The sequence below is a fragment of the Micromys minutus genome, assembly GCF_963924665.1.
Source record: "Micromys minutus genome assembly, chromosome: 1".
Lineage (NCBI taxonomy): Eukaryota > Metazoa > Chordata > Mammalia > Rodentia > Muridae > Micromys > Micromys minutus.
Genome location: NC_137969.1, coordinates 63,277,851 through 63,566,208, shown reverse-complemented (window position 1 = coordinate 63,566,208; position 288,358 = coordinate 63,277,851). Strand labels below are relative to the sequence as shown.

The 288,358-nt window shown below is 40.5% G+C and overlaps 3 protein-coding genes and 1 pseudogene across 13 annotated transcripts; 1 reads left to right on the top strand and 3 right to left on the bottom strand.

Annotated features, from left to right (window-relative positions):
* The first annotated feature begins 45,322 nt into the window (after positions 1-45,322).
* On the top strand, positions 45,323-252,438 carry CDC42BPA (CDC42 binding protein kinase alpha). 9 transcript variants are annotated; one of them, XM_080927474.1, is made up of 39 exons: positions 45,323-45,823; positions 91,026-91,117; positions 123,850-123,933; positions 127,905-128,000; positions 132,764-132,912; positions 144,020-144,113; positions 147,334-147,534; positions 149,446-149,694; positions 157,488-157,567; positions 160,114-160,280; positions 162,405-162,527; positions 166,372-166,502; positions 173,289-173,531; positions 173,752-173,862; positions 191,090-191,337; positions 194,675-194,780; positions 197,909-198,033; positions 200,184-200,289; positions 200,666-200,814; positions 203,090-203,181; positions 206,395-206,471; positions 211,628-211,666; positions 218,746-218,850; positions 222,260-222,343; positions 224,340-224,445; positions 225,480-225,616; positions 226,137-226,276; positions 227,384-227,465; positions 229,189-229,405; positions 230,102-230,164; positions 231,731-232,324; positions 234,260-234,357; positions 237,683-237,767; positions 238,649-238,772; positions 239,681-239,798; positions 244,062-244,247; positions 247,791-247,908; positions 249,758-249,915; positions 250,251-252,438. In XM_080927474.1, the coding sequence occupies exons 1-39, from the start codon at positions 45,646-45,648 to the stop codon at positions 250,380-250,382; spliced, it is 5,487 nt and encodes a 1,828-aa protein (XP_080783600.1). In that variant the 5' UTR covers positions 45,323-45,645; the 3' UTR covers positions 250,383-252,438. The 9 variants fall into 9 exon arrangements, with proteins under 9 accessions (XP_080783600.1, XP_080783599.1, XP_080783603.1 ...); XM_080927473.1 differs by having other exon boundaries at positions 166,369-166,502; XM_080927477.1 differs by lacking the exon at positions 173,289-173,531 and having other exon boundaries at positions 166,369-166,502.
* LOC308435129 (small ribosomal subunit protein eS25-like) lies at positions 99,187-99,615 on the bottom strand (the record flags this gene model as incomplete). Its single annotated transcript, XM_080935745.1, has 1 exon — positions 99,187-99,615. One exon carries the CDS (start codon positions 99,613-99,615, stop codon positions 99,217-99,219), a length of 399 nt encoding a protein of 132 aa, XP_080791871.1. The 3' UTR covers positions 99,187-99,216.
* On the bottom strand, positions 100,594-101,089 carry LOC308435122 (high mobility group protein B1-like; annotated as a pseudogene). The gene has a single exon. The product of its transcript is annotated as a high mobility group protein B1-like (transcript).
* A 2,398-nt stretch (positions 252,439-254,836) lies between the features above and the next one.
* COQ8A (coenzyme Q8A) lies at positions 254,837-283,978 on the bottom strand. Of its 2 annotated transcripts, none has more exons than XM_080934647.1 (15): positions 283,875-283,978; positions 270,131-270,316; positions 267,301-267,714; positions 267,013-267,079; positions 262,770-262,844; positions 260,041-260,163; positions 258,487-258,572; positions 258,207-258,347; positions 257,787-257,868; positions 257,570-257,663; positions 257,231-257,372; positions 256,919-257,026; positions 256,714-256,779; positions 256,444-256,530; positions 254,837-255,669 (listed from the first exon to the last, which is right to left on the bottom strand). In XM_080934647.1, the coding sequence occupies exons 2-15, from the start codon at positions 270,305-270,307 to the stop codon at positions 255,382-255,384; spliced, it is 1,950 nt and encodes a 649-aa protein (XP_080790773.1). In that variant the 5' UTR covers positions 270,308-270,316; positions 283,875-283,978; the 3' UTR covers positions 254,837-255,381. The 2 variants fall into 2 exon arrangements, with proteins under 2 accessions (XP_080790773.1, XP_080790774.1); XM_080934648.1 differs by lacking the exon at positions 283,875-283,978 and adding an exon at positions 281,394-281,535.
* Positions 283,979-288,358: the final 4,380 nt, after the last annotated feature.

Sequence of the window (288,358 nt, the reverse complement as noted above, 5' to 3'; positions counted from 1 at the left end):
CCAAGTTCAATTCCCAGCACCCACAAGGCAGCTTATAACTGTCTGTGGCTTCAAGGGGCTCTGACACCTGCACACAGACATGCATGCAGGCAAAACACCAATGCCCATGAGATAAAAGTAAATAAATCATTAAAAAGAAAAAGTAAGAAACCCAAATCCAAATTAGCAGAGAACTATTAAGATTTCTCCCTAAAATCAATTGAACCACCAGGTTTCACCCAGAATGAGTTAAGAGTCTAGGTTTGCTTATTCCATGGGAATTTCCTTAATTGTCTTATTGTAAATTAATTAGGTTTTTTTTTTTTTTTTTTTTTTTTGTGGGTCAGATGGGGTTGATCTCATTTAGACGGGAAGCTGTTTTTTTCTTTCTTTCTCTCTCTCTCCCTCTCCCTCCCTCCCTCCCTCCCTCCCTCCCTCCCTCCCTCCCTCCCTCTCTCTCTCTCTCTCTCTAAAATCTATTTGTGAAAAGCAGCAGACCTAAGTGGATCAGTGACTTGCTTGCACATAGACATAAGTAGCTAATGCTTCTCTGTAAGGATCGTTCAGACACAAAGGATTCTGGGTGCTATTCTACCAGTTGGGTCACATGCAAACACCATCCCTAAGTGTGTGTTCCATCTTTCTGACTTGAGAGGGCATCTCTTAGCAACAGCTGAGTGCCTTGTACACTGGATCCTCTGAAGATCTGCTATGAAAATTTTTAATGAGCCAGGATGGAGAAAATAGACCTAGAGCCCTCAAACTTTCCCCTGCCCCTGGGACTTGGAGGCCATAAACCAGCTTTTCATGCCATGAGATGGTACTTATAGCATGAAGACTTGCTGGCTACATGAATTTGGTTAAGAACGTGATATCCCCATTTTCTATATGGGGGCTGAGCCTTTATGGAACTATAAGGATTTTTTTTTTTGTTGTTCTGTTTTTTTTTTTTTTTTTTTTTTTTTTTTGACAGGCTCTTACTCTGAAGCTCCCCTGGAACTCATGAAAGTCCTCCCAACACAATCTCCTGGGTGCTGGGATTACAGGTGTGAGCCGCCACACTGAGTTTACAAATTGATTTTTTTCTGAGCTGTAATTTGTTTTTTTGTTTTTTTTTTTTTTCCTTGCTATCTAAATTCCAGATTTATCTTGTATTAAGTAACAGTTTGGGGCTTACTCCAGACTCGTCCAGAAGTTTCTCCTGATTTTTTTTTTTTTTTAAGGCTGGCTAAGACCTCTCTGTTTTGAGGTTCTAAAATACCCTTTGTGACAGTGAACATGCCTCAATCCTAGCTTCAGGAGGCAAGCAGGATACTGAGCTCAAGAGCATCTTTGTTTGCATAGCAACCAGGCTTACATGAACTGTGTGCAGCCCTGTCTCAAAAAATAAATACCATAGCAATCTGCGACCACTGCTTTCCCTGATATCTAAGTATAGCTATTATATATTTTTCTATAATTCTTGGCTTCTCAGAAAAGCAATGGTTTAATTTCGTCTATGGTTAGAATGTAGGTGTTAGAATTTTCTTTTTGTTGCTATTGAAAAACAAAACAAAGTGGGGTAGGGGAACAGACCAAAAGCAGCCTGGGGAAGAAATGGTTTATTTGGCTTAAGCTTCCATTAGTGAAGTCGGGGGAAGAATTCAAGCAGGAATCTGGAGGTAAGGAACTGAAGCAATGACCATTGAGAAGAGCTGCTTCCTAGCTTGTTTCCCCATGATGAGACACAGTTGTCATATCCAGCCCACGCTCACTTACCTAAGGATGGTGCTGCCCACAGTGGGCTGGGCCCTCCTATATTAGTTAGCAATTATGAAAATGCCTCCAAAAACATGCCCACAGTTTACTCTGATGGAGGCAATTCCTCAGTTGAAACTCATTCTTTCTAGGTGACTTTAAATTGTGTCAAGTTGACCAAAAAAACAAACACCACAGTAGATGTTTAACCAAATGCATTTGAAACAAGTTAGTCAGTGCACAGATAAAGCAATATGTAGGAATAGATGAGTGCGAGTTTCACCAAGGATAAGTGCACTACCAGACATAGCTGGATCTGGTGGTAGTCCTTTGTGGTACCAAATCTGTCCTAACCAACAATGATCTGGAGATGATGGAACTGATTCCAATGCCATGTTGAATGTGAGTCTCAATGTGAAAGTAGATGTTTGCCAGCTAATCTTCCTGTCAAGTAAACCTGTGTAATCAGAGCTGTCGGGAGATATATTCTAGAGATGTCAGAGAGAAAGAAGGAGTTTCAGGACACAGGGGAAGCAGAGGGGTGTCAGGGGAGCTTGGGGACATCTCTGATTCATTGGAGATAAAGTTTGGAGAATTTAGACTAGAAGACATTTGATTTTGAAGGAGCTTTCTGCATTATAGACCTTGATTCCCAGGTAACTGTTAAGGGACAAAGGCCAGGATCTCTGGGAATAGTTTAGAAGCACTTGTAACAGTGCCAGGAGTCAGGGACCCAGCAGCCAGGCTGTTTGTCATAGCTGGGACCAGGTTGGGAGGGAGGAGGACTGCTGCTCAGTCATAAGAAAGAGCACAAAGCCTTCTGCCACTTGCCATCTTTAACACAGCAATTTTCAGTCTGACAAAATTTAGTTAAAAAAAAAAAAAAAGATTCTAAACCCTGAAATTGAGCCTCCAGGCAACAATTAGTCTTTCCCCCTGCCTCAGCCTTCCTACTCACAGCCTCACCCAGCCTTGTCTTCTTATTTATTTTCTAGTGTTGACGTTTGCCAGAAAAATTTCCTTTTGCCACAGCAGGAGGAATACTCGAATGAAGAAGAAGAAGAACACCCCCACCCCGCCCGTGCCATGTCTGATTGCTTCCAAAGAGACAAAGGAACTCAACATGCAAACAGAAGATATTTGACCTTGAACAAACAATGGATATGTCATGGTCAAGTCAGAACAGAGAAGGGAGACAGAAGCTTACTTCTTGAATAGACAGAGTTCCAAAGATTAAAATACTTCCCTGGGGGGCCTATGAAAGTGGTAGGGGTTTAACCCCCGAAATAAATTATCAAGACAAGTTAAAGTCCAGTAGATTGAGCAAGACGGGCTTCCTGTGCGCGCTGGAGCTATCGTTTGAGCATGCAGAGTTACGGGGGTGGGGGCTGGGGGCTTTCCTGTTGCAGAAGAAGGTAGCTGCTTCGTGAGATTTAAAGGGGTGGAGGACAAGCTTCCCTCCCTGAATGCTGGAGAAAACTGCTGAGTGGGACTGTGGGAAAAGGTCAGATTTTGTCTGTTGTGGCCGCCTATCCATCTAATCCGCTGTTTTGGGTCCCTTGTGACCTCAGATCTCAAATCACCCGTGCCAGTTTTACTAACAAATATCTTCGCCTGTGCGTGTTTCTAGGCACCGGCTGACCCAGCCTGTCCTCTGTTCCACTTACTGAAAGCTGCTCAGAAACCACACTGGGCTCTCTGCAGAGTGCCTTGGCCGCGGGCAGAGAAACCAGCCCTATTTCCTTACATTTTGAATGCCAAGGCGTGGCTTGGTAAAAAGAGGATTATGCCAGACCAATGCTATTTCCTTTTGCTAAAGGGGCAGGATCTATGGTAGTGGGAGGTGGTGGCAGAGAGAGGAGTGAAGTAACCTACATAAAGGTAAGTGGGGGCAGGGGTGTGTGTGATTGTACACCACAGGAGACTTTATGCCTCGAGATGACCCATTGGTAATGGTTGGTCTTTTGGAGACCTCTAAGCAATGTTGTTCACTACTTTTTAGTTAACCTAAGGACATCCTGGGCAAATGTATTTGATCACTAACTTTGACAGAGATCTCAAAATTACCATATTTGGAAAGACCACCCATTTGCAGGGATAGAATGCTATCAATTTGGATGTGGAACCCAGTGTGACTTTGGAATAACAGTAAATATTCATTAACAACAGAACCTGCTTTTAGCTTCAGCAGAGACTAGTGTACGGGGAAGCTGTAGCAATCAGAAATACAGACTTCAGATGGCAGGAAGCTGGGGAGAAAGTGTTTCTGGGTCAGAGTGAGGACAGGCAAAATGAGTTACAATGCGGCATTATCATGAAAACAATTTACCAGGACTCAAGGATAAAGGAAAGAGTATGCCTTCAGAGACAAAAAATTATCTTTCCATGTGGTTAGATGTGTACACACTTGGAGCTTGCTTTCTTATAATCCTACTTTAAAAAAAAAAAAAAAAGAGCAAATACAACTCCGTGAGGACAGGAGGGACAAAGAGAAGGAAGAGGCAGCCACCTGTCCATTTGTTTACTTGGAGCACTGCCCAGCTTTGGGTGCCTATCATCTGAGACCGTATCGCTGGATTGAAAGTATTATTTGGGGGGTGCTCTTCTGGCAGGATCATATTTTACAGCCCAATAATGGGAAAAAAATAGGTAAACTGCTGGGCTAAAATTAGCTGCTAATTATTTGCGGCGCCTCCACTGGCAGGTTCTCCTGAGTTTGGCCCAGTTTTTTCTGTCCCGAGGTATAGAGACCATTTGTCTTTTCAAACAAATGCAGACTCACACTAGCACTTTCTAGCCTGAAACTTGGGCTTCTTCTGAATGGATTCCAATTGGTTGTGCTCTTGGTTAAGATGCTAAACCATAAATAAGGAAGGTTGCTGAGGTTCTCACATCTCTGAATGGCCAAGCTCTAGAGCAAACCAGGTGGGCTGGGCTGGCGGGCTGCTGGTCTAGTCTGAGGAGGGGAACCTCTTCTGGCCAGTGTGACTTTCCTCCCTCCTGACATTCGCCACACTGTTCTCATGTTGAACCTCTCTGTTTACAAGTTTATGTTGTATATTTGGGCTTCTCAGAGTTTACTGTGCACTCAGATCACCTAGAGTGGATGTTTAATCCAGTCCACGCATGGCATAGTGCATCAGAACATTACATGAGTTCTCTGCACTCTGGTCCAGGTCATACCAGTGGTATGGTAAAATGCACCAAAGAGCTTACTTAGAAGTGTTGGTAAATAGGGGACCTGCTGTAGTGTCTGGAAAACCGTGACAAAAATGGAAATCGGCCAGCGCTGTTTTCAATACACTGGCTCATTCAGGGGCAAACCCAAGATGAAGGAGAGGGTGGTGGGATTCTGGTACAGTGATTCCTTCGTGGAAAAAGTGCTGATGAGCCAGGACCTGACTCACCACTTCTGCTGTCTTCACTGGGTCAGCCGCCAAAACCAAACAAGAACCAACCCAACCCAAACCAAACCTGAAGGAATCGAAAGACCAGTGGAAATGCTACCATTTGTGACTTCCCTAGCTTATAATAAACAGGTCAACTTCTGCTAAAGTATTATAGGTCTCCCTCACAACTACTTACAGTTTTTAACACGTGTATATACCAGTTTAATTTAAATTTGAAAAATCAAAATAAACTAAGTTGGGGATCTTGTTTAAAAAATGCAGATTCTGATTCAGTCACTATGGGGCGGGGCCTGAGAATCTGTATTTCTGGGGTGCACTTGTAAGAGCTCAGTTCTGTGAAACTAGGAGCAGTTTGATAGAGTAGTATGGTTAGCCCCATGGCCAAAGGCTGGGGATGTAGCTCAATTGTAGAGCAGTTGTCTAGCATGTGCAAGTCCCTAGGCTCTGTCCCCAATGCCACAAATGAAAGAAAAAAATCCATGAGAGTTGGACAAAAATCTCTGTCTCTTTCATTTTTTTCTGACCTTATTATAGAATTGTAGCACATGTATGCAAATATATGCAAATCACCACATTGTAGCACATGTATGCAAATGTATGCAAATCATCACAGCTCAATGCATTTCTAAGCAGCTAAGACCCGGGTACAGCCAGCCCCTGAATCAAAGCTAGAATACAGCCAGCATCTCTGGAACTCTGGAACCTCTCATTTCCTACCAAGGTAAATGGAAAATGACCTCCTTCACTTCTGTTGTTGGCTGCAAAACTTCAATGATACTTCCAGTTGATGGCTGACTGAGCCCTGCACATGCATTTCCCCAGGGCGTTTACCCAAACTCATTCTGATTGTAATGGCAAGATGATGCTCCCCAAGCGCCAGTGCCTGCATCTATAGCAAATATAGCGTGACTTGGCCTTCAGATGGCTTTTGTCATTGGGATCAAAGACTGATGAATGATTTATAGAAGAAAGCCACTTATGTTTTCTTGAAGAGATAAACAAAATACCCATGATCAGTGTTCCTCTGATGCCTAAAACGTGTTTAGTTCTAAATTTAGAAGATAAGGTGGGTGTCTTAGTTAGGGTTTCTATTCCTGCACAACATCATGACCAAGAAGCAAGTTGGGGAGGAAAGGGTTTATTCAGCTTCCACATTGCTGTTCATCACCAAAGGAAGTCGGGACTGGAACTCAAGCAGGTCAGGAAGCAGGAGCTGATGCAGAAGTCATGGAGAGATGACTGTCTTGCTTCCCCTGGCTTGCTCAGCCTGCTTTCTTATAGAACCCAGGTCTACCAGCCCAGGCATGGCTCCACTCACAATGGGCTGGGCCCTCCCCCCTTGATCACTAGTTGAGAAAATGCCTTACAGCTGGATTTCATAGAGGCATTTCCCCAACTGAGGCTCCTTTCTCTGTGATAATTCCAGCTTGTGTCAAGTTGACACAAAACCAGCCAGCACAGCCATTGATTAAAAATTATATTTATGTACATGTATATGGGTGTGATCACATTCATACATGCCTGCATCAGGGCAGCATGCGTGTGGAGGTCAGAGGCAATTTGCAGGAGTTGGTTCTCTCCTTCTATCATGTGGGTCTGTGGCTTCAACTCAAGTTATTAGGCTTGGTGGCAAGTGCCTTCACTCACACATCCATTTTCAATCTTCCCAATGCTGCAACCCCTTAAAACAGTTCCTCATGTTGTGGTGACCCATGGCAACATAAAATTATTCCATTGCTACTTCGTAACTGTAATTTTGCTGTTGTTATGAATCATTATGTAAATATATGGTGTGCAGGCTATCTGACATGTGACCTCTGTGAAAGGATTGTTTGACCTACCAAAGGGGTCTAGAATCTTCTATGAGACAAGCCTCTGGACTACGAGACATTTTCTAGGCTGGAGTGATGTGGGAAGAATCACCCTGAACGTGGGTGTCACTGTTGCATGGGCTAAGGACTTGGACTGAACAATAAAGAAGAAAGCAAGCTGAGAAGCGGAATTCATCTCTGCTTCTTGACTGTGGATCCAGTGTCCCCTGGAACTGGCCATCTCAGGCTCTTGCTGCTGCGAGTTCCCTGTTTGTGCTGAACCCTGCTTTCAAGTGAGCCTAAAGGAACCCTTCCTTAAGATGCTCTCCTTGGGGATTGTATGGCATCAATGAGCAGAGTAACCAGCACTGTGACCATGTTCATAAAATGTGTTAGGAATGATCTATGTCTATGTGACATAACATCCCTATGGACTACTTAGGGATCACAGTTTGGCAAGGACTGGGCTTGGAAAGCTAGGATGGAGTCTTGATCATTTTGATAACAAAAGTCTTCTGGCTCTTATTCAATCCAGTAGCTGAGCAGTTAGTTGTTAGGATAGGATATTTGTGGTGCTGGAAATTGACCCAAGGCCACATGCATGTTAGGCAAGCACTCCACTACCAGGGCACAGCCATCCTGGGATGGCTCTCTGATGCTGATCTGTGGAATCTACAAAGTGTCCCACAGAAGTAGGATCACAGGGCTGAAGGAGAGGAGTTGTCTGATTAAACAAAAACTTAGTGTTTTCAAGAAGCCAGAAGGGGTCTGATGTGCATGCCTGAGATCCAAGCACTCAAGCAACTGAGGCAAGAGGATTGCTAAGAGGATGCTCCAGAGACACCCATACCTTAATTTTTAGAACATGTAGGTAGCAAGGGAGACTTCACAGAGAGTATTGAGTGGGAAGTATTATCTATGTGGGGGCAATGTAACCTATAAAAGTGTTAGAGCCAGAGGAGAGGGTGAACAGAAGCTGTCTTAGTTTGGGTTTCATTGCTGTGAAGAGAAACCATGACCAAGGCAACTAACTGCTATAATGGAAAACATTTCACTGAGGCTGGCTTACAGTTTCAGAGGTTTGGTTTGTTACCATGGTGAGAAGCACGGCCCTGTGCAGGCAGACGTGGAGCCGGAGGAGCTGAGAGGTCTGCATCTTGATCTGAAGGCAGCAGAAGGAGGCTGTGTGTCATACTGGGTATAGCTTGAACATAGGAGACTTCAAAGCTCGCTCCCACATAGACACACTTCCTCCAACAAGGCCACACCCACTCCAGCAAGACACACCTTTTAATAATGCCACTTTCTATTGGCCAGTATTCAAACACATAGTCTATGGGGCCATACCTATCCAAACCACCACAGAAGCAAAAGGTGGGATGATACCATTGTGGAGAAGTTCTGATAGTGCAGTAGAGCAACAGGAGGAAAGAGACACAGAGGCTCTCTGTCACCCTCTCCAACATGCAACTGTGTCTGGATGTGCACAGAAGCCCTCAGTTCTCAGGCTTCTGCATACCGTGTTTTCCTTTCTTTTTGTGGTTACCACAGTTTCAGTTAGTTGCCAATAATCCCAAGGTCCTGGGTCCTTCTTTTTTCTTTTTTTTTAAGATTTATTTATTGTTATATAAAAGTACGCTGTAGGTGTCTTCAGACACACCAGAAGAGGGCATCAGATCTCATTACAGCTGGTTGTGAGCCACCATGTGGTTGTTGGGATTTAAACTCGGGACCTCTGGAGGAGCAGTCAGTGCCCTTAACCGCTGAGCCATCTCTCCAGCCCTCTGGGGTCCTTCTGACTACCATCCTTCACTTCTGCTTTCTTACCCAAGTCTCTTCTGCTCTCCTACCAAATCCAGCAGTTTCGCACCCCCACTAGACCCCACAGCCCATGAATCCCAGCACCTGTCCTTTGTCCCCCCCATCCCCATGTCCTCATTTATCTCCACCCCATTTAGAGTTCTCGGGCAGTCACTGTAAACAGTCCCCAGCCCACACATTAGACATCCTGGCTTCTTTCTCACTTTGACCCACTTCCTTGCCAGAATTCCTGCCCTTGCTTCTATCCAGTTTCCAGCCTACTCATTGCCTGCATTTGGACAGCTGAAAGCGACTGAAGTAAAACAATACATCCAGGCTGCGTTGGTTGGGATTTAGAGCCCAAGCAGCTGGAGGGCTGTCTGGCTCTCCCTTGATTCCACAGGACGCTCTGTACTCCCCTCCCTGCCAACCTTATACCTGCCCCTCTCCAGCATTCCAACAGGTCCTTCCTTTCTTCTTTACTTCCAACTTGCCATCCAAGGAAAACAGGGCCATGCTTTGTGATGGCTCCTCCCACAGCTCCGCCCACTTCCTACATCACTGTCCTGCAAGTTCTTGGCTCTGTATGTGGCACTTTCTGTGCTCCTGACCTGGGCTGCAGTCTCCACTTTTGAGCCAGTTCCTTTTGTGTCCCCTTGCTCCTGGGCTTTGTCCCTGAACTTCTTACTCTTGCTTTAAATACCATTGTTTTCTCCTGAATTTTATGGGGTCATTCTTGATTTTATAACCAAAGTCCTTGAAGGCATTGTTACTCCATCTTCTGGGTCTGTGTTAATCTCTCTGTCTCTGTCTTTCTCCCTTGTTCAGTAGAGAACGAATCGGGTTGGACACTGAATTGTGGCCCATGCCTGTATTACTAGTTACCCAGCTGGTGAGGGAGGACATGGTCCAGGAATTAGAAACCAGCCTAAGTGACACGGGGAGACACTGGAGGGGTGTGGGCTGGGACAGTAATATATTTCTTCATGGTACACCCTAGTCATCCAAGATCTCCCACTAGGCACCATTTCTTAAGCTTTCTACCACCTTCTAATAGCAGGCTCGGGACTGAAGCGTTGTGGAACATTTCAGGTCTAAATTATAGCACACCCCACATGTAATCATCAGCCAGTCCTTCTGGCTGTACTTCTACAGGTCAGGGTCCAGCCACTTGCCAGCCCTGTCTTTTCAGCCGTGGTGCCAGCCGTCAGCTGTCCCTGTTTCCTCTTTGCACTACCGTGTCGATCTCTTGATTGGTCCTCTTGTTTCTACCTGGCCTGCCTGTCATCAAAGGCGGAGTCAGTTTTCAGCCCAGAAGTTACCAATGTAACAAATTTTGTTAGCTGAGTACTGAGTTTACTAAAATATGAAATGCAACCTCATGTCGGCCCTGTCTCTTCAGAACCAGTACAGAAGCCTCTATAGTGGCCGCCTCTGAGTTTGTTCCTCGATACTTGTGCCGGGTACCATTCTCCAGCTATACTGGCTTCCTCGATGTACCGAAACATGCCAACTCTGCCTCCATCTCAGGGAATTTGCTTTGAAGTCCACCCTGGAACACGCACTCCCCTAATCTTCCAGGCGCTTCTAAATTTCACTGTCCCGGTGAGATCCCTTTTAAATAGCAATGCCTTCTCACAGCAACTCCCTCTTCCGCTGTCCGCCCTCACTCTAGTCTTCGATAAGGCATCTGTTTATGTTTTAATGGCCCGGTTATTTATGGTCTGACGCCCTCCACTAGAATGTAAACTCAGAGAGAGCAGGAATTCCGAGTTATTTTATTCACTGCTCTCATTCCGGTGTTCAGTAGTTACTACCATGGGGTAGATGCTCCACAAATATTTGAAGAATGAATGAAGTTGCTAAATAAGAGATATGGGAATAAATATTCCCAGGGGACATTTGGGTATACTTGTACTAAAAATTATTTATTGTTCATCCGAAACTCAAATGTCATTGGGTGTCCTGTATTTTTATTTACTAAGTCGAGCAATGTGGCGAATGAATAGCCTCTCAGAGTCTTGAAGAATGAGTAGAATTCCGGAGGAAGACAAGGGGTGAGAGAGGACATTCTGACTGAATTTGCAAAGGCGCACAGTGTGAAAGCAGAGCTACCCATCCAGAGAAAAGCCAACCAGAGCTAGAGGTCCGTGTGCAGAAAGTCTATCCGAGATTAGCACCAATGAAAATGGGAAGGAATGGGGTGGGATAAGAGGAGGTGCTATCATGGGGCAGGTGCAACAAAACCCAGGCGGCAGCCAAAGAGGACCCAGGACAGCCTGTCTTGTTCTGCATCCATTGGCCATCGATGGAAAACTGCCCCAGAGAGGGGTGAGAACGTTGTCTCAAAGAGTGACTCTGCTGAGAACTGCCCGGTGCTCCCCGCAGCAGGGAAAAAGTATCTCAACCCCAAAGAGGGCTCCGAACCGCTTTCCAGAACTCCCAAAGCCCCGCCCTTTCTACTTTGTAGCCTCAGTTTCCATGAATTATGTCCTATACACTGTTCCTCTAGGACTCTGATTTTTTTGTTGTTATTCTTGAAAATTTAAAAAGATCCTCTCACTTTTAATCCTGAGAATTAAAAGTGTGAATCCTGAGACACCCCCCAACACACCAAGTTTTTTACTTTCCTACTGTCCATCCAGGTTTCCCACGCCCTTGCACTGCTTCTCTGCTCCTATGAGTGACTTCCCTGATGGGGTGGCCTAGACCTCCATCGCTGAGGGTTTGACATCTTGCCGGTCCTGTCCCCTCGGTCTGAAACGTGTAGCGCTTGTGTTTACCATCAGAGCAGTAAGGGAAGTAAAACGAGGCTCCCTTGAGACAAGCTGAGTGCCTTACCTGTTTCCTGGTGCCAGCATGGGTCATGTCCCACCTCCTGATAACTACAGTCATCATGCTGCGTCCTCAAGATGACACCCCTAGAATGATGACTCCCTTTTCTTCTTTTGTCTATCACAACATGAGGCCACTGAGCAGCACCTGTAGTGTTAAAGCTCGACGGGCTGAGCGCTGTGTTCCTAACGGGAGTGGTTTCCCGTCAGCACCTAAGAACCCCAGAGTTCAGAATTGCAAGTGCAGCAGGCACGAGTGGCTGAGAGTGATAGCAAATACAGCCACCTCTACCTTGTCCTGTTTCCCAGGCCTAAGTACTCTTTCCGGGGGGGGGGGGCATTATACAGTGTTATACAGTGGCATCTTGTTCTGAAACCTGGATGACGGTGCCTTATTAAGTCATCATCTCCCAGTCTGAGCATCTGTGGTCTTCTCAAAGGCCATTCGATCCCATTAACAGCCTGTCAGGGTCTGAGTGATATAATGCCCGTAGAATCATGGTTCCATGGTCTTGTATTCACATTTACTATAGTCTTTCTGTAAGTAGTGTCCCTTGAATGGGCACAGTATCACAGTGTTCTGTCTCTAGATTAAGCTCTTGGAAACCATTCAGAAAAGTCTGGCCGACACCAGAAGGCTTGGAAGGCGAATCTATATCCAGATGTATAAATTCTTATCAGAATTAATTGCTGAGCTTTACATGTGACAATAAGCTTCCAACCCCAATTAGCCCATGCAAAAACACACAACTCAGTTATTATATTTATAAGCAGCACACCTAGATTGGGCACATCTACCACTGTACTACTCTATTCCCCAGCTATGAGATCCCTTGCTACTTGCAGCTTCTCCAGGCCATGTGATTCTGCTCCATTTTCCTTCTACCTCTTCTTCCTCAGTCCTTCTCCTCTATCGTCCCCTACCCTTCCTCCCTCTCTAAAACCTCCAACCCCACCTTTCCCTTCCACTGCCCAATCACAGGCTCCAGCCTCTATTTGACCAGTTAGAATGGGGAAAAGTTTCACATGAAACCACCTGAGTATGTCATCCACTCCTCATTGGGGCAGCCCCTCTTGAGAAAGCGGAATTAACATCAGAATGCAAACAGAATCCGGTACCAAGAGAATCCAAACTTGCCGACAAAATGGTGTCTGGTGACAGAGGGTCCACATTGGATATACAGGGTGATCCGTGCAGGAGCCAAGTCAGACACTGGGAGTGGGAGGGAGTCCATGCCCTTAGCCAGTGTAAAACCTAAATCCTCTATCACCATGCCCACTCTGTTCCTGTGCCCATTGTGGCGACACCGGGGATGGGGGATGGGGCTGGGGGAGCTGACAAATGACTAGGTCTGTGTAAAAACCAAGAAGTTTATGCCATCCTAACCACTGGTTCTCTGGTGGGTGTTAGCCACATGCTTTGACTTACAACAAAACCCTGAAATAATCTAAGAGGGGAAGATTCTGTTTTAGCTGATGTGTCCAGAAGAGTCAGTTCAAGGTCAGCTTCGAACAGAAGCAGAAGCACGTGGCCAGGACTGTTTAGCGTATAACAGTCAGGAAGTAGAGGTCAAGAACAAAAGGCAAGGAACTAGATACACCTCTCCAATTCCCACCCCTGGGGATCTCCTCCTCCCCCCAGTGATGCCTCCACATTTTGCATCTACCAAGGGTTTAATCCTTTCACTAGGTCAGAATCCTATCACCTGGTAACCAAACCCTTAACAATGAGTGGGGGGGGGGCCGGCACATCACTGCATCACGTGACCTTTGATGGTCTATCTCAGTTGATCACCAGGGAGAATTTCACCAGTTGAACAGCCACAGCTTAAGCACAATCCCTGCTTCATCAGCCGCTTCATCAGCCGCTAGGGACTGTGGCGGTAGCGTTCTCATTGTCCGTCACCTATGGGTAATTTAGCTCTAAGACTCACTTGAGAGTTGGCTCCCTCATACCATTCCCAGAGCCAACTGCCTTACATAGTACAAGAAGAGCAGGCCTTGAGATGACAAGGGTGAGGGAAGTCGCCAAAGTTACTTGAGTAGAAAAAAAAGGGCTGACCCAAGGGAGGAGATGAATTGCATTCAAACCACATGAAGACTTCAGCTGATTCCACAGAGGGTTCTGTGGGTCTCTTCAGACAGACTGTATGACTGGAGCAAAGTAGCTTTCTTTAGCTAACGGCAAATCATAGGAAATAATTCAGCTGAGTGTAGCCAGTTGGTCACCACCACTCCCAACAGCTGAGTGAATCAGGGTCTCAGTCTATAACAGGCCTGTGGGTACCACACATCCACCACATAAAGCAAATTCTTCCCCGGATGAAAGGACTAATAAACACACAAGTTCTTCCACTGTAAGGAAGGAGACTTAGCGGAGATGAATTAGGCCTAAAAATATCAGTAGTATTATTAGTATGGTCATTGTGAATGACTTCATAGATCGAAAGAGGGAAAAGTGTATCCTCTCTGACCCGAAGGGTGTTCTTTTTATGTTTTGTGTATGCTTTTCTCTAACAAGGACACGATGAAGGAAGCACCCAGTCTACTGAACTTCTGAACTTGTGCTACCAACATCACCCAGGGTTAGTTTTTTATTGCTCATCTGATACAACCTAGAGTCAGCTCAGAAGGAGTAGCAGCAGAAGAATTTCCTTGATCAAACTAACCTGTGTTCACATCTGTGGGCCAGTGGGCAGTGTCAGTCCTGAGCTGTGTCAGCCAATGAGCAGGGTTGGTCAGTGAGCGCCTCAGCCAATGAGCATCATTCCTCTATGGATCTGCTGGAGTTCCTGCCCTGGTTTCCCTCCCTGTTGGACTGTGACTCGGCAGTATAAACTGGAGTAAACCTTTCCCGCCTCTGTGATGACGTTGGTCATGGTGTTTTTCACAGCTACAGAGAGCAAATGAGAACGCCCATCTACAGCAAGACCTGAAATTAGTGTAACTTTTGAACTCACTAGCCTCTCCTCCCTTCACTACTGAGATTCGGAAATGTGTCACCATGCCTGGCTCCATCGTTAAATGGATACCAGCATTTCTGTATCTTCAGTGCTTCTGGCAGAGTTGAGAGCTGGTGCTGTGCCTTGGGACATCTGATCTTAGACACCTTCAACTCCAATTTATTAAAATTTATCAATGGAGAGAGTTGAATCACATGAAAAACACCTGGGCATTCACAAAGGAATGTAAGGAGAAGCTGGGTAAATGGTGCTGTTAGTGAGAGTGAGGGCAAGTCAACTTTAACCAGTAGATAGAACCTTGTGTTGATATGGTGTCCGGAGAGAATCAGAGTTTTGGGTAATGAAGTAGATAGAAGGTTTGGACAAAGGGCAATATTAGGCAATACTCTGTAAGAGATGACAAAGACTTTTTGTATATTATTTTTTGTGTGTCTCTGTCTCTCTGTCTCTGTCTCTGTCTCTCTCTCTCTCTCTGTGTGTGTGTGTGTGTGTGTGTCCTCTCTGTGTCCTCTACCCTGCCCCCTTCTTTCAAAGGTTTGGAAATGAAACCTAGGGCCAAACACTGAGCTATATCCAAGACTTTTGGTATGTTGACTCATAGCTTAATTCTGCCATTATGTGGTTGGTGTTTGTGGGGTTCCATGGAATGGCAACAGTGGCTTTCTCATTAGAGTGAATATCTACCCTTTGATACTAGAGTGCAGTTCCACCATACACAACAACAAAATGTGTTAGCAACAGGACTGACAGATCCTAACAAGTACACATGGAACATTTGGGAAACCTTGGGAGAATTCTGGTAGTGATCCACATTGCCACACGAATGTTCTAACCAGCAGCAAATCCATCAGTACCTTACCCCTGCAGCTCACATTCCTCTCGACTTCTCTCACTTTCTGCCTGGAAACACTCTGTAGAAACTGGTCAGGCATTCTGACACAATGGCTATGCACACCCATCAGGGGTTCATTTCCCAAAGTAACCCTTGACCAATGCAAAATGACCATAATTTTACAAATGAATGGGAGAATCTTGGCACGATACCCAACTGGTGGCTCCCATTGCCCACCTTGATGACGGCGATAGTTAATTTTTGTTGTTTACTTGGTAGGATTTAGAGTCACCATGAAAACACACCTCTAGGTATACCTGAGGGTGTTTCTAGAACAGGGAAGACTCACTTGGAGTGTAGGCTGTGATCTCGGACTGAATAATGAAAAGACAAAATGAATGGGGTGCCAATGTCACTGCTCTGTTCCTTGACTGTTGATGTAACAGGAGCAGTGCCAGATGCTCCTGTTGCTAGGCCTTCCCCACCATGATGTATTGTTCTCACACTTCGAGCTAAACAAAAGCCATACTGTATCTCAAGAAGGGCTTCGGCCATGGGGCTGCAAGGGTAGCAACTCCTATGACCTCACCATTTAAATCACCCGTATAAACCCCATCAAAGGCATATGGCTCAAGCTGGGTCATAGATGTAAAGACTGAGCATCAAAGAGTGTGCCAGTGCTGACAGGGGCTGAGAAATGGGGGCAGAGGCGGGATCATTCCTGAAGCTTGCTGGCCAGATGTTTCACCAAATCAGTAAGCTTCAGGTTCACTGAGGGACTGTGATCCAAAAAACAAAGTGGAGAGGCATTAAGGAAAACACCAGCTTCTGACTTCTACAAGCTCTGGAATGGCACATGCATAGAGAGACAGAGAGACACAGACACAGACAGATACAGTCACAGAGACAACTGTCACAGAGACAAGCACACACACACAGAGACATAGACAGATACAGTTACACACACACAAATACGGTCACAGAGATACACAGACACACAGACAAATACAGTCACAGAGACACACACAGACACACATATACAGACACATATAGACACACACAGACACATACACTCACAAATACACACACGGACACACACAAACACTTACACACAGACATACACACAGACACATACACACACAGACACACACAGACAAATACAGTCACAGAGACACACACACAGACACATACATACAGACACATATAGACACACACAGACACACACAGACACATACACTCACGGATACACACACGGACACACACAAACACATACACACACAGACATACACACAGACACACACAGACATATACACACACAGACACACACACACACTCATATATACAGACACACACAGACACATACACTCCCGCACAGACACATACACACACACAGACACATACATTCATGCACACACAGACACACACAGACATATACACAGACACATACACACAGACACACACACACTCATACACAGACACATACACTCACACACACAGACACAAACACACACAGATACACACAGACACACACACACACACACTTTCCTTTACCATGCCTTCAGAGATTCAGTCACATGGTCACTATCTTTGCACAGAGCTAGGTCTTTTCTGTTAACCACACCCACAGGGACCTTTGTCTTCTCAATCTCCTGTGGAATTGGAACATCTACACGAACTGCATAAATTAGTGGCCTTGGGATCTTTTGGATTCAGCAAGCAGGAACTGATGAGAGCGTTGATGGCCTCATTAAAAACACGTGTGTCAAATGTTTATATAAATAAATGCTGTGAGGATTTATGGATGGGGATAGGTGAGTCACAGACAAGCCCAGAGTGTTTATAGCAAACTTCACAGCCAATTGCAGTGGTGCACACAGAGAGGCTATGCTGAAGAGGCTGAGGCAGGAGGATCAAAAGTTCCAGGCTAGCCTATAGCAACTTTAAGCCCTGTTGTGCATGTGAGAGTAGGCATAGATATTAGTGTAATCTATCCACAAAGACAACAATCAGAAAGGACAAAGGTTCCAGAAGGGCAGCCCACAGTTTTGTGTGTATGTGTGTGTCCATGTGTGTTTCTGTGAGTGTATGTGTCTGTGTGTGTCTATGTGTGTCCATATGTGTGTGTCTGTGTTTGTCTGTGTGTCTCTGTGACCATATTTGTGTGTGTGTGTGTGTGTGTGTGACTGTATCTGTCTGTGTCTCTGTATGTGGACTCTGGAGCTGTAGGCTGGGAGAGAAAGTGAAGGCCTGCAGGACAGTGAAACAGCTGGGTTGAGTGAAACATTGGCAAGCCAAGGGATTCTGGGTAATGGCGAGGGAAGTCTCTGATGTGGCACTTGCCTAGCAGGTTCAGGGCCCCGGGTTCCCTCACTGTCACTGCAAAAGGAAAATAAAAGGGACAGCAGAGATGCACTGTGGAGAGGGAGATGCAGAGTCAGGCAAGGTTGAAGGCGTGGGTGACGCTCAGTGTTGAGTAGCGTTCTTAGGGAGCACAGCCGGGCCTTGTGACACTGACCTTCAAAGGGCCGATTTATCTTTAAAAGCTTCCAAGCACCTTTCCCAGAGGCAAGATGAATTTCAGAAAAAGAAAATGACAAATTATCCTACATTTTAAAAGTAGTTTTCAAGAAGAGACATGGCAGTGCAAAACTTCAATCCCAGTGCTCTGGAGATAGAGCAGGCAGATCTCTGAGTTCCAGGCTAGCCTGATCTACATAGGTAGTTCTGAAACAGTCAGGATTGCATAGTGAGACCCTGACTCAAAACAAAGGAAAGAAATTTTCATAAATTCTTGTCAGAAATATCAGGGTTGTTCATTTTAGGCTTTTTATAAACTACAAAATTAGCTTAAAAAAGAGAAAGCCCACAACTCTCATTCAGGTATAAATAGATGCCATTACTATTTTCATATTTGCTGTTCAAAGGCTTATTTGAATACAAATAGCATCACACTGTGTAAGATGATTTCTCTAAAAATGTATTATTTTCATCTGTGAGGAGAACCACAGCATTTCATTCACATCACGTTCAATTTGTGAGTGGAATTTGGTGGCAACATCTTTTGTTCTTTTTATTTGAATCTTCAATATTGTCAGATTTATTTTTTTAGAAATTATTTTTAATTGTGTGTATGTGAGTATATTTCTATGTACATGTTGGCGCAGGAGTGCATGGGGACCTGAGGCCTTAAGTTCTTCTTGGGGATGGAGTTGCAGGTGGTTGTGGGCTACCCAGGGTGGGTGCTAGGAACTGAACTCAGGTCCCCTCAAGAACAATATATGCCCTTAACCACTGAGCCATCGCTCCTGCTTTCAATAGTCTTTACTCTATTGTTCCTGAGCAGTGTTGAATCATTCTGCTGTGACTCTGAGATCAAGCCAGGTTCAGCCTGGATTTCCTTTTCCTCCATAGAACGCCAAAGCCTCACCCACGTGACATCATCAGCTACGGCTGACGCACGTATCACATTTGCCTTTATGGACCTTGCCCTAGTTAGCACTCTGTTGCTGTGAGAAATACTATTACCAAAAGCATCTTGGGGGGTGGGTGGAGGAAAGAGGGTTTATTTGGTTTCCAGCTTAGTGAGCACCATCAAGAGAAGACAGGACAGGAGCAACCTGGAAGCAGGAACTGTGGCAGAGACCGGAGAGGGATGCCGATTCTGAAAGTGGACATGGTAGCATGCATGGAATCCCAGCACTATGGAGGTAGAGACTGGTGAATCCCTGGGGTTCACTGGTCATCCAGCCTAGCCTTCTGGGAGAATTCCAGGCCAGTTAGAGACCCTGTCTCAAAAATCAAGATGGACAGAATCTAAATACAGCCAACGTCGTCCTCCGGCCTCTAGATGCACACACGCACTTGCACACACATGGGTGTGGATGGACACACTTTGTATCTGACACAAGGAAGAGAGTGAAGCTTCCTTGGTCTTATTTTTTCTTAATTACCTGCTAAAATGGAATTGTAAGTAAAGGATAGCCAAGTCTAATCCTTCTCTTCTACATTCTCAAACTTAACATTTATCGCAAAAGGTCATGGAAAAATAGAGTGCTCATGTTTTACCACAATGTGACCTTTACATAACGCCCAGTAATGCTTCTTTGCTTTTACAATAGTCTTCTGCCCTGTTCTATTCTTTTGACAGAAATTTGAAGAGGCAACAGTAATTTTAAGAACAAAACAAAACAAAAAAGCCCTTCACCTAGACTCTTCTTTGGACGTTGGCAAGAGCTTGGATTCCGGAACCTGTGCTGTGCTGAAGCCAGCCTTTGTTGTAGGCGGTTGTAGACAGTCACCAGCACCCAGCAGGTAGGAAGCAATGTGAAGTCTAGAAGATGGAACCAGACTCAGACTGATGCTCATTATGGTACCTCACACCAGCATCGGCAGTTTACACATAAAAATACCAGGAAGTTCCAGGGTTATGGGTTGTCCCAATTCTTATGTTGATCTCGTCCATAGGGCACTTAGTATAGTATATACTGTACCCTGGGAATATGAATCATAATGTTCTGATACTGTTCAAAGGAATACCAGACCATGTCTGCAGAGAACAAATGAGTGTTATTATGCAAATCTTGGGAATTCCTTATGTTTTGATCATATGAACCCCTAACCTGTATGTTTCATTGATATATGCCCCACTCTCCCAGGGGTTAGGTAGAAGTCACATTAACAAAAATAACCATTTGTTATGTAGAATCCTTTCTTGAAAACATTTCAATCAGGAAGCCTTAAGTCATAGTTTTTACAAAAACCCTCAGAATGTTCTACTTTGTTTTTGTTCTTGCCACTTAAATCTTCACAACTTTACATTGGCTTGATTCCCCCCTTCCTCTGATGGGAGCACGTTCCTGCCAAGTTTGAAATTTGTCACAATCATTTTTGAATGACACAAATGCCAAAAACATCTCAACTGTCTGTCTCGACAGGAAAAAAATCAGATTTCTTTAACTCTTGTTTTATGGAAGACATGTCCAACTATTTTTATAAAATATATATACTTTTTTTTTTTGCCAAAGGAGAAAGTTTAACACAATATGTTGACTTAAGATCCAAACTAAACTTTTCTAGGAAGGCCTTTATCAAATGTGGAAGATGATATTGTTTTAAACGTTATCTTTAATTTGGGGGATTCAATTTTTACTGACATAAATAATTTGGACAAGGCAACTGGTCTCCCTGAGTTTCTTTTTCACATAGTGACAGCGACAACTGTTAATGTAATAGGCCACGGTAGCTGATATTATTAGCTTTCCCGGAAAGCTTTCCTGACACCTTTCTTTAGTTGCTACCTCCTGTCTCAGGAGTCCCTCTTGGTTTAGAGATTAGATGAGAAAAGCTTTTTTCTTTCCAGAAGAGCAATTCAGATTCTAGGGGGTGTCTTAGTTAGGGTTTCATTGCTGTGAAGAGACACATGACCAAGGCCACTCTTATAAAAGATAGCGTTTAATTGGGGCTGGCTTACAGGCTCGGAGGTTCTTCAGTCCATTATCATCATGGTGGGAAACATGGTGGCATCCAGGTAGACATGGTGCTGGAGAAGGAGCTGAAAAAAATTTACATCTTGATCCAAAGGCTGCCAGGAAGAGACTCTTTTTCTTCAGACAGAAGGAGGGTTTCTTCTGCACTGGGCAGAGCTTGAGCATAGGATCTCAAAGCCTGACCGCACAGTGATGCACTTCCTCCAACAAGACCACACCTCCTCCAACAAAGCTGCCCCTCCTAATAATACCACTCCCTGGGCCAAGCATATTCAAACCACCACAAGGGGCATGTGAGGCCCATGTACAGGTAGAGGATTTGAAAGGGTGACCATCTTTCTATCACCAGGAGAAGTCTGTCTGTAATGGGAGAGGATACAAACTGGCAGGAAAATGATCAGTAGGAAGGCTCAGGGTTGATAGCAGACAGAGCTAGTGTGTGCATTTATGAGTGAGCACCAGAACCTACCAACTCAGGCCTTGTGCATCCTGATTTTTGATCTTACCTCATATACCAAGATACTGTACTTCATGTGAACAGTTGCTGTTTCTGTCCTGATTTGACCTGAACTGGGTTCCAATCTATACTGCAAAAACAAAACAAAACAAAAACAAACAAACAAACAAACAAACCCCTCCCCCCAAAACAAAAAACAGTGCTTTATGCTAGAAATTAACACCCTTAGAAGTGGTTGTACTCTACAAAAACAGAACAATAGCTTGGAAAGCTCTCACATTTTCATTATTGGGCTTATCCATAACAATTTGTCCTATTTCAAAAATTTGTAGACTGAAGAATTCAAATCCAGATTGTTTATTTAAACACAGTTATCTCTGACACCTGTAACCCAAGTGACTTTCAATACTGTCCTTATGAAATTGGTTCTGTAGAGTCTCTAGTTTTAGCATGCATGAGATTCACCTCGAGACATTGTTGAGCATCAACGTAGACTCTGATTTGGTGACTATGGCATGGGAGGTGGGGGTCAATAATGTTTCTAAGAAAGTTCTAGGTCATGCTGTTGCTGCTAGTTCAGGGGTCACACTTTCTGAGACCCTCATATGAAGAGTTAACACAGATTCTTGCAGCACCTGTTGCTCTGAGTAAGGGAATGCATTGTCTCATTAAGCAGCACCCTCCCCAACATGGAAGAACTGCAAGAAGCAAGTAGATGACTTATCAGGGATTTATCATTTATCTTTATTTGTTCTTTCAAATAACAGAGAAACGCTGAAACATCTTGTGGTGGTTTGAATAGGAATGGTTCCCATAGACTCATGTATTAGAATTCTTGGCCCATAGGGAGTGGCACTATTAGGAAGTATAGCCTTGTTGGAGAAAGTGTGTTACTGTGGGTACGGGCTTTGAGATCTCCTATGATCAAGCCAGGCTTAGTGTGGCTGTCTCCTTCTTCTGCCTAAGGATCAAGATGGAGAACTCTCAGGTTCTTCTCCAGCATCATGTCTGACTGCATGCTGCCATGCTTCCTGCCATGATGATAAACTTCTGAAACTGTGAGCCAAACCCAATTAAATGTTTTTCTTTGTAAGAGTTGCTGTGATCATGGTGTTTCTTCACAGAAATCCAAATTCCAACTAAGACACACGTCCTGCTACAAAGTCAGACTTGTCAGTTAAGGAAGTCCTGCCATGCCAGGTGGTGGGGGCACACACCTTTAATCCCAGCACTCAGGAGGCAGTGGCAGGCAAATCTCTGAGTTTGAAGCCAGCATGAACTACAGAGTGAGTTACAAAACAGGGTTACAGGGTTACACAGAGAAATCCTGTCTCAAAAAACAAAACAAAACAAAACAAAACAAAACAAAACAAAACCAAAAAACAAAAAACAAACCAAACCAACTAAACAAGCCAAAACCAAACCAAACCAAACCAAACCAACCAACCAATCCCCCCCAAAAAAGGGGAGAGGGAGAGGGACAGCGAGGGGGAGAGGAGAGGAGGAGGAGAGGGAGAGAGTCCCATCATGCTTTTATATATTGACCTGTCCAAAATTTTGTATAAAACCTGTAGACAGGGGCTGGAGAGATGATGGCTCAGTGCCAGCAATCATATGGTGGCTCACAAACACCTGTAATGGGATCTGATGCCCTCCTCTGGTGTGTCTGAAGACAGCTACATTGTACTCACATACATAACATAAGTCAATAAATCTTTAAGAAAAACCCTATAGAAAAAAATCCTATAGACATTGCCACCCTTTATTGCATATCACTAATAAAGAAAGGATCTTGCCTTCATCCTCCAACCTCAATCCAACAACTCTTATTGATCATGCATAGTCATAGCCAGGCTTCACCTTACAGTGTGTCAAAAGTTCTAACTTGAGAAGGTAGTCAGTTTTGTCAGCTTCCAGAGATCTATTTCATTACCAATCACTACAGTGGCTTGTTGAGTAGAAATATTCAGGAGACCTAGAGTCCTATGAGGATTCTGAAGAACTGTTTGGAAATGTGGAAAGCCAGTGTCCGAAGCTTCCTTTTCTATCAACATGAAAAGTAGCTTCAAAGGAGGTGACTACGTGGGAGCAGTTCATCATTACTATTTATAAAAGAGGCCATTGGAAGGGCGACGCCAACTCACTCTCAACTGCGGTTGAAAACTAAGCAACCAGCTCACAAACACAAATGCGATGCGGAGCGGTTAAATAGAAATCCGAACAGTTTGTGTGAGCGTGCTCAAAAATGACAGATTGACTGGGGGGGGGGGGCAGTCAGAGAAAGGCAATGAAGAGTTTGCAAAAGGGAGCCTGTGTGTTTCAAGCCTGAGCTCTCTGGTTTAGAAGAGATTAACCAAACTCAACAGAAGGAGAGCCAAAGGAAATACGCAGTTCGTCTATGGAAAAAGTCGAAAAGACTTAAATTTCTCTAGATGGTGGAGGGGAGCTAGCGGACAATTTGATCCTTGGGAGGGCCAGTTCTCGCAGACTCAGTCGATAATATAAAACAGTCTTTGCTGCTCGGGTGAGCTTGTTGGCATAATCCACAGCAGACAAAAGACACACACCCTCTGGCAACTTTGGGCTTACCATCTAGAGAATCTGCTGTCTGATATATTTAATAAAAGAGAAAAGCTTGATATTACATCTCTGCTGAGCAGAAACATTCCAAGAATGCACCCAGAGAAAATAAATACAGATACGACTGCAGCAGAGACACGGAGGCAAATGCAGAGCTAGAGAGACAGCGAGAAAGAGCAAGCCTGGGCTGTGGTGCAGCTTGGTCATAGGATGCGCATGCGCATCTAGCATGTGTGAGGCCCCCAAGTCCAGCCCTTAGGCACCACAAAAGCAAAAACAAGATTTGGATGAGTTTCATAAACTAAACATTTCCAGTGCCTGAAAATTTATTATATGTTGACATCAAATTGGAAGCTCATGCATCCATTACCCTGTACGATAACCAAGAGTTATATTTTAACCTTAAAATTTGGCACAAAGCTGGGTGGGGTGGCCCATGCCTGTAATTCCAAGATTTGAAGGGTGGAGGTAGGAGGATCAGAAGTTCAAGGCCATCCTGGTCAACGCGTGATCCTGTCTTTGAAAAACTACTGGGCTGGATTGTTGGCTCAGTGGTTAAGAGCACTGACTGCTCTTCCAGAGGACCTGAGTTCAAATCCCAGCAACCACAAGGTGGCTCACAACCATCTGTAATGTGATCCGATGCCCTCTTCTGGTGTGTCTGAAAACAGCTACAGTGTACTCACATACATAAAACAAGCGAATCTTTAAATTATCATTTTGACCCAAATAGACCTACCATTCTATCATGTTTAAAAATTGGTTCACATACTGATCATGGCCTTAGAAACGACTTCAATGTACCCTGACATTTGTGCACTATGAAGAAGGCTAGAGGAAAGGATGAGGATACAGAGCAAGGACATGCGATGGAGGGAGGTGCCTACAGCACACTGGATGGTCAGTATAGTCGCAAGACAATGGTAGAGGCTCCATAGATAATTCTACACTTTATAATGTATCTAGCATCACCATATGACCGACTGTATGCACATTCAGTCATAGTTTCATATTCTCCATAGTTTTGTTTTGGAGCAGGGTCATGCTATGTCACCCAGGTTAGTTTCAGACTTTCAATCTTACCTCCCGCTTCACTGCACACACCACACTCAGCCCTATTGGATTAAAAAAATTGATTTAAAAAAAAATCTACGTGCTGGCACTTAGGGAGCGGGTCTTGGCATTTAGGGGCCAGGTCTTGTGGACCTAAGCATCCTCTTTCCCAGGATAACTAAATCCTACAGATATCAAACGCATCTGTCAGCATACCTTTTGATGAGCCAACCAACCAATCCAGCCAGTTTTCCTTATTCCATTTTCAACAGACACCTATACTTGGGGACACTATCTAGTGCCAGCTAACAGCAGGTGTGAGCCCAAAGTTCATAGTTCAGATCCCACCGGGTTGTTCACACTCTCTAAACATAAGCATATAGAGCTCCCTTACCTGCCCTCCTCCATTCATTGCTGCCTAAACCATGACAGTGCCTTCTACCCCACAGCCTTTCTCTCTGCTTGCTTCCATTGCTTCACGGTTTCCCACAGTGACCTTGTGTGTTATACCATGCCTCTTGCGTCTGGAAACTCTGAGGAAACTAATCCCCTCCTTTGTGACAGTTATTCTTATGGGTCTCTGTTTCACTGTGCCTGCTCAATACAAGCTCTGGGCAGCGTTTCAGAATAATACAGCATTCTAAGTACTCAGCATGTCTCAGTGATCCACACACCCTGTTCTGACTGAACGTGCTTCCAGAGGTTGCCCATCAGCCTAACACCACACGGTGGTCTCTGGGCCCCTTATCCTTGCCATAATGTTTTCACTAACACTTTCAAGATGCTGTGGCTAAGACATCATAGTGGTTGGTTTCAACCAACACATTGACAAATGAGAGGTTTCCTCTACCCTCGAATTCCTTTCTTTAGTGTCAAGCCCTTGTCTGCCCCTCCCTGCCTCCAATGTGCATAGACTACAGCTGGCTGATCGGTTTCCATGAAATTTGGTTCTTATATGAGAGAAGGGCTGGAAATTATAGGGTTGATTTATTCTGCCATTGGTACCTGGAAGAAAAGACTTTTCTGCCACTACTATGCTGACTTTATGTTGTCTCATAGAGTAGTAAAGTTAGTCTGTTGCTTGCAAGCCCAGAACCTCAACAGATAACTTACGACCATTACATTTCAAGCTGGAGACATGGGTCAGTGGTTAAGAGCACTGACTTTTCTTCTAGATGGTCCTGAGTTCAATTTCCAGCAACCACATGGTGGCTCACAGCCACCTGTAATAGGATCTGACGCCCTCTTCCAGTGTGTCTGAACAGTATACTCTTATAAATAAATAAAATCTTTTTTATACAAGTGAATTCCACGGGGTTTCCTGAGGGTTGCAGGTGGTGTTAAAAGTGCTTGAGAATAAAGATATTTTAAATGAAGTTCTAAAATAAGTGGTGCATACTCCCAACTCTCCAGTCTTTTCTGTGTGTCTCTTTAACCCAACCCATTCTTCTTTAATAAACAATGCAGACATACATGCTGAAGAACAATCTGTGGGCTGAATAGCACAGAGACACAACCAGTCAATCATGGTATTAAGCTGAAGTACTTGGTGTGTAAGAATGGCTCAGCTCTGGATGCAAGAGGCTCTGGGATGGATGGATGGATGGATGGATGGATAGATGGATGGATGGATAAATGGATGGATGGATGGATGGATGGATGAATGATGGATGGATGGATGGATAGACGGACAGACAGACAGATAGATTCAGAGACAGACAGACAGACAGACAGACAGAAAGACAGACAGACAGACACACACACACACACACACACACACAGAGAGAGAGAGAGAGAGAGAGAGAGAGAGAGAGCTCAGAAGCCCAGAGAAATGAGACAGGCTTCAGCTTTTTTTTTTTTTTTTTTTTTTTTTTAATCATAGTACAGACCCACCGGAGCCACCTTCACTCAAAGGGCCATGCAGCTAGCAGCTAGCTCTCCCAGCATGCTCACTCTCCATCTGCACTACCTCCTCTTCATTTTGTGATTAGTCTGAGAAGTGCTTGCACCGTGGTCTGAGAAGCCCGAGGAGCATAGTTTCTTTTGCGTCTGTCCTTTTGATTCTCTTGTCTCAGTCATGGCAGAAAGAAACACTGGAATGAGAAGATGCAAGACTCCAGGCCAGGCTTCCTTTTTCAACCACTTTGGTTTCAGAATCTCAGGCTGAACTTGAGTTCTTTGCTCCAAATTGGTGCCAAAGCACCAGATAATTATAGAGTACCTTGCTACATCTCTTGGGCGCCTCATGGATAAGGATAGACTTTGGGTAGTGCTGGCCTTTTGGGCAATTCCATCTTTAACAGCACTTCATGTTAGTCAGTAGCTACTCATTTAGCTACATCTATTAGTTACAGTTATCATACATTGTGACTGGGTTGTAGTCACATCCTACTGGTTGTCCTTTGGGGTAGCATATCATCAAAGAGGCTCAATATTATCCTTAACATAAGCTGAATGCAGTTTGCGCTGTATGTGACGGGTTCAACAATATTTGCAGTTTTCAGGTCTTTTTATATCCAATCCCTTTATACTGCATGGGTTTTTGCTTCGGTCAGTGTAACTCGGTAAACGTGAGGGCATATCAAATCCAACTGTGGACTTTTAGAGCTCTTGCACAACCCCTACCTGCTCTTCTGGGATCCTCAAATTTGCAATGCGATCGAGTTCAAGCTGTCCTGCTAGAAAATGAGACCAGGTGAATGAGACCTGAGTCATCTTATTTGTTCTGGCGAGGCTCCAGATGCGCTAAGCCAGTTTGTGGCTGACCACTGATGCATGGAGGAGCCCAGCAGAAGAACTGCTATCAGAAGAGAGTCTAAGTTGCTGCCTTGGTGACTCTGAGCTGTCATCATGTGCACATTGATGACGTCATAGGCATTGTGGTTTGTGTACGTGCACTCTACAATGATGAGCTCACCCGCTGACACACCAGTGAATGTAGCCATCTCATTTAAGCAATGACTGGACTCAAGTGGCTTGTCATGCAATAGCTAACTGGTGTTGTCGGTGATTATTCAGGAGAATTAGACTGCTTGAATGATTAAGACAATCCAGTAATGTGTTCTAACCTTTACCAAATGGGATTTCCAAGTCAAAACTTTATGGTTCCCATACTGGGCCTGTGAGTGACTTTTCGCTTCTATGTAATTCTCAAAATCCTCAGTATATTTGGTTTTGTTCTGTCATTCCAAATATAGAAAAACATGTTATTCCCTTAGGCACAGGGAGAAATTTTTGCAAAATAAATATCAAAATAATTCTAAGTTAATAAAGAATTCACCGAGTTTCTTGGACTCACAAAGCCAACTAGTATCCAGGTGTGGTAGTGAATGCCTGCTATCCCAGCGTTCAGGAGCTAAGTGGAAAGATTACCTGGTCTCAGGAGTTTGAGGCCAGCCAGGGCAACACAGTAAGACTATATCTAAAACCAAAAACCACACACACACACACACACACACACACACACACACACACACACACAAACACACACACACACACACATGCACACACGCACACGCACACACACACACACATATGCATGTATATATTAAATAATCTGTTAAGTCAGCTTACATGTAAATAGTAGCAACACCTGAATGCCCTGAGCAGCTGAGACTCTAATACCAGTCCTAGAGGCTGGGAGCCTCAGCAGTTGGGATAAGCCCACAATGGCCATCCGAGACTGAGGGCCACTGAGAATATGGTAGTTACTTTGTCCACAAGGCTGGGTACCTCAGCAGTCATGGTCTAGTGCCCAAAATCTGGATGGTTCCTAGAGAGCTGGAGGTCATTAGTTCAGGATGGAAGCCTAGACATGCTGTTTCTGACACCATTGAAGAAATCGTCTCCATCTCCACCCCCAGGCAGCAACAAAGCAAATCAACTCCAAGGTGAGCAGGAAAGCCAAGCAAGCAAGAGGCCAGTAACCTTCCTTCTGCCATGCGCTTGTTTTCACTGGGACAGCCACCAGAAGGTGCCATCCACCATCAGGCAGGTGTTCCCACATCCATTAAGGCAACCGGGAGGTCTTTTTAGGTGAGGATCCCTACTTGGATGATTCTAATTTGTGACAAGTTGACTTTAAAACCAACCCTAAGCGGTGGGCTAATGAGTTTTTCAGTTCAGAAACTTCTGGCACTAGCTGTTTTGCATCCTGCTTATGCATTCAATAATCTTCTACTGAACTGTCTGTGCCGGGGACCTCATGCACAGAGTTGATTGGGAGTGGCATGCTGTGACCGGGAGGGAGGCCTCAGGACCTCTAGGGGTGGTCCCTTTTTATGACTTGACTCTGTTCTGACCAACCAACAGAGATGTTAAGTTCAAGTCAGTTCTTGCTGCTTGGCTACAGTGGGCTTTGGTATCAGACACAATGGGCCCTAGTTCCAGCTCAGTCTCTTTCTTTCTCCTGATTCCAACTGCAAGTCATAATCCTGCCCCCATCCTAGGTGTGTTGTGGGAATCAGAAAAAAAAAAAAAAAAAAAAAAAAAAAAAAAAAAAAAAAAAAAGCACGTATGAGAAACTACTCAGGACAGACTCCCTACTGAACAGGCATCAGTGACCCATTTTTCCACTGCCCTTGTGGAAAGTCCCTAGTGTAAACCCTTCCTTTATCCATCTGCCCTCAGCAGTTGCCAGCAAATGCATTCCTGGCATTCTCTTCCTTTGGTGCCCGTCTCCTGTAGGTAGCTAGCTCATCCAATCGAATGAGTGCCCTGGGAAGTATTAACCCAGTGCTGTTGGTCCCCAGCTTAATGTCTCCAACAGGAATATGTCCTAAGGGTATATATTTCTTCTAAGTAATTGAGACTGATCACACAGTAACTGTCTCCGCTTCATTCCCATTCCATGTTAAGATGAAAGAGAGGAATGGTAAAATAAGGGGAGGGAGAGAGAGGGGGCAGGAGGGAGCAAAGTGGCTATGCCTCTAATTCCAGTACTCAGGAGGCTAAGGCTGGAACATTGTTTGAGCCCGGCGTAGGCTATAAAACAGAGAAAGGGGGAGGGAGGAGGGAGGGAGAAAGTAAGAGAAGAGAAAGGACCAAAAGAAAAAGGAGAGGAGAAGGTGGAGGAAGAGAGATTAGAAAAAAAAAGTACAGAGTGTGGAAGTAAAAGAAAGATATTGGCTGAAGCAAGCCAGGGAGAGGTAGAGAAGCTGGAGAGGCCGTAAAAAATGGGGATGATTTGACGCTCAGACTCCCAAGAGACTGGAAACACTTAGCACACTACCTAGCACATACATAATCAGTGCTCAGTATGTGTTTGCTAAATGTCACAGTCATGGCACCCAGTTGCCATCTTACTGGTCCTTGAAGAGGACGTTATGCCTTCCCTTGCTCTTCTACTGACTTTCCCTTCCAAGGGTAATTTGCTCGTGAACCATGGTTCTTGGCTCTACAATAGTTCTTTATTATTTAACCTTCTGGGGTTTCAGTGCGGATAGGCTCAGCAATACCAGCTGGGAGAAAAAGCACGTTTGCTCCAGTGGCCAAAGTCCAGTCTACTAGCCCGCAGGGCAACCCAAGGTTTCTATTGAACAGGTTGAGTACAGCCTTTGCTCCAGGACTCAACGTTACCCAGAGTAATGGCCGGACTGAAATGTTTGGGGCTGAGGGAGCCAGTTTTTAGACCGATGCTATTCATCAATAGTTGTTCTGGTTTCAACCAGATACCAGCAGTGGTGACCTTCAGGCATTATTCCATAGAGGACTTATGCTAGGGTTCGATTAATCATATGCTTCACAGTAGGAGCGCTGATAATATGTCTTTATTTGTGTGTGTGTTTACATGTTTATATGTGTGCATATATTAATTCAGGTATGCACGCAAGTGTGTGTGTGTGTGTGTGTGTGTGTGTGTGTGTGTGTGTGTATGTAGAGGTCAAACATTAGGTGTCTTCTTTAATCTCTCTCCAACTTATTTTGGGAGAGAGGGCAGGGTCTGCCACCAAACCTGGAGCGCTACAGTTTGTCATGACTGGCTGGCCAGCAAGCACCAAGCATCATTCTGTCTGCTTCCCCAGAGATGGAATTACAAATGTGAACTTCTGTGCCTGGCTTTTCTGTAGATTCTGGGGATCCAAACGAGGTCCTTATCCTAGTGTAGAAAGTGCTTCACTAACTTGTTTTGCTTTGGGTTTTTTGAGATGGGTTCTTTCAGAGTAGGCCAGGTTGGCTTCAAGCCAATGGTTTCCTTGCTCCATGCTTCCAGGTGCACTATCAGTCTGTACGAAGCTGTAAGTTGCCCTTGCTTGCACAGCCTGTAGAGCCCTGTCGCACCCCCAGGCACCTCAGAGAGTTGCTGCCTGACCCCTGACCCTTTCACCTGGTTTGTTTGCTACTGTTGCATCTTGGTGTCTGTCCCAGTGCCCAGCTGATACTGAATCTGGTAGGCCAAACCCTGAAACCTCTCCTGGGTTCTTGCTTTTTGATCTCTTCTACATCTTTTAGTAATCAATACGGCTGTCATCGGGAAGAATCACTATCGTGTCCATCCTACAACCCACTAGACAACCCGAGCTGCTTCCTCTCAGCCCTGTCCTCAGAATTGGGCCTTCAGGCGTTAAATTACCCACAGGAGACCTGGGCTAGACAGGCTTGCTTCGGTCATCTGTGTCATTCTGAGGTCTCTTCTTCCTCCTCTGCTTTCTGTCTACTGCATGCATGTCGCTTTATTCTTTGCTTTGTTCAGAAAATTCACTCTGTCATCTTCTTTGTCCCTTGGGTACTTTTAAGGTTACCAAAAGATATACTATCACTCATTTCTCAAGGAAAATTCTTTGCTCCATCTTTTTCTGCCACCATTTCCCCCTTCTAAACTAAAAGGACATTGATAAGATTGGCGGATCTTGGTTTATAGTTAGTAGGGAAAGTATATCTTTGGGATTTTATCTAATGAAGTTTGGAAATTATCTACATATACCTTGTTCTCTGTACCTGATATAAATTGGAGGTTTGGTAAGTACTTGTGAATAACTGAATGGATTAATCTATTTGATAATATTTATGTTTTTTTTTTACAGTGCTGATGATGGGACTAAGGAACACGCATGGTGGATGAACACTCTACCTATTAAGCTATATCCTTAGCCTTTAGTAATACCTTAAAAATAATAACCTGGGGGCTGGGGTGATGGCTCAGAGGTTAAGAGCTCTTTGTGTTCTTGCAGAGCACCCAAGTTCTGCTCCCAGCACCCAAGTCTAGCAGCTGACAAACACCTGTAACTCCAGCTCCAAGAAGTGAAGTGCTCCATGCCGGCCTCTCCAGGTACCCGCAGTCATATGTATGCAAGCATGTGCACACACATAGACACACATACATAGAGAGTTATGCACACACAGACCCATATGCACAGAGAGAAACAGACACACATACCCACTCATACACATATGCATGGAGAAAGATACACACATACACACACATGTGCATGCATACACTCACATACACATACAGACACACACATATCTACTCACACACATACAAAGAGAGAGAAAGAGAAACACATACATAGAGATATACACACTCATAGAAAGATATACAGACACACACAGAGAGACACTCACACACACATCCACACAGAGAAACACACACACACACACACACACACACACACACACACACATACATACTCTCAGAAACTCATACGCACAAATATAATTAAAAATAAAATAAATCCTATTAAGAAGACTTGGTATTTACTAGTGACTAGTTAATACTTTTGTGGGATGATTAATTACTGTCTTAAGCATGAGCCACTTAACGAGAGAAAACTGTTTACATGGGCTAGCACAGTGTCATTAGGAGAAACTGTTCTAAAGAACGGGAAAGCTTATTGGTCAGAGTTTGGATCTTAACGGTTCCTTCAAAGGTTCCTGTAGTAGAGGCTTGTGTATCCCAGGAAGGATATGAGGTACAGAGCCTTTACTAGATGGGTCCTAGCAGGAGGTTGCCGTAGTTTGAATCTACAATGTCTCCCACAAGCTGAACATTTGAATTCTGGGACCCTAGTGTGTGGTCTTATTTTGAAGGCTGGGAACTCTGTAGAAAGTGGAGCTTGGCTTGTGGAAGTGGGTCTCTAGAAATGGGTCTTTGAGGGTTGTATCTGCCCAGGTTCTGCCTAGGGTTGACTTCTTCTGCTTTCTAGGTTAGGCTATGCCAACAGCTATAGCTCAGTCAACAGCCATTATGACATACTTCTGCCACATCAATGGGGCTCTCCCAACACCATGTCTCTCTGCCATGATGAACAGAAATCTCTCTGAAACCATGAGCCAAAATAAACCATCCACTCCTCCCATTGCTTCCCCCAGGCCTTTTGTCATGGCCACAGGCAAAGTGACCAGCATGACATCCTTAACCCCTTGAGGCAAACCCTGGAAGGCGACTCTAGTGCCTGCACCTTCCTCTCTTTTTCTTTCTAGCCATAAGGTGAGTAGCGTTGCTTTGCCACACACTCTTGCCATGATGTGGTAGCATAGCCCTGAATAATGGGGGTATAGCCTACAGGCTGCTGAAACCTTTGACATTTGGTGAGTTAAACCTTTTCCCTTCCCAGGCTGATTATCTCAGGCATTTGTTATAGTGATGGGAAGCTATCACACTGTTACAGTAAAGGAAAATACTTATTTTTCAGCGGCCACCCCTTGTATGGTCTTCTGGGTTAAGAGAAAGTACCCTCTGCCTGAAGTTTTCCTTATATTCTACAATGTTGTGTGTGTGGATGGTGTGTGTTGTATTTTAGGGAGGCCCTGCTCCAGCTCTCAGATCAAATTCAATTTTTTTTTCTCTCATTCTCAAGAATGACAGTCCTTGGTGACATCTTCTCGCGTCCGGGTTTTGCCTTGGTGCGTGTTATGATTTTATTGTTCTTTGTTTCATATCTCATTGTTAAAGCACGTTGCTGATGGCACAGTATTTCTTCCACTTATAAATGCTGATGCTGCTATCCTCTGGGTCAGCGCGAGGTCATGGTCTATTCTAAAGTACAATTGCCAGCTCCAGCGTATGACTGTGAGCTTAATTAGTCCCCCATACTGGTGTGGAGACACTGAACCTTGCAGCTGAGTGGAACCTGCAGAGAGCATCTGTTCTCGGCCCTCTCCCTTCTGGCAGGTGCCTTCTGAGCCATCTGAAGGATGCCTGTTAGAACTGAACTGAAGTGCACACTTCCAAGAGCCTCTGGGGCAACATCCCACACTCTCATCTGCTTTGGGAATTCACTATACTGATTCTCGAGAGTTCTACCTTTGGTATTTGTCAAATAAAATCTCTGAATAGATGGTTCTCTTCGATTTGCTTCTTTTTAAGAAGAAAATCAGTTGACAAAAACGTGCACAGGAAAATGCTTTCTGTGCTTCAAGGTTACAGTAAACTTATTTGCATTTTCTCTTTTTTTTTCTTCAATTCAATAATAAGGCATATTCTAATGACCAATTACTAGCTTTTCCTTTACTTTATTATGTGGTAGGACAGTATTTCACTCAAAATACACAAACTTTACATGAAGATTTTTATTCTTATTTTTAAGTTGTGTGTATATGTGTGTGTGTGTGTGTGTGTGTGTGTGTGTGTGTGGTTTGTGCATGTAAGTACAGAGCCCCAGGAAGACAGAAAAGGATGTCAGATCCCTTGGAGCTGGGGTAACATGGGGTTGTGACCTGCTCAGCCTAAGTCCTGGAACTCCAGCTCAGATACTCTGCAAGAGCAACACACACTTTTAACCATGGTGCCATCTCTCTAGCCCCACAAACTTTACTCTTATTAGTTTAATTTAATTCAATGTTGTCTTATTTTGGTTATGGTCTTGAATTTATTACCTTTTCGTTTCAGACCCCTGAGTTCTGAGATTACAGCTTTGTGTCATCAAGCTTGGTATGAATTGTTTTTAAGAGACATTAAAAAACATAAAAATTATACATGTTAACGGAGTACCATGTATCACTTTGATACATGTGTACAGTGTGCAATGTTTCGGTCAGTTCAAGCATTTTTTATCTCTTTACACTTTTATCAGTTATTTATTGTAAAAACATTCACAATTCTTTCTCAGGTTTTAAAAACGCATGGTGCACAGGTTATAATATACCTATAGTACATGTTTATAGTCACTCCGTTGTGAGGTAGTACCCAGAATTCCTTGCTTCTATATATCTTTCCCTTAGCACACACTGATCAAGCTCTCTGCCCTGCGACTTTCCCCAGGTTGTGGTATAACCGCCAGTGTATGCTCAATTTGTATGCGCGCATGCGCTTGCCTGCGGAGGGGGATGCCAGAGAGTGGTGGGTGAGACGTCAATGCTGAAGGCCTTTCTTAATTTCCCTCCCTCCTCTTTTCCCTCCTCTTTATTTTTCGAAACAATCTGGCTAGACTGACTGGCCAGCAAACCCTCCTTTCTCCTGAGTGCTGAAACTATAGGCACTTTGTCTCTGTGCCGGCCTTTACCTGAAGGTTTGGGATCTGAGTTCAGGTCCCTCTTCGTGCAGGAAGCTTTTTTCCCATGGAACCATCTTGGCCCTGGACCGCTTTTGAGGCAGGATCTTGCTGTTTAGCTCTAGGCTAGCCTTAAAATCACGATTGTCGTAGGGTTCTGTGATTACAGGGATGTGTCATTAAGCTCAGCCTCTCTGTTCTGTAAGATTTTAAAAGAGAACTCAGTGAATGCAAAGCGTCGGGTGCTTGCAGAGAGGTTGCTCAACGCATACTAGCTGTTAGTGCTTCTTGGCAGCCATTGAATAAGAAAAGACATCGCCAACACCCTTGTGTTTTCCTAAACTTAAACCTAGGGCTGGCGGTACAGTTGAAAGGTAGAATCCTCGCTTAGTACACACAGGCCCTGGGTTCCCATTGGGTCGTACAAAGTGGAAATCCTTAGAAGCCAGGCAGGCCAACGGGGAGCCTAGGAAGAGACTAACCTTGTCTGCTTCTGGTTTTCTGAGGGAGTTTCGAAGCTACACGAAGAACAAAACAAAGCAGAATGTGGGCAGAGGCTGCTGTGCTGGGAGTGGCGTTTCTACCTCCACAGAGCGGAGGCTTAGGGGAGGAATCCAGCGAGCACACGACATACAATGCCATAGATGCACGAAGTGCTGTGAGGATGTGTGAGGACATAGAACAGCAGGATGGGCGATGGAGACAGCTGAAGGGAAGTTTGAGCAAACACTTGGTCCTACGCTATGTATGAGTATCTATTTCTATTCCTGCACAAAACATCAGGCCCAAAAGCAAGTTGGGGAGGAAAGGGTTTATTCAGCTTACACTTCCACATTGCTGTTCATCACCAGAGGAAGTCAGGACTGGAACTCAAGCAGGTCAGGAAGCAGGAGCTGATGCAGAGGCCATGGAGGGATGTCACTTACTGGCTTGCATGGGGACAATGGGCAAAGAATCTCCAGGCAGAGAGAATAGCATACGGCAGCAGGAGGCAGGAGTATAGGTGGGGGAGATTGGTGATAACATAATAAACTTGGGAATGGTGGTAGAGTCAATCAGAGGGGCAGTTGGGGACCAGATCATGGAAGGTCTTGTGAGCAATATAGTGTGTTGGTTAGGGTTTTTTTTTTTTGTCAACTTAACCCAAAGTTAGAGATATCCAAGAACAGAGAACATCAACTAAGGAAATGCCCTATCAGATGGGCCTGTAGGAAAACCTACAGGGCATTTTCTTGATTGATGTGGAAGGGCCAAGCCCACTGTTGACAGTATTATCCCTGGGCAGATGGTCCTGGGTTGAACAGAAAATCAAGTTGCATGAGCCATCAAGAGCATGATAGTAAGCAGCAGTCCTTTATGGATTTCTTCTTCAGTTTCTGCTCTGAATCCCCTTCATGATGGGATACAACCAGAAGCTCAAATAAATACTTTTCTCCCCAAGTTGCTTTTGGCCCTGGTGTTTTATCACAGAAATGGAAACCCTAACTAAGACAGTATCACATATCTACTGATTGATATCATCTAGAGATGCCAAATGAATGTGATGTATACTTATTCCTAGCATGATGCTGTGGGCCAGTTGAACATCTTACAGCTGAATGTCTTAGATGTCGGGTGCAAGGTTCCAATGAGCAACTTGAGGCTACATGACCTACATGGTCCATCCTGGGCTGTTAAGTACTCATTTCTGCTACATTTTATTAGTTACAAGTGAGTCACTATAGGGGATATAGACCTAACCTCTCTGTAGAATATTAAACAATTTGTCATGTTTTTAAAATCATCACCAATAATATTTAAATCTTAAGTCTTTTGTTCTTAAGGTTTAAGAGGCTTGTAGCTTCAGGGGTCTCTGTGTATGGTCACCTGGCTTTCATGGCTGAGGAGGCTTAGTTAAGCAGAGATGTCTATTTCATGGTAGCAAAGAATGAAAGAAGGAAGGAAGAGGGAAAAGAGGGAGAAGGAAGGAAAGAGAGGGAAGAGAAATATGTTGGGAACCAAACACACTCTTTATAGGTAAACTCAAATAACCTAATTTATAACTGGACTCTAGCTTCTAGATTTACTACCACCTTCCAACAGTCCACTAGCTGTAAGCCATCAGTGAATGAATGTACTCATTGGTGAGGTTGGACCATGACACAATGGCATCTGAGCACTGGTGTACGGGGAAACCAGATCTTCAGAGGACAAGTCTTCAAGAGTCACCATATCCAAACTTTAATGAGATGAATTGAGATCACTCATTGTTAAGACGAAGTGCCCTGCGGTGCCCCAATGTTGGTAATGAGAAGTGAGGGAGACCCAGTAAGGGGACCAAGAAAGAGCAAGAAGGAGGAATCAACTGGGAAGCATGATTGGTGCAGCCAACTGCTGCTCAAAGGTCGGAAGCGAGGCGGGCTATGGATGGATTATTGCTGCAGTGCTGTAAGTCACTGTTGCTGTGCCCAGCGTTTCCAGAGCGTGGGAACTAGAGCCTTCAACTCTTCTGCTGTTGGCTCTGAGCACCCAGGCTCTAGTTGCATCACCTTCCCACTCCAGCCCAGAATCAAGACGGACACATTGCTTTGATTCTGTGACACAGTAGCCCAGAGTCTTACCAAATGTGTCCTGGGGATACAATTTATAAAAGACGTCTAGCTATTTTTCAAATTTTCAAACTTACCAGGTAGCTCAAACAGTGGATACTATCTGCAGTATGTTTGACCATAAATAGTTTCAAAAATTCTGTTTGTAGGAGAGCTTGTTTCTGTAATGCTTTAATGAGAGATGAAAAACATAGGGCTAAATGGGCAAGATCTGCTGACAAATGGGTGGGAAATATTAGTTTGTGAACCTGTTAACCAAATACACATACACACACACACAGACACACACACACACACACACACACAGAGAGAGAGAGAGAGAGAGAGAGAGAGAGAGAGAGAGAGAGAGAAGAAGAAGAAGAAATAAAAACAAACACTAGAAGAGGAACAGCTCCCATTAAAACCACGATAGTTAAAAGTCCACACAACGGCTGGTTAGAAATAGAAAATCGTTTAAAATCAATTTTTATTTTTGGTTTTTCATTGTCAGTGTTGAGGATTGAACCTTGTCAATCATATACTGTACCACTGAATGACACCCTAGTTCCTTTAAAAAAATATATTCCCTGATAAGATGATAAGGTGCACATGTGTGTGGGTGTATAATACGTGAGGGGGGGGGGAGAATATGTGTATGCCTTAGGTTGACATCTGTAGCTTTTTCAATTCTTCAACTCAGTTTTTGAGCCGGGGCCTCTCACTGCATCTGGAAGTAATCAGTTTGGCCTGACTATCGAGCCAGCAAGCCTCAGGAGCCTCCTGTCTTTTCTTCCCAAGTGTGGTCTCACTGGGCTTTATACGTGAATGTTAGGGATCCAACTTAATGTTCAAAACCTGGAACAAAGGTATTATCTGACATCCACATGTGTCCCCTGGCATGTGCCCATTCCTTCCACTAACAATAAATGAGAGAAAGTCTTAAAAGAAAGCAAGCATTGACCAGAGAGTCTTTTTCTTCCCCTTTACATGGTGGGACTTTGATATTACTAATATAATGAGCTTGAAATGCATGGACTAGCTTCGCTGCTGTTTCTGTCTTTGGAGGACCGACGGGCCTAGAGGGGAGATAGTGAAATAACTTCAATTTGTTTTTAGAGATGAGAAAAATGTTTTAAATTGGATTAGAATCACACCCCTTTCCCCTCCTCCCCTTCCTCCCTCTACCCCTCCCATGCCCTCATCCAACTCTCAGGTTGATAGCTTCTTCTTTGGATAAACACATACCCCACACCATATTATGTAACACATATACCATACGCCCCCTCACATACATATGCACATACACACTATACATATACACACACCACACCATCTCTCTCTCTCTCTCTCTCTCTCACACACACACACACACACACACACACACACACACAAAACACACCGCCATATTATGTAACATATATACCATACCCCCTCTCACACACACACCACACCTTATCACATAATACATATACCAGACTTCACCCCTCTCTCACATACATGACATCACATTATACATACACACATACACACCATTCCATATCATGCACATACACTATGCCTCTCTCTCACATACACACACCACACATCTCACACACATACCACATCTCTCTCTTTCACACACACACACACACACACACATCTTTCTTACACACTGTATCACATACAATCACACACACACACACACACACACACACACACACACACACCATATCACACATACATACATTCACAGCCCCCACCCACAGATACTGTTGGGATTCTGTAAGACCCACCCCTCAGTTACCTAGCAACAACCAGGTATACACCACCCCTCAATTACCCAGCAGTAGCCAGGTATGCTCTGCCCCAGTGACCTGACACTATAAAAGGAGCTGCTTGACCCTCCTCTGTCTCTTGCTCTTGTGCTCTTTCAGCCTTGCTCTCCCACCCTATCCCTCCTCTTCCCTTCCCTTCCCCCTTCTCCCTCCATGTGCTCATGGCCGGCCTCTACTCCTCTAATTGTCTATTTCTCTCTCTCTGCCTCTACCACCCTCTTAACTCTCCCATGACCTGAATAAACTATTCTGTACTATACCATTGTGTGGCTGGTCCCTCTGGGGGGGGGGGAGGGATTCCCAACATGTCCCCCCAACCCCAGGCATCTCCCTTGCCCCCAGGCCTTATCGCACCTCCATGGGCCATATGCCCCCCACTCTCTTCATCCTTTTCCTAACATTGGTGCCAAAACCCGGGACATCATCTTCTAACAACATTAGTGCCCCGTGACTTTTCCTTTCATTGGTGCCCCATCATCTTTTCCTTTCAGATACAACTTTTGAAGCCTGTTTTTTGTTGTGTGTGTATGATTTGAGGGCTAACTACTCTGCACTGTACAAACATTATAGGGGGGCGTGTCTCTGGCAAGGAGACACAAGCTCTCCTCCCAGCAGTCATTAGTTGCCTTTAGTTCTCTGTCTAGGGTTGGGACCCCACAATGACTTCTTCCTTCCATGTTAAGGAGATCATTGATACTGCCTGTGTTCCAGTCTTGTTTTATAACCATTTCTAGGAGAGACTGTTTCATAGGAGACTGACTGGCGTTTTGGCTTTTACAACCTTTTCTATCCCCCCCACAACCCCCTTCTGCCCCCCCCACTCCCCACCATGTTCCCTGAGTCATAGACAGGAGCTATGATGTATCTGTTGGCTGGGCTTGCCACAGTCAGGTGGTTGCCTGCACTGTGTCCAGTTGTGGGTTTTTGTTTTGTTTTGTGATGGTCTCTATTTGCTGTAAGGAGTTGTTTCTTAGGGGATGGGTGCTCGCCATACTTATGCAGAAAAGATGGCTCATGTAGAAGGTTCATGGGTACAGGTCTAGAACTAGGCTGTGGGTTTGAAGAGGGGCAGAGAGTTGGGTATAGTTATTTCTTTGTATTTGTTGGAGATGGCTTCTAAGACCTCTCCTCACTCCAGCTTCCAACCTCAGCACAATTTCAGGTTGTCAAGTTCCTCATATAGTATTTGTAAATAAGTTACACGTGTCCTCGTATGCTTTCCAATGCCTCTAGATTATTTTAAATAACTAATATAAATGTGGTGCAATTAATTATACTGAGTTGCTTATGGAATGTTGATAAAAGTACATATTTTGTTAGTGTATTTTCCCGTTGTGGTTGCTGATACTACAGACAAAACCCCTCAAATATGGAGGTCTGACTTTACAGTAAGCCCTACTATGCACAAACCTTGCTTTTGACTCTGTTTAATTAATTAATATATATTTCCATGTGTACAGGTGTACATTTGTGTGAGCTTGTAAATGCACTGATATGGGACTTGCCAAATAGGCCTATCCAGCAAACTAGTGAGCCTCAGGGATCTGTCTGACTTTGCCTCCCTTGTGCAGAGGTTCCAAAGTGCCCATGGTTGTGCTTAACTTATGTGGCTTCTGGAGGACCTGAACACAGGTCTGCCTGCTTGCATGCCAAGTCCTTTCTCTACAGACCTATCTCCCCAGGCCCTGTCCGCCATTATTGAAACTGTGCTTATTCTTGAGCAAGAGGTACCAAGTTAAGCATAGGGCTGGTTGTTATAAATATTAATTGGTACATGGCTTCTTCTATTCTTAGCCTTGAGTTGGAGAGTTAATTGAAAAGCTTACACTGGGGGTTGTTCAACCACATCTGTTCTTTCTTAATCTATCATTTTACTTTTTTTGTCTTCTTTTTTTTCTTTCTAAAAGATAGGGTTAATTGTTAATATTTTCATAAAACTCTTTGGTTATTTCAACCATCCTGGGTGTTTGCTGTGCTATACATTTAACCTGATTCTTAAGCCGAAGTGCACAAAGACCTCCCCCTAGGCTCTTTTCCTTAAGAGCACCCTGCCAGACAACCTGTGTTTTGAGGTAACACTTCAGGCTCTGTACCACCACTGGGCCTGCCCCTTTCTTTGGCTTAAACTCAGTTTCATTAACAAGCACGTTCACACTTCGACTAGAACATTTAAAATAACACCCGCACAATGTGTTTAGTGTTTAGTTAATTATTAAGTCTCTAAGCTTGAATTATTCAAGAAAAATTGATTGGGTTCAACCTTCTTCCTTTTCTTTGTACTTAAAAAAAAAACAAAATAAATTCTCTCTTTTCCTCTCTAAATAATTTGGAAAGGGTTATTTAATAAGTTTCAATACCCTGGCCTGTGGGTGGTATCCCAGGGCTAATTAGAATAGGTAGAGAGGACAGGCAGCTTGAATCTTTTGTTAAAAATTGTGTTTAAGGCTGGGGTGTGGCTCAGTGGGCACAGCCTGTTTGCCACCCTGTATTCCTTTCCAAGCCTTGGGAAAAAAATAGCATCTGCAATTAATTTGTATAGTTCTATTACCAGTTAGGCATTGAAAGAGAACTGACAGAGTTTACCTTCCTCTCTGTTTTCTAATTGCTTTAAAAAATTCCTTTTGAACACCAACCATCGAGCAGGCATTGAGAGGCCCATGGCTCCAGTTGCATATGCAGTGGAGAATAGCAGTGTCTGGCATCAATGTGAGAAGAGGTCGTTGGTCCAGGGAGGGCATGTTTTCCCAGTGTAGGGGAAGCCAAGGCACTGGGGTGGAAAGGGCAATGGGGAACTAGTGCACCTTTGTGAGGACAAGTTGGGGGGGAGGTGGGGATGGGAACAGGATGGGTGAAGGGGATAACACTTCATATGTAAATATAGAGAGTATCTAATAATTTTTTTTTAAAAAAAAGTTCCTTTTACTTGTTTTATGTGTGCATGCACATGTTTCTGCATAGTTGTGGAGCTCAGAAAGCAATCTGTGAGAATTGATTTCTCTACTTCTATTGTGTTGGTTCTAGGGATAGAACTCAGGCTGTCTGGCTCAGCAGCAGGTGCTTTTCTTGCCGAACCATCTGGTCTCTGTGTGTTGTTGTTGTTGTTGTTATTATTATTATTATTACTTAATCTCCTGAGTAAATAAACTTGTTAAAAATGTGTTGACTTCATCTTAAAAATTAAGTGTGGCTGAAGAACACTTATTGACCTAGATAGATAATTACAGATGATATAAAACAATTCTTTTCTATGCAATGTTTTCGTTAAAATGTATTCGGGAAAAGGTGCAGACATCAATAGCAATGAAATAGCAGTAATGAATATCAAATGATATTATCTAGTTTAGGATCACACTTTACAATTTCGTTCCTTGTACAATTAGGAACAGACACCCATAAAGATGTCACGGCTGGGAACGATTAACCTTTTGTCTGAACCTATTTAAATATCACTCACATGTCAGGAACACATTGATAATAATGCAGTCTTTATTTATGCCAGACAAGAATAGACTTGGAAAGTATACGTTTTAGAATAGACGCACCACATTCTGAGAATCTCGGCAACTTTAACCTGAGCCTTCATTTTCAGCTTCCCTATCTAGGCCTTCATTTCTAGTTCTCCCTCTGCTTTTGTATTACTGAGATGTAAGAATGTTTCCTTACTTGCATTGCCATGGAAAACGGGTGTGGGGAAGGAATATAAAATAATCACATTTTGGAGGAGGATCACACTTGGGGGCGGGGGCGATGACAGAAACGTAGTGACCCGGTTTTAGCTGTATCAAATTAGGATCTTTCATGAGCATTTTGGAGGGAACGCGCCCAAAATCCAAGATCACAAAACCCCTGAAAGGGCCCCAACCAGCAGCAGGTGCCTTAGCTCTTCAGTGACTTGCTTTTGCTGCATTGCTACCGGGGCCACAGAGTGGCTGTTCCAGTACCTGAAACAGAGGGAGCTGTAGGTTTGATGAAGTGGCGAACTGTGTTGATTGGGGGAGCTGAATCTCCTGGGGGAACTTGTAACCTTGGTTGAAGAATAAAAGACATGATCTAGGATATTTCTGGAGGAGAAAACGCCAGGCTTCACATTGGGAAACTTTGGGGGAACAGAAAAGGGAATCTTAATCTCTCTTTTGAGATCCCGCATGCACGACGTGGATGGTGGAGCAGACCAGTCTCTTATTATTTTTCAATCCTGGGGGAATGACACAAATGCTGTAGATTAGGAACACAGGAAATTAGGGACTCTGGGTCGTGGGAAAGCCGAATGGGGGCAGGGTGGGCAGGTAAACAGCGTCGGGAGAGGCTGTCTCTGCTTAGAGCGGTTGGAAGCCGAGGGTACCCGTGCGACACAGACGGCATCTCCGCAGATGGGGAGGAAAAAAGGCCAGCTGTGGGGTGGACACCACGGGGACCCCAGGGCGGCGGCGAGGCACCGTGGCGCAGTTCCCAGCCCGTGCCTCACCGGGCCATCCCGTTTCACACCCGAGTTGCCCGGGACCCCTCTTCCCTGGCTGCCGCAGCCGCAGCCGCAGCCGCAGCACCGCGGGCCGAGGCGATCCCTCTCTCCCGGAACCGGGGCTCGGCTGGGCCGCGGGCGCCGATTCCAGCGGGGTCGGGGGGGCGGGGCGCACCGCCATTTTGGATCCGGACGGTCCGCGAGCCTCCGCCTGCGCGCCCCGGCGCCGGGAGCGGCCTCGCGGAGCCCAGGGCGCGGGCGCGGGCGGCGCGGGCGCGAGCGGCGCGGGCGGGCGGGGGAGGCGGGCAGAGGAGGAAGGGAGTGGTTGGGAGCCGGGCTGCGGCAGCCTCTGGTCTCCTCAGCGGCGGCAGCGCCCCCTCCTCCCGCGCCTCAGCCTGCCTGCGTCCGTCAGGAAAGATGCCCTCAGCCCAGGGCTGTGAAGAAGGGACCCGAGTCGCTGCCCGAACCGCGGCTACCGCCCGCGTCCTCTGAATTCGTCAGCCCAGCCCCTCGCCTAGGGGCGGCGGCGGCCGCGGGGCGCGAGCGGGAGCCCGGGCGCTGCGCCCGGCGGCACGGCGCGGCCCGCCAGCGGCCTCCGGCATGGAGCGGGCTCGCGCGGCCAAGTAGCCGCCGCCCCCGGAGCCCGGCGCGAGAGCAGCCCGCAGTCCGCCTCGTCTCGGCCGCGCCGCCGGCCAGGCCCCGGGAGAAGCCAGGAGGAAGATGACGCGTCCTCGCCGCAGTCCGCTGGAAGCTGGACTCGCTGCAAAGCCCTAGGAAGAAAGAGCTCGGAGCGGAGGCTCGGCGTGCTCCGAGCCGAGCCGGGAGAGCGGCTCCGGGAGCTGCCCTCCCTTTGCCGCGGAGGACTCGCCCAGGAGCTTTCCGAGTGGAGGTTGGGAGCATTTGCAGCAGAATTTTTGGCTTTCCCTCCCCCTCCATACATTCCCCCCTCCTCCTTTTTCAATTTTTATTCTTCCCGGGAAGTGAATTGCTGATGCCAAGGGGACTTTATTCATTAATGATGCAACTGGATTCGTTTCAGGATTATGTTGCACGAATTGAATTTTGAATGAAGGAGTTTTTTTTTTTTTTTTTTTTTTTTTGAAAGAAGTGTTGACCCCTTAGTTCGTTGTACTTTTAATTATTTTATTTAAATATACAGTTTAATTGTATTATTCTCTTAAAAATATTAAATCTATATTTTATGGAAACTTACCCTCAAAATATATATGCTTATGGGTGAAATTGAAGAAGCTTCCGTTAAGTGAGGTGACTGGTGTATTGGATGTTTAATTCAGCACCGGCATTGCATGACAGTTGTTGAAATAACAAGTGGTTTATTTTTTAAAACCACATCTTTAAAATTTTAGGTTCAGATAGTAGTAGTAGACATCGTAAGGGCATTTAAGAGAAAACCAGCAGAAATCGAAGCAAACATGTCCGGAGAAGTGCGTTTGAGGCAGTTGGAGCAGTTTATTTTAGATGGGCCATCTCAGACCAATGGGCAGTGCTTCAGTGTGGAGACGTTACTGGACATACTCATCTGTCTTTACGATGAATGTAATAATTCTCCATTGAGAAGAGAGAAGAACATTCTTGAATATCTAGAATGGGGTAAGTTTTATTTTGAATATTCTTAATATGCAGCTGGGCATGAGCATTATTAACGATCGCGAAAATTATGTGTATATCCTTAACAAAAGAACAAACGCCAATTAGCGAAGACTCATCTCTTCTAGGTTTTCATAACTATTTGCCAAGAGTAAAGCTCTGCCACTTAATTGTTGCCTTGTTGTTTGGCCTTGCTGTTTGCGAACTCACTGCGTTTTGGGGCAGCAGTAGGAGCTTCAAAACTAATGCTGGGGTGGGCAAAATCGGAATCTTGAGCACAGCTGTCACAGCCGTTCGGTGGGAGGGTGTTTGCTGGTTTTGATATTCCTTCCCAGTCTTTGGGAATCACTGGAGACCAGAGGATATTTGAAGTGCCTGTGTTCATTTTAGGACAACAGGAATGTGGAGGTGGTGGTCAGCACGTTTAATTTAATTTCTGTATAGCACAGGCAAAACAAACTACTAAACATGGACTTTGCAAAAATTACCAGGTTCCTGAGAAGTAATTGTGTGTGTGTGTGTGTGTGTGTGTGTGTGTGTGTGTGTGTGTGTGTAAAGCAGATGTAGTTGGGGATTGTTTGGAGGCAGCTCCACCTGCCTTGGATTTTATTCTAAGTTGAACTTGTATCTACTCTCCTTAGTGTGACTCAGGGGAGACCTGTAACAGTGGACTAGGTCAGTGATGCAGGCAAACGCTGCTGCATGTGACCTTCAAGGTAGCAGGCTTGTCTGAACTCTCAGAGCCTCTGCTGTCACTCACTGAGGTGAGGGATGTCTGCCATCTAACAGTGGCCATCATGGCCCAGGCTGGTAGAGGGCAGTATCTTAGCTCCAGAAGGATCTGGGCCATCAAGAATTTTGTGCTGTTGAAATACTTTTAGCTAGCTAAATGATTTTTATATTGAAGATCTTTATTTCCAAGCAAACCTTAGTTTTCTGAAGTAAAAAATTAAGTGCCCCTTGTTTCCATCTTCAAATTCATTCAAAATTTGTTTCTCAAGTCAACTCCCACTCTAAGAATGCCTACCTGAGGCAATTTTAATTCTCCACTTTTCCAGAGTGAGTGGTAGCGGCATGACGTTACAAGGTTTAAAAAAATGTGCAAATGTGAATGGGATGATTGCACAAAGCAGTTTGCCATCATCACGCTGGGAATGTAAGAGATCTTACCCCCCCTTCTCTCTCTCTCTCTCCTACTGTTTATGTTGGCACTGACTTTGCATCTACCTACCTTTTTATGTGTAGGATACAATATTTTATAAAGCATATGGAATTTTACACCCAGTGTTTCATAAACTTAGGAATTCTGTGGTGTTTCTTTTTTTGAAGACTTACAAGGTTTCAATACTCAGAGTTGGAATTTGTGTCCTTTAGTTACAACTTCATAGTGATACTGTCCTCTGATTATGACTGTCATTTAATATCCCTTTCATTTGCAAAACAGTAGGAGACCTCTTTGTAATAGCAGTGGCAAATATAATTTAAAACAGTGTATGGTATAAGAGAGAATGCATTTTCATGGCTGCCTGATGTGTAGTAGTTTTATTCTATGGGGTATTTTGCCATCTTATTAAAATAACCTACGTACCTTCCATTAAGTATCTTTTCTTGGATTTTTGCCCTACGTTTATGAAGATACTTTGCAAACACACACACACACACACATATTTACTTATACTAAAAAGTAAAACAAAGATCAAATGTTTGGGTACATTCACTATTTTTTTTTTTTTTTTTTTTGGAGAGAGGGTCTTATGTAGCTCTTGAAGTTACTATGTAACTGAGACTGGCCTTGAACTCCCAATCCTTCCATCTCTCTCTACCTTTCCAGTGCTGGTGTTACTGTGCACTACCATGTGTAGATTATATAGTGCTGGATAGTGAACCAAGGGCTTTGTACATGCTAGGCAAGTACTCTACCAATTGAGTTCCATCCCAGTCCACATTCACCTTTATTCTTATTAATAACTTCATGTCTTACCTTTTTAGTTGTCTGATATATGGTATGATGAGACTCTACAGTCTCATAAACCATTACTGGTGCTTTAAAAAGGTTTATTTCTATTATTTTAAATTATATATGTGTGTGTGGGTGTGGTGTAGGTATGTGCTGTAAGTGCAAGCTCCTGAGGAGGTCCCAGACATCTGATCCCCATTGGAGCTGGTGGTTGAAAGGTGCCTGACATGGGTGCTGGGAATCAAACTCGGGTCCTCTGGAAGAACTATTTGCCCTCTAAGCTACTGAACCATCTCTTCAACTCCAAGAGAGAAGTTTAAACATTAAAAAAAAATATATATTATTTTTTAGATTATAATAGTTACATCATTTCCCCTTTCTTTTATTTCTTAAAATTCCTTCTATAACTCTCTTTCCAATTCATGGCATCTGTTTTCATTAATTGTTTTATACACACACACACACACACACACACACACACACACACTCCTAAATGCATAAATACAACATGTTTAGTATGCATAATGTTTCTTGTATTTATGTTTTCAGGGGTGAACATTTGGTTTTGGATAACCAGTTGGTGTGCTCTTCCTGAGGAAAGAGCATAGAACTTTAAAGGAATTATTTTGTGTACTTTAGGCTTTTAAACCTCTGGCATGCTCTTCCCTTCATAAGAATTACAAGTGGAGAGATGGTTCAATGGTTAAGAGCATTGACTGTTCTTCCAGAGGTCCTGAGTTCAACTCCCAGCAGCCACATGGTGGCTCACAACCATCTGTAATGGGATCTGATGCCCTCTTCTGGTGAGTCTGAAGACAGCTTCAGTGTACTTGTATACATTAAATAAATCTTTTAAAAGAAATGGAATTACAAGTGGAAGTGTTGCTGAGATGCATCATAAGTGGTTTCATTTACTGTTTTTGAGCCATTGGGGAGCTTAGATTAAGAGTGATAATATCTTTTCCTTTAAGTATTGCAATGAGTCATTACTTCGTTTATTAGTCTATCTATTACATCTTGGGAATAGTTCTGTATTGTTCTCGATGCAAAAAATGTATAAGAATATGTCGATTAGGTTTTCAGATTGTGAGTTGTCTTCACTTTAAATTATTAATGAATTATTAACTTTTTGGGATGGAAATATAGTAATACAGTTAAGGTTAACTTTGACAATTTTGATTTGCTTCAATATGTCATCTTTGATTAAATTTTAGTCATTTAAAAAGTATTGTCTTTAAGTCTTTAAAAGAGCTAATAATTTAAATAGAACAGTGTAGTTGAACATTCCATATCACATGCTAAACATTTGTGTTTGGTTTTTGCATTGTTGGAAGTACCACCTAGATTCTCCATATTTTTGTAAGGGATGACTGGTTACTTTTAAACATGTAGTCAAGATTTTGTGTGTATCGCTCCATTGATTTCATTTGATTCCAAGTTACGGTCCATTTCATTTCTGTAGTGGTACAGGTAATGTTTTGTTCTTAACAGCACCACAGTAAGAAAACTTGGCTATTCCAAGTCAAGCTGCTGCTTTTCTTTCATAGCATTTCTTGGTTTTGGTGCTGAAGAAGAAAAATAGAGTAGGAGACAGGAAGAAGGGATTAAGTCAGGGGTGCTAGCCCAAGGGGATAAAATCACCTTAAGACCATAGATCACTTCTGAGTTTAATAATGTGTATTATTTTCTAGTTACAGCCATCAAGACTCGAAAAGATTTCTTTTCTTTGTTTGTTAAACTGTTGAAAAAATTTCTACTTGTAGTCAGTAAAATTTGAAAGACTTTCTTTGATTTTTAAGTTGTTGGAAAGATTATGGTTTCTGTTTTTGTTTATATATAAAGAGTTTTGATGTCAGGAGTGGTTACAGTTAAGTTGTAATGGAGCTACAGAAATACAGTAGTTGTGATGTTGTAAACTAACATGTTAGTGATGACTAATACATTCACTATTCATTACATTGTTTTTTCTTCTACTTTGAAATGAGAAAAATGAAAGTTGAGGGATTACTAATTCATTTAAAAAGTGGATGTAGGATAATACCACTGAGAACAAGAGGGAGTGCCAGGATTCCCTGTATGTGTAGATTACTTTTCTAGACTTTCTGATCTTAATTTTATAACATGTCATGTAAGTTATCATCAACTGATTTTATAACTTACTCAGATTGTATGCTACAACCATGGAATAGTCTGATTATTAGTCTTATTGCTAAGTCATATCAACAGGTATTGTAAGATAAACACTTTCCTTTATTAGAAGTTAGCATGTTTATTTATTTAATATTTTATTATTGAGATAGGGTTTCTCTATGTATCCCTGGCTATCCTGGAACTTGCTCTGTAGAGACCAGGGCTACCTTAAACCTGGAGATCGGTCTGCCTCTGCCTCTTGAGTGCTGGGATTGAAGGAGTGTGCCACCACTGCCAGGCATAGAATAGCTTCGAGTCTATTCTCAGTTTTTTTCTTGTGTGAGTTGGGGTGATGATGGTTTGGAAGGAAGGAACTGAATTATTTCTAGATACTTTAATTTGTTTGTCATTTCTGTTGTTCCTCACTGTTAACTTTTCCTGAATAGAAATATTCATCATACAGAATTGTTAAGATATTTATTGAAATATTCTGTTTTAAGGATGGATGTGGTTTATCTGAACCAGGGTTGACATGTTCCAGCGATACTCTGTGATAGTTTTCTGTTGCACCATTTCTCTCCCTTCTTCCTGCCTACTTCTTTCTGATAGAATTGACAAATAATATTGGTTACTGTAACAACTTGCAGTATTGATTACTTAGTTGGTAAACTGTTTAAAATAGTAGTGCTCTATGAATGAGAACAGGTTGTCAAGGTTCACATTTTAAGAATTTCAAAAGTATTTCATATGGAAACAAGGCATACTTTACTATAGCAGTGGGGATAAATACTATAATATGTATAATACGAACTGTCCCATAAATCTTAGGATGTGATTACTATCACATAGTAAGTTCAGCCTGCTTTAGGGCAAAAGAACTGAAGTTGGCATGAGTTTTATTGTGCTACTCAAATCTTACTTACTGCCAGGAAACTGTGTAAAGCTTGTTCCTTTCATTCAGCTGGGTGTAATAGTTAAAAAAAAATCAATATATAAAGTCTAACCAACATTTAAAGGTTAGGCTAGAATAGAAAACAACCAAGTTCATCATACACAGAAAGATACTGGTATGCAAAGCATTTGTGCTTTGTTGCATTTCTTACTCTTTATCTTACGAGTTTGGAGTGTTGTGTAGATGCAGATGTCTATGTTACCTAATAATGAAAATATTAGAAGCATGGTTCCTGTTTTCAGAAGGAACATGTAAAAGATCCAGGACAACAAATAGGTAATGTCACGAAGGGGAATGTACATAGGGGCAAGGCTGGAGAGGGGAGGGGCAAAGAAGAGCTTGGATTAGGGAGAGGATGAGAATGAGTGGCCAGTGAGGGGGTGGGGTGGGCTCCATCGTGTTCCTAAGGTGGTTTGAGTCTAACAGAACGATTGGCTACCTTTAATCTAGGAGAATATACTGGATGATAAGAATTAACCTCATTCCTTTGTATTTTTTAAGTGGTTATTGCCTCTTATTTTCCTTTTGTGGCAGTGATTACCTTTGATTGTCAGAGACATATTAGCTTTTTGAACTTAGGGATAAATGATAGTAGTGTCCTGGCAATTTTGTTCTGTTCCAGGCCAACCCATGAGAATTTGCTAGTTTCTCGTTCTTGTCACTCATAGACCATCAGTGAAAGTGACTTCATGTATTGAAGACCATCAATTGCTCAGCTGTTTTTGCTGAATCTGCGTAAGTTAAGAAGTGCTTTTTAAAATGACTTCTTTTTGAGTGATCTGTGCTTTTAAGTATTAACTATCTCAGACACAAGAATGAGTGTCCTTTGTTGTCACTGCATAGAGAACTGCTCTCCAGCTGCAGACAATTTTCTTTTCCTCCCCATTGATGCTGCTCAGAGCATTAGGGTTGCTCTTTTCCCTAGCCTCTCACCTTCGCTGACAGTTTGCATCTCTTTTTTAGGCAGTAGGTGAGAATAGGTAGCCTTCAGTTGATCAGCCTCTCATCTGTTGGTCTTGGATCTGCTATTGGTATAGAGCTGCATTTGGCTTTCATCAGAACAGGAGCCACAGGATCTGGGCCCTCGTTCTCAATGTCGTAGTTTGTTTTTGAATTTTTTTCATACTCTAATTTTGAATCAGGGCTTCTTCATCTTGTTTTCTTCTTCTCTAGTTTCAAAGGGTGTTCCTTGAATCCATGCACTATTACTGATGTGTGTGTGTGTGTGTGTGTGTGTGTGTGTGTGTGTGTATAGATGTGCACAGAATCTTGTAAGTTTGGAATTTGGAAAATCAATTCAGATATAATTCAAGTAAAATATTTCAGGTTCTCCTAGAATTTACAAAGTTTATTGGGTTACAGAATCATCATTTTTGTATAATGTCGTAGAGTTGATTTAGAGTATTCTAAAGGAAGAGTTGTTCCTTTGTAACTTTTTATTGGGGTTAGAAAGAAACTTTGAGGAACTTGAATCTAGCTTTGAGTAAGTTATATTTTACTTCGTGCCTGTAGACTTACATTTGTGTGTGTGGAAGTCCCATGACCTGAGAGATAAATTTAACCCTGTGGAGTAGTAATGACACTGCTGGTGGAGTGATGTCTGAGAAACACACTGCTCACTGTAGGATTGGAGTGAATGGTACACTGAAGACCTGCGCTGTCAGCTCCTGGATGGCTGAGACCTTCCTGTGACATTCTTCTTGTTCTAATTGAACTAACTCCCCAATGGAAAGGCATTTACATGATCTTAAACACAGAAATTACCGTTTTATTTTTATAGCCCCAGTTACTATAATTTTAACGTGTTACAAAACTATTTTGTGTCTGAAAAAATTTGTTCATTATGATGTTTAGGAAGAAAATGCCTTGAACTCTTGCAATTTCATAATCTATTGTGTTTTGTTTTTTTCTCCTAGGATAACTTTTAGCTAAGCAGTTGGTTTCTATCTCTCAGTTAGTGGGAACGTTTATTACTATGTATAATGGTGTACGAGTTTCATGTGTCAGCATCTGTTTGTTTATATTATTATAAAGAAACTAGATGACCATTCCTCTTTAGAGAAAACCGTGCACAACTGGTGTTATTTTGGCAGCATGTGGACAGCTGGAACTTTGTGAATACCGTAAAGTTTTGATCTACATTTTAGCATGGTAGATAATAATACTGGAGGACAATCAACCTGATTGTTCAAAAACAAGTGAGGAGATTTGGTTTTAGGCTGGATCCTTTAATTATTGGCTAGGTGATCTAGGCAAGTTATTTAACTTCTTGAATTTGTGTTAGATCAGCTGTAAAGAAGTAGACATTACTACAATATTTTATCAAAAGTTGAAAGCTACTTTAGAATTTTCCCCATAACTTAAGAGTTTATTTTGTTGGTTTCAGTCTCATTCTGATTTTTTTGTTTTTGTTATTGTTTTTAATACTGGGTCTCATGGAGTCCTTGAACTTAATATGACCTTAAACTTTGATTCTTTTGCCTCTACCTCCCAAGTGTTAGGACTAGATTGTATGCTGTTATGTCTGGTTTCTCTCTGGTGATCAGATGCTAGAAAAGCAGTCTACCCACCAAATTATATCCCAGCTTTCATTTTGATTTTTAAATTTTTATATTATTTAGCCTGAAAATAAAGGAAGAACTAAAATGCCAAATTGGGGATTAAATTTAAGTTAAGTGTATACTAATATTAATGAAAGGATATAAGTAAATTTACTTTGTTATCAACAGGCATTTATATCTTCTTGACAATGTCTTATCAAATTGTTATTACTTTAAAATTTTTATTTAGTTGTATGTGTATGAATATTATGCATGTCTATGCGCCCTGAACATGTCTAGTGCCCATGGAGGCCAGAGGAGGGCATCAGATCCTTCAAAATTATATTTATTGAAGGTGTCTTTTTCAGCTATACAAACAGTCTTAGGTATTCTTTTTTTTTTTTTAAACGACTTTATATTACAAAACAAAGATAAATGTACAGATTTTAAATATTTTTTGCTTAAAATTATACATTTTTGTCAGTACTGTTTTTTCAGATATTAAAATAATTTTTACATAAAACTATGTGAATATATTTTTTAGTCAGTACTTGATTTTTTCAAGGGCTTGACAGTATGCATTGAAAACCTAATAGTTACCATGAGCGTAAAGTACATGCAAAACAAAACGCAACATGGAAATAGTCAAAGTCTTCTTGTTTTGTAAATATATATATTTTTTTTGTTTTCTTTATTTCTTGGACTTCATACAGTCTGTGAGTTGTTTCTGGGGGAGTGCAAGCCTCTGGGGTTAGCATCCCAATATCAGTGACTGCATATTATGTCTGTTCTTTTGTGACCGGGTTATCTCACTCAGGATGATATTCTCTAGATGCAGCCATTTTCTTAAGAATTTGGTTAAGTCATTGTTTCTGGTTGCTGAGTAGTATTCCATTGTGTAAATGTACCACAATTTTTGTATCCATTCATCTTCTGAAGGACATCTGGGTTCTTTCCAGCTTCTGGCTATTATAAATAGAGCCACTATGAACATTGTGGTGCATATATCTTTGTAGTGTATTAAAGTGTCTCTGGGGTATATGCCCAGAAGTGGAATAGCTGGGTCTTCAGGTAGTACTATATCCAATTTTCTGAGGTATCGCCAGACTGATTTTCAGAGTGGTTGTATTAGTTTGCAACCCCACCAACAGTGGAGAAGTGTTCCTTTTTTTCCGCAGCCTCTCCAGCATCTGCTGTCATCTGATTTTTGGATCTTGGCCAATCTGACTGGTGTGAGGTGGAATCTCAGGGTTGTTTTGATTTGCATTTCCCTGATGGCGAAGGATGTCGAGCACTTCCTCAGATGTTTCTCGGCCATTTGGTGTTCCTCAACTGAGAACGTTTTGTTTATCTCTGTACCCCATTTTTTAATAGGGTTATTTGATTCTCTGGTGTCTAGCTTTTTGAGTTCCTTGTATACCTTGGATATTAGGCCTCTATCTGATGTGGTGTTGGTAAAGATCTTTTCCCATTCTGTTGGTTGCCATTTTGTTTTCTTGACGATGTCCTTAGCCTTACAGAAACTTTGCAATCTCATTAAGTCCCATTTGTTAATCTTTGACCTTAGAGCTTGAGCCATTGGTGTTTTGTTCAGGAAATTTTCTCCTGTGCCTATGTGTTCTAAGGTTTTCCCTACTTTTCTCATCTAATAGTTTCAGTGTATCTGGTTTAATATGGAGATCTTTGATCCACTTACACTTGAGCTTTGTACAAGTAGATAAGAAAGGGTCTATTTGCATTCTTTTGCATGCTGAGTGCCAGTTGGACCAGCACCATTTGTTGAATAGGCTGTCCTTTTTCCATTGAATGTTTACTGCTCCTTTGTCAAAAATCAGGTGACCATATACATGAGGGCTCATTTCTGGATCTTCTATTCTATTCCATTGATCCACATGCCTATTTCTGTACCAGTACCATGCAGTTTTCAGCACAATTGCCTTGTAATATAGCTTGAGGTCAGGGATAGTGATTCCCGTAGATGTTTTTTTGTTGTTGAGGATGGATTTAGCTATTCTAGGTCTTTTGTTATTCCATATGAAATTGCTTATTGATTTTTCCAGTTCCATGAAGAACTGGGTTGGAATTTTGATGGGGATTGCATTGAATCTGTAGATTGCTTTTGGTAGGATGGCCATTTTTAAGATGTTGATCTTTCCAATCCATGAGCATGGGAGATCTTTCCATTTTCTGAGATCCTCCTCAATTTCTTTCTTTAGAGGTTTGAAGTTCTTGTCGTACAGGTCCTTCACTTGCTTAGTTAGAGTCACACCAAGGTATTTCATAGTTTTTGTGACGATTGTGAAGGGTACCTTTTCCCTAATTTCTTTCTCCACATGTTTGTCCTTTTGAGTATAGGAAGGCTACTGATTTGTTCGAGTTAATTTTGTATCCAGCCACTTTGCTGAACTTGTTTATCAGCTGTAGAAGTTCTCTGGTAGAGTTTTTGGGGTCACTCAAGTACACTATCATGTCATCGGCAAAGAGTGATGTTTTTATCTCTTCCTTTCTGATTTGTATCCCCTTGATCTCCTTTTGCTGTCTAATTGCTCCAGCCAGGACTTCCAGTACTATGTTGAATAGGTAGGGGGAGAGTGGGCAGCCTTGTCGAGTCCCTGATTTTAGTGGGATTGCTTCAAGTTTCTCGCCATTAAGTTTGATGTTGGCTGTTGGTTTGCTGTATATTGCTTTTATTATGTTTAGGTATGGACCTTGGATTCCTGTTCTTTCCAGGACTTTTAACATGAAGGGGTGTTGGATTTTGTCAAATGCTTTCTCAGCGTCTAGTGAGATGACCATGTGATTTTGATCTTTGAGTTTGTTTATATGGTGTATTACATTGATGGATTTCCTTTTATTAAACCATCCCTGCATCCCAGGGATGAAGCCTACTTGGTCATGATGAATGATCGTTTTAATGTGTTCTTGGATTCGGTTTGCAAGGATTTTGTTGAGTATTTTTGCATCAATGTTCATAAGTGAGATTGGTCTGAAGTTCTCTTTCCTTGTAGGGTCTTTGTGTGGTTTAGGTACGAGGGTTATTGTAGCCTCAAAAAATGAGTTAGGTAGTATTCCATCTGATTCTATCTTTTGGAATAGTTTGGAGAGTATTGTTGTTATATCCCCAATAAATATCTGATAAAATTCTGCACTGAATCCGTCTGGACCTGGGCTTTTTTTTTGGTTGGGAGACTTTTGATGACTTCTATTTCTTTAGGTGTTATAGGGTTATTTAGATGGTTTACTTGGTCCTGGTTTAACTTTGGGATCTTGTATCTGTCTAGGAATTTGTCCATTTCCTCCAGATTTTCCAATTTTGTGGAGTATAAGTTATTGTAGTAGGATCTGATGATTTCTTGAATTTCCTCAGTTTCAGTTGTTATGTCCCCACTTTCCTTTCTGATGTTGTTAATTTGTATACTCTCTCTTTGCCCTCTAGTTAGTCTTGCTAGGGGTTTATCAATCTTGTTGATTTTTCTCAAAGAACCAACTCTTGGTTTTGTTGATTTTTTTCAATGGTTCTTTTTGATTCTATTTGGTCTATTTCTGCCCTAGTTTTGATTATTTCTTTCCATCTACTCTTTTTGGGTATATCTGCTTCCTTCTCTTCTAGGGTTTTTAGCTGTGCTGTCAGGTTGCTGATGTAAGCTCTCTCCAGTTTCTTTTTGGAAGCACTTAGGGCTATGAGTTTTCCTCTCAGTACTGCTTTCATTGCATCCCATAGGTTTGGGTATGTTGTGTTTTCGTTTTCGTTGAATTCTAGAAAATCCTTAATTCCTTTTTTTATTTCTTCTTTGACCCTGCTATCATTTAACAGAGCATTGTTTAGTTGCCATGTGTATGTGGGCTTTTTGTTGTCTTTGTTGTTGTTAAAGACCAGCCGTAGACCATGGTGATCTGAGAGGATGCATGGGAGTATTTCAATCTTCTTATATCGATTGAGGCTCGCTCTGTGTCCAATTATGTGGTCAATTTTCGAGAAGGTGCCATGGGGTGCTGAGAAGAAGGTGTATTCTTTTACTTTAGAATAATATGTTCTGTATATAGCTATTAATTCTAGTTGGTTAAAAGTCTCTGCTAGTTTTGCAGTGTCCTTGTTCAGTTTCTGTTTCCATGATCTGTCCATTGGTGAGAGTGGGGTATTAAAGTCTCCCACTATTATTGTGTAAGGTGAAATATATTTTTTGAGCTTTAGTAGGATTTCTTTTATGAATGTGGGTGATTTTTTATTTGGAGCATATATGTTAAGGATTGAGAGTTTCTCCTGACTGGTTTCCCCGGTAATGAGTAAAAAGTGTCCTTCCTTATCTTTTTTGATAACTTTTGGTTGGAAATTTACTTTATTCGATATTAGAATAGCCACTCCAGCTTGCTTCTTGGAGCTGTTTGCTTGGAAGTTTTTTTCCCACCCTTTAACTCTGAGATAGTGTCTGTCTTTGTCTCTGAGATGAGTTTCCTGTATGCAGCAAAATGCTGGATTTTGTTTATGTATCCAGTCTGATAGTCTATGTCTCTTTATTGGGGAGTTGAGTCCATTTATGTTAATAGATATCAAGGAATAGTTGTTTCTGTTTCCTGCCATTATTGCTTTTGTGGGTTGAGTTGTGTCTGTGTCTTTTTCTTCTTTTAGTTTTCTTGTTTAGGAGTTTTCTTGTTTTTACTAAGCTGTATTTTCTCTCATTGTATTGGGTTTTCCACCTATAATTTATTGTAGTGCTGGGTTTGTGGTCAGATATTGTGTAAATTTTGATTTGTCTTGAAATATCTTCATCTCTCCATCGATGGTGATTGATAGTTTTGCTGGGTATAGCAGCTTGGGCTGGCACTTTTGTTCTCTTAGAGTGTGCATGATGTCTGTCCAGGCTCTTCTAGCTTTCATAGTCTCTGTTGAGAAATCGGGTGTGAGTCTGATTGGCCTGCCTTTATATGTTACCTGACCTTTTTCCCTTACTGCTTTTAGTATTCTTTCTTTGCTTTGGGCACTTGATGTTTTTACTATTATGTGTCGGGAGGTATTTCTTTTCTGGTCCAACCTATTTGGAGTTCTGAAGGCTTCTTTTATGCTCGTGGTCATCTCATTCTTGAGGGTAGGGAAGTTTTCTTCTATGAATTTGTTGAAGATATTTACTGTGCCTCTTAGTTGATACTCTTCTCCCTCTTCTATTCCTATTATCCTTAGGTTCGGTCTTCTCATTGTGTCCTGGATTTCCTGGACATTTTGGGTTAGGAGCTTTTTGTTTTTGCATCTTCTCTGACTGTTTTGTCTATGTTTACAGTGTTGTCTTCTGCCCCCGAGATTCTCTCTTCCATCTCTTGTAATCTATTAGAATTGCTTGCTTCTGTGATTCCTGATTTCTTTTTTAGGTGTTCTACCTCTAGGGTTATCTCTTTTTGTGTTTTCTTTATTGTGTCAATTTCCGTTTTAAATTTTCTCTTCCATTCCTTCATCTCTTTGATTCTGTTTTCCTCTAATTGTTTGAGTTCTTTGAGTGTTTTTCTTGTTTCCTCTTTAAAAGCTTCTGAATCTTTTTGCTTTTCCTCCCGTTCTTGTTTAAGTATCTCTATCAGCATCTTGAGGTATGATTTCAGGTCTGTGTCTTCCTTTTCTGGAGTGTTTGGAATTCAGATGTTTTCTGTTATGGGAGAGCTGGGTTCTGGTGTTGCCAGGTTGTCTTGGTTTCCTTGGGATATACTCTTTCGCTTTCCTCTTGCCATTTTGTTGTCAGTGATATGTTCTTGCCTTTCCCTTGTATCTGATCTGTGTCCCTGGATCTCTACTGGTCCAGGTGGCAGAGGGATCGAGCCCTGTTCTATGCCTCAGAGTCGTCGGGTGGGAACAGAAGTTCCAAAGTTATATTCCTGGTCGCTGGATCAGACAGGGCGGGGCAGGGAAAGGCAGGGGGTGCACTTTCTGTGTGCACTCCGCAGAGATCTCTCTGCTCCCTGGCAGCCCAGGTCTCCCACCCACCAGTTGCTCAGCCTCTATGAGCCGCTGTTCCGGGTGGCAGATGGGCCAGGCTCCGCTCTGAGTCCTGAAGTCGCCTCCTCCTGAAGTCGCCTCCGGGTGGAAACAGAAGTTCCTAAGTTCTGTTCCAGGTCACTGGATCGGGCAGGATAGGGCAGGTCAAGGCAGGGGGTGCACCTTCCGTGTGCACTTCGCAGAGATCCCTCCGCTCCCCAGCAGCCTAGGTCTCCCACTCACCAGTTGTTCAGCCTTTACGAGCTGCCGTTCCGGGTGGCAGATGGGCCAGGCTCCGCAGTCTTAGGTATTCTTTTAGGATGGTTTGCATTAAATGTTTCGCTCTTTTAGCTAAGCTACTGGGGAGGGGAGTAAATATTAAACTGAAATCTAGTCTTTTCCACCACCAGTAACAAATATTGCACAGTGACTATTTTTTGTATTTATGTGGCTTCAATCTGAAAATTAGTGGTAGAATTCTAAACCTCCTCTCAGAAGGTTAAATTTTTTTATTGATATGGTGTTCATATAGTACCTTTTATGGACTAAAGTTAGGCAGCACCCACAGATCCATGTGATCTTTTAGTAAGTATGAAGAAAATGAACACTTTCCACAAGTATTTCCTAAACTGCATTTCAAGAGACACTGAATATTCCACAAATTATGGGTTAATTGGATATGCAGGGATGGAAACTAGTGTTTTGGATACATGCCTTTGTACCTTATCATAGAAAAAGTTTCACAATCTCTGAACAGAAACCTTGTGCAATGTTGGCCCAGGTCACTTTAACTGTGGAACTATGAGAGGAATACTGGATTGAACTGGGGACATTGTGACCATGTTAGGAAACCGTAGGCAATGTTCAGAGTCTTTAAGCAGTTTATGTAAAAACACTTAAAAATATTGTCACAGTGTACTCAGAGCATAAACACAGGTAAGGGTTTGGCACATTTACATAATCTAGAAACCATTGTAGCCAAATTTAAGTTGGGATAGAATTCAGCATTGGACAGGAAGAGCTTACCTCTGTTGGAGAGTTCATACATGTAGCTTCTGGTTTGCAGAGGTGCTTCTAGCCTAGTGGTTTTTTTGTTTGTCTTTGTTTTGTCCCCTTCCCCCTTTTTTCAGTAAAGCACAGTCATTTTCTGTTCACTGGTACAGAGAAACTGTACTTTATAAATGAGAACTTTATATAAATGATATAATTGTCCAGTTCTAGCAAGAATCTTGTTCATAAGTGTCAGTGCTTACTAGGGGTGGCTAATACCCAGGTTACCTATATATGGTGAAAAGCAGTGAACACTACTTAGAAGTGTTCTGTGCTGAGATTGACATAACTAAAGCCCCATTTTGAATTGCATCACTAACTCCCTGTGGTTTTGTCTTCACCAAAAAATTACCATAAAGAAATAAAGTATACTAAAAGCTTAGGTGTCCAGTGAACCCGACATGTTAATATGGTACCAGAAAGCTTTTCTATACTGTGCACCCACACTTTCTTGGCACTTATGGTTAGAACCACACAATTTACAAGATTAGCGTAATTTCTATTTCTGACCTTTTAAACTGCATGCCTCTGTAATGTGTCATTCTTTGTGACTGATGCATGCTACACTAACAGTTTCTTCCAGAAAGTCCATTGCTGTGTTAGTTACTTGAGATTGTGATTGACGTTATCATCATGTTTCCTCTGCTCTCATGACTGTGAGGTAGTACCAGTTAAGTACCTCATGAGTTACTTGGTTTTCTCCTGTTTTTGTGTATCTGGCTTGATTTATTTGTATTAAATTGGTAAATATGGTTTTATACACTCCAGGGTCTTACTGTTTCACTTTGTTTTTCTTTCAAATGGCAAGAAGCCTTCAACACATTACAGGTCTCTAACTTGAAAATATGATGTTTCTTATGCATCCCAGAATTTAACAAACACATCTCTGTCTGTCTGTCTCTGTCTGTCTGTCTCTGTCTCTCTGTATAGCCTTGGCTGTCCTGGGACTCACTATGTAGACCAGACTAGCCTTGAATTCAGAGATCCACCTACCTCTCTCCTGAGTGCTGAGATTAAAGGTGTGTACCAACACTGCATGGCTTATACATGATTTTGTAATCATGTTAATATCATGCTTAATATCTTTCATTGACTCTAAACAGCTTTTCATGATAAATAAACTCATGAACAGTTTTATTTAAACTACTGAGTGTGATACATACTTTTCTTTCTTATTTTAAAGACATGGTGTGCCTGTGTAGTTCAGGTTGGCCTTGATTTGTGGGTCTTCTACTTTCTGAGTGCTAGAACAGGTATGTGTATCTGCCTGGTCACAACTTTTATACAGTGCTTGTCTACTACCTTATGTATTTAACTTTAAAAATATTTTAATTGAGATAACCATAATTGTACAAAAATTGCAAGTATAGTACACCTTTTCTTACTAAACTACAAGAATAATTTGTCTACTGATGTCCATTCCTTTGCAGTGTGTTTGTTTATGTATCTACACATTTTCATATGACCATAATCAACTGTTAAAATGAAGCAATTAACATTGATGGGATCCTGTCATTTAATAAACTTGGAGTTTATTAGTTGATGTAGTGGTCTTGTTAGAGCAAAAGGGTTCCATCTAGAAGCCTGGGTCACATGGGGATGATATGTCTTGCAGTGTTAGTTGAGCCAGTCTTTAGGTTTTCTTTGACTTTCATGACTTGGTCTCTTTTGAGGATTGCAGGCCATTTGCAGTAACCTCCCATTTGGATTTTTCTCACAGTTCAGTTTAGACAAAATCTTGTAAGTATCTCAGAAGTGAAGCAGCCAGTGTTCTGCTTGCATCCTGTCAGTGAGGCACAGATTTCATGCTGCTTGATTGTGTGCTGTGCTGGCGCCCACCAGTGTCTTCACTGGAGTTACTCTTTGGGTGGGGTGTGCTGGCACATGCCTGTCCTCTAACACCAGAGAGGCCAAGGCAGAGTCATGACTCAGGTTCTGCTGTGATATAAAAGTGAGTTTGAACCTGGCCAGAGCAACACAGTGAGACACACCAGCAGCAGACAATAAAATAAAATAAAATAAAATCATGACACAACAATTACTTCCTTCCCTTTATAATTATTGGAGAGGTATTTTATATTATGTCTATCTTTGCCCTATTATCTTTGCCTTATAAATTGTTTTTATATCTACAATAGCTTATGTTTGTTTGTCTTGTATGTGTGTGTTAAACTTAGTAGGCTAGAACCTTTCACTACAAAGTAGTAGAGGAATTACCCAAGTGTTTCAGGAAGGAACAAGTTGTACTTTATCTGCAGTTTTTCTGTTTGAAAATATTTCAAATAAAAAAAAAAAGTGAAAACATGATTAGGAAAGTATCAAAGGCCATATATGAATTGTATATGCCATCTTCAGTTATCATGGAATCTGTTAGTAGCTTGGCTTGACCCACATTTAGTCAATAGGAATTCCTTCAGATTGTCCCTTTGACATGTCCCTATGCCTTCTTGAGCACTTTCTTGCTTTTTGGTATAACAAGATGGCTGAGTCTTGTCCTGTACCTTCCTTGACCCTGCCTTGGAATCAGCAAGTTTTTAAGGACTCCTGGCACCTTTTAGTAGAAAGAGTTACTCTGTAGGAGTCAGGGTTAGTCTCGCTCCCCATGAGCTCACTGCTTCTCTTTTAGTGGGCAATGCTCCCCTTCGTTAGTCCATCCAGACCTGTTGCACTGTCTAGCCATCTCCCCAGTTCATGTATCTGTATTTCAAATCTGCATGTACTTTGGTAGATGCTTGTTTCTATCTTTATTTTATAGGAAAAATCATGAATTTGCACCAATATCCCTAATTTCAGTCTAATGCTACAGAGTTTGTTGTTTTGAGAGGGAGGAGGAGGGGAGAGGGTGGGAGGGAGGGAGGGAGCGACCGAGGGAGGGGGAGAGAGGGAGAGAGAGAGAGAGAGAGAGAGAGAGAGAGAGAAGAGAGAGAAAGAGAGAGAGAGAGAGAGAGAGAGAGAGAGAGAGAGAGAGAGAGAGAGAGAGAGGGAGGGAGGGAGAGGGAGGGAGAGAGGGAGAGGGAGGGAGAGAGAGAATGTATATAGGTGAATTCAGGTGAGTGTACTTTTTGGAGGCAGAAGCTTCGGATCCCCCAGGAGCTAGAGTCACAGGCAGCTGTGAGACACTTGATGTTGGTGCTGGAAATTGCTGTCAGGTCCTCTGCTAGTGCAGTAGGTGCTTCTAAGTGCTGAGCCATTTCTTCAGCTGCATTCATTTACTTAGGAGATCTCTCATCAGTCCTCTGCTCCCTCCCTCACCCAGAAAGTCTGTTCACCATGCTGGCTGTTGCTGTTCTCATCTCTAAAGCCATGCTCGTCACCGTATTCTGTCTGAACACCACACCAGCCTTCTCTCCATCGCAGGCCTTCCTCTCACCCAAGGATGCTCTCTGTGTTCCCCAGGCCCTGACACTCCCAGTGCCAGTATCCCTTTTGTAGCTTAGCTGTCAGCACCCATGTGACTTCGTTTTGCTTTACTTTGTTCTCCTGTGCCTATTGGCCTTAGGTGTGAATTGTTCAGGAAGAAGGGATGGCTATTTACCTAACACATGCCTCTCTTTAGAATAGGAACACGTTTTGAGAAAAGTTTGATTGAGTGATCTTGTGGTATGAACATCATGGAGTGTATTTACACAAACTTCAGATGCATAGGATATCACCAGATGATATGGTTGAATCCGATCACTATTGTAGATGTCTATCATTAAGCAAGGCTTAACTATATACATATATTTATATGTGTTGTTTTATTCATATACTTTTTTTGAGATGGAATCTTATTAAAAACACTAATCTGGTTTTGAGCTCAATTTCCTTTCTTTCTCTCACAGCTTTTGGACTTACAGGCATGTTCTACCATGCCAAGGTTCCCCTAGTCACTCAAAAGTCTAAAAGAATTCCTTTCAAAGTTTTATAGAGTGTAACAGTCTTTTTGAAACATATCCTGTGAACATTAGCCATGTTGGCCCTACAGTCCTGTTGTGTGTCCTTTTGTACCACACTCAGCTGTTACTAGCTAAAAGGAAAACAGTAGGCGATCAAGGGATGTCTGGTTAGCCTGAGTCTTTACATTCTGGTCAGTGTTTTTTAACTTCCCCACTCCTGTGCCATCATGCTTGTTAAAATCAAGGCCAGCAGCTGTCTGTTTGTCTAATCTTGGAACACAGCTTCAGAGTTATGTCAGGAACTTGTTTCCTCTTTTATTTACTCTGCTTTATTTCAAAAGTGGCTTTTTCTTTTAAAAAACCTAATTAATTTTAATGGACAAATAAAGATGATTTCTTAATTGATGGTTTATAATTTCCTTTAATAGCAGTAGACAGTCTATAAATAAGCACTTAGTAGACTGACGTAAAGAAAAAAGTAAGGAATAGGGTAAAATGCAGTAACCTAATTTGTTAGTTAGTGTGTTCTTTCATTAAGTCTATATTTAACCTTACTTACACTGTAGACAGAACAAACTTTGGAGGCCAGTATTGATGAATTAAACATATAAATAAAATTTTGTTTTCTCTGCAGTCCTACTAAAACTTTAACAAAGATCTTAACAGTCATAAATGACCCGAAATGAGAAGAGCAGGAAAGGGGACATGAAGCAGTTTTATTTGTGAAGTGAAAACATGAGCGATGCCAACCTCAGAGCTTGAGAACACGGGGGTTCTAAGCTCAGGTGAGGACTGAGGGTCTGCCCAGGTCAACTGCCCAGGTTAACTGGCAGAACTTAACACAAGTTGAGTAGCTGTAGAAGTTGATGTCTTCAGACTGCTCTGGAAGTTAACATTGGGCCCAGCTGAGACACAAAGACCAGCTAAAGCTGTTTGGAGATGGGAAGGCTTGAGCTCCTGCTCTGTAAGGCAAGCTCTGCTGGGCTGAGTGACACCAAGCATACAACAGTGCAGGCCTCAAATGCTGGGCGTCTGGGACAGAGTTTAAAGTGGTTTAAAAAACGAAGCATCTTGAAAAAGGGCTATTAGGAAAAAATTGTGTAGGAAAGAAAAGGAATTTACATGGTTATAGTAATGATGGCATTGAGTAATGGCCTGACTAAAACTGTGCTGTAATTACAGAGGCAGGGTAATGTAGGGAGGGGTTTGTTAGGGCCTGGCACTGTCTTAAATCTTAAAGATGGCAATGTAAGTATCTTTTATCTAATTTAGGAGAGTAGTTTATTCTGGGAAAATCTATGTAGGTTAAATCCTTTATATATGTTTTAAAACATTTACATAGCTACTTTTAAAGTTACACAAGGCACATATGTAATGCCTGTTTATGGAATTGAACATCAGCAACTGAACTCGAACAGAGCAGTACAGACAAAGGAATCACACAATGATGTAGTTTTGGGTTATAAGTAATGGAAAATCCAAATAGAAATTGGTTTCAAAAGTAAGAAACATTTTACTTTTTACTGACTTATCAAGAACCGTGTTTCTTGAGCCTTTTAGTTTAGTGACTCAGCAAATATCCAGGTTTGGTGAATCTAGGGCAATGTGGACTTGTTTATCACAGTCCTAAAGGTTATGTAGGATGGCACTGGAGCAGCATACTTCCAAGTTACTGGGGAAGCAGAGAGGAATTCTTTCCAGAGCAGAAAAAAACTGCTGTGGTCTCAAATAGTCAGAATTAGATCTCTATTTGTGAGGGAGGTATTCATTATGCTGGTGGTGATGGGATTGTTGAGGTGCCTGAGCTGTGTGAAGGAAAATTAAGGTTTTTTTTTTTTTGAAAAACAAATTTAGAATATAGAAAGATGGTGAGATGGTTTACTCATTAAAATGCTTGCTATGCAAATAAGAGGACTTGAGTTTGGATACCCAGCAGCCATGCAAAGGCCAGGCATGTGTGTGTTTGCACACTCTAGTACTCAGGCATAAGAGGGTGATGTGGGGTGGGTACAGGTTGTACTAGTTAGGGGTTTTTTTGTTTGTTTGTTTTTGTTTTGTTTTGTTTTTTCCTCAGTTTGCCACAGTTGGAGTTATTTGGGAAGAGGGAACCTCAATTGAAAAAAAAAATGCCTCCATTAGATTGTGCTGCAGGCAAGTCTGTGGGGCATTTCTTGATAAATGATTGGTATGGGCAGGCCCAGCCTACGTGGCAGTGCTGCCTCCCAGGTGGTCCTGGGAGATGTAAGAACACTAACCATTGTGAGTCTGGAAAGCTAGCCAGTAAGCAGCATCCCTCCATGGCCCCTGCTTCAGGTCTGTTTCAGCCTCCTTCAATAATGGACTGTGATCAGGACTATGAACTGTAATGTGAAGTAAATCTTTTCTTTCTTACATGGTTTTCTCATTGTTTCGTCATAGCAACAGAAAGCAACTAGAACACAGGAGGGCCTGTAGAGTATGCTGACTAGTTACGCTAGCCTAATTGATGAGTTCCAGTGTTAACGAGAGGCTCTGTATCAAAAACCTATGAGAGGGTTTGGAGGAAGGAAAGGGAAGGGAGAAATGATGTAATTATAATCTCAAAAATAAAAGAAAAAATGAGAAAAGAAACCCTAAGGTAGAGAATGTCTGAGGAAAACATCTAATGTAGATCTCTGGCCTTTCCCTCCACAGTCACATATATACATACATGCATTTGTGCAGCACATACACAAATTAGAATCTTAATTTGAAAGAGAATCTGGGATCTGGTTGGATCACAAGCAGTTTTCACTGCAGGTGACTTGTGGTTTACTGTTACTGAATCATTCTCATTAGAAATCACTGGTGCTCCAGTAAAATTTGGAATTACTTTTCCTGACCACTTACAAGAGATGCTTGCTATGATAATATACTTCTAACTTAGAGATTCTGGGCCAATGTTACTATGTGGAAGAGAGAGTGGGATGTATTAAAAAATACCTATGATTAAATTTTAATTTGAAAATTGCACACGGTCATTGAAATGTTACCTTTCACAACCTTACCAATTTTTTTTTTGTTGTTGTTGACTTATTCTTTCTCTGAATGCTTACACAACTTATTATAGTGCTTCTTTGGCCAGCACTATTGACCTTGGATTATTACTTGTCTTTTTAACATATGTCATACTAGGATCATTTCAGATCTGCAGCACAAATTCCAGCGTATTAGTTGTTAGTGATAACTATATGGTGTGGTTAGGAGGTCTGTTAAAAGTAAATTTAATAAATATTTCTTGTGCAAAATAAAGGTTATGTACATGTGCATGTGCGTGTGTGTGTGTGTGTATGTGTGAATTCGATATGATTAGTCATCTAGCAGAAGGGAAATGCTTTCATCAGATTTGCCTGTAGGCAAGTTTATGGAGTATTTCTTGATTAATGATTGATGTGGGAAGGTCCTACTCCACTGTGGGTGGTGCCACCTCTACGTAGGTGGTCCTGGGTTGTATAGAAAAGCAAGTGGATCCTGCCTTGAGTTTCTGTCCTTACTCAGAAGTCATTTGCCTGAGTATTATAGTTGCCAGGTCATCTCTTCCATCTTTCCCCTTATTTTAATTTTACACATATGGTTGTTTTGCCTGCGTGTATATCTGCGCACTACGTTAATTTTCTGTGGAGGCTAGAAGAGGGTGTTGGATCCTTTGGAACAGGAGTTACAGAGATAGGTGCTGGGAATGGAACTGCTTCAGCCCCTCATACCCTTTTAAAAAGAAGCATGCACTGCCCAGGTTTTTGTTTTTGTTTTTAAGAGTTCTTAAGGCTAGAAGATAAGTTAGGGAATGGAGTCTGGACATTGCTCACAATGTTCCCACTCGTCTGCTTTGCTCAGACTTTATCTTCATTGAGTCATCTCCACAGAAGTACTTGCAAACATTTTAGGCCTATATGGTGTATGTATATTCACTTAGACACGTGGAATCTTAATTGTTGCTAGGTGCTCAGACCTTCCAGGATTCACCTACTCTTGCTCTGGTCCTCATTATAGGCCAGGAACCTGCCACAGGTCTCAGTAGGGAGGTAGGCAAGCCTGGAGGCTTTGGCTGACATCAGGAACCCTCAGACACTACTTCTGAGAGTTGTCAGAACAAGAGGAGGGCCTTTTCTTGGAATCATAGAGGTTGGGTCAAGGTTACGGTTCTTTGACTGATAGCCTGTGTCTTACAGGCCACATGAAAATGCAGCCTGATGATGTACTTGAGTTGTGGTCTCAGGGATGTTGGTGTTTCTCTTCAGGCTGTGCACTAAAAGGAAGGCTGAAAGTTAGGGCATAGAATCTGCTCACCTCCATCTGATTCTGGGGTAAAACAGATCAATCAGTGGGAAAAGAGTTCTAACAATTAAAATTACTTTTTTTAAAAAAAGAAAATTGTAGCATTTAAAAGGTTTGAGAGATCATGAGGCTGACTTTACTTCCATAGTTTGGTTTGGCCTTCATTTTCATATACACTCAATGTTCTCCAGCCTCATCCAGCCATGGTATTGGTAGAGATGGAGGACTGGGGATTGAGAGAAGGTGAGGTGGAAAGAAGCAGCAAGTGTGGGTGAGTATCTAGGCTTTGTAAAGGCCTGGACTGCTAACAAGTCACAGGCACAGCCTTAGGTAGGTGGTACCAACCCAAGCTGTGCTTGGTCCCCTTTATGGGAAGCTTTTCCTTAGAGTGAGGAAAAGGGGGAACAGGCTAAGACAGTTGCTCTCTTCATGCAAAATAATATGCTTCATATACTGCAGATGTCCTTATTAGGAAGCAAAACCATTGAATGGAGTCTATTTTTAAGGTATTGCCATTCACTTGTATCTGAGTCAGTTAAAAATTGAATTAAAATATGAACTGACAACATCATCTTAAAAAGTCTACTAGTGGTCAGGAGATAACCTAGTATAGTATCTTCACAGTGAAGTATTTCTGCCCATGATGGTGAAGATTTCTCAGGGTATATGTGGGTACACAGATTTTTAAGGGTATCACTTTATAATCTTCTACTTTCTTGGTGCTTGTTTTAAAAACCCCTCTGCTTGAAAACACTCTGAAGTCAATTCACTTCTCTTTTTCCCTTTCCATTTGGCAAATGCCCATCTCTCACTTTGTAAAATAAAGCATACTTTTCACCCATCTAATATCTGGTGTATAAGTGTTATCTTGCTTTGGAGGAAAATCTCTGGCTCAATGAAAGTTAGGAACTTGCCACAGGTCTCAGCAGCAAGGTGGACAAGTCTGGAGATATCTTCTGAAGAGATATGGTTGGGAAACTTAAGGGACTGCTTGAAAATATTTACTCGCTAGGCAAGGTAAAACAAAAGGAGGTGCTATCAAGTGTTGGAACCCTATTTTATTTTCCTATTTTATAAGTGGCTAAGCCCTAGCATCTGTCTCCATGGAAACTGGTATCACTTGAGATCTTGGCTATATATGGTAATAAAACATTCATTTGAATAAAGAATTAAGTACATGTTTCAACAGAATTGTCTTACTTTTGTCATTGGTTTTGGAAAACCAAAGAAAGAAATAGGACACATTTATCTGAGTAATGTTGCTATTGTTTCTCAAAAGTACTGTGAAGTAGTGGTACACATATATAGTCCCAGAACATGGAAGCAGTAGCAGACTGATATTTGTGAGTTCGAGGCCAGCCTAGTTCCAACAGTGAGCGCCAGGATGCCAGGGCTACATAGTGAGATTCTGAAAAACACTGGAAAGTTTGAAAGAATTCAGTGCTAAAACTGTCCCATCCTTAAATTTTCTTTTTGGAATAACTGTAAATTAGATTCAGTTTCTTTATTTGATATAAGGTTATCTAGTTTTCTATTACTTCTTGGTTATTTGAGAAATTGGGTTTTACTAAGAAATTGCATGTTTATTACTTAAACATTATTTTCACTTGTTTGCACATATTTTTCCAACATAACACTTTTGTTGATTATTTGAGAATTTCACATCATGCACCCTGATGACAGTCACTTCCCAATCCTTCTATGTTTGTTCCCCTGTGACTTCGCCCAGCAAAAGCAAAAGAAGGAAAGAGAGGGAAGAGGAGGAATAAAGCCAAGACTAATTTGTGTTGTCTATATACTCACTGGAATGTGGTCAAACTCCTAGTGCCCTTAGGAAAACTGAGTCCTCCACCTGCACCCCATCTAGAGGCCATCAGTTGTTGAGAGCTACACCCCAGCACCCCTATCATAATTTTTTAATACTTCTCTTTGATGTCTACCTTTTAAGGCTGCCAGTTTTTTTTTTGGGGGGGTGGGTTGGGGTGACAGACATTTCCACAGAAACCTTCTGTGTACCTCTTTCTCAACTACATCAGCAGCCATTCACTACAAGAGTAGCTTCCTTGCTTTTCACAGTCAGTGGGAACATAGATTGTAGGCTTGTAAGTGGTTTCTAGTGACAGCACAGACCACAAACATCTGCATAGTCTTCAGCATCAGCTTGGCTCTTAACAGCTATCCATCTCTCTAGCTATGACCTGGGCTTTCTAAGTACCGTCTCATTTGCATATCACATGTTGGTTTTTTGTTTTTTGTTAACTTTTGTCCCATTTTAAGTGTTTTCTATTTCTATTTTCTCTTTTGGCTTATGAATGTTTTTATTTATACTGTTCAAATTATTAGTTTAAAATTTTCTACCTTATACCACACTACCATTTATGTAATATTTGTACATTCCTTATGGTTTTCAAAATATCATGCCTTCTAGATCCAGCTTATTGTTCAAGTTTCTCAAATTTTTGATTGCTTTACCTGTCAATTGCTGAATAACTTACATTAGAATTTTATCTTAATAGAAGATTTGCCAGTTTTCTGTGTAACTCTTGTAAATTTTTGTTCATCATACATTCTGAGGCAAGATTAATTAGATTCATGAAGAGTAGAATTATTATTTCTCCCAGTGAATTGTACCTTTTATTTGGTAATCATCATGTATAGTAGGGCTTTTGGTCTTAAACTTCCTCGTTTATCTTTATTTAAGTGTAAGTAATATATCTTTATTTGTTTATTAGTCACTTGGTTTATATTTTTTAAAAACCCTTTTATTTATATATTTTTTCCTGTATTAGAGAATACAAATGGCTTTCAGAAACAGCATATAACTAGATTTTTGTTCATCAGTATGAAATATTTATAATTTTGTAGAGGAATCTTAATCTAGCAACATGGCTGCTCTGGCCGAAATACAGACATGCTCTTAGTGCATACTTTATAATCCCTAACACTGAAGGTAAGGTTAGTTTGTAGAAAGAAGCAGCCATGTTTGAAAGGAATATCTAATTGAGGGGCAGACAAAGTTATGAGTCAGAGGACGATTTGACAGAATGAGTCAGAGATAGGATATGTCCAACTCTTACCAGAACAGCACAGGAAAGAAAAGCTCGTTAAGAGCAGTGCAGGAAGCTAAGAGGTAGTGTGGTGAAGCTTGTCTGTTAGTTGGGAGGTTATAAATTTAGTGCAGTGAAGTAGAGTTGAGTTTGTTCATGAGTTCAGTGCAGGTCAGCAGAGGCTTTTGAAGCCAGAGGATAAGAAGGAACCAGAAGATTAGAGCAAATTTACAGAGTAAGTTTGAGGCCAAGCAGAGCAATTCAGTGAGAAGCCTAGAGAAGCCAGATTGAGTCAGTCAGCTTGGAGAAGAGTTTGAGCCAGAACAGCTGAGTTCAACCAGCCACCTGGAGTTCAGAAAAACTGAGGGTATTCAGCAATATGTCTTAGGCTGAAAGCATTCCAGGCCTAGGTTGGAAAACGGAGGCTGGAAACTGAAGCCTTCAAGGTCCAGGCTTGCAGAAGATTAGATTGTACAGAGCCTAGAAGCTTCCAGGCCTCTACCAAGGCCTAGGGATAGTTAGGAAGAAATGTGCCGGGCTTAGCCCACACAGCTTGGGTATAGCTCTCATCTCAAAAGTTAGTTTTACATATCTTAACTGGTGCATGCAAGCTATTTACATTTATTGGAAGTACAAGTTTATGTGAGTATACATTTTATCATTTAAATACATTTTTGGTATTTATTTTTATACATATTGTCACTATCTTTTGAATTAATTCAACATATTTTCCAGATCTAGTTTTCTTTCCCCTTTGTTTGGTACTTTCTCCTTCTAGGTGTCAGTTTTGAAACCTGCATATGCATGTTGTGCCTGTAAGGTCAGCTGCTATTTCCTGTGCATCTCAGAGACTCCTACTTGTAACTTCTACTCTGTTTCTTTCAATTGGGAGAAACAGAATCTGATTGGGATAATATTGGCAGAGTGTCTACTCCTGGATCCCAGCTCTTGTCAAGAATAGAATGAAAGAATTACATAGCAATAAGGTCCCTTGCTCCTTAGCCCACTTGGTATCCATCAGTGGTTTTAGGAGGTATATACAACAGGATTGTGGTAAATCCATATCCAAATATATTTCCAGTAGTCTATAAGATTTTTATAAAGTGGATTCCATCCATCTCTTCCTATTTTCATGTCTCCCTCTCTTTCTCCCGTTTGCTCTATTTACTCTTTTCCTATCACACACCAGCATTTCTACCCCTTAAACTGCATCTTCATGGCTAAGCTCTTCTAAAAACTTGGGATTTATGTGTTTTCAGTAATAGAAATCAAATTCTCTTCTCACAGAGTTTCTATGAACTTTTTCCCTCACAGAAATGACCTCTGACTTTTTGTTCCGAGGGCATCCTCAGGTCCTGGTCACTGTCACTACCATTATTAAGTTGTCTTGTTTAAGAATTACTAGTGTCAAGTTATTGTCCTTTAGAAGGAGAGTTGGAGTTTTGCTTATGCTTTTGAATTTTAAAAAACTATGTAAGAGAGAAATGAATATAAAACATTGAGTTTGTTAAGTAAAGACTGAATTTGAAAATTATTAGTTCTACATAAGAAGAAATTAGAAAAATGTCCAGTCATGTATAGTTTCTGTTTAGAAAAATGGACACAAATTTTTGACTAATGATACAGTTCCCAGAGCTTCTACAACTTACAGGAGAGACAGAATTACACTTTGAGTTTGTTCAGTATTTGTAGCTGGATGTGGTTGGCTGTAAGTCCAAAGAGTCCATATGACAGAGGCTTCAAATACTGGACATTCCTTACTAAGCAAGAAGTCCTTAGGGCTGTCCCAGGTCAGTTTCTGGCTTAGCATTGCCAGTGTTGGATTTAGAAGGTCTCTGAAGTCTCTTGTTTGATCAGTTACTTGGCACATGACAGCTAGCTCATGAAAGAGCATATCATTATAGTAGCATCTAAAGTAGAAAGAAAGGGACTTTGGGAAAGGGATTTGTTTTCACTCTTCAGGGAAGAGGCCCCTTCCCAGGCGCTCTCAAGCACTTTTATGTCATTGGTTCAAATTATTTTGAAAATGAGTTTTATAGTTACTCCTGACTGAGCATTAGACAAGAGGAAAGTGATTGCCATGCCTGGCATATGACCTGCAGAGTATCAGGCTCTAAAGTAGCAAACAAACTAGTGGTTAACAGGATCCCATGAACTTTTAAGAATTAGTTTTTTTTTTTTTTAAAGTCTATTTTTAATGATGGTTCTTAAATGCTTTGACTTCCCTTCTAGCCCACCACCCATTAGCAGTAGTGGGAAAGAAAGGACAGGAGGTGGGAAAGTGGACTTGTTTAGAGTTCTTTGAAGCAAATCCTGTCTGTGTTGTTAGGAAATGAGCAGTTCAGTTCACAGGTCATCAGTGACAACTCTGTCCACTTGTGAACATTTCATGGATAGACCAGCAGTGCAGTTCGGTAGAGTCGATGCTGCCTGCCTTGGACTACTCACTGCCCAACCCTACCTGCTCTCGGGGGTTAGAGATGAGGTGGCGCAGAGTCAACGACACAGACTCTGGGAGCAGGTGAGAAATGCTGCAGCAATTTCATCTGAATACTGCTGTAGCTCCTTTAACACCCTATGTAACACCTTATTGGTCTCAAGAAAGCATCTCTTTTAAACAGCAGTTCTTGATTGACTGGCATTGTCTGCATCAGCAGTCCTTGGTCTCTAGGCAGTCCTCAATTAGGCCTTCCACAGGAGATGCTTTTGCAGCTGTGTGCACCCCACCTCCCCTGTGGTTTACATATAGGTGGCCCCACCCTCCCTGTTACAAGTTGGGATAGCAAACACAAATAAGCAGGAAGGACCAGGGCCAACAGGAACACCAGAAGTTCTTGTCTGTGCCTCTCTAAACAAAAAGATCGTTGAAGATGGGAGACCAACAATAGCCTCACAGCTAGCCAACGCAAGCCAAGCCCAGCCAAGTCCAGCCAAGCCCAGCCAAGCCCAGCCAAGCCCAGCCAAGCCAAGCCAAGCCAAGCCAAGCCAAGCCAAGCCAAGCAAGCTCTCCTCACTGTCTGTTGAGTTCTTTTTAAATTCCCTTCAAGCATAATGTATCCTCCACAGGTCTTACCTTAACATGTGCATCTGTCTCAGCTGATTTCACTTTGCCAATCAGGTCAAGTCCTTGGCAAGAAACCACAACACACCACAAGGTTTTTGGTGCATATCTCTTTATTGAGTCCCAACAAATGGAGCTCAGCTATTCAGTGTAAGGTGGACCAATGCATGTATTTCGTTAGCAAAGAATCCTTTATCACATGTCTTTAGCAGAACATCCTTTCCCCTGTGTCTGCTTCAGGAAAACGTTCCTTCATGAGTCTTAGCCTTTCACACCTGTGTCTACTTTAATGAAAGGTTCCTTCACATGTTTGCCCAGCAACACAACATCTAACACAACTGACTTTCGAAAGAGCCTGTAAGTTTCTTCCACTTCAGTTTTTCTTCCTTCCACTGCTTATTTTTGGTGGTGTTGAGAGTAGAACCCAGGGTCCTACACATCCTACGTGAATACTTTGTCAATGAGATCTAGCCTTGACTTAGGCATTTCCTTATCCCTAGAGTGCTTATAAGTCTTATAACTCTAAGGATTTTTATTTGATTATCAACTTTGATATAGGGTGTTGTTATAGATCCCAGGCTGGCCTTGAGCTCATGATTTTCCTACCTCAGTCTTCTGAAGGACACAATTACCAAGGTGTATTACCATGCCTATAGAACCACATTTGTTCATCATTTATGGCACCACTGGCCCTGTCCTAGGTGTTAAGGATCATAATTTATGTTATTCCATTATGTGAAGAAGGTGTTTGAGGTCTGTCTTTTCTGGGGCATACTGATTTCATTTCTCTCCATCTTAGGTCACCGCATTAACTCATTTCTTTGTGGATCTAGATTTAGGGGTTGTGCCAGGATGAATATGCTTTAAATTAGAAACAATTTTAAAAAGTTCATCTTAATGTGTAAAATGTTTTGCTTGCATGTATGTCTGTGTCTCACGTGTGTGCCTGGTGTCTTCAGAGGCCATAAGGTGTTGAATCTTCTGGAGCCAGAACTACAGACAGCTATGAGCTATCATATAGGTGCTAAGATCAAACCCTGGTCCCATGGAGAGACAACCAGTGCTCTTAACCACTGAGCCACCTCTCCAGCTCTTCTAATCTTTTAAAAATTATTTTTATTTTAAGTGTATACATGCTTTGCTTGCATATTTGTCTGTATCCCATATACCTGGTGCTAATGGAGGCCAGAAGAAGGACCTGAAGTTACAGATGGTTGTGACCTGCCATATTGGTGCTAGGACTCAAACCTGGGTCCTCTGGAAGAGCAGCCAGTGCTCTTAACTGCTGAGCCATCTGTGTGTCCTTTATGCTTCTGTAGCATCTACTGGTATTGGAGATCTTTTCCATTCTTTTAAAGTTTTGATTAGACATTTATTTCTGTTTCTTGGTTGTATTGGTCAGAGTTGTTAGAGAAACAGAGATGGCAGGTACTATTCGATTGGCTCACAAGGTAGGCAGGTGTGTGAGTGTGCGTGTGTTCGTGTGTGTGTGTGTGTGTGTGTGTGTGTGTGTGTGTGTGTGTGTGTGTGTGTCTATCACATTGTCTTATCTGTGTCAGTGTCTGGATTTGTTCAGTTGGCTCATGTAATCACATACTGTAGAGGCTGAAGAATTCTGTGATGGCTTCCTGTAGGCTGGATGGTTTAGGGAACAGTCATACTACTGTCTGACCTTCAAAGCTTCAGAATAAAGGATGCTGATGATACAGTCCAGAGTCAAAGCTAAAGGCCTGAGCCCTATGGGTCAGGGTGGGAGGTAAGGTTTGTCTAAATCCCAGATACAAGATCAAGGGACCTGAAATATGATGTCCTAGAATGATGGTGGTGACAGCAACAGAAAGAAGGTTTATTCTGAAAGTTAGAGCTAGAGAGAGAGAGAGAGAGAGAGAGGGAGGGAGGGAGGGAGGGAGGGAGGGAGGGAGGGAGGGAAGGAAGGAAGGAGGGAAGGAGGGAAGGAGGGAAGGAGGGAGGGAGGGCACAAAGGAACGAGAGAGCATAAGAGAACACAGGAGATTTCATAGGCAGTTATTGCCCCTCTTCCACTTTTTGTTTCCATGTGAGTGCCCAGCTACCTGCATGGTGCTTCCCGACATTCAGGGGTAGTCATCCCCACTCATTGTGCTGACTCACATGCTAGTCTTCCATGTTGGATTTGTATGTGTGCTGATCTTTGTTGTCTGCTTCTTTATTGACAAAACTATACATGCATAAGGACTGTTTGGAAGCTTTGTTCAGTAACTCAGATATTATCAATTTTTAAAGTATCTACTCTGAAAGAGGAACAGAATAGTTCTCATCATTGCCAAATATCTCAGAAACTTTATTCTTTGAACAAATGATTGTGAATCCCCATTTGGATGCTGGGAATCAAACCCCAGTCCTCTGGAAAAGGCAGCCAGTTGTAATAAAGTTGTGATACATTTCAGAATCATTTATCTCCCTCAGCATGGATTATTCTGTTTCTTTTTTTTTGCATTATCTTTAATTTTTAGCAATCTTATGACAACATCAGCAGCTGTAAGATAAAACATATACTAGAAAGGATTAAAAAAAAAGGCACTGGAGATGTGGCTTAATGGTTAAGTACTGGCTACTTTCCCTGAGGATCCATGTTTAATTCTCAGCACCTAGGCTCACAATTGTCTACAACTCTAGTTGGAGGGCTTTAGCCCTAATCTTCCTTTCTGCATTTGTTTTGCTTTGCATGACTGTTTTAGCATGTATAACGTTTGTTTCAACACTGTTAAACTTCTGTGTTGATTCTTGAAGACATCTGCATTAAGTTTTAAGTTACTTGCTCCTCAGCCTAGGGCAGTGTTTTCCACACTGGTTCATATAAGTTTGGCAAGTGAAGTAGGGCTTCACCTTAATGCCTGATGTATCTTTGAGAATTGAGGGGAGTTTTTTTTAGAGGGGAGGGAGCAATACAGAACCTTCAGAAAGCATGTGCATAAGTAAAGGTACTTACTTTACAGCACCAAAGAAGTCAAAGTATTGCCATCATTAGCTGAAATGTTATCACATACCACATTGAGTCAGGAAAACATGAACTTATCTAACAGTAAAACAAACCCAGTGAATCCCTGTGATGGTGTAGTGATTAGTAAGTCTTTTTTTGTTTTTGATTTTTAAAATGATCATTAAGGGTGTTATTGTAAGTTGTCACTAATATCCAGTCATTCTAATCACATAGAGTTCCTGAAGTGAGATTTTTAGTAAATATTATCATAGTTTTAAAAATAAACAAGTATTTGTATAAAACACATTTGTTAAATATTGCCAACAAACTTTTAGAAGTGAATTGAATCTAACCAGTTTTTTCAAATGTACTAGAGAGATAGGAAATATTCAGGTAATAGACATGTCCATCTTACTGCTCTACTACTGAGTTTTAAAATTCTCAACTGTAACATCACAGCGAGTCTGTTTAATTCCTCTAGACATTGTGATCGGATTTCCCAGTGGTTTTATAACTTGTGTTCTTGTTGATTTTCTTCATATTGTTAAGAGCAGCTTATTATGGCAAAATAACTGCATACCTGTCTATAGACACTTTTTAGTTGTTTTTGCTTTTTATGATCAGAAATTAGAATAGTCAATAGGTATATTTAATCTAAGTGTCTTTCAGTATTCTTTCTTTTAGCTTTCTAATTCAGTCTTGGGACAAAGTAAATTATACATTGGTGATACTGTTTTGTTGTCCCATAACATAGTTGAGATTAAGCTTATTTTATGTGCAGGAACTGGATACAGTAATTGTTATGAGTTTCGTTTTCAGTTCCAAGAAGTCTGCGTTTGTCAGTTTGCTTTATCAGACTTGTTTATAGTTTTATTTTAAACATTTGATCCTTTTTTCTTTGAAAAGTTTTATTGATTTTTTATTTATAGATGAATTAGTTAACCTATTTGAAATTTATAATTTAATGGTTTTGATATTTTAAGAATTTAAAAATTATAAAATGTATATAATGTGAAATTTGCCATTCCCCACCTCCCTTTTTTAATGGTTGTTGGTGTTTATAGAGAGAGAGAGTCTCATGTAGCACAAGCAGCCCTTGAACTTGCTGTGTAGCTGAGGATGATGTTGAGTTCCTGATCCTCCTCCTTCACTTCATAAATGTTGGGATTACAGGTGTGCCTCTGTGCCTGGGTTCTACTGTAACTGTTTTTAAATGTACATTTCAGAAGCATTATATTTATGACAGTGTAAAACCATTATTGGTATCTTATTTCCAAAACTGCATCATTACATGAAAAGAAATCCAGTAATGATTCAATGACTATACTTCTGCTCTTCACTCCTGATGGGGAACTCTGCTTTCAGTGTCAGTGAGGTTTCCCATGTTAAGTATTTCATAAAAATTAAATCACATGATATCTGATATCTGGCTTCTTTTACTTAAAATGTTTTCAAGATTCAGCTATATTGTAATATATATCATATTTTTCTTTCATTTTAAGGTTGGATGATAATTTTACTGTATGCGTTATTCTACATTTGATAGAGGGCTAGTATCCAATATATACAAGGAACTCAAGAAGCTATACCCTAGTGCATCAAAGACATCTTTATCTCATTTACAGATTGTTTTGGCTATTCAGTCTGCATTGAGATTTTATATGAATTTTAGGATAGGTTTTTTTTCTTTCATTTTTTTAAAAATTGGGTATTCTCTGTATTTATATTTCGGATGTTATCCCCTTCTCCCAATCCCATTCTCCCAATCACACCTCCCCTCCCCCTCCCATTGCATCCATGAAGGTGCTCGCTCTCTCAACCACCGTCTTCCACCTCAGCTCCTTGGTGCTCTCCTACACTGGGAAAATGAGCCTTTGCTAGACCAAAGGCTTCTTCTCCCATTGATGCCAGAAAATGCTGTCCTCTGCTGCATATGTACCTGGGGCCATGGGTCTCTCCATGCAAACTCATTGGTTGGTGCTTTAGTCACTGGGAGCTGTGGTGGGTTTGGTTAGTTGGTCATATTGTTCTTTCCACGGGGTTGCAGACCCTTTCAGCTTCTTCAGTCCTTTCTCTGGCTCCTTCATTGGGATCCTTGTGTTCAGTCCAATGGTTAGCTGTAAGCATCCTTCTCTGTATCAGTATGGCTCCGGCAGAGCCTCTGAGGAGGCATCCATATCAGGTTCCTTCCAGTAAGCACTACTTGGCATCAGCAATAGTGCATGGGTTTAGTGGCTGCATATGGGGTGGATCCCCAGGTGAGGCAGTCTCTGGATGATCTTTTCTCCAATCCCTGTTCCTCTATTTGTCCCTGTATTTCCTTCCATGAGTGTTTTGTTCTCCCTTCTAAGAAGGGCTGAGGCATCCACCTTCTGACCTTCCTTCTCTTTGACCTTTATACGTTCTGTGAATTGTTTCTTGGGTATTCTGAGGTTTTTGGGATAGTGTCCGCTTAACAGTGAGTACATACCATGAGTGTTCTTTTGTGACTGGGTGACCTCACTCAGGATAATAGCTTCAAGTTCCATCCATTTGCCTAGGAATTCCATGAAGTCATTGTTTTTAATAGCTGAGTATTATGTATCCATTGTGTATATGAACCACATTTTCTGTATCCATTCTTCTGTTGAAGGATTCTTTCCAGATTCTGGCTATTATAAATAAGGCTGCTATGAACATGGTGGAACATGTGTCCTTGTTATATGTTGGAGCATCTTTTGGGTATATGCACAGGAGTGGTATAGCTGGGTCCTCTGGTAGTACTATGTCCAATTTTCTGAGGAACCACCAGAATGATTTCCAGAGTGGTTGTATCAGCTTGCAATTCCACCAGCAGTGAAGGAGTGTCCCTCTTTCTCCTCATCCTCACCAGCATCTGCTGTCATCTGAGGTTTTCTGGTTTTTTGTTTGTTTGTTTGTCACCTGAGTTTTTGATCTTAGCCATTCTGACTGGTGTGAGGTGGACTCTTAGGGTTGGTTTGATTTGCATTTCCCTGATAACTAGGGATGTTGAGCTTTTCTTTAGGTGCTTCTCAGCCATTCATTATTCCTCAGTTGAGAATTTTTTGTTTAGCTCTGTACCCCATTTTTAATAGGATTATTTGATTCCCTAGAGTTTAACTTCTTGAGTTATTTGTATATATTGAACTAGCCCTGTGTCAGATGTAGGATTGGTAAAGATCTTTTCCCAGTCTATTGGTTTCGATTTTGTCCTTTTGATAGTGTCCTTTGCCTTACAGAAGCTTTGCAATTTCTTGAGGTCCTATTTGTTGATTCTTCATCTTAGAGCTTAAGCCTTTTGTGTTCTGTTCAGGAAAATTTCCCCTGTGCTTATGTGTTCTAAGCTCCTCTCTACTTTCTGTTCTATTAGTTTCAGTGTACCTGGTTTTATGTGGATGTCTTTGATCCATTTGGACTTGAGCTTTGTACAAGGAGATAAGAAAGAATCGATTTGCATTCTTCTGCATGCTGACTGCCAGTTGAACCAGCACCATTTGTTGAAGAGGCTGTTTTTTTTTTTTCCCCCCATTGAATGTGTTTAGCTCCTTTGTCAAGGATCAAGTGGCCATAGGTGTGTGGTTCTTCGATTCTGTTCCATTGATCTGCTTGCCTGTCTCTGTACCAATACCATGCAGTTTTTATCACAATTGATCTGTAATACAGCTTGAGGCCAGGGATGGTGAATCCCCCGGAAGTTTTTTATTGTTGAGAATAGTTTTTGCTGTCCTGGGTTTTTTATTATTCCAAATGAATTTGCAAGTTTCTCTTTCTAACTCTCTGAAGAATTGAGTTGAAATTTTGATAGGGATTGCTTTGAATCTGTAGATTGCCTTAGGCACGATGGCCATTTTTACAATGTTGATCCTTCGAATCCATGAGCATGAGAGATCTTTCCATCTTTTGAGGTCTTCTTCAATTTTCTTCTTGAAGTTCTTGTCATACAGATCTTTCACTTGCTTGATTAGGGTCATCCCAAGGTATTTTATATTCTTTGTGACTATTGTGAAGGGTGTTGATTCTCTAATTTCTTTCTCAGCTTGTTTATCTTTTGAGTAGAGGAAGTCTGCTGATTTGTTTGAGTTAATTTTATATCCAGCCATTTTGCTGAAGCTGTTTATCAGCTGTAAAAGTTCTCTGGTATAATTTTTGGGGTCACTTAAGTATACTATCATATCATCTGCAGATAGTGTTATTTTGACTTCTTCCTTTCCAGTTTGTATCCCTTTGACCTCTTTTTCTGTCTGATTGCTCTGGCTAGGACTTTGAGTACTATATTGAATACGTAGGGAGAGAGTGGGCATCCTTGTCTAGTCCCTGATTTTAGTGGGATTGCTTCAAGTTTTTCACTATTTAGTTTGATGTTGGCTACTGATTTGCTGTATATTGCTTTTACTATGTTTAAGTATGGGCCATAAATTCTTGATCTTTCCAAGACTTTTAACATGAAGGGGTGTTAAATTTTGTCAAATGCTTTTTCAGCATCTAAAGAGATGATCATGTGATTTTCTTGAGTTTGTTTATATAGTGGATGACATTGATGGATTTCCGTATATTGAACCATCCTTGCATTCTTGGGATGAAGCCTACTTGGTCATGGTGAATGATTGTTTTAATGTGTTCTTGGATTTGGTTTGCAAGAATTAAATTGAGTATTTTTGCATTAGTGTTCATGAGGGAAATTGGTCTAAAAGTCTTTTTATTTGTAGGGTCTTTGTGTGGTTTAGGAATAAGTGTAATTGTGGCTTTGAAGAATGGGTTGGGTAGTGTTTCCTCTGTTTCTATTTTGTGGAATAGTTTGGAGAGTATTGGTATTAGGTCTTTTATGACAGTCTGATAGAATTCTGCACTAAGCCATCTGGTTGTGGGCATTTTTGATTGGGAGGCTTTTGATGACTGCTTCTATTTCCATAGGGGTTATGGAGCTGTTTAGATGGTTTATCTGATCCCGATTTAACTTTGGTACCTGGTATCTGCTTAGAAAATTGTCCATTTCCTCTAGATTTTCCAGTTTTTTTTTTTTTTTTTTTTTTGAGTATAGGTTTTTATAGTATGATCTGATGATTTCTTGAATTTCCCCAGTTTCTGTTGTTATGTCTCCCCTTTCATTTCTGATTTTGTTAATTTGGATACTCTCTCTGTGCCCTCTAGTTAGTCTTGCTAAGGATTTATTGATCTTGTTGATTTTCTCAAAGAACCAGCTTCTGGTTTTGTTGATTCTTTGTATAATTCTTTTTGTTTCTATTTGGTTGATTTCAGCTCTGAGTTTGATTATTTCCTGCTGTCTACTCCTCTTGAGTGTATCTGCTTCTTTTTGCTCTAGAGTTTTCAGGTGTGCTGTCAAGCTGTTAGTGTATGCTCTCTCCAGTTTCTTTTTGGAGGTGCTGAGAGCTATGAGTTTTCCTCTTAGCACTGCTTTCATTGTATCCAAAAGTTTGGGTATGTTGTGCCTTCATTTTCATTAAATTCTAAAAAGTCTTTGATTTCTTTCTTTATTTCTTTTTTGACCATGCTATCCTTGAGTAGAGCATCGTTTAGCTACCATGTGTACATGGGCTTTTTGTTGTTTTTGAAGACCAGCCTTACTCCATGGTGATCTGATAGGATTCATGGGATTATTTCAGTGTTCTTGTATTTGTTGAGGCCTGTTTTGTGACCCAATATATGGTAAATTTTGGAAAAGGTGTAGTGAGGTGCTGAGAACAAGGCATATTCTTTTGTTTTAGGAGGAAATATTCTATAGGTGTCTTTTAAATCTATTTGGTTTATAACTTGTTAGTTTCACTGTGTCTCTGTTTAGTTTCTGCTTCCATGATCTGTCCATTGAAGAGAGTAGGGTGTTGAAGTCTTCCACTATTATTGAGTGTGATGCAATATATACTTTGAGCTTTAGTAGGGTTTTTTTTTTTTTTTTAATGAATATGGGTGCCCTCGTATTTGAAGGATAGATGTTCACGATTGAGAGTTCATTTTGATAGATTTTCCTTTGATGAGTAAAAAAAGTGTCCATCCTTGTCTTTTTTGATGACTTTTGGTTGAAAATCTATTTTATTTAATATTAGGATGGCTACTCCAGTTTGTTTCTTGGGACCATTTGCTTGGAAAGTTTTTTCCAAACCTTTTACTCTGAGGTAGTGCCCGTCTTTGTTGCTGAGATGAGTTTTCTGTGTGCAGGATAATGCTGGATCCTGTTTACGTATCCAGTCTGATAATCTATATCATTTTATTGAGGAATTGAGTCCATTGATGTTAAGCAATATTAAGGAATAGTGATTGTTGTTTCCTGCTACTTATATTTTCATTGTTAGAGGTAGAATTATGTTTGTGTGCTTTTCTTCTTTGGGATTTGTTGCAGGAAGATTAATCTCTTGCTTTTTCTAGAGTGAAGTTTCCCTCTTTGTGGTAGAGTTTTTCATCTATTATCCTTTGTAGGGCTGGATATGTGGATAGATATTGTGTCAATTTGCTTTTGTTCTGGAATATCTTGGTGTTTCTAGCTGATAATTGAGAGTTTTGCTGGATATAGTAACCTGGGCTGGCATTTGTATTCTCTTAGGTTCTGTATGACCTTGGTCCAGGATCTTCTAGCTTTCATAGTCTCTGTTGAAAAGTCTGGTGTAATTCTGTTCGGTCTGCCTTTATATGCTACCTGTCCTTTTTCCCTTACTGCTTTCAGTATTCTTTCTTTTTTTTTGAACATTTGTTGTTTTGACTATTATGTGTCGGGAAAAATTTCTTTTCTGGTCCAATCTATTTGGGGTTCTGTAGGCTTCTTGTATGTTTGTGGATATCTCTTTCTTTAGGTTAGGGAAGTTTTCTTCTACAATTTTGTTGAAGATATTTACTGAGCCTTTTAGTTGGGAGTCTTCGCTCTCTTCTGCATCTATTATCCTTAGGTTTGGTCTTCTCATTGTGTCCTGGATTTTCTGGATGTTTTGGGTTAGAAACTTTTGAGTTTTACATTTTTTTCTGACTGTTTTGCCAATGTTTTCTATGGTATTTTCTGCCCCTGAGATTCTTCTCTCTTCCCTCTCTTGTATTCTGTTAGTGATGCTTGCATCTATGACTCCAGATGTCTTTCCAACTTCAGAGTTGTCTTCTTTTTGTGATATCTTCATTGTTTCTATTTCTGTTTTCAATTCCTTCACCTGTTTGGTTGTGCTTTTCTGTACTCTTTAAGTGATTTTTGTATTTTTTTGTGTTTCCTCTTTAGGGGTTCATCTTATGTTTGTGTTTTCTCCTGGGTTTCCTGTACTCCTTTAAGTGTGTTATTTATGCCCTTCTCAAGGACCTCCATCATCATCATAAAGTATGATTTTTAAGTCTAAATCTTGTTTTTCTGGTGAGTTGGGATATCCACTATTTGTTGTGGTGGGAGAACTGGGTTCTGATGTTGCCAGGTTGTCTTGGTTTTTGTTTCTTAGATTCTTGAGCTTGCCTCTTGCCACCTTGTAATCGGTGATGCTAGGTGATCTTGTTATCTCTGACTCGAGCTTGTTTCCCCTGTGGGTCTGTTGGCCTGCAGTCTCTGGAGAGAGAATGCTCCTGTGTGTTCAGCTCTCTGGGTAGGCTGTGAGTTCTGATGACAGTACCCAGTCCTGCCAACTGGGCTGACTCTGGCCTTGAGACAGAAGTGTCTGTTCTCACCCTGAGAGTTCCATGTGGCTTCTCCCAGGATAGTCAGTGGAGAGGTAGTGTGGACTCAGCCCTGGGCTCAGGAGCGAGAATCCTCCTGCTCCTCCAGGCGCCCAGCATTCTGTGGGCGGGCCACCAGTCCTGATGAAGCTGGGCTAGCTCTGGCCTTGTGCCAGAAGTGTCTTTAGGATAGGTTTTCTACTTTTACTAAAAGCACCATTACGGATTGTGAGGATTGTCCTGCCTCAGACAGTTGCTTAGATATCATTGTCATCTTAGCAGTATTAAATCTTGCCAGTTTAGAATATGGAATGTCTTTCTGTTCATTTAGGCAGCACTTTTTTTTTTTTAGGTTTTACCTCCTTTGTTACATTTTTTCCTAATTGCTTTAGAATTTTTATTGTTTTAAGACAGGGCCTCACTATGTAAACCTGGTTTACTTGAAACTCTCTTATATAGTCAAGGCCAGCCTCAAATTCAGAGTAATACATCTATTCTTGTCTACCAAGTGCTGAAATTAAGGCATACACTGTCATACCTATTTGCTTTTTTTATTTCCTTGCAAATGTGATTAAAATATTTTATAAGTATTCACTGAAAAATAAAGGAAATTTTTATACTTTTTTTTTTTTTTGAGTTAAGGTTTCATTAAGTAGTCCTAGGTAGCTTGAACTCAGTGTATATCCCAGGCAGACCTTAGATTTGTAACCCTCAGCCTCTGTGTAGCTAGGATTGTAGGCCTGTCTCATTAGCCTGGCTTTACAAACTTATTTTTCAAAGTTTTTAATGAGATATTATTTACATATGACAGAAATACACTGACTTAAAGTATGCAATTTAACATGTTTAATTTTCTGTGGTTGTTTATTCCTCACAGTTGAGGCCATTTTTACCACACTCCAAGAAAATCCTCCATCCATTAGCTGTCATATAAACAACATTATTCCTATGCAACAACCAACCTAGCTTTTTTTTGTATTTAGGCTTAGTTATTTGTTAAAATGGGATCATGTAAAGTATGAAACACAGCCGACTCTGTGTATTGATTTTATATCCTATAGCTTTGTGAGTTCCTTTATTTACTTTGTGTTTTCCCAAGTATTCTTTAGTGTTTTCTGTGTATATCATGCTACCTGCAAACACACTCCCCTCTTCATTTAGATAGCTTTCATTATTATTTCTTTTTTTTGATCCACTTGCTCAGGCTTTAACTTCTAGTCTTATGCATAGTAGAAGTGGCCAGAGCCAGGTATCCTTACCAAATTCCTGATCCTGGGACATTTCTCTCTATTGACTATAATGTTCTGGAAGCAATGAGTCTGAATTTTGATATTATTTGATATTTGAAATTTTTATTTCTCATATAATTTTGACTTCTCAATGCTTTCTTTTTATGAATGTTTAATCTTGTTTTAAAATTGTATTTTGAAAATTACCATGTTATGTACTATTTTCTACTGAAGATTTGAGAGCAGAATGTTTTGTTGCAATCACAGACTTAGAAAGGTCGCTTTTTCTTCTCTATGATTTAAGAGTCTTTATGTCTTCATTTCTTTTGTATGTGTGAACAGTCTCCCTTTGGTGAATGTCCACATTGACTGCACACTCACCACTGCAGTATGTATGTGTCTGATGGGCACACGCAGAATAACTAGAGACTTTGGCAAGAAAAACTGAGTGGTCAGAACTTGCAGAAACAGCTTCACGGAATTCCATAGACGGTTTTAGAGTGATTTGCTTTTTTTTTTTTTTTTTTTTTTTGATATTTTGTTGTATTTGTGCTGTACTTTGTTCTTTCTGCACACAAACATGAATACATTATTTTGGCTGAACCTTCCAAGGATAATTTATTGATATCAAGACCAAAGGGTCTTTACATATTTCTTAGAAGAAAGATGTCATCTGGTGTTGCTTTGTAGTACAGCTGCCAACAAATAATTTTTTAAAAAATTAAAATTTCCTTTATTGTGTGTGTGTGTGTGTGTGTGTGTGTGTGTGTGTAGGACAATTTGCTAGAGTCTGTTCTCTCCTTCTACCATGTGGTTTCTGGGGATTGAACTCAGGCTTTCAGGGTTGGTAAAGAGGGTTCTTACTCACTGAGCCATTTTATCTGCTCTGGTATAATAATTTTATTTACTGTAAAATCCAATATCAAAATTTAACTACTGTCTCAGTAATATCCTTACAGCAACCTCCATTTAAAAACTTAAATTGAGAATCCAATCCCTGCTTATTCCCTGCATTTAGTTGTGTATCTCTTCAGTGTCCCGATGGGCTTCATCTTTCAGGTCACTGCTCTTTCTTGAAACTTGTAATTGCTACATGTCACTTGTTTTGTGGTCTTGTCTCCATGTAAGTGTGTCCAGTTGTTCTCTGGTGACCAATCAGATGACTTTTCTTGGGCAGATGCAGGTTCCATGTTACAGTGCATATACTGTTCCATGCTTGGAGTCACCACTCATCTAGTGACAGCTATTTCTCTGAGACCTTGGGTCTTCTGGAAGAATAATAAATAGAAACAAAGCTTCATTTGGATACTGTATTTTCTCTTTGCTTCTTGGTGATACCCATGTGCCAATGATTTCTTCAGTGCCTTCAGAGTATGTCATAACTTGTGCATTTTTTAAAAAACTAGAACTTGTAAAGCTGTTGTCTATTGGTGGTTTCTTTGTAGAAAACTAGCATACTGGTTCAATTTATTTATTGATGAATTTAGACTTTTACTTTTGAAAAACAATTAGCTACTCTGTAAGAATAATTTGTCACAGTAAATTTAGCAACATAGGTTACTTGTGGTAATTATTGCTAAATTTAATCTCAGTGGCATTGTAATTTTGTTCAATTCAGTTTTTTACTGTGATATTTTGTAAAGTTTATTTTTATAGTCTTTTTTAAGCCCTTTCAATTAAAAAAATATTTTGTGAATACCTGTCTGTGTGTCTGTTGTGTGGGTATGCACATGAGAGTGCTGGTACCCTCAGGCCAGAGAGCCATTAGATACCCCTGGAGCTGGAGTCATAGGCAGCTGTGAGCTTGGGACTGGGAACCAACTTTGAGTCCTGTGGAAGAGCAATGTGGGTTCTTAACCTCGGAACAACCTCTTCAGTGCCACATCTTTCCATTATGTGCTTATTTTAAATTAAGGAATTTCATTCATCTTGCTTTTTCTGTTTTGAAGTCTCTTGGTATGGGATGGGACATAGACAGGGTCTAACTGTGTTGTAAAGGCTTTTAGTGCTCCTTTTAAAATAGAAGATTTGAGACTCGGTCTTTATTTATTTAGCACTGGCTTACTCCATATTCCCAAAATTTTAACATTGTATTTTTTGTGTAGTTTCTAATTACTTATTTCTTCCCTTTAATTTCAAAGCTTACTGGTAGTTTTGCTTATCTTTATTGATTTACAGTTAATTGTATAATATACATATAATTTAGCTTTTATGCTTTTGATATTTTGAATTTTATTTGTGCTGGCTTTAGGCTTGATATTATTAAAATATGTAGAATTAAATGTTTCAAGGTAATAATGTCTAGTTGTTACAGTGCTGTATCTGTATTCTACTCAAATATATTGCTCTGGCAATATTTTTGAAGTATGTTTGAAGTATCAATAGATTCTAAGTAAAATGTCTCTTCAGGAAGAACATGATTATTCTAATTTTGCACATTTTAAGGTTATGTTCTCAGGCACACATGTTTTTAGAATCTTGTTATAGTTAGTTGTACTTTTGTTTTTGCTCTAATGCCTATCTCTAAATATGAAAATAACTTAATTTTTTTTGGAGGTAGGAATGTTAATGACAACTAGTTTCTTTCTTTACTGACATTTTGTGTAAATTAAATTTAGAATCCACAGAATAGATTGGCTGAAATTTAGAAACTCTCAAGTAAACATTCTGTAATTGGAAGAGTGTTAGTGAGTATACTGATTTTTAACAATGATAAGGAACAATAGTGAAAACAGACCATTAGAAACAAGTATTATCTATTCAGTAAGGATTATCCATTCTTACATGGTAGAGTTTGGAAAACAAAAGAATGCCTTTGGTAACCTGATTCCTAAAATACTGAATTTTCATACAATGCATAATCCAAAGAAATTACATACAAATTACATAGTTGTCATTGTAGAATTAGAAAATATAAGACAGTAATATAACAACATGCAGTGAATTAATTATCAAAAGTCCCCTGAAAAGACACATGTGCTACATGGTTTACTAGACCCCGAAGTCATGGCCAACCGTGTTGTGTGTTGAAGGTCTCATCAGTATATCCTTCACACTTAGATCTTTAAACAAGTGGAATGCTACTGCGGTGGATAGTCAAGGATGAAAACTCACAGGTTTAGTGAGCTGGCTTTCCACTAGTGCTGAGCTAGTTGCAGACAGTACAGAGGAAAGATAATTAGACACAATTTGTTTATGAACACAGAAGGGAAACTTTTGAATGAAATAAAATCAGAGAAATTTTAGCTGTGTATTAAAAAACATTAAAGTCAATTTTAGGATTATCTTTAAAAAAAGTTTTACATTTTGAAGGCTACCAAAATAGTAGTGTGTCCTATTAAGACCATGAAAAAGAAAACAAGAACTTCAGAGTCAGCCAACAGTGCTACCGTTACACATTGCTGTGTCTGTTAGTCATGTTCTTGCCAACACTTAGCAGTTTCTGTCATTTAAACAAATGGAAAAATTAATTTTCCATTTTGCACCCCTCTTTTTTGTGAACTGACAGTATTGAAATAAACTTTTTAAAACCAGAATAACTAAAATTTGATTCTGGTGAGCACATGGTTGTTAAAAAGATGTTTTAGGAAAGGCTAAAAGGATGGCAATCTTAGACGGAAATAAAAGATAGTATCTTTTTACATAGAAGCATATTCCCTAAAGGGAAAGACAAATGAATGCCATTGAATTACATATGAGAAATAGAAATCTGACAAATATACAGCTTTTGTACAAGCATATAATATTAATATAAATGGACTATGTACATCACCATTTTCTCAGGAAGTTCAGTTTATTACTCTTTTATTCAGTTTATTCATGACACCCAAAGTTGTCCTTTCACCTAAACACACACACACATACACACACAGAGAGAGAGAGAGAGAGAGAGAGAGAGAGAGAGAAGCAGAGACAGAGATAGACAGAGACAGAGACAGGCAGAAAGAGAAGAATATGGTGAGCATGTCTGTAATCCTAGCACTCTTAAAAAACTCCTTAAGGTAGAGGCAGGATGATTACAAATTCGTCTGGGTTATACAGTGAGTTGCATGCCAGTATGAGCTACATACCCCAGACCCCGTCTCAGACAAACAGAAATGTCAAAAATGTAATTTATGTAAATAAAACATTGCCTTTTGTAGGTATTAATTCATACTTCTATAGTTTGATTTGATTTTAAAAGTGCTTTGATTTAGTTCTTAATTATAATTTGAGTTTTTACTGTTTAAGAAATCCTCATCTGCTGGGCGATGATGGTGCATGCCTTTAATCCTAGCACTAATCCTAGGCAAAGGCAGGTAGACCTCTGAATTTGAAGCCAGCAGCAGCCTAGTCTGTAGAATGAGTTCCAGGACAGCCAGAGCTGTTACAGAGAAACCCTGTCTCAAAAAATCAAACCAACTAAACAAACAAAAACCAAGAAACAAACAAAAAAAATTAAAAAGCAATACTTATCTATTGCACATCTAATTTGCATTACATTTAATTAAGAAAGTAACTGACATTGCTCTTTTGTTTCAGCTAAACCCTTTACTTCTAAAGTGAAGCAAATGCGATTACATAGAGAAGACTTTGAAATATTAAAGGTGATTGGTCGAGGAGCTTTTGGGGAGGTAAGAGATATTTTGTATAATGTTTGTTAATTGTTTTCAAAGGCTTTTTTATAATGGTAAGAGATAATTTGCTTGCTGTTAAAATTGATATGGCTGACCAGAAAGTAGATTAAAGTTGTGAGTGAAACATTTTGCATGGAATTTTCTATGATGCTTCACCTTTTAATATGTACTAAATTTTGTTTCTGTCTGTTTTCCTTCTTGTGCCAAAGTCATACTATCTCATGCTACTTCATCCCCTAAGAATCTTGGTGTGTCTGGGAGTGTGTCTTCTGTTCCTACGCTTGCCTCTCCTAGTGTACATCAGAATCTCATTAACACACTTACACATATACATGCACAGGCACACACACACACACACACACACACACACACACACACACACAGAGAGAGAGAGAGAGAGAGAGAGAGAGAGAGATGTTTACGCTAGATGCATGGTATTTTTGAAGTTACTTTAATTAAAATGGCTTATGTTTCACTTTCTAATTGTTGAAAATACAAATCAGTAATAGTGTCAGGTCTTGGAGCTTCCCCTTGAGTTAGATCCTAATTTGGGCCTGTCACTGAACCTCCTTTCCTTTGGTCTCTTCTCCATTTTTTGTTCCTGCAGCTCTTTCAGGCAGGAACAGTTGTAGGTCAGAGTTCTGACTGTGGGATGACAACCCCCTCCCTCATTGGTGCCTGTCTTCCCACTGGAGATGGGCTTTACAGTTCCCTCTCCCTATTGTTAGGCATTTCACCTAAGGTCACATCCTTTGTGTGGTGTCTCTCACCTCCCAGGTCTCTGGTACATTCTAGAGGGTCTCCCCACTGCCCACCTCCCAAGGTTGCTTGTTTTCATTCTTTCTGCTGGCCCTCAGGGCTTCAGTCCTGTTTCCCTTTCCTCCCCCATACCTGATCATGTTCCCCTTTCCCTTCCCTTCTCCCACCCAAGGCCCTCCCTCCCTTTAGCCCCACCAGCACCCCCATTGCTTTCTTCTACCTTCCAAGTGGGATTGAGGTGTCCTCACTCATTTGCTTAGGCCCTTTAGCCTCTTAACCTTGAGTTCTATCAATTTATAAAAGGATTCATCTTGGTTGTGTATTATCCTATTTTATGCATCAGTGGACTTAAGTGTGCTTTAAAAAAATATGTGTTTTTCACTTTTTGTTTTACTTTTTAATTTTTGGATGTTTTGAGACAGGGTTGGTTTCTCTGTGTAACCCTGGCTGTCCTGGAACTCAGTCTGTAGAGGAGGCTGGCTTCAAACTTCAGAGATCTCCCTACCTCTACCTCCCGAGTGCTGGAATTAAAAGCATGTGCCATCACTGCCCAGCTTTTTTTTTTTTTTTTTAACCTATTTTTGATACAGAACTTGGCCTGTAATTTCCTTCTAGTACCTTCATCATATTTGGGCGGGGGGGGGGGAAGCTTGGCTGTGCTGGTCCAATGAGTGGAGTGTTCCCTAAATATTTTACTACTTTCTACAAGCTTCAGAAATGGTTACCATCTTTCCTTATATGCTTCTGTTGCCTCACAGATGAAGCCTGCTGAGCCTCACTCTATTACTGAGATAGTATATTTAATTTTTACAATGGATTTTTTAAAATTATGTGTCAGTTTGGTTGTGTTTATACACCTCATATAACTTTTAGGACTTAGTATTGTATTGATCACTTACTCCTTCACACAACTGTTGGTTAACCTTATTATTAAGTTTGTCTTGCTAGGGAGTTGTCAGTTTTCTTTGCTTTTTAATTAGTTAACTTCTAGTCTCTTTAGTTTTGCTGTTGTAGATTGATTCCTGCTGTTTAATATTTTATTTTCTGTGGTATTAACTTGTTATTTATTCTTCTAATTTACTGAGGTAGATCACTTAAATTTTTGATTTTTATGTCTTCTTTTAAAATGTTCGTTGGGGCTGCTTTCCTGCAAGCTGTGTCTGGAGCAGTGAGTGTGGAGATGTCATGTGTGCATCGTGTTTGCTCCACGCTCCAGTGTGATTTTACATTTTCAGCTTGTTTTGTATGTGTGAGTTTAAAAGTTCACCACCGTTTCTAAGTGCCTCGAGGATTCTCTGGTTATGTTTCTGCCACTGGATTGTAATGTGATCAGAGCTTAGATAGCATAGTTATATGACTGGAATATTCTAGTTAGCTCAGATTCGTTAATCTAGCCTTTTAAAATTTCCATTTTAATATTTTGTTTTCTTTTGAGCTGTTCTTTCTTGAGAAAGGGTTTGGCTTGTTTCTTTATTTCTTTCAGTATTTTCTTGGCACTTTTTTTCTTGATCTATTACTTCCTAGAAATTTTTATTTTTTTCAGTTTTTGCTGTGATAACAAATACAGTCATTTTGTCTTCCTAATGATGAACTCTTGTATCATTAAAGAATGGTCTTGTTATCTGTGTGACATTCTTTTGACAAAGATTAGTCTGAATTAATGAAAATATTTTAACTGTTAGCACTTGCATTAAATACCTAGCTGAATTCTTTTTAGTTTAGTTTTTTCCTTTTTTTGCAACCGTATAGAATATTTGCTACTAAGTGGAATACTAGTTCCTTGTTAGCCCGCTGCTATACTATATTTATGTGACCCGATTTTAATTCTGTACCAGTAGAATTATTTACTGTAACTGCACTCAAGTTCCCAAAATAACGACTCTGAGACTGAATTATTTGATGAATAAATGCCTAGGCCGTAAGCTAGGGTTTGTTCCCCAATTAGCTATTTTTCTAGTCTATGAATGCCACATGGCTGGGTTCTCCCCAGTTTCACTTGTGTATCTCCATCAGTCAGTCTCTTCCCAAGCCTGACTCTATCCCAGAATTCCTCTCTCCCGGCTGGAAGGCCACACCTAGGCCAACAGCTTCTCTGTTGACAGGTGATGCTTCCGTACAGTACAGGGATTCTCTCTACAGTCTACTATATATTATTGTTTCTAGCTTCTGTTCTCTACATTAGACTTATACGATACACCCTTGTTTTTCATTCCTCCTGTTCTTTAACCTTTATTATCTATTTATTTGTGTCTCTGATCTCTCTCTGTGCTTGTGCAAATATGTATGTGGATGTGCCATGGCAAGCATGTGAAGGCCAGAGGGCAACTTATGGGAGTCATCTCTCTCTTTCCACCATGGGGCTTCTGGAAATTGAACTGGGATCAGGCTTGGCAGCAAGTGTCCTTATCCACCGAGCTGTCACCCTGGCTCCATGTCCTAGTTTTCCAGTAGCTCATAGTATTTATTTCTTTATATGACTATACCATATGTTTTTTATTTATAATATCATTGTTGAGTGTTAAGTTTCTTATGGGTTTTCTGGCTGTTCAGAATATTGCTGTGAGAAACATTATTTATATCTTTGGTGAGGTATAAGCATTTTTTATGTTTAATATAGACGTAGGAGCAGATCCTGCATTCTGAGGTAGCTTTAGTAGACAGTGTCAAATACTTTTTCCCAAGTGCTGAGTCATACTCATACTCCCTGTAACAGTAGTCTGAGTTTCCTAACTTAAGCCCCTTTTGGCCAGTGTGTAGTGGTCATTGGGACTCCATTTTACATTTCCTGTTAAGTCATAAAGTTCAGCAACTTTTCATCTCGCTTTATATCATGTGAATATTCTTTGAACAAGTAAACATTTTGAGATTACTGAGGTAGGAGTTGAATGTTATTGGTATATTCTGGATGTAAATGATTTTGTGGACATGCAGTATATGTGCATAAGAAGTGCTTTAGCATTTCCTGTCCTGGTAGATCTCATATTGAAATAAAGATCAGTAATTAAACTAATGATTAGTGGAGCATGCGTGTGAGGTCACGTGTTGAACCTCACCTTCCTCCTTGTTTGAGACAAGATCTCTTTGTTCATCTCTGTGTACTCAGGCCAGCTGGCTTGTGAGTTTCTGGGGACTCTTGCCACCTACCATCGGGCTGTAGGAGCACTGTGATTACATATTGTTACCTAGCTCAGCTCTACCTGGGTCCTAGGGATTTGAACTCTGATCTTCATACTTGTATGGTTAGAACTTCACCCATTTAGCTCTGCACTCAGCCCTCTGTTTTTTTAAGGTCTGATTTTTAAAAAAAGTTTTATGTTATAGGTATTATGCATAATTTGTTAAGTTTATTCCCAAATATTGATATTTTTTGATTTAATGGCAAATGACTATAAAATTTTATATTAAGTATTATGTTTCTGATATGTAGGTATGATTGATTTTTATATCTGACTTGTATTTCTTGATGTCATATTTTGGTCTTTTGAGAAGGACAGTTTCTTTTTTCACTTTACAGACTGTACATTCCATTTCTTTTTCTTGACTTATGTCACCTGCTTAGGTGGCTAATACAGAGTTGAACATGAGTCATGAGGTGGACATGCTTACCCTCCATTGGAATTTAGGGGAAAGGCTCTTTTTCCCCCTTGGATTTAGGATTAAGGAATTTTAAGGATTTAAGGGTTCAGTGTTCACTGTTGAATAAGATGTTAATTGTAGGTGCTTTGGTAGATGTGGCCTGTTTGATTAAAGAATGTGTTCTTATACTAGTTTCTGAGGTTTTAAAATTTTAATCATTAATCAGTGAGAGTTGAATCCATTCTTGATTTTGTTTTGTTTTTAACATGTGAGTAATCAAAATTCTCAGCACTATTTGTTGAAGAGACTAAGTTTTGCTATCTCTGCAGAACATGAAGTGCCTATAGCTGTAAGCATTTGTCACTGGTTCCTCCATTTTAATCTCTCAGGTACTCTCCTGGGTGGTTTTCAGAAGACAAACTAGAGTCATCTGAAAGGAGGGAACCTCCACTGAGAAAATGCTTCCATTAGGCATTTTCCTAACGGAGGCATTTTCTTAATTAGTGATTGATTGGAGAGGGTTCAGCCCTCTGTGAGTGATGCTATCCCTGGGCTGTTGGTTTTGGGTTCTCTAAGAATTCAGGCTGTGTAAGTTTTATAGTTCTGAAGAGAAAGGTATCCTAGCATTTGGGAGCCAAGTAACACTGTACAACAAAACCCATATAAAAGATTCAATGGGAAATGTAACTCTAATTTTTCAAACCCTATTTTTAATGATGATTCTTAAACACTTTAACCTCCCTTGTAGCCCAACACCCATAAGAGGAAAAGAAAGGATACGGGGGAAGTGGACCTATTTAGAAAGGTCTTTTGGAGCAACTCCCAGTTTATGTTGTTTGGAAATCAGCAGTTCAGTTCACAGGTTTGCAGCGACAGCTTAATCCACTTAAAAACACTTCATGGACACACCAACAGTCCAGGTCAGTAGAGGATACCAAACACAAATCAGCAGTGGTGACATGACCTAGCAGAGACAGCCATGCCTCAGGCCTTGGCTCTAGTCAGCAGGAGGGACTCGAGGAACACCAGAAGTTCTAGGCTCTGTCTTAGGGAAGCAAAGATCAACAAAGACTTGAGACCCACAACCATTGCACAGCTAGCCGTAGCAGCAAGTGAAGCTCTTTCTCAGTCACTCCATGGAATCCTATTTATACCTTCCAAACATCACGTGTCCTCCACGTGCCTTGTCTCAGCATGTGCATCCAATCAGTCCGAGTCCTTGGAAGCAGCAAGAAATTGCAATACATTTCCAAATTTTTCTTTGATGTGTTTCTCTCTATATAGTTCTGACAAATGCAGCTCAACTATGAAATGTAAGGCAGACCAATACATGCGTGTTGTTAGCAAAGATTCCTTCACCACTGTCCTTTCATGTATTTCTTTAGCGGAACATACTCTCCCCTTTGTCTGCTTCAATGAAACATTCTTACATGAGTCGGCCTTAGCTTTTTACACCTGTGTCCACCTTAACAAAATGTTCCTTCATGTGTTTGCCCCAGCAAAACACCATCCAACCAACTTTCCAAAGAACCCTGAAGTTTCCACTTCAGGGAGAGGCACAGGAAAGTGGCTGCCTCTGCTCAGTGAGAAGCAGCAGGGAACTGAGCAGCAGGCAGGCTTTATACAGGCTTTCTTGATTTCTGGGGTGGGGATTGGTGGGATATCAAACCAAGCACAGAGATTGGTAATGTTTTAGGTTCAGGGATTGGTGGGTTTGGTAGACTCATACTTTTGCCAGTACAGACTGAGCAAGCCATGATAATCAGCACCCCTCCATGGCCTCTGCCACTGCTTTCTTCCCAGGTTTCTGCCCTGTGAGTTCCTGCCTTGGTTTCTTTCAGTGATAGACTACTGTGTGGAAGTGTGAGCCAGAGATACATTCTTTTCTCCCCAACTTGCTTTTTGGTTATGGTGTTTTATCACAGTAACAGAAATCCAACTAAAAGAGCACTGTAGCTTAATCTAAAGCAAGTTGCTGTGATGCAGCATTTTTTTTTTTTTTTTGGTTGAAGAGTATCTGACATGTGAATGTTAACATCCTTTGTATTACAAAACAGAACTTTTCAGTTTTAATGAAATTCTAATTACTGTTTCATGGGTTATGCTTTTGCTGTTGGTGTATACTCGACTTTTCAACTATTAAAGCAATTCCTGGTATGGAGTCTATTAGATTAGGATCATCTTTCAAGATGTTTTTCTCTTTAGTTAATCAGTATTTTGTTAGCTAGTTTCACATCTAGACTCATGGTGAGTGTTGACCGTGTTGATACTTTTTTCTTTTTAATAATTTTCAGGCATTGATTTTAGGGTTGTGGTGAGTTTAAGTGAGGAGTTGAGGAAGTGTTTTTGTTTCCCAGTGTTTGAAAATGCTTTTTTCCCTTAATTGTTGATGTAGTTTAATAATGCAACTATCTGAACTTGGGTTTTTAATACTCATAACTGATTAACACTTAATGGTTTTAGAGTTAGCTAGTCAGCTTTTTCTGTTTCAGTTGTCAGCTTCAGTATAAATTATTTTTCATGGATTATGTCTGCTAACATTTAAATTACCAGGTTTTTAAATATTTTTTGTCATGAGGTTATTTATAATATTCTTAATTAATTTTGCTTTTTGTAGAGTCTGAGGTGAGGTTCTTTTCTTACATGTTCATAATGCATGCTTAATTTTTCTTGAGTATTATTAGAGGTTTTAAAATGCAATTAAATATCAAAGCTACTTTTATCTGTGTGAGTTATCTCTTTGTGTATACACACACTCATATACATGTTGTGTGTGCATTGCATGTGAGTGTGCATTGAATATGAGTGTGCATATATGCAGAGGCCAGAGCAGGAATTGGGTTCCTTCTATTTTTTTTTTCATTGTTGCCTTAAGATGGTCTGTGGTCTCTCACAGAACTGGAAGCTCGTCTTTATGCTGTTTGCTGGCCGGCTAGCACGGATGTATCCACCTGGGTTTGCCCTCCATCACTGAGGTTTCATGCAGGTGCAGCTGCGTCTTGCTTTTTTTAAAAAACCTGAGTGCTGGGGATTCAAACTCAGCTCCCCATGCTTGCATAGCAAGTTTGATTACCCATGGAGCCATCTCTTCAGCTCCTATCTAAAGTTTAGTCAGTCGGTCAACCAGTCAGCCTGTCTGTCTCTCTCTCTCTCTTTCTAACACTTAACATCTGTTTTTACCTCTGTGATTCTTTTCTTCGGATTTAGTTTACTCATTTGTTTTTTACCTTTTCAAGGTAGAAACCTGTATCTTTGCTTCTTTGTCATCCCAGTGTAAACACAGAAGCATAGGTTTCACTTTAATGGTGATTAGGCTTTAATGGCGATTAGGTTCATCCCAGAGATTATTTTAATTGATTTAAAAATGCTATTTAAATGTCTGTTTCAGAAGTTGATATTATTATTTGCATTTAAAAGTTTGGCTGTTTGAACTGTTTTGATACAGTGAGATAATATACTTTTGATTTTTCTCCAATTTCAAGTTTTGTTTATGGTCAGAATGTGAACTGTTTCTAATGAACACTTCAAATGCCCTTAAAAATAATGTAGAATTACATTTCTTCCTGTGTTTTACTAATACCAGTGAAATTGAGATGGTCAGTATTATTATTAAGATTTTCCATAATTAGCTGACTATTGCTTAGTTCTGTCAGTGACGAAGGTGTGTTTACTTCTCCCCCAGCATTGTATATATTTCCTGATTTTTTTTTTTTGATTCAGTGAAGTTTTATTTTCCCAAATGTACAGCTGATTGAACCTGTTCATGCATCTTCACCAGCAGCTGGGGCATCTCCACTCTTTGTGTTCCTGGTGTAAATTACTTGGGCTCTGTGCTTTGAAGCCAGCTTGATAAGTCCTTTGCTAAGTAGCTCCTGAAGGGCTGCCCTGGCCAAGGAACCTCGAATCTTCAGTCTCTCAGAGACCACGGTTGGAGTAATAAGCTTATAGTTGGGAACTTCCTTACAAAGTTTGTCGTATGTAGCTTTGTCAAACAGGACGAGATTGTTCAGCTTGTCCCGAACTTTGCCTTTGGACCACTTCTTCTTTTTGGCTTTGCCACCAGATTTATTTACTGGGTCTTTGTCTTTTTTGGCCGACTTTCTGGCATCTTTCTTTTTCTTGTCGAAAAATATGGAACGCTTCACGAATTTGCATGTCATCCTTGCGCAGGGGCCATGCTAATCTTCTGTGTATCGTTCCAATTTTAGTATATGTGCTGCCGAAGCGAGCACTGTATTTCCTGATTTTGAAAACTGTTACAGTAGGAACGTAAGCATTTCAGCATTCAGCATCTCAGTAGCTGTGTCTTTCTGATGCTCCTCTTTATGGGCTGCTCTTTTCTGTAAGGTAATGCTTCCTCTCTTGTACATTGACTCCTCCGGTGAGCCCTTTTCTTCTACAGTTGTATTTAAGTGAATCTTTGTGGGTGTACCTAGTTAGGTTATATATATATATATATATATATATATATATATATATATATATTTTAATAAAAATTAGAAACATTCAGAATGTCAACAAAACAGCTGCATTTTTTTTTTTTTGCAATTACAGAGTGGTATTCAGTTAACAGAACAATCTTCTTATAAGCTGCATCAGAGACAACTGAAGATGAAAAAAAAAAAAACAAAAACAAAAATAAAACCAAAAGAAAAAAAAACGGAAAAAAACAAAAAAAACAAAAAAAAAAAAACAAACTACTGTCCCCATATATAACTAATTTGTGCTGTGCACCAACAAGAACCTGCTTTAAATTTCCATGCCAATTTACAACCCCCAGACTGTACCAGGCAAGGTTAGTGGCTATTGAAAATACCACCAGGACAGGGCTATCTAAAGACACATTCGGTAGTGTGTTAACTATACAAAAAAAGACACTGTACAGTTTAAAAACAAATCTTACACAGCCTTACATTTCAATTTTTTTCTTTAAAAGGAGTGAGTTGTGTACAGGGGGGTTAAATGCTTTATAGACAAGAAAAAAAACTGCACTAGAACCAACTTATCATCATCATCTTCTTCATCTTCATCTTCCTCTTCTTCCTCCTCTTCCTCATCCTCTTCCTCCTCCTCCTCATCTTCTTCTTCCTTCTTTTTCTTGCTCTTTTCAGCCTTGACCACCCCCTTTTTTTGCTGTATCAGGTTTTCCTGTAGGCAGGAGTATCCTTCTCGTACTTCTCCTTCAGCTTGGTGGCCTTCTTCTCATAGGGCTGCTTGTCATCTGCGGCAATGTTGTTCCACATCTCCCCTCGTTTCTTTGCGACATCACCAATGGATAAGCCAGGATGCTAACCTTTGATTTTTGGGCGGTACTCAGAACAGAACAAGAAGAAGGCTGAAGGAGGCCTCTTGGGTGCATTGGGGTCCTTGAACTTCTTTTTGGTCTCCCCTTTTGGGGGGATGTAGGTTTTCATTTCTCTTTCATAATGAGCCTTGTCAGCCTTTGCCATATCTTCAAATCCCCCTTTTCTTTAGCAGACATGGTCTCCACCTCTCTGAGCACGTCTTGGAGAACTCTGAGAAGTTGACAGAAGCATCCGGGTGCTTCTTCTTGTGCTCTTCCCGGCAGGTTTGCACAAAGAATCCATATGAGGACATTTTGCCTCTCGGCTTCTTAGGATCTCCTTTGCCCATGTTTAGTTGGTTTTCCTCCTCTAGGCACAGAGTCGCCCAGTGCCCATCCGTCCGGCTCTCGCTTGCCCCGGTGCTGTCTCTATGGAGCTCAATGTACTGCCAGGTTTTATATTTTTAATACATTCTAATAATATCTGTACTTTTATTGGACTGTTCAGATTATGAGTGTGAAAGTTAGGTAGAGTTAGAATTACTTAATGGCACAGTTTACAGATTTGGTATTTTTTAATACACTTCCCCCTATTATGCTGATCATTGAAATGAGGGTCTTGTATATGTTAGGTACCTCCAACTGAGCAGCAACATCATCCCAAATGTGATGTTTTCATATAAACCTAAGGTAGTGAAGCTTACTACAAATAAAAGAGATATTCACTAATAAGTACATATGTAGACATAATTAACATATATGCAACTACAGAAGACAGAAGAGATAAATACTTATAATAAAAGAATTAAGACTATTAGTTCATATATATGCTAATTATTTGATAGGGTAGTTGCAAAACCCTAGCATTTCTAGAAAACAAGCATTTCTAGAGCACATATTTGCAGTCTCAGCTATTCAGGAGGCTGAGTCTGGCAAATTGCTTCTGCCTAGGTATTTTTCCTGAGTCTGGACAATATAGTAGCAGCCTGCTCCCCTTCAAAAATGAACAAACACATAAGCCTACTCTAAGAAGAATCATAAAACAGTAAAGGCAATGATAGGCCTATTATATCTGAAGCTTCAAGAATTAGCTCATGAAGAAGTTCAGGACAGACTTGCATACACATATTTTATTCTTTACTAAAGACAGCTTCAGCCAATGTGGATGGAAAAAATTCAGTAGACGATTTAGAATACAGGATAGCTATTTGGAAAAGTCCTTTTGTGGAGCAAATTAAAATTCATACTATATGCTAGGGCAGAATACAAATAGATGAAAGCTAGTTTAATAAATAGGACAAAAATAACCCAGATATCTATCAATATGCAACTGCTTGAATAAATTGTGGTTAAGCACAGATCTTGTGTGGAACCCATAGCCAAACATTAGGTGGAGCTCAAGGAATTCTGTGGAAGAAGAGGAGGAAGAATTGTAGGAACCAGAGGGGTCAAGAAAACCACAAGAAATTAGACCACAGAATCAAATAACCAGGGCTCATAAGGGCTCAAAGAGACTGAACTGACAATCATGGAGCCTATATGGTTCTGACCTAGGCCTATATGTTATAGCTGTGTAGCTTGACCTTCCTTCCTGTGGCACTCACAACAGTGGAGGCAGGGTGATCTCTGACTCTTGGCTGCTTTTGGGACCATTTTCCTTCTTCTAGGTTGCTTCATCCAGCCCCAATATGAAGGGATATATCTAGTCTTACTATAACACGATATCCTGTTTGGTTGGTATCCCTGGGAGGCCTGCCCTTTCTTGAAGGGAAATGGAGGACTGGATCTAAGTGAGAGGGGTGGTGGTGGTGGGACTAGGAGGAGAGGAAGGAGGGGAAACTGTGATAGGCATGTAATATATGAGAGAAAAGTAAAATACAAAACCTTGCAGTACTTAAGTAGAGAGACTTCTGGGATGCATTATTAAGTGGATAATTTAAAACATAGGAAATGTTGTTACTTGTATTTCCATTAAGCGACATAGGGAGGGATTAGGAAGAGAGGGGTAGTGTAAGCAGGACTGGTAGTGACACACATGGAATGTAACCTTTGCTTTGAATTTTTCCTTTTTTTATTATTTATTTACATTCCAATCATTGCCCCTCATCGGTCCCCCCTCCCACAGTTTCTCACCCCATTTCTTCTCCCCCTGTTTTCATCAGATCTCTCCCTTCCTTGGGGCTTCAAGTCTCTCAAAGATTAAGTGCATCTTCTCCCACTGTGGCCAGACCAGGCAGACCTCTGTTATATATGTGCCAGGGCCTTGGACCAACCTGTGTATGCTCTTGATTGGTGGTGGCTCAGTCTCTAGGAGCTCCTGGGGTCCAAGTTAGTTGGGTCTGCTAGTCTTCCTTTGGGGTTGCTCTCTCTCTTTCAGCTTCTTTAGTCCTTTCCCTAATTCAACTTCAGTCCAGTTGTTGGCTATAAGTATCCGCCTCTGTCTCTGTCAGCTGCTGGTAGGGCCTCTCAGAGGACAGCCATGTCAGACTGTAAGCACATCATAGCAACAATAATAATGCCAGGCTTTGGCGTCCCTTCCCCCAACCTCCACCCTGAGATGGATCCTAACTTGGGCAGGCCATCAGTCTTTGTTTATGTCCCTGTAGTTCTTTTGGACAGGAACTATTCTGGGTCAGAAATTTTGACTGTGGGTTAATCACCCTGTCCCTCCCCTTGAGGTCCTGTCTATCAACTGGTGGTGGACTCTTTGGATTCCCTCTTCCCAGTGTTTGGCATTTTGGCTAAGGTCACTCCCAATGAGTACTGAGAGTCTATTACCTCTTAGGTCTCAGTATGTAATATTTTACTCATTATATAGTCATGAAAAAGAACCTTGCAGTTAGAGGTGAATTCATCTGCAAGTTCTCTGAATCCTTTTAACTTCGCTGGGTAATAGAGAAGGAGGGACCCAGTGTCTCCCTCACTTTATAAGGCCAAAGTAACCAACTTTGTTCTAAAACCTGATAATATGTGGGATGAAGGAAGCAACATAGGAAGGACTACATATCCCTAAAGTCAAGGATCGTAACTATCTCTTTTGGGAAGCTGAAGTTGTAGCACACACAGGAGCATTTCTGGGTTGTAGTGCACATGAGAGTGTTTTTGGGCTGTACACTTAGGAATGTTTCTGGGTTATACTACAACCTAGGAACATTTCTGGTTTGCTGCAAGGTTATATATCTTGATCTGTTTTTCACACATTGTGTACTTGTGTTTAATTCTTTCTGTCTCTCTCTAATATATATACATATATATTTAAAATTTTATATTCATCTGTTAAAATTATAAAAGTCCTAAATTAATTTTTAATTTTAAAATTTTATTGAAAATAATTTTTATACAATATATTCTGATCACAGTTCCCTTTCCCCAACTCTTCCAAGATGATTCCAGTCTCCCCTCCATCTACACTCACACCTTTTTGATTCTAGTTAGAAAGCAAACAGACATCTAAAGAATAGTAATAAACTAAAATAAGATAAAACGAAACCAAACTAGAATAGAACAAATCAAACAGAGAAAAAAACCTGAGAAACAAATACAGAGACACACAGGTTCATAAACACAGGAATATCCCCTCCCCCCCAAAAACCCAGAAAACTAGAATCCATAACATAGATGCAAAGGAATCATAAGGTTTTTAAAAAATTGCCCTGACAAGACATTATGAGCTAAAGAACCTTCAAAGGTGTTAGTGTGGGGCGTCTACTGTTGGGCATGGGACTTACATTTGAGCTTGGTTTGCATCCCCAGGGAGACTATGGTGGAGAGAACTAGTTTTTCAGTTGCTGGTGACTATCAATCAGAGATAACCTCCAGGTTAGGGATTGGAGCTGTGCTCACTTCTCTTTTTATTCTTCTTAGTGGCTCACATCTGGTGCAGCCTGTGCAGGCCCTGTGTATACTGCCACAGCCTTTGTGAGTTCAAGGTCTCACTCTGCATATTGTTGAGCTGTGGATTTCTATATTTCTTCCCATCTACTGCTGGAAGAACCTTCTCTGTTGATAGCTGAGCAAGGCACTGAGCCATGAGTATAGCAGAGTATCTTTAGGAATCATAATATTGCTATTTTCCTTTAGCAGAACAATAGTATTTGGTTTTCCCCCAGATTACTGGCCTATCTGGTCTTAGGTTCTTGGCCACCCAAGCAGTGTTAGGGATGGGTTCTGTCTCATGGAGTGGGCCTTATATCTAATTATATATTGGTTAGTAACTCCCACAAGCTTTGTGTCACTTTATACTAGTGCCTCTTGCAGGCAAGGTAATCATTGTGGATTAAAAAGTTGTAGCTGGGTTGGTGTTTACTTTTTTTTTTTTTTTTTTTTGATGACGTGCAGAATACCTTTCAGTACCATGAATACTGCTAGGCTTATAGGGGTGAAGCACCAGATCCACTTCTCTGTGTTCAGTAACTGTGTAGGTGTTGCCTTCAGCTATAGGGTGGGTCTTACTGTCACTTTGTGGAGACCAGCCAGTAGCCTTGGCAATGACCTGTTGCAAGATATTTTGTCAAACTAGGAACCCTGAGGTTGTTATTTACTAGAAAAACTTGTTTTTAGTTGTGTCACTTAGCCTTAGCACACACCTTTAAGTCAAGAGCTTTTTACTTGAATATTGTGAACAGGACTAAATAAAGTCAACCATAGGTCAAGAGGTGAAGCAAGCAACCAGCTGGCAGGAAGTGAACACAGGATTATTAAGGAAAAAAAGAGAGTAAGGGAGTCAAGAGGATGGAGTCTACAGGAAGTAGAGGGAGGGACATTCAATTTGAGGAGGTTTTTTGAAATGGCATGGGAGAGGGGATTGCTTCTGAAGCATCAGCTGAGGAGGAAGATCAGCTGGGTGCCTTCTCTGTCTCTCTGAACTAGAAGGCTTTCATCCAAACATCTGGCTCCCAAATTCAAATTGGCAATAGCGAGTGATTGAGATTTTGTTTAGAAAAACAATAGCAAGGATTGGAGGTTCCCAAATGCCCCCCATCCCCTGCCCCATGTAACCCATTCCTGGCACTGGAAGCTTCATTTGGTAACTAGAGATGTCCACTTGGGCTGTTCTTTGGCAATTTCATTTACATCGTCTTCATACATATGTATTTGGGAAGTTTCTACTGTATTAAGTTTCCATATTATCTCTCAAATGACCTTAGTTTTAGCTATTCCTTCCTAAATTCCCTCCCTTACCCCTACATTCTTTCTTCTCCCCATTTGCTTCTCTATTTCCTGTCCTTCCCCCATCCATCTGTGATAGGATTATTTTTCCTTCCTAGGGAGATCCCACGCTCCCCTTTCCCTAATCTCTGTGGCTGTACAGATTGTAGCTTGCTTATCAAAAACTTAATAGCTAACATCACTTATAAGCAAATGTATACCATATTTGTCTTTCTGGGGATTGGATTACCTCATTCAGGCTGGATTTTTTCCCCTGGTTCCATTTATTGCCTGCTGATTTCTTGAATTCATTTTCTTAACAGCTGAGCAATACTCCGTTTTGTAAATGTACCACATTTTCTATATCTCTTCACCCACCAACAGATTGATTATCTAGCCAGTTTCCAGTTTCTGGCTGCTATGAATAGATTACAGTGAACACGTTTGAGCAAGAATGTTTCCGTGATAAAATGAAGCATACTTTGGGTATATATCCAAGAATGATTTAGCTGGGCCTTGGGGTAGATAATTCCCATCTAAGGAACTGCCACACTGATTTCCACAGTGGCTATACAAGTACTCACTAGCAAAGGAGGAGTGTTCTCACTCCACATCCTCCCCAGCATAAGATGTCTTTGGTTTTATTGGTCTTAGCTATTACAACTGGTGTAAGATGAAATTTCAAAGTAGTTTTAATTTGCGTTTCCTTGATGACTAAGGGTGTTCTTTAAGTGCTTCTCAGCCAGTTACAATTCCTCTTTTGAGAATTCTGTTTATATATGTGCCTCACTTTTAAACATTGGTTGTTTGTTTTCTAGATGTCCAAAATTTAAATTTCTTTATATGTTTCCAATATTAGCCGTTTATCAGATGTGTAGTTGGTAAAACCTTTTCCAGTTCTGTAGGCGGCCACTTTGTCTGAATGATGGCATCTTTTGCCATACAGAAGCTTTTCAGCTTCATGAGGCTCAGTTTGCTAACTGTTGTTCTTAGTGCCTGTGCTATTGATATTCTGTTCGGAAAGCCTTTCCTGTGACATTGAGTTCAAGATCACTCTGTCTTATTGCCTGTCAGACTCAGTGAATGTTCTTTGTTGATGCCCCTGATAGTTGATTTCTTTGCAGGTAAAAGGTGTGGATCTGTTTGCATTCATCTACATGCAGCCATACAGTTTGTCTAGAACTATTTGTTAAAGATGCTGTCTTTTTTTAACCATTGTGTGTTTCTGGCTTCTTTATCAAAAATTAGATGTCCATTGGTGTGTGGATTTATTTCTAGGTCCTCAATTTAATTCTGTTGATCAGTGTCTCTGCTTTTGTGCCAATATATTACTATAGCTCTGTAGTGCAGTTTGAGATTAGGGGTAGTAATACCTCCAGCAGTCCTTTTATTATCCAGGATTGTATATGTGTGTTTCCATATAAAGCTAAAAATTGTCCTTTCATATTCTGTGAAGAATCATGTTGGAATTTGGATAGGAATAGTATTGAGTCTTTAGATTAGTTTGTTAGGATGGCCATTTTTACTTCATTAATCCTACTGACCCATAAGCCTGGCCCTCTTTCCATCTTCTGATATTGTCTTCAGTTTCTTTCCTCAGTATCTTAAAGTTGTTGTTGGTTTTTTTTTTCACTTGCTTGGTTATAATTACCTCAAGACTTTTTTTTTTTTTGAGGCTATTATATAAGGTTATTGTTTTCCTGATTTCTCTCCCATTCCACTTGTCATTTGTATATATGAAGGCTATCAATTTTGGTGTATTAATTTCATATCTTGATACTTTGCTGAAAGTGTTTATGAGCAGCTAGAATTTTCAGGGTACTTGTGTATAAAATCACATCACTACCAATATAGATACTTTGATTCTTTCCTTTTCTATTTGTATCCCATTGTGTAAAAACACAATCAATAACAGGACATATATCTCCATTAGAGCCAAACAGTCCTACTACAGTAGGCCCTAAGAAATGCAGCACAGCTGAAGCATAAGTCAGGGACACCAAAATCGCTATTAATGAATAAGCTCAAGGACCTGAGAGAGGGCAGGGTAAATCTATTAATGAAAACACAAATAGTGGAATGAATGAAAACTGCTCAAGTGGAAATGAAATCAATAAACAAAACCCAAACTGAGAAATGTAGGACTCAGACAGGAACCTCAGAGGCAAGTCTCACCAACAGAATTCAAGAGATAGGAGAGAATCTTCGGCATTGAAGACAAGATAGAAGGATGAATACCTTGGTCAAAAAAATGTTAGATCTGAAAAAGTCTAGGCACAAAACATCCAGGAAATCTAGGACATTATGAAAAGACAACATTTATGAATAATAGTTATAGAGGAAGGAGAAGAAACCCAGGTCAATGGTACAGTAAAATCATAGAACCTAAATAAGGTGGTATTTGTCAAGGAACAAGAAGCACGCAGAATACCAAATAGACTGGACCAAAAAAATTTCCCATGACACTTAATAATCAAAAAATTAAACATACAGAACAAAGAAATAATATTACAATTTAAAAAAATCCACAATAAATCTGAAATGTGTTTATTTAACAAGCTTTCTTTAAAATTTATTAAGTATTATCTATAGACTTGTGGAGAAGTGGAACACTCTTTTCCCTGCTTGCCCCACCGTGTGTGTGTGTGTGTGTGTGTGTGTGTGTGTGTGTGTGTTGTATGTACACATTCAAATGAGTGTCTGGGCATGTAGAACCCAGGTTTTGATGTTGCATATCTTCCATGGTTACTTTCCACCTTACCACATGAGATAGATCTCTCATTGAACTATTGATTTAGTTAATCTTGGACTCAGTTTTTACCTCCTCACCTGTGGGATTACAGATATTTGTGATGTGTTTGGGTTTCCCAACTCAACATGCTTGCATGGCAAACCATCTCCCTAGGCCCCTCTTCTTTTGCTGGTACTAGAGATTGAATCCTGAGTCTTGAATATGCTAGTCCATTGCTCTGCCATTGACCTACATCAAAAGACCTGTTTTTAATCTTTTAATTTTGAGGCATGGTTTAAGTTACTGGGGCTGGCTTTTTAAATGCAGTGTATGGGCTATGCTAGCTTTGAACTTGCGACCCTCCTGTCTTGTACCACTGAATACCTGGGACTTTAGGCTGCCTTTTCATTGCACCAGTCTCAGAAATTAGTAAGTAAGACAGATAAACAAGCCAGGACTTAGAAATGTTTCTTTTTTTAATAGGAAACCTTTTTATGAAACAATTATTTAGTATTCCATTTTAAAATAATTGGCAGAATAAAGCAGTGTTCTTTAAAAAAGAGTAAAAGCCAACTTTTACAAGAAGATTAGAAATTAGTCGATCAGTCAACTTTGTTTCTAGTAGAGCATCCATCTTCATTTTAAGTTGCCCTATTGGAGTATTCGAGTAGATAGTCTGCAGTTAACAAATATCCAGCTAGTGTTAGAGTTATTATTTTACATGGTCAGGTCTGGTATTTTGCTAATAAAGCTTTTATTTTAAAAATTTGAACTTATGCTACAGTAAAGAATATAGAGAGATGGTATGCCCTTGGCAGCCCTGGAGATTTACTTTAGAAAGTACTTCATTTAGTAGGGTGCCTGCTTGCTATCTCTTCTTTAAACTCATTCCAAATCTAGAAAGGACTGTGGACTTATCTTCCTTGTTGTGAATTCTATTTCATACCTAGGGCACATGAGGCCACATCCTTCTCACTCAGTCCTGCTCTGTAGCCATGCGCTGGTAGGGGAGTATTTGAAGCAGCAGGCACTGCTTAGAACACTAGTGTGTGTGAAAGTCCTTATTAGGAAATTTAAAAGGCTTTGCTTTGTCAGCAGTCTGGATCTGTCCTAGGATGAGGCTGAAGGATAGCCAGGGTTTATAGTTATTTAATGTTTAAAAAAAAACTCTGTTCCTTACAAGATCAACTTAACTTGTGTGTTTAAGGTTTGTTCCAGTTCAGAGCTCTGTCCCAGAATCCCCATTAGTCATTGTGTAAGTTCTTGACTATTATCTGAAATGAAAGAAACTGAGCTGAGAACAAAGCCATGAGTTCTGGTATTCACCTTTAATTTCATCCCATAGGAAGCTGAGGCAAGAGAGTTTGAGGACAGCTGACTCTATATTCTGAGACTGTCTGTTGGTGGAGATGGTAGAAGGGGTCAGGAATTTCCATAACTATCACTGTGTTAATCTAGCATGTCATATTTAAGTAAAGATGCTTGGAAATCTGGTTTGGAGGCTATGATGGGCCCAGACTTTTCCAAGGACTGGTTTATTCTAACTAGAATGTCCAATTTTACTGTAGAGTAGCTGGTTTCTCAGAGACACCTTTATAATCCAGTCTGTTTTCTAGAAGTAGTTAGCCAGTCATCAGGAGGTTGCCAACAGTATATATGGCCTCTTGACAGTTTCTTAATACCATAAGATACTTCAGATTTGGGCTATAAAAAGTCAACATACACAAAAGAGGTATCATTTGCCAGTCCATTCTTATAAATAAGCACTTTGATTTCTGCATTGGAAAGGGTGCTGTAGATACTGTCACCAAAAGTTTATCATCTAGGAAGCAGTATAGCTAGACCTTGCTGCATTACTCACAAGTATCTTTCTACTTTCATCCTAAGGGATGGTACAAACCATTGAAATGGCGCTCATATGTGATGTGAATAACCAAGACTGTGTACTATATAAATTAAAAAATTATTTTTAGCTCATAGTTTAGAGACTAGAAATCTAAGATCTGTTCAGTGGTAGTGAGTTTTGTTTTTTTTGTTTTGTTTTTGTTTTTTGATGTATCATAGCATAGCAAAAAAGTTAGATGGAAAAAATAACCATATGAAGAAAGCATGTGTGTGTGTGTGTGTGTGTGTGTGTGTGTGTGTGTGTGTGTGTGTGTGTGTAATGGCCTAGCTGTATAGTAATCTACCAAGGAGAGAAAAAAAACTCTTTAAGACCATCATTCATCTCTTCCATAGGTGGTACCCACTGTCTCAGAAGTCATAATGAGATACCACTTTTAGAAGGACTATTACCCAAATGGCAGTTTACAAACACTCAATGGATATAGGGAAAGGAGATGTCTTCAGCACATTTGGTATGAATTTTTAGTGTAGCCATTACTGAAAACAACGTGGAGGTTAGTCAAAAAACCAAACACAAAACTAGAAATGGAATTGTCGTATTATCAGTAATTCCAGTGGCTATTTATCTAAAGGAAATGGCATTAGTGTACTACATTGCCTGCATTACACTGTTTACTACAGCATGTTCAAAGTTGAGATCAGGAATCAATAGCTGGTGAATGAATGATTAAAGAAAATGTGATATACACAAAGTGGGATGTCATTCAGACACAAAAATTGTGAAATGTTGTCATTTGTGGCAACATGGGTGAAACTGGAGGACATTGTATTTAGTAAAATACACCAGGCAAGAAAAACTGTTCTCAGTCATTTGTGGAAGCTAAAATAATTCAAGATCACAGAATGGGAAAGAAGAGGGAGAAAGAGGAGAGGGAAAGGGAAGATATAGTGGTCACTAAAATACAAGATTGGAGGAGGGTAGAGAAAGGTTAGCTTAGATAATGAGAACCAAAAGATGGTTGGGTAGTGGCAAGTTTGCACTGCATTAGGGTGACTGTAGTCTATGCCATTTACCATGTATTTCAAAAGCACCAATACAGACATGGGGTGTCACAGGTCTAAGAAGCACCAGCTGCTCCAGTGCTACCATTTACTGGTGCTTAGGGTTGCCTTTTGTTTGATTGTTTCTCTTGCTTATAAGTTTTATAATCTGTGATCACTGTAAATCTGCTTATTAAACTTAGAAGAATATGTATGTATGTGTATATATGTATGTGTGTGTATATATATTTATTTATTTAACTTCAGATGTTAATTATTTATTTTTTCTGTTCCTATCTGCATTATGATCACCAGAGTAAGAATTGTGTATTGACAGAAACCATCCCGACTCGCACGTTTGCTAATTCTTGTCACTGTTTAGTTCTCTGACTCTCCCAGAGTCTACTTGTTTTAATAATAAAATCATCTTGTTTGATTGAAAAGGGGTTTCTTTCCTTGGGATAGTATCAGATTTACAGATGCAACCAAAGTGCCCATACCCATCCTGTTTGGATTGATTACAGTATGATTTATACCTTCAGAAAAGAGTGGGGAACTTCTCAAATGCTTTCTAATCCTTCCCTGTCCTCCTCCTAGCAAGGCGATTACATCTAGGGCCTCATTCATCTTATACCTGTTTTTACTTTTTAGCTTGATTCAGTAAACTGCCCAGGCAAACTATAAACCCACTTTGTAGTCTAGATACTCCACTGTGTCAGCTTCTTGAACAGTCAGGACTGCAGGCCAGCGCTAAAAAGCTAGGTTTACTGATTTCTAAGTATTCTGGTTTTAAAAATGTTTTAATTTATTTTGATAATTTCTATATATTTTGACCATATTTCCCCCTCCTTCAACTTCTTCTAGAACATTTCACATGTTCCTGTCCACCTAACTTAATGTTCTTTCTCCCACTTAAAAAGGATAAACAAACATAAAAAACAAAACAAAACACCCCCCAAAGGGCGAAACAAAAACACTACAAATCAAAACACAAAAACCGGAGTCTGATTTGCATTGGCAAACTACTCGTGAGCATGGGACCTACTCTGGAAAGTGATGATGTGTCCAGTGTCACTTGATTGAAGAAAAAGGAGTTCCCATCTGTCCGCAGCTCTTGTTTGCTTAGTGTCTTGGTGAAGGGTGGGCCTTTGTGCCCACTTTCCCTCCTGGCTTGAATTTGTGCAGCTCTTATGTGTGTGGTTGCAACTGTTGTTAACTCATTTGTGCATCTGCTCTGTTGTGTCTGGAAAATGCTGTGTTCTTGAAGTCATCCACCACCTCTGCCCTAACAGTCTCTCCCCGTCTCCCTCTTCATAGATCCTGAGTTTTGAGCACCCTACAGTTATCACTTTCTGTCCCTTGGCCAGTTGTGGGGCCCTGTATTAATTACCATCTCCTTAGAGGAGCAGCTGCTCTGGTGAGGGCTGCGGGATGCAGTGGTACCATTCTAGCAGTATGTCATCAGGAGTCATCTATTGATGTTCATTTATCACAATAATAGTAATAGGTTTCTCTCTAGGGCCCATGATCCCTAGTCTCAGGTTCTTGACCTCACTAACAGTGTCACATACAGGCTGTTTTTCATGGAGTGGGTCTTCATTCATTCATATACTTTCTAAGGTCCTTGAACATACCCACAATTGCTGTTTTGGAATCCCTTGCCTTATACTTCAGTTAAATTGCTTTTTCTCAGGGAATAGAATGGTCTGTTTGCCCATTTCTGCAGGAAAGATATTGTCTTAGCTCATGTTTGTGATGGAATCTATGCATCTAGAATTAGGATATTTGTGGTGTTTCTTTGTATATATCTGGTCATGTCTTTATTGGGTGGGCATTCAGGTCTAATCCTATTGTGCTCATCCTGGATTTGTAGAATTATTTAAAATATTGTTTTTCATCAACTGATAGTAGTCTTTTTGTCTTTTATTATGGTTTATCCCTTCAAAGTATATTTTGTCATTTCATGAGATTGAGGATAAGAAGCTGAGGCATTGCCTTCTCAAAACAGTCTGTAAATAATAACTTAAAAGGCAAACACTAAAGTCAGGTTTTAGGCTCATCCTCTTGGCTTGTTTCTAACACTGATGTCTCATCCTTCGAGAACCCTGTCCTTCCTAGTTCTGATCTGCTTCCTAACCAGGCATAAGTATCTTCAGTCCTTTGCCCTAGATCCTGAATGGTTTTGATAGTTTGAGTTTCTAGGCCATAGTTGTGTCCTGTTTAACCAGTATGAAGTCAAGTTCAAATAACTCTCTAACTTTCCTTTGCCTCTGAGTGTTAAGTAGCACACAAGAGTCACATCAAGTTCAACTTTATCAGGATCTCTTATTAAAAGCCATCAAACTTAATGTGGTATCAAACTGAAGAATTTGAGCTTCTTTCTCTAAAAGGCTAAACTTGGTTTTCTGCTTTTGATCTCAAAGTTTATGTATCCAGAAATGGGACTGATGGTTCAGCCAACATTGTACAGCCACTTGCTAGTACAACAGACTGGTGTTTATGTAGGAGCTTTCAGGACAACTGTTAGAGGACACTTGTCAGCCTTAATCCATGTGAGGCAGTCATTGACAGAAAGGAGAGATTACTCATTTCTAGTTTTCTATTCTTGTCTTTTGAATCTAAGAGCATGGATCCTTTCTTTAGAAGCACAGCTTTCTTGCTCATGTGTAACTTGAGTGTAACATGTGCCTATTTTTAAACAAAAGAGAGGAGTAGAGTGACTTTGAAGAAGATCTTCTGATAGTTTAGAATGATGAACATACCACATTTAAGGTGTCTGGGGAGTCAGAGGTCCAGTCGCCTGGTCTCTGTGTGAGCCATCACCTGCTGGTCCTTTGAAATCATCATGTTTGGAAATCAGTGAAAGAACTGATGACAGGAAGGAGCCAGTGGGAGAACGGAGTCAAGAACTGAAGCAAGCGGGGAATGAGTTTATAAACAGAGCAGAAGTGTGTGGGCCTGTCTACTGGGGGTGAAGAGAAGACTGGACAACTTGTTTCTAGCGTTTATGCCAGCACTGCTATGTTTCCTCTGTATGTGCCAGTCTTGGCCAGGAGCTGTAAGCTGTTCGAGGGAAGGAGAGAACAGAGTACCCTCTGTCTGTGGTGCTCAGCATAGTGCGTTTTCTTGCTGTGTTATGAAAGTAGCAATGTAAAGACTTGTTTTCTTTTTTGTGCTATCATATGGCTGATTTGGGTCACAGTCTGATTTGCAAGAGAAACTGGTTCTTTCTGGTACTGGTTTCCACTTCTATAATTTTAGAGTACTTTTCCAGTTACCTGAGATTTATCTATTAGAGCTTTCTTTTATTGAAAATAAGATTTTATTTGTTTACATTTCAAATGATATCTCCCTTCCTGGTTACCCCTTCACAGACTCCCCATCCTATCCCCTTCTTCCCTCCCCTTTGCCTCTATGAGGGTGCTCCTCCACCCACTCACCCACTCCCACTTCACCCCTCTAGCAGCCCCCCTATGCTGGGACAGCAAGCCTTCTTCCCCTCCCATTAATGTCAGGTAAAGCCATCCTCTGCTACATATGTATCTGGAGTCCTGGCTCCCCCATGTATACTCTTTGTTTGGTGGTTTAGTCCCTGGGAGCTCTGGATGGTTTAGTCCAGTTAGGTGATTGATACTGTTCTTTCTTTGGGGTTACAGTCCCCTTCAGCGACTTCAGTTCTTCCCCTAGTTCTTCCCTTGGGCTCCCTGGACTCAGTCCGATAGTTGGCTCTGAGTATCTGCATCTGTATTGGTCAGGTGCTGGTAGAACCTCTCAGGGAACAGCCATATCAGGTTCCTGTAAGCAAGCACTTCTTGGCATCAACAATAATGTGGGGGTTTGGTGTCTATAGAAAGGATGGGTCCCTAGATGGGGTGGTCTCTGGATGGCCTATCCTTCAGTCTCTGTTCCATTTTTTGTCCCTGTCTTTCCTCTGGACAGGAAAATTTCTGGGTTAAAAATTTTGAGATGTGTGGGTGGCCCCATCCCTCAACTGGGGGCCATGCCTATCTGTTGAAGATGGTGTCTATGGGTGTATCCCCTTTGTTGGGTATTTTAGCTAAAGTCATTACCATTGGCTCCTAGGACCCTCTTGCTTCCCTGGAGTCAGGGACTTTGTAGAGCTTTCCTACAAAAAATATTTTTTCTTTTCTCTCTGTAAATCTGACTTTTTGTGTCTCTGTGGATAAAGTCTATTATATGGAATTTTTAAATTTACTTTCAAATATGAGAAGAAAATAAATAATGAAGCAGGGAAATGTTATACTAAAATGTGCTTTGTGGAGAAATGGCATTTGTGAGAAAGGGCGCCATGTCAGTTCCTTAGGGGAAGCTGGAATGGCAATAATGGTTTTGTTTTATTTTTTTGTTTTTGGATTTGGAAGGAGGGTCTTGGAAAAGTTCTTTTAGTAGACATTCAGAACCAGGAAAATAGGAGAGTAAAGGCTAGAAAGGAATTTCTTATGGGACAAGAACAACAAAGGGGAAGATGGGGAGAGTCTGGGATCAAGGTTTCAAAGGTGCTGTCATCATTGAGGAGTGGTAGGAACTTTTCTGGGGTTCAAAAGGAAGAGAAGGGATCCTGGAAACATAGGGTCATTTAATTAGTATGTAAAGGAGTGTGGACATCTAGTCTAGACAATCATGATGGGTAATTGTGAGTCAGAGTAAGTAGGGCATTGGTAGCATGTGGCAGTTCAGAACATTGGGGACAATGTCTGGCTGGACTGACAGACTTACAGGCTCATCTGAGGCTGAGCTATTGAAAAGGGGAAGCAATAATAAAATATAGTTATTTCCCAGAAGGGACCAACAAAAAGATTGAAGTACTGTAAGATTATGAGTCCTCACTAGGGTAAGTGAGTCACATAGGCAGGGATAGATGTGGCCATAGCCCTAGTGTCTGGAGATTTGAGACTGCAGTGCTGGGGAGTCTGGAGCAGCAGACAGCCCTCTCTGTCCATTGAGTTAGTCACAGACAATGACACAGAGACCTCCCTAGCCAAATCAAATGCTTAACTCATGACTGCAAGCATTTGAGATTTAGCATGAGAAGATTTTTTTTTATTTTTGGATACACACTTGCTCTATATGTGTATTGATTAAACTAGGTAAAATAAAAGCCACACATAGATCACTGATGAGATGATTTTTTGTACTATTTTAAGACAGTCACCCTTATACTTAGAGATGGTATTGGCTGGATTACTTCTTACTCATTCCTAACATAAACTCTCCTCTGGACATACATATTCTGTGGCTTTTACCCGCTAAGCTTAATAATTCAGACCTAAACAGGTAATTATTTCCTTTGAAATATTTTGTTTTCTCCCAGGCTCAATGGACAGGTTCACCTCTGCCATGGATGTCTGATAGGAACATTTCTGTCAGTTTGATTCTCTTTCCTCCTACCAATTATGCTTTTTTTTAAACAGACAAACCATGAAAATAAATTAGTTTTGAAAACTATTATAAAAAATACATACACCATGGGAAACAATAAAGAGTAAGATGAAGCTGAAATTCAGCAGCTCTGTGAATTAAGAATCTTCTCTCTACAACACATTCATGTCAGTTACTGCTTAACTTAACGCTGGGTTTTCCTTTTTGCTTTCAGGAAAACCTTTAACTTACGCCCTGGGTGTTACCTGTCCACAGCTTCCTGGTGGCTCACCGCTTCTGCCTGCTCCAGCCTTGCTCCGGCAGCTTCCAGGCTTCTGGGCTTCAGAGCTTGTTGTGAAAGCTTGCTGCTTTGGCCTGCTACCCCTGCTTCAGGTGTCAAAAGCTTTTAATTAGCTTGCTTCCTCTCATTACCTGGTTCCTTATATGTCCAAATAGCTTAGTACCAGGGTCTGAAAGGGGACAATACCTGTAGGCATTTACATTTCTCTAAAGTCTCTTTGGCTCAGGCTCTCCCGAGACTCCTGGGAAAGGAAACTCAATTTAGTGCATGTTTTGCCTTTGATGATGCTGGTCTGTAGTCTAAAGGACCCACAGGTGTGTGGGAATGTCATATTTTATAATCTGTGTTTTTCTAATTTGTTGATGGGCAGGACATACTAATTTTAAATATTTTGGCTATTGCTGCTCTGTACATAAATAATGTTTTTTTATCAAGAGCACATTTGTTTATAGAGATTTTAGATTTTAGTTTCCTTTTTTTTTTTTTTTTTTTAAATTCAGTACTGGGAATTGAACCTAGGGTCTCTTGTATGTTAGGCCAGTCCTTCATAGAGCCACAGCCCCGACCCTAAAATTTCTTCAGTAATAATAATGATTGATCATTCACAGAATAGTTTTTCAGTTTGTTGTTTGAGATAATGCTTCCTCTGTAGTGCATGCTGGAATGCTGGCCTGGAATGCATTCTATAGCCCAGGCTGCCCTATAATTTGTTTATTTATTTTTGAGACATGATATTGGTATGACTTTCAGTCACACTCCTTTGCTTCCTCCGCAGCTCTGGCTGTATAGGAGCTCCCTATGTAAAGACCAGGCTAGTGAACTGGAAGCTGTCTGCTTGCCCTGCCTCCCACGTGCTGGAGTCATAGGCGTGCTCCACCACAACGTACTAGCTTTTGTTTTTACGTGGGGGTGGTAAACACCCTTCAGACTGTTGTAGGATTAACTGGCAGCATATGCAGTGCTTAGCGTGTGTAGTGCATCTGCAACACGAGCTTGTTCAGAAGTAAGTGCTGTTGGTATCATTAGTAAAAGCAGTGCTGAGTGCTATATGGGAGAGACTAAAAAGGAAAGGAAGATATAAAACCAATGGTCAATAGCTACACAGTAAAATTCGATTTTCAAAGGTAAAACTTTGAAAGCCTGGTAGGGGAGCTGTGTGAGCTAGACTGCAGGCTTGAAAGATCATACAAAAGATGGCGGTCACAGCCTTATTTCAAGGTTTCTACATCTATGAAGTAGTGTATTTTCAGATGAGAATACTGATCGCTTATAATCTTCCACAGATATTTACCTACATGAGCTGCAAAGCATTCATCTCTTTAGAATGCATTTATTGAGTACATTCTTAGGCACTGACCATATATTAGTGAACACAAAGTTAGAAGTTTCTAACTCTCAAAGAGCTTGTGGGAAAAACAGTAAGCATGGTAATTGGTTAGACTGTGTGGTGTGTGCTAAACAATAATAAAGAATGAAGGGGGGAGGTAAGCAAAGGAATGCAATAGAAAGTCTCACAGGATGGAGTGGCATTTCAGCAAGGGAGTGAGACAGCAGTGGCCCTGTGGAGATGAACTGTTGTAGGGCTGGGGGAAATAGCTGCAAAGGTCCTAAGGATTGTGCAAAATGAGCATTATGGCTTGAGTTGAAGTGAGCTAAAGGTGAGGAGGAGTGGCCAGGGAGGTTGGCAGGCTATTCAGTTTACAGTAAGACCTTTGACTTCTTTTTAACTTTAGGAAATCACTAGAAGTTCGGATCAAAAGAATGTCACCTGAACTACATCTTAGCATTGTGTTTGTACTGTTGAGAATAGATTGTGGTGAATGAGGACAGGTAGAAAGATCAGGTAAGGCATGATGGCAGGGTGTACTGGGCCTGAAGAGAGGGTATGGTGAATTCTGGCTATATCAGAGGTAAGCTAGATTTCTGCATTTCATACAAAAATGCAGAACTGCTTGGATATTGAAATCCATGCAATATAGCGTGGCTATTCTTACTGTAGAAGCTATAGCCACACACAGTGATACACAACTGATTAGTATTCATCTGTCATGTGCTGATAATTTTTGTACTGTGTGCGGGTTTTCTAACACCAAAGACTGTTTACTAGAAAGAATTAAAATCATCTCTAATGTTTTAGAAATGTATTTTTCCTTTATAATTTTTAGTCCATATTAAATCGTATTAAATGTATTTTGATTGTGTATATGTGTGTGTATGTGTGTGTGTGTTGGGTATGAAACCCAGAAGTTTGTGCCTGCTATGTATGCAAGTGCTCCAGTACTGAGCTACACACCTTACTCTAAGGAAGCACATTGTAACCTACCATCTTCTTATGTGACGGTTGACCTTTCTACTTTGAAAAAATATAGTCTCTAAAGTGAAAGTTCTGAGACAGCTTTATTTTTGTTGTTTTCTCCTGCCATGAACACAGAGATGATTTGTAGTTTTAGGAGAAAGGATAGATTAGTGATCACTTTGGAAGCTTCATAATCTTTTCTCATCATGGCATCATTTTGATAATTCTGGAATGTTTCTTGAGCTGACTGTTATTTCCCTAAGCCACCCATCATTCCAGAAAACTTTTAGGCAGCTTAAGAAACTGTTTTAAAGTATTGTTTCAAATGTTTGCACCTCTGCAGGAGCCTGGTCTTTGTTACTCCCGTGCACATGTGTGGACTGAGTCCCTTTAGGTCCTCACTGTGCGTCACCACACGTACAGCTAGTGTTCATGTCATGACCGAGATGAGGGTACGTGCTATCTCACACAACAGGTAGGAAGGCAGATAAAAATATTACCTCTGAAGAACCTTAGAAGTATTTTATCTTCTAGTATTTTGGTATTTATCCTTTTAATATATGCCTTGAACATTTATAATTTATGTGTATGTATATATAATTATCATCTAAAATGTCTTATAAACTATGTTTTACATATTGTGAGTGTAAGATTTTTCTCTGTCAAATACTATTCTTAATATTTCTCTAGTTACTTGTTGATTTACTGTATTTTGTCCATTTCCTCTTTAAGAAGATTTAAGTTAGTTTTAGTATTTTATTACTGAAAACCATACTGTGTTGAACTTTATGATTTAGCTTTTAATTTATATATAGATATTTCCAATCGAAGAAATTTCTGTCATAGTTATAAATGTAAAGCTAGAAATTGAGCTGTTTCTCTTTGGTACTGAAGGATGTGAGATGTACTGGCTGCCACCGCATAATAACAGTAGATGAACAAGTAGCAGTTAGGAGATGGGGAGAGTTGGTGTTTAATATAGACTCATGGTGACAGCCCACACCTACTGAATACTTGACATCAGACCTTGTAGCAAACATTTTATATGCATATTAATTATTTTGATCATTGCTACATCTGTATAAGGTTAATAACATTTTTTAAACTCTCTTTTGAAGAGAAAACTGAAACATTGAAAGACAGGTGCTTTAAAGAAAAAGAAACCTAGAATTATACAGTTAAATGATAAGACTAAGATTTAAAGCTAGTAGCCTGGCTTCAGATTCTGTTTTGCCATCATCTTCTGGACACCCCAAATAGGCACTAGCTGCGTGTTGGAGTGTTCAGTAGGTGCTGGCCACTTTCACTGTCTCCTCTTCTGTGAGCTGTCTGATACAACAGTTAAGCTTGTTCTGAGTCTAGTGTTCTGGGACTCTTGGAAGGTAATTTAGCATGTACACTTTCAAATCACCCTATGTTGAAGCAGCACTCCATAGCAAGTCTGTTTATGATTCTGAAGTAAAGCATGTTTTGTTTTGTTTTACAGTAAGATAGATTAAGAAAAAAACCTAATAATCTCCTGGTTTTAGCACATACTGCTAAGTGAGTTATGAAGTTTTTTGGCTTTTGCGATTGCAGTTGAGGGATTGTAGACCTGTGTCAAATTCTTGGCATAGTGCTTGGCATTTGAACACTCACTGTGTTGTTGGGGATGCTGAGTTCTTAAATTGCTTAAGAACAACTTGGGAGTCAGTTCTTAACCATCTGTGTTGTTGGAACAGGGGCTCTGGTCTTTGCTGCCATACTGTGTACTTGAGACTACCTGGCCTGGAAGCGTCTGAGTGATTCTCCTGTCCATGACTCCCTTATTGTTTGTTATATGAATGTTGAGTTGCTTGCTGTGCACAGCCACAGAAGGCTTTTTACAGGGGTTCAAGGACTGATTGAATTCAGTTCATTAGACTGCTTGTGTGGCTAGATATTTTACTGAGCCATCTACTTGACACAATCTTCTTCCATCTTAATTGATGATGTAACTTTATGGCAGCTACTAAGATATGTTATGTATTAATTTTAATTATGTCATTTCTTTAATAACAGTATGATCGAGATACAAATGAACTGCTCTTAGTATGCACATTTGCTATTAAAACATATCAAGAAATTAGAACTTGGATTTAATCAATTTTTTTTATTCTTGAAAATACTTGTTTGAACTGTTCAAAAGATCTGTACTTTTTTTTCTTGCCTGCACAATAGGTTATTGTGATGTTAGTTTCTCATTACTATAGCAAAATAACTCAAATAATCTACTTATATACATAAAAATAAAAATCAGCATCTCTTTACATTTTTATAAATCTGAAACATTAAGCTTTTATATAAGATAAAATTAAAATGTTACCGTTAGATCACTTTAATATGTCAGAAATAATACCAATCTTAAGATTTTCAATTTTTTTCACATTATTATTTTGAGAGTATATTTGTGTGAGAGAAATTTGCGTACATGTGTACAGGTCCATGCACAACACAGAACACACATAGGTCAGAAGATAATTTTAGAGGGTCAGTTCACTCCTTCCATCATGGGTTCCCAGAGATTTAACTCACATTACCAGGTTTGGGCAACCATCCTACCAGCCTTGAATCTTAATGTTTTGACATATTTACTGTAATATTCTTTATTATCTATTTAGATTTTGGCATGTTCAAGTGAACTGTCTACTGTAACTTTGCTTCTGGTTACAGTACTTCACCAATTGCTATAGTTCCAAGAATATCATGGTTCCAATGTTTTGTCAATCAGTTGTAATCATATTAATTAAAAGTTGGGCTTAACTGAGTGTTAAGTTTTTATTTTGATCTGTGTGTAGAGAAATTTTAATCCAGCAACAGGAATGCTCTAGCAAGGTATCACATCTGTTGTCTGGAATGCAGACACACCCTGGATTACAGTATGATATGGCTGAAATACAGACATACCTTTTAATCCCAAACAATAAAAGTAAGGTTAGTTTGTAGAAGGAAGCAGCTATAGTTGAAAGTGAAGTCTAATTGAGGGACAGACAAAGTGATGAACCAGAGAAAGATTTGGTTAATGCAGTCAGAGGCAAAGGAATTTAGTGAGAAGCTGTTAGAAGCCAGATTGAATCAGTCATCTTAGAGAGAAATTTGAGCCAGAACACAAACAGCCAGCCAGAGTTCAGAAAGAACTAGAAAGAGTGAGCTTGTTCAGCAGTAAGCCTTGGAGACAACAATTAACTTTTGGTGGATAAGAGATACATTTATACTTATGGTTTTGTAGAGTTCAGTGTGTAATAAATTAGCTAATCTGCTTTTGGGCCTGTGGCGAGGCAGCATATTGTCCCGGGAGTGTGTGGCAAAAATAAAATTATCTACCTCTTGAGTGGAGCATGATAGAAAGAGAGGGAGGAAATAAATCAGTTTCTAGTCCACAACCTCAACAACTTAAAGGCAGCTAGCTATTATCAAGCTAAATATAATAAAGTGCTATATACTGGGGACCAAACCTTTACCACTGTATGGATATTTGAGAGGCACCTAGTATCCAAATTAGTATTTGTTTTCTCCAGTGCTGCCTCTCAGTTATTGGAAATGGCATCCATGAATGTTTGCCTTCCTTTTCTGTAGTTTAGTTTTAGCCCTATTACAAACATAACCATCTGGAAGGGGCAAAGCCATTATTTCGTTAAACAGAAACAGTGTTGGAAACATAAGTATAATTAGTTTGTTAATAGTGAGAATAATCTTATTTTTTCTTGGCAGTTTTTTGATCTGTAACTGGATATATAAAATAAGGATTTGCTACTTTTTTTTTTTTTTGCTACTTTTTTATTGTTGGAAAAGACATATACAGTCCACAGTTTATAAAACTGTTAGTCATAATTGTTCTTTGGTGGGAATTGGGGGGGGGGAGAAAAAGAATGAATTGGAATATATGCATAGTTGGCAAGAATGTGGACTGAGGAGCTTTATCATCTTAAGTTCATTTTGTATTGCTTGATCCCCTCAAAATCTCTCCTTTGGTAGCTGCATTCTCTGTGACACCTGCTGGAATCTGGCATCATTATCTCATAAGACCAACGGCTTTCATATTGTGCATCTTGGTTAGTTTCTCAGTCATAGATGCTGAGTTTAAATTCCTGCAAGAAAACTTAGAAAGGAAGATATAATGTATAATAATCAGCAGACACTGTTCACAAATAAAATCATTTACTTGGTATATGTTCACTAATGTAACTTTTAAATTTGGCATTGTTTAATTTAGGATCTTACAATTGAGCAGCATTGAAATAATTGTTAATTGGCATTTATTTTTTCTTACAGAGAGGAAAATGGAAAATGGATAAAGTAAGCTTTTTTTTTTGCCATATTTTAAAAGTTGTATTTCTATTATCTTTCCTAGGTTGCTGTAGTTAAACTGAAAAATGCAGATAAAGTATTTGCCATGAAAATTCTGAACAAGTGGGAAATGCTGAAAAGAGCTGAGGTAAGTCTGTTCTACTTAAAATTGATGGCGCTTAGGTTGTTTTCATTTAGACGGTTGTAAAACATGTTGGCAGTAAAAAAATCTTTGTTCGGACTAGAGATGGCTCAGTGGTTAAAAGCACTGGCTGCTCTTATAGAGGTCCTGAGTTCAAATCCCAGCAATCACATGGTGACTCACAACCATCTGTAATGGAATCTGATGCCCTCTTCTGGTGTGTCTGATGACAGTTGCAGTGTACTTACATATAATGAATAAATAAATCTTAAAAAAAACCCAAACAAAAAATGTCTTTGCACATGAATTTTTGAGTACTTTTGTGTGTTTGTGTATTTTTGAATATGTAGCAAGGTGGACTCAAATTAGTAGTGCATTTAAGTTTTCACCAAAATTAATTTTGTGTATTTGTGAAAAAGAAATTTCAAAATGAGAGAAGACAGAGTATTAGCCCCCACTATGTCACCACGGAATGCAGACCGTGTAAGGGGCTGTGAAGGAAGTTTGATCTGTAGACCTTCAGTGGAAAGAGCTGACAACAGAATGTTGTCCTGTGACCTCCACAAGTGTGAACGGTGGCACCTGAGCACACATATTCGTGCACACATGTGTGTGTGCTTCCACAACTGTAAAGAGATAGAAGGTAGAGGAAGTGTGTGAATGCTCTTTATCACAGACCTTGCTGTGGCTGCCCTGAGCTCTCCTACCTGTGAAGGGAAATTGAAATGATATTAGGATCATTTTTTCACGAAAGGATTTTGTAGGTTGTGTGCATGTTACAACTTTTAACATCTTCAAAGTTAAACTCACTTTAGTGGAAATCCTGGTCTTGGGGTGGGGAATATATTTAACTGTTAGAAGCTGTTGCTTAAATAAGTGTTTTAATTATTACCTTAGAGTATGTAGCTGTGTGCATTTTTCAGCACACTTGCCAATTAATAGATGTTATCAAATGATTTTTATATTAAAGATTTGTTACTGACTTCCTAAAAATTAATGTGTCTCATGTTTTTGGTTTTGGTTTTTTTGTTTGTTTATTTATCTTTATTGTGGGGGGAGGGTGGCCATCAAATGTGTTAAACTATATACTTGAAAGTAATTTCAAAGGTTCCTGAGTCCATCTAGCATTTAAGAGGTAGAGGCAGGCCAGATTGAGAATTCTAATTTGTCCTTAGTTTTATTGCAAAGAGCTGGTGCCACAAGGAGAAGTTGTCACAAACCAACCAACAAACAAAATACAGTGAATTCAATGTTATGCTATAAAAAATGGAAATTTTAAGATTTTTTAAATTAAAAATTCCATTTAGCTTTCAAAATGAAAAAGTTAGACTTTAAATATTCTCTTATTATTTGAAAAGGTTTCTCTGTAATAGTATTTTGTGAATGAGAAAAGCCTTTATTTTTATTTTGAAGAAATTACAAGCCAGACTAGGTCTAATCATCAGTTCTCTCTGTATTTGACTAAGGACTTTGTCTGTTATTATTAGTGTGTAAGTGTGTGAGTGTGCATGCACATATGTATGTATCAGTCCAGGCACATACCTGCTATGATTCTTGAGAATGGAAGTCAGAGGACAACTTTCGGGCTATTTTTTCTTTCCTTAATGAGGTTGAGGGACTGGACTTATGCTGTCAGACTTGAATATCAAGTACTTCTACTGCCTGAGCTATCCTGAGGGCACTATGCATCTAGTTTTGATATGCTGTATATGATTACAAATTAGATTAATGTATGTTATGAAAGTTCTAAAGAGTACTATGACAACTTTGCAGAATTGTCATGTATGAATGAACCTCATTTAACTTCTGTTTCAATATAGGAATTATTTTGTTTTAATTTTTAATTCTCCTTTTATATGTTATATCCAGATCAGTTTCTAGTTCTTTCTCTCCTCCTAGTTCCCTCTCCACCCTTCACACCCCCATTCACTCCTTCTGGTTTTTCTTCAGAAAAGAGCATGCCTCCCATGGATACCAACCAAACATGCCATAACAAATTGCAGTAAGACTAGACACCTCCCCTCCCATTAAGGCTGGACAAGGATCAAAAAGCAGGCAAAAGAGTCAGAGACAGCCATTTTTTAGAGTCCCACAAGAAGACCAGGCTACACAACATACATGCAGAGGGCCTAGGTCAGGCCCATGCAGACCCCTGTGTGGTTCAGTCTCTGTGAGCAACATACATGCAGAGGGCCTAGGTCAGGCCCATGCAAACTCCCGTGTGGTTCAGTCTCTGTGAGCATCTATGAGCTCAGGTTAGCTGGGGAAGTGTGAAAATAAGTTTAAGTTAGCTTTGTGGTCCTAGTAATTCTTGTTAGGCTGTGAGGAATTATTTTGTTGAGACATACCATGTTTTCTGGCTAAGGATGGCCTTAAACTCATGCACTTTTTGGTTTCCCTTTTAAGTGCTGTGATTGTAGGCCTGTCTATCACCTTTGTTCATTGTATTTCTAGAAACCCAAATCATGGAGGGAATTTTAAAACAACAACAGCAACTCCTCACCCCCCTCCAAGCCCCTCAAACATTTTTTTAGTTATGAATTTTTTTCCTTTTAGAAAATATGATTGAATTTTTGTTGCACCTTCACATCACCAGAGTGTCCATTTATCATGGTTTAATATTGATCAAGAGGAGATTTTCTTAGCAGGGTCACTGTTGATACTTGGTTATTTCTTGTGGAAGCCGTTCTGTGTATTGTATGGAGGAATTATCCTGCCTTCTTACTAGATACCAGTAGTATCTTTCCCAGCTGAGAACAATTTATATAGTACATTAAGTATCTTGAGTGTGCCCTCTATCTATCTAATACCCATGTTTCAAAAAGAATAGCATAATAGTTAAATATTTACATAGTGCCTGAGACTGTCTCTATAAAGTATGTATGTGTGTGTTTGTGCACTAGTGGAACTGAGGGTGGTAGTAAGTGTGTGAGGCATAATGAAATAAGATTGGGTAATAAAATAATTGTTGAAATTGAGTGATGGAATGTTGCAGAAGGAATTATGTCAATCTCTCTACTTCTGAATGTTTGAAATTTTATATCATAGTTTATTATATATTATCTTTTAAAACTTTTTACTAAGTAATTTAGTATAAATTAGAATTTATAGTTTAATTTGTTGTTTTGACTAATATCTTCAGAGTTGTGTTTAGTTTGAAATTGTCAATCAAATGAAGCAGTGATTGGTTACCAGATTCCAGCTGGATTGTCTTTAAAATCTCAGGTCACTGTCATTAAGATAAAGCTAGGAAAGGGGTTTCTTGGGTTTTGTCAGCCTTCTAAAATATTAGGAACCAAATTTTGATTTCAACTAAGATTTATAGCAGGACTTAATAGAAAGGTAACATGATTCCATTTTCTTCTAGAGTGAACTAAGAATAATGTCATAGATTTTAGTAACTTAATTGACAGTTTAAATCACCATTTCAGATAGTTTGGATGAACTTGTTTTAGTGTGTTCTCTGATATTGCCTTTTAATTCCTGGTTTGACAATCCTGATTATCCAATTAAGTCTCATGTATACATATATGAGTATGCTAGAGTTAGTTGCGTGTTACTTTGTTTCATGTATCATGGATGCTTAATCTTCATGATGGGTAGCCATAACCAACTGTAAGAGCTGAGGACATATAGCCCATGGGTACAAAGATTGTACCATGCACAGCTCTCAAGTTCAGTCCTAAATACTATAACACACAATTCAAAAATCAAAAGCACTTACTATGTCCATCCTTTCTTATGTCTTTAACAATGGCAAAGTAGATATGGCAAAATTGGACATTTATATCATCTGGTTAATAGGTTCGTCTGTGGTTAAGTTAAATAATTTTGTGAATTTTTCTGTTTTGGACTGTAGCAGTTCTAAAAAATATTAAACTTTTAAGACTGTGCTACACATTTTGAGCACTTGTTTACAGTAGTGTTTTCAAAATTTGTATAAAGTGTTCTTTAAAAACATCTTCTTTTCCTTCCAGACAGCGTGCTTTCGTGAAGAGAGGGATGTGTTGGTAAATGGAGACAATAAGTGGATAACCACTCTGCACTACGCTTTCCAGGATGACAATAACTTAGTAAGTATCCACTGTATTTTGTTGGCCAATTTTAGCATTTTATTTTAAAGTGTTACTTAGATGTAGATTTCTTTAAATTGAAAAATTACTGCATTTCATACCCTTGGTATGATTTTTTTTTTTTTTTTTGTCTGAGAAGTTTGATGCTCTTATATTGAATTTGCTTATGCCTTTAAATATGAAATCCCAAACTAAATCCAATCTGTTTTAATTTTCTTCCATTAAGTTCTATAGGCATGAGTTTGGGAGTTTTTCTTTTTATGACTCTCCCAATGTATTTTATTAGTAGTGTTCTTCTTTTTAAAAGTTTACACACTTTACAGAGTGACCATGTGCTATATTAAGTTGGGCCACGATTATATTGACATCACGGACCACTTCATAAAAGCTTGGGAGAAACTTAGAGAATATTCAAAATATTAGAATATGTACCACTAGCAACAAAATCTCGAGACACTGGAAATGAAGTAAAGGTCACAGGATAAATAAGTTGTTTGTTCCGGCTGAGCATATAAACCCTAGGCCTGCTAGTCATAGTTCTTCAGTTTTCCATCCATTTTTATTCCCAGGCATATATGTTTTAGGAAAGTATTCATGTCTTGAGATGCTGCTATGTACCAGACTTGGCAACTAGCTTAGAAAGAATAGGGCACAGGTTTTGGAGTCCTGGGAGATGTGCGCACACTTCTGCTCACTCTAGATGAAGAGCAAATGACACGCTGAAGTGCTAATACCACCAAGTCCAGTTTGCCGCCAGTGAGTTTTATTTGGGTTAATTGCAGGAGCAGAAATGATTCAAGGGCAGCTCTGTCACCATCGTGCATCATATGTAGGATGCGGTTTGTGTCACAATTGCTCTTCAAATGATGGGGTAAAGCTTTGCATGTGTGCATTGAGCAGTGTCAGAGTGAGTCAAACAATGCTCTACTTGAAAAGTAATAAAATTCTGTCAGTGTATTCATTTGGAGATAGATTTATCACTGTGAATTTATGCATTGCTTAAAAATCTACACTTTGTTATAAACACAGAAGTAAAAAATTTAAAAGTGGTTTTAAACCACGAGTCACCAGTGTGAGTGCTGGGAATAAAACCTGGGTCCTCTTCAAGAGCATCAGCCGCTCTCATTGTTGGCCGTCTCTCCAGCCTCCCAAATGCCAGATCTCAACGAGCAAACATTTGCCAGAAATATCAAGATGAGGAAAAAAGTTTGAGCTGCTCTTGACATTGTGTGTTCTGAGTTATTTAGTCTGATTTGTGTTCTTTGCATAAGATTTTAGGATTTACATTTTTTCTTCAGTGATTTTTCTCTGAGAGCAGTAATCTGTATATTTTCAGTTATATTAATTATATTGAATAGAAGTAATAGTATTTCAAAGAGGATCAAAATAAAAATTCTTGTCATTTACAAAAGATAGAATTCAGAAGTTTTAGTTATCATCAGAGGCATTCTTTTAAGCATTTAAAATTTTAGAAAGTAAATGAGTGTGTGCATCTGTACTGTGCCCAGCATGTAGAAGGCCCCAGATTGCATCTCCCTGCACTACCTAAAACAAACCTGAAAACCACCTGTTTTGGAGCTGAAGAAATGGCTTAGCAGTAAAGAGCACTTTCTGTTCTTACAAAAGACCGGAGTTTAGTTCCCAGTGACCACAGTTTAGGTCCACAGTTAGTTCCCAGCAACCACAGTGGGCAGTTTACAGCTGCCTAGAACTCCAGCTCCAGAGAAAATGGCCTCTGTTTTGACTCTATGGCACCTGCACACCTGTGGGACACATGCATACACTCAGGGCACATGTAAATCTCATTCATATAACAAACAAATCTTTAAAAATGACTGTATTAGAAAACAAAACAGTTTAAGATGTAAACAAATTTAGTTTTAGATACTCACATGAAAGTGATATTAAAGATATTTATTTTGCAAGGTAACTTTTTTGATTCAAATAATTTATTATTATTATTATTATTATTATTATTATTATTATTTTACTTATTCACTTTATATCCAATCACTTCACCCCTCCCAACCACCCCTCCCATAATTTTTCCCTTATACCTGGCATCTTCTCCTCTGAGTGGGTGGGGACTACCCTAGATGTCCCCTCCCCTGGCACATCAGGTCTTTGTGAGGCGAGGTGCATCCTTTCCCACTGAGGCCAGATAAGCCAGCCTAGCTAAGAACATATCCCACAACACGTTACAGCTTTTGGGATAGCCTTTGCTCCAGTTACATGAAGACTAAGCTGCACATCTACTACATATGTGCAGGGAAGCCTAGGTCCAGCCTGTGTATGCTCTTTGGTGGTTCAGTCGCTGAAAGTCCCAGGGTCCTGGTTAGTTGACTCTTTTGATCTTCCTATGGCGTTCCTATCCCCTCAGGTGCCACAATTCCTCTTCCTGTTTTTTCATAAGTGTCCCCAAGCTCCACCCACTCTTTGGCTGTGGGTGTCTGCATCTGTCTAAGTCAGCTGCTGAGTGGAGCCTCTCAGAGGACAGCCACGCTAGACTCCTGTCTGTGTGGTTTGGGCTCTGCTCTTAATCATTTTTTTTTTAAGTAACCAACATTTATAGTGTTATATAATTCAAGAGATTTGTGTTAGATAATTTGGATTTTCATTTCCAACTTCCCTAGATATTTCTATATGCATAATATGAAAAGGATAGAGTTATATACCAAGTGTGTCTTTTACATGCTTAAGCAGAAGAGACAGTTTCATGTATGACACTACGGTATGAATAGAATTTTTTTAAAATGAAAACTCACTGTATTCAAAACTGCTGTGTCAAACACTGATGCATGGAAACCTTTTGTCTTTGATTATTATGAATCAGTAAAATTTATTTTTTTCTCATATTTCTTATTCACAATTTACTGTTTATGCTTGAGGGAAAAAAGAAAAATATTTAAGCTTAATTTCTTGAATTAGCCTTTATTTGTACATTAATTAGAAATAGGATCTTATATTCTGGGCCAGCCCTCAAGTCAGTATTATGTGGGGTTTGGGGTTGGTAGCACGGCTTGAATCTAGGACTCTGTGCATGTTAGAATCTGATTATGGATGGTATAACCATTGAGTTATAGTATCAGCCTAAAACAGAGTTCTCACTGGGCCTAGAGCTCGGTGTTTGCTTCTTTGCTTGTTTTTTGAGCAGGGTTTCACTATGTTAGTCTAGGCTTAAGTTTGTGATCCTCCTGTCTCTCCCATAGGTTGTGATTGCAGGTATGTTCCAACACTCCTGGCTGAAATGTTGATTGTAATTGGGTTGCTCAGATCAGCAGTGCTAGATGAAATAATTTGTTTATTTCCTCTGGCCTCTAACTTATTATCTATCCTGAGCATCACCTTGACCTTCTGATACTTTTGCTTCTACCTCTTGAGTGCTGGGATTATGATCAATTAAGTTTCATCATGTCCTGTTTGTACAATGCTAGGGATTGAATCCGGGCCTTAGTGCATGCCAGGTAAGCACTTATTGACTGAATTATATCCTCAGCTCCATAATTAAAGTTTTGATCCTGTGAAATGACCTTTCCAAAGAATGGTTTTGCTTCTTACTTACAAAGCATGATCCCAAGTGGTACTGAACTAAGATACGAGTTATGTGTATGAGTATCAGTCTATTTTAATTGCACTTTTTGTGCCTTAAAATTTGTTACTTGCTACAGTTCTCATTGAGCTTCTTTTAAATTAAGAAATAAAATTTATTCTCTACATCTGTCTTCATTTCTTGCAACCTGATAGTGCTATAGAATTTTATTAGATTGAATTAACTTCTTAGTAAGCTTCAAGGTAGAGTTGGTTAACTATTAGGCTTACTAAATACAGTAAGTAAGCTGTAAACCAGGACTTAAAATATAATTTTCCTAATTGTCAAATACATATATATATATATATAAAATTCATTTCTTTGACATTTTCTATGCTTATAATTTTCATGTATCATAACAAAAGAACTTTTAAGGCAAATTTAAATTATATTGTTAGCTCAGTGGTATCCTACAAATAAAATTGTTGTTGGGCTGGAGAGATGCCTTAGTGGTTAAGAACACATGCTGCCCTTGCAGAGGACCTGAGTTTTCTTCCCAGCACCCACATGGTAGCTCACAACTGCCTGTAACTCCAGTTCCAGTGGAAGTAACACCCTTTTCTGAACTTCATAGGCACTAGGCATACATGGTATATAGACAAATATGCAGGCACTCATTTGAATTGGAGGTTCATCTTTAGAAAAAAAATCATAACATCAAGGCATGCTAAGTGGTCCATGTGCGTATGGGCATATATAAGTAATATGTATTTGGAAAACAATCTAAAATGTCATAAAATCTATATCATCTGTCATCTAACTGAGCCTGGTGAACATTCTGATATATACCGCTACCTCTTCTTAAGTACAACAATATACATAAATACATACATACATATACACACTCATGTATCTAAAATGGGTATATGTCTATGTATGTATATTTGAGAAAAAATCCATTTTGTGAATATACTGTCATTTACTTGGCAAAGGACAAAAACAGCAAAAATTGTAATCCTGTCTTATATGCCAAGTTTTAAAATTTTGTTTCGTTGTTTATGGAACTGAGAAGTCTTACTAGTATTACTGGTAATTATCTTACATACTTAAATGTTAACCACACAAGTAATTAATCTTCATAAGTATTCAGCCTAGTCCTATTTGACCTTGGGATGCAGTACATACATTAACTTTACCATAATTATTTACTGAGTACATTTCCTTTTGTTCACAGTACCTGGTTATGGATTATTATGTTGGTGGGGATTTACTTACTCTGCTCAGCAAATTTGAAGACAGATTGCCTGAAGAGATGGCTCGGTTTTACTTGGCTGAGATGGTGATAGCCATTGACTCAGTTCACCAGCTCCACTATGTTCACAGGTGAGTTAGCTTCTCTGTCAGTGATGGCCTTAGAGCATACTCATGACTGAGCTTACATGTGATATCCTTTCTAAAAGGAGTATGCAGCATTTAGTTTCCTTATGGTCGGCTCTTATACTGATGTTACTTAGAATTCTGGGCCATAAATTATAGGCTTGTTATATATTTTATTGTTCTCAAGAAAAGACTTTGGCTTGGGAGACAACAATGGAGAGGACTGGAATTTGAGTCCCAACCCCACGTAAAAGCTGGACACGGTAGTATGTACCTGCTGGGGAAGAGACGTGCAGAGGCTGACCATTCAGACTAGACAAATCCATAAGCTCCAGGTTCAGCAAGAGAACTTGTCTTAGAAAATATGGCAGACTTGCTGTTTACACTGCCAGTTACAGTGGCATTGATTGATCAGACACATGCTGACTAGAACAACAAAGGAGAGCAAGCTCAATCTCGTTATAGTGCCGTATTTGGTTATACTTGGCAGTTGAAACCTTCTGACAATGCATACATAATTTATATAGACAATCATAATGTTGATTCTAGTAGCAGAATTTTAAAAACTGTGAGGGGAGTGAGAGGGGTTCTTGCATTATTTCCTAGGTTCTCAGAAACAATAGTGCAGGCCACATGTCCTTCACAAGACTTCCTTAGAAAATATTTCACTTCTTAGAAAATATTGTCAGATGTAGCTTTTTCTTTTCTTTCGTTTCTTTTTTTTTTCTGTTAAATACTGTTATTGGGAATAGAACCTAGGGCTCTGGGCATGTTGGGTAAACAAATGTTCCACCACTGAGATACAGTACCAAGCAGCAGATTTTACACAGAAAGATAATTCTAGGAAGTAATTAATATCTTAAAATTGTGAATTAGTGTGAAGCTAATAACATGAGATTTTCAGAGACATTAATTTCTTTAAATCTTTTTAAAAATGGACTCATGAAGTTAGAATGAGGTAGAGTGGTGAGTGTGGATCTAGAAGAGGCACAGGGTCTGGATCAAAATATATTATATGCAACTTGCACATAATTAATACACATATTTTAACTTTTATTAAAAAGGTTCTTGGCTGAAATATTTGCCCATATAGACAAATACTAATGGAATTCTAATTATTAAAAATAAGGAGTTCATTTTAAATCTTCAAGGATAGTTTTTAAAAAGTCTAAAATTATACAATTCTCACTTATTTGATGGCATTAGTTATTAGTCTTGATGATAATCACTTTTAGGGTTTTAGTTCATAAGACTAAGTTTATTTTTGTCACCTGAGGAAAGATGTTGATCTTTTTGTATAATCTGTCATAATATTCCATTAATGTTTATTTAAAATTATGAGATTAAATTGTAAAATCTCCTGAAATGGATTTTTGAGATATAATTCATATACCACATACTTCATTCATTTAAAGTGTATAATGATATTAGTATAGTCACTAATACATGAAACACTTGTCATGAGCCATTTTAGGAATTTTTCATTACTTCAGAAAGAAACCTTATACCATATCCTCTCATCTCAGTTCCAACACTCCCCAGCCCAATAAAACATTAATTACTTTCTGCTCCATAAATACATTAAATTTGGGCATCTCATGTAAATGAGGTCCTATAACATGTAGTCTTTTATGACAGGTGTCTTTTACTTAAGATAGTGTTTATTAGGTTCATTAATATTGTAGGATATATTTGAAGATGCTTTCCTAGTGAGGTTGATTGTTTGGTAAACTTTAGATTTTCCAGAAGTTTTTCAGAACACAAAGTATACATTATACAGCATTCACAACATAGGCATCTCAGCTCCAAATTAATCCATAAAGAAATTATAACTCAGTTTCAAGAGAAAAACAATAACAACAAAACAACAACAGTAATAATAAGCAACTGATGGGAATCCTAAGATGACAAGATATAAGAACAATAACTTACCAAAGCACTTATTTTTGATGGAATTCATAAAGAAAATACATTTGAAATGAAGTAAATGATAAATGTTTTCTTAATGAAAGGTAAATTATGACAAAACAAACAAACAAAACCAAATAAATAAACCGAAACCTAACCCAAATGGGAATGTGTATGAGTGTTTGTCTGCATGTGTGTCTGCATGTGTGTATATGCAACATGGCCATGCCTGGTACCGTCTGAAACCAGATGAGGGCATTAGAATCCCTGGAACTGGAGTTGAGGATGGTTGTGAGTCACCACGTGAGTGCTGATAGCTTAACTAAGGTGTTCTTAACCTCCAAGTCTTCTCATCACCCTCCATCTCCCATGGAATCGTGGAGAGAGAAACATACAGCATTTTGAAGAAAAACATACTAAAGACCTTCAGGAGCAGGAATTTGAATGTAGGTTAAGGAAATTGACCTCATGCAGGGGAGAGAGAGGCAGGGTAGGCAAAAGTTTTCATGTTGGAAAAATACGGCAAATTTATAAAATTAAAATTGGAGCAGAGTTTCAGTCCTCGAAATCAAAGCTAGCACATCATAATCGGACTGTGGCGTACACAAGATGAAGACGTCTTCATGTGTAGAGAAAACGGGTGAAAAACTTCAGACACTTTCAAACCACGGAGGCTAAGAGACAATGGAATATTCTTAGATGACTGACAACAAGAAAGTTGTCTGTACAGAATTCATATTCAGTAGCCTCTTTTTCCCTGTAGCTTTAGATATTTTACCTAAAATGTAGAAAACTTCAAAGAATTCATTTCTCTGATCTTTTCTCACAAGAAATCTTCAACAGTGTATTTTAGAATTTGAGAAGATGGTAACAGAAGGAAATTTGGGCTTTCAGGAAAGAAAAAGCGAACAGAAAATAGTAAAATTGTCAGTCTGTAAACACTATTTTTACTATTAGGTTTCTGAACACTTACATTCATTTAAAGCAAAGGATAGCGGAGGTCCTCAAGGATGTATATATGCCCCGCAGAGCAGCTGGAGGATGATGGGAGGGATGGGCCATCGAGCCCAATGTAATTACTGACTTTCAAGTAAAGTAAAGCTGGGGAGGGTAAGAATAAGTGGCTTATATGGGAAAGCAAAATAAAAAATAAGTTTATTATTAAACTTTGCAATGACAAAGACTTGTGACCAAAAAATGCATTAAATATTTATGGTATCCCAAAATAAAAATGTGAGTAAGATAGACTTGCAGGTATAAATAGAGCATATAGGAATGTTAGAAAAACTTAGGGGATGGTATTCCAGTGAGTTCTTTTGAAGTGGAAATTAAGGGTTCTTTGGGAAGTCAGTTGTGTTGGATGGTGTTTTGCTGGGGCAAACATGTGAAGGAGTGTTTTCCTGAAGTGGATAGAGGTGAAAGGATGTTTTGCTAAAGCATATATGTGAAGGAGCATTTCACTGAAGCAGACACAGGTGAAAGAATGCTCTGCTAAACCAAGCATGTGATAGGACACATGATGAAGGAGTCTTCACTAACAGCACACATGTATTTGTTCACCTTACATTGTGTAGCTGAGCTCTATTTGTTGTGACTCCATAGCGGAAGACCCATCATAAAACTTCTAGTAAGGTTCCTGACTTCTTGCCACTTCTGACTTGGCTGATTGGCAGAGTGGTGTCAGGTGATGCAGACTCATATGGAGTTTTGCTAAGACAGACTCACATGTTGAGGCATGACACACGATGAAGCCAAGACTGGTGAAGAACACTCGATGTTTGGAGGGAGTATAAATAAGACCCAAAGGATGGTGACAGGGGCTTGCTTGCATAGCTAGCTCATAGCTAGCTAGCTGAGAAGTGTAAGGCGAACCTCATTGCACATAAAACCCCAGGGAGGTACAGGTGAATGGGCAAACTAGTGTAAACGATGTACTGTCGAATCAGTTGGCAGTTAGTAAAGGACTTTTCAAGGGACTTTTTTATGGATCAGGATATTACTGCAACATGACACCCCATCTTAGTCATTACTTAGAAACACTCAATGTGACATTTATTATTTAGACATGAAATGTATATAAACATCACAAAGGATTATATCAGTCATTGTTGCTTTGAGTATTCATCAAGTTATATTTACTGATAATTGATTAATTCAGTCCTCTTTTCCTTTCTTCTGTTCATTCTGTCTCCTTATTTCCCACACCTGGTCTTCCCCAGTTTCCTTTTCTATGATGGATTTAGGTAACTTAAGGTCAGAGTGCATAAGATAAATTGTTGCCAAGATCTGAAAAGAAACAGACTCATTATGATGATTAAGACTTTCTATTTGCGGAGCTGATGAAGTGTGTCCTTCTGGCAGAGGACCTTAGATCACTTCCCAGCACCACCTCAGATGACTGTTGTCACCTGTAAGTTCAGCTCCAAGGGAATCCTGCAGCCTCTTCTGGCCTTCATATTACTTACCCACATAGGACGTAGGTGCACACGTGTAAGTGAAATAAAGATTCTAGCAGAAGTCTATCCACAAGTAAAGAACTAGTTGGAGGCTCTGTGGGTAAAGTGCTTGTCTCTGTCCTGAGCTGAACCCAGGACCAGGATCAAAGGAGAGAAGTAACTGAAGAATCCTGTCCCTTGACTTCCATAGACTGTGTGCTGTGCTGTCCCAATAGCAATAATCAATAAAATACATTAAAAAAAATTTAACCAGGAGAAAAACTTCCCATTTCAACTGCCATGTTTTCAAATTGTTTATGCTAACCTTTTCTTTTTTCCTTGTGAAAAAAAATCTGGAGTTTCAGAGAAGGTTAATATCTTTAGGGCTACAAACATGATCTTTTTGCCAACAAAACTTTTTCTGAAGGTAAATTGCTTAGGTTTGGGGTAATGTACTGATTTTATAGTCCTGCCTTTCATCATCATTATTACTACGATTTTTAGATAGTAGCTTGTATATATCTTAAAATACAATGTATTTTTAAAAATTCCCAAACCAAAACCCAGTGAACTTGTCTATTTCTACCTGCTCCCATTTGTTTTATATTCAAGACTCAGAAATTTCTATTTTTATTCATCTTCTCTTCTTGATTTTAATAATATCAATAATTTAATAAAAAGCATATCTATAAATCACAAGAAATAGATCAATCCTGTTTAAATAGTATCTGTTGGGAGAAATACCCTATAATAAATCAGAGAGAGGTTTTCATTCACTGCCCCTTAGAATTACATGAAGAGTAAGTGTGTTACAAAGCTTTTCTGCGTTTGGGGCTGATCCCTTAGTGTGGGTTTTTGAAAAGGGATCGAAAAATCATTACCATTCTGTGTTCTTGAAATGCTCTGTAGCCTGAAGCTCAAAGAAGACCTAATTTTATCACTGTGGATTCTCCCCTTTTTCTGTGGGTACAATAATTTTGGCAAAGTTACAAGATAATTTTAGCATTCAGTCCAGTTGTGTTTTAATGTAGTATGATTTTTAAAATACATAGTATGTAAAGGAGAAGTACAGTGTAATCAAAAGTAAAAATAAATATATTCCTTTGGGAGAGTGTTCTTCCAAATTATATGAGCAATACAAATGTAGGAGAGATGCCATGGTGCTTATGAGAAAGGGAAACACAGGTCTTAACCTAGACCTCAGTGCCAGTGCCTGCAGAACATTCTGACTCATGATAGGTTGTTAAATAACCTCTAGTTACTTTGAAGGTTAGTCAGTTAGAAACTACCCTTTTGTAGGTTAACTAGTACCATTAAGTTTACATTTCATTATTGCCAGGGTAATATTTCTATTATCATGCTTCTGGCCTCCTGTCTATATATAATTGCATCTGAATGTTTCAAAAATATTTCCGTTATAAAAATGTGTACCTTTGTAAGTACTAATTTTGCTCCGTTTTAAGTAATGCTGTTTTGAGATACTCAAGTCTAGCCTATTGGATTGGAGTAGCCTTAAATGATGTTCTTCTTTCTAAACCCAGTGTAATTTATTTGCTTAATAAAGAGTTACTGATTTAAAAAAACTTTATAAATAATTGGTTACACTCATTCAAATTGGAGAGACTGAGATAATTAATTCTGGGGATAGTGTAGAAATGTTATCATTTCTAAGCACTTCTCTTACTTTTCATAGATTGTAAAGATTGTGACTGACATCTTGCCCTGGCTTTACTTCACTCCTTTGTTGACAGTGCTTGGTATCTGGTTAGCCAGCTGCTATCTTATTATAAGACATCACTGCCTCAGAGTTAATCTGAGTGCCAGATGTCATTTTAGCTTGTTACATCAGAAAGTATAGATTGTCATCCTGTTCCCACTTACCAGTAACTGGGTTCTTTCTCCAGGAACAGAAACTGAATCCATTTGGGTTAGAAGGATGTTCCTCTCCCTTAAGTGTGCTCTGTAGAGACAGCCGTATGTAATTTCTTTAAAGCTTTGTCTTTCTGCTATTGATTCCCATGTGTCTGGTATCATGACATTTAATATCATGTATTTTAGGACTTAGGAAGCTCACACAGTTTCTAAGGATTCTTACAGACTTTCCTAAGCTGTCTGAGGATCATTAGAGCTCTGCTCCTCCCTCACCCCATCTCACTGACTCTGCCACTTTATGCTTCTCTATTGTTACATATGGTTGAAACCTTGTAAATGCCATTTATTGTTGAGCTTGTGTCCCTGCCTCTAATTTTTACTTTTCTTTGCTAATACCTTGATTCATTTTTCCTTTTTTCATTACATACCAAATACTAGATAATTATATTTCAAGTATTCTCATAATAATCAGATGATCTATGGTTCATGGAAGACAAGGGTTATACTGCTGGACCATAAATTGAGACCCCAAATGTGACTTTTAAAAATTCAGTTAGATAGCTTTATGGATCCTTTTGATGGGGTGAATTAGTGACAAGAATAATCAGGGTTGTGACTCAGTCCCTTACATGTACAGAAGTTTTGCTTACATGATGTTGTCTTAAAGCCGAGGAGATTTGTGGAGTTTCTAGAGACACCAACAACTTTTTTCCCTTTCTATTTGGTTTCTGTTATCTTGTTAAATAGACTAATACTCGGAGGGAGAAAGATGTAATGAAGTTAGAATCAAGAATAGAATGTGCCCCCTCCTCATAGAATAGTAAGTAAAGGCTACAGAATAAGAAATACAATGAACTTTCACAATTACATTAAGAAGAGAAATAGGCTTGGGATTCACTCACCAAATATATATAGGTATATTCTGTCTGTCTCCATATATGTACATATATACATATGTAGGTATATGTGTATATATAAGTATGCATGTGTGCTTATGAAATTGATGCAACAGAGGGTTGGGCACAGAGAGAGAGGGAGGGAGGGAGGGAGGGAGACAGAGAGAGAGAGAGAGAGAGAGAGAGAGAGAGAGAGAGAGAGAGAGAGAGAGAGAGAGAGAGAGAGAGAGAGAGAGATTGAGATTTGAACCTCTCACCTGGCCAAAAAAAGAGCCCAGATAAGGAAGTCTTTTTTCTTAATCCCTTGCTACTATTAGCAGGAGTTAAATTGCCTGAAACCAGCAGCTCCTGGCCACAGAATAGCAAAGGGTTAAAGCGAAAGTTAAATTGCAAAAGTAACCAGCTTTTCAGCAATTGCTGACTCCATACCCCCCTTCTACTGCCTTCCTTAGGGAGCTAGATGCTGGGCTAGCCCCTGGAAGATTGGGAAATAATTTGTTCTGAAGTTGTAGTTGAACAGAATGTGTTCATATTTTCAAACCATAGGGCACTTAAAACTTTAATATATAACATATAAGTGATAAATTATATATAACTTAGTCTATAATTAATAGATATAAATAAACTAATGAAAGGTGCAACATCCGTAATGTATGAGTATGAATAAAATATTTAATGTCACAAGTAATCAAAGAAATAAGTACTGTGTTTTAGTTATGAGATTGACAAAGGTTAAAGTAATTGATACTCCCTATTGTGACAGAATGAGTAACTGTGCTTTTACACTGTTGACTAAGTTGAGATTTTGCAACTATATTTTTTTTCCTGGAAGTGATATATTCATTTGTTTATTTTCCTCAAAAGCTTGACGTATGTCTAAACATCTATTTTTATCCAAATCACTTATGAATTTGTCAGAAGGAAATAATCTGGAATGTGACTCATTTACTTTATGAAAACATCGATTACAGTCTTTTCTTTGTGAAGATTGTTGTATTTTGTATTGTCGTGTGTGTTACAGTGTTGTCTTTAGCAGGAATAGTGGAAGTATAGACTTTCCCAGCATAGGGTATGGAGATTCTGGCAGACACAATGACCCAGTTATAGAACATCACTAAGTCTTATTAAAATTGTTTCATTCAGAAGAACTGATTCTGTTCCATACTGTTACAGACTTTGATTTTAGCTGCTGGAAGGAAAGTGCTGTTTATTATCATTGTAAGAAGCCTTTCAAATCCTGCAGTGTCCAGATGAAGGACATTGTTGATTTTATAAATTTATGAAGTGATTAGCATAGCGACAGTTATGCACAGCACACTGTACTGGGTGCTACAGACTGTGGGCCTTCATATAGCTCTTTCTGGGTAGAAGAAAGTTAAATGTTAATCAACCAACCATTAATACTTGCTTTAAAATTACAATTTTACTGGAAACCCTAAAGGTGAATAGTGATTTATGAATTGAGACAATTTCTTTTCTGAGATATCAGAGGAAGCCTTGTTTAATGATTTTGTTCTTTTTCTCCTGTAGCTCACATTAACCTTAAACTTCTGATTCTCCATAGTGCTGAGATAATACGCAGTTAGCTTGATACCGTATTTGCAAGTTATGCCTTACCGAGATCACAATGGAAATTTAAAAAATATTTATAATGAAGAGAAAATATGAGTTCTATATCATAAAATCTCCAGCCTTAAGTGAAAACATTTGAAAAAGAATGAGGTGAAAAATTAATACAGTTTCTAGCTCAGGAAGCTGGGAAAGAAAGCAAAATTAGCTTTAATTATAGAGAAGAAAAAAGTAAAATGAAGTTAAGTAACATAGATGAAAAATACAGAAATAAGGAAAGACTAATAGGCAACTATTAGCATATTAAAATTAATAAAAACACAAATACTTTATTAAAAGCCACTAGCTTACTTACTGGACCATTGTCACTAAAGACAGATGCATAGTTTGAATGTTGATATAAAATGTAGACTATGGAGCCTGGCAGTAGACTGCCCGGCTGTAACCCTGGCAGTAGACTGCCCGGCTGTAACCCTGGCAGTAGACTGCCCGGCTGTAACCCTGGCAGTGGCCGGTCATGTAACTCAGTGTGGTTTAGCTTCCTTCTCTAGACAGGGTAATGATTGTATCCACATGGGTAGTAGGATGGGTATCAGGCACTTAGGTGCTATATGGTAATCTTATAGAAGACACAGGAGAAGCTGGATATGGTAGTTCACACCTATAATTTCACCACAGTGGAGTCTGCAGCAAGAGAATTGCCAGGAGTTCCAACCAGTCTAGGTTACATAGTCTGAGGTTATAATAGACTTCAAAGTGAAGCTCTGCCTCAAAGTGTAAACCAGCCAAACAACAATGGCAAACATAACAGTGATACAAGGGAATATTAGGAATGGGACTACAAACACCTTAGAGATTTCTGATTTCATTAGCTACACTGTAATTTGAGAAGTGCATAAAATATACATTTTATTAGAAAAGATCAAAACTACTGTAAAATGTTCTATAGAAATAGAAGTTACATGGGCAAATGAAGACTGTTTAAAGAAATGGAATTTCTAATGCAGTCCTCTTCACACGGCTCCATTACCTTGTCTGTAGGGCTCTTTCCTCTGCGTCTTAGGAGGCACATGGGGAAAAAGTGCAGGCACTAGGTACAGTGACAGAGTGCAGTGACATGTCTGTGTGACCTCCCTCTCAACAGAGAGTGCTTTCATTCGCAAAGTATTTCCAGAATGAAAATTACCAGGGTAGTTTCCATATCATGGAATCACTGAAACAATAAACGCTTTAGAAAGTTTAATAGGAAGACCCAATTATTCTACTTCTGGGCATTTACCCCAGAGATGCTCCAACATACAACAAAGACACATGCACCACAATGTTCATAGCAGCCCTATTTATAACAGCCAGAAGCTAGAAAGGACCCAGATGTCCTTCAGTAGATGAATGGATACAAAAATTGTGGTACATTTACACAATGGAGTACTACTCAGCTATCAGAAACAATGGCCTAACGAAATTCTTAAGAAAATGGATTCATCTAGAGAATATCATCCTGAGTGAGATAACCCAGTCACAAAAGAACAGACATAATATGCAATCACTGATAATGGGATACTAACCCCAGAAAGCTCTGAACACCCCAGAAACAACTCACAGACTGTGTGAAGTTCAAGAAAAAAAAAGAATATATTTTAATTAAAATAGAACTGTATCACATCCCCCTTTCCTCCCTACAGCCCCTCCCAGTTTCTCTCCTATCCCCTCAAATTAATAACCTCTTTTCCTATATTATTGTTACATATATACATGTGTGTATGTATATGTACCCACAAATACTTAATTACAACCTTAAAAAATGTATTCGTATACTTTTATGCAAAAATGCTTAAAAATTTGTACATTTATCTTTGTTTTTTAAAATAAAGTTTAAAAAAAGGAATTACGGCTAGGATAGAACTGGTAAAACATGTTTTTCTTGGAATATTTTTAAAAAGATTTATTTATTTACTATACACACATATGTATATACATAAACTAATATGTGCAAATGTATGTGTGTTTGCTTTGTCTTCAGACACCTGAAGAGGGCATCAGATCCCATTACAGATGATTGTGAGCCACCATGTGGTTGCTGGGAATTGAACTTGGGATTTTTGGAAGAACAGTCAGGCAATCAGTGCTTTTAACCACTGAGCCATCTATCCAGCCTCTTAAAGTCTTTTTTTTTCTTCTTTTTTTTCTTTCTTTTTTTTTTTTTTTTTTTTTTTTTTTTTTTTTTTTTTTGCAAGCAGGGGACAGGGGAGGGTTTGAAACAAGTTTCTCTGTGTAGAAAGAACCTGGCTGTCCTGGAATTCGCTCTGTAGATCAAGCTGGTCTTGAACTCAAAGATTCAGTTGCCTCTCCTAGAATATTTTTCAAAGGTAGTTGAAGTTTCTCATGTAAAATTATCTACTTTCCAACTAAAACTTAAATGTATTTGTTTTTCAGAGACATCAAACCTGACAACATATTGATGGATATGAATGGACATATTCGTTTAGCAGATTTTGGTTCTTGTCTGAAGCTGATGGAAGATGGAACGGTAAATAAACATAAATTATGAATATTCATTCACAGACATTTCCTCTTCCATGCCTTTGATGTTCTAGAGACCCCTGCTTGCGCTGACAGCACAGCTGTCTGTATGTGCTCTAGCTAGTTATCTATGCACCTGCATAGTTATCTGTGCACAATAAGTAGCTTGAGAATGGTGCTTTTAAGAGTCATGTATCTTCTTTTTGGCTATGCCTATTATTTTACTTGAAATTTTCCTAAGTTTTTAGTGTGATAAATAAGGTGAGTTTCATATAAAAAAAGAAAACATAACTTCATTCTCATTTGTACTTTTTTTCTAATTATATACTTGTTCTGAGGAACAATATTCAGCAAAAAAAAAAAAACTGTGTTTTTCAAGAAGACTCTAGGTGACATTAGTTTTGTGTTCCTATTTTCTTAACTTTCACTGATTAAATTCTTAAATTTATATTTCATTTTAAAGTGTATATTCTCAATTTTTATTGTTTTTTTTGTATATGTATGGTGTGTGTGGGAGCATGTGTGTGTGTGTATGTGCTTGCACTTTGATTCGTGAATGTAGGTGCATGTGGAGGTCAAAGGACAGCTAGATCCTCACTTTCTACCTTCTAGAACATCTTGTCCCCCCGCTGTGTACATCAAGCTGGCTGGTCCATAGCTTCTGGGTATTCTTCTGTCTCTACTTTCCATATTACAGTAGAAGACTGTACTAAGCTACCTAGGCTGGCTTTGAACTTACAATCCTTCATTCTCAGCCTCCCGGGTAGCTGGAATTACCTACCCTGTGCCACCAGGCCTAACAGAGGTGTAGCTTTCATTATTCATAGTATTTTAATAATTTGGTGGTATACTTCTGGTTTTACATTATCAGAAAATAGTCCTGACTTATTTTAGAGCTTTGTTACATCTTTTGGATTTGTTGAAACTTACTTTATATATTTATAACAGACAACATTTTGTACATTCCATATTTGTCTGAAGAGAATACATTTTCTCTTATTTTTGGTACCAGAGTTCTATACAAATGTGTAATATAAAACTGATTTGTATTTGTATCTTATATTATTATGGGTCTTCTTTGTTATCCATTATTTAAAAATCCTTAGTATGGTAGATTTGTTCATTTTTCCTTCACAGTTCAATACTTTACACATCTCTTTTGTAACTTACTATTTGATGAATTGCTACTTTTTCCACATAGTTTCTTTTGCATTACACTGATTAATTAAAATAATCTTAATAATTTGGCTAATATTTCTATTACTGCTTTAAATTTATTTAATTTATATGTAATTCATCTTTTCATTCCATCATCTTCAACTGTGTGCTTCCATTTTGTCTTTATCTTGCTTAAATAAATTATTTAACTGATTTTTCTCTCATTTGTTTATTTTGTTTTACTTCTTTCCCAGTGTTAAATCTCTTTCCTTTAACAGGTGACTTAATCTACTCTTGGGTCCTGTGACTCAGGCCAGTGCTGTGTGCTATTAATATAGGTTTTGTTACTTGCCCTAGTGCTTTTGATTTCCTTTTTCTCTCCTGCCTCCTGCTGTGCACTTCAAGTTTAGCTTTCTCACTCTTTATTCTTGGAAGGTAACATTTAATATTTTAATGCCTCTTTTGTTATTTTAAAAATATTTAGTTTACTTAACTGTAAATTAATCATTTTTCTCACTACATTCCCAATCAACATAATCGAGTTATTTTACTTTATACCATATATAAAAATTAATTAAAAATAGGTCAAAGGACTCTGTCACCCCACCCCACCCCCAAAGACATAGGCCAGTATTTATGATTGGATTTGGCAAATGTCTTGAGGATAACACAGAATTACAACCCCTTTACCCTGTAATGGTAAATTATACCCTCCTCAAAAACTTGTGTGTATGTATCAGATGACACAGTGGGCAGATTGAAAAAACAGCATACAGTCACTTCTCTGATTACATGCTAAGACTATGTAAAGAACAGCTACACATCTACCTGCAACACTCTGACCTGCCCACAGTCACCGTGGGAGGCATGGGGGTAAGGTATAGGTCTTTCCTGGAGCTTTGTTCCAAGCTCAGCAATAGAAAAACAGCCCCAGTGAAGGATCAGAGGAATATCCTGCAGGTTTACACATGTGAATAAGCACATGGAAGATACTAAGTAAAACCTCTCATTAGAGAAATGCAAGTTCAGAGCCTGTGACCCCACTGTGAGAGCATCTTCTGCCCAGGAGGAGAGCTGCTGCCAGAAACAGCAAGTGTTGTACATAGATGATTTAGAGCCCCTGGACACTGTCAGTAGGAGTATAAAATAGGGTAATAATAGGTAATGCTGTGGAAAACAGTGTAGCTAGTTCTTCCAGATGCTAAAAATAAGTTGATAATTTATTAATTGTAATTTTCATTTTATATAACTTGCTTAATTATATTTTCACTTTTTAAAAAATAAGAATGTAGTTTAAAGTCTATATTTTTCTGTTGGTTTTGTTTGTTTGTTTGTTTTCTGAGAAAAGGTCTCACTATATAATATCCTTGGCTGTCCTGGAACTTGCTTTGTAGACCAGGCTGGCCATAAAAGCATAGAGATCCATCTTAGTGCTAGTATTTAAGTTTGTGTAGCATCATGCTTGGTGCAGCTTAGAACTTAATGTACAATAACTAATCAACCTCCAGTTCTTAGACTTATACTTAGGGATGTAAACTTATCAGTATTAGTCTGAATGAGTTGTTCCTATCCATATCTAATTGTAAATGTTTAGTTCTACTATAATACATACATACATACATACATACATATATACATACATACATATATACATACATGCTTGATTGATTAGTTATATAGATAGCTATTTTAAAAAGCAGTAATAAAGCTGATATAGTAGTGCTATAATGCCAGCACTTGGGAAACCAAGTCAGGATGATTGTGAGTTTGAAGCTAGCCTCAGTTATAAGCAAGAACTTGTCTCTGACTACACCAGAACAAAATTAAACAACAAAATGGTATAAGTTAAACATTCATTTTATTGCTAATGATTCAGATAACCGTTTCCCTATATGCGTTCAGCTATAGTAGAGGTTCTATAAGAGTATGAGTAATGAAGAATATTTATTAACATAAAGGCCATATAAAATTATTCTGTAAACCAGGAGAAATACAAGTATATAACTCAAGTACCTATTTCTAATTTAAAATTATTTTTAATATGTTAATAAAATTTTGAACCTCATTAGGTCCAGTCCTCAGTGGCAGTTGGAACTCCAGATTATATTTCTCCGGAAATCCTTCAGGCTATGGAAGATGGAAAAGGCAGATATGGACCAGAGTGTGACTGGTGGTCTTTGGGCGTCTGTATGTATGAGATGCTTTATGGAGAAACGCCATTCTATGCAGAATCTCTGGTGGAGACATATGGAAAAATTATGAATCATAAAGTTAGTATATTTATTTTTTATAACTTTTATAGTAAATACATATAGTTATTTAAAGTAATATAGTAAAGAGAAAATACTTTTTTCAAAATAATGAAAACTCATATTTTTTGATTAGTAGGGGATAATCATTCTTAATCATAATCTATGAAACAATTAGTTTTAACTTTAATATTTTGTTTAGAAGTACTTGTAAATAGAAAATTGATCTATGGTCTTTGCAAATGAGTAATAGATTTCAAAAGTGGTTAACTTTTTTCAGTTAGTTTTAACTATATAATATGTACAACCATGACAAGCATGCATACACAAATTCTCAGCATCATTAACAGTGAATGAGGTGGGGAAAGAGATAAAAATGAGATTTGTTGGCATCAGAAGATGACTCTGTAGCTATGGTGCTTGCTGTGCATGACTTCTGACCTCTGTTCAATCCCTGAAATGCACAGAAAGATGGAAGAGGGAACTGACTACACAGAGTTGTCCTCTGACCTTCACACGGGCAGCATGGCACTCCTGTCCACGTGCGCGCACGCATGCGCGCACACACACACACATACACACACCTATAGTCATATACCACAGTCATAGTTTTGTTTTGTCTTGTTTTACTGAGATTCTTCTGTCCATCTAGCAAGTACAAAATGAAACATCTGCGTTCTAATAAATGCAGCCTCATGGGCACTCCTCAGATTTTATTGACAGGACTACAAGTTGTAACTTCCTGTCACAGAGTTAAGAGCTGTACATCTCAAGCCTTAAAATTATGGTTAGAGCTTTTGATGGAGCAAGGTCAGCCCTAGAAGTCAGCCTGGTTGGAATATCTAGAACAATAGTGTGTACATAGGATATCTGTTCCAGTGTTAATGATCACAAAACACTAGCTGCAATCCAGATGCACACTGCAGCAAGATCACAAAATAGACAGTAGAAAAGAAAACTGTCTAGTTCAGAAATTGTGAACAGTTACAAAAGTTCTCAATAGGAATCTGAATGTTCCCAGAAGAATAAGATAGCCTGTTATTTTTAATTGGTTCTGGTGATGCAGCTGTGATTAGATTTTTCTACATTGGTGTCTTCATCTGAGCTGCAACTATAGTGCTATGAGTAGTTCTGAAGAGCTGAAAACTAGGGGGAAGTTTGCCATGAGTCAGTGGCCTGTGCATCACTCAGAAGGAACTCACTACAGTGTGGTGCGCTGCTGAGCAGCACAGGTCTAGAGAGAGTTCGCTTCAGGCCCCTTTCCTCTCATTGAGAAAAATAACTCAGTATCCTCTTCTACAAGACTGTCTACTAGCACTTCCTACCCAGTGGTCAGTTAGAGGATTAAATGGATTAAGTAAGTAAGTCACTTTGAATAGTGCCAGATACATGTTAAATAATCAAATTGTTTAATAATTAACTGATATTTCACATTGGATCTGAACATTATCAGTAATCTACTTCTTAGGAAATACTGAGTTAAATTCTTCTATTTGTAATCAGATCAACCTGACAGCAACTTAACATTCTAGAACAGTGATTCTCAACCTTTGGAACACTGCAACCCTTTAATCCAGTTCCTCATGTTGTGGTGACTCCCAGCCAGACATTTTGTTGGTACTTAACTCCTGTTATGAATTGTAATGTAAATATCTGTATACATGGTATCTGATATGTGGATCCCAAGTGGGTTGCAACCCACAGGTCTCTCTTTGTAGTTCATCTGTCATGAAGTAACTTAGAGAATTAAACATTTCTCTAGGAGAAGGATTTACTTCCATCATCCCCGTGTCTTCCTACAGTATCACTGCTGTATCATCAAACACCTACTAGATACTTTTCAAAGGGAAATGCATTTAAATAAATCTACCACCATTTTGTAAGATAACTGCTGATTTGTGTTTTACACACCTTATATCATTGTCTATGTAGGAGAGATTTCAGTTTCCAACCCAAGTGACTGATGTGTCTGAAAATGCTAAAGATCTTATTCGAAGACTCATTTGTAGCAGAGAACATCGACTTGGCCAAAATGGAATAGAAGACTTTAAGAAACATCCGTTTTTCACTGGAATTGATTGGGATAATATTCGAAACTGTGAAGCACCTTACATTCCAGAAGTTAGTAGCCCAACAGACACATCAAATTTTGATGTGGATGACGACTGTTTAAAAAATTCTGTGAGTATGGCATTATGCAGATGTCCTTTGCTGCTGGTTCTTTTTTTTTTTCAGTTGTTATATTTTGTATTATAAAGTATATTGGAGTATACTAAAATAAATAGTCATAATTAGTATTATATTTCATATTGTTCCTATAAAAATAACAAAAATATCAAGTTATATAAACCCCATGAATCAGAAAAGCAGGAAATAAAATTTCAAGTATGAGCTACATGACTAGACACAACTCACACAAAAGCTATGTTTTGGCAACTCCATTCTAATGAGTCATAAATCTCATGAGAAAAGCACCTTATTTTCTCTTTAGAGAACTATTTTTTCCTGTCTATTTTTTTTTATTGAAGAACTTTATTTTAAAAAACAAAGATAAAAGTACAAATTTTAAACATTTTTGCATAAAAGTATACGAATACATTTTTGTCAGTGCTTGGCTTTTTTTTTTTTTTTTAAGTTTTGATAGTGTGCATTAAGACCTTACTAGTTACAATGAGCATAAAGCACATGTAAAACAGGATGTAAACTGGAATTAGTCAAAGTTTTCTTGGTGTGTAAGGAATAAACATAATGTTTTTTTCTTCTCTTTTTTTTTTCTTGGACTTCACACAGTCTGTGAGTTGTTTCTGGGGTGTTCAGAGCTTTCTGGGGTTAGTATCCAATTATCAGTGACTGCATATTATGTCTGTTCTTTTGTAACTGGGTTACCTTACTCAGGATGATATTCTCTAGATGCATCCATTTTCTTAGGAATTTTATAAAGTCATTGTTTCTGATAGCTGAGTAGTACTCCATTGTGTAAATGTACCACAATTTTTGTATCCATTCATCTACTGAAGGACATCTGGGTTCTTTCCAGCTTCTGGCTATTATAAATAGGGCTGCTGTGAACATTGTGGTGCATGTGTCTTTGTTGTATGTTGGAACGTCTTTGGGGTATATACCCAGAAGTGGGATAACTGGGTCGTTCAGGTAGTACTATGTCCAATTTTCTGAGGAACTGCCAGACTGATTTCCAGAGTGGTTGGACCAGTTTACAACCCCACCAGCAGTGGAGAAGTGTTCCTCTTTCTTCACATCCTCGCCAGCACCTGTTGTCATCAGAATTTTTGGTCTTGGCCAATCTGACTGGTGTGAGGTAAAACTCAGGGTTGTTTTGATTTGCATTTCCCTGATGGCTAATGATGTAGAGCACTTCCTTAGAGGCTTCTCAGTCATTCGATATTCCTCAGTTGAGAACGTTTTGTTTAGCTCTGTACCCCATTTTTTAATAGGGTTGTTTGATTCTCTGGTGTCTAGCTTCTTGAGTTCTTGTATACCTTGTATATTAGGCCTCTTATCAGATGTGGGGTTGGTAAAGATTTTTTCCCACTCTGTTGGCTGCCGTTTTGTTTTCTTGACAGTGTCCTTAGCTTTACAGAAACTTTGCAATATCAAGTCTCATTTGTCAATCTTTAACCTTAGGGCACAAGCCATTAGTATTCTGTTCAGGAAATTTTCTCCTATGTGTTCTAAGGTTTTCCCTACTTTTCTCATCTAATAGTTTCTGTATACCTGGTTTAATGTGGAGATCTTTGATCCACTTGCAGTTGAGCTTTGTACAAGGAGATAAGAAAGGTTCTATTTTTATTTTTCTGCATGCTGAGTGCCAGTTGGACCAACACCATTTGTTGAATAGGGCGTCCTTTTTCCATTGAATGTTTACAGCTCCATTATCAAAAATCAGGTGACCATATATGTGAGGGCTCATTTCTGGATCTTCTATTTTATTCCATTGATCCACATGCCTATGTCTGTACCAGTACCATGCAGTTTTCAGCACAATTGCCTTGTAATATAGCTTGAAGTCAGGGATAGTGATTCCCGCAGATGTTTTCTTGTTGTTGAGGATATATTTCGCTATTCTAGGTCTTTTGTTATTCCAGATTAAATTGCACATTGCTCTTTCCAACTCAATGAAGAATTGGGTTGGTATTTTGATGGGGATTGCATTGAATTTGTAGATTGCTTTTGGTAAGATGGCCATTTTTACAATGTTGATCCTTCCAATCCATGAACATGGGAGATTTTTCCCATTTTCTGAGATCTTCCTCGATTTCCTTCTTTAGAGGTTTGAAGTTCTTGTCGTACAGGTCCTTCACTTGCTTAGTTAGAGTCACACCAAGGTATTTCATAGTTTTTGTGATTATTGTGAAGAGTGTCTTTTCCCTAATTTCTTTTTCCACATTTGTCCTTTGAGTAGAGGAAGGCTACTGATTTGTTTGAGTTAATTTTATATCCGGCCACTTTGCTGAACTTGTTTATCAGCTGTAGGAGTTCTCTGGTGGAATTTGTGGGGTCACTTAAGTACACTATCATGTCATCTGCAAATAGTGATGTTTTTACTTTTTCCTTTCCAATTTGTATCCCTTTGATTTCCTTTTGCTGTCTAATTGCTCCTCCCTGATTTAGTGGAATTGCTTCAAGTTTCCCACCGTTAAGTTTGATGTTGGCTGTTGGTTTGCTGTATATTGCTTTTATTATGTTTAGGTATTGGCCTTGGATTCCTGTTCTTTCCAAGACTTTTAACATGAATGGATGTTGAATTTTGTCAAATGTTTTCTTAGCATCTAGTGAGATGACCATGTGGTTTTTTTCTTTGAGTTTGTTTATATGGTGGATTATGTTGATGGATTTCCGTATATTAAACCATCCCTGCATCCCACGGATGAAGCCTACTTGATCATGGTGAATGATCATTTAGATGTGTTCTTGGATTCGGTTTGCAAGGATTTTGTTGAGTATTTTTGCATCAATGTTCATAAGTAAGATTGGTCTGAAGTTCTCTTTCCTTGTAAGGTCTTTGTGTGGTTTAGGAACGAGGGTTATTGTGGCCTCAAAAAATGAGTTAGGTAGAGTTTCATCTGATTCTATTTTGTTGAATAGTTTGGAGAGTATTGGTATCAGGTCGTCAATAAATGTCTGATAAAATTCTGCACTGAACCTATCTGGACATGGTCTTTTTTTTGGGGGGGGGGGTTTGGGAGGCTTTTGATGACTGCTTCTGTTTTTTTAGGTGTTACGGGATTATTGAGATGGTTTACCTAGTCCTGGTTTAACTTTAGAATCTGGTATCTGTCTAGGAATTCATCCATTTCCTCCAGATTTTCCAGCTTTGTTGAGTATAGGCTTTTGTAGTAGGATCTGATGATTTCTTGAATTTCCTCAGTTTCAGTTGTTATTTCTCCACTTTCCTTTCTGATTTTGTTAATTTGAATACTCTCTCTCTGCCCTCTAGTTAGTCTGGCTAAGGGTTTATCAATCTTGTTGATTTTCTCAAAGAACCAGCTCTTGGTTTTGTTGATTCTTTCAATGGTTCTTTTTGTTTCTATTTGGTCTATATCTGCCCTAAGTTTGATTATTTCTTGCTGTCTACTCCTCTTGGGTGTATCTGCTTCCTTTTGTTCTAGAGCTTTCAGCTGTGCTGTCAAGTTGCTGTTGTATGCTCTCTCCAGTTTCTTTTTGGAAGCACTCAGAGCTATGAGTTTTCCTCTCAGTACTTGCATCCCATAGGTTTGGGTATGTTGTGTTTTCGTTTTCATTGAATTCTAGAAAATCCTTAATTTCTCTCTTTATTTCATCTTTGACCATACTATTGTTTAATAGAGCATTGCTTAGTTTCCATGTATATGTGGGCTTTTTGTTGTCTTTGTTCTTATTAAAGACCAGCCATAGACCATGGTGATCTGAAAGGATGCATGGGAGTATTTCAATCTTCTTATATCTATTGAGGCTTGTTTTGTGACCAATTATGTGGTCAATTTTCGAGAAGGTGCTGTGAGGTGCTGAGAAGAAGGTGTATTCTTTTGTTTTAGGATGATATGTTCTATAGATATCTATTAATTCCAGTTGGTTCATAACCTCTGCTAGTTTTACAGTGTCCTTGTTTAGTTTTTGTTTCCCTGATCTGTCCATTGGTGAGAGTGGTGTATCGAGGTCTCCCAATATTATTGTGTGGGGCACAATGTATTTTTTGAGCTTTAGTAGGGTTTCTTTAATGAATATGGGTGCTTTTGTATTTGGAGCATATATGTTAAGGATTGAGAGTTTCTCCTGACAAATTTCCCCTGTAATGAGTAAAAAGTGTCCTTCCTTATCTTTTTTGATAACTTTTGGTTGAAAATCTACTTTATTCGATAATAGAATGGTCACTCCAGCTTGCTTCTCAGGGCCATTTGCTTGGAAGTTTTTTCCCCAACCTTTTCCTCTGAGATAGTGTCTGTCTTTGTCTCTGAGATGAGTTTCCTGTATGCAGCAAAATGCTGGGTTTTGTTTATGTATCCAGTCTGATAGCCTATATCTTTTTCTTGGGGAATTGAATCCATTTATGTTAACAGATATCAAGGAATAGTGGTTGCTGTTTCCTGCTATTTTTGCTTTTGGAGGTTGAATTGTGCCTGTGTGTCTTTCTTCCTTTGGTTTTCTTGCTTAGGTATTTTCTTGTTTTTACTAGGATATAGTTCCCCTCATTGTATTGGGCTTTCCACATATAATTTGTTGTGCTGAGTTTGTGGTCAGATATTGTGTAAATTTACTTTTGTCTCGGAATATCTTAGTCTCTCCATCTATGGTGATTGAGAGTTTTGCTGGGTATAGCAACTTGGGCTGGCACTTGTGCTCTCTTTGGGTCTGCATGATGTCTGTCCAGGCTCTTCTAGCTTTCATAGTCTCTGTTGAGAAGTCGGGTGTGATTCTGATTGGTCTGCCTTTGTATGTTACATGACCTTTTTCCCTTACTGCTTTTAGTATTCTTTCTTTGCTTTGGGCACTTGGCGTTTTGACTGTTATGTGTTGAGAGGAATTTCTTTTCTGGTCCTACCTATTTGGAGTTCTGTAGGCTTGTTTTATGCTCATGGTCATTTCATTCTTGAGGGTAGGGAAGTTTTCTTCTACGATTTTGTTGAAGATATTTACTGTGCCTCTTAGTTGATATTCTTCACCCTCTTTTACTATCCTTAGATTTGGTCTTCTCATTGTGTCCTGGATCTCCTGGACATTTTGGGTTAGGAGCTTTTTGGTTTTTGCATCTTCTCTGACTATTTTGTCTATGTTTTCAATGTTGTCTTCAGCCCCCGAGATTCTCTTTTCCATCTCTTTTAGTCTGTTAGAAATGCTTGCATCTGTGACTCCTGATTTCTTTTTTAGGTTTTCTACCTCTAGGGTTTTCTCTATTAGTGTTTTCTTTATTCTGTCCATTTCCAGTTTAAATTCCTTCTTCCATTCCTTCATCTCTTTGTTTCTGTTTTCCTCTAGAGTTCTTTGAGTGTTTTTCTTGTTTTCTCTTTAAAAGCTTCTAATTCTTTATGCTTTTCCTCCCATTCTTGTTTAAGGATCTCTATCATCATCTTGAGGTATGATTTCGGGTCTGAGTTTTCTTTTTCTGGAGTGTTTGGCATTCCACTGTTTGCGTTGTTGTGGTGGCAGAGCTGGGTTCTGGTGTTGCCAGGTTGTCTTGGTTTCCCTGGGGTATGTTCTTTTGCTTTCCTCTTGCCATCTTGTTGTGTGCTTTTATATGTGGTCTTGTTGTCAGTGATTGGTTCTCACCTCTCCCTTGTACCAGGCCTGTGTCCCTGGATCTCAGGCTGTTCCTGGTGGCGGATGGTCCGAGCACCTGTTCTGCACCCAAAGTCCTCCCACTGGGAACCACTGCTGATTCTTTTAAATATGGTTATAAAGTAACATTTTTATTTTATTAGTGTGATGCCAAATCTATTTTTCTTTTATCAGTCACATAGTATTTATGACTTCCGGTGTTTAATTCTGTCATGTATCAAAAAATTAAGAGACTTAAGTGAATTCAATATAGTCACCCATGACCAAAAGCAAAATTCAAGATCTGCTCCTTAGATAATTGTGTCAATAGGTTTCCTAAGAAGGCAAGATTGTTTGCTTTTAAAAGTATATTTCATGGTTTCAAAGTGAAGGAGATAACAAACCTTTCCCTAAAACCAGCCATAAAACTGGAAACAAATAAGCAAAAACATTTGAGAGCTTGATAAAAACAAAAAGAAATAAAGAAGCATTTATTCATGAAAAACTCCTGAAGTTATTTTGAAACCATACACATCTCACTCCCTACCTCTCACCCTATCACATGCTTGTTGGAACTCATGACTAGAGCAGAGCAAAAACTTGATACCTTGCTGCTAGATGTGGCAAACTTGATTGGAAAAGTTCTAACACCCACACTGTTGCCAATAAAATAGCAACTTGGTAGGAATGAATGTTGAAGGTCAGTTCATAGCCTTCCTTGCCTGAGGTTATGTCTCTGCCTAAGGCAAATGGCAGAGCAGGTAGCCTGAGGCAAACAGTCTCATACCTTTAGCCTGTGGGCAGAATCAGGGCCAGGATACTGTTTCATTTCTGCTCTGAATCACTGGGTTACATAGATTAAAATTTAAGGGTATAAAAACTAAAATTTAGGGTTGTTTTTCCTAGCCTTATTTTAAGCTATTATTTAGTAATTTATATCTTGGTTTTAGTTAAATACTTAACTTTATATTAATTTTACATTACCTTATACTGCTAAGTACAATGTTCAAGATTAATAAGAAGCTGTTAAACTATTTAAGAGTCAGAACTAATTAATTGGGTTTTCCTCACCATTTTTTAAATCTTAGTCACTTTTGACAGAAATTCTGAGTCATTCCAAGTTAAGTGAATATACAATTGATTTTAATTATTCACAGTAGTTGTATTTTATAAAGTTATGATGAACACAAAGTTAGTTGACATTGACCATTGCTGTGTGGAAATACAAGGTTAATAATGTGAAGGAGCTTGTGGGAGGCATTGCAGGGAACAAAGGAAAGGAAAGAGAGAATTATAATTATAATCTCAAAAATTAAGCAGAAAGTTAGCTTCTGGTTACATTCGCAACAACTGAATACCAAACCTTTTATATGTACTTCTATTTAAAGATATTTTATATAATGATATATGCCTTTGATTCCTTAACACTAAACTCATGGCTACCAGTATTATAAAAACTCCTAAACAGAGTTTTTCTAACACGTGCTTTCTCTGCAAAGGCACGCGATTACCTTTTTACTTTTCAACATAGGGTAGCAGCCAGTGGTTTATGGTGGGAAAGGAGCATGAATTCATGGCTAGCTTGGGCTGTATTTAGCAAGATCCTGTCCTGAAATTTAAAAAAATATGCAGTTATCAGACAGCACTTCTGGGAGCTATTTTATACAGAGATGCTCTCATCAAAGCACATAAGTGTTTATAGTGTGCCGAGGTTGTGTTCAGTGTGAGAAAAGAGGAACACCCCATGTTCAGTTTTGGCCTGAGAGCAAAGGACACTGCTCCTCCCCTCTACACACATCTTCAGGAACCACAGAAGTTCTACAATACCCATTTCCAAGTAAATCTAGCTTTTAAACTGTGTGTGATAAAACATGCTTATAATTTCAGTGCTGGAGAGGCAGGCATAGGAAGGTCTGTGCTACGTAGAGAGTCCTTGTCTTCCCCCTACCCCCCCAAAGGAAAAAAAGCTAGACAGTTTTTCAGATACAAAATACACAGATAATGACTATAATTTCATTCTTACTTAGTAGACTGCTTATTAGAGTTTTGTAGTGGCAGTGCTCAGAGTCTGCATTTTGTATCACTGTACGAATTTACCAGACTTACCACGGTGTCTAAACTGAATAGTCGCTTATCCTCATTGACAGTTACAATTAATAGTTCATCCTTATGGGTCATACCTATAGATTTCTTACTAGATTGGTATTCTTTTTGTTTTCTCATAGGAAACAATGCCCCCACCAACACATACTGCATTTTCTGGCCATCATCTACCATTTGTTGGCTTTACATATACTAGTAGCTGGTAAGTTCCAAACGTCAATATAATTTGGGTAATTTATTTAAAAATTGAATAACGGTATGTGTGGTTGTAGTTCTGGCATAGCACTCAATTTAAATGTGAAAAATAAATGATAAGCCTACTTTGGTATTATCAATAGAACAAACTACTTAAGAAGCAACATTTTGGAGGGAAAAGACAGGGACACGTGGTTCAAGAGTTGAATCTGTTGGGAATAAGACGAGAGCAGACCAAGGCGCGTCTGTCCTCCTATTCCTCTCTTCCTAGTCACATAAGAATCACTGCAACACTTCCTATGTGCCATGCTATTTCTCAGCAGCTGGGCTTTCCTTGTTGAGTGAATATTCTTTTTAAAAAATCTAAGCAGTTCAAAGTGCTGGAGCAAACAGACAGTTCTTAACAACCAGGCTAACTTTAAGTGGAGTGAGATTCAGAGGTTTAAGTACTGTACACCGTATGACATGTATACTGCATCACTGGTTTGTTCTGCCCTGTGTGTACCAAGGTAACTGTTTCACACTTCGTTCTTGCCCTTGCACTCTGTGGCCACCCTCATCCTCAGCTGATGGTTTTGCTTCTTCATCCCTGAAGATTGACACCAGCTGTAGGCAAAGCTGCAAACTCCTGCCACTGTTTTCTGTCTTTCCTCAGACTCATACAAGCTCTTTTCAAGGATGGGCCATGACTGGCTAGGGTTGATTCCTTCCATCCCCTCATGCTTGGCTAAATATACGGCTTCCTTTTATGTCATAAGCTTTTCTCCTTTATGTGCCACCCACATCTTTACATCCTGCCAACCCTCTTACCAGACATGTAGTTATTTCTTCCATTTTAAAATAGAAAACCTTTCTGGATCTCATACCTGATACCAATTATTTCTTTGCTATATACGAGAATTACTTCTCTTAACTGTTTGTTTTTAAAATACTATTCTTTCTTGAATCCATTTAATTCAGGTTCATGCCCCACACCTCAGTCAACTCATGCAAACTGATTTACCAGCATCACCGTTGGCTCCTGTGTTGCTGAGTGCAGCATTTCCTTCTTAGTCCTAGTCCTGGAGCCGCCTTCTCTTGCCTTTGCCATCGCTCAGTTCTCCTCCACACTTACCTATGCATCTGTTTCCCAGTCTCTAAACCTGAATCCTCCTCTCCTTGGTTTTTGAATATCAGAGAATTCTAGGTCTCAGCCATGGAACTTCCACACATATATCTAATGGCTCTTTATTGGAGACCTCCTTTGTCTTCTACTTAAAATCTGTCTTAACTACCAGTGTAACATGTTCATCATTTCTATTTCCTACATCTGTCAGAATTGCCAACCAGTTTTTCCTGTTGATGGCCAGTTCTCTCCCCAGTTCCTGTTTCTTTGGATCTTAACTACAAACCAAGGTTCTTGGAAGGCCCTGTACAACTGACTTGGTCATCCTCCATGCTGCTCTGCCAGCTCTTTCCCATGTTGCATTTGCACAAGCCGTCACTAAGGTTTGTGTCTTGGGATGCTCAGGCTTCTTGGGATGCAAGAGTCTTCATCCTAACACTAGCTTGACTGTTGCCTCAGTTACTTTCACAAGCACAGCAATTGTGATTACTCCATATACATTTCTCTTTTCCCTTTTAGACCTTCTTTTTTATCTTTTCTGTTTCATGTTTTCTCTTTAGAAGCTAATGCTTTCTACTGTGCTGAATATTTTATGTACTTTTATTTCTGTCCTTGTTGCTAAAATTTAAACTATTGGTAAGAATCTTATCTACTTAAAATTTTAAGTTAAATACAATTGTATCATTATGTCCTTCCCTTCCCTTCCCTTTTTTTCCCTTTCCTTTCCTTGTCTTCCCTCCCCTTCCCTTCCTTTTCCTTTCCTTTTTCCAATCCCTCCCATGTTCACTTCCTCCACTTCTGATCTTGTCTACCTCCCACACTCCCTCTCAAATTAATGACCTATTTTCCTTGATTTGATATTGTTTTGCGCACTCGAGTGTGTGCGCACACACACACACACACAGGCACAACTTTCTGAGTCTTTTCAGTGTTGCTTGTGATTCAGGGTGACTACCTGGTATTAGATCAACAGTCAGGCAGCTCATCTCTCAGAAAGACTAATTCTCTGGTTCTCACTTATTATTGGTTGCCTACAGTTGTTTGTCTAGGGGTGGCTCCCTGATGAATGCCCTTCATCTGAACTATCTTTACTATGCAGTCAGAAAAGCACCTCATCTTAAAGTTTTGAATTTCAAATTCTACTAATGAGCACATGCTGATGGTTTTGACTACTGTTTCAGTAAACTTGTCAGATTGTTTTAAACTAGTAACCCTTTAGTAAATTTCATTTTATATTTTATGGAGTTTTAAACTTAGAAATAATTTGGTGATTTTTATTTAAAATACTTTTACAAATAATTTACGGTAACTTTGCAGAAAAAATTTATAGTTTTTCTGTGGGATTTTAGATGTTTTACTGTAGATATTCAAATCTATGTCTTGTATAAAGAACTTTAAAATTCTTCAAACCATATTGCAATATGAACCCACATTTTTTTTTCATTCAGTGTTCTTTCTGATCGGAGCTGTTTAAGAGTCACAGCAGGTCCCACCTCACTGGATCTTGATGTCAATGTCCAGAGGACTCTAGATAATAACTTAGCAACTGAAGCTTACGAAAGAAGAATTAAACGGCTGGAACAGGAAAAGCTTGAACTTACTAGGAAACTTCAAGGTAAATATTTTAATGTTTTCTTTGTTTGAATTGAACTTACAGTGTTCTGAGTTGCATTAAAAAAGGATTGTTTCATTTTCAGAATGGGTCTTCTTGTAAATGGTAAGAAGTGAAGTTGTAGGAATATATGCAGAACAGAGTCTAATGCCATTTATGTAAAACTGTCACAGTGGTAAACACAGTGATGTTATATCTATAGTGTGGCTATGTTTATGTAAATGTATGGAATGGAATACCTCTGGGGACAGGAGAATGGAACTGTTAGGGAGAAAAGGATCCTTCTCATCCTGACTACATAACTTTTAATATCATATATGATCAGGCTCTATGCGTTGTTTCGTTTGTGCTCTGGGATGATTTTAAAAGACACCGTAGGATTCTTGCTTTTTCACTTCTTTTGTTTATAGTGATTTTGATCTTTCCCTACAAGAGCCCTCAGTCAGCACTGGGCTGTTCTTACCCTTCTTCTCCCGTCAGTGAGTGGCATCTCTGTGGCTCCCTCCATCGCTGCTTTCTCTCTGATGCTTTATGTGAGGATGTCTTTGTTTCCTGTATTCCTCTCTCATGTGTGTATTGTGTTCCTCATTTAGATTGTCTGTTGATCTCTGCATCTGCATCAACTGTGAAGAGTTTGCTGCTGCCTGTTTTCTCTTTATTTATTGGCCTTCCTCTCCTGCTTTCCAAATGCCTTGTAATTTTTACTATATAACCAATGTGAGCAAAAATAAGAGATGGTTGAGTTGATTTTTTTTTTTTTGTCTCAGAAAATGTTTTTCTATTTTTTTTAGCCAATCAGCAATTGAGGCTGAACAAGGCTGGATTGCAGTTTTTATTAAAGTTAGTCCACCTCTCATGTCAGAAGTGAAGGGAGGACTAGGGAGAGCCTGGCAGGGTCTATTTCTCCTTTACTTGTAACTATGGGAGACTTGTTCAGTTCTTCACCCTCTTTCTCTTACTACTACCAACTTGTATAAGCATCTTGGTAAGGAGACTATTCCTAATCTGATGCAATTTTAACAGATATATAGTAGGATAAGAGTGTCTTCTGAATAGTGAACTAATTCCCCACCCACATTGTTCAGAAGCTTTGGTTTTTTTGTTTGTTTGTTTTGTTTTTTGTTTTTTGTTTTTTTGTTTTTTGCTTTTGTTGTTTTTTGGTTTTTGTGGTCTTTATCCAGCATAGTAGTCCTCAGTTTTAGGGCCTAGTAGGAAAGGGCACCTGTTGTCAGGCCTGACAACTCAAGTGTAATCCTTGGAATTCATATGGTAGAAGGGAGAACTTACTATTGCAGACTGTCCTTTGTCCTCTACATAAGTGTGTGGCATGAGAACTCACATGTATAACACCCCTCAAAGAAACAAACAAATATTAAAAATGTTCAATTTAGGTCAGCCTTCAACCTGGACAAGGCTCTAGATTAGACCACTGAGACGGCCTTTCATCTCAGAATGCCTCTGTGGTTCATTTTACTTAGTCGTTGCTTTCACAGTACTGTAATGGTTGTACAAACAAGATCTTTTAAAGTTTTTAGTTTTATATTTCAAAAATATTTAGTATATTTTTATTTTTGAAAAAGGAACGATAACCATTTCTGTTCATTTCATTACAAATGAAAACTTTGGGGGACACAATGAAGGCAGTGCTAAGAGGAAAATTCATAGCACTAAGTGCCTCTATAGAGAAATTAGAGCTCACATACCAGCAATTTAAAAGTATATCTGAAAGCTCTAGAACGAAAAGAAGATGACAAAAATATACCCAAAAAAGAGTAGACAGCGGGAAACAATCAAAATCAGGTCTGAAATCAATCAATTACAAACAAAGCAACACAAAGAATCAACAAAACCAAGAGCTAGTTTTTTGAGGAAATTCACAAGATAGACAAACTCTTAGTCATAGTAACTAAAGGACAGAGAGACAAAATAAACAAAATCAGAAATGAAAGGGAAACATAACAACAGACAGTGAGGAAATTTAAAGAATCATTAGGCCTTATTTCAAAAACCTGTACTCCACAAAATTGGAAAATCCAAACAAAATAGATAAGTTTTTGGACAGATACCACTTACTAAAGTTAAATCAAGTCTCTGATTTTTATTCTTTAATTCTTGTTTTATTTTCAGAGTCAACACAGACTGTTCAAGCTCTGCAATATTCAACTGTTGATGGTCCACTAACGGCAAGCAAAGATTTAGAAATTAAAAGTCTGAAAGAAGAGATCGAAAAACTAAGGAAACAAGTAGCAGGTGACTTTCTGAGGGTCATCACTAATTTAGTAGATGTTCAAATGGTTGTCTTCACACATTATTGTCTATCGAGTCTTGTTGATGTTACAGTTATGAGTTAAGTGACACTGAGAAACAGCAAATAAAAAATGAGCTCTGATTTCATAGTTGGCTCTTGAATATAAATATCTAAGTCATCATTCCCTTAAAGAAAAAATGGCTTTGGGGAAAGTAGGCAAAGGCGGTATGTAGAGAGTACATAGGCACACCCGTCTAGAGAGAACAGATGTGACTAACAGACCTACTGTAGTAATAGAATTTACCTGGAAAATTGTGTGTATGAGTGAAAGGTAGATAGGAGGTTTAAGGAAGAGGGTGGCTTCGACAAGAACATAAATACAGACACATAAAAATAAATATCGAATCCTGAATTGAGGGCTATAAATTTCTCTTTCAGTACTGATTTATTGTGCCCTGCAAAATTTCAGTATGCTGTATTTTCATTTTTGCTTAAATGTTTTATATTTTTTTACTTTGACATGAATTGAGAAGTACTTTTTGGGTATTTGAAGATTTAAATTCTATATTTCTCTAATCAGTTTTGTAATTGCCCCTTATGATTTTCATTCTATTAGAGTTGGGGTTTGTTTTATACCCAAGATACAGTTGTCTTAACCTATGTTCCCTGGCACTTGTGATGAACGTGTATTCCTGCTTTCTAGATTATTTGATTAGATCCTGTTGGTGGAAAATGTTTTGGAGGTTTTTCTATAGTCTTGTTGGTTTTCTGTCTGTGTCACTCATAGTTAAGACAAGCATGACCTCCCTCCTGTTGAACAGTCTTAAAGTGTAACCGGACAGCTAGTGGTTGCTGCCAGCTTCTGAGTGGGACTTCTACACCCTCGGATGCCCTGGGCACTGGTCATTGTGGTGTCCATAGGCCCACCCATATTTTGTCCCTGCTTCATGGAGCAGCAGTCAATTCCTGCAATTGGCTCTTCCCTGACACTCTGGGAGTCTCTTTATCCTCTCCAGTTTCCTGTGGGCTGTTGTCATTTGTCTGTTTTTAAAATACCACCTTTGTCTTTGATGAGGTGTTTTGGCTTTATCATTATATCCTCAGGTTGAAAATTCAGATTCAGCTCCCGTGGTTGACAGGGGTCAGCAAGGGACTACTGAGGTTTCAGAGCTCTGCCTGACTCTGCCTCTGCCTCTTGAGTGCTGGGATTAAACATGTGCACCATCATGTCATGTGGGCTTTTGTGATGTTTAAATCAGATATAATAGTAGTTTTCTAAGAGGTTTTTGTTTCATTTTTTTGTTGTTGTTGTAAGCAATACAGGGTTTTGAATGACAGGCCTTTTCATGACCCACTTAACATGATGCAAAGACCTGAAATATCAGATACTTATAGTTGTCAAAGATAAAAAAAAATTACTGGATATGAGTTTTTATTTCCAAAAAATCTTGATTATTATGATGGCCCTCTAATAGAATTTATATGTTCTTCTCAAATACTGTATTTTAATTATCTTCTTTCTCATAGAATGAAGAGTTTTATTATCCGCATTTTGATAAGACATTGAATATATTAAAAGACTATCCCTTTACTGATGTAGATGTTAATTCTATATAAAGGTGTATAAATTATTCTAAAGAATTCTTAAATTACATATGTGGAGATGAGTCAAATAAGTAGGCAAAAAAGGCTTTTTAACAATGTGAGATAAAGAGAAAATTATTTCAATGATATCTCTCCAGAATCAGAAAAAAATGTATCTTACTTATAAATAAATGTTAGTATTTGTGGAGTTGGTAGATACATTTCCAGTGAAGCACTAGACTCCCCAAGTGCTTTGTTTCTCTAACTTTAAATGCTTAGCATGTTGTTAGCATTTCACAATGGCTACTTAAGGATGTCTTTTTCTAAAGGAGTATGATGACAACGATCTCCTACAAAAACCCAATAACCTGAATTACTGGCATCTTGGAGCAGACTAGTGGTTCTAAACTGTGGGTTGTGACCCTTTTGGGGGGTATCTTAGTTAGGGTTTTATTATTATGAAGAGACACTATGACCATGGCAGCTCTTATACAGGACAATATTTAATTGGGTTACAGGTTCAGAGGTTCAGTCCATTATCATTATGACAGGAAGCATGGCAGTGTCTAGGTAGACATGGCACAGGAGAAGCTTAGAGTTCTACCTTGTTCCAAAGGTAGCTAGAAGGTTGGCTCGCATGTGGTTAAGAGGAGGGTCTCATTGCCCACTCCAACAGTGACATATTTTCTTTGGCAAGGGCACACCTATTCCAACAAGGCCACACTCCCAAATAGAGCCATTCCCTGGGTCAAATGTATTCAAACCACCACAATCCACTCCGTGTCCTTCATAGGCTTTTTCAAACACATGAGTCTATGGGGGCCATACCTAGCCATAGCATAATAAAAAAAATACATTTAGTCCAACTCTTAGATTCATCACATCACTTAACTATAATCACCAAAGCAAAACAGGAAACCAACTGGTCAAACTCCTAAGTCTGCATCTCCATGTCTTATGTCCAGTTCCTTTCAGCATTGATGACTGTAACAAACTTTCTCTTGGGCTGGTTCCACTCTTAACAGCTTTCCTCGGCTACTGCTGACTTCTGCATCTTTTAACATTCTTGGGTCTCCATGTCAACTTCAGCTTCACAGCTTCATTTTCCAATGTCTGGGATCCACACATGACCTTCTGGGCTCCTCCTAAAACATAGCATTCAGCTCTGTTTCACTTCCTGATGCTTCTTTATTTCTTGAACCATACATTTTATATTTTCCTCTCTCACCTTGATGCTTTTCATTAGAATGTTCTTCATAAGAGTGAACTTTAAAAACCACACCCAGCCTTATCTGCTTGGTATCCTTCCTTTACCCCTACCCCTAAGTCTGCTTATGAGTTTTCCATTTTTTTCATCTTGCGAAAGTTAATAATGCTCACACCATCCACCCACTAGCTGTACAGATGCCTTTCCTCACTCTTTTCCCACCACATTGGGAACCCAGTTTTACCCCTCACTTAGCTGTAGTTTAAGGACTGAGAGTCTCAGTTTCTACCTCAGAAAGTCTGATGCATTTTAAGTTTTAAATTACTCTCTTACTCCAACTACTGATTAGTGTATTTTCTTTCCAGAGTCTCACCAATTTAAACTGTAATTTAATAATTGGGATTATTTATTTGGCTAGCAGTTAGGTAGTTGTGTAGAACAGTTTTGGTTAGGTGAAGGCCTTAGTACAGTGGTTTTCAACCTATGGGTTGTGAGTCCTTTGGCAAACTCCTATTTTAAAAGTATTTATTTTATGATCCATAACAGTAGCAAAATTACAGTCATGAAGTAATAAAAGTAATAAACCAAAAATAATTTTATGGTTGCAGTTACCACAACATGAGGAACTGTTTTAAAAGGTCACAGTGTTGTAGAGGTGTAGAACCACTGGAATAGATCATTTTAAAATACTGTATATAATTTATCCAGGTTGAATGTATGGCTAGAATTATTAAATTATGGGTTCATTTTATATGTTAGTTCAAAATAATTTTTTAATAATAACTTTGATTTTTTTAGGGAAAAATCCTTTTATTTGGCAGTAATTTTCCAATTGCTCAGTTTTTGGCAACTTACTCAGAGTATGCCAAATATGTCTTATATAATTTCCCCAAATGAAGTGAACTTCCAATATCTTAATTTAAAGGTTTGGAGAAATGAAAATCAAGTGCTCTTTCTGGATAAATGCTTCTGGACTTGTTCTGCATGTCAGTGTCCTGCTTTTCCTTTACTCAGACTGTCTGATTAAAGTGGGGTTTGTCTGTTTTTTAAAGAAGTAAATCATTTGGAACAACAACTTGAAGAAGCTAATTCTGTGAGACGAGAACTAGATGATGCTTTTAGGCAAATCAAAGCTTTTGAAAAACAAATCAAAACTTTGCAGCAGGAAAGAGAAGAGCTAAATAAGGTAAGCATATATGAATAGATCTTCATCTTTTGAAATTGGAATATTGGAAATACTTCTAATAAATGACAATATATTTTTCTATAAAAATTTAAAATGAAAATTTCATGCTAACCTAAAATGATAGTTCAAAAATTTTAAACCTTTATTTTATGTTTAACTATGTGTATAAGTGTGTATATGTAGGGGTCTGTGCACATCAGTATATGTGCCTGTTGAGGCCACAGGTATTGGGTACCCTGGCACTGGAGTTGAAAGCAGTTATAAGTTGTCTTGGGTGCTGGGACCTGACCATGGATCCTCTCTCTGCAAGAGTAGTTTGTGCTCTTAACCACTGAGCCATATCTCACCACCCCCCCAACATTTTTTAATAATCATCTTGGTGTATAACATTCTTCATTAGCTAGCAGTAAGAAAACTCAAATTCTTGAGGCTTTAAAGTGCAAAATATTTGCTTATTTAAAAAGTTAAAAGTCTTGACTTAGAAAAGAATGTTACTAAAAAAATACAAAAAAAGTAGACTCTAATGTCTAAAAATTTTAAATACAGAGTTTAGGTCTTGAGTGATGTTTTATTGTAGTGTTAATTTATATTTTCTAACTTCTAATGTGGTCATATATCTTTGACACATATCTGTTCATTATATATTTTCATTGTAACTTACTGGTATGAACACTAATAGGTTATAATTTAAAATACTTCCCATGGTTTACTTATTCTTTAAATGTCATTTTTTTCAAAGTAGCATGAGAAAAGAGCTAAAGTAATTTCTCTAAGAGCTTTATGTAATATTTAAATGGTACTAGGCATAGCAACAAAATTTATTCATGACTAAAATTATTTAACAACACATTTGAGATGATAATATTCAAGCAGGGGAAAAACTTGAATCACATATTGGGATCTACTATGGATTTCATTAGCAACACCAAATGTTGGGAATAATGGTAGCCTATGCAGTTGAAAGATCAGTAGTTCAGATTACAATATACATTGCATTTAATGGTTTGACATACAGAATACTGGTAACTATAGAATGAAGTTTTTCTGGGGTATGTCTTAGTTTCACTAAGGAAGTGGAGTTAGAAATAAGATAACCTTATGTTGATAAAGGAGCTATTCTAGAGCAAATTGAGTTAGATGGGTACATTGTTACTTTCCTCTTACTACAGTGTTGAGTTTTGATTTCTGTGGATACATCTAAGTCCAGGGCCACATAATATCATTTGGCATTTATGGCAGCAGTTCTCTTTTCTTTAGTAATAAGTAGTAACAGTGGTGACTTATGAGTTTTATTTATTGGTATTATTATATAGTCAAATTTAATTAACACAATAAACATAAATATCTGGTGTCTTGACTTATAGAAACAAGTTTTGGGGGCAATTTTTAGTACATTTTAATGCTAAAAATTCTGTTTATTTTGAAAAGACATTGTTGAAAAGAAGCAGCTTATAATAATAAATAAATAATGATGTGATTTGGATAATTGCTTACAGTGAAGAGAAAAAAATTATTTTTGTGTCCTAACCATTTGCTTTTGTCTTTTTTATAATAATCATTCTGACAGAGGTAAAATGTTACCTAATTCTGGTTTGATTTTATATTTCTGTGGTGATTGGTTATCTTGGATAACATTATAGCTGTCGGCCTTCTCTGTCTTCCTTGGAATACTGTCCATTTAGGTCCTCTGCTTACTTTTAATTAGTTTGGCAAATAACTTGTTTTTATGATAATGTTAAAATGTTTTTCAGTATTACAGGTTTTATACTCTTTCATATGGTGTAGAAGTTTCTGTGTTCAGTGATGTTTCACATGCTGCATCTGTTTCTCTTAGTCCTGTGTACATTGAGACTTTGGTCTAACACATGTTCTAGCCTATTGGCTTTGTCTAATTTTGTCAGTGGTCAGGTATCTCTACCACTTGTTCGTTCTCCATTTTATGTTACATGTTTTTCTATTTGACTGTCTTTTGATATTTTAAGAATTATTGAAATTTTCCAATGTCTTTTATTAAATGTGCAGCTTAAGATGCCTGTCAGTGGCTTTTCTCTTTGCTCTCTTTTCAGAGCTTGTGAGTGTAATGTACATTTGTCAATATATTTAAATTAGTACATTTGCTGGCTCATACTCTACTAGAAAATCAGAGGTTTAAAAAAATTAAATTTTATCCTTACTTTTTATAGTCTGCTCTTTGATAGTTTTTCTCTCTAAACACTAGAAACTCACTTTTGCTTCCATGTTGCTACCGAGATCTTATTCAGTGCTCTCTTTGGTCTCTGGTTGTGATCACTGTGGAAAGAATTCCAGTGAGACAGATACACAGGGTAGAAGATAGGTGGAATTTACAGTAGCATAAAGTAAAATACCTTCAAGGGGGAGGCGGGCAGTGGCCACAGAGACCTTTATAGAGCACTGCGAGAATTCACAGTGATCAAAGAGGCCACTGTCTTTCTGTCCTTAGGTAGGCTTTATACCATTTCAAAGTCTTTTGAACAGCTTTTTCTGAAGGGTGTTTTATTGTCTAGGTGATTGACAGGCCATTTAGATCAGTTCTAATGAAAAAGGATGGCAATTTATCTTTGTCTTGTTGTTATTGTTGTTGTTGTTGTTGTTGTTGTTGTTGAAAGCCTTTAGCCAGACCATAGTCTCATAAATTCCAAATGTGTGTCCACCCAACCAGGGCTAGAGATGTGTCTTAAGAGATCATTTTTTGACCATTGATCAAGAATCCTGCTGCTGGTTATGAGGGAACGGTTTATCCTTTTAAACTTCAAACCTACTAGATGCCTAACAATGTGAGATAAAAGTTCAGTGTTCCTTTTTTCATGGCTAACCAGTTACTTGTATGCAGAATAGTTGTTTTTTTCCCAGTTGTACATGGCACCTCTGTCATATAGCAAATTCTCTCTTTACATTAGTCTATATTCCTTGAAAACTATGATAGAATTTTGATTGAAATTTTATCACTGATTAATTACAAAATAATTGATTGTATTACATTATATCAAAGTGCATATATGTTTATTACTTTAAATATATACATAAACAAGAGCATGGCAGATTATTTTTATTTGTATTTAATAGATAAACAACCACATGGTTCCTGTCAGAGTTAGGGTTCCCAATGCTGTGAAGGGACACAGTGACCAAGGCAGCTCTACAAAGGACAACATTTAATTGGGACTGGCTTATAGTTTTAGAAGTTCAGTCAATCTTCATAATGGTGGGAAGCATAGCAACATCTAGGCAGACATGTTGGTGGAGGAGCCAAGAGTTCTACACCTTAATCCAAAGGCAGGAGGGGACTGTCTGCCATACTGGTTGGAACTTGAGCATAGAACCTTAAAGCTCATCCCCACAGTGACACACTTCCTCCAGCAAGGCAATACCTATTCCAACAAGGACACACTCCTAATAGTGCTACTCCCTGTAGGCAATGCATTCAAACACGTGAGTCTTTAGGGGCCAAACCTATTCAAGCCACCATAGTTCCTTTAAATCAGTTTTTATCTCATATGCAATGCCCTGAGAAATAACTGGACACTGCCCTTTAAGTAAGGAGTCTATATAAAAGAAGAGTAACCACCAAAATATTTATCCGGGTGTTAACATGGAAGAAAGGGCCAATACTGCTGTCCTACTCCTCTCCATCTAAGTTTCCTGGGGAGTCTGAGGAGAAATGTCTTAGACCTCTTCCTTGTGCCGTTGGAATAAAAATTAACTATTCTAAACCTTAGTTAATTCCCAGATGACCAGCTTCACAAAAGACGTTCCCATAGTCCAGAGCATGTGCAACCTTGAAATACCTTCAGGATGTAAATGGAATTCTTACACTATTGAAATTTGTTATGAATTATGTCCTATGGCTCACATTTAGGAAAGGCCCAAGTTTTAGTGACATTTGTTTGGGCGATCTAATTGTGTAAAACATGAAAGATGTTTCTGTGCAGTGCCACGGTATTTTAAAACATAAATGTGATATCTTTTCATATATTTAATTTTTTAAATTTTACAAAGCACTCAGTTGGTAGAGTGCTTGCCTGGCGTGTACAGAAGGTTGTGCTCAGTCCCCAGCACTGCATGGACAAGCGGGCTGATGACTGTAATCCCTGCACACGCAGGGTGTAGGCAAGATAAGAAACCCAAGACTGGCATCCAGGAGTCCCTGTCTTAAAAACAAGAATGAATGAAGGAGGGAGGGAGGGAGGGATGGAGGGAGAGAGGGAGGGAGGGAAGACCAGGGAAAAGAAAAAATGTAATGAATGCACTCTTTCATGAAAGGTTTTGCCTTTCCTTAATTTGTTGTTCATTTATTTTATATTTTAAATATATTTAAATGTTAGGGCTTTTCTTACTGACTTTTGTTAGCAGGTCTGGTCCAACACACTGAACTCTAATTAAAATGATATGTTTTTGTTTTTTCAATTTTTTCTGCAAATAATAATAGCTTTGTTTCTAACTTTGTTTTTTATGGCTTCTATCTTCTGTAAGCTTACTTTGTTAGATGGGTCATCAGTATAATGCTGAACAGAAATAGTAAGAATAGGCATTTTTGTTGATCAATGTTTTTAAGGATTTATTTATTTATTATGTATATTGTGTTCTGCCTGCATGTATACCCACAGCCAGAAGAGCTTACCAGATCAATTTACAGATGGTTGTGAGCCACCAGGTGGGTGCTGAGAATTGAACTCAGGACCTCTAGAAGAGCAGCCAGTGCTCTTAACCTCTGAGCCATCTCTCTAGCCCCTGTGTAGATGATTTTAAAGAAAATGCCTCTAAAATTTTACCACTAATGTTTGTTATGTATGTTTTAGTAAAATATTTTCCAGTAGGTTAAGGGAATTACTTTTTATTTTTATTTTGCTACTCAACTTTTACTATTAAGAACAAGTTATTTATGTGTATTTATTAGTAACTATAAATCAGCCATTTAATATGATGTATGACATTTCCTCATATCTGTGTGTATGAGGTTCTTAGTCCTCGGTTTGCTGTGTGTTCCATTGCCAGTCTAAAACCTTCATCCTGAGATAAAGCTGTAGCGTTCCTTTAGTGCAGATCTGATAATGGCAACCTCTGTCAGTTTTCACTAGACTTTGAGAGTAATTTTTCTGAGTATACAGTATTAATTTCTTGTCTCTTAGAAAGTTTTCCCACTCTTTCTGAAACCACTTGTGTCTTCTGAATTTGATTATCTATGTTTTGTTTTTCTGAAAGCATAATATAACTAATTTTCTCCCACTCACCCTAATTAAAAAAAAAGATTTATTATATTTTTGTGTATATGCATGTATACACATGTGAATATTCATGTGCATGTGTGTGCATATGTTGTGGTATGGGTGTACAGGTCAGATTAACAATTTGTAGATTAGTTCTGTCCACTTTGTGGGATTCAGGGATCAAACTCAGTACTTTATGCCCCGATCTATCTCACTGCCCCACCCCGGTTTCTTTCTTTTAGTCAGTTTTTAATTTTACACAGATGGGTGTTTGGCCGGCAGTATTTGTATGCTTGATGCCCAAGGAAGCCAGATGAGGACATAATTTCTCTTGGAACTGGAGTTAAAAATAGTTGTGAGCTCTCCCATGTGGGTGCTGGAAGTAGAGCCCAGGTCCTCTGGATAGCTTCCCAGCACTCTTTGACTGCAGAGTCATCTCTCTAGCTCCTCGTTACAGTGTTACCTAGTTTCCTTTTTACACATTTCGTTTACATTTGGTTTTCCTTTTCTTGACTTAAGAATATCAAGATTCCTATATTATATGTATATGTATATGTATACATATTTTTCATGTCCAAATGTCTTTCAGGTTCTTTATACACCTATATGATAGTTTTTATTAGCCTTTTCTCATTCCCAGATGTTTATATTGACCTCTTTTATTTCTTCATCTATCTCATACAGAGCACTCTAACAATCCCCAAATACTTTTGGTTTTTGTTTTTGTTTCCTGTTGTTGCCATTGGTTCCGTATAGTGGTTTTGATCTTTGGTTCTTTGTAAATCCATGGATGTCGGCTCATGGTTTTTTTGCTGTTAATGTGTGAAGTAGCCAAATATCCTTCCTCTCTAGGTGATGCACATTTCCTTCTGTTGGGAGGCAGGCAGTTATACTGACCTGATTCTGCAGAGCACCTCTAAATCAGTAATCTAAGCTCTAGGGGCTTTTCTCCATGTTATCTGTCTTGGGCTTATTTTTCTCAGTAAGAAAAGGCATCTGTTTATTGTTTGCAATTATTCAGTTTAATTTAAAATAATCTCCCATATATTTATTAAATTTTACAAATGATTGTGAACATCATAGTTTATATTTTTACATTCTATTCCTTCAGCTGCCTCTTTGTACTTGCAAGGTCAGTGTAAAAATTTGAGAGTGGGGTGAGAAATGGCTCACTAGTTAAGAGCACCTACTGCTCTTACAGAGGATTCAGGTTCAGTTCCTAGCACCCATGTGGAAGCTAACAGTTACCTGTAACTCTAGTTCCATGGGTTCTGGGGTCCTCTTCTGTACTCCACAGGTTCTGTGTGCACATGGTGCACATGCATAATACAGACTATCACACAGACACATAAATACAAATAAACTTTAAACAAGAGTTTGAGAAGGTAAACAAGCCATTATTGCATTCCCTTATTGTCTTTAGAAGTAGTTCATTTCCTTCAGTGTTGTCCTGAGGTGAATAATTTTGGCTCTTCTTAACTTAATAATAGCCACTTTGATGGCCAAATTTGGTCTCTAAGTTGCAGACTTGGTAACATATATTTTTTTTATAAAACTGTAGGAACTAGTCCAGGCTAGTGAGCGATTAAAAAACCAATCCAAAGAGCTGAAAGATGCACACTGTCAGAGGAAACTGGCCATGCAGGAGTTCATGGAGATCAATGAGCGACTAACAGACTTGCACACCCAAAAGCAGAAACTTGCTCGCCATGTCCGAGATAAGGAAGAAGAGGTGGACCTGGTGATGCAAAAAGCTGAGAGCTTAAGGCAGGAGCTGCGCAGAGCAGAAAGAGCCAAGAAAGAGGTTAGTAGCCAGGCAAAGTCCATAGTATCTGTGGAGTAGTACTTTAAACCACACTAGACTAGTGAAGTAATATGCATTCCAGTCTTTACGTTTTGAAAAAGTGATTTTGTAGCTTGGTATATTGACTACTGTGAATCTCACCATTCAAGCTATGAATCCTCTTGGGAAGGCGCTTTCAGAAACTAACTATGGAATCTGTACATTTCCTTTTATGTTAAAGCTGGAAGTTCACACTGAAGCTCTAATTGCTGAAGCCTCAAAGGACAGGAAGCTCCGAGAGCAGAGCGAACATTATTCCAAACAACTGGAAAATGAATTGGAGGGGCTGAAGGTATTGTTGATGTTTATGACTCCTAATGAGGGTTCTTCTGCATACACAATAAGAGTGTTGGCTTATTAACTCTTTGGTGAGAAAGGAAAACTACCTATGCTTCAATCTAGTATCTTAATTCTTGTTCTTACTAGTAAGAAGCTGATACACCTTTGCTAATCACATTCAGTTGTTCAGTGAAGAGTAGGAATCAACAAAGTACTGCCTACCTGAACAAGGTGGCCTGGTAGTCTGCATATGTGTGTAATAAAACCAAAGCTCCCTGTATCTGTTATTTTGTTGTTGTTGTTGTGATAATTTATCTAGCTAAGGCAACTTAAGGAAAGGAACATTAATTTTGGCAGACAGTTTGAGGGTGCTGTTTATCAGGATCTTGAAGTCACTGCATTTTCAGTCGGGAAGTAGAGAGAGATGAATGCTGGTACTCATCTTATTTACTAACAGAGGTAAACATCCTCTCTGCTTATTTAGTATGGAACTCCATTTAAGATGGGTCTTTTCCCACCTAGATTTACCCCGTCTAGAAACTTGCTCATGAACACACCAAGGTCTATTCCTGTGGTAATTCTAAAGCCCATAAATTTGACAGTCAGGATTAATCTTCATGCCACCTACCTGTTCTATAAAGGACCCAAAAGTGGCCAATTCTGACTAGACCCAGTTTTCAATTCTAGACTGGGCAGTTAATAGCTGTAACACTGAATGGAACACTTCCTTTCTCCTGTTTATTCTTGTCATCTATAGCTCCTCTTCCTGGAGTAGATGAATTCCTGTGAGAGCTCACACCTCATGCTGCTCAGTGATTCTTAGCATAGTGATGGTCTCACAGACTTGGAGGAATGTCAGAGTCAATTGAGTGGCGTCTAAGAAAGTCTTACCCTTTTGTGCTGCTTCAGAGTCCTTTTAGTAACTGCAGCCTCATTTGATAGCTGACTCACAGATCTGTTTCCTTACTAGAACTGTAATCTAGCTTGTCACAAACAGCTACTCCGAATCGGGCGAAGGCCTGGTAGGGTTTGAAAGAAAGACACAACTCAATTATTCGTGTTACCAGAAGTGTTTTACTCCATCTCCAACTGCAACTGGCTCCAACTCCAGATATATACACTAAAAAAACAGTTACGAAGGGAGTATGCAGATTCCCCAGCTGCTGGGTAGAGACATCACCCTATGGGGTAAAGGCTATATCCTGAGGTAAAGGAAACAGGTGTGGGGCAGGTTTGTGACTGGGCATTAGTATTACAAAGGAAAGTGTGTTTTCCCAAAGTCAAGGCATGCAAGTGGTCAGTTCAGCTAACCCTTAACAGATGGGGGCTGAGTATAACTCCCAACGCTACCTTACTCAAAACATAGACAAATGCATTATTGACTGTCCTGTGTACATTATCTGTTTTAATTCTTGTTTAATACAGTGCTATTCAGTGAATCAGTCATATGGTAGATTTAGCCATAACCATAGTGACTTAGTGTCAGTGTTTGCAAGTAAACATTGTCCTCTGCTCTGAGACATGAACTCTGATTTTTCTTTTATTTAATTCAGAAGAACTGGAGTGCACCCTGTAAGTCTTAGGCATTTATTTTGCTTAGCTTTCTCACTACTGTGATCAAAATACCTGAGAAAACAACTAAGAGAGGTAATTACTTATTTTGTCCCAGTATTTGAGAAATCCCATTTATAGGGCTTGGTTATTGATTTTGGACCTGTGATGATAAAGAACATTGTAGTGGGAGTATAAGAAGAACGAGATTGTTCACTTTCTTTCAGGAACCAGAAGGGGTAGTGAAAAAAAAAGATGACAAAGGAAAAGATGATGGGGTACCACTGAAAGGAAAAGTCACGGGGCACCAATGTTGTGAAAAGATGACGTCCCAGGTTTCAGCACCAATTTTAGGGAAAGAATGAAGAGAGTAGGGGGCATATGACCCATGGAGGTGTGGCGGGCGAGGCCTGGGGGCAAGAGAGATGCCTCTGGGGGGGGGCTATGTTAGGAATCCCTTCCCCGTGAGGGACCAGCCACATGACGGTATAGTACAGAATAGAGTTTATTCAGGTCATGGGAGAGTTAAGAGTGTAGTAGAGGCAGAGAGAGAGAAGAGAGAGGAATAGAGGAGTAGAGGCCGGCCATGAGCATGTGGAGAGAGGTGGGGGAGAGGGGAAGAGGTGGAGGAGAGGGGAAGAGGTGGGGGGGCGGAGCAAGGCTGCAAGAGGCCTAGAGAGGCAAGAGAGAGAGGAGGGGACAAGCAGCTCCTTTTATAGTGTCAGGTCATTGGGGCGGAGCATACCTGTCTACTGCCAGGTAATTGAGGGGTGGGGTTTACAGAATCCCAACAGGTAGTGTCTTAGTCAGGGTTTCTATTCCTGCAAAAACATCATGACCAAGAAACAAATTTGGGATAAAGGATTTATTCAACTTACACTTCCTCATTGCTGTTCATCACCAAAGTCAGGACTGGAACCCAAGCAGGTCAGGAAGCAGGAGCTGATGCAGAGGCCATGGAGAGATGTTACTTACTGGCTTGCTTCCCCTGGCTTGCTCAGCCTGCTTTCTTATAGAACCCAGATCTACCAGCCCAGGGATGGCACCACCCACAATGGACTGGGCCCTCCCCCTTGATCACTAGTTGAGAAAATGCCTTACAGCTGGATCTCATGGAAACATCTCCTCAGCTGGGGTTCCTTTCTCTGTGATAACTCCTGCTTGTATCAAGTTGACACTTAAAACCAAGCCAGTACAGGCAGTATATAGGTTGTGAGCAGGCTAAAATGGCCCTCAAGAATATGGCTCCTTCCCAGTAGCTTTCTCCCTCCAACTAGGTTCCATTTCTTTCTTTCTACTACCTTTCTGGTAAATTCATCAAGGGATTAATGCATGTGTTAGAGCAGAGCCTTCATAATCTGTCTGATTCCCAGTTGCTCTTACAAATATACCTAGAAGTAGCTAGAAAAGGGTCATTATTCAGCCAAGTTCAGGATCAACATTATCTTTGGCATATACATTATCTTTTGGGGCCAATATTGTCTTTATTCTGAGATTTCACATCATTTGATGGATACTATACAATGATAATGATATCAGATGATAATAATGGTAATGGAAATAGTTGTTGGGTTTGGTATTTTAACTTGATAAAGTAAAAAAAAGGGGGGGTAATTATATTGTCAGTTCTACAGTTCTTTTCAAGATGCCAACTGACCCATGAAATCATGGTTTGGAGGACCACCGTCTTAAAGTAACAGTAGGAGTTAGGCCAGCAAGGGATGGAGCATTTCTGGCTGAAAGAGATGGAAATGGGTTACTGGTTTAACTCCACTAACTTCATATAAAGGTTGTTCTGTGTGACACTTGTGTGAAGATGTCACAGACTTTTTATTCCTCCATTAGACTTGAAATCATTTGTTCTCACTAAGCCTTCTCTGTCTTATCACATTGCTAGTCTGCACTAATGTGACAGAGAATCAGCAGGAAGGCTGGGGTGGAGGCAGGGTTAAGCTCTGATAAAGGCACACCTAAAAGGACCAGTATCACCACAAGCCCCCAACACCTAGTTCTCAGGACAAAGGAGGTTTATTTGCTCCAAGGGGAGGAGAAAGGAAAGCACTGCCTCTAGACAGAGAGGACACAGATGTGGTCCATAGGCAAACAGCAGTTTATAAGGTAAAGGAAGAAACTGTGTTAGGTTGAGGTGTTTAGTTTTGATTGGGCATTTTAATTAGGGCAGCCAAAGGGGGCTTTTCATTGCTGGACTTAAGCAATACTTTGATAGCTAGAGCCTGGTAGTCAGCTTCTGAAAGAGGAAGTGGCCAAATTAAGGGATGGACCTTGGGGGTGAAAGACCCCCGAAGGGAGACCCTCACTCAAATCTTAGGAGAGGCGCGCACCCAGAGAGGCACCGAGACCAGACTTGCTGCAATCGCACGAGGAAGTTTATTGAAAGTAAAACAGAGTGAGATCTCAGGCCAGCATGCTGGGGTCGAGACTCATACACCACGCAGGGGTAGAGGAGTTCGACCCCGGCCTGAACTTGTAACGGACTTATAAAGGCAAAAACCACAAAAGAGGGGGAGGACAGGGGGAATGAGGAAATTCAAAGGGGACAATGAGGAAATTCAAAGGGGAAGGATCATACATTTTTTTTATCAGTACACCCAGGGCACACCTAGGGCGTTGAAACATTCCACAGAGGTCATCAGGACCTTCTGTGGTTATTTTGGGAACTCAAATCTCAAGAAAGTTCCGGAAGCGATTTCCTGCAGAGGAGAGGGCCCTAGGGCAAGGAATCAGTGTCCTTTGACAACTTTTTACTCTTCAGGGGCTAGCTTTAGAAATGTGGTCTAATGGTTTTAACAAGGCAGAGGGAATGGGGAGAAGGGCAATACCTGTCAGAGCCCTGTTTGCCCTGCTTCCTGTAACACCTTCAGCAACAGCAGCATCTGTAAAACTTGGCACTTTACAACACAATAGAGAAGGCAGAAGGTTTTAACTGACCTCAGCCAAGGAAGCAGTCTCAGGTTTCAGTCATTCTGAAAACTGTCTTTGATGGTTTCTGCATTCAATGACTTTATCTGAAGTCAGCCATTTGTAAACATGTATACTCTGACCAGGGAAGACCTGGCCATTCCTCTGACCTTGCCTGGAAAAGGCTTTGTCTCCATTTCTCTCATCTGAGGCATTAGGGTCCTTGACATGACCATGCTCAAGTTAGTAATACACATCCATGCAGGCCTCTAGCCACTCCCACAGCACCTATTCACCCTTAGGATAGTTTCAGAAAATAGGACTTTCTGTATGAAGCACATAAATAGAATTCTAAACCATCTTTTAGTTTCTTGAATTTTTATTTCAGTAAGAATAATATTCAGTGGTGCTTGGTGGCATTGTGCTGAAGTCTCAGGTACTTGGGAGGCAAAGGTGAAAAGGGTTGATGGAGAAGGTCTGAGCAGCTTAATGAGACCCTTCCACAAAAGAAGGGCTTGTGGGGGAGGGTAACAGGGCTGGGGAAGCTCAGTGATCAGGTGATTGCCTGATGTGCAGAACTAATGGTTTATTTCTAGAGCTGCTGGGAATGGACATAAATGACTTGAACAGTTCCAAGGAGAGAAAAGCTTGTGTAGTAGAAAGCCCACTTCTTGCAGTGTGCAGATTATAGAAATTTAGGTATTGAACAATATTATGACCAGCTAGTCCTAACAGAGATATATAGAGCTTTTATTCAACAGAATGCATAACCTTTTTAAGTATGTTTACTAAACTCCAGAACTGGCCATAGGTTAGGCTACAAAATAACCTCAGTGCAATCAAAAAAATTGAATTCTGCAAAGAATCTTCTCTAGCCATAAAGGAATGAGATGGAAACCAACAGAAAAAAAAAAAAAAAAAAAAACTTTGGTACTCAAAAATATGTGGATGTTCGATAGCACACCCTAAAACAGCCAGTGACCCAAGGACAACACACTAGGGACCTAGGATGAGGTAGGAGGTGCATCACCTCAGAACTAAGGACATTGCAAAGAAAAACTTGCAGCACTAAATAAATGCCTGTTTAAAAAATTAAAGCCTCAGCCTGTGCCCAGAGCTGACCCTGTGCCAGAGCTCTCTGTACCCAGACACCACCAGGGGAAAGCTGGTCTTCCAGGAGTGCTCACACATCTGAGAGCACTAGTGAGATCACCACTTCTGCTCAAATTCCTGGCCCAAGAGGAACCCACTCGGAGCCCTCAGGACACAGGAACCAAGAAGCAGTCTGGGACAGGATCCTTCCAGTTTCTGTTCGTGGCCTGTGCTGACCCTGTGCCACAGATCTTTGTATACAGACCCTGCTCAGTAGTGCTGACACACAGGTTTATAGGAAGGTCAAGCCACTGTCAGAATCAACAAGACCAGCTTTTAAAAAAAGGATGAAGGGAATTGGGGGATGAAGAGAGTTGGGGGGATATGGCCCATGGAGGTCCAGCAGCCTGGGAGCAAGGCCTCTGGGGGTCCATGTTGGGAATCCCTGCCCCGTGAGGGACCAGCCACATGAAGGTATAGTACAGAATAGACTTTTCAGGTTATGGGGGAGTTAAGAGGATAGTAGAGGCAGAGAGAGAGAGAGAGTAGAGAGAGGTAAAGAAGTAGAGGCCAGTCATGAGCACATGGGGGGGGGGAGGAAGGGTAAGGGTGAGAGAGCAAGAGAGAGGTGGGGGGAGGCAAGCAGTCCCTTTTATAGTGTCAGATAACTGGGGCGGAGCATACCTGGCTGCTGAGGGGTGGGGTATACCTGGCTGTTGCAAGGTAACTGAGGGGTGGGGTTTACAGAGTCCCAACACCAGCTAACACCAGAGACAAGCAGATGGCGTGAGGCAAGTTCAAGAACCCAAGCAACAGAAACCAAGGTCACTTGGCATTATCAGAACCCTACCACAGCAACTCCTGGATACCCAAAACACTAGAAAAGCAAGATTCTGATTTAAAATCACATCTAATGATGATGATAGAGAACTTTAAGAAAGTCATAATTAAGTCCCTTAAAGAAAGACAGGACAACACAGGTTAAACAGGTAGAAGCCCTTAAAGAGGAAACACAAAAACTAACCAAACTGGTGAAGGAATTGAATAAAACCATCCAGAATCTAAAAATGGAAATAGAAACAATAAAGAAATCACAAAGGAAGATAGAAAACCTAGGAAAGAGATCAGAAGTCATAGATGCAAGCATCACCAACAGAACACGAGATAGAAGAGAGAATCTCAGGGGCAGAAGATACCATAGAAAACATTGACAGAACAGTCAGAAAATGCAAAACGCTCCTAACCCAAAAGATCTAGGAAATCCAGGATACAATGAGAAGACGAAACATGAGGATAAAAGTGTAGAAGAGAGCAAAGATTCCCAATTTAAAGAACCAGTAAATATCTTCAACAAAATTATAGAAGAAAACTTCCCTAACCTAAAGAAAGAGATGCCCATGAACATACAAGAAGCCTATAGAACTCCAAATAGATTGAATTAGAAATGAAATTTCTCCTGTCATATAATAGTCAAAACACCAAATGCACAAAAAAAGAAAGAATATTAAAAGCAGTAAGGGGAAAAGGCTAAGTAGCATATAAAGGCAGACCTATCAGAATCACACCAGACTTCTCAATAGAGACTATGAAAGCTAGAAGATCCTGGGCAGATTTCCTACAGATCCTGAGAGAACACAAATGCAGCCCAGGCTACTATATCAAGTAAAACTCTCAATTAACATATGTGAAGGAATCAACAAATTCCATGACAGAACTAAATTTACACAGTATCTTTCCACAAATCCAGCCCTACAAAGGATAATAGATGAAAAACTTCAACATAAGGTGGGAAACCAAACCCTAGAAAAAGCAAGAAAGTAATCTTCTTTCAACTAACTAAAAAGAATACAAACATAATTTCACTTCTAACAGCAAAAATAACAGGAAACAACAATCATTGGTCCCTAATATCTCTCAACATCATTGGACTCAAATCTCCAATAGAAAGACATAGACTAACAGACTAGATACATAAAGAGGACCCAGCATTTTGCTACATACAGGAAACACCTCAATGACAAAGACAGACACTACCCCAGAAAGGCTGGAAAACAATTTTCCAAGCAAATGGTCCTAAGAAACAAGCTGGAGTAGCCATTATAATATCAAATAAAATCGTCTTTCAACCAAAAGTTATCAAAAAAGATAAGGAAGGATACTTCATACTCATCAAAGGAAAAAGCCACTACAATGAAATCTCAATTCTGAATATCTATGCTCCAAATGCAAGGGCACCTGCATTTATAAAAGAAATTTCACTAAAGCTCAAAGTATACATTGAACCTCGCACAATAGTGGGAGACTTCAACAATCTACTCTCATCAATGGACATATCATGGAAACAGAAACCAAAGAGAGCCACATTGAAACTAACAGAAGTTATGAACCAAATGGATTTGACAGATATCTATAGAACAGATATCCTAAAACAAAAGAATATACCTTCTTCTCAGCACCTCATAGTACCTTCTCCAAAATTGACCTTATAGTCAGCCACAAAACAGGCCTCAACAGATACAAGAACATTGAAATAATTGCATGTATCTTATCAGATCACCATGGACTAAGACATAACAACAAGAATGACAGAAAGCCCACATATACATGGAAGCTGAACAATGTTCTACTCAATGATAACTGGTCAAGGAAAAAATAAAGAAATTAAAGACTTTTAAATTTAATGAAAACGAAGGCACAATATACCCAATCTTATAGGACACAATGAAAGCAGTACTAAGAGGAAAATTTATAGCTCTGAGCGCCTCCAAAAAGAAACTGGAGAGAGCATACACTAGCAGCTTGGCAGCATACCTAAAAGCTCTAGAACAAAAAGAAGCAGATGCACCCAAGAGGAGTAGATGGCAGGAAATAATCAAACTCATAGCTAAAATCAACCAAGTAGAAACAAAAAGAACTATACAAAGAGTCAACAAAACCAGGAGTTTGTTCTTTGAAAAAAATCAACAAGATAGATACATTTTTAGCCAGACTAACAAGAGGGCACAGAGAGAGTATCCAAATTAACACAATCAGAAAAGAAAAAGGAGATATAACAACAGAAACTGAAGAGATTCAAGAAATCGTCAGATTCTACTACTAAAGTCTATACTCGACAAAACTGGAAAATCTGGATGAAATGGACAATTTCTAGACAGATACCAGATACCAAAGTTAAATCAGGATCAGATAAACAATCTAAACAGTCCCATACCCCTAAAGAAATGGAAACAGTCATTAAAAGTCTCCCAGACAAAAAATTAAGCCCAGGACCAGATAGTTTTAGTGCAGAATTCTATCAGACCTTCATAGAAGATCTAATACCAATACTTGCCAAACTATTCCACAAAATAGAAACAGAAGAAACACCTCCCAATTCCTTCTATGAAGTCAAAATTATGTTTATACCTAAACCACACAAAGACCCAACAAAGAAAGGAAACTTCAAACCAATTTCCTGAATGAATATCGGTGCTAAAACATTTAATAAAAATTTCGCAAACCGAATCCAAGAACACATCAAAATGATCATCCATCATGACCAAATAGGCTTCATCCCAGGGATACAGGGATAGTTCTGTATATAGAAATACATCAACGTAATCTACTATATAAACAAACTTAAAGAAAAAAAACCAGATGATCATCTCATTAGATGCTGAGAAAGCATTTGACAAAATTTAGCACCCTTTCATGTTAAAAGTCTTGGGAAGATCAGAAATTAAAGGCCCATACCTAAACATAGTAAAAGCGATATACAGCAAACCAGTAGCCAATATCAAATAAATGGTGAGAAACTTGAAGCAATCTCACTAAAATCAGGGACTAGATAAGGATGCCCACTCTCTCCTTACCTATTCAATATAGTACTGGAAGTACTAGCCAAAGCAAATAGACAGAAAAAAGAGGTACAAGGGATACAAATTGGAAAGGAAGAAGTCAAAATAACACTATATGCAGATGATATAATAGTATACTTAAGTGACCCCAAAAATTCCATCAGAGAACTCCTACAGCTGATAAACAAGTTCAACAAAGTGGCTGGATATAAAATTAACTAGAACAAATCAGGAGCCTTCCTCTACTCAAAGGATAAATAGGCTAAAAATGAAATTAGAGAAATGATACCCTTCACAATAGTCACAAGCTATATAAAATACCTTGGTATGACTCAAACCAAGCAAGTGAAAGATATGTATGACAAGAACATCAAGTCTTTGAAGAAAGAAAGTTAAGATCTCAGAAGATGGAAAGATCTCCCATGCTCATGGATTAATATAGTAAAAATGGCCATCTTGCTAGAAGCAATCTATAGATTCAATGCAATATCATCAAAATTCTTCATTTACTCAGAAAGAGAAATTTTCAAATTCATTTGGAATAACAAAAAACTCAGAATATCAAAAAACTATTCTCAACAATAAAAGAACTTCTGGAGAAATCACCATCCCTGGCCTCAAGCTGTATTACAGAGAAATTGGGGGGGGGGGGGTGTATGGTATTGGTACAGAGACAGGAAGGTAGATCAGTGGAATAGAATTAAAGACTCAGAAATAAACCCACACACCTATGGTCACTTGATCTTTGACAAAGGAGCTAAAAACCATGCAGTAGTAAAAAGTGAGCATTTTCAACAAATGATGCTGGTCCAACTGGCAATGATCAAGCAGAAGAATGCAAATTGATCCTTTCTTAACTCTATCTCCATGTACAAAGCTCAAGTCCAAGTGGAGCAAGGACCTCCACATAAAACTAGATACACTCAAACTAGTAGAAGAGAAAGTGGGGAAGGGCCTTGAACACATGGTCACTGCAGAAAATTCCCTGAACAGAACACCAGTGGCTTATGCTCTAAGATCAAGAATCTACAAATGGGACCTCATAAAATTGCAAAACTTCTGTAAGGCAAAGGACACTGTCATTAGGACAAACGGGCAACCAACAGAATGGGAAAGGATCTTTGCCAATCCTACATCCAATAGAGGGCTAATATCTAGTATATTACAAAGAATTCAAGAAGTTAGACTCCAGAAAATCAAATACCCCTATTTAAAAAATGAGGTACAGAGTTAAACAATTCTCAACTGAGGAATACCAAATGGCTAAGAAGGACCTAAAGAAATGTTTAACATCCTTAGTTATCAGGGAAATGCAAATCAAAACAACCATGAGATTCAACCTCACACCAGTCTGAATAGCTAAGATAAAAAACACTCAGGAGATAGCAGATGCTGGCAAGTGTGTGGAGAAAGAGGAATACTCCTCCATTGTTGGTGGGATTGCAAGCTGGTACAACCACTCTAGACATCAATCTGGATGTTTCTAAAAAATTTGGACATAGTACTATCTGAGGACCCAGCTATACCACTCCTAGGCATATATCCAAAAGATGCTCTAACATATAACAAGGACACGTTCCACTGTGTCCATAGAAGCCTTATTTATAATAGCTAGAAGCTGGAACGAACCCAGATGTCCTTCAACAGAGGAATTGATGCGGAAAATGTGGTACTTTCACACAATGGAGTACTACTGAGCTATTGAAAACAATGACTTCATGAAATTCTTAGGCAAATAGATGATGAGATAACCCAATCACCCCCCCCCAAAAACCCACCATGCATGGTATGTACTCACTGATAAGTGGATATTAACTCAAAAGTTCTGATTACCGAAGATACAATTCATAGACCACATGAAGGGAGACCAAAGTGCAGATGCTTCTGTCCTTCTTAGAAGAGGGAACAAAAATATTCACAGGAGGAAATACGGAGACAAAGTTAGGAGCAGAGAATGAAGCTAAGGCCATCTAGTGACTGCCCCAATGGAGATCCAGCCCATATATAGCCACCAAACCTAGACAATATTGCTGATGCAGAGCAAAGAGGGGTTTAGTTGGGGTGGGAGCACCCTTGTAGATGCAGGGGGAGGAAGGATAGGATAGAGGGTTTATGAAGGGGAAATCGGGAAAGGGAATAACATCTGAAATGTTAATAAATATATTCAATTTTTAAAAAGAAAAATAATATGTATAATAAAAGTAAAGCCTCAAATCAGTAACTTAATGATGCTTTACAGAACAGAGGAGGGGTGAAAGAGCAAGCTTAACCCAGACATAACAGAAGAAAAGAAAACTGTGAGTTAAGAGCTGAGGGTGGTGACCACACACTAATCACTGCACTTAGGAGGCAGAAGAGGAAGAACAGGAGAGCCAGGTCATCTTTGGGACATAGTTAAAAGCCAGCCTGAGCCACATGAGTACCTGTCTCAGAAAATAAAAAAATAAAGTAAAAACTTGAGATAAAGTCAATGAACCTCAGACTTCATTTGAGAAGATTAACACAACTGAAAAATCTTTATCTAGATGAACAGAAAGGGGAGAGAGAAAAGGAAAGGGATAAAGCAGAAATTTCAAATCATAAGCAAAGCGGATGTTTTATTTATGACCAACAGAAAGTAACAGAACTGTATGCCACTAGACTAGGTGACCTAGATGAAATGAATAGTGTAAATTGACTCAAAGTGAAGTAGAAAGTCTACACAGAAGTGTATAGCCAATAAAAAGGTTAAATGGGTAATTTAAATTCTTGTAACAAAAACTTCAGTGCCAGACTTCCCACCGGTGAACCAAACATTTTAAAAACAGTTAAAGTTTGTTTTTATTACTAGTTTAAAATTAATAAGATAGAATGATAATTGACTTTTGTAGCTTAAGTGATTGAAGTGTGTGCTATGCAAATTATATCAGTATTTTATAACGTTCATTTTTAAGTATCACTGTTGTAAATCTAATAGTTGCTAGTGTTTTATTCCTCTGATGTGTTAACTTGCCAGGGTTGTTACTAATACCAAGTAGCTTACAAAAATGGAATTGATGTTTCAAGTTTGAAAGCAAAGATTCAGCATCTGCATGGTAGGAAGGCAGCTTCTTGTGTGTTCTGATGGTCCTTGTCCTGTCACTGTGTGCCTAGATAGGGCAGATCTACCACTACACTACTCTGTTCCCCAGCTATGAGATCCCTTTAGAACTTGTGGTTTCTCCAGGCCACGTGCTTCTGCTCCATTTTCCTTGCACCTCCTCTTCTTCAGTCTTCCCCTTTCTCCTTCCTCTCCTTGCCTCCCTCCCCTCCTTCTCTCTTTCTCTTTCTCTAAAACTTTCAGTTCTACCTTTCCTTTCCACTGCCTAATCACCAGTTCTAGCCCATTAGCCTTTATTTTATGAGTTAAAATGGGGAGGGGGAGTTCACATGAAGTCACTGTGTGTGTGATTCACTCCTGGTCTGATGCAGCACCTCTTGAGGAAGCAGAATTAACATCAAAATACAAAGAACACCAGGGCAATCCACAACAATTTAGGTTCCTTTTTGGAAAACAGTTGCATAAATGTAATAATTTTTAGTTTTCCTTACAATATTCATTTCTGTTAAGCTTCATATGCTAATCAGATATAAGAGTGACATCCATTCTGTTAATAATATTTCTAAATTTAATAGATGAATTTCTGTTGTTTCACTATAATTATTTTGTCTGATGGCTTGAAATACTTAAACCTGAAAAACTTACTGAGTTCTCCCATAGTTTTATTGTGGGACTTGAAGTAATACTTTGGATTACTAGATCTTATTAAGTACTTACTAAAAGCAAGGGTAGCTGCTGAGAGGGTCACTTGGACTTTCACTCTATTGAAGCAATGATTTTATTAATGTGTCCATTTCTATTGTTACTGGCAAGGAAACGTCTGCTTTGCAGCAGGGTGTTTTTACTCATCATTTAATTTCATTTTCAGTGTTTTATTTGGCTTTTTGAATTCTTGAATAATACATGAGTCATCTGTAATTTAAATTAGTGATCTTGTCAAACTTTAATTTCAGGTGAAATTTTCTCTGAAACTTCTTACACATATTTGTTGTGCACTTCAGAGGTGTGTTCGGGTTCTGCTTCACATGCATAGAAGCAGGAAAGGGAAATGAGCATGTAAATTCGGACTGGAGAGGTTCAGTGCTTAGCACTCATTGCTCTTCCAGAGAACCCTAATTCGATTACCAGTATCCAGATTGGGCAGCTGGGAACCGCCTGTAACTATGGCTCCAGGAGAGTGAGCACACAGATATGTGGCATACAGACACACAGGCACACACACAGACACATAAATAAAAATTCTGAAAGAGCAAGAATCTGACTTCCTCTGACTTTTCACACACAGAGACTCGTGGATAGTCTGTGTCTGGGTCATGGTAAATATTCCTTAGTGAGTGGCCACACTGCAGTGAGTGCCCTCTACCATTGTCTCTGGCCCACACCAGTTCCTTTTGTACTCTTTAAATTATGTGTTTCACATGTGAGAGAGAGAGATGTTGTTTCTCTACATGATGTCAACAACTATCATCAGTTGACTTAGTTAGGGTTGCTGTTGCTGTGATGAAACACTACGACCAAAAACATCTTGGGAAGGAAAGAGTTTATTTGGTTTATGCTTCCATATCACTGTTCATCATCTAAGAAGTCGGGATGAGAACTCAAACAGGGCAGGAACCTCAAATTAGGAGCTGATGCAGAGGCTATGGAGGAGTGCTGCTTACAGGCTTGCCACTCATGGCTTGCTCAGCTTGCTTTCTTATAGAACCCAAGAGCACCAGCTCAGGGATGGCACCACCCTCAAACACTGCCTTTTCCCTTAATCAATCACTAATTAGGAAAAGCCTATGCATATATGTTCTTTTAGTTTAAAAATAATTCTATTGCTGTACATTTGGGCATAAGAGTGTTTAAAGAATAAGAATGACCCCAAGAAACTAAAAAAACAGAGAACTCTTAGAATTTCTACCCTTTGTGTTTCTGCTTATGTAGGTCACAAGCAGAGCCTTCAGACTCTGCATATCTTCTCTTTCTTTTAAAATATATTTTATTTGAGAATTTCATACATGTACACAGTATATCTTATCATATCTATTTAGACTGTTTCTCTCAAACTCCTTTCAGAATCTCTCACTGAATCCCATGCCAACTTCATGTCTTTTTATTCAGTACCCACTGAATCCAATTGGTGCTGCATTCATATACATATGTAAGGTCACTCGCCAGCAAGGGCAGTTTACCAGAAGCCAGACTCTTGAAGTAAACTGACTCTTCTTCCCCCAACAGCCGATAGCTTCTTCACTATGTGTTAAGCCTTGTGAGCCCCTCCATGATCAATACTGGAATTTGGGCTGACTTGGTCCTAGGAAGGTCTTTAGAAGACAGCCACAGCTGCTGTAAATTCATGGGCACAGTGCCCTGTTGTGTCCTTGACACTGGTGAAGTGCTCCTTCCCACCTGTCTCTTACAGATTTCCTCCTTCTCTTCCTTAATGTTCTCTAAGCCCTATGGGGAGCAGTGTGATATAGATGTCACATTTAGAGGACTTAACCCTCGCACATTCTCTGTACGTTGATTGACCAGTCATGAGTCTCTGAATTAACCACTGCCCACTGAAAAAGGACACTTGTGCAGTGGGGGCTGATAGCTGCATGGGTATGTATAGGTGAGTATGGAGAAGACAGCAGGACGTCCATTCACAGCACAGCAGTAGGTTTTCACTAGGGCCATGGTTTTGGCCCTGTTTACAGTACTGGGAAGAGCTTCTTTCCATAAATCAGGCCTTAAATCCAGCCCAAATGTAGTTAGTTACACCTGTGACATTAATACAGAAAATCTTATCCTAAGTTCTAAACTAATATATTTTAGCCAAAGTTTACCTCCTCCAGCTTGGTTTGATGGCTGTCTTGGTTGGTTTTTATCAGTTGAACACAAACTTAGACATATCTGGGAAGCAGGAATCTTAATTGAGAAAAATGCCTCACAACACTGATCTGTAGGCAGTTCTGTGGGGGTGTTTTCTCAATTAATGATTGCTGTCTGGGGGACCAGGACAATGTGTTCAGTGTCAGCCTCACTGGGTTACATAGGAAAGTGGTCCTCACTCATGGCCTCTGTTTCCAGTTCCTGCTTCCAGTTCCTGCTTCCTGCTTTGACTTCCTCAGTGACAGACTATGACCCGAGAATCCTAAGCTGAAATAAACCATTTTCTCCCCAAGTTGCTTTTAGTCATGGTGTTTTATCACAGAAATAGAAACCCTAACTAAGACAGTAGTGCATGCCAATCACCCAAGTACTTAGGCTTTGGGAGCAGAATGAATGTGAGGCTAGCCTGGACTACATAGTGCGTTCCATCATGGTCTAAGTTAAGAGACATGCTTTTTCCTAATGATATAAAGATATTTTGACATTTGTCATTTCTTTCTGTTCAGTGACAAAAGCCTCTTTTCTTTTCTTCTTATACATTCTAACTCAACCATGCCTTCCTCATTTTAATCTTTTAAATCAGAACATGAGTGCAGTGCAATCTTTTTGACTGTTGCTTATCACATATAAGATGATTACATTTTTTTCTTAAGCATATATCAACAATAATCCTAGATAGAAATTTAAATGTTGTGTTGGTTAGGTTTCATCAACTTGACGTGAGCTAGGATCACCTGGGAAGAAGGAACCTTGATTGAGAGAAGGCCCCTGTCAGAATGCCTATAGGCATCTATCTGGGACATTTTCTTGATTAATGATTTGTATGGGAGGCTCCAGATCACTTGAGGTGGTGCCTAGCCAGATAATCCTGGATGGCATATGTAAATGTAAACCTGGGGAGGAGTATTTCTGTGCCCCTTTTGCTCCCAAGTGATGGCAAGATGTTTCTACACCCATTCTAGCCCATTTCAGCTCCCAAATAAATGACCCAGAGACCTGGTATTTTGTAAAAAGGGCTTCAAGCATTATGCTGGGTGCATTCTGAGCTATTCTAACCAGCTGTGCTGTCTGCTTTCCAGCCACGCGGTCTTTACCTGCATTTGAGTCTTGCCCTGGCTCACTTTGGTCCACCTTTATCCCCATAGTTGTTCTCTCATACTGATCTTATGGTGAATCCTCCTGGTCCATTTCCATGGTCACTCCACCTCTCTTCCCTCCCTTTCTCTGTGGTCCCTTTGGGACTCCCTAACAGAGATTGGAAGTTCTGCCCCAGTCTCTTTTGCCCATCTAATTGGTTGATCAGTTCTTTGTTAACCAATCAGAGATGATGGAAAGCAATTTTTACATGACACTGAGACTGAAGATGCCAAAGTCTAGAATACAACCAAATGTTTGGGCATAGAAATTAATATCTGAAAGCACAGTGCACAAAACCATCTCCCAACGTGTATAAGAAACCAGGCAGAGCAAGCCAGTAAAAAGCACTCCTCTGTAGTTCTGCTTTAGTTCCTGTCACCACAGTGTCACCTGTCACCTTGAGCTTCTGCCATTGCTTCCTTCCATAATGAACCATAACCTGCAGGGTGTAATAAGCCTTTTCTTCCCTGAGTTGCTTTTGGTCATGGCCCTTATCATAGCAACAGGGAGTAAACTAGAACAAATTTAAGTTAAAAAATCTTATAAATGCCAACAAAAAGTTTAGATTAATTTCTGATCTTAATATGCAGGCTTTCTAAAATATCAGAGACACAGACCATAAAAGCATATAAACTGAGGAAAGTATTTGTAATATATGGCAGAGAAATAATTACCATATATATTTTTGAGTGAGAATATTTATAAAAATGGTATACCAATATAGTCCTTAACACATTATTTTTAATCTTTTGTTATGTACCTAGCAAAAACAAATTAGTTATTCACCAGGAATATGCAGCATAGAGCATCAGCAAGAGATAACTAAACTGAAAACTGACTTGGAAAAGAAAAGTATCTTTTATGAAGAAGAAATATCTAAAAGAGAAGGAATTCACGCAAGTGAGATTAAAAATCTGAAGAAGGAGCTGCATGACTCAGAAGGCCAGCAACTTGCTCTCAACAAAGAAATTATGGTTTTAAAAGACAAACTGGAAAAAACCAGAAGGGAAAGGTAAGAATCAAATTATTTTCTCAACTAGTAAATACCTACTATGTGTATGTTGTGTGCCAGGTCCTAGGAAACTCGGGCAATCAGCATATCCAAGTTCCAGCAGGGAAGAGGCAAGGTTGCTAAGCAGGTAATCTAGTGCAGCATGGTGAGAGAACAGTGGCGGGAGTGTGGAAGCAGCCCAGGAGGTGCCAGAAGGACCTTTGAGGCTTGTGAACTGTCCAGGAGAACACACCTTAGCAGCACCTAAAGAGCTAGGAAGAAGTAAGCAGGGAATTGCCCAGGAAGAGGTGGCAGAATGTGCTAGGACCTAAAAGAAGGGAATGACACACAGTCATTACTTACTCTGCTGAATATACACAGTCATGCTACTAAGTATGGTGGATACACACATAGAAAAACAGGAGTGGTAAGAGATGAGACTACAGAGAGAAAAGAAACCCACCCAGGCAAAATTGTGAATTAATGTAAGGCCTTTGCACTTCATCCTAACAGATCAGAGGGAAGTTACATGATAGTGCTTATATTTTGGAATGGTCACTTGCTACCTTGTCTATAACAATTTAGAAGCTTCTAAAGGAATCCAGCTATAAAATAAGGTAGTAGTTCATAGTGTTGAAGTTGGAGGAAAGTGTGGTAGATTTAGAAATTCTGCAGAGAAGACAGACTGCAGGACAGAAGGTAGTGGCTGTGTGAGAGAGAGAGAGAGCAGGAGGAGTCTTCGGTAGCACTGAGGTTCTAGGTTTCAGACAACTGAACAGATGTTGGCATCTGTCCTTGTTAATGATATTGAAGCCCACATTCTTGCAGTTGGGTGCATTCTTAATGACTGTAAAGTACTGCTGTGGTAGCATAGGAGTGAGCAGACTGAGCAGAGTCTCTGTTCTCAAGAAGCCTGCACTCAGTGGTGAAAGACAATAAAGAGGGGTAGAGCACATTACAAAATCATCTGTGCCAAGAACAAAACAAAGGAGGAAAGAAGAGATGGCATGCTGGAGGACGTTGTATGAAGAAGGTGACTTCCCAGTAAAGAATAAGTAAAATTTACATTTATGCTACTGTATAAAAGCATTGTACACAGAGGCGAGCCCGCCCATCTGTTCACCTCTTCTCTTAGGCATTTAGAGTGACTTACTTCTAAACAGTAGTAAATCAGTCTTGGCCCATAAATATGCTTTATCATATTATTCTCTGTGCATGCTTGTGTCTAGATGAAGGAAGAGAGAAGGGCTGGGGTCATCTGTTGACTAACAGCATGAGTGTGAACTCCAGGACAGAGGGGTGGGATGTGGACAGTCCAGCTGTAGGTAAAGCATCAGGTACATACAGCCAACCAGAATGCAGTCATTTTCAGTGAAGTCACTTCTGCTGTGGCATTTTCTACTGTCACCTGTAGACTCAGAGGACACCTGCCATGGTGCCTGTTGAGAATGTTAGCCTCCCTCTCACTGTGGCAAGAGAAGTGTCTTCTGAGTATTCTTGGGAGACACGGTAGAGAGTGGCTGAGCAACTAGGAAGTAGAGCTAGTCTAGCCTCCTTGTCTGAGCAGGACAGACACTGCTCTTTGGTGGGTAAGTCTCATCAGAAGCTCATTGATTCAGGCTAGCAGTGAAAACTCACATCTAATTATTGAATCAATGAATTGAACCACAAATCCTAGATTGTACATTAAGTAAACTTGGCTATATTTGCTCTGACCATCTTTGGCTTCTCATTCTTAGAATTCATGTGCATATGCTACTCCCTACTTTTCTCTATATACATTACAGAAATGTCAGTTCTTCTTTGTGTAAGTCCCTTTGTTCACAACTGCACTTGGTCTTGGCTGTGGTCCTAGCTCTTATGCTGGGGCTTGAAGACAATGATGATAGCATAGGACTTACACACAGTCAGCACCCCTCATCTGGAAGTAGCTGCTCTTGGGTGGTGACGATAATGAAAGGTGCAGCGTGCTCTTAGCTTCAGCTGTTGCTGCACACAGGTTCTTACCTGTCAGCACCTGTGCCTTCTAACAGGATACGCTGACAAGACTGTGGTGCTGTGCACCAATCACTTCAGACAGACGCCAGGTGAGAGCCACCCTACACAGTTAAGAGATCTGCACTCCTTGAAACTATTGTGAGACCTAGAGAAGACAAAGGAACTACTTTGGACTAAGGGAAAATGAGAAACTGCCAGGCACAGCCTGTGTTTTTAAATTCGCTTGGGACTAGATAAGAAACAGACAGTACTGAGGTGATGGGAAGCTTAAATTGAGAAGAAGATTTGGTAGTAGTGCCAATTGGGACAGGTGCTTGGGGAAGTTAAACATGTACTTGACTTTAGGAAATATAGTCTGAATTTTATAGGTCAGAAGAATAATATCTGCACCTGTCTCTTAGTTGGTCAGGAGAATACCATATACACAGAGTAATCCAGCAGCTGATAGACAAAGCTTATTATTGAGACATCTAGGCAAAGAGACACAGATTCTTTGTACTGTGTTTATAACATTTCTGCTACATTGAAATTATTTCAAACCAAATATTAAATATCAAAATTCAGATAATTATTAATTTCTAAGTATTAACCATCTTTACTGATGTTAATAAGCTAGGAAATAGCCAGATTGATCTTAAATAAGGCCCCATGTCTTTACATTTTATAAAAACAGATGCAGTGTACAAAGAAAGTACCTAACTTAGTCCTATATTAATTTGTCTTTAACCTCAGTAAACATGATCAGGTGGCAGTTGCTCCCCCTGTCATTTTGGTAGCACACTTATCATTGATTGTGTAGTCTCTATTAGTTGCTTTATCCCAAAGAGTAATTGTGATATTACCATCTTTTAGTTTCCTTACAGATGTATCTGAAATTAGTTCACTTACTAATTTTTTTCTTCTACTGCACTTAAATGTAAACTCTACAAGCAGGGCCTGTTTGTAAAACTTATAAGAATTTATTTGTTGACTATAAATAACAGATAATCTAAAAATATCTGTTAAATGACTGAATAAGCCAATATATCACTCTTGCATTATAAAAAGTTAATATTTCATTTTTTAAAGAGAAAGTCTCACTATGTAGCCCTGGCTGGCCTGGAATCCACTGTGAAGACCATGCTAGCCTCAAACTCCAAGACCCCTCTGCCTCCTGGGTCCTGGGACTAACAGCACCACCATCCCCAACACACTGTACAGTCTTGGAAAGGTTTTTTCATGAGATGTGTCCTTATGCATCAACATACTCTGAGTTTACACTGATTTCTACAGATTTGCTATGTAACTGTTATACAAATATTTTTCTCACTTGACTTTTGACCCAGTTTCTTTTTCTGATTTTTGTTTTGAATTGTGTTAGTCAAAGTGAAAGGGAAGAATTTGAAAATGAGTTCAAGCAACAATATGAACGGGAAAAAGTCTTATTAACTGAAGAGAATAAAAAGTTAACGAGTGAACTGGATAAGGTGAGTGGCTGGATCTCTTTTGTTGGAGTGCATGCTGGGCATGAAGCACTGTGGTTTATACCATGATTGTCACTTTATAGTTGCTGTGATATTTAATGATGGCAGTGTTTGAATGACAAGTTTTTACTATACCCACTTGTATCAGACTTTGTTTTGCCTTCCTGAACCTCTCCCCATCACCACCTTCTATTTGAGATAGTGAGTGTTTCTTGTAGCCCAAGCTGGCTTTGAACTTATTTTATAGCTGATATTAACCTTGAATTACTAATTCTCCTACCTCTACTGAAGTTACAGTTTTGCACCACCGTGTCAACCCTTTTGTGTGTGTTGTATATGTATGTGTATGTATGATACATGGCTGGGACTTAGTGCTAGCAGTAAATTAACTAAAGTTAGAAACTGACAAGTCCTAGCAGCTGCACCTAGCAATGGTGAAAACAGGGAGTCTTCCAGTCCATCCATCAGCAGGCTCAATCAAGATCAAAGACTTCCTGCAGTTTCTCCTTGAATGTAGCTTGTCAGATTCCCTTCTGCCTGGAGTGCCTGCTCTGTTAGGGAGGATAATCTACATTATTCACTGTACTGACTTAAATGTCAGTTTTACCCACAAATACCCACACAAATATTTATAATGAGAATTGACCAAATTTTTGGGCTCCTTTATTTCAGTCAAGATGACATATAAAATTTAAAACAATATGGTTTCTCAACATGTAAATAGTTCTGTGAATAGCTTTTCTTATAAAAGTTGTCCCTATCAACATTTTATGTTAGAAAGGCTGGCCTAGGATCTCTGAAGCTGTACAGAGAACAAATGCAGCAGCTAATGACAGCTGGGGACCATTGGTCATGAAATGGGTGGATAGTAGTAGCATGGGATTTGTTTTTAACTTAAAAACTTTTGTACATACTATATCACATACATGAAAACTTTCGTACATACTATATCACATACATGAAAACTTTTGTACATACTATATCACATACATGAAAACTTTTGTAATACTATATAACATACATGAAAACTTTTGTAATACTATATCACATACATGAAAAAAAGTCACCAGGCATACCAACAAGCCCACACTATCAGTGAAAAGCCAGCAGGAGGATACAACAGCACAAAAACAAAATTACAAAATAAGAGAAAACACAAGGCAGTCAGTGTAAACAGAAGTGTGAGAGTTCTCTGCATGAAATGTGTATGTCAATGTTAAAATAACTGTATTATATGCTCAACAAAGGAGATATAGTGAAGAATTTGAACAAATAACTGCATTTTATACAGAATAATCAAACAAAATTTTGAAAACTTAAATTACCAAAATACTTAAAAGAAAGTTTACCAACCTATTGGAAACAGTAAATATACAACTAAATAAACAAAAAGATTAGGCTTGGACAGGGTTTCAAAAAATAAAAAACAAAACAAAACAAAAAGGGGGACATAAAAGTGTGGGAGACATGATGAAAAGAATTAACGTGCAAATATTTCCCAAAAGAAGAGGTGGGTGAGACTGTTGCAGAAACAATATTTAAAGAATTAACGACCTAGATTACCCAAAGCCTCTGTGTGTGTGTGTGTGTGTGTGTGTGTGTGTGTGTGTGTGTAAACAGGCATACATTTTTGAATGCCAGAATCTATAAAGCTGCTGAGTTACAAAACTGCCCAAAGCAGGAACCAATATAGGATCCTAAAAGCAGCCAGAGGGTAAAAGAAAGAAAGATGAACCTCAGTAAGAGAGAAGAAAAGAAACCAGGAGATAAGAAAGGACACTTTCCAAACACTGAAACAAAGTAACTGCCCTTGTAAATTGTTGAATGTTAGTTTCATAAAGAAACCTGCAAATAAAATAAGTAAGACATGTCAAACAATTGTCACTTTCTCAGTGATCATTATTTTACCTAACAAACTTAGGTTCAGGTTTTTTTGTTTTGTTTTTTGTTGTTGTTTTTTTCCTAAATAGAATTTCAACAATAAGAAGTTTGTTTTCAAATATTTGTATGCGGTTTGTGTGTGTGCACACAGTAGATGGAGTGGAAGCTAGAAGTTGGCAATGGGTATGTTCCTCAGTAGGTCTTTCTCCCATGCCCACTCCCCTTTCTTAAGCTAAGGTCTCTAGCTGAAATTGGAGGGAGCTCACTGCTTCAGGTGAACTGGATGTCTCTCCTTACTCCACTCTGTGCTGGGGTTGCAGATGCCAAATGCATCCTGCCACACTGCCTTTACATGTGTCCTGAGACCCAGAACTCAGATGTTCATACTTGTGCAACAAAAATTTATTGACTGAGCTATCTCCTAAGCCCAAGTTTATATTTAGGTACAAAATGTTTATATTTAAAGTGAAAGAGCCTCATTTAAAAATAATATACATTACAGATAATTTTATATAATTAAAATGAATTTTTCCCCTGGAGTATGAGTGAGAGAAGGTTGCTGTTGGGGAGGTGGGGTGGTTGTTGAAGTTGTGTGTTGGGCTCTTGAGAATTCCCTTACTTTTTTTAACTGTTACGTACATTATTTTATTTCACTTTCTTCATCCTTTTGAACTAGTACTCATTTGTACAGTTTCCTTTTATATTTAAGATAATCCTTATTTTTATTTTATGTATATAGATGTTTTACCTGCCAGTATGTCTGTACATTGTGTGCATACAGTGCCCATGGGGGCCAGAAGAGGTGTTGTATCCCCTTGCTCAGAGTGCTGGTTGTTCTTCCAGAGTATCTAGGTTTGATTGCTACCATCTATGTGGTAACTCACAACCATTTTTTTAATGTGCTTGTTATTTGTAAGAATTTTAAAAGTTACCAGGACATTTGCAGAAAAGGGAGGCTGAAGTTAGGGAAGAGAGGATTTGGCCTGAGGAATTGGGTAAATTTTTTCAAATTGATGACTATTCACAATTAAGACCAATTTCATGTAGTTCGTGGCAAAAGGCAAAGAAAACAGTAAATTTTAAAGTGTTCATTGTTATCAAATTCTTCCCTGTGTCTTCGGTGTGGTGTAGAATAGTAAGAAGACGAACAATTTTAGTTGACGGTTATGCATTATTAGCTGGGATGTCAAGTGTCTAATACTGTACGCAATGTCTTGTTCAGCCACTCATGCCTTCAAACTGCCTTCCAGATAACTGCCTTGTATGAGAGCTTAAGCTTGCGAAACCAGCACTTAGAAGAAGAGGTCAAAGATCTAGCAGATAAGAAGGAATCAGTTGCCCACTGGGAAGCCCAAATCACAGAGATAATCCAGTGGTGAGTGCTCTCCAGAGTGCTGTTGGGGGCAGGGCTGTGGCTGGGTTGGTGTGACTCTGAGTTCCTAACACCCTCACTGTCTTCCTTTGAAATGAAAATAAAGTTACTTTAAGCTTGTAAAAATGGAAAAGTAAGCCTTCAGAGAACTTAAGAAACACTTTCTTTTGCTTTTGATGTTCCCTAAGATTAAAACTGCAATATTTATGATTGTTTTAAGAAACTCATAGCTTGAGAACAATGTAAAAGATGAACAACACGTGTTTATAAGTATAACCTAGAGTTCACATATGGCACTTTTAAGGTCTTAAAAGATTGGGGCCTAGCTTCACAAACTATTTCCTACACTCCGAGGACTAATTTTGGTTATTTGGCCTATGAATTTTGTCATCTTCATTTATTAAATAATTGTTTTCATGTTTATAAAGGTTTGCATCTCCTATATCACATGGAGAAAGAGGAACCCAGTGGAGACTTTTATTTCTTAATAGCTTTTATATTTATTTAAATCTTTATCCATTTTAACCTTTATATCAAAATAGCTAGTTCCTTTATATATCTATAAACCAATTAATTATTTATTGAGGATTTTAGTTTCCTATGATTATTCAGCTTAATCAATTTTCTTCTTTCCTTTATCAGATTTCTAATAACCTTCTTATATCATATATCTATACTGACCTAACTTTTGATAACTAATCTTTCCTTACACATGTGCCCAGATAGTGGAAGTTTACTTGTGCTCCAGATAACAAAAATGTTAGTTTGTTAGTATTTAATTTCTGTCTACACCATTAGATTTATATTCCTAAAGGGAAACATTTTAACATTTAGCCAAATTTATATAAGAGCTGAACAATAGTAAAGGATAGAGCTGGAAAATTGCTTTATTAGCTGGTGTTTCCAAAGCCTGTGGTCCCATACTGCACTGTTTCCCAGTGAGGAGGACAGTGGGTAATGATCCTGACAACAGAAGGATATTTTATTCACATATTCATTCAGTAACTCAGTTGTTTGTCTTAAAGATGGTTTCACCATGTGCTCATGGTTGACCTCAAATTCTTGGTCTTCCTGAAGAGAAAAGGAACAGCATCTGAACCCTGCAGGGAAATAACTGCCGTCTGAAGATGTGGAGCACTAAGGATTGTGGGGAAAACCTCACTGTTGCAGTGGAGCATTGTGCCACCATTATGTATTGGCCCATAAGTCAATTTGGAATAGCTATAGAGAGTTCAACAGTAGGAAATCTATTTGTTTTTAAGACTTATTTAATTTATGTATGTGGGTACACTGTCACTCTCTTCAGACACATCAGAAGAGAGCATCAGATTCCATTACAGATGGTTGTGAGCCACCATGTGGTTTTGAACTCAGGACCTATGGAAGAGCAGTAAGTGCTCTTAACCTCTGAGCCATCTCTCCAGCCCCAGGAAATTTGTTTTTTAAAAGTATGTATGTGTGTGCAGTAGGCTAGACATCAACTTTGGAATGTTTCTTCAGACACTGTACCCTTCTAAAAGTATGATTTAACAAATTTTCTGAATAAATCATACTGATTTTTATTATCTCCATGACCTTAAGATGATAAATAGAAACTGGACTTGGATTTCTTTAAGTTTTAACTTTTATTCTTTCATTATTACTTAATTAATATTGTTAGAAGACAGGGGTGCTTTATTATAACCCTGATTTCTACAGAATAGCATATTTAAAATTTCCTAAATTCAGTATACTTCAGCTTTAATGAAAGTATGTGTGCTTTGTGAGGTAAAATATGAAAATCTAGATAATGAGAAAACTTAGTAGTCTTCAGAAAGCTTTATGCTTGTCCAGTGTGAGATGTAAGGGGCATCTGTGGTTCATGGTTGATTACTTTCTGTCAAATGTAATAACCTGGGCTTCCCCAAACACTGCCAGCTTCCATGTGTACCTAACTGAACAGTTAAATCTGTTCCACCTCTCGACAGGTAGCGGCAGAAGTGTGGCCAGTCTTTTAAAGGAGTTTTCTAAGTATTTCTTTAAGTTTTTGGCACTTGTTTTTTAATGAAGCTTTAAATTACATATGTCACTGAAGTTTTCCTGTGTTTTACTTTATCCTATGTCCACGTGTGTGTGTGTGTGTGTGTGTGTGTGTGTGTGTGTGTGTACTCTAGGGTGAGCGATGAGAAGGATGCTCGGGGCTATCTTCAGGCCTTAGCTTCTAAAATGACTGAAGAATTGGAAGCGTTAAGAAATTCCAGCTTGGGGACACGAGCAACAGTAAGTTCTGCCGTCTCGTACAGAGGCTCATCTCTTTAACAAGCAGAAAGCACACGACAGTCTGACTTCTGTATAAGTTCTCATGAGAAATATTTTAGATCTTTATAAGAAAATACAACACATTACTGTCTGCTCTTATTGTATGGCTACTTATTATTGAAGAAACTGAAAAGAAAAAACAATTATTTGTTTATTTATGCATATTTACTGTTATTTATGAATTTAATGAAAATGCATTTTCAAAAGTTGTGTGTCAGTTCTACTCAGTTATCAGTGATATTGCTAATAAAATGTCTGTTGGGTTTACTTGTGTTACAAAATTTAATCTTAAGAATAAAATAGGAGGGAACTAAGACTTAGCCATATTATTCTATAGGATATGCCCTGGAAAATGCGTCGTTTCGCAAAACTGGACATGTCAGCTAGACTAGAGTTGCAGTCTGCTCTGGATGCAGAAATAAGAGCCAAGCAGGCCATCCAGGAAGAGCTGAATAAAGTCAAAGCATCTAACATCATAACAGAATGGTAAGGACAATAACCTAAGTCACTACAGTACTTTATAAGCTTGCTGAGAACTGTGAAGGAGTTACGTGTTTATTTGCCTACCTGCTAGGGGGTTTGTTGTTGTTTGTTTGATTGGTTGGTTGGTTGGTTGGTTGGTTGGTTGATTTTTAAGCAAAAAAAAAAAAAAAAAAAAAATGCTGACCAGAAGATTGGGAATACAGTTCAGTAGCATAGTGTTTGCCTGGCATGCCCAAGGCCAAAGGTCTGCTCCTACCTCCCTGACAAAAGGGAGGACCAAAAAGGTGTGGGAAGATAGCTCAGTCATTAAAGTGCTTGCTTTATCAGCATGAAGACATAAATTTGAGCCCCACATTTTTAAAAAGTGCTAGGAGCCATAGCATCTGCCTATTATCCCAGGGCTGGAAAGAGAGGAAGAAAAAGAAAGAGAGACAAATGAGAATTCCAGCTCACTGGCCAGGTACCTAGCCAGATCAGTGAGCTCCAAATTCAGTTGATAAACTTTGTCTCCAGACCTAAGGTAAAGAGCTGCTGAGGAAGACACTGGTGTTACCCTCTGTCCTGTACATTTGTGCACACACAGAGACACATGAACATGAAATGGTGACCACAAAAAGTTGTGAAGATTTGAAAAGCAAAGATGTGGTTCTAGGTAACGTCTCATACAGCCTTGCTTCCTTCAGGCTTATCCATAGATGGATTATTACTTTTAAGTAATAGTTCATTCTTTACTTTTATCCTTATATGTAATATTTAGTTAACTCAATTTTTTTCTATTAAATCTAAAATTTTCTCATATTCTATTTAGAATGAAACTTTACCATCAGAATGAAATACAAATATCTGAAAATTGGGACCTCTACCATAGGTCTTTTGCAAATGGTCATTTTATTGATGTTAAATTTTGTGGATATTTGTTTGGGGGTTTGAGATATTAAGTTTTGTAAAGGTAAAATCATTGTGATTATTTTCCAGGCTCCTTTTATTTATTTAAAAATAATCAAACGCCTAGTATCCAGGGCAGTTAACTACTAAACATATCCCCTTGATTCTTGTCATAACAGTAAAACAGATTCTATTTTAGATACATAAATAAGGAAACAAAAGTTTTTAATTGGATTAGATATAAAGATGGTTCAAAAATAAGTCACAGGACTGGACAGATGGTTTAGCAATTGAGAGTCCTTAATAGTTTTGCAGGAGACCAAGATTTGATTTTCAGCAGTTAGATCAGGCGCACACCTCACAACTGCCTGTCAGTCTAGTTCCATAGGCTCCAAAACGCTGGGGCCTCCTTAGGAAATCTGTTTGAATGTGGTACACATAAACTCACACACACACACACACACACACACACACACGCGCGCGCGCGCGCACAAAAGAAAGATGAATATGTAAATCAGTTAGTGGGTAATATTGGAACAATAATAAGTTAACAGTAAAAATGAAACTATAAATTTAAAAATCCTTCTGGCTCAAAAATATCAACTTCCAAAAGCAGGAGAAGAAACACAGGACTACAAATTTAGTTTTGAGTGATTTGCTGCCTTAAGACTTAAGCTATAGTCATTTTTTTTTTCTCATCGAAGGGCAGACACACTCCTGTTGAATTATAAACTTTTTGATGTAAATGACACAAACATAAATTGTGTTTTAGTTAAATATACTTGTAAAGCATTGAAAGAGAAATTTTTCTGGAGATTCTGTAGTAACCTCACATAAAGAATTATCAGATGCCATTGTCAGCTTTCTCTTGCTTTACATTGCAGTTTACATATCTGCTCATAAAGCAGAGCTGAGTCAGATTGAAAGTTATAAAGGTGCATATGCTTAGCTACATGGCAATGTATGGAGAAAGTCAAACAGGATTCCAGAATTAACCTTTGGTTTCATAACACTGTCAAACTTACTAATTCAGCTCAGGGTCAGCAGAGGGTTCTATACAGGCACACAGCACTTCTCTGCTCAGCCCTTGGTCACAGCACAGCAGCAGGATCCTGTTCTGATGCTGTCAGTGCCAGGGGTTGAGCTAGGGCTTCCTTCACACGGGCCAGGCAAGCCCTCTGCTACTGAGCTGCATCCCAGACCAGGCAGCCACCATCCTTACGGAAATGAATGAGCCAGGCTTGCTTTACTAATTTGTATAATAGCAGTGGCAGGTTGTATCTGTCTGCATGCAGTGGTCAACCATCTTCTAATTTAGCCTTACAGACATTTAAACCAAATAAGCCCAGCTACACAAAGCTAATGACTGTTTTCCTTTCCCTGCTTATTTAAGTAAACTGAAAGATTCAGAGAAGAAGAACTTGGAACTGCTGACCGAAATTGAGCAGCTGATAAAGGACACCGAAGAGCTTAGATCTGAAAAGGGTATGAGAGCGTGTTTGCATCAGCACTTGCTGTACTGAGTGACGTTGTTGCAGAAGAGCCAGCTTACTGCATAGATGGAGAATTCTTTACATTAGCAACCACACATGCACACACCCTTGAGAGTTCATACAAACACCCACACACACTCATGCATACACACATGTGCATAGATTTATACATGCAGACAGACTGTTATGTATTAGTTATACATTATATTAACAATTTTTAATTACAAAAAATGACCACTTTGCCATGAATTTGACTGTTATTTCAGTGTTAAAATATACTTCATGAGTAACTTTTGAGTTGTGATAAAAGTATTTTGGATGTATTTATAATGTTCTCACACGTCATAATGTAGTCACTTCAGCTGTGGTGCTGTATGTTAACATTAGAACTTAGTGAAGAAACTTGAAAAGGGAGAGGTTGTTTTGGGGACAGAGTCTTGCTGAGTAGCCCATGGTGTCCTTGAATTCAGAATTCTCTTGTCCACTTCCCTGGAGTGCTAGGATTATTACATTTATTAGCACTTTCTGTGTGCCTATAGTATACAAAAATCTTGTGGATACAGGAAGAACGGTCAGGGAGACAATATAAAATAATTAAGATGACTAACTCAATATTAATTATTTTAGTAATGAAGAATTATTTGTTGTGTTTTTTCAGGTTGATGCTTACATTGTTTGTCCTATGAGATTTTCCAGAATTTATTAGTATTTTCTTGAGAACTTTTGTTCTTTTTACATGGACCTAGCTCAGAGCATGTCATAACCCTGATATAAAATTATAAAAATTCTTATATAATTTTTCCATAATGGAGACATTACAAGGGTAATAATTTAGTAAAAAAAAATTCAGAATGTGACTTATTTTTGTAAAGAGACATTTTACATAAAATTACCAAAAATCCATTTTTCTGTCAATGGCCATCATCAATTACCAGATTAATATGTGGTCTTTGTCTTTGGCTAGGAGTTTATTTTTCCCATATCCATAACACAGAGAGGGTTGGGTCTGGTTTGGTCTTTCTGTCTTGTTATACTAAGGAGAACAGACTAACCACATAAAATTGCTAAAGTTCTTCATGGCACCTTTTTTTGGAGATTGAATTTCTTAATGACAAAAGTGAGTAAGAACTCAAAATACAAGGATCAACCGCCCTGCCAAATGATCATGCTTAATTTTAATTTATAAACAGTGGAGAAGTATATTAAGGAAGAAAAACTGTATGTAATATGAGTGTGGTCCTAAAAGCAATTTAACCAGAATGACACCTGTGCCAAATAAAACTAACAAATCAAATCGACTTCATTCTTTTTAGATTATATCCAAATCTAGAAGACTTTTAAATTTCTGGCACATTGCTTTATGAAAGCATGTTAAAAAAAGGCTTTGTTATTCAGAACATTGCAGAATCTCATTATGTTACAACATGATATGTGTTATATAATTGAGTTTACAAAATGATGGCAAAGGCCTTTTCTATACTTGGTTTACTATCTTATTCCCAATATCTAGAAAAGTATCTACTATAACATTTATTTGTGTGTGGGGGCGTGCCTTGGCATACATACAGAGGTTAGAGAACAACCTTATAGGATTTGGTTCTCTTTCACCATGTGGGTCTTAAAGATTGAATGCAGGTCTTTAGGCTTGACAGCCGGAGCTCTTAGCTGCTGAGCCATCTCAGCTGTTGGTAATAGGTTCATAATAAGTATTGTTGACTAAATATCCGAACTGCCTATTTGATAATTATGATATATTAGAATAATATTAATGTTGATTGGGAGATGACTAACTGTGTAAAATGTTTACTTTGCAAGCATGAGAACCTGATTTCTGATTCTGAGCACCCACATTTCCATCACCTAAAATCCCAGCACTGAGAGACAAGGTGAAAAAAAAACAAAAACAAAAAACAAAAACAAACGTGGAGTTCACTGAACAGCCATTCTAACCAAATGTGAGCTTTAGTTTTAGTAAGAGACCATGTTTCAAAAACAAAACAAAATGGAAAACAACAAAGGAAGATACCTAACAATTGACCTCTGACCTCTAAATGTACACCCATTGCCATGCACCCAAATATAGATGCAGAGAGCACCTTCCCTGTGCTAGACAGAGAAACACAAACCAGTTGACAAGTCTTCATGATAGAAAAGTCAAGGCTGCACAGTGGGGGCTGGAGAGATGGCTCAGCAGTTCAGAGCACTGGATGGTCTTCTTAAAGACCAGGTTTAATCTCCAACACCCAGAGTAGCTCACAGCATCCTGTAACTGTAGTCCCAGGGTTCTGATGCCCCCTTCTGGTCTTCACAAGCACTGCATGAGACATACATGAAGGAAAAACATATATACAAAATTGTTTAAAAATTAATTATGATAGGTTATTTCTACTTTATCTCCCTTAATATTCATTATTATCTTTACATTTTGAGAACTTTTAAATGTATATAAGTGTATCATAGCCAAAAAATATATGTATATTTTTTAAAATTCATTTAAGAAAAAAATAAATTTTGGATTCTTCATTCTTCAGTTAGCTAATAACTGAAATAGGAAAAAATGTATTTAATTATATTTCATGAATGCTGAAATGATTACTTTTTAAAAAATTATATCAGAAGATGTACCTCGTTTGGCTAGTAAATGAATTTTTTAAAAATCACAAATAAACAAGTTTCTAGTTTTATATTTTTTTCAAATTACCCAAAAGATTGTTTTATTTTATTGTGATGTATTAGATCAGTGGCTCTCACTCCTAATGCTGTGATGCTTTAATACAGTTCCTCATGATGTGGTGTCCCACCATAACATTATTTCATTGCTACTTTATAAGTGTCATTGTGTTACTGTTATGGATCTTAATGTGAATGTCTGATATGCAGGATAAAGATGTCTGTGAAAGGGTTGTTCCACCCCCAAAAGGGTCATGAACCACAGGTTGAGAACTGGTGTATGAGATGGAGAAGTTAACCAGTGACTGAAAGGACTTTCATGTAAACTAATCTAGTTTAACTGTTGAGACTGGGAAACACTAATGTATCTTTGTTTTTTGTTTTTTGTTTTTTTAACTATGTAGAGTTAATAAAATCAACCTTTAAACATAGTAGTTTTTTTTTAAGCTTTAATAGATTGAGACAGGAGAGGTTGGTTATCCATGAAAATTATTTTTAGTTCTACTTTAAAAAAAGAGTTGCCGCTGTTTTCTAGGTATAGAGCACCAAGACTCACAGCATTCTTTCTTGGCATTTTTGAATACGCCTACCGATGCTCTGGATCAATTTGAAGTAAGTAACTGCTCTGTAGACCCTCTAGGGTCTGTTTACAGTTCACTCTGGGACCTGAATTTACTTATAGTAAAACTTTAATTGCAGTCGCATAAGAGAACCTTGCATCATATAAATAAATGAATAGAAACATGTACAGAAGGAATGTCTGCATTCTTATGGAAGTATGACCACATATGTATAAAAACACCTAAGAGTCTGAAACCAAAAGCTGTTATTAGACTTAAAAGCAATTTCTAATTTAATCCCCCCATCCTCCCTGCCTCCCCAAGAAACAGTGAAAGCAGGGCAAATCCCAATTCTTGAAATAATCTTCCTTTTCTCAAAAGCTCGGAGGCACAATAAAAATAAGTGGAAAGCAAGAGCATGCACTCTAGCTCACTGCCAGCTCTTGTTCCAAGTCAGTTCCTTAAGGAGTGTGCACTAAGAACGCTGTTGATAAGTGTTAATCTACTGTGTTCTGAAATAGTGATAATGTAGCTCTTCGTCATTCTTTCCTTCTTATTTAAATATTTTACTGGAAAAAATATATTATCAAAGTATGTTTTATGTCAGAAAATATAAGTTTTTGGTTATGGCCTTGTGCAGCAAATAGAAATTCTGGAATCTATGCGCAAGACTTGGCTCTAAGCACTGGAATGTGCCATACACACAGATGGCAGAAGCTCGCTCATGGTTCACATTCCACCAGCAAGAGTTAGGAGCAGAGACCCTGATGCCCTGGTTCAGTTGTCATTTTCAAAAGTGCACCATTAATTTAATTAGCTGTGATTTGCCATGTACTGCCATTTTATTACATTGGGGACAGTAACTGAATTTCATTTCTTGGGGAAGGCAGGAAGAATCCCTCTTGGAGAAGTAATCCCTAAGCTGACAGTGGTGACAGTAACTGCTTTTCTCATTTATTTATTTGAACAAATGTCATTTGCCTTTCAATTGTTTTACAAAATTTTGATTTATTATTTGTTTGTATTAAATTGCTTCATCCATATTTTCTATTTTTTTATTGCTGAATTCGTTAAATAGGATTCCTTTTCTTCTTCCTCATCCTCACTGATTGATTTTTTGGATGACGTAAGTCTTTGATTTTCAACCAATGCATCCTTCAGTAAAAAAGATCAGTGAATTGATTTGAAGAATTTGCCTAGTAATGCAGTCAGTTTTAGAAATATCACTTGGAATATATGTGAGCCAAATGCTTCCTTCTTATAAACATGATGGTCTATCATTATCAAATGTAATGTAGTAAAAAAAAAAAAAAAAAACACTTTTAAAAAATGCTTTGGCCTTTGGCAATCTGTGTTTCCATTCTTTACAAGAAAGCCTGGAATGCTTGCTTACATACTGTCTCTGTCCCGGATAAACTGCTCCTTTTGTCTTTCATAGTTTCCCTTTTACTCTCTCCTTTTCTCTTCAGTACCTGCTGTTTCTGTGTTGTTAGTTTCAAAGAAGAAGCTTCTGGTGGAGTAATTTAAAAAGTGACATTTCAAGAGTTAATGCCTCAGTTTTATCCTAACACATTAGGAATATAAATTAAATTTTAGTGCAGACAGATTTCTAATGTGCACAGTGATTTTACGTAAATATTCATACTGTGTGCCCCACTTGGCTGCATTAATATATTCTATCAGAATTAATTGTGTAGATGTAACACTGTATAGGTTCCTAGTAAGTGTGATGCATCCATTCCCCACCTGCACTGCCTGTTCCATTCATTTTCTGTTCTACCTTAGATGACTTGGAATCCTTGATATCCTGTTGAACATGCAGACTCTGCAGAAATTGAACAATGAAAAGAGTTTAAATGTAAACAATGTATATTAAAACATTTTTAAATAAGGGGAAATTCATTAAATATTTTATTTCTAATATTTTGTTAAAGTACAACAAATAAAGTACAATTCAGAAGATGATTACAGCATAATTTTTCACTGAAAAATTATTTATATTTTTTCAAATTCACAAACAATAAGGAGACTTTTTGGTGTGTTTCAAAATATACCTAAACCTGTTTCCCTCCAAAATAGAAATTTTTGTTGTTCTTAAAACATTTAATTATATTGGATGACTGCAGTAAAATTGAAAGATGACTGTCCTGAGAGCACTACGCTGTATTTGTTACGCTAGAACAGTCACATACTTTCATTATCACAGTCGACAACTTGAGTCAGTTGCCATGGTCTTTTTACCAATAAACGATCTTCACTTTTCCTAAACAAACTCTCGCCTCCATCCTCTGCTTTCCCATTAGCACTTGGGTTGTAAAACCTGAACAACTCCACAGAGATCTGCGTGTCCTGAACGCCCTGAGATTGCTCCTCTCTCTGTAATGGAAGTACACCCAAGTCATACCCATTCCCAGCCAACTTACCCTCTCAGATCCCAGCCTAGAGCTGAGTCTTAGAAAAGGGCAGAGGGGTTCCTAGTACACGGTGAAAGTGAGCTGATGCACAAACACTGTGGGTTTCAGTGGGGCTTGTTTTGGGTTTTTTGTTTTGTTTTGGTTTGGTTTTGCTTCACACTTTTCCAAGGCAGGAGTTGCCATTCTTCCATTGTTCTGGTAAGCCTCATAAACTGCCTATTCCACTTTCTAGCATGGAGTTTGAAAGAGATTACCTGGCCTTTCAATACCTAGATTTGCTCATCTGACAAATAGTTGGAGTTATGGTCCTAGTATAAACTACGGAGTTTATAGTCTCATAAAGTGGTTTGAATATTTAAAGGAATTGTATTATGCCTTTGAGAATTGCAGTCTATTTCCTTACTTGGGTTGGTTATCTTTCTCTTCACCTTAGGCTCTGTCTCTTGTCTGCGAGTGTTATTTCACTGACATGCCGCTGTCCTTGCTCCTTACATCTTAGCCATTCAGTCACTAATAATATGAACCACAGCACCTTTTTTTGGAATTGTCAAATCCCATTACTATTGGAAAATGATAGTGTTCTTTTATTAGAGGAAGAGCTAATAGTGAGCTCCCATTTAAAAGCCATTTTCTGTTCTTAATTTATAGTTTATTATATAACCTTCTTATTTCTTTTGTTCATTGTTTGTAACTATGACCATGTTTCCCAATATTAGCCATTCACTCATTTTATTATTAAAGTCATAGAAAATTATGTTTAAATAGTAGCATTAAATCTTTGGTATGTTCATGTTTCACATCCTTGATAACAATGCTGTGAAACACAAGTTCAGCAGTAGCTACTGTTGTTAGGTATTTAGATTCTTAAGGAGTAATTGAACCTTGGTTATTCTTTATCCTACATCTGGCTATATTTTGCATCTTCCTTATAATGTGTGACTTTCCCTGCAGTAGTACGTTTTGGTTCTTAACTAACTTCAAATACCATCCTTCTGGTCATCCTCTTCTATCTTCTATTATTGCTATAAAAAAGAATGTTGAAGGACTAATGTTTAATGGCAGCCGGACCTTCCACATTTAGGCCAGAGGAATTACAGGTTTAATTTGGTGTTGTGTACATATCATTGATCGTCTCAGTTCTTCCCCATACACACGTGCAGGGTTACCTTCAGCGTTCTTAGTTTTGTTATTGGTAGTCCTCCCTCCAAGTTTACCTTCTGCTCTCCTACATTTATTCTTTGATGTGAGCTATTAAAATTACCATTTCATTGTTTAGAACAACATGGAACTAGTCTCCTATTCACGGATTTTCCTGAGATTGTTTTGTCTGTTTATTCATAATTGATATAAATGCTGGAATATTTTTATCAGTTTGCAGAGATGGTAAGAACAGTATGCCTTAAGTCAAGCTGTGTAGTTACTTCCATGTAGGAACAGCTTTGGCATAGGGAAGGGGTTTATGTAATTCCAGTCATTTTGCTCCCCAGGAAAGAGAAGAATCAGGCAGAGCAGGGTGTGCTCAGTATTCTGCAGCTGTGGTGTAAGAGGATGGCTGTTTGGGCGGCTTGCACACAGTGTGGACTTCAAAAGAACCCTAGAAAATGTTGAGTCTAAGCCTTTGTTAATCACACCTTCCTGTCTGTAAGAGTGGCCTTAGCCAGAGTGGCTCTTAGGGTTTTCATCTTTAGGGAAAAACACAAGTGTAGAGAAAGGATTTGTGTGGCATTCCTTAAGACACAGAAAGAGGTTGGGTTCATTTTTTTAAAAAATATGAGACATGAATTTCCACCATGACAAGAGCATGTAGGAAAGGCATTTCCATATTTAAATTGCAGTAGAAAAAGTAACAATCTCCTCTGTGACAATCTATATCTCATCCACCTTTCCTTTCGCTCAGCTCCATACGTATCCCCAAACCTGGTGAGTTCACATGAGACCCACCCAGCCTCACTTTCTATGTAGCCAACCAGATGAGGACAAGTAGAAATTAAAGTTCTAGTATCTGAAATTCAGACATGGGAGAAGATACTGGATCCATAATCCAGCTTTCTATTTACCTCCTCCTGCTTTTCTTTCTCATAATCTGTCAAACAAGAGAAATGAGTTATTTCCACAGGCAGAGTTTAGGCACAGATTTTAGCCCCAATTAAAATCTTACTGGAATTCTCCAGAATATTGAACTCAGTCATGCATTCTCCCTTCACGAATGTCTTGAATTTACCATTGTTCTCATAGTGATGCACATGATCCAAGACTTACTTTTCACATAGCCAACCTCAAGGTGTGAAAATGTTGTCAAGGTGGACAGGACAGAACAGTGCTGATGATTCCTAATCTAGCTCTCAGCATTTTAAATGTCGCCTCTGAAAAGAGTAAGAGTTGGCATGTAAATGCATAACCCAAAGCTGCTAATTATATATTTCAGTGGGGGAGGGGGAGGGGCGGTGTGTGTGTGTGTGTGTGTGTGTGTGTGTGTGTGTGTTACTATGCTTCAAATAAGTTTTATTAAGTGATTGTAAATAGAACTCAAAATTAAATAGACCTGTTGTTGAAATTGTTCATGACTTGATGGAATGCTGTCCTGTGGATCACTATGTGTGTGCAATGAAAACTTCAGCCTTCGACCACATCTGAGCAGCTGTTTCCTTACTATTGCTAGCCTACAGTTTTCTCTGGATATAAATGTACTTGAATGTATCAAAACAATGGCATTGTCTATGTGCCTGTATGCTATATGTTGGTACAGAGGGCCTGGAGCCTGTATGTGTAACGTGGTGTTCTCTCTCTGTTGAAGCGCTCTCCGTCCTGTACTCCAGCTAGCAAAGGCAGACGTGTAAGAGACTCTCGCACTGTGTGCCGTCCCAATGCCTTCTGCTTGTTTGTCATCCTTGGCCTTTGGCTGCAGAGCCCTTGAGCATGCTCCATGCGTCGTTGCACCACTGCATGCATGTGCTGCTGCTCTTGCCACCACTCCTCTCCTCTCTTCTCCCCATGTCTCTCTATCCCTTCATTTTGGCTTTGGCAGCAGAGCTTTAGAAATGTTCTTCATGTAGATTTATACAACTAAGCCATGAAAATAGTAAAATACTTTTTTTAAAGTGTGCTTTCTATGTTATTCACACACAAAGTAAGTGAGTTTCTCAGAGAAAATCTGATATACACAAATGTGTAGAGTGTCCAGGCCATTTGTAGACTTTGTTAACTGGATTTTACGTAGATCATTTCTGAAGGAATTGTAGGGTAGATGTTTAATGGATGTGAAAGGAATTTCCCTAAATACCTTACACAGTATAGATGTAGGAAAATCATTTTAATAATGATTTTTTAATCTAAGATAAATTCAAGAATTAAAAAGATTCTTTCTGTACATTATTAACACTGGAAACATCTTCCATTGCTAGTGCTAGGCTCTATGCCTCTGGACCTCAAAGTGTTTGCCCACTTCCTAGGCCTCGTGTGGCTCTGATATTCCCCAGGTGGGGAATCAGTATGTGGAAAGGTCTTGGGCTTTTATAAACCAACCTCTGTCCCAGCACCTGCCCCCACACACACACCACCCAGATGTTAAACTGGATTTACATGCAGTGTTAAATAGCTCTAAAATTAACTTTCATCTGTCAACTTGATAATGAGCAAGTACCTTTACTCCACAGTTCCTAGAGACGGACAGCTGGAGAGGAAGTACTTCTTGGTGAACGTGAGAGGTGGTAGGATGGTGTTGACTGTGTTCTCTCTGACCTGATGCAGGGCTGTTGTCATACAAGCAGGAGTAACGCTTGCCTTACAGATGGTTTTGGGCCATTGTCAATAATGAGCAGACCTCAGCTGTGAGCGCCCTTCTCAGTGGGTCTGTAAGTTCATGTCGTCTGTTAGCACAGGCCTATGAGAGATTGCTGCTCCTACAGATGTCTTGATGCTTTTGAAGTTTATAGAGTTAAGCCATTATACTTTCATCTATCAAATTAATCTTAATATACGATATTTTGTAATGGGAAGGCTAGCATTTGTCTGCTCATCTGTACTAGATTTGAATTTTCAGCCTGTGAACTGAATGGACTTATGATGGCTTATTTTTAATAAGGTTATAATTCAGAAAGGGTTTGTTTTATTGTTGATTTTATTATTAGTTATATCTGATTAGTTAGCCGTGTACACTATGGGAGATTTGGCCACCTAGAACATTTCCTTGACTCAAGAAATAAGGGGAAAAGTGACTGCTCTATGGTTTTACTCCTAATCCTGTATCTTTACATGATAGTGTCTAAATAAGATGCCATTAACCAGAACCTACAGTTATTTTGCTGTCAGCATGGTTGTCTTGATCATCTCCTTTTCCTTCAGTTCCGTCTTGGCTTAGGAGCTAACTTCTCTCTTCTTTAATTTGTAAAGTGATATGTTCATAAAGGCATAATTGAAGACATGTAAATTATCCATTAGTTAAGTGGGAACTTTTTGGTGGTACTGTAGTCTTTGGGGCATGCTTGTAACATTATTTCCATAGGATACAAATACTTACTATTTCTAATTGTGGGTTTGTGTCTAACGTTGACATATGATTTCACACACACACATCATGTTTTTAAATGGTTAAATGCTTTTGTAAACCTATAATAATTCTTTCCCTTGAAATATCACAGAAATAAGTGAACATCCTAGAGTTGGCCATTTCTGTGCTGTTTAGCCTCATTTGCAGGTTGAAGACTTAAAGTTCAATTAAATAGTAAATTAAGTATACTATAAGAAAAATGTTATAAATAGTATTGTTAATGTATGAATACTAATGACTGGAGAGAGTTCCATCTGATTCTTTTAATACTGAAAGGAACAGACGGTCTCAATTCAGATTGTGACTTTAGAAGTTGGAGCAGAGACTATGAAGAGCCAGCGTACAGTTCATATAATCCTCTAGAGTCCATACTCAAGTCAGTATACTGAAAAGAACTTTGGGAGAAATTTCCATAAATAAATGTATTTGTAACTAGTAAGACTATACCTAAGGCTATAACATTAAGTAATATTTACTTGTTACAGAATAATAAATTTACTATTTTCCAAATGAAGTAATGCTTCTATAATACTGGAGGTCATAAGCTCAGCTAACAGAATAACTATTTCACAAAATGTTTTGTGTTCTGAATACAAAACATTAGCCCCTTTATTTCAAGAATGCTTCTAGCTAAAAGCAAATTTGATTTTTTAAAAAGTAGATTTATTTCAAATTATAGTTTCTGATGCAAGCAATATATTAAATGCAAGCTGTTTTTAACTAAATTATAATTTATTGTCTATATTAAATATCAGGTTTTTTTTTTTAACTTTAAAACAAGTTGCATGTACACGTGCTACTGCCTGGGTGACTGGCAGCCCTGAGGGCACAGAGGACAGTGACACAGTCAGGATGACACAGTCATGGTGACTGTCTTCATTCTTGCTTATTGCTAAACTATGCTGTTAGTGTGAGGAATTCTTGGTGAAGTCATCTGAAAATCTGACAGTTACCTTGTCCTGGAAGGAAAAATACTTTTATTTTATTACAAATATATTGTGAGGATAATTTGCTAGAAAAATCTTAATACATTCAGGGACCATTGTGGACTTCTTGCATGACCCTGTCATGCATTACGAACAAAAATCACAATATTTGACTTTTTTATTATATACACTCATTATATATTTGAACTATGAGAACATATACAAAACTGACAGTATAGTAAATGTCTTCTAGTTCCTACTCATTAGAATAAGTCATTAAAATATGTTTCCTTAGAGAAAATGAGTTAACAAAACTTGAAAAAGTATTTTTATAAAAGTATCCTTTGTCAGTGAATTATAATTTTAAAATACTGAGTAAATTTTTTACACTGTTAGATTGAGATTTGCTTCCAAGGTCTGTCATTGAACTTATATCAGAATACTTTATCCATTAATATTATATGTTGCTTTTTTTTACTATCTACTTTTTATTGTTTGTATACCTCTCAAGATAACTATTAAATTGATACAGCTCTGCTCTTATGTATATCATATTTATTGGCTTTTACTACATTAGTAACTCAGTTAAGTACTTAGATGTAATACTATAATACCTTCAGTAGTTCCATGGGTTAAATACAGAAATGATGATTACATTTTAAAATGTTTTTAGAGTGGAGTGCTCTGTGTAAAAAGTGTTATTCATGTTTGTGTATATGAATTATTGTCAGCTAATCTTAAAATCAATCTTAGGCATCTTTAGTGAAGTTAATGAATATTCTGGAAATTTAGTTAAGTCCTTTTGATAGTAAGAGTAAACCATGAATCACAAATACATGGTAAGGATTAGGGTCTAATTGTAGTTAATTGTAGTTAAAATGAAAACCACAGGCCTGTTGGTGTTAGTGGCACGTCTTGCTCATCTGCCTTGTTAAACTGTGTTCGAGAGAATATTCATACTGGCAGCAACCCCGAGATGATGTGACAACACAGTGTCTTTACTCCCTTAGCCTCTACTTGTCTTTTAAAAGACCTAGAATTTTGTTTTAAGTTTGATGTTCAAAAAAAATTTTTTTGCCATGAGTGTTTTCATGTTTAATTGTGTGGTTTCTTTCATTTATTGGAATTACACATAGAAAAGTAGAGTGATAATTTTCAACCCATAGTGGTTTTTTTTCAAAATTCAGAATGTTATTGTAAATGATATAGTTGGATTTTTTAATATTTCCACTTATTGCCATTTCAAAATACTACTGTAATGTAGTTACTTAGTTTCTTAAAAAGAAAACTAAATTGATTTTTTTAATGAAATTGAGTTTTAGTTTAAGAGCATACAGCTCTAAAAAGCACATATAGTGATTTTTTGTTATTGTATTTTATTATCGTTAACACTGGTTTGTCTTTCTAAAATATTACTGTATTTTTCAGTATAGTCTTTGTTTACTTGATACAGCTAAGAAAGTAATTTTTATTTCCTCATTTTTGTTCTCTTTCATTGACACTAATTAGTGAAAACTAGCTAAGAAGAAACAACAAATTAATGCATGTCAGAAATTCTTCAAAAGAAAAAGATTTCTATTAAAGGGTTCTAGAATTCTTTGAGTCAGCGATCACAGATTAAACTGATAATGGGCCTTTTTCTTTCTCTAGCAGCTCACTCACTGCCATGTCACATTTTTATGGGATCCTAAAGCATGCTGGTAAATGTTTTAACACCTGACTCTGGTTTGGGTGGTAGATCAGAGAGCCCTGCTAAATAAATGGCCAGCTGTGACAGAAGCTCCTGTCTCCACTGACGAGAAGGTGGTGCAGCAGCCGCTGACTCTGGTGCTCTCTTCTGTTAGCCCACATTCCCACAACTCAGGGAGTAGGCCTGCTGTAAGATTTGGGTTAGTATTAATGAAAAACACAAGCTATGTGCCCTTGACTCTAGATATATTAAAGTCACAAGACCTAGAGGTAAAAGTGATATTTGAACTATTTATTCCTGTTCACAAAATTACCTTGAACCAAGAGTTTTTTTTTTTTTTTTTCCTACTGTTGTGTATTAGGGCTCCATGCTTTCATGATAGCTCAAAAAAATTAACTTATTCTTAAACTAGTGTAGTTTTCGATGTACAACAAATCTTCCACTTGAACACTCCATGATTGAGTCAATTTTAGGTTCTTATTGTAAAATATTTCAGAACTGCTTCTTAACCTTGCAATTTGTCTAACTAGACAATAGAATGAGGAGAATGTAGGAAGTGAGAAACACTCCTGCTTTATATCGCTAGTAATATACTTTGATTACCTTCTCCTTAGCTGCCACCAAGTAAAGATGTTTAATGGGGCAAATTTGTCTTAAGACTCATTTGATTCTTTACTTTCCTCTTCCTGTTCATAGTTCACTGTCAAAAGAAATATAACTTGGCCTCTATGATTCTTAATGCTTTGAATGTTTCTGTTGTGGCAGCACCTTGGTAGAACATAGAGACTGACCGTGCAAAGAAGAGTTAGATTCAGGCCTAACGTCTCAAAGCATACCAATTTATGGAATCATCTGTGCCACGCATACAGAGCTGGTAGTTGGTATCCCTCAGCAATTCCAGTTTTTAAAACCTAAAAATGAAAGATTTAAGTTGGTTAGTAACTGTGTTGGTTATTTTCACCAAACTCTTACCTCACTTACTATTTGAATGGTGACCTGTGCCCACAACCTTCAGAGACCCTGGGGGACACATGTAGAGGGCTGCTCCTGATGTTTGCCATTCCTAGTCTGTAACTCCTGCAAACTCACCAGATTAACAATTCTTCATATTGACCAAGGTGACTGTTTCATATGAGCAACATACCACAACTCCAGAACTGTTTTTATTCTGGCTTCATTTCTGGTTTTGTGATTTCAAAAACAAACAAACAAAACACCAAAAGCCCCAAACCAACACCTGATCAAAGCAATATCTGAAAAGATTTAGTTGTCTCATGTATCTCATCCATTATTTCAGATAAGTCACAAAGCTGGTCACAGCACATCCATGGTCAAGAGCAGAGGGAATAATGCACTCATGATGCCTGCTTGCTCTCATCTAGGTTTTTCTTGTCTTACACAGTTCAAGACACCCTACCTAGGAAATGTCACTACCCAAAGTGGGCTGAGTCGTCTATATCACAACGATCAAAAGGATCTTTCACTGATAAGCCCCATAGGCCACTGATCTAGATAATTCTTCATGAGACTCTCATTCCTGGTGACTCTTAAGTCGTAGCAAATTGAATTTTGAAACTGTCCACCACAGTATTCTAATCTAGCTGTACATGAGCTAATAGTCTCTAATTGAGAAAATTATTTGCATACTTAGACATGGAATCCAAGTACCCAGAACCCTGATCAGCATGAAAAAGGGAGCTGGAAAGTTAATGTCTGGGAAACTGTTTCTGATCCCTCTAATCCTGATCACTTACCATTCAGCCTGGAGTTTTAATAGGTTGTATTTGTTCACTCAGTTCCGTATACAAGGGTCTTTATTATTTTAGTATGTGTTTTGATCTACTTTGTTAATTCATATTCTTATGTCTGTACTTAAATCTCTCACATCTGTAATTTAGAAGGGGGTGCTTTGTCTGCCATCATGCTCCCTAGGAGCAACCATAGTAATAAGAGAAAGTAGTTTAGTCCTTTTGTTAGGACATTGCTGTTTTCTATACACTACATTCAAAACAAATTACCTCATCTTTCCAAATTATCTTCTTTAAACTCAATCCTAGCAACTTTGAAAATTGCCAAATAGAACAGATTGTCTAAGAGATTGTTTCACACTAACTTTTTAATCCAAAGAGTTTTCAGTTTCTAAGAGCACTTACCTCTAAAGGGTGCATCTAACTACAATATTTTTTTCTGTTGTAAAATAAGAAGAGCACATTAGTGACAAACACAAAGCTCATACTGAATTCCTTTTCCTTTCAAATAACGCCTTGAAAAGACCTAAATTTTACTGTCTAGGACAAAAATCATGTATAATCTATAGCATGCATCTCTGAAAAGTACTCTTTTCTCACATGTATGATTCTTGTGTGTGAAATATTAGTGTTTTTCATGGAATACAAATATACAGGGTAAGCCAGCGCTCACGGTAAGAGATGAACAGCAAGCTTTGGGCTGGAGCTTTGGTTAACAGCTTAGGAATAGTTTGAATGCCTGCCTGTGCCCACTTTCCATAGAAGGCCATCCTAAAGTTTATCACTACTCACCCATAACTCGCATATAGCTGCCAGATTACAGCAGTTCTCCATATTTAACACAACATTTGTAGTAGAACTAGTGCTTTTGCATAATGCCATTCTGAATGTGAATATTCAAACTGAGTTGGTTTTTAAAAATCTTCCTCAAAAATTGTTGTCATGATCATGTTGTTAAAAAGTGATTTCTCGGGGTTTTTTCTTCCTGACTTATTTTCCTAGACTGATCCCGTTGACAACTCTTATATACGGAGTCCGAGCATCAAGTTTTACATCCAGTCAAGGCCCACATCTCCCTCCACATCTAGTGAAGCTGAGCCAGTTAAGGTGCCTCCTTGGAGCAGCCTTGCTCCACAACTGTACACTGGGGCTCAGGAAAGGGAACTGAAAAATTTAAGTGAAATCTGCCTAATTAAGTACATTGTATGATAAGTTATGGTTTGTTAGATGTCAGTACGTTCTGATAATACAGAGAGAGATAGAAAATTATCACTCACATAAAATAGGCAAAAATAGGTAGGTAGATAGGTAAAGGTAGTTTTTAGAGAAGTGTGTAGAGATATACTTAAGTAAATATTACTTTCAAAATGTATGGAAACATTAGCATTGCTAAATACAAACTGTAGGCACAAGGTATTGAAAGTGTCATTCTTGATTTGTGTTCTTTAATTCTTCTAATCAGTTCAAGAAGCCATGATATAACTAATTTTTGCATCATAAACATAGCTTAGAGGTACAGTGTGAGTGCTGTAACAGCTGAACGGCTGTGACAGTTAGAGAGTGTGCTCTAACTGCACTTAGCATGGGTACTCTCACTAAAGCTTGCCTTCTGAGAGTCAAAAAATACTACATTAGTCATTTATGTCAGACAGTTACTTTAAGCAACCCATTGGTCAGTTTTCTCCCCCTAAAGAGTACCTGTCATTCTAAACTAATTGCACATTGAAGAATGTACATTTAGCTCATTGATTATTCTTCTATATAAGCTTTAAGCCAAAGGTGTTGGGTAACGGTCTCATCAGTCACCACTAGGAAGAGTGACATATTGACGTCATCTCTGTGGATTGCACTGGATCTGGGATGTTTCTTCCCGTGTTTTGTTTGGTTTGGTTTGGAAGTCGGCTGGGATTTAGAGCTTTACAAAACACTGAGAAGAACTGCTGGGATGGGTGCACAGCTCTCACTGTATGCGTGTCTCCTGTGACAGACTTCACTGCTTCCAGCCGTTGTTGCTAGAGTCCGTGCCAAAGGGGTGATGATCCTAGTATTTGTGCTTTTGCACATGAGCTGTGTGAGTCAAAGTAGTTGTATTGTGTATATACCTTAAATCGTAACTAGTTAGATCTTCCCAAATTGTTTGCTACGGTGCTTGGATCCATTTTTATCCCCCACACCCCAGCAGTACATGAAAATTCCCCATGTCCCTACATCCCTGCCAACCCTTGCTACAGTCAGACTTTTTCCCAGTTGGATGGCTGTTAAGGAACATTTTTGTATTTTTTTTTTATTAACTTGGGATTCTACCTTTTCTAATGGTATTTAGCCTTTTTGTATGTGTTCCTTGTCTATTAATGATTTGGTTGTTGGTATCCTTTGTGCGTTTGTTTTGTTAATTTTACTGTTTTCTTTTTGAAATGTTACTTTTAAGTCTGAATATGAGTCCTTTTCTGGGCTGTTGATTGCAAACATTTTCTTTCATTCTGAGGATAATTTTTCAATTTTGTGTTATCTTTTTGGGTTTTTTTAAACTTTTGGTCAGCTTTCTCAGTCTTTCCCGGTATGGCTTCTTTCTGCTTTTTTGTGGTTTTTAAGGTGGTTTTTTTATATGAAAATATTATTTTTCTTCCATGTTCTGCTGCTCTAAAATTTTAAACTACTGCTTTTACATATTTAAGACCTTACAAACTGAAAAGTATTGCTATGTGGAGTGGGAAGTGAGAATCTACTATTCCCCATATAAACCACTGAGTCTCTGTCTTACCCACAGCAGCACTGTGGCTGCTCTGCATGCTCCGGTGTGTCATGGCCTCTCCATCCTGTGCTCACTCCTGCACCGATCTGCGTTGTCTCTATCACTGCAGTCCTGAACAGTCACTGTTCTCTTCCTTCTTGACCCTTTAGTTCTGAATGCTTCTCCTGTTAAGAGTGTTAAATTCTATGTGACTCTTTTTATTAGAATTGAATTACACTTATATATTTACGTGTGGAAAACTGACATCTTCCTGATACTGGGCATTTCCACCTGTGAACACGGTTACACACAGACATTATTTCTTTTCATTCTTTAGTAGAGTTCCATTGTCTTCAATGTGCTCTGTGTTGCTTGTTGATTTACTCTAGTGCTCTAAATTTTGTGTTGTGTGTGAGATCCAGTTTAATGCAGTTTTTATAGGCACTGATCTTTTATCCAGCACCTTTGCTTGAATCTTTAATTTTAATAACTTCTCAAGGACTTTCTGTAGAATTCCAGTGACAGTTTTGTTTGCCATTGTGTTTTATTATCTTTTGCATATGGTTTTTCATTGTTCCTCTTTTATCTTTTATATTTATATTTTCAATGCTAAATTATAGGTTGGATTTAATACATTTTCAAGCTGTTCAAAAGTAAACAAAATTAAATTGAATATAAACTCACAATTCACAGAAAACTTAGACATTCAGTCAAACTCCATATTAGGATTACAATTTATATCTAATAGTTTTTGAGGTTATGGTTAGAAGCAGAGTACTACCCAACTTTCTCTTAATGTTTTAGTATTCTGTAACTTTATATAGGGCTTAAGTTGCTTTGTGTGTGTGTGTGTGTGTGTGCTTTCTTAGCATCCTAAAACAAAGTTACTGTCTTTTTTATTTTTTACTTTGTTAATTAAGCCTCCTCCCCTACATTAACTTCCAATAAAACCACTGGTTCTTTTTATTCAAAGAACATCTTATAGAATACCTCATAAAGTAGATTTCATTCTACTTACAGTAAAAATATGGTTCATAGCTAAACAAAGTCATAGTTTCAATAATATTAAATAATTTAACCCCTTTATTAAAGTTAATTTATGTGTAAGAATCTCACTATTTTCCATTTATTCAATTCTGTGTAATTATACTCTATATGCATAATGTATATTCTAAATATGGAAATCTTCTAGGACTGGCGAGATGGCTCAGCAGGTACTTTACCTGCCAGGCAAACTCAGACTTTGTCTCTGGGTATACAGAACTTGTGGTTTCACATACGTATAGAAGGAGAGAAGTAACTTCATAGAGTTACCCCCGACCTCCCACATGTGTTCATCTAACTCATACATATACACCATGCATGCACACACAAACTCATACACAATAAAAAGTTGTTTAAGAGATTAATCTTGTAAATATTATCATCAGTCTTGCTAAATATTCAGGTACTTTTAAGGATCAATGTGACAAATTCAAATGAATGTGAAAATAGCTCTACTTTTGTGTAAGTTATATGCTGTGATTCTTGTTTTCTTCTGTGGATTTTATTTTCTTATTTATTTATTTTTAACTTTCTAAATTGAAATGATTGTAATTGAGAAAATACTTAAATTGTAAATATCATGAACTCAGTTTTGTGGAAGTGTGACTCTCAGGGAGACCACACAGTGTCCCGATGGCCTTTTTGATGTGTTGTCTGGTTTTATTTACTCTGGCCTCTTTCTAGTTATTTTCTAAGTAAAGTGTTCCATGACACTCATTTCCTCTTTTGCTCGGGATTCAGATTGCAGACTGTGCTCCACTTCCAGTTCACACACCGACCTTAAGGAAAAAGGGATGCCCAGCTTCAACTGCTTTTCCACCTAAGGTACTTGCTTCCAAAACATGAGAGTGAATTTCTTCTACTTTGGATATTTACTGTGAGTTTTGTTGCTGATTTCCTCAAAGTTATAAAATAAAAATTTTGAGAAGAAAACAAATTTTATAACGAATATAAATAGCATTCTGAATGTTGGGAGGCATATTTAGTGTCTAATTCTTAAATCCTGTTTCAAAGCCAATTAGAGGATGCTCCAGGAACCCCTCATTTTGTTACCTGATGGAAGCATTAGGTTGAGGCCCCTTGTTAGAGAAGATGAATCCCTTTAATCAAATACTAAGAAAGAGAAATGCTCAGTAAAAAGCACAGGTGGGCCCTCCTTGACTAGGGCGTTGTATGAACACATCAGGAAGACTGAGCTCCTTGTCTAAGCCATGCGAAGAAATTCTTAGAAACTGGAAGACCAGTGCTTCTTTCCCCAAACATAAACTGAATAAATCACCATTGAGAGGTCAGTGGCTCTGAGAACTAATTTTAAAAAAACATGAAGGAGGATGTGCTAAGCAAAAGAATCACTACGTGCTGTTACATGAGAGCGTGAGGTGAAAATAAACATAAGTATTCTTACCGACACAGGCAGTGTCAGTCAGGATAGAGCAGTGGTAAATAAAGTAATCCAGCAGCACTGACATAGGCTATAGCTACTGAAGCCCATAAAAGGCCTTAATAATAGAGTGGGTAGAGCAATGCATCAGTTAGCAGTGAGGTGAAGAATCTTCAGGGAAGCTATCCAACAAAATCACTGTCAGCATCTTATAGTGGAGCCTTCAGTAGGAGAGAGGTGAAATTAAAGAAACATGAAGGGTCTGGAGTCATGTCTCTGAGCTTAACAGCACTCGCTGTTCTCAACGTCCATATCAGGCAGCTCACAACTGCCTGTGACTCCATCTCCAGAGCTCCGATCCCCTTCTGATTTCCAGGACCCTTGACATATGCAGTGACACAGAAACTCAAGAAAAACAAATCTTCTTTAAAAAAGAAATAATGGCCTAAAATTTCTTCAAATTAGAGATGAAAAGCTTCAGTAAAAAATGCAAGAGGGCTGGAAAGATGGCTCAGCAATTAAGAGCACTGACTACTCTTCCAGAGGTCCTGAGTTCAATTCCCAGCAACCACATGATGGCTCACAACCATCTGTAATGGGATCAGATGCCCTCTTCTGGTGTGTCTGAAGACAGCTAAAGTATACTTATAATAAATAAATAAAGTAAGTAAGTAAGTAAGTAAGTAAGTAAGTAAGTAAGTAAGAAAACACTTAAAACATGCTCAAAATCTTTAAATGTTTCCAAAAAGGTGCTTATTTAGATGACAGGAGCTAGAGTACCAACCAGCTGGAGACAGGAGAGTTCAGAAGTGAAATGTGGGCTAGAGCTGTGGCTCCTCCATGGAGGCGCTCGGTGCCACAGTGTGGTGCGTGCCTGTGATCTTAGTCCTCCACACAGCCTGGAGTACACAGTGCAGCAGTAGAGAGACCAAGACGCTGCCTCAGCAATGTGCCAGAGAGAGCTGACCTTGCTGTCCACATGAGTCCTGTGATGCCTGCACTACCCTCCTCCTCCATGATAATAGCATTTTTAAAGACGTGGGGGAAAGGAAGGTTTGAAATGATAAAGAATTCAGGAGAAAACTGAAACTAAAATATTTCAGAAACATAAGCTAAACTTCTAAATTCTAGATCAGACAAGGTCTAAGAGACAAAAGATGAGAGTTGCTCATTTCTGTCAGTAACTAAGTGGGAAGTAGAAAGCCTCTAGTAGATGGCTAGATGGCTAGCAGACTAGCAGGATCGAGCCAACATATGTCAAATGCAGTCAGAAACACGCAGAGTTATATTCAAGAAAACTTCATAAAATATAACCTGGAGCTGAAAGTGTGAGTTTGTGCGGTACATGTGAGTTTGTCTCTGGTGCATGAAGAGCCGCAGCTCCATGTGGACGTGCAGTGAGAAGTGGAGGGACTGACTCTCCTGTCCTATATTTTGCAGCGCAAGACCCATCAGTTTTTCGTGAAGTCTTTTACTGCCCCTACCAAGTGCCATCAGTGTACCTCCTTGATGGTTGGTTTGATAAGACAGGGCTGTTCCTGTGAAGGTAAGAACAGCAGACAGGAAATGACAGGTCTTTTTATGATACTGTTGTCGCTGACAGTGCATGTGGGCTCCAAGTAGACCATGGGGTTGCTCCTTCATGACTGTGACATCAAGCTGTGACTCTAAGCAAGAGGTGTGTAACAGAGATGATAGGAAATGCTCAGTGGAGTTACCTCTTGTCCTACCTACAGTGAAAGCATGTAGACTACTCAAATGCTCCCTTCTGTGTGTGCCTTTATAGTCACTGAGGCACGTGCTTTCAGATGATTGGTCAAAAGCTACTGGTACAGGGCTGGAGGAATGGCTTAGTGAAGGAGTGCTTACCACAGAAACAGAAGGACCAGAGTCTGGGTCTCCAGCATACATGTAAAGGTTGGTGGCCCAGCTGTGATCCCAGCCCTCAGGAGGTAGAAATAGGAGACCCTTGAGGGTACTGGTATGCTGGGCTAGTTGAATTGTTGAGCTCCAGGTTCGATGAGAGACTGGGCCTCAAAATCCAATGGGGAGTAGCAGATGGAAGAAGATACCTGACATCAACCTTGGAATCTACATCATCATACACTGTGAACATGCAAACACATATATGTGCATACATGTACACCACACACAGATTAATTAAGCATTGCTGATAGAGCATTGAGTAGTTCAGCATCTCTTAGTAACTCTTGCAAGGGAATTTCAGGGCTGATAACAAGTTGCAGTAGGATAAGGAGCTAGAAAAACCCTCCAGGGAGCTCTTCTGTAGGATTCAGCCATGATACTTACAAGATTGGGGTTGTTTGCTCGGTTTTTATCTATTCGGTTCTCACTTTGATCACTAATATTAAAGAGAATAAATAAAAGATACAAATATTATTTCTCCGTGAACTTTTGAATGGCAAGCAACTGGATTTGTTTTCTCTAGTGAAATGGTTATTTAAAATAAAGTAGAAAAAAAAGCATGTGTCTAACATAGCACTGTGCATGCAGCTAGTGCCAGTGAATTCTTTAAAATGAAATTTTGTCTAAATTGTCTTTTTTTTCCCCCTCCAAAAGTCTGTGGTTTCTCATGTCATATAACTTGTGTGAACAAAGCTCCAACGGCTTGCCCAGTTCCTCCTGAGCAAACTAAAGGTCCACTTGGTATAGACCCCCAGAAGGGAGTAGGGACGGCGTATGAGGGCCATGTCAGGGTAAGTACCACTGTCGTCACTCAGTGAGCACAGTGCTCGAGAGAACACGTAATGAATCAAACTCATTTAAATAATGTTTTAACTTAGAGTCATGATTACATGGAAATTAATTCTAAAATATCACAAACTGTTCTGTACTTTCTGTATCTTGAGATTTGCAAATGTTGAAATCGTCATAAAGGAGTCTTAGGCTTTGGTCTGCCTGAGAGGTAGAGTGTGGTTGAGGTGTAAGTTGGGACTGTGGAGATGTTGACTGGCCAGCCTAAGTGTCAGCTTTGTTTTACAACCATATTTGCTTGTCACGCTTTTCTCCAGACAGCCATGAGTGACCTGCCCTTAGTGACTCACTTGCCAGTTCAGAGCCAGAGCCTGCTTGCGGTGTTCCCACTTCCCCTTACTGTTAGCCTTGTGTCACACTTGCCGCCTCATCAGCTAGGGAACAGACAGGTGTCACCTGCAGCTCACCATCATTTTCACTTGAGTTTTGTCTGTTTGTTTGTCTGACTGAAACTGAACTAAGATCCCTAAGCCGGCGGGAGTGAAGAAAGGGTGGCAGAGAGCGCTGGCTGTGGTCTGTGACTTCAAACTGTTTCTTTATGATATCGCGGAGGGAAAAGCATCGCAGCCCAGCTCCGTCATTAGTCAAGTGATTGACATGAGGTAAGCCCGAGGAACGAAGACAAATGTGTCGAGGCCGTGTGGGAATCAAGGTTTATGCCCTTCCTTTTAGATTACTATGATTTGGTAAATTTTGGTTTTTGTGTCCGTTTTCAGATTTAGCCCTCCAGCTACATACTAGAAAGTAGGAAGTTAGGGGTGGTTCTAGAGCAGGTCGGTTTATATATTGAGTATGTGGAGCTATAAGTCAAAGTTGGGATCTAAAAGACCACTGGTGTAGTAAAAGAGTCCTGCCTGTTGCTGATCTGCGAAGTGACTGAGTGTAAGTGAGGAGTAACTCTCACTCCAGCCTCTGGACAGAACAGTAAAGTGGCAAACACCAAAGAGTCTGTGACTCCCTATCGACACTGTCCACTCTCTTCCTGTGCCCTACCTCTTTTCTCCCTTTCCTGGAACTTTAGGCACTGTCCTGGGGTAGGGGGTATTTCCTCCTACAGCCTCAGCCATTGCTCCTGATTGATGGATCCCACATGTCTCCTATTCAGACATAGCCATTGCTCAAAATGCACATCTGCAGCTGTGCCCAGTGGTATCTGAAGCACCGTGAAATATGCAGGGAGTACCAGCAAGGGTGATTTGGCAGACCTCATGGGGAGAGTGGGGAACTAGCAAAGGACAGCTCCTTAGCCCACACGATTAAGGACAACATGGACAGCAGCAAAACTTGCACAGCCAGTATACATAAGGCACTGGCAGGACTTGTAAGGCAGCATCATAGGACAAAGGAATAAATCACTGTTTAGGTGCAGAAGACGCAGCTCACATGAGATTTATTATGGCAGGAAAGAAATTCCATTGGCAACCCTGGAGACTAACAAAAGCTTCCTCTGGCTGTGTGCATCCTGGTCATGTGTGGCTTTGCGAGTCAATGTTATGTCTAGTGTATTGTGCCACTGCCAGGTCACTCCTGATGCATTACCTTGAGTACTGGAGTCTTGTATTTTGTATTTTGTTTTGTTTTAGGTTGAGCTTGGGTGTTTATGCAGGTAAACTTTGAGGATTGCTTCCTATATGTTATTTGGGTATATAAGTAAAACCATACACACACAGCAACATGTAATAACTTTAAATGTTTGACTTTTATTTCAGAGATGAAGAATTTTCTGTGAGTTCAGTCTTGGCTTCTGATGTTATTCATGCAAGTCGAAAAGATATTCCCTGTATATTTAGAGTAAGTCTGTGAATGACTTGAGCACTTACATACTTTGGATTTTGTGCACATGGGTTTGTGTGCACTGGCTAGATGCTGACATCAGATACCTCCTTGATTGCTCTCCACGTTGTTACTGAGATGGAGTCTCACTGAACCTTCTGCTCGTAATGAGCTAGCTGAGCTAGCCAGCTTGTCCCAGCCGTCCCTGGCTTTACCTCTGAAGCTCTGAGACAATAAACAAATCCACCTGGCTTTACCTGGGTTCTGGAGCTCCAGACTCTGACTCTTGGGTCTGTGCAGCGTGTGCCTTATCCGTCAAGCCAGCTCTCCAGCACCCCATTACTTGTTTTTAATGATTATGTTTGCTACTCTGTATAAATCATAAAGTTACTAGAACAAGACCTAGTACTCATTTACATATCTATACTGTCTAATATTCACATGAATACAAAATTATGTTGAGACTTGTAGAATACATCAATATGTTTCTAAAGTATTCTTCATGTTCTATAATATTTTCGAGTTCCAGTTAACATTCAAATATTACCACATGCAGTTTCTCAAATTAAAAAAAAAAAAAAAGTTGGTCTCTGTAAAACTCTCATTGTAAAAATTGTTTCAGTTGTCTACTTCTTTATAACAAATATTCCAAACCGTGAACAGGGCTCATTTGTCACCGTTCTGTGGTGCTGGCTGTGCCTCTTTGCTGCCTCCAGCTCATCTGGCAGGAGTGTGCAGGAGAATCTTTCTCCTGTGGCTGTGGCTTTGGGGCTGTGTCAGTTCTCTTCACATTCTCTCCCTCCCTCTCCCTCCTCCTCTCCCTCTCCCTCTCCCTCCCCCCTTTCATAATTGCATACAAATAGTTGCTAATGACCATCTTAGTGAATTAAACAGTATAAATTTGTAAAAACTATTCTGTTGTTATAACTCTCCTACTTCTATTTGTCTATGAATCTTACATCTAAGAAAGGTCAAAGATTAAACCCGGTCTCTCACTTTCCAGGCCACAACTGTTTATTCTCCCCTAGCTATCAGGGGAGCCTGTAAAGGTTCACTTACCTGTAACTAATTTGTAGTAGAATTGTATTGTCACTGATGCTTAAAGCACATGTAAGTATATAAAGGGTCTCTGTACATATATATGTAATATATATGTATATTATATAAATAATAGCTTAAAAGTGTTCTGATTGACTGTAAACTTTATTGGCATACTGTTTCTAGTGATCTAGTCTTCTTTAATGATAATATGAAAGATTGTCAGGAAGCACTAAGACTTTCAGAACAGTCCGATGTAGGGCTTCAGCATTGAGACGTGCTCTAGCTCTATGCCCTTGAGAGATTGCTTACTTCCTCTTATCGTGGATTCTCAAGTACACCCTTAGATTGTAATCATGGTTGTCTCATGAAGCTCTTAAGGATTAAATGAGTTAATACTTGTAAATTAGTTTTCTCACTGGTTCTTGATAATTTTGTATCAGTTATTAAATTGGTGTCTACATTTCTATGGTATTTTATAGCATTACGCAACACAGAATATGAAATGATAGTAACATTTCGATTTGTATCACCTCCTGCTGTTTGAATTGTCTGTTACAGTGAGATGCTTTCATTCAGTGTGCTAAAGTGATAATTTAATAAATGCTCATTTTACTGGTGAGTGCTAAGCAAATGAGCACAGTCCTGAAGCTAGCATAAAAGATGTCTGTTTTCTAATTTTGTGATTATTAAATTGTTTTAGGTCACAGCTTCTCAGCTCTCAGCACCTAGTAACAAATGTTCCCTCCTGATGCTAGCAGACAGTGAGACTGAGAGGAGTAAGTGGGTAGGAGTGCTGAGTGAACTCCACAAGATTCTGAAGAAAAACAAATTCAGAGACCGCTCAGTGTATGTTCCCAAAGAGGCTTACGACAGCACTCTACCCCTCATTAAAACAACGCAGGCCGCTGCAATCATAGGTGGGACTCTAAAACACTACTCATATTGTCACAACTGTTTACTGACCTACGTTTGCGCTGGCACCAGCTTTCACATAGTGTCTGGGATAATGTGCAGGTGTTTGTGGGATGGAAGAGGCCTGTGTCAGGCTGGTGGGGTTAGCACTTTGGAAGTGTGTTAGTTTCCTAAAATGCATGAGCGCTAAACGTCGAGCTGCTCGTCCTTTTCTACTCTTGTAACTAGAACAAGTTCATTCCTCGAGTGCAGGCTTCTTTTACAGTGTGCGATTGAAGAGTTTGAATTATAGCAAACAGCAGCTCCCGTGGGTGGACATTTCCCTTTTGCTCTGCTCTGAAGTACCTGGCACATTTCCCTTGCTTTCTGATCAGCAATGGGAAGTTTAGTGAGTGGGAGTCAGATGCCTTTCAGAGGGCTTCTAGAGTGGACGGTGTCTGTGACACTAACAAACTAGGTTGTTAATTTTATCATTATTGAATAAGCATTTACTTCTTTTGATAGGTACTAAAGCAGATTTTTAATTGATAGTTGTACTTTAAAGGGCATGAGATTTGCCACCATATTCTGAGAGGAAATACTCTGATATTGCTGTTTGTCTTCACTATTGCGCCAAATGTTCTCATTATCTGGTTTATTCTGGTATCTTTACTTCTTTACTTTTATCTGATGGAAATGTTTTATGTTTGTGTCTTAAATAGATCATGAACGAATAGCTTTGGGAAATGAAGAAGGATTATTCGTTGTGCATGTTACCAAAGATGGTAAGAGAAAACCCAGTTACTCCAGAATAACCGTAATTATACATTAGAAAACTCCTGAACCTAGAATTTAACAGTTTGAGATTCTGTTATGAAATTTTCTAGATATAATTTTTTAAATCAAAAGGTTTCTGGTTTTCTTTCTCCTTTTTGCTTTTTTGAGACAGGGTTTCACTCTAGCTGTCCTAGAACTCACCTTGTAGACCAGGCTGGCTAAGCGCACAGATTTGTTCAATTCTATAATCCCTGAAGCCTCAGTTGAGTGTTATCCCTCCCGTCCACTGATTGAGCAGCTCTGTCTAAAGACAGCACATAAAAGAAAACTACACACTATCCACTCTTACTAATGCTTTAAGAAGTCATGTCTGAAACCTCTATGGTTCAGTACAGTAGCTTTTAGCTCCCGAGGGGGAAATTTGGTGCTGAGTAAAAGTCAGTTGAGTTTGCCATTCATAAACATAACATCTTAAGTTCTGTCATTATATCAGGTTAGAACTTGAGAAAACAGTTTGTTTAAACTTCATGAGTTTGTTATCCATAGCAATACCTGTAATGATTTGATTCCCAGAACCCACATAAAAAGCTGGACATGTGTGTGCTTGTGATCAGAGCACTGGGAAAGCAGAGACAGATGGATGTACTCCTGATAACACTGTTATTAAACCCCATTTCCTAATGAGAGAGCCTGACTTAGTAACAGAGTGGGGGTGGGCAAGATAACTCAACACATGTAGGTGCCAAGCAAGCCCGGTGACCTGAGCTTAATCCCTGGGATCCGCATAAAGGTAGAAGAAGAGAAATGACTCCTCAGTGTTGTCCTCTGACCACATACCCATGCTGTAACATGTACCCACACACGTACACAATTTAAAATTTTAATTAAAATAAAACAAAGACAAATAAACAACCCTCAAGGCAGATAGCCAGCTCCTTAGAGCGAGTACCCTAGGTTGATTTCTGGTGGCTACATACGTGAGCATGCATACATGGCCACACGCACACACAAAAAAGAAATACCTGAAGAGTGGTGGTAGAGAGATGACTCAGCTGTTAAGAGCTGGCTGTTCTTGCAGAGTGCCTGGGGGTTCGGTTCCCAGCGCCCACATGGTAACTCACACCATCTGTAACTTATGTTCCAGGGGATCTGATGACTTCTCCGGTTTCTATGGACACAGGCATGCAAGTGATTCAGACACATTTACACAAAACACCCACATACATAAAATAAAACTTAAAAGAAATACCTAAAGAGAAACATGATTGCACGGTTACTTAGATTTTTAAATAGGAACTTCACTGGTTTTAGTACTGAAAAACAAACTGTGAAGCATAAGTATGCTTTTGTACAGGGGTTTCCTGCCTTGGCAGACAAAGATCTCAGTGCTGAACCTAATACCAGCTATCAGTCCGTTAAATGATCTGATAATGGGTTTAATTACCTTCCTTTTCTCTGTGTGATTTCTGACCTTTGTTACTTTTGCATATATGTGTCTTTAATATGGGTTGGGTTTAGTTTAGATACAGTTAACACAACTGCTTTGTATTTAATGTTGTTGTTTCTTCCTGTAGAGATTATTAGAGTTGGTGATAATAAGAAAATTCATCAGATTGAACTCATTCCAAGTGACCAGCTTGTTGCTGTGATCTCGGGCCGAAATCGCCATGTCCGACTTTTTCCTATGTCGGCTCTGGATGGGCGAGAGACGGATTTTTATAAACTGGCAGAGACTAAAGGGTGTCAAACCATAGCTGCAGGGAAAGTGCGCCATGGAGCTCTGTCCTGCCTGTGTGTGGCCATGAAAAGACAGGTTCTCTGCTATGAACTGTTCCAAAGCAAGACCAGGCACAGGAAGTTTAAGGAGATTCAAGTCCCCTGTAATGTCCAGTGGATGGCCATCTTCAGCGAACATCTCTGTGTGGGGTTCCAATCAGGATTTCTCAGATACCCCCTGAATGGAGATGGAAGTCCATGCAATATGCTCCATTCAAATGACCACACACTGTCATTCATTACACACCAACCAATGGATGCTATCTGTGCAGTTGAGATCTCCAACAAAGAGTATCTGCTGTGTTTTAACAGCATTGGAATATACACAGACTGCCAGGGCCGAAGATCTAGACAGCAGGAACTGATGTGGCCAGCAAATCCTTCTGCCTGTTGTAAGATTCTCCCTCTTGTTGCCTGCCTTCTTCCCTTTTGCTTTTCCATTTACTTTAAATATAATTACTTTTACTAACAGCTTGTTTTTAAATCATTCTTAAGGTCTTCCCCAAGTACTAATTATGTTGCTTATTTAAAATAAGCATACATTGTAAAGCCTAGACAAACAGGGTCAGTATTAAAGGCTTGTAAGTAAAACTAATCCTTCTGTGGAGAACCTACTTGGATACATTTTTAATCTCCATGTTATTGTTTTGAGATAATCCCAAATCATTCTCTTTATCATCCCCTCAAGTACAGTGTTCTTCAGTAGTAGTAGCACATAAGACTCATGCTGGGGAAGTTACAAGGTAAATTGTTTAACCAGTTCTCAGAAGGTAGACTTTACTAGAATTGTTGCTCCACTTTGTGTTTTATGGGTTTGTCTTAGTTAGGGCTTTACTGCTGTAAACAGGCACCATGACCAAGGCAACTCTTATAATGGACAACATTTCATTGGGACTGGCTTACAGGTTCAGAGGTTCAGTCTAGTATTATTAAGACAAGAGCATGGCAGAGTCTAGGCATGCCATGGTGCAGGAGGAGCTGAGAATTTTACATCTTCATCTGAAGGCTGCTAGAAGACTGACTTCTAGATACCTAGGACAAGGGTCTTAAAGTCCACACCCACAATGACACACCTACTAAAACAAGGTCACACCCCGAAATAGTGGCACTCCCTGTTCCATATTCAAACCACTATGTTTATACATAGATTTAAATTTATTTATTTCACTTTTTCTGTTAATATTAAAATATTGCTATGTCATTTAATACTTTTGTCTTGGAATAATAATAATCACTATTGAATACATATTATTTTACTATCCAAGATGAAGTCGTGAGTGAAAGAGATGCAGTGAAGTCTTCCCACACAGCATAGGGAAGACTCCAGACAGAACAGTAGAATACCATCCTACAGTTGCAGTCAGCAGAGTGTCTGATCCACATTGCTTTGTTTGTAATGGAAGCCTCTTGAATCTGTTTGAATGCTGGGAGGAAAGAGCCATTAGATGATCAGTAGTAAAAGGTGGACTATTTAGAAAATACAGAAAGTAGAATAAAATGCCCCTAAAAGGACCCAAAGAGTGTAATTCAGAGTTCTAGTAAAGCACTACCTCTCCCCTGCAGCAGGAACAGTGAAGAGGTGAGTGGTAGGGTCATCCTGGTAAAGTCAAGTGAGAGAACCTGGACGTGGTCATTGAGACTTGTAACAGAAAAGCAAGGAAATTTAATAAAAGAACAGCCAAAACCCTCTAACCTGACCACCTAGATTTAACTATTTATAGAGTTTTATTTCTTCTGAAATGGACATTTTTATCAGGGACATAAGAAGTAAATGTTTTGTAACTGTTTTGTAACTGAGTCAGATAGCCCTGAGAATTCTAATGTGAAGTAAAAATGTACCGTCTAACTCATCTCTGTGAGTAATCAGTTGGTAGCCACCGTTCTAGTGAATCACCTACTCTTGGCTTGTGTCACCATTTCTTCCACAAGTGTGTATTGAACATCTGTTCTTGTCATGCAGCTTCAGGTGACATATGTCTGTAACATACATGTCTCTAGATACATGTGCCATGCATCTCTTGCTTTTCCATTCTGAAATGTAACACGTGTTTCACTGTCAACAGTTTAACTGCTTTAAAAGCTCAACTCTTTAAAGTGCAGTGAAGTTTCTTGTTGAACAAGGTGTGTTAATTGACTCCTTCTGTATTGGGCTTTATTTGAGCTCTGGCATATCAGTTCTTGATATGTGATGTTCATTTCAAAAATGTTTTTAACATTATTCTTATTTAAAAATGGGTTTTGGAAAAATTCACTCTACAGTTGCTTAGTTGATTATTCACAATAATCAGCAGTCTGTGCCTTCCTTCCTTCTTTCCTTCTTTTCCCAGGTTACAATGCACCATATCTCTCGGTTTATAGTGAAAATGCAGTTGATATCTTCGATGTAAACTCCATGGAATGGATACAGACTCTTCCTCTCAAAAAGGTAATGAAACACTAAAAATGTGGGCCAAATAGTTAATATTTTAAGCTTTTCCTTGCAAAAATTCATCATGTAAGGACATTTCCGTGAATATATTGTACATTAGGCATACTACCTCTGAACCCCACTACTTCCCTTTTCTATGCACTCCCTCTCCTATGAGGGTCTCTGCCATCACCAAGTGTCAGTCCTAGTGAAGGAAGCCTGGTTCAGTATGATTCAGTAGCCACTTTGGTTCAAACTTCAAGAGTCTGGCACTGGACAGTTTATTTGGGCATATTCAAGCACAGCACAATTTGGAAAAAACCTTCCTGGTGAAAATAAACTCAATCACATGTGCACAATAAAGCTTAAGGCATGGCTATACCAGTATTTTTTGTAAAGTGTCTGTGACATCTTTCATAAAGATGGCTGTATAGACTGACTACATGTGACATCTTAAGGGTCTTGGGGCAGGGGATCTGTTGTTGTCTCAGTCATACACATACTGTACATGTGACCAGGCTGTTTACCACCTCTGCTCCCAGCCTTCTGGGTAAACATCAGGTTATACATCTCTCCCTTTAAAAAAATCAACCCTGCGTGTTGAACACTCCTGGTTCCCCTTGTGTTTATCTGTGCGCACAAGACTGTGTCTCCTGCACTTCTTTCCCTTTGTTTCCCTAAACAATAGTGCTTCTACTTTTACACACACACACACACACACACACACACACACACACACGTGTATGTGTACATATATATGTATATGGTTTTATGTCTCTCTATAAAACCTAAGAACTGCATAGGAGAGAAAACCTGCAGTATTTGTCTTTCTGAGAATGCTTTGATTCTAAGCTAGCTAGTTTATGATAGGTAGCCCAATACCATAATATATTTGTTGCATTTGAATTCCTCCATATAAAATCTGATTGCTAATGATGAGCAAGTAGAACATATATTACAACCTAGAATGTCAGTATAGCATCTTCTACTTTTGGGTTAAGGATCTTAGAAGGCTATACATACACCAATAGCCAGGGATTAATCCCTTGATTTATAGGCTAAAAATGTAAAATCAAAACTGTTTAGGTTTGTAATGATTTAAGAATAATGACTTCTCATATTCCAACAAAGCATATTTTTCATTAACACTCCTATTTCCATAACATATTTTACAAGTACAAATTTACTGTTTGTGGGAATGAAAGGTAATCACCATTTTGTATATGTATTTGGTGTATGTGGTGTGTGTGCCAGTAGCTGAGAGTTAGGTTAGAGAAACAAGTGAAACAAGGCAGCCAAGAGAATTAACATCTTGCCCCAAGTTTAAGCCACACTAATAAAATAACCTTTCATAAAAATTGCTACTTTATATAAAACAACAAAAATATGGCCCTTAAATTTGTAAATTTGGGCTGGCCATAGTTCTCTATTCCATTTTTGTCATATGACCTTTGCAGTGTGCAAGTGTGTCCTGTAATGAGAGTAGCCTGTGAGCTCTGTTCCTTCCTGAGAATGCAGCGCCCCAGTATCCCAGAATCTGCATGCACTGTCTGTCCCAGGCTCCTCAGGAACAGTGCTGTCCCAGATGCTGTGCTCAACATCCTAATGTTTGCCTTAAAATAGAGCACTTGGAAAGTTTAACTATTACTAAGAAAAGTAGTATTCAGTTTTTCTTCATTTTGCAATTTATTAAACTGTTGAAATTACCACCTTTTTCCTTGCTGTCTTTGCTCATTTATTACATTTTAAAGATGCATATACATTGCTATATATACATCCAGTTCATTGATTTTTTTTCACTACTATAAAACCATCCTTTAAGTGGACTGGATTCATTATTCAGTTGACAGTATTCCTTCTAATTCTTTGTTATTGTCAGCATTTCTGTATGTGTCCTGATGAAGGTGTGGGAGAATTTCTTTATCCCATCAGCCTCACAGTGGCATTGCTGAGGCACAGGGGCTACAGCTGTGGAACCTTATGCAGAAGTGCCACGTTCTTTTCCAAAACATTACTACAAATGACAGTCACATCTGCATCATCTACATGTTCTTTCTGACCCACATCTTCCCTAGCATATCATTTTATAAGTTGTAGTAAGTTGGTTTATCACTGAAGTACATTTGCATTTCCCAGTTAGCTGTTTATCACCCTTCATACTTTTTCTTGCAGGCTGTCTTAGTTAGGGTTTTATTGCTGTGAAGAGACACCATGACCAAGGCAACTCTTATAAAGGAAAACATTTAATTGGAGCTACCTTAGAGTCTCAGAGGCGTATTAGTCATTATCATCATAGCAGGAAGTGTGGAGGCGAGCAGGCAGACATGATGCTGGAGGATCCATGAGTTCTACATCTCTGACTGAAGGCAGCCAAAGGAGACTGTCTTCCTCAGACAGCTAGCAGTAGACTCTCCCACACTGGGAGATCTGAAAGCCTGCCTCCAAAGTGAGGCCACACGTCCTCTAACAAGGCCATACCTCCTAATAGATCTACTTCCTATGGGCCTATAGGGGCCAATTGCATTCAGACTACCACACAGGCAATGCCTGGTCATGTTTGCTCATTTTGTTGTTGAGTTTGCCAGTTTTTTTCTTCCTAGCATATTAACTTCTTTTGTGGATCCTGAGTTACTACCAGAGAATGAGTCTTTTCCATCTGTGATGTGTGGTCATGTTCATGGAATATTTTTCCCAACAGAATTTATTAACTTTACTAAATAAGATGTTATTCCTGTTGTTTAGGTTTTTCCTTTTTCTGTTAAGAAACTTTCTTACTATAAGACCATAAAGATACAACTTTTATATACTGCTTCTGACTCCTATATGTGACTGTATACAGTATTTTGCCCATAATAGACTTTTACTTGCTACCTATGTGCCTTTGACCCACTTAGCCTTGTAATGTAGGTGTGAAGTAGGGATCTGGCTGAATTTGTTTATATGAATGGTTCCTCCATTACTGTTTTATCAGTGGTCCTTTTCTATCAGCACTTTCATCTTTATACATGTGGGTCTTTGGTGTTTAGTGAAAAGAATTTATAAACCAGATGTGTTCTTTCCTGATTTAATTTTTTGGTCACGCTTTTTTGGTAGCTTTTAAAGGGTCAGTTTTAAGGTTTATATATTTTCACTTTATCTTATTTGTGCATGGTAGACTTCCTTTAAACCATTATTGTTATAAGCTAGTCTGTATGCTACTAAAAATTACTAACTTGAGACTTTTAAAAGAACCGTATTTTGACATAGGTAGGTGAAAAGTCTTAATAGTGTATTTTAATAGACTAAACCTTTATGATTTAATTTTTTAAAGTTTTATTGAAATATTTTATTTTTATTATTTTAGGTCCGACCTTTAAACACTGAAGGATCATTAAATCTTTTAGGGTTGGAGACCATTCGATTAATATATTTCAAAAATAAGATGGCAGGTAAGGAAATATATTAATAGTATCATTTCAATGGAAATATTACAACAGTCCAAGGCATTTGGATATGAAGTGCCTCAGCCCATATTTGTATCAGGCATATCTCACTCTGGTGTGTGTGATATGCACTGTCAAACTCTGGCAAGACAGTAAAGATAAGCTGTAAGCCAGCAATCTGTTTATGCCTGTGACTGTACAGGCAAAGTGGCTGTACTGGCACACGATGTTTTCCTGATGAGCACCCAGGTGAGGAGAAAATCAATGGCTGGATGTTCCTTCTGTGCCTGTGATACCGTAAACCTAGTCATTAGGCCTAAATTAGGAACACTTGTCCAGAGTCCCAGTCGGGGACTTCAGTACCCCGTCTCCAGCCATGCATCTCTGAAGGATCGAAGATAATCTAGGAAGAGGCTCAGAAGGTCACAGGAGTGAGTCCTCAGTAAGGACTTAGAACAGGAACCCAGGAAAGTGAGGATGTGAGGAAATGATTTGTGGAGAGTAGGGTGTTTCTCGGGGCTAAGAGGTGGCTCAGCAGCTTAAAGAACACACTGCTCTTTGAGAACTAGAACCACCAAAACTACCCATTACAGGGCAAAGAAGACAGTGTGAAGCTAGTGCGGGTGACATGTCTGGTTGAAGCCATGACACCAAGACAGCTGTAGTTTCCTCCAACAAAAGTGTAGCTATAATCAGAAATGTAGCATTGTGTACTTACAATTAAAAGTGAGACTGTGCTAATTTCAGCATGTATCTTTTTGTATATTCCACTGAATATTATTGCTTGCTTTCTGGTTTTTAGTATATAATTCTTTAACTATCACAGAGATTAATGGGTAGGAAGAACTTTAACAATTGAAACAATGTTATTATTTTCTTTCTCACAGAAGGGGATGAACTTGTAGTTCCTGAAACATCAGATAATAGTCGAAAACAAATGGTTAGAAATATCAACAACAAACGGCGTTACTCCTTCCGAGTCCCAGAAGAAGAAAGGATGCAACAGAGAAGGTATGCAGTTCGCCTGTGCCCAGAATCCATCCATGCTGCCATCCACCCAGAGAACCCTCTAGAAACAATTTAGAACAAAGAGTCTCTGAAAATTTGTCACTCAGCTGTGGTCAAAATTTGTAGGGTTGGGTGGCTTATTGGCAGAGTATTTGCCAAGCATGAGTAAGGGCCAGGAAACTCTCCAACTGCAGAGGGATCCCACAGTAATGAGTGGCACCCCTCAAAGTTATGAAGATAAAGTACCATATTTTCACTGATTTCTGGATGTATATAGAACAGCTATAATTTAGGGCACATATGACTCTGTAATATAAATAATCTGTATAGATAGCTAATGCTTTGCAAATGCTTTCAATGTTCAGAAGCCAGGTATGGTGGCTCATGCCTGTCATCTTAATAACACTCGAGAGGCTAAGGCAGGAGGATTACCTTGAATTTGAGGCCAGCATGCCCTGAGCTAAAGGGTAAGATACTTTTTTTAAAAAGTAAAAGAAAAAAAGAATTCAGATTAACTTTATTCTCCATGAGCAAGCAGATGTAGATATATTAAAAGCCATTTCTAAAATATTATCTATTATAAAAGATACACATATAATTTTTTTAATTATCTGCAAAATAGAGCAGAAGATCGTTAATGCAAGAGGTGTGGATGAGTGGTCCAGCACTTGCTACATGTATGTGTCCCTGGCTTTGTTCCCCAGCACTGAACAAATTACACAAACAAATCAAATCCTAAATCTCAAGATCTTTTTGCTTAAATTTTAAAAAACAAGGTAGTCTAAGCAATTGAACTCTAATATATTGTTATTCTAATCATATCTTTATTTTTATAAACAAAGTATGCTTAATTTTTAAGTTATATTGATTAAATGTGGAAATACTGTCTAAACAGGTATTCTACCTTACAGGGAGATGCTACGAGATCCAGAAATGAGAAATAAATTAATTTCTAACCCAACTAATTTTAACCACATAGCACACATGGGTCCTGGAGATGGAATACAGATCCTAAAAGACCTGCCCATGGTAAGAGGCGTGAAGAGTGGTGTGAATATGAATGGCGTGAGGAGACAGTGTCAGCTGCTGGGGAAGTATGTGCACATAGACTCACATACATGCACGGCTTCACAACGTTACCTAGTGAGGATGTTTTCTTTCAACCTGATGGAAGAAACTTAATCTGACCAAAGTTCTTAACCCAGAAAAGTTTGCCATTTTGCTAAAACAAGTTTGCTACTGTTGGTGAAAGAAACCACCATATTTGAAAGGTTCTGTGATAAATCCCAGATGCAGTTCTCAAAACTTTAAGGTTTCACTCAGTTGAATACAGATACTCGCGTGATTTTCTCCTCAGAAGTCCACATGGGCTTCATCATTCATAGTCACACCTCTCAGCTAACTGTGAAATTAAATCTGTTCCTTTGCTTAATTCCTGGTCAATTATATGTAAAAAGAAGTACCAGACAGGAAGACTGTTGTATTTTAACAACATGCATCCACAGACCCATTATGCTGAGGTTAAAATTACTAGTGGAATTAGCTAATTCTCCGAACTGTCTGCTCCTGACGTGTGAGTGTCATGTACTCCTAGCAGACTACTAAAATCCAAAGTGACCCTTTGATCAGTAGGGCTGGCTGCTCAGTTGGGCACAAGAATTTCAGAATGATTACTAGCTTATGTCAGTTTGGGAGACAACTGTGAATCCTGACCCTAATCTCTCCTAAGGACACCTGTCTAGATTTCATTAGCAACACGGGTGGTAGAAGAGAAAGGATAAAATGTGGTGTGTAATCAATGTTGTATTGTCAAAGTTAGGATGTAAAGGGCTTTTTTAATTTCCTGGAAAGAAAAATAAGTCTACCTTCATTTTAATCAGAACACTTGGTTGTAAATATCACAGTTACACAGCTGTGCTTCTTACTACTTTCTCGTCTTTTGGGGAAGGGTGGTGGCCACAGCAGTATTCCTTTATTAAGTTCAAATTATTTACATTATTTACTTTGAAATTATTTCTTTGGGATCTGTTAGTTAAGAGATTTATTGGCTATGCTGGGAAAACATAAAGAATCCACCAACCAGATCACAGTGAAGCCAAGCAGGAAGCTCGGAGTCAGGCGTGTTAAGCTCAGAGCTGTGTGCGTGTTGCTGGGTTTGTAAGCTGTTCTGCTTTCCAACTTCTCCCTGGAGTGAGAGAGGGTCTCCCAGTTCCCACGCCAGCACTGGCTGCAGGGTGCTCTGTCATCTGGGCAGTGTACACAGTACAGTCCTGAGGTCAAGCCTCTGCCATTGCTGTTCTTGATATTTCGTTTTTCTAAGTGGAAGTTACATGCCAGACACAAAATACTTTAGTAGAGAGAACTTTGTGAAATATATGAAATGTGACTGTCTTCGCGGGATGTGTGTGAGAGACCAAGTGCAGTGCACTGTTTTAACTGAGTTTTTGATAGTTTTTCATAACTGTAGTATTGAGGAACTTCAAACGTAAAAGGATGTTTTCAAATAATATGCCAGATAATCAAACTAAGTTCAACCACAGCAAGGTTTTGATATTAACTTTTCAAATTAAAATCATATTTTAACTGTGTAAAAGGAATTGTAGAAATGGTTGTACAAATTCTGCTGTACCCTTATATTGCAGTATTTCCCTTAGGGTGGTATAGTCCCAGGATGTAGGGTTGTTCTGTTTGAGTTCCATCAGGTGGATTATTTGTGTTCTAAAGGTCTTCCCAACCTTCACATACAATGGAACATGGACCTCGGATTCTAAATCAGCAGTTTAACATTGTAAGAAACTTTAAAGTGCCCCCTCAGCTTTACGTTTTTGTTTAATTTTTTAATTTTTGTTCTTGATTTTTGAGTCAGGCAGGGTCTTATTCCACTGCACCCAGCCTAACCAAGCACTTACAGCTTTTGTTTATTTTAAGAGGGTTATTTCCTTAGCTGGCCCTGGATGGCCTTGAAATCACTATGTAGCCTAGGCTAACCTCAAATTTGAGTCTGTTTTCCTCCTGCCTCAGCCTTCTAGGTGCCACAAGGTATTTGTCATCATATCCACCAGAAATGTGTGGGTTTGTTATTGCTGCTGAAAAGATTTTTAGTATTAAGCAAAACAATTTCAGATGATATTTGTCATTCATCCGCCAACTGGTTCTGTCTACGTGACTCTCCATGCTGGCTGCTGACTCTAAATAGACTGCTTAGTTTGGGGTATCTGTCATCACCTGATTTTGTTAACTCCATAACCACCTCCCCCAACCCCAGATTAGTCCTTTTTCATACCAATTCAGTCGGTTTTAATGTGCCTTTTATTCTTTTAATGTTTAATTATTGTGTAAGATAAAACAATGTTATATTTCCAGGTTGAAGTATTGTGCATTTATGAAACTGTTTCTCCATCTGCACATGGCATAGGCCACAGAGTTTTCCTGTTTCCAGATTTCTTTCTGTTTCCTTTTATTTCCACACGGCTTTTCTCTTCTCACATCTAAGACTGGACTAGTTCTCTAAAGGCACCTTTACTCCCTGACACTTGCTTCTTGAGCACGGGCCTTGTGCCCAGGACCGTTGCTTACCGAGGAGTAGACGCAGTGGAACAGCACAAACTGTGTGTCTGTGGGAGAGCTCGGGTGGAACACGAGCTTGTATTTTAATGTGATCTTAACTCTGTCCTTTCCAATCAAATGGATTATGAATTATTACCCCTCCAAAAACAGATGAATTACATTAATCTGGCAACATGTGTAAGAGCTTCCAAGTCCCAAACCTGTGTTGCTGTCTGCAAAGAACATGGACCCTAAATATTTTTATGCCTGTCTTAATTAAGTCAATATCACGTTCCTATGAAAAATACTTAAGAGCTTCGAAGGCCTTCAAAGGCTCTTTAGAAGTATAACTCTGCTTCATTTGCACCAGATATCCTGAAATAACACTGCTTCTATTTTAAATATGGAAGGGGCAGAAAGCTTGAAAGAGTCGCTTTCTTACCTCTTTATCAAATGTGAACTTCCATTTCCATCTTACTAAGTGGGGAGAAGATAAGCAATTAATATGAAGCATATATTATATCACTCAGTATGTGATCTTACGAGAAGTACTGAATTAGTTTTCTTGAATCTTTATCATTTATTTACCTGTGGTTTTTGCTGTTGTTAAATGGTTACTAGAAATACAGGAACATTTTCTCCACCCTAATGAAAGTAATTTATCACTGTAATGTTTATCACCATATTCCTAACATAGTACATTTTACCTGTTTCTAAAGCTGTTAATGACTACAACATACTGAACTCAGTAACCTCTTTTAGAAGTAAATTTGCTTCTTGAACTGGGGGTGTAGCCCAGTGATGCAGTGTTTCCTTGTTAGTATATGCATGGAAGGCCTGGGCTTTCTGACACATTTAGCACATTCCTCTCCAAAAAGATAATTTTCTTTCTTAAAATCATAGATAGATAGATAGATAGATAGATAGATAGATAGATAGCTTAGAAAATAGTGATTTTATTCACATTTCTAAAATAACTATCATATATAGAAGCCTCTCTTTTAAGCGTAGATAAATCTTGACAGATGGTGTGCTCTGGAAACAGCTGTTCTTCAAGAACTGACTTTGAAAATTCTCCATCATAGGAAATAGCTGGCCACTCATAGCAGCATCCAAGTGCTCACTCAGCAGCATTTATCAAGAGACGTGAAGCCCTCTCTCAGGCTTTTTTGTAACTTCATCATTATTTGCCTTTTAAAGAACATTATTTGAACATTCAAAGCAAAATTTTTCCTTGTTGAAAACATGCTTGTTCTTTGAGCTGCTTAGATGAACTGGGACTTACCGCCTTCGGGTCTCGCCAGCTTTGTTACACAGAAGTAAGATCACTAAAGGCCAGCACAGATCATAAAATCAGAGTAGAAAAATGGTCATAAAGTCTGAGGTCTAGGGTTCCCTTCCCCCTTTCTTTAGCTTTCTTGCTTGGTGTTTTGGATAGGTTTTTGCAGTGCTTTTGTTGAATCATAGAAGAAAATCCTGAAGACTCTGAAAGCATCTGGGCCTCTAGAAGCCATGATGCTACTCACTTCTGGTAAAATGGGAACGATGTTATCACAAAATGATCTTTTGAAAATCTGCTATTTCGAGTAATTGATTACAGAATTTAATTCTCAAAGACTCAAAAGAATTTCACTGGAACTGGTTCTGAGATCTGCCTTGTTCTCCATGTGCATGTTGTGTAGTGTCACTCACCCTAATTCATCAGCATCACCTGATGCCATTTTTTTCTTTCTGTTGTTTCAATAGCCAGGTTTCCCTTATTCACCCCCTCCTCACCACTCCGGCCTCATCTCCTCGCCGAGCAACTTTGAGCACATCTATCACATGACTGTCAATTCTGCCGAACAGTTTCTCTCTCCTGATTCCATAAACCCTGGGTACCCCCCGTCCCTGCGCTCTGCCCCTGGTACACCACACTCTGTGACTCTGAGGGTATGAACAGCTGAGTGGAGCTACTCTTGACTAACCGCGTGTGCATTTTCTAACCACTGAGGTGGCGCTTTTGGGGAATAGTTACCTCTTTCCTCCTCCTCAGCTGCCAGCTTCAACTACTTACGACTTCTACTTATCCTCCTCTTTCTCCTCTTCTCTGTCTTGTTCCTTCTTTTGAGGGACATATGGAGGAATAAAGGGTTTCTGTATTGATTTTGAACCAGCTGTAGAGGGTGATCTTTGTTGGGTAGTTTCCCCATTGTGGTATTTTTCATTCTGGATACCATGTTAAAACAAAAGCAAACAAACTAAATCGGTCCAAACTGTATCGTTATTAAAACAAACAGAAAAATGGCTCCCTGAATTTCTGGGGTTTTGCTCTTTTAGCTGCTCTTTATAGTCACTTGAGTTCGGAGAAATCTTTCTATTTGATGAGACTATGGTCTGTGTAGAGCTCACCCATAGTCCTACCAGAAGTCTCCAGAGTGATGCTATAAATATGAGCAGGTAACAGGAACAATCAATCCAAAGGTGAAGTCAGCGTTACAAATCTGTGGGTTGCTGGTGTGGATTTAATTGCAGCCGAGACACAAGAAAAGGTATCTAGGACAGCAAAGGAGCTGCTCTGCCCTGAAGAAGCGGGTGTGTTGGTCCTCTCATTCTGACCACGCCTTTGTTACCACGGGCCATGCGCCCAAGTGGCTGTTAAACTGTCCACTTTATCAAGTAGTGTGTGTGTGTGTATGAACATTGAGGGAAGTTAGTTTCATGGATATTAAAGTATTGGATTATGCCATGCAAGCTTGTTTTCTATAATGCCCTGGGTTAGTAAATTAGTAACATTGACTTAAATTTTGTAATATGGTAATTTTCCAGTAAGAAAATTAGAGGATTTAAAAGGTTATTTTTGTTATTATTATTAAATTACTTTGATAAAGTAAATAACAATATCATCTCCATGCCTTACTTGACAAAATTCTGTTTGCCTGGCAACTGGAGGTGGATTCCAAGGACTCCACAGTCCTTGGGACCTTCCTGGGAGAGAAACAACTTCCTGTAGCTTGAGTTCAGCGGGAATAACCCACCTTAAGCATGGTTTTAACTAGAAAGTCCAAAAACCCGGGTTTCTTGTTACATTCTAATGGAGTTATATCATTTGACTAAGTGATAAGCTTTTTATATAAGACATTTTTCTGTTTATTATTTCTTTAGTAGTTTAGTTTTCAGTTGTAATTACTAGCGTGTTCTGGAAGCTTACCCTCCTAGCTTTGAAGTGCAGATTGACTGGCACTTTCCTTCCCCACGAGTGGCTCTTGGCCGTTTGTTCTAGCACACACATTGCTATAAACAGAAGCTTGCTCCTGTGTGTGCCGGTGCCAAAATGTTGCCTTTCTCTGTCTTGGCTTTAATTTATTTTTTTTTTAATTTTCTTAGATAAAATAAGGTAAAATATTTTCTTTAAACAAACACTGCATAGAATTACATGGACTTTGCAGATCTGTTCTAGAAACCAAAATAACAATGTTGAATTGTTTTCCTCAGGATTGTAGGTGTTTGGGAAAGCCCAGTGCACAGACACATCTAGAGTGTCACCTCTCCATAGGGTTTTATAGTCACACAGTAATCAAGTGTTCAGTTCTAGACCTTAACAACCAAAATAATGAACCACCCTACTAAATTTCCTTTTGCCTGCGTTGTCTACATCTTTTCATAGATCCTGTTTAAATCATTTGATCTTTGCCACACTGTAGCAGGGACAGCTGTCCTTTGATAAGTGTTAGCATGTGGGTTAGCGTACTAAGAATTATAAGAACTGGAGGCTGCACCAGGGCAGAGTTGGCAAAAATGCTTGCCATCAAACCTGATGACATGGGTTCGAACCCCAGAACCTACAGTGAAAGAGAGAACCATTGACCACCTGTATGGCACACATATGCACACACACACACACAAACACACGCACACACATTTAAAAGAAAATGTAGGTAGGAAAGAGCAAATTATTAGTACTGTCTGGTGAGTTAAGAGGAGAATTGTCCTCTTTATGATTCATTTATTACCCATATAACCCACAGTCTAGGGGTAGTCCCGTGACAATGAGGAAAAATTATTTTTAAGGAACTAATTAGAGCTGAGGAAACTTATGGCTTTAATGTATTTTCTAGTCCATTTTGATTAATTTTATTGGCCTTGACTGTCATGGGATCTGTGGAGTGTAGAAACAAAGTGAAAGTGAGATGGAGTAGTGGGTAAAGGAGCCTGCTTCCAAGCCTGATGATCTGAGTTTAAAACCCAGGACTCAATGGTAGAAGGAGAGCAACAACTCCACGGTGTTGTCCTTCGACCTCCACACAAGTAGTGGCATGCATGTGCCTATGTGTGCACACACACAGTTTTGGGTTTTTTTTTTTTTTTTTTTTTTTTTTTTTTAAGGAAACCAAAAAAAAAAAAAAAAAAAAAAAAAAAAAAAAAAGTACCAAGGTCAGCTCCTCTCAAACACATTCTTCAGGAAAGTCATGGGGCTGAAGTTTGAACTACTTTTTAATAACTATTTCTTTGTATTTTCTCAACATCTTCTGTCATGCATGCCCATTCCTTCCAGAAGAATTCTGATGTAATTTTAAAGGAGGTTATTGATACTGATACTCACAGATGGGCCGTGTGAATCATTAGATCAGGACAGTAGAGCCACATGGTGGGTCAGGGCAAGCGCTTTGCTTCTGCAGATATAACCACTGATTCTCAGAACCCCAGGAGGCGCGTGCTAGCCTGAGAGCTGAGCAAACTAAGGGCTGCTGCCCATGGCCCATGTGCAGACACCTGTGCTCTGTTTCCCTTTGTGCCTCTTCCCCACCCTGCCTTTGCCTCAGAAAATACTTACTGAATATTTGCAGGAAGGTGGGACTGTGTCTACACAAGAATAATGTCATAAGTGATCAAAGAAGTTAGTAACATGGCCTGTGTGGTCTACCCACCCTAATATTTAGAAAACAGATGAAGATGTCTGCATTCTCTGGGTTCTGCTCAGCCCCAGCACCCCTCTTTCTTGTCTGAAAGCACTGAGCAGGACAGGTCCCAGACTCGTGCTTCCTGGTACAACTGTCACTGAGCTATGATGTACAATACGGGGTTTCATGTTTCAGAGCTGGTAAAATTCATGAGCATGACACATGGTGTCAGAAAGAAATTTTTGTCAAGAAAATAATTTTAATTGGCTTTCCTCCAAATAGGCTGAGTGGGGTCTCTTAAATAAATAATCTCATTTGTGGTCAAAGCAGTTTCTGTTATCTGCAAATGTCCATGTAATTCTGCACTCCGCTCCCAGCTAACCATATAACATTTTCACAACCAAAAACTGCTTATTGGTAAGTACTCCTTGGAAGGGATAAGTCATTTCATCTCAGGGCTGCAGAGTCCTGCTGTGAGAAAGACTGGGCTCTATGGCTGCCTCCCTGTATCACTCTGTTCTGATGTCTTGAGAATTAGGGTAAAAGGCAAATGTGTGCTTCTGGCTGAAGACTATGCCTCTCTTTTGTGTCTTAGAACCCACGGCCTCAGGAAAGCCGGACAGTATTCAGTGGCTCCGTCAGTATTCCCTCCATCACCAAGTCCCGCCCTGAGCCAGGCCGCTCCATGAGTGCCAGCAGTGGCCTGTCCGCACGTAAGTGTCGGGTGTAGAGAGCTTTGCCGTGCTCATGGTGGGGAGGTTCGACCACGGAGAAAAGGTATTCCTTGGAACAATTTAGTGACTTGCCCACGAGCAGCTTCCTGGTAGAGTGATGGGGACCTGTGCCTGCCTGAATGGCCTGTGCAATTCCGCACATGCCCGAGTGTGCGGGGTGTGTGCACTCTCAGAGAGTTCATTGTGGCTGTGGTAGTTCCCAGATGAAAGATGGTGCTTGCAGACTGGCATCAACTGTGAGCGTCCAGCAAACACTGTGTACACTTGACACCTGAGACCTCAGCGAAGGCTTCTTTAGAAGCTAAATAGTCCACATCCACTTTCCTCTTGCAGAGTCCTTCAGTCAGAAGACATATTCATTACCCTATATTCTTGAATTTCCCTGGTACTTTTGTTGCCATTTATTCAGTAAGCATCCATTTCTCTTTTTCCCTTTGAAAGACATTTTTATTAATTATTTTATTTATTTACATTTCAAATATCTCTCTTCCAAGTTCCCCCTCCATGAGCCCCCATCCCATCTCCTTTACCTCTAAAAGGGAAGCATGCATTCCTATACCTGCTTTGTTTCCAGGTTTCTTTAGGTTCGGGTGTGTTGTATTCATTGTTACTGACAACAGAACAACCTGCCCCACAACTTAGAAACAGAGTAGCACGCAAACAAGCTGGTGTGGCAGCAGGGAGCTGAGCAAGAGACCGGGGCGGGGCGAATGTGCAGTCTGGGCGTGTAACAACTCTGACAAGAAAGGTCGGAGGAGGAGCGCAGCATGCATTTTATTGATTATCTCATGTGGTTTCTGAGAGTCAGAATGGTTTGGGCTCCTTCATAACACTGTTGGCAACTTTATTTACCAGTCAGAAATAACATGGGGGCAGGGTAACTTAGTGTCTGAGTGTGGACTCTCTCGTCTCTGGGGCAACCAGTCTTGGGGCCCAGTGTTATCATCAGAACACAAGCAGCATCAGGCCAGCCCACTGCACCGATCTGGCAAGGACCGTTTCTAGAACACCAGTTTACAAGCAGTACTGCTAGTCTCTAGAAGGGGTCAGGGATAGTGCTGGCTATGAGGAACTTATGGAGGGAAGGGACCTTGGGGTATTGAGAAGTCTGCCAGGTCTGATTCTGCAGTGCCTTTCTGAACACTAACACAGTTGGTGCCTCATAGCCAGACATGCAATTGTTGGATTCCTAATGTCAAAGGCATTTAACAAAAGTCAGTAAAACATTGAAATAGTTTTAACTTAGTGTCCTTGACCAATCATGAAACTTAATAAAATTAAAACTTTTCTTAACCAGAGACTGAAACATAGTGAGAAACATGGGATGCTTTTGAATGAGCACTAACAGTATTTGTTAAGTTTCTGAGGGCTCTTTTCTTGTCAGTGCCACCAGTCCCCTTGCTATATGCCCAGCTTTTAGGTCAAAGCATTTGTGTGTACCCTCAGAGTAACCCTGGAAGTGTTGCTCTCAAGCTGTGAAGTAAGTGCTTCCTGGTGTTCTGTGTTTTCTATGAGAGTTTTTGACAGACTGAATTTGCCTGGGCATGGCTGTCTGCTGCTGAGAATGCAGCCCATGTCTTCGGAGCCTCTGTGAGTCTGGGTAGGCAGCGATCCCCCATCTGTTAGAAGAACACCCAACATGTCTATAGTATGACAGATGCTGAGGGCACCACACAGCCTGGTGCGACTGTCTACACCAGCAGTCCCATAGCCAGAAGACAACAGAAACAACCTTCAGCACTGGACTTCTATCTTCTTGGCAGTCTGTACACTTTTAGAGGCATGGCCTCTTCCAAATACATAGTTCTTCCCAACCATTGTCCTGCAGGGTCATCGGCTCAGAATGGCAGTGCACTAAAGAGGGAATTCTCTGGAGGAAGCTACAACACGAAGCGACAGCCCATGCCCTCTCCCTCAGAAGGCTCTTTGTCATCAGGAGGCATGGACCAAGGAAGTGACGCCCCTGCGAGGGACTTTGATGGAGAGGTGAATGGGCCATGGATGGCGGCTGCACCTGCCATGCATGCTTAAGGCCAGTGTGTCCATCCAGGCTGATCTACCCCCATTGCATATGTCTCTGAAAGGATGGCAAGGCCTGCCACGGGTGTGTAAACTCTGGCTTTCCAGAAGCTCCAGGCGTCTAACCACTTTTTAATGAAAGGGTTCCACAATTTTCATGAGTGTGTATCCTCCATCTCATAGAGGGCCTGTCTGCTTACAGAAGAGACCTGTGGGTGGTTGCATTGTGGGTACTAGAGGGGCCTAGGACATCAGTTGTCCTCTGTTGTTCCTCTGCTTCTCACCAATGCTTTGTTTTGCAGGACTCTGATTCTCCAAGGCATTCCACAGCTTCCAACAGCTCTAACCTGAGCAGCCCCCCAAGCCCTGTTTCACCCCGAAAGACCAAGAGCCTCTCCTTGGAGAGCACAGACCGAGGGAGCTGGGACCCATGAGCCCAGGACCGGTGACCGCAGACAGGGACTCTGCACTCCCACTCCGACAACGTGCCTGGCAGCAGCAGCGCCTTCCGCACAGCTGCTATGAGGATTCCTCTGCAGCCAGGCCCGCTTCACCCTTCCCCCAACCCCCAGGTAGCTTCTGTAGACAGACTGCGCAGACGCAGCGCTAAGAGTAGACCGGTTGTGTTCTCACCGTAGCCCTCACGTAGCGCCCAGCAGCCTCCATGAGCGTCAGCTGACTGTTGCCAGGAAATAAACCCTCATGAATTAAAACAATGCATATTTTACTACAGTACAGAGTTTAAATAAATACGTAGATGTAGAAGTTAAATACTGAATGTAAATAATCAAAGAAGCATCTCTTGTGTTCAATGAAAGATGGATGCGTATATAAGAAAGATCATTTAATTTAAAAAATGTGTTGTTTCTTGTCTGTTTCCCAGCTAAGTCATATACAGGGTAGAAAGGCCTCAAGTGACATTTGTAAAAAGAACAGAAGTCAGGTTCCGGTGGTGTCTGTCCTCAGGCGTAGGCAGGCTGAGGTCAGGAAAATCTAAGGTATGTTTGGAAATTAGTGCCATTGGCGGGCTGTGACCTGGACACCACCGGCAGTGTTGAAGCCACTCCAGAGGCACACTTGCCTCCAGAGTCATTTTTCTCTAGTTACCAGTTAGAACGTGTCTCCCACTTACTATATTTTGATATCTCGCACAGATGAATGTGAAAGTTCTGTCCCCTTCCAGCCCTTCCCATTAGAACAAGAAATTCTTGGCTTCTGAAGACCATGGAATGGTTCATACAGCTGCTTTTCTGTCCTGGCTAAACCCTGTCCCTCTCTAGGTTGCAGTGAGGAGTCTGGACTAAGCACAACTTCCCTGTTTGGTTGAGAGTGGTTGTGAACACACTGCTGGGAAAAGTTTCTCCTTACTAAATCTAGTGAAACCTCAGAAGCATAGGCTGAACAGCCTTAACCAAATATGCCTTCCCACATGAGAGGGTGGTGGGGCATGGGGTGTGCTGGCCACCGTGGACTGTGAGCCAGCTTTTCCCCTGGATATTTGCTGCTGCGCTTGTCCCAGGAAGCAAGAGGAACACCAGAACTCCTCTACTCATGCATCTCACCGCTAAGAACATGGGGGTGGAAACCAGTGGGGTTGGAAAAGCCACTGTTTCTTCCCACTTTAAGCCACATCTAAAATAGATTTCCAAAGTTGCTAACCTGCCTGGCATGCTGACCTTTGGCACAGCATACTGCCGGCCCTGTGGGTCAGACTCCCCAGTCACACGGCTTCATGGAAGGTGTGAGAGTTCAGGGAGGAGAGATGGAACAGAAGCACTTGGGCTGGGTCTCTGTAAACAGCAGCTCTGACAGATATTTAGGGTCTCCCGCTCCAACATGAACACAATTTCTTTTGGGCGAGCACTGTGTCATTCAAATCTGAATGTTTACTCTTTTGCAAAAGTATATAAAAACAACTTGTATATACCCCAAAACCAGGGTCAGATCTTTAGTGTGATCTGAGCCCTATTTTGTCTGCTTGAACTTGGCACTTTGAAAGCTGGCTCCCCTCCCCCTCCATCCTCTCCCTCATCTTTCTCCTTCCCCCAGCAAAAACCTGACCAGGCTGAGACAGACTGAACTCCACCCTGAGCCTTTGGTTTGTAGCTCTGACAACCAATTGGGAATTTGTGTTGCCTGCGGGTGCTTGTTTGTAAAAGAACCCTTTTAGAGTTAGTCTGAACCTCTATATCCCTAAAGTCCAGCTCCACTGCAGTCAAAAAACCAGGCACCCTAACAGCAGCCCTGCTGGCCCACAGTGTGGGGTAGAGATCTAGTAATGACGACTGTCTTACCAGATTCATCCAGCCTTACATGAAAAGTGTTCCTGTCAGAAGCTGTGGGGAAAGATGGGGGGAAAATGACTAATAGGTTTCCAGAAGACAGAAACAAAGATTCCTCAGAGCAGTCAATAACAAAGGTTAGAACAAGGCCTTGGGCCCTTCTTCAGATCATTCTCCCTACCCCGTGCAAGGTATTTGAAAATGTGTGGCAGTGGGAATTGATCCAGAAGGGGGGGGGGGGGGGACTAAGAGACATTTCTGATATAGTGTCTATATGGGTTACTACTTGGTGCTATGTCCAACCTGTATGCTATTTGCCCTTTGAATTCTGGTTTATCTGTTATGAGGGTTTGGGGTGGGTATACAAAAAAAGGGTTTGGGTTTGGGTTTGCCAAAAACAAAAGCCTTCCTATCGATGATTGCTAACACAGATCATATATGTATGATTTTTTTAAAATTTGTATGCACACACTCCCTGCGCTTAGCCATTTGTGTTCTTTCCCAGTGAGCACAGCTTTAAGACTGGGGGATAACTGCAAAGGTCCTGTTTGGCTTTCCATTGCATAGCCAAACTTATAGCCAAGCTTAGGGGAAGCATCTGGAGTTCCTACCATCCCCACTAGTCCTTCAGCTACTCCTTTCACGCTGGAATCCTGTCACTTAGTTAACTTAGTGGCCATGTTTATTTCTAGGCAAGTTCAGCTGCCTTGTGTGGGTCCTTAGGTATCATTAAAGAGAAGCCAGAGCAGAGGGGCAGCCTCCATTCCCAGTGCAGCACCCCTCATGCAGCCTTGGCAGTGACCACAAATTCAATTCTCCCACTCCCGAACACAGGTGCACCTAAGACAGCCGCCACCCTGCTGTAGGTCATACTCTGCCAATACCCAGTCCCACCTGCCTGGCTGCAGAGCATCTCCTTGTGCCCTTGGAGAGGCTCCTGCCTTGTTGGAACCTTCAGCCTTCCCAAGTGCAGAGTTCCTTGCAGAGCCCTGCTGCAGTGAGTGTGTCTCCTGCCAGTTCCAGCACCACACTCTCCCGTCCCAGGGACAGCGTTACAGAGCCCTACTTCAGTTTTAGGAGACTGACTGCCCGTAAGTCAGCCCTGATGCCATTGGGGGGGAAAAAGACAACCTTTTTATTTGATAGTATAACATTTATTTTATAAATTTCTAGGATTTTTTTCTCATTGTAATATTGTACAGTTTTGCATGGCCTCAGTGTAATCATTTTTGTTCAGAATATTATGCTGACCTGTGTGTGTGTGTGTGTGTGTGTGTGTGTGTGTGTGTGTGTGTGTGTGTGTGTGTGGTGTAAGGGAAGATACTGGTTTGGCCTCTTAGCACTCACTTGGTTTGGTTTTGTCCCTGATGTCCTAGGGAATTTCCTGAGAGTATCTGCTACCAAACTATGATGTGGATTCTTTTGCACAGAACTATTTAAGGTGGGGTGGTCAAAAATGTAACAAAGGATTTCTCACCAATATTTTATGTTGGTATCACCTAATTAACCAGACTTTGATGTACTGCAATAAATAAGGAACTATTAGCATTGAGTATTTTGTCTTTTTCTTTCCCTATGTGAAGAGTATGAGGCATTCTTGGCTCGCTGGTCCCTCCACTGGACCTCTTCTGTATATCCCAGAGGACACAGGTCAGTTTCCCCTGGGCATTGATCTGGGTCTTGGAGCTCAGGTAAGAGTAACATTCAAATCCGTGGACGTGCTCAACTCCCTTTCTCTTATGAGAACTCCCCGGACACTCTTTAGGCTCCTGGGCCACACTCCACAGGCACTTAAGACTCAGGATTGTCTGTCTACAGTGTGAGCCTGGGAGTTAGATCTGTTTTGATGAGTTAGAATGGTGCAGCTGGCACACAGGCAAGGCTAGGTGACCTTATCAGAGACCCCAGAACTGCAACTGAAGGCATACCCCTCCTAGACATTGAGATTCTTTCAGGTTCGAAAGTCACATTGGCTTCAAAGGCAGGATCTGTAGAGACCAGGACTTGGCAAACATTCCACAAAGAAATGGACAAGAATACCATGTTCCAGTAAAACTTAAGAATAGTGAGCTCAGTGTGGTGCAGGGGTGGCAGTGAGCTAGGCCCCTAGCCAGGACAGACCTACAATGGGCTTTGAGGGCACACTGTTTCTGACCTGGGTTTGAGTACCACCTCTCAGTGCCTGTTCTGTAGCCAATGAACACACGAGCTTGTTTTCTCTAAAATGCCTAAGAAGCTTGGTGGCTCAAACTTTTGATCTTAATTACTTGTGGGTGTTGGGAGGAGGGTAAGCAGGACGATGACAAGTTCAAGGCCTGCATGAGAGCTTGATGAGATCCTGTCTCACAAATAAAAGGGCTCAGGGTACAACCAACCAGTGGTAGAGCACTCACTTCACTGTGTAAGGCATTAGGCTCAATTTCCAGTGCCATCAAAGCCCTGAGTCAGACACAAGTACATGGAAATTCTTAATATCCGCCTATGTTGCCATGGTCTGTCCCCATCAAGAGCAACAGATATTCTGGTCCTTTATAAATAAAGACCACACCACCCAGGTGATAAGTTGGGGCCACTTCATTCCCAGAATTCACAGAACACATAGGAAATGGCAGTCCCCAACACACTTCTTTATTGAATGCAAAGGTATGAATGTGTAATTACAAGACATACAAACACAGAGCCTGTGTTGATCCGCAGGGGTGGGGTGGTAACTACCTCTCTTGGGACATGTTGGAGACCTGCTGCTCATCCAGTGTCAGCTTTTAAACGAGTCTTTTGTCCATGCTGAGACCAAGTTAGGGTGGCTACCCTACTGTCCTGAGCTTCTAGCTCCAGGCCACAGGCTGAGGTGGCAAAGGGCAGGGACATAAGCTCACCCAGAAACACAATTCATTCTGCATGGCCAACTAGACCCCAAAGGTGGCTGGGTTGAGTTTAGTACTGCTTTGCTCCGTGTTCCTGGTATACATCCACAGCAGAGAGGAGATGGCAAAAGCAGCCTGCCTTTTTGTCTGGACAGTCCAGAAGCAATGGGAGGGTCTCTGCAGTGCTCTCTTCCTATTCATAGAGGCTGTGGCTCCCTTTCAACATCTTCTGCTTGGCTGAGCCTGAAAGAAGGCATGACCCCTAGTTAGCCTGGCCCACACCTCACCTACTGCAGCGCAGACTTCATCCTGCAGTAGTTACTGTACGCTTCCTCAAACATGGCCTTGCAGGGGAAGCGGGCCTTCAGCTTAGAGCAGATGAGGAAAGAGCCACCCATCTTGCGGTGTAGGGAGTAGGTCTCCTCTGGCGGTGGGATGAGACGATGCTTTAGCATAATGGGGATCAGGTTATGGATCTTCTCAGTAGTGCTCTGGGTGCCAAAGTCAAAGGGCTCTTCCGAGGCAAAGGCCTCCCCGAGGATGAGAATGGCATCCAGGTGGGCATCCTCCATAGCCTATATCAAGAGGAAGGGCAGAAATGGCTAAGTCAGAAGCCCCCAGACACAGGTCCTACCACAGCTCCTGATCTCAGCACTAAGTTCTAGGGTCTGGAGGACATCAGAGGTGACAGGATGACTTTGGTTGTAAACAGTGGCAATACTTAATGTCAACCCTTGGGAGCCGAGCAGACACAAGACCATATATGGCACATGGTAGAGTGTGGGGCCTTCACTCCTCCCACAGAATTCACTCCTGTCTTGACAAAGTTGTTCTAGCCACAAACACAGACCGCAGAATAGGCAGTTCCAGGGCTCCACCACTGTGGCGATTGTTGTGGGAGCCTGCTTAGTTCCTAACACATGGCAGTAGTTATCTGCCAGGCACAGGATACATGTCACCAACACAACACTGGAAGGACAAAGGGCACCCAGGTCTGGGACAAATCCAGCCAGCTGCACAGAGGAAGCAGGTGCCATCTTAGATGGTGGGAAAGATATGAAGAAGGGCAACCCATCCTGATGGTGTGAACCCAGAAGCTCAGGGAGGATCAGCGACCTGATAACCGCTGGGTGAAAGTCTCTAAAGGTCAGTTCTCTGTCCATCCAAGCAAGCCATCTCTGACTCTTGGTGACCAGGGAGCAGCACCAGGTAAACCCTAAGCAGAAAAGTCCTGCTCTACCCTACATATTTCCTACAGACTACAGGGCCTGAGGCCCCATGGTAAGACACAGAGGTCTCTACGGGAAGCTGGGCCTGAATTTCCCAGTGAGCCTGGGTGGTTCACTCACCTTGACCTCATAACCAGTAAGGAACTTCATCTCTATCGATTTCTTTAGCACTGCCTCCCTGTCCTGGTCAGCAGCCGCCCGGATGACCTGGGAAGAACAGAGGCTCTAGCCTACCCAACCCAGCCCTCCAAGTTCTTTCCAACCCATGGCCTGGGATCAGAGTCAGCTAGGTGGACCTGACAGGCTGTGGCCTGCTCCAGGTAGCTTTCCCGCACTTTCAAGAGCACTGGCCTTGAAATACATGGGCCAAGGCCCCATTCCTGTTCTTACCTGAATGTAGAGGTCAGTAAAGGATCTGTCATATTCTCGAGTTGCCCCAAAGTCCAGGAGAGCCACCTATAGAGATGGAGATAGAACACTGAAGCTTTGCCCTGTGGTGCTGGTAAGCATAGGGCAGAGAGGAGGAGGATCTCTCCAGGGTAGGAGCCTGGGTCTCTGCTGGTAACTTTCACATGAGGCTCGGACTGGGGCTTACCTTGTGCTGCTGAGGGTCATAAAAGAAATTGGACCAGTTGGGGTCAGTCTGCATCACATGGAACTCAAACAGCTCCCTCAAGCACAGCACCAAAATGTTGTAGCAGATCTGGGGATGGGATGAGGGACCTAGGTCAGGCAGTACAGACTAAAGTCTTTGCCTCCTAAATTCCATCCTAACTGCTCCCAGTGTGCTACCCCAAGAGAAAGATGCAGTGACTACCCCCTTGTCCACCCCTCCCAGGGAGGGGCTTAGGGTCTCTGTCCACACTATTAGGTTCCCAGCACAGCAGGTCAGCACTCTTGGGCACACCTCATTCCGCACTTCCTGGCTCAGCCCTTCGGCCTGGTCCAAGGGGAAGCCTGTTATCAGCTCTGTGGTCAGCACATGGGGACTGCATAGCTCATCCACAATCTCAGGCACATAGAAGAAGGGGTGGTCCTTCAGCAGCTCCCTGTGTGGAAAGGGAGCTCACATCTAGTCTTGAGCACCCATACAGACCCCAAATGGAGAGCCCACCACAGGGAAACCTACTTTTCAGTGGGGAGGATGTGGCCACACCTTGGCCCCAGGGCCATTCACCCTTAAAAACAGATGCGCCTGCCCACTTGGGTGCCCCTCAGCCTCCCAGGGTCCCCATAAGAGCCACACCTGAACTTCTTGGCATAGGCAGCCTCCCGCTGATAATCACACTCCAGGGTAAGTTCCCGCCTCAGCACATCAATCAGATGCTCCGGGAACAGTCCTATGGCAGAATGGGGCATCAGGTGGGAAAAGGGGCTCTGCCTGGCTTTCCCCCTGACAATCCTAGAACCAAACCCAAGTGCTCACCCATAACTCCCACCTCATGCCTACAGCCCAGCCTGACCTTCTGGAAGCATGTTACTCATGTTCAGCACAGCCATAAGGTTGTTGACATCACTGTTAATGCTCTGGGCCACACCCGGGTACTGCAGGGAGAGAAGGGAAGTTACCTAGGGAGGCAACGGGCAGGCTGTCCCTGCCCATTAGCTTCCCAGCCATATCCATCCAGCTTAGATGCAATAGAGCCAATAAAGGTTGCCAAAATCTGACCCATCACCACCCTGCTGTCCAATTCTCCTCGTCCTCCCCCAGAAAAAGCCCTGGCTCCAACCTGGCCCCCAGAAGGCTACCCTTCTACTACTGCCAGAGTCAGCTTTGTCCTTCTAATTCTTCATCTAACAAACATTCTCCTAGTACCCAGTGCAGCCAGGTGCTAAAAATAGACAGTGTCTCTCAAGTCCTGTGAGGACACACAGCCATCTACCTGAATCTTCATGGCCACCTCACGGCCACCCTTCATTCGGGCCAGGTGCACCTGCCCTATGGAGGCAGCTGCGAAGGGCCGCTCTTCAAAGTACTCCAGCTTGTCCCTCCAATGGGGACCCAGGTCGTTGTTGAGAGTTTTCTGGAAAGAGGCCAGGGAAGACAGGAATACAGCCTGGTTACCTGGGGTGCCCTGATATGTACCAGCTTACCCCACAGCTTGCTCCTAGCTGCCCAGGGTTGAGCAGTGGCTCCCCCAGCCCTCCTCCTGCCAGCCTCACCATCATCTGTTTCAGTGGCATGAAGTCAGCACTCTGCCTCACCCGCTCAAAGACCTTTGCCAGGTGAGGGTTGATGAAGGCATCATCTGAAGACAAGAGGTCAGAGTGGGACTTCCGTTAGGGATATATATACACAGACCAACGGGGCTGCCCAGGTACCACTTGTCAGTGTGGCCTCCTGGGTAGACCAGGGCCATCGAGCTTTGCCCTCTGTCACCCTGGGACCTGAAACTCAGACACAATGACAGACTCAGCTTCAGCTTCCTCCTGGCACAGACTCCAGACTGGACTGTAATGGGGACAGGGGTCTTCTCTGCTGGGCACACTAGTAAGACATCAACCTACACAAGGCACAAGCCTTTAGATATAATTCCTAGCAGCTCCCCTTCCCCTGTCCAGGAGAGCAGCCTGGAGGCAATGTTTTTATAAAATGTTTCTATAACTTAGAGACAAAATTTAAATTGCCCATAATCTGACAGACCTTTTTGCTGTGCACTTTCTTCCTGCCTAATGGACCATCATAAAGACAGCTGTGGGTGATTTAAGTGAGAATGGCCCTCATAGGCTCATATACTGTTTTAGTCCCCAGCTAGTGGAACTATTTGGGAAGGATTAGGAGATGGGTCACTGTGAGTGGACTTTGAGGTTTCAAAAACTCAAACCATTCCTAGTTAGGTCTTTTTCCTCTTCCTCCTCCTCTTGTTCCTCCTTCCTCTCTCCTCTCCCTGCCTCATGTGTATGGATCAAGATGTAAGCTCTTGGCTACTACACCAGTGCCATGGCTACCTACTGCCATGTTCACAGACTCAGATTCCTTCTCTAAGTTGTCTTAGTCATGGTGTCTTATCACAGCAATAGACAAGTAACCATGACAGTGTATTACCCTCCCCATGTGCTTGCTTTTTCAAAAGACCTGGGAGTGTAACAGTTGTGAGATACCAACACAGGCTCTCACATGCTTTACCAGTTTGAATCCTGCTTGCTCTTGACCCTGTAGCACAGCTCCTAACCCTACCAGCCCACATACCACACTGGGCATGGTGGGAGTATTACTGGGCTCCAATTATATGCTGTTCACACACCTTCCAAAAAAGTCTATGTCCAGCTACATAGCCCCCTGACAGCAGCCTGCATCCAGTACCACCCTGAGAGTTGAACCTGGTCAAGGGAGTAAGCTCACCTCACTCACACCTTCCTATTGAGGGCTACTGTAGAGCCCAATGCGGCTCCTACCCCTCACTCTGCCAGCCTAGTCCCTCCCAGGCCCCTCTCTCTGAGGTCACACACTGGTCCCCAAAGCTGAACTGCAAGCTCCTCTACAAGTTTCCCGGGACCAATAGAGCAGGTAAGGTGACAGCACCAGGCTGCCATGCTTAAGAGACTGCCTCTCGGTTTCTCAAAACACCTACCCAGAGGCAAGAAGCATGCCCCGGGTTGAAGATGACATAAACATCCCCGTGTCCCAGACTGCCACAGCAGCTCTGTTCCCATACCTAGCCACTCTGCCCCCATTTTGGTATCCATAGCCGGTGCAGGACTGAGCCCCCCACTCACCCTGGATGCTCAGCATCTGGCCCAGCTTCAGTGCGGCCCCACGCACCTTGCACAGTGTACTCACAATGCGCTCTGCATTTGCCTCTGACAGGAAGGGGCTAGAATCCAGCACTGCTTTCTTCCCTGTAGACAGGTGGGGTCAACATGCATTCAGGGATTAGGAAGGATGACTGGAAGAAACCTTCATGATGCCTGGGCATAGGGACTCAGGAAATATGCACAACTGTTAGGTGTCCACAGAAACAGGAAGAAAATTTCAAATCCCTGTGCGCATCCTCTATAGCCCTCCAAAGCTAGGGAAGCCTCCCCTGCTAGTGAGTCAAGTCTGACATGAGAGCTAGAAGATCAGCCTCTGCCCTACTTGTCCTGGCTGACGAGTCCCTGGGTCTGTGCTCTGTGCCACGAGCCCTGGTTACTGTAAGGACTCCCATCATCAGGGGTCAAGGACAGCACAGTCCTTGGGTATTGTTTCTCCCCTCTGCCCCACAACTTGGCACAGCCAACTGGCCCAAAGACAACCCCTTCTAGGGCACAGAGTGGTGGCAGCAGCTGGGTGATGACTCCAGGGAGTTGACAGTGCCAAATGCATCCTGCTGCCAGCCACCAGCGTGGCCAAAGGGCACCATTGCTTCTGCCCACATGCCAAATCCACCCTGTGGCAAGGGAGAAGCACAAACAGGGGTTTCAGCTGGCAGGTCCCCCTGTCCTCCCTCAGCACCCGGCAGCTCCTTCAACATGTAACTATGGACCTGAAAGGCCAAGGGAAGAGGACTTAACAACTGCCCTTGCATCAAGCAAAACCCAGCCTGCTTCTGGCAGGACAGAGAAGGGGCTACCATGGGGAGAAGAGTTAGAGCCCTCAATTGCCAGCCCCCAGTGACAGACACACTGAGGCCTTAGGCGCACTCCTTGGTCCAAACAGGAGGACAACATGCAGGGTAGGAGGGTCATCCCACAGCAGTCTGAGCTATTCCAAGACCCACTGAAACCCTGGTGTAGGACCAATCCAGGACAAGTGGGCCCAGAAGAGACCTTGGCAACAGCAGAAAGCAGCACCAGGAGTGGATAGCCCTCCCCTATCCTCCCCAGGTCCCAGGACTCAGGGTTAGGAAGACAGGAGAGGGAGTGAACACAGCCAAGGCCACTAATTCCAGGACAAAGGAGGGAAACTGTTGCTCACCTATACACAAACCACACCTCAGCTGAGTCCCATCTCCTGGTACTTGGAGATGGTGTCTGGCCCAACTGGCTTTCTTGGGCATCTCCACCCCAGGGTGGTCTGATCCTCATAGGCTTGAGACATGTCCCCTTCCCAGAATGGCCTGAGCCAGGCAGGACAAGCCAGAGACATGGTGGTATACCCAATGCAGGACATGATCATCCAGGCAGAGCTTTCTAGCCTGGACAGCACCTTCAAGGTCAGGGCATTGTAGGCATATTAGGAAGCCAGAGCAGGTGGCTCTCCCAAGGCCATTTACCTCAGGACCTACTGGCAGGGCTAAAGGAACCTAAGCCTCAATCACTAGAGTCCCTAAAAAAGGACACCAGCGATGCCCTTGAAAGCAGGCTGGCCTCTTCTCCTCTTAGACAAGGTAGGGTGGAAAGTGGCTGGCAAGGAGTGCTGGGTCTTGGGAAAGCCAGCTTCTCATCCAGAAAAACACAGGCCTCCCGTCCCAGAGCACTTAAGCACCAGTACTAAAAATACCCACGCTAAATCCCATTCCCAGGTCCCTTTCAAGAACACACAAGATGCCCATCCTGGTGCATCCTGAGAGCCCATGAGTGAAGTGCTGCCTGGGAAGCTGGTAACCCCCATCCCCAGACCCCAGGAGCATAGGCCATGAGTATCAAGAGGTCCCATGAATAGGTGTGAGAGCTGTAAGGAGCCCTCAGTTCTTGAGTGGGACCAGGACAGAGGGTGCGCAGCCTAGAACCTCAAATGCACTTTGAGAAATCCACTAACTGGAACCCCTAATGGCTCTGCTGGGTAGACACCCAGCCACCTGCCCTCAGTGAGGGGCTCACATAACATCCCATGGCTCCTTCCCCAGCCAGAATCTAAGCATCAGGAAAACCCTCAGTTTTGGGGGCGGGGGCCTGAATGCAGAACATTCTCTAGACTGTATAGCTACAACAGTCATTAAACTTGTGTTCCAGGCAAGCCTGATGGGCCAGATCCTGGGAGGCAGAAAACAGAGGTGGTATGATCTTTGTCTCAGAGATAACAGTCTCTGGAATGGTCCCAGCTGAGATCTCTGAGCCATGTTCAATGAAAGAATGACACAATACACATGTCCCAATGCCCTACATCCCTACCCACGGGGACAGAGGAGCTCTGTGCATTTGACCTAGCCAAATTACAATTCAGAAGATGCTCAAGGGCAAGGCAGGAAAGGAGAGCAGGAACAAAAGGTGGGCATGCAATTAGGCATGCAAGCAAGTATGGAGGTGCATATGCTGGTGGTAGCATGAATGTGGGCAGCCAGAGGGGGGGGTAGAAGATCATCTGGGGCTGAAGGAGGGAGCCATCTCCAATCCTCCAACTCTAAAGCAAGTCAGTCTACCAAACAGTCACTCAACCCCAGTAACACCTTCTGCATGAACTACATTTCAGAGGGCTCCTGCAGTCGGAGAATGGATGGTCCTGGTGGTTGAACAGAGGTGTGCTAGACACGGATAGGCTAGACCTTCCAGAGTCATCCACCCTTTCTACACAGGGCCCTGCTCACCTGTGGAGTTCTCAGAACGCAGACTCTTCTTGGCAACTTCAGCCAATGCCCCAAAGCCCAGACCTACAGCCAGACCTGGAAGGGGAAGAGAGCAGGCGCTTGAGTGGCTGGGACCTCCCACCTTCCAGGCCTGGTGAGCAGCAGGCAGATACCACTGCGGTGTGCTGACGTTTGCTGGGTACTCAAACATTCTGAAGAGGAAGTAAGTAAGAATACACACTGGTGGTTTCAGAACACTGGGTAAGTGCTCCCTGTGAATTTACACAGCTCTTACCTGTGACAACCCACATGCATGAAAACACAGACCGACTCTGGGACGATGGAGTAGGCCTGGTCTATGGACCGCTTCCTGGCAATACAACTATGGAAGACAACCAACCACTCAAGTTTACAAGAACATCCTGTAGTCTTGAATTTCCTAAGTTATCACTGCATTGATATAAAACAGACAGCAGTAAATGCTGGGATGGTCCACAAGAGCAAAACCACGGGTGTACTCACTAAAGTCCTTGGGGACAGAACAAACCCCACCTCACCCCCCCCCCCATGCTGGCAGCACTGGCAGTGACTGAGAACAGCCCTTGGGTCTTTCCTTCCAGCAGGTACGACTGAGGCCAGACAGAAAGCCTGGAGTCCAGCTCAGGGCCCACAGCTCCCTGGAAGCTCCCTTCTCGAAGGCTGTACAGGACAGGCACATTGCTCAGAGACGGGGTAAGGGCATGAGATGTTCTCCAGCCTCTCTACAGTAACAACGCATTGTAGAAAAACGCTGGATTTGCCAAAAACTTACCAAAAAGATTTAAGCTGGGTGTGGCTACACATGCCGTTATCCAAGCATTTTGGAGGTTGAGGCATGAGGTCTACCAATTTCAAGGCCACCCATGGATACAAAGAAAATTCTAGGATATCCAGGAGTATATGTGGCAACTTTGTCTCAAAAAAGTCACTCAAGTAATTTCTTAAATTCTTAGTAAGTAAAGGGTAATTCTTTTACACATTTAATACTATACTTATCTGCCACTAGGTGTCAGTGCATGCTCTACTTTGCCCACCCTAACAACAGCTCCTACCTCAGAGGTCACTAAGAGAACCAAAAGTCCAAGGCATGGCAACAAAACTGCTTGTTTATTCAAAACTATCAGAGCAGTGGTGACAAAGGAAGTCTCATGTCAACTACATGCATGACTTTTAAGATTTCTAGAGACCATTTTTTAAAAGGGGACAGGGGACATGGTGAATGAATTTTAATGCATCTAGCCCAGCATAGAAACCAACATAAAAATTCCATCTTGTGTGTGTACATTGTTTTCAAATCCTGTGGGAAGGTTCATGAATAGTACAAATAGGGCAGGACAAGCCAAACTGGAAGAAGACACAGAGACAACCAGGAGATGTTGGTGGCCTAGGCCAGGGGTGTTACTGTGGATGTCTGGTGGGCAGGCACTGGCCCTAACAGTCCTCCTACCCAGGTTACTCTGGAGGGCACTGGGCACTGGGAGCCAGAGTTCTGATTAAACATTAACTTCCCACCCTCTGTCTTCCTCACCCTACCTAGCACAATGTCTAACTTAGTAAAAGAAAGGACAGGCAGCACTAACCTTCAGCAATGTCCCTTTGGAGCCCTTTCAGCTTAAAGCAAGCCCTGAGACAAGCCCACAAAAGGCAGGCAACCTCCCAGGTCATGAACCTGTCCAGCTGCACATACTGTAGCCAGAGCCCTCCTAAGCATACCCCGGCTGGACTTAGTGCTGTGTCAAACTCTTTCTGGGCAAAGTACAAACTCTACAGAGGGGGTGGGGAGATTGTTATTAAATGCCTGAAGGATCAGTTTAGAACATAAAGGCCTCTGGCTCCTTCAGTAGCTACACCAGACCCAGGAGCTGCCAACAGAGGGACAGGCTCCTGCAGCAGGCAGGAAGGTAAGAACAAGCTTACCCAGACAGCAATCATGATCTTGGCCTCCTGGTTCTCTGGACCCAGAATAAACTGCCACCCCTTTCCCTGGGCCTGGTATGTGATTCTTGGAATCCCTTGCCTAGCTCAGCCTTCATCCAGAGCCAGGTGAACCTGGGGAAACTAACTCTGGGAAGAGGGAAACTTCAGGCTGGGATTTTTCTGCCACCTTCATATACCTTGCTCCTGCACCCAAGGACCTCACACAGCACTGCCTCTCCTACTGTGATCTGTGTCTAGAAGGCTTGTTCTCTATGTGTCACTAAGAGGAGAGAAATACTGTTGGCAGCCTGACCTTCCTCCTGGCCTGTAACAGCACACTGCCCATACTCAGAACGTCCCTAATACTTCTCATTAAAGGTGGTTTTGCCATCAGGGAAGTGACAGGGCACAGGACTCTCCCCCAGGCAAAGCAGAGGTGTAGTGGACCTGTGTCCAGGTTGGGAGCCAATTCTGGGTAACCTGGGTGCCTCCCCACTCAGGTCCCTCTGGAGGTCACCAGAGAAGCAGTCACTCCACGCCCTACCAGTTACCACTGGTGGAAAAAGCAAAGAATCTCAACATTCAGGGGTCTTCATGAGGAGACTGGGTAAGAGAACAGGGCAGCAGGCCCCCCTCCTGCTGAGATACCAGGAACTGTAGACCAGGCCCCACCTGTACTCAGTAGGGACCCAGACTCTTGTGTGTGTGCTAGGCAAGATCTCCACTCCTTAAACCACTTCCTTTGACCTAAACTCCACTTAAATTTTTTTTAAAGAATTATTTTATGAGTACACTGTAGCTGTCTTCAGACACACCAGAAGAGGGCATCAGATCTCATTACAGATGGTTGTGAGCCACCATGTGGTTGCTGGGAATTGAACTCAGAACCTCTGGAAACGCAGTCAGTGCTCTTAACCAGTGAGCCATCTCTCCAGCCCCAACTCCACTTAAATTAATACACGTGGCTCACTCACTCTGCTAAGGAAGTCAACATAGAGCAGACAGGCAGATATGGCTAGTGTCCTTTGCATGGGAACTAATAGTCTACTTCTAGATGAATACCTGGCATCCAACAGCAGCCTCACCCCCACAGGAGCTGCAGCCTAGGAGGAAGAGGAACAAAAAGGAAGAGACAAAGCTCCCTGAGGTGTCTCCTCCCAGGGAAAGACCTAACAGGTCCTCTGCTGGCTATGTGGAAAGGTAGGTGCCTACTTATACTCAGCTCCTCCCCTAAAACTGTACAGAACAGCAGCCATTCCCAGCATGTTCCTGTCACACCTGATGAAGAATTTGCTCTACCACATACCACAAGCACCATGACAGACTGCTGCTTCACTTCAGACCAGAGACAGTCAGTGCCCACAGCTTGAACGTTCTGAAACTGCCTGTTGTTTCTGCCACAGGTTGGCAACAATGGAGAGAAAATAAAATAACTGACACAGACAAATATACAGACAAGAGGACATACTTGCCAGGAAAGGGGAGACAGAAGGTCCTGGGCATCCCTGGCCAACTCAACACCAGCACCATCATGACCACCAGAACTGTTATGTGGCTAACCACTGCTCCATGGCCAGAATGTGAAATAAGCCGGCAAAGCTATTCTTTCGTTCCGTACATTGCCTGGACCTGGAGAACCTACAGTGCACAGCTAAACCTTCATAAACTGCCCCTCCAGAAACCCACCTCACAGCACCCTGCTGCAATGGCCAGCACTCGCAACAGGACCTCTGCAGATGAGCAGTGTCCATGTACTGTGTAAGTGTCATTCCAGAAGAACACAGGTGTGGTAGGGTCAAAGGCTGCTTGAAGAAAAACAAGGACAGTCCCCAAACCTGCAGCAAACTGAAATGGCTTTAACTGTCAGCAGCAAAGTGCCACAGTCTGTCAGTATCACAGCTACAGATGTGGGATCTGGTAAACATGTTCCCCAATGGCTGGTCCCAGAGCAAAGATCCTCTACCTAAAGGGCCCAGTGAGGTGTCTGTACTCAAGGCCGGTCTCCTTCCAGCAAAGACTGCCCCAAGAAGGACCCGCCAAATAGTCTAAGCTGTAGCTCATGACAAGACTCAGTCACACACCAGCCCCAGGGATAAGCCAAGATGAGGCTGGAATCCAGTAACCAGGTCATCGCCCATGGGAAAACCCAGACCCTCAACAGCTACCTCATGGGCAACCACCCAATTCTGGGGCACTGCTGGATCCCCAACCACTTCCACCTTTATGTACAGTGGCCACCTCCACTGGAACAGTACTAACAGGGCAGGGCAGCAGAGGAAGGGCAGCAGAGGGTACGTAACCACCTCACCTCCAAAGTTGGCCAACCGCCCAATCCGGGTAACTGGCACCTTGCGCTCCCGAGCCCGCTCACTGAGCTGGAGGGAAAAACAAAAAGACCTATAGGATCGACAGGGCTAATGAACAAGACAGACAGTCTGAGGCTCATGCTGTCTGTCGCTCCCCTCTCCACGCCCACTGGCAGAACTGCACAAGATGGCTTCCATGTATTTCTAAAGTCAGAGCATCCAGGGGGCTGAGGGGAAGGCAAGATGAGGGCCAGCACCAGCCCCACTTAAATGATGCCTCTCAGACCTACCATCTGCTTATGTGGCTTGCCCTCAGGGCGAGCCTTGGCCTGCCGGGCCTTTTCAATATCTTCAGCCGTGAGGCCTCCCACAGGAGACTGGTCCTGGTGGAAGAATCTTCGATGGCTGCTGCTGGCCAAGAACAAGTCTCTGTAATCTACAAAGAGCCTTCCATTGACTCTGCCCATAGGAGATATGGCCTGTCCAGAGAGCCCAGCTTCCCTGAAAGGTCCACTGGAAACATAGGCAGGAGCTGGGCCCTCACTGTGGGCGTGACCCAGGGATGAAGACAGTGATTGGTCCGGGGAAGAGGCTGCAGAGAAGTCCGGGGAGGTTCCGGCTGCCTGTGGTGTTGAGAACTGAACTTCGGCTTCCAGATCTTCGAAGTTCTCAGTGGCATATGAATCGTCATGCTTCTCCTGACCCTGAAGAGAACAAAAGCCAGCGTGAGGGGCAGGACTGGTCAGGTGAGGGTACTTGCATGTGACTGCCAGTCAGCCCTCTCTAGCCCTCCAAAGGTGATGCTACCTAAGACCTGAGGTCCACTTCAAAGCCTAGGAGGCAGCAACTAGCTGTCACATGCTTCTTCTAGAACCCTGCTGTGTGATCTCAGGCAGGAAGCTACATGCCACCAGGCACCTATGACTGGCCCAAGCAGGGCCAGGGAAGATGAGCATGACTGTAGCAACAGGTTCCCCATCTATAAAGCGGGGCCAGCACTGAGCCCATGAGGCTTTTAGGAGAGAAGCCAGGACAAAAGATGAGGAAAGCCTGCAGAAACATAAGCCGAAGACCGGCAAGCGACGGAAGGAGAGCACAGGTGGGAAGCACAGGGTGGCAGCACCTCAGGGCAGACAAAGCCCACCACCATCCCGGCATGCAGATATGGTCCTTGCCAGCCTGAGATACAGAGAAAAGGCACAGAGGACAACCCATGTTTCCTTTATACATTATAGCTTCAACCTTCAAGCCCAGATTAGTTCTAATTTCTAACCTGGAATGAACTTGAACAAGTTCCTAACCACTCTCAGTGACTTCTACATCTGAAAATAGGGCTCCCACTGTCAGACAGCAGTTACACCCAAGGTCACAGAAACTGCTGGTAAAGGCTATAATTAAATAGCACTGTGTCCTAGAGATGGAGGGGGAGGCAGGCCTATGGCCATGTTCTCTGGTCCAAATGAAATCTGAGTAAATGACACGGCCTACATGCTGTCTACATGTCATACAGCCACACAGGGAGACCCACAGCCCCGTGAGCAGCTACTGGAGATGCCCTGAGGACTAAAGCCTGCTCTCCTAGAAAGTAGGTAGACTAGGTGCTACTCATATTGCAATGCGAAATGAGAGCTGATGTGTCCAGTACAGGGCAGAAGTCAAGAGGCAGGAGAGCAGGGGTCCAGAGCCAAGGCTAACCCTGCTGCCCAAAGTCCCAGAGTACAAGAAACACAGCACACTGGGACCTGGGGACTTCTCTACAGCCAGGAAAGGCCTAGTCTGATGAGGCTGGGTCAGAATCCCCTCCTGTCCCATAACTCCCATGATAACCTCCCTAGTCTTGTATGACTGCTATACGGTAGCTGAGGGCTCCTACAAGCAGCAAAGGACCCCTAGTGCCCGAAGGTCCCCAGCCTCTGCAAGCACCTGATGAAATGTGTGGATGAGAGGCATACGGGCTCCCAGAGCAATCAGATCCCTAAGACCTCCGAGATGGAGAAAAGCAGCACAAACCTAAGCATTAGGGACTGAAGGGAGCCCAGGTGGCCGCTGTGCCCACGGGCCTCCTCTATGACAGTGAGTTATCCATCTTCTGTCTCAAGTGTCTCTACAATGAGTGGGAGCTCACACACTGGTGGAGAAGAACAGTCTAGAATACAGTCTTAATTTGGAGTGACCCGGAGCAGTGGAGCAAGCTCACCTCCCAGGCTTTCTACAGGACCACCACCCACCACACAACCTCAATACCAGGACCAAGATTCTCCCCTATCACTTGATATAAATCACAGGCAGGAATAAGCACACAGACATCAGCAGTAGGAGACCTCAAGAATACAGGGTATAAAGAATTAAAATCAGAGGTGCCAATAGGGTGAGGAATACAGAGGAAGGAGAGGCCTGGGAATCCTGAACCCAAAACTGAGACGAGGTTGGGGACTGGGACAGCCTTGCAACCAGAAAAGAATGAGACCTTTATCCAGAACTGTTTAAAAAGAAAAAAATGCTTGTTGTTTAAGCCTCCCAGTCTGTTGTCTTCTATTATAGTAACACCCCCCTCATAGAGAAACCTGATCTGCCCTAGTATGACAGCAGGACATACCACAGGACAGATATGGCACAGAAAAGAGGAGGGTGATCTCTGCAATGCACACACACAAGGGTATGTAATAGCAGCTCTTGGCTGAGGCTCAGGAAGCCTTGCCTATAGGAGGAGCCTTCAAAGGCTGAAGTTGAGGTAGGCTGGTCTACATGAGCCCTGCTGTGGACTGCTTATCTGAAACCACTGCATGACAGTACATGGAAGGTGATTACATCATGAACACAGAGCCAGGAAATGGTCCCTTATTAGATGCCAAATCTACTAGAGCCTCAATCCTGGCCTTCCCAGTCTCCAGAACTGAGAAGTAAAATAGTGTTATTTAAGCTTCTTGGCCTGGTCTTCTTACAGTGTCCTATCCTACACTAAAAAGACAGAAGGGCACACCAGCCACTGGACACTAAAGTCTCATCTACAACAAGACAGAATGTCAGGTTTCTGTGTCCTGGTTCATTTCCTGATCACATTAAAAGCTCCAAGCTCTGCCTGCCAACACCCCATACCCACTGTTAGAAGGGACCTCTCACCTGCATGTTCCCAAAGACCATGCTGATCTGCTCCACAGCTGTAGACTGCAGGGCCCTGGCTGCCAAGATGAGCTCTCCACCAAGGCCCAGGTTCTGGAGGTGGGTTTCCACAGCTGCCTGGGTCAGCTTGGCAAGGCCTTTGGCCACCATGATGGCATCCCCCAACATAGCAGCCATCCTTCGGGGCTGGAAGAAAAGAGGGCAAATTAGGGAACAAGATACCACATCTGACACAGGGTCATATGTGCTCACCCTGACTAGGTCCCACCAGACTCTGAGCAGAAGGTAAAACTAATAGTTTGGTTTTTCCGCTGATCTTCCCTTTAGAGAACTGAAGCAGCAGGGGAGGAGCAGGGGCCAGAACAATGACTGCGTACTACCATGCACTTACCAAGGCCCGAGCATTTCCTCACCTGCGCCTCAAGAGCACCTCTGAAACACCTCAGCACAGAAGTCAAAGTGCTCAGGCAGAGCCAGGACTTAGCATCTGCACTGACTCCTATTATAGTGCTCTTCCTTCTGAACCACAACGGTTGGCTGAAGCAAACATGGCCCCTCCCTGAGTAGTTCCTTGCAGGGCCTTGGGGCCCACTTCTGACAGTGGTGCCTCTCCTCAGGCCTCAGTAGATGAGGGTACCTGCCTCTTTCAATTATTGATGATTGCCCAGTAAAGTGGGAGGCAGCCACTCACAGACTTCAATACTGAGAGGACTCCCCTGACTCACAGGTCAGCCAGGGGTTTCATGCTGCAATTCAACACTGAGAACAGACAAGACACACAGAGCAAGAAAAAGCAATCGTACACCACTGTGGAGGCCTGCTGCCTGCCACTATTGTGTGCCTCCTTTTCCTCTCTACCGGCCATAGCAGAAAGTATTTCTGAATGTAGGTCAGGGTCAGAGATGCTAAGATCCAGTATCCACAGTGTAGTTAGGGCCTGGCCTAGTTGCTCATTAACTACCCCTGAGGCATGTTTATAGGTTAAGATCAGTCCTGTTAACATGCTAGAAGCTAAAGAAAAAAACAGGGAGAGCCAGAGATCCCATTGCAAGCAGCACCGTGACCAAGGCAGAGAGCTGAACTGGGCAGACCAGGTAAGTAAGGGACACAGAGTCTACTTTAAGTCCCAGGAACAAGAAAGTCAGAAATCCACAAGAGGGATGTGAAGGGCACTTCAGACTGGGACTTGCATAAGGTATGGACTGAGCAGGGACCCTGACTCACAGACACCAGAAGAGAGAGGACAGTCAAGGGGCACCTGGATTCCATCTTTCACTACAGTACAAAGAGAGGTACAGTTGGGGAAGGGTACACAAGAGCACTGGCAAGGCTCCTGACCAGAATGAGGGGACATCTGAACATGTCAGCCCTAGTCACTCCAAAGAGTCCAGCAATCTGCTCAGTCCCAAAGCATGGCAGAAAGACACCTTTATTTAAAAGTAGAAACTGGGGTGCACGAGTGAGTGTGTGTGTGTGTGTGTGTGCATGTGTGCGTGCATGTGCATGCATAAGAGGGTGGAGAGAGGACTCAGCAGTTAAGAGTACTTACAGCCCTGAGCTCAGTTCCCAGCATCCACAGCAAGTGGCATACCACTGCCTAAAAGCTCTGGCCTGTGCCAGCACCTGCATCGTATGCACACAGCTACACACAGATACACTGTCCTTTAAGACCTTAGAAGGAGAATTGTTATAACACAAACTTACTACCAAACAGCCAGCTATAAGGCTGTGTTTATAATGTGCCCTTGGGTGGTAACTTTCTCTTCAAATACTAGCAGTTAACACACACAGGGATAAAATTTTCTACACACCTCTTAATATTTATAAACAATCCATGGCTGTCTGTCACTGAGAAAAACAGAATCAGAGAAGGAACTAAGTATCCAAAGTCACCAACAACTTCTCAGTGGCCCTGGGAGCTGGGGTTGGGGTACAACAGTCCTGACCTATTTTGTGCCTCCTCAAACACTTGGCTCACTGACTTACAAGGACAAGGCACTGTTCGGTCACAGCTTACTGACCCTCCAGTCTAAGCCAGTAGGTTTGGAGAAAAAACGACCATGTCACACTCAAGGGTTCTGCTCTGTACTCCTCTGATTTAATGGCAATGAACCCACAAACCAAACAGCTAGTTCTGGTAAGACAGTGTGCAACTGGAGCTCAAGCAGACCTGTTAGCACCTGACTCACAGCAGCCACCACCCTCGACACACACCGACGCATCCTGTCCACTACCCTGAAGTCTAGACACTACCCAGGTCTCCCACAAGGGATCTGGTTAACTTGGAGAAGGTAGCTGGATTTTGAAAGAGATCTGTACCAGAAACACACTCCTATTAGTGGCCCAAAGACCATCATTATGTCCCAGGAATCCCCAAAATCAAGCAATCACATCTAAAAAAACCAGGACACAAATCTCCCACACAACATGACCACAGCAGTGACAAAACCTCACTTTGCTCATTGCCTGACACTGAATGTCCTCAAAACATCCATCTAGACCCACAATGTTCAGACTTTGACTTTAGGCCTGACACTAATTCTGCCTGAACTTTCTATTTAAGATACTCTACCCACACACTAAACTTCCATAAGAAGAAAGCTGGTGAGTGATTTTGGGCCAGTGTAGCCTACCTGGCCCACTGCACTGATGAGAGTTTAATTTCTAAAGCCATTTTAGGCCCTGCTGTGGGACCCACCAAAAATCAGCACTGACTCCCTGCTTCCTGGATACAAGTCCACTGCTAAAACAAACAAACAAACAAACAAACAAACCACTCTCAAAAGGAAAATGTTAAGCAAATGAACTGATGAGGTGAAGCCTCTGCATTGGGAAATCTTTTTCAGTTATTTTCCAAACCTTTTTAGTTCACATATCCTACTCTAAAAATGCCAAATAAGTCATCTTACAAAAATAAATAAGTTGGGGTCTGGAGACAGTTCAGCGGTTAAGAGTCATTGTTGCTCTTGCAGAGGACCCAGGTTTGGTTCCCAGCACCCACATGGTGGATCGAACCATTAGTAACTTCAGTTATAGAGAATCCAGTGCCTTCTTCTGATCTCTTCAACAATCAGGCAGGTGCATGGAACATATACACACATGCAGGCATATACATAGTTAATAAATAGTTTTAGAATGAGCCATACTTTCTTTCCTGCCTGAACAGCTGTATATGAAATGTTAGTGAATTCCAAAATGGTGCCAAGTCCTGCCCTAGATACTGTACCCAGATTCCCTTGTAGATTTCTGCTTTCCTCAAGCCAAGCAGTTCCTGCTAACAAGCACAGCCTACTCTGTACGAGCATGAAGACTTCTAGATTACTGTGGCCATCCATGGCCACCCCCTTGGGTAAACATTATTCACCTGTTGTGCAGGGTTGTGCTGGGCCTCCCTCACAGTACAAAGTGAGCCTTATCAGTCCAGGCAGCTTTCTGCAAGGAGTCTTTGACCTCCAGTAACAAAGAGGAGGTGAGGAGCAAATGACTACAGGAAGCTGCTTTCCACAGCTCTCATTCTGACTTTCTTAGACCCTTAGGAGGCATTTATGGCACAGTTTACATCAAAAGCCCACGAGCCCTTTCACACACGAGAACCATACCAGAACCATGATTTCATGGACAAGTATTAGAACCCTTGTGGGGAATGTCAGCCCCACTATCCTCCCCGCCCTCCACCAGCCCTGACAACAGTACCCTGCTGGTTTGGGGACACTGCTCCTGGGTAAATGTTCTCCTCTGAGGGGAACTAAAGATCCAACAGCCTCAAGTAAAGCTGTGTGAGAGAGCAGATACGCACACCTGGAGAGGACAGGAGTGAGGGACTATGCCAGCATCCTTCAGGTATGCATATCGATGTACCTGGCTTGTTCCTGCAAGCCTGGGTCAATGTGTCCTAGCCATGTGCCCACAGCACAACACACAAGTGCATCTATAAGGGGCACCAACACCAGGGAAGCACTGGAGGCAGAAAAAAAGGAGGTACTGCCTCGTGAAATACCATCTTCAGAGCCTAGACATGGGCCCAATCCTGCCACCACCAGCCAGGTGACTCAGGTTCTTACACACCTCTTTTGTTCCTAATGTTAAATTTATATCAGCAAAGCAAATAAAGACAGTCTCAAATGAGACAGAATTGCTTTGAATAAAGCTTGCCCTCTGGAGCACAGAGACTGAGAAAGAGTCACAGGCAGACCAGAGGCCAATGTCCCCCAAGTTTTGGGAGGTTTTCCTGCTGACCATCATTTGCCAACACCCCCCCCCCAAATCTTCCAGAGCCACCTCCTGGAGCCACACACCCTGACTGGAAGTTATCTGGGAAATTGGGGACCTTCAAATAAAGTCACCAGGACTGACAAACATGCCCAGGGGATGCAGGCTTGAACAAAATACAGAAAGACATGTGGGCGGGAAAGTCTTTTTTAAACCTGTGATGATTCCAACAAGCACAAACCTGAGGAAGCATCAAATGCTCATCCACTGAAGACCCAGGTGGGAAGGGAGTTTTATCCGGCTGGAGGGTAGCCATATGCACCCCACTTCATGGCCAGGACATACCAAACTGTCACTGTTCTTGTGGGGTAAGAGCAAGCTGAGATGGTGTATGATTTCCCAAGAGTCGGTTAATACCCTTCATAACAGAACATCATAGACTAGCTCTGGGACAGTGAAGTTGTGCCATTCACACCTCTGAAAGCCAGGGTGGACCCTTCTCATGCCCTTCCCTGTCACAGTTGCCACTAAAGATTTGGGATGGCTGGGATAAGAACCTAAACAGAAACTGCTCAGGAAGTCTTCGGCTCCGAGAAGCCTTTCCTGAACAGGTAGCACAGCCTTCTGGTGCACATACATCCTCGGGGTCCCTCAAGCACTTTAAGCTTGGCATGTAACCCCAAGCACAAAACAGCTCAGTTCCCCACCCTGTCTCCCCTTGGCCTTCCTTCCCATGCATTCCCAGGCTGCCAGCCAGAGCAGTTACCTCTCCTAGCTTCTCTGACCTCGCCCACTCAGCCTCACCAGCCTTAGGCTTACTATGTGGCTAAACCACTCCTGGACTTCATGGGGCTCCCTCCTGAAGGCCTCAGCTCCTTGAGCAAAGGGAACCAAGTGTATTTCCTCCCTCCTCGGGGGCATCTGTCCCAGCTTCCTGAACCATGCAGCCCAATGCAGCCACAGACATACTCTCCAAATCTGTCTAGTAGCTGTCTCGTCAGAGGCTGTTAGCCACAGGACAAGAACCACTCTGTTCAGGTGCATATACTCCTGTCCCTCCAGCACCAAAGGGTACTTATGGTAATAAATACCTAGAAAATTAGAAGAATTTAGCTGGTTCCTCCAAAGCTTGAGAAAAATGGCTCAAACTTTCTTACAGCTTTGACCCACAAATGGCAACCAAACACTCCAAGAACTAGTCAGAAGCAACTCCCTCCAGCTTCTGTCGACAGCAGAAGGACCTGGAGGTTTGACAGACAGCTGCCATAATCCCAGGCTTCAGTGTTTCCAGCAAGGTGCTACGTACCAACTTTGAGAGCTCTGGTCCTTCCAGAAAAAGGGGAAAGAAAACAGGGGTGACTGTCACCCCATGCCGAGCACCAGGCCTCCACAGAGAGACATTTCTAGCTCCCACCTGCCGCTCTATCTCCGAAGCCTGGCTTTATCACTACACAACCCATTCAGATGGTCCATTTTCCATGATTCCCTTGAGTCCCTGAAGAAGGAAACCAGAGGGATCATACTTAAAGACAATGGCCCCCCCAGAGACAACAACAAGAACTCTCTGGACTATCACTTCAAAGGTTCTTCCTCTCTGGGAGATCCCATGAGGCTAGTGAGTGCCTTCTCCCCCTTCCCAGTGAGGAACCTTCTTTTTCCTTTGGACATAAATGTGGATTTCAACCCTCTAAGGGAAATGAAAAGTCACATTATAACCTTAACATTTTTCATTTTCTGACAAAAAGGAAAAAATGTAAGGACTATTTCCTCCAAGGACTCAGACAGAATGCATTAGAGTAAACAAACTTGAGAACCAAAATCCTTGAATCCCTGTTTATTAGATTTGTCCTTTGCCTGTATCTTAAAAGCCACATGTCAAGGACCATTAATGATACACCTCAGTCACCAAACTCCAGGCCTCAGTCTGCAGGTCAAGCAATGTCCTGCAGTGCTAATTCCAAAGGCAATGCAACACTAGATATAGAAAAAAATAAAAAGAAATAGAACAGAGCAGTCCTCTGTTTTTCCTTTCAGCAAGCAACAGTAGGTGTCACCAAGGAGCCAAGCCTCTGCTTACCCAAGTCCCCACACAGGGACCCACACCAAGAATCTCTGCCCCTTCTCCCCAGGCCATCTGTCTGATAACAACCCCAAAATCCTGCCCCAATCCCTCAAACTGCATTCTTTTAAAGTGGTGTCAGCTCTAAAAATGGGCATCACCACACTATTGGAAATGGATAAGCGTCCAAATTACTTTCTATTATTGTGTTAAAGACACCATGGCTAAAAGTACCTTCAAGGAGGAAAGGGTTTATTTTGTTTGCCTTACACACCCCATCTCAGCCCACTAAGGAAGCCAGGGCATGAACTAACAAAGTAGGAAGAAAGCTGGGGTACAAACTGAAACAGAAACCACGGATGGACTCTCTTGACCTGCTTTCTTATACAAGGCAGGAGGACACCTGGCCAGCGGTAGCACTGACCACAGTAGACTGGACCCTCCTACATCAATTAGACATCACGAGACAATACCTCAAAGGATCTGCCTACAGGCCAATCTCATGGGGATCTTTCTCAATTAAGGTTCACCCTTCCCAGAAAACTCCAGGTCTCTGTCAAGCTAACAAAAATCAATCAACACAGTGAACAGCAGAATATGTGTAGGATGAAGTAACTTAAGAATGTGGCAACCTAAATACCACTAGAGAAAGTATTGACCAACAAGAGCATACTGTATGTTCCCTGGAGGGAAAAACATGTCATCACAGAACATTTAAAAGCATGAGAATTTTGCTGGGATGTTAGAGTCTTCAAAAATTTGTTTTCTAAAAATTTTTACAGAGAACATGCATTATTTGAATAATATTAAAACTTTGTTTTTTGAAACCCTTTAAATATGTTGTTGAAGAAAACGTTTTAAGTAAGCACACGAATATGTAGTTTCAAAAAAAAATATTCCATATCCTTCTAGTGGCTGTCTAGGGTAGAGCGAAGAGTGGGTTAAGGGACGGATCAAAAGGCTATAAATAACACTGCTCTGGGCCCTTGGTTAGCCCTGGTCTTCAGAAGACACCTCCCCCTAACTGACTGCCAGGCAGAGCCTGTAGGCATCTTACTTTGGGGAATAAGGTTCAGCTGCCCTTCTCAGAATGGTGGAGAGAAAAATCACTTGGCCCAGACCTTTCCTCCCCACTGGCCCTGCACCAGAATGTAGATACTGTTAATGAATGCCGACACTACACACAAACTCTCTGGACTTTATCATTTAGATCAAATAACAAGTATGGTGACCATATTTTCTCAACAGGAAGACAAAGATGACTAGTGTCCTTCAAGGCCGGGGGTAAGCACATCAAGACTCTGGGCCATATCTACTCTCACAGCAACCAGCAGGCCTGGAAGAAGTGAGGGTGTTCTAACAGAGCGGCTGTGCCGTCTCTATAGCCATCTGGTCTTGGGAAACAATCAACTCCAATGATTTAGAATCCTCCTGGGAATTTCACATCAAGAAAAGAAAATGGCTGAAAACCTGAGCCACCCACAGAGGAAACTTTTCTGTCAAATATTTATTTGCAACTTGTCAGCCCTTGTTGCAGGAGTGGGCAGCCAGTGACAGGCAGAACCACACCTTGACCAGGACAGCTTGAGTGTAGGCTTCTCTTGCCTTCTATTTAAGCTCTCCCCTCAGGTAAGGGATCAGGGCATGGGGGTGGGGTGATCACTAGATCTCTTCCACTGAAGAAATCTCCTTTTTCTGACTTTCACTGTTATTTTGTTCTTTTAATTTGGCTTATCAACGATGGGTGGCTGAGCCTGGCTTGTTAGAGCAGCCAAGGCATAAACTCTGACCCTAACTCTGGTAACACTACTGCCTATTTTTGTAGATGAAGCTGTACTGAATCACACCCACGTGCTCTCACTTATGTACTTCCTACAGCTGGCCATTCACAGTTCTTGTTGGTTGTGTTGCAAGAGAGACCAATGGCCCACAAAACCCAAAATACTTAGGTTCTGCCCGTCAAAGATGAAGTCTGTAGGGTTCAATTCTAGGACAACAAACTATAACCATAATTATTCAGGGACATCACCAGAACTGTATCCTAACAGGCCAATGATCCTGGAACAAAGACTCCCACACTATCAAGCTCATCGCCTGATATCAAGAAATGAACTGACCCACCAGCCAGAGCCTGGAGACCACCATGCCAGCTCCCTGTACAGACCCACCTGTATTCTCCTCCTCGACCCACACAGAAAAGCACTGTATGTCCACGGCTCAGGCTCTTACACATCTACCTCATCTACCACCTCATCAACACTTCGTTCCTTCACAGCCACAGCCAAACACTGAGAACCAACATGGAGCACAGGGTGTCCGCTGGTAGGCAGGCAGCAGAAAGAGGTGTCCCCAAGCCTCATGCAAGGCCTTTCTTGACTATAGAACAGTGGTCAAATACTGGAGAGTCACACTGGCTGTTCAGCCTGCCCTACACAAGAAGCCGGTCTTCAGCACCACTCACTGAGAACTCCAGCCAGATGTAGCCCTGGTCGTACATATAAATCCATACCACTGTGGAGGCTGAAGCAGGAGGATCATAAGTTTGAGACCACTTTGAACTACATAACAAAGTCCTATCTCAAAAAAGTATATATTAAAATTGTATGTATTAAAACTATTTGGCTCAGGTAGTGGCCCAGCAATAAGGTTAAGACCTCTGTAACTGGTCACCTGGTTTGAACCCTGGCTCTGCTGCCAACTTGCAAGTTAACAAGTCCCTCAGTTTTCTCATTTGCACTTGAGAGTAGATTAGATCCCTCACATTTAAGGTATTTATGGCATACACTGGGAATCTAGATGCATTAATTGGCATGATTATGAACAGTGTGACCATTTGGGTACCCTGATATAGACCCAGTGGAAGCAAAAAGAGAGTATAAATAACTAATGATACCTTTAAAAAAAAAAAAAAAAAAAAAAAAAGCTCTCCCTGTAAAGTCCAGGATCACTTCTGAGTGAGGGAGACAGGCAGTGCTGGGCAAAGCAAGGTTGGTTCTCACCAGGGTGGTTTATTTAGCAATGTGGTATGAAGCACCACCCCAGAGAGGTGGTTCGGCATGCTACCTGGCAACTTAAAACACCTGGAAACATGCTGGACATAAACACCCACAGACACTCCTCCCGCCAGTGCTGAGAAGGATGCTCTCTGCTTCAGCTCCCTTACCCACTAGCACACACACACAGACACGGGCATGGCACCAGTGCCCTTCAACAGCAGTTTTTGTGAGTCAGGCTGCAGGAGTCTCCAACCTGACTTGAGTCTGCAGACACAAGCATGTTTTCCTAGATCCATCCCATTCCTGTCTACAAGCGGGAAGGGGGAGAGCGGAGGAAGCAGGCAGCTGTTGCCCAGGAAGCTAGTCTGCTCTGGCTATTAAAAGGACAGTCTATGTGAGAAGAGAAGAACATTCTCAACAAACCTGGCCACAGCAATGCCCACCCCGCCCTTTGATACCAACATCTCAGGGAGCCATTCAATTACTTTCCACTTTCTAAAAAACTGAGTTGTCTGTGAGCACCGTCAAATGACAACCACCGGCAAACTACCAGCAACTTGTGCTGCCTCCCTTCTCCATGCCAGGATTGGAGACGAACACACACCTGGCACTTCATGTGAACAGTCTCCAGGACATACCACCCAGACCAGTGAACAGCAGGCCTTCTAGTTCCGGACACTTAACAAACTATAGGCTGACAGACAGACTGACAGATCGGTTTCCAGCTTCAGCTTAGATACCATCTACATGTGACTTCTGGGACACAGGTTCTGTTCCTGAAGCCAGTGTGTCCTACTTCATGTGTAAATGAAGACAGTGTTTTTATACTCAGAGTAAAGAAGGGTGATAAGGAGCCACACAGGGCTCTTTCTGAAATGATCTTTTCAGATTTAACCAGGTCTGGAGACAATAATTCTTAAAGGAATTAGGAAGAACCCATGTAGACATTCTAGGAAAACAGCAGGAGAGATACAGTCCTGTGCTGACTTCACAAAGGTGCAAGCAGAGAGTCTATATACCTCAGGAAAATCCCAGTGCAGTGCAAGGGCAGAAAATGGAGAACCATCTCTCTGCTGCAAACACACACACACACACACACACACACACACACACACACACGGGGGTGGGGGGACGCTTTTTATTTCAGTACCCCCGGGGGTTCCTGTCCGTCCTATACTTAGCCCAGGACCTCCTCCCTCTGTAACAACCCCTTTGCTCCTTCTACTCTAGAACATAAGTGATCAGATATGCACTCCTTCAAATTTTTGGTCCCTCATTTCAGAGCCTCCTCTCTTCCAGTCTTTTTCCTGTGCATGTCCCCTTTTACATACACCCTTCCTTTCAATCACACAACTCATGCCCAGCCTGCCTGCAACAAACACAAGGAAGCTCCTGTACACACTGCGCTCCTAGGAAGAGAGCACACACCCGCTGCCCTCTGTGACATCTGAAGTGCAAGCCAGTGCAACTCAACCTACCCTTACCACAACTCTCCACTTCCTGTCAGCCTCACACATTCCCACAACTCTCCCTGCAATTCACTTCAGCAACCGTTCTTCACCTGTTCCACACTCCACAGCTGAGCCAGCTCAAGCAGGTCCTAGCCCGCCTGCCTCCCCACTGTGGACTGCCTTCTGCTGCTTCCTTCTGTCCACGAGCTACTCAAGGCCTCCCCATTCACAGGCCAGGTAGGCTCTCTGATCTGAGTTACCCATATCTGCACCACACATGCGTCCCAGTGCTACAAGGGTGATAAAACCATTCTAACTTTGACTGTGGTAGTGGTTAATGATATATTTTTTCAACTTTGTGGAAAATAGGTGAATATAGTGGGTGTAAATTTCATGTTAATAAAAAAAGGATAGAAAAATATAGCCCCATCATGTCGGATACTATCATCACTGTCCTCCAAATTAGTTCCTTCCCCTATGACCTCTACCTTCAGGACTGACAACATTACACAACTTCACCATCTGGAACTCTGACCCATATACCCTACCTGTATATATTCAGTCCACACGCTGAGTCGTATGCGTCCTCTGAGTCCACTACCTGTAAAACTTGTCACCCTGTCCTTCTAGGCTGCCCCCTCCCTCCCCTTCATGCCCATTCCCATCACACAAGCAACTAGAGAGCTGCCCCCACTTCCTTTCCCACTGGCTCTCCTCAGTTCTTGACTGTTAATAATAATGTTAAAACTATTTCCAGTTGCCGAACCAAGACAACACTTATAAGATTCCTGTCTAATTTTGCACACGGCTCTGGTTTCAACTGACAAAGATAATGACTCAGTGTCCATGGCTCTTCACGGAAAATTATCCTGCCAAGTTGAGAGCTTCCCAATAATAAACCTCTCTTAAGAAGGAAGTGATTTCCCTTCCAGATCTTTTTCTGTGGATAACAAAGGGCACCCCCAAAGACCCTCCTGGGAATGTTCCCCCTCCCCTAGCTGTGGAATCCTGACACATTCCCACAGAAATACAAATTCACTGTGAAGGCTTGGGATATTTTTCTTTCCTAGTGCATTATCCTTCATCTTCTCTGAATAGCCATCATTTTAGGACTTAATAAGTTCTGGGTTTCACTGAAGGCAAAAAGTAGACCCAAAAACAAAGCCTCTTGCTCTGCACAAAAGAAGAACCAGAACATAGTTTCTGGTGCTCACCCACTATAAATAAATTCTACAAACTGTGTATGTGCAGACACTGCATCAAAACACCTGCATGTGTGTGCTTGTATACGTGTGGTGTGTGTGCAGCCAGACACTCCCTGCAGACACAGGCATGTTCTCCTTCCACATTACAAGACACACACGAGTCTAAGCAAAATATGTGGATAAGAAAAGTGCACCCTCAGAAAAGTCTCCTAGCCTGCATTCAGGCAGCCCCCTTGTTGGTTTGCTGTTGAAGAATCGTGGTGGTTTCCTGCGCTTACCTGCCAGGTCGACCAATGTTTCTAGGAGCAGAAACTACCAGTTTTCCACATCCTCACAATCTGAGCCTACACAGTCACATTCATCAGGCACAAAAGCACAGGGTCTCTGTCCCAAGTCTCCTTTGGAAAGTTTCACTCCTACCACTGTGTGCACTTGGGGTTTCTTTAAAGTCCCATCCACATGCCTTCCACCAGTTGTTTACAACAGTGACATCACACTATCCTAAACTTCCCCAACTACTTGTGGGCACATTGCACAGAGGTCCCTGACAACATGGGACAACCCTGTCTCGAGTCTTGCCTGCATAGTTCTCAACCAATGTTGCTGAGTGGGTATTTGTCAAAGCCAGGAGACATTTTCAATTGTCACAACTGGTGGGATTGGGTGGGGGAAGGTGTCACTATTTTTTGTCTAGCATTACAAGCCAAGGATTCAGCTACACGCCCTACAAGGCACAAGACAAGCAGGCACAGTAAACAAGGTTGGTTCCAACATGTTTATAGTTTGGAGTTGGGGACTCCTGTTTTAGGTGGTTCATTAGCCCAGAGAGAATGCACAGATTGCCTGCCTCGCTTTTCCTCTGTGTCACCTGGCCCCAAAATGATCACAATCCCACTGTCTTCAGCATTCACAAGGCTAAATATAGTATCCAAAACTACCCTCAGAGTCATACAGTCTGCTCTTGTAAGCCAACACACCCCTCTAGCCTCTTCTCAGAAGTGTCTTCCTCACTCCAAATGTTTCCCAACAGCCTCCGTGCCAACATGGCCACCTGCCACAGCACAACTAGATGCCTGGCATGATCATTAGTCCAAATCCTCCGGCAAGAAAGTTGGCCTGACACACCCGGCTCCGGAGTCCTGCTCCACAGACACCAAGTCCAAGTGAGCCTAACTCAATTTTCTATAGAGCTGCAAGCCCAACCCAGATTGGATGTCTGTGGGCACACAGCCTCTGCCCCTTCAGGAAGCCCAACCAATGAAGGGTCCCAGCACCCAGACCCGCCCCTACAGCGTTCTCTGTCCCCTCACATTCAGAAGGTGGCTTGGCTGCGTTATGTGACAGCTTCTGTGCAAGAGAATGCAGGAGTTGCCCAAACTGCTAGTGTGACCACCAGTGTCTGAAAAGGCAAGAGGAAGGACCAAAAAGAAACTAAGAAAAGGAAAAACTCCAGCCGTTGAAGCCCAACAGCTGTCTCAGGCAAATAAGTCGTAGTTCTGACTCAAACTGCAGCCAGAGCCCGATGCACACAGTTCCAGGGTCTGGGAACTCAGAAACATTATCGGGAGAAAGGTAGCCACGTGCGAGGACTACGCAGAGGCCCGCTAAGAGGGCTCCGGGCGCCTCCAGGAACCCACGGCGCCACGCGCAACCCTCTGCTTGCAGAGCCAGACCCGGGACGGAAAAGGGCTGCACCATAACCTGGCCCTGAGGCTCCTCGGCTGAAAGAGAAACTCGCAACCCAGGCCGCACTGTCCCTTGAACGTGCAAGAATGGACTCCCGGGTGCTGAGGCTAGCAGCGGGCGGGCAGGCGGCAGCCTTACCCGGCTGCAGGAAAGTTGGCTCCTCTGTCAGCAACGCAACGCCTCCGCGCGCTCGCCCGGGCTGCGAGCGCTCCTCACACTCCTCACGCGCTCCAGGTCTGTTTACCTTCTGGCCCGCGTGCGCACGCCGCGCTGCGCTTGCCCCGCCTCCTGGCCCTCCCATTGGCTGAGCCGCTGTTAGCTGCCCCAGTGCCACGGGACGCAGTGGGAGCGTGCTCCCCGCGTGCACGGCTCATAGCCAATAGAGACTGAGGGTGGAATGACAGAAACCAATGAGAGGCCGCCGTTGGGGGCTGCGGTCCCTAATCTGCCAGTTCGCTGTCTTTTCTCCTCGTTTGGGGAAAAGTGGTGCTGTGGGTCTGCGGTTCCGTTCTGGCAAGAGTTCACAAGGCCGCCACGTGCGGGTCACCTCCGTACGACGCTAACTTAGCCTCCTAGGGGCCTGGACTGGAAGACCTCAAAAGTTTTGCTGGGACCACAGAGGACCCCTCCCCCGCCCCAGAGCCTAGATGAGGTTGGGGTTTTGCCACAGTGAGGGCTTCTGCCTGGGTTCCTCAAAAAGCACTTGGCCTAAGGAAGTGTTACAGCAACGTTCCCTATACCCTCCAGCTCTGTATTTAGACTAATTGTGCTTGCTTATTATGAGCGCCAATACAAAACAAGGAATCCTTTTCCAAGGTGAAAAACAGCCCCCGGGGAGTGCACCCAAGTCCCTCTGTTGACTCACAGCAGCTCGCTGGGACTGCTTACCCAGAGAAGATAGGATTGCGACAGGACCATGCCACCTTTGTACCAAATGGGAGAAAATACCTAGCCTTGGAGCCTTCCCAAGACGCTTCTATTGCCAGTTCAGCCCTTCTGCCCAGCAGTGCCAGCCAGCTTCCCTCTAATGTACAGAAGACAACTGCTATCCTCTCCCGCGGCTCATTTTCTGTTTTCGTCAGATTGATGTGATTTGGGCCTTATTCCTTAGAAGAATAATGACCTGTTTTATTAAAATTAAAAACATTATTCTCTCGATCACACACACACACACACACACACACACACACTTCCTCAGATTTCCTCATTATTACAAGTTAAGAATTTCTGGGAGCTTTTTTTCCAGATATGAGAACAATTTTGTGGTTGCATTTTTAAGAGTCTTTATGCTTTGTGAATGCATTCCAAATTACTGGCAGACAAAAATAATGTGATGGAGCTTGCTTCAAAATCCTAAAGGCCTGGGGAACTGAATGAGCTATGACTCGATACCTACGAAGGGAGAATGATGGGTACGGGGGTCACAGTATCAGTGTGTTTCTGTAAGTCTCCATAATAAAAAGATGTTAGGAAAGAAATGTGTATCCCTTTTGCCTATCACTACAGAAAGATCATGGAGGCAGAGGCCTAGGTATGGTCAAGATCCAACTTCAACCATAACCCAGAACCGTAGTGGAAGAGAATCTTAGGCCAGAGATGTCATCAAAGAGTGCTTCAAAAGCAAGGAGTGAACAAATGAAAATTGGACCTATTTAGGCCCTCACTGGCTGCCACACTAGGGAGAGTACCCTCTACCTTGCCTGGGTACAGTGGAGCCAGCCCCAAGGGCCTGAGCATGGGAGAGCTGGCAGGTGATGGCATGAAAGAAGACGACATGTCCCATTCCCCCACATGCCCGTTGCCACCCACCTGTGGCCGGAAGGATAGATGGCCCCAGGGTCATGAGAGAGGGAGAGCCCTCACCAGCTGAGAGCAAGCCAGGAACTGTCTGATGTGATGGTTTGAATAGTCTTGGCCCAGAAACTGGCACTATTGGGAAGTTTGGCCTTGTTGGAGGAGGTGTGGCCTTGTTGGGAAAAGTGTGTCACTGTGGGGGTGGGCTTTGAGACCCTCCTAAAAGGGTAGTCTGGAAGATAGTAGTCTTCTCCTAGAGGCCTTCAGATCAAGTTGGGCTGACCAGATCAGCTACCATCCAGGCCCCGATTCAGGGCCCTGGGTTGGCCCACCCCAACATCTACTCCATCAATAAACTCCTGAAGTGTGTAAAGGGGCCAGTCCTGCAAATCCAAATCTGCAGGCTCTCCACGACACGGGGCAACAACAGGATATGCAAGAGGAGTCCCAGTGAGGATCCTGTATTGATGGTGTAGCAAAAGCCAGAGCTCTCAAAGCAGACCTACAGCTTACTACAATGAACATTTGCAAGTAAAGAAGTGTGAACAAAGGGATATGTACTGTGAGACACACTCTCACACACTACAACTTCACACAACAAGATGTTTTTGTCTTTTGGGTTTGGGGAGGTTGCAAGGGCAGAAGGCAGGTACAAAGGGAATGGGGTTGGGGTGGGTGATGTGAAATTCACAAAGAATTAAAAGTTAACTTTTTAAAAACAGACTCATTTTTTAAAAAGATACTTTCTAAGAAAGTATACGTTGAAGATAACTCTAATAATGCCAACAGGATGTGTAACAAAAATATTTCAGTCATTACTATACTTCCTGGTCAACCTCAGTACATCACTGCCTCAGACCAAGTATTGATACAATTGTTGCTGGTAAGAACTGGTGAAGTAAGGATTGCTTTCCTAGGTGCTTACTTGGAGTTCCTTCTGTGTCTTAATGATAGACAGTAGGGGCCCATCTTAACTAGTGACTTGTTCCCCAAACTTACATTTAAATGTCAGAAAACTTTTCTTTTTATTTATCTTCTCTATTGGATGTTGTATATTAGTGCAGTATTATGTAATATTTTAGTCAGGGTTTCTATTCCTGCACAAGCATCATGACCAAGAAGCAAGTTAGGGCGGAAAGGGTTGATTCAACTTACACTTCCACATTGCTGTTCATCACCAAAGGAAGTCAGGACTGGAACTCAGGCAGGTCAGGAAGCAGGAGCTGATGCAGAGGCTATGGAGGGATGTTACTTACTGGCTTGCTTCCCCTGACTTGCTCAGCTTGCTTTCTTATAGAACCCAGGTCTACCAGCCCAGAGATAGCCCCACCCACAATGGGCTGGGCCCTTCCCCCTTGATCACTAGTTGAGAAAATGCCTTACAGCTGGATCTCATGGAGGGATTTCCTCAACTGAGGCTCCTTTCTCTGTGATAACTCCAGCTGTGTCAAGTTGACACCGAACCAGCCAGTACATTTGTAATGTATATACATTGAAACAAATATGTACACACACACTCTCTCTCTCTCTCTCTCTCTCTCTCTCTCTCTCTCTCTCTCTCTCTCTCTCTCTCTTTACCTATAACCAAAGATTCCAAGACATTGGGCAGAGACAGGACACACGTTTTGCTCTCCACTGTGAATCAAGCCCATGAGCAAACATGTCAGTCTCTAGAAAAATTTCCTGCTCTTCACCCTCATCTACATTTCTCTGTTCCATTTTCAAAAAGAAGCCAAAACAAATAGATTTTTTTTCTGAAAGAATTCTCCGCGTTTATTGTCTCAACTTCTTTTTCTTTCCTACTCCACAAAAACCAATCTAATAAGGCTTCAATAGTTTGGATCGTGAGTGTTTTTCTCAAAGACCACTGGTTTAAAAGGCTTGGTCCCAAGGGGAGGTGGGCATAGGAAAGTTGTCAAACCTTTAGGAAGTATGGCCTGATGGGAGGAAGTCACATCACTGGTGTTGCGACCTAGGAGCCTCTGTCTGTTTGCCCACCACTGCCATGAGGTATCTCTGCCCACTACACCATCCTACCATGACCTGCTGCTTCTTGCTCTCTTGCTCCTGCTTCCCTCTCCTTACCCCCCTTCTCCCATACCCCCTCTCTTTTCCTGTCCTCATGGCCAGCCTCTAATCTTCCCCCCCTCCCCCCGTCTTTCTCTGTCTCCCTTGACTCCCCTCCCCATGCCCTGAATAAACTCTATTCTATACTATGTGGCTAGCTCCTCAGGGGAAAGGGGTGCCTCAGCATGGGCCCCCCAGGTGGCCTTCCCCACACCTAACTGCACATCCACCAAACATATCCCTCTCCTTATCGTTTTATAAAACACAACACACTCATATCCCTGATGTTATCCCAGGATGTTGATGCTCTATTCGTGTTCCTTCTTTTCCAAGCTGGAATAGTGTCTGAGACTTATGTCCAGGGAGGTCCTTCTTTCCCCAGCCCACTTACCAATGTCACTCGGCTCCACTGGTAAACGAATCACTTCACTCACCGTGGTTTTCAATCCCGACACATTCTATTATTCTATTATTGTTTCCTTGTGTCTCTATTTTGGGGTATATCAGTCTCATATTTTTTTTCTTGGTTTATTTTTTAGACATGCTTCAAATCAGTTCTTTGAATATATTTGAAAAAGATGACCTAAAGATTTTGCCCAGGATCTTTTTTATATCTCCTGTGTTTGTTCCTGTAACTCAGTGTGTCTTGTCCTGTTGTTAAAATCTGGAAATCTTAACATAACATGGTGTCTTTAGAGATCAGATACTTTCCAGGATCCACCATTTATAATTTGTGTTTAATAACATTTCAAAACTAATAT

Bases quoted from the DNA above. Each gene is read 5' to 3' on its own strand.
- CDC42BPA (XM_080927473.1), top strand. From the start codon at position 45,646: ATGTCCGGAGAAGTGCGTTTGAGGCAGTTGGAGCAGTTTATTTTAGAT. The intron at 132,913-144,019 runs GTGAGTTAGCTT...TTTGTTTTTCAG, and splicing joins CAGCTCCACTATGTTCACAG to AGACATCAAACCTGACAACA. The intron at 211,667-218,745 runs GTAAGAGACTCT...TTATTTTCCTAG, and splicing joins CAGCTAGCAAAGGCAGACGT to ACTGATCCCGTTGACAACTC.
- COQ8A (XM_080934647.1), bottom strand. From the start codon at position 270,307: ATGGCTGCTATGTTGGGGGATGCCATCATGGTGGCCAAAGGCCTTGCC. The intron at 257,664-257,786 runs GTCAGGCTGGGC...ATTCTGCCATAG, and splicing joins GAGTAACATGCTTCCAGAAG to GACTGTTCCCGGAGCATCTG. The intron at 257,373-257,569 runs GTGTGGCTCTTA...CTTTCCACACAG, and splicing joins GCCTATGCCAAGAAGTTCAG to GGAGCTGCTGAAGGACCACC.